General features: G+C 40.0%; 2 protein-coding genes across 5 annotated transcripts; both read left to right on the top strand.

Annotated features, from left to right (window-relative positions):
• The first annotated feature begins 780 nt into the window (after positions 1-780).
• Positions 781-162,335, top strand: LOC126259473 (pyruvate dehydrogenase phosphatase regulatory subunit, mitochondrial). Of its 4 annotated transcripts, none has more exons than XM_049956309.1 (16): positions 781-1,628; positions 9,747-9,959; positions 26,256-26,419; positions 26,596-26,832; positions 45,502-45,612; positions 48,430-48,599; positions 58,717-58,909; positions 63,965-64,129; positions 66,964-67,139; positions 78,454-78,602; positions 79,712-79,919; positions 81,279-81,368; positions 81,724-81,903; positions 82,140-82,340; positions 95,629-95,868; positions 162,183-162,335. In XM_049956309.1, exons 1-15 carry the CDS (start codon positions 1,390-1,392, stop codon positions 95,839-95,841), a joined length of 2,709 nt encoding a protein of 902 aa, XP_049812266.1. In that variant the 5' UTR covers positions 781-1,389; the 3' UTR covers positions 95,842-95,868; positions 162,183-162,335. The 4 variants fall into 4 exon arrangements, with proteins under 4 accessions (XP_049812266.1, XP_049812265.1, XP_049812263.1 ...); XM_049956308.1 differs by lacking the exon at positions 162,183-162,335 and adding an exon at positions 108,474-108,616; XM_049956306.1 differs by lacking the exon at positions 162,183-162,335 and having other exon boundaries at positions 95,629-95,969.
• Positions 162,336-214,368: 52,033 nt separating this feature from the next.
• On the top strand, positions 214,369-256,573 carry LOC126259917 (abl interactor 2). Its single transcript, XM_049957008.1, has 9 exons — positions 214,369-214,523; positions 214,632-214,756; positions 228,864-229,030; positions 235,887-236,054; positions 236,660-236,807; positions 246,477-246,727; positions 254,247-254,433; positions 255,280-255,465; positions 255,596-256,573. Exons 2-9 carry the CDS (start codon positions 214,735-214,737, stop codon positions 255,757-255,759), a joined length of 1,293 nt encoding a protein of 430 aa, XP_049812965.1. The 5' UTR covers positions 214,369-214,523; positions 214,632-214,734; the 3' UTR covers positions 255,760-256,573.
• The last annotated feature ends 31,785 nt before the right edge of the window (positions 256,574-288,358 follow it).

Below are 288,358 nucleotides of genomic sequence, written 5' to 3' on the forward strand. Positions count from 1 at the left end.
ATATATTGAGTTTCGAAGGTCTCCATTGTTGCCAACACTTTTAATACGCCTATTACATAAATTTGGCACACTCTCTGCGCCGGCGCGCCTGCTCGAGGGTTAAGTTTTGTGGAACAGTATATATAACGTCGATATTTTGAATTATTTATACGAACTACTCAATAATTTATTAGCAGGTATAACATTTTCAAGAACACGCATTGTAAATTTTGGTATGGCTGTAAACAAACTTTACGGTGTCATTTCTGCTTTCTTAATTGAGATACTGGTACTATATTTCGTTTTATTTTATCACAGATGACGTCTCATAACACCTCTTTTAAGGTTTAGTACTGGGCTACGAAAAGTGATGTTGTGGTGACTTTACTTGAACACACAACGATTTGCGGAGACGTCCAGTTAAATACAAACAAATGATTAAAAGGATTTGCTGTAGGCTATAATGAGATTCCCTACTTCACGAAGTATTTATTTACAACCTGCGGACAAAGCGGTATTTTGCCATGACGTTACTGTTCACGTACACAGATGACTTATGATCTACAGTGTCGAACGAAGGAAATTATAATGAGAGCAGTCCACTTAATGGCATTCGCTGAAGTATTTGGACGGCGATGGGAAGGTCCACGAGACAAGTGAAACTGCTTTTAGTTTCTCACTGTCATGCCAGCTAGCTTGACAGTAGCCTTGTCGCCTGTTTTCAAAGTTCGGTTTACTGGCTGGTGTGACGCATGTGCAAGTTTTCGTTGCGTGTGGGAACGCAGCTTGATTGGGAGTGTGCACTGTGCACTGTAGCCTGGACAACAAATGGGGCGGCTATTGGTAGCAGTGGTATGGGTAGTCTGCTAGATGTTATAATTGTATGTTCATGGAATAGCAAATGATGTTGCAAATTTTTTAAAAATGGGGTTGTCACATTCCCAAACAAAGCAAAATTTATATTTTCCGTGTACATTTTTATATTCCACTGTACGCCACAGTAAAGAATATGTCATAGGTCGAAAATAATCTCCTCTCTGCTTACCGCTGCGCCAAGTCTTTACTGCACTGCAAACACTTAAAATTCGATTTAGCGTAATACATCCGAAAGATTTGTTTGATATCCAGTGACCCATTCACAGATTTAGCGTCCCTTTTATTCACGTTAAGGTATTTTTAACCAACGCAAGTATTGAATAAGTTCTTTATTTTGATGAGTAGTTGTATGTTGAAAGAAGCCCTTCGCCTTTTCTTGTAGGTAGTATCTCCACAGTGTTTGTCTCCTTGATATACGACCTCTAGTCCACCTAGCTTCTTAATTGTTCTTCAGACGCTGTGTAATAAGTAGAGTGTTTAATTCTAATAAATACAGACCTAAGTTTGGCAGCTTAGCTGGCCAAAGTAAAAGAAATGGCATTGGTATCGTGTACTAAACACTGGAAGCTAGTGGAAGTAAACCTAGCAAAGTGTTTATCATATGCTCCTTACCAGTTTACAAACCATCTGAATAAACCTAATGAGTTCCTTGCTTCACCCCCCAAGAGGGCAAGAGTAGTAATTTGTGGAGGCGGTGTTATGGGAGCAGCAGTAGCATATCATTTAGCAGAAATGGGTTGGGGACAACACACAGTTTTGATAGAGCAAGGCAGGTGAGCAAGAATTACTTTCATTTTTTCAGTTTCTATTGCACCTTTTGAATTTGGAAACATACAGAATGAAAGAAGTGTCTTTTACTCAAGTCTTGACATATAATACTTCATTTAGGCAGAAGCAAACTATCATTGTTATTAGTGTTGGCCCAAGAAACTGATGATGCTAACCAGTATCAATTAACTAAAATTCCACAAGGAACAACAGTGCTGCAGTAAGGAGCAAGCATTAATGTTTATATATTAGATATGAACATCTAAAAGTTGGCTACTGCTTTGTGGAATAATCCTCTTACAAAGTAGGTGAAAATTTAAGTTTTCAGTTACACATCTGTGCTACAATTCAAATAGCTTGGGTTTTTTTAAAATTTAATGTCTAATATCTATTAATTGAAACCAGACATACATATTTATAATTTTTGTTGTGAGATGTGAAAGAATAATGATATGGTACCTATTAAAACTGTAATTCATCTGCAGGTTATTTACACACAGAGTATTTTGTCCATTGTAAGAGTAATAATCATCAATGTCTGAGGTAATATTTCAGATACCTTTTCCATAATAATAATGTTGGCTTAAAATTATGTGCTCTACACATATTGAGAACAAACTGCATCTAATGTGAGCAAAATGTAACTTTTTCAGACACTACAGCGTAATTAGCAGAGTTACAGATCACTGATCACTGTGTAACAGATCGTTTGTGTACATAGAGAACAAGAGTGCTGTCCTTATATTTCCCTGGGGTACTCCTGACTGTGCACTTGACTCTGACACTAACCATCCATGATAATATATTGAGCTCCATTATTTAAAAAGTTTTTGTGTCACTCATATAACTTAGAACCTATTCCGTATGCTTGGACCTTCGTTAACAGTCTGCAGTGGGGGAACTGTGCAGAATGCTCTGCGGAAATCTATTAAAATGAAATCTTCCTGTTGCAATTCATCCACAGTTTGTGGGATATCATACTAGAACAAGTCAAGCTAAGTATCGCAGAAGTGATGCTTTCTAAATCCAATTCAATTTGTGAACAAAAGCTTTTTGCTCTCAAGGAAGTTTATTGTATTCAAACTTAGAATATTCTCAAGAATTGTGCAGCAAACTGATATGAAGAGTATTTATCTGTCATTTTGTAGGTCCATTCTTTAATCTTTTTAATGTAGGAGTCACAAGCACTTGTTTCTGGTCTCTTGGTACCTTGTGATAGGTAAGAGATTTGCCAGAAAGGCAAGCTAAGAGGACAGTGCTAAAGAGTAATCTCTGCAAAACTGAATTTGGATTCCAGTCGGACCTGTTAACTTATTTATCTCCAATTCTTTAGTTGCTTTTCATTGCCAGGGTTGTCCATTTGTATGTCCATCATGCACAAGTTTGTGCAGCAGTCAAACGATTATATGTTAGTACGGTCCTCCTGCATGGAAGACTTCCTGAATACTAAATTTGAAACTTCAGCTTTCAGTTTGCTCTCTTCTGTTATTGCTCTAGACCTATTTTACGTAGGACCGAATTTTTTTAGGATTCTCATAAGATCTCTGTTCTAACGAACAGTACAGCACTAAAAGTTGTACGCATTGCATATCAATCTTTTTATACGCTCACAAATTTCTACTAGCCTTTGCCTGTTGACATTTCTTCCAATAACTGAATGATTAAAACACATCAGCTCATATGATGAGACATACTGGATTAAAGTGTGTAACCTCCACAACAGCCATTTAAAGACATATAGCAGGAAGATATTCTGTTAAACTAAACTGTAGATTTAGTTAATTAATTAATAAAATATTTATCTTTAAAGCAACAATTATTGAGAAGAAGCAGTGTTTTCTCTTAAAAATAATCTCCACGTGATTGTGAAAGAATGTTTACGCACCAAAGAACTTTGTTTTTCAACTTCAACGTAGTCCCCTTCTCAAATTTCCTTAAGTGAGGCAATAAATGGAAGTCAGAGGGTCAAACGTGTTGGCTGGGATGAGGTTCTAACAATTCATGTTTCAAATCTTTCAATTTTGTCATTGTTGTTCATAACTTTTTCTTCTTTCCCTTACCGTTATATTGTGTAGTCAATATTCAGCCATCACATTGTGTTTCCGTGTACATCTTGTGAAATGACCATGACAGGAAAATCAGAGGAGTTCAAGCTCATGCATAGGCCATATGTAAATCAAGTGAAAGTGCTTGTCCAATACATCGTTATCTTGCTGTGCGTAATGTGTAGTACCTAAAGTTAATGTTAGAAAAACAGAAAGAACATTGAAATTATCTTTTTGGGATATGCTGATGATAAGTAGCAGAGTAAGACTACATCTAAAGGAACTATCTTCACTGTGCTTGGGTGTCCTCTTCTATATTGCTGTGCAGCATGGAATCCATACCAGATAGAATTGACAGAGGGCATAGAAGAAGTTCAAAGAAGGGCAGCTTAATTTGTAAAGTCACAAAATGGGGAGATATTGTCATGGGTATGGTACGTGAGTTATGGTGGCAGTCAGTAAAACAAAAGCATTTTCGTTTGACTGAGAATCAGTTCACAAAATTTCAGATACCAACATTCTCCTCTGAATGTGAAAATATGTTATTGACGAACACCTACGTACAGATGAATGATCATTGCAATAAAGTGAGAGAAATCAGAGCTCACCCAGAAGGATTTTTGCTGTCTGCTGTTTGAGACTAAAATGTTAGATAAATAGTGTGAAAGTGTTTTGATGAGCCCTCTGTCAGGCACTTAAGTGTTAACTGCAGTGTGGTCATGTAGGAGTAGAAATACTATGTTGCAAGGTATGGTAGCAACTGATCTACAATGTCTGATACCCAAACAAAAGATTTACCTCAAACACACCAGAGGGTTTAAATGTGTCTGTGAGCTGCAACATTTTTTTAGTTGTCTACAGGGAATGGGTCTGGAGAGCTGGTGTTTACAGAAGTGAAAGTAGTGGACGTAATGTTGTGTGTGTACAGGTTGATGGAAAATCCAATCATTGAGAGTTTTTGTTAGTGTGCATAAAGAAAATCCACTCATTGTTGGGATCATACTAAATCTAAATCAGCTTTAGAAATATTTGTACTGGAATGACTGGAAGATCAACTAATATCAGTAACACAGAACAGAAACAACATTGCAAGATAGTTACATCTGTATCCATACCCTGTAAGGCACCCCATGGAGTGTGGCGATGGACACCTTGTGTAACACTGTCACTCCCCTCTCCTGCACCAATTGTGGATATTATATGGGAAGAATGAGTGTTGGTGACCGTTCATGTGAGCTCAAGTCCCTGTGTTTTACTTTTGTGGTATTTTCATGAGATATATGTAGGAGGGAAAAATTTATTGGTTGACACTTCTTGGAACAGTGCTGTTGGAATTTAGCAGCAAATCAAACTGTAATGCACTGGGTCTTATAGCGACTGGAACTGAAGTTGGATAAGTATCTCAGTGACACTTTGGTAGTTAATAAATGAACTAGTAATGAAATGTTCTGCTCTCCTCTTTTCTGTTTCCTCTATCATTCTAATCTGGTAAGAAACCCATATCACTTCTACAAGGATTTTTTAAGCCACATTCTTCATGGGTGAGGTACCATCCTGATGATTAATCCAGTGACATTTTGTCTTGAAATTGCTATTTCTATGATTAGTTTTATATGGCTGTTTTATCGCTATATAACAGCATCATTCACAATCAGCTTCAAGGGGCTTCCAGAGCTATCTGCTATGTCATTTATCTATATCGTCAACAGTAATGCTCATATCATGGGGAGCTGCATCAAACCAGTCTTTGGGCCAAAGACTTCAACAACAACAACAGCAACAATGGTCATAGATACTCCACTGGGGCATGCATGAAATCACTTTATACCTGAAGATTTTTCTGCACGGCTACTTGCCAGGAATTCTTCAGTCCAATACAAAGATGAATTGATATTCAGTATGCTCCTATTTTGTTCAGTATGCAGATGTGGTACCATATCTAGTGCATTCCAGCAGTCAAGGTGCATATGATGAGGATAAACTGACTGTGACTAAGCCTGTTCTGCATGATAGTGATCATACAATAAACAGTGTCACATAGGTTCTTCTCTTTGTGAAGAATTATTGTCCCCTTCCAAAGAACACTCAAACAGTAAGAACTAAAAGAAATGAAGAAGAGAAGAAAGAAAAATATGAGTTAGTGAATTTAGAAATTAATTTCATATTAATGTAAGTGTAATTACATGTATGACTATGATATCAGTTACTTATAGTGTAGTGTGAAGCTGATTTCTTTTTCTAGGCAAATCTTTCTGTGTTGTTTACAAGCTTGTACAATTCCTCATAATTTGAAGTGTCCCTTATACTAAACAAAATGATCCAAGGGCAAAGAATATAGTATTAATAATAGTAATAATAATAATGAACCATAATATAAATCTGTTGTGAGATCCAAATGGTGACAGTATTAACAGCAAATGAAAAATTGAGCAATGTACAACGTCAAGCTGTTAAGTCAATTTTGTACCTATTTCAGGATGGAAGGCACCTGTGGAGAACAGTTTAGAAAAGCATACTACAGTTACTTATCGCAGAATCTGGGCTGTAAATCGATAGAAGGAAGATTAGTGTTTAATGTTCTGTTAGTAGTGCCTGATAACAAGCTATAAAGCATACATGGGGCAAATGATAGTTACTCTGTCGATTTTCACCCAAATCTTTATCAACACTTAACTATTGCAAGTGAAGCACATGTGCCAGAAGCTTTTTTAAATTACAATCAGACAGAAATGCTGACCATTACTTATCTTAAGATAGTACATCTCCAAATACTACCAGTAGAATCCCTTGAATAGGAAATGGTACTCCTAGCATTTGGAAAAATGGGTGTCTTCTTCAGGAATAAAAAAGAAATTGGTTTAAGGTTTAAAGAGAATGGACAAGAGCTGAAGTAGGGGGGGGGGGGGTACAACAAGTCGCTGAGATCCTAGGTTAATAGGGGGCCACAAGTTATGAGGAAGAAATGAGGCAAAGATGAATGAAAATGTATCATGAAGTGTAGATGGTCCAAGATAATATGAGAATCGTGCAATACGGAAGTTTCCCTATTTTATTTCTCTGCAAAATATACTTCCCATGATGTAAGGGCTGGTGAGTTCAACTGGTAAGTGTTGACAACACTCACACCAGCTTACGAAGCATACCGCAGCATCTTGCCAGTACGTTGCCATCTTGCCAGTACATTGCCAGCTAAGATGGAGTTACCACTACAAAATGTGTCTGCTTGTGAATTGAACTCTGTCATTTGTTTTTTCACAGCTAAACAGCTATCCACTATCAACAGCCAGTGGAAGTTAACATCTGTTTATGCAAAAGCTGTATGAACATTCAGATGGTTGTTCTGCGGTGTGTGCAGTTTGTGGAAGGATGTGAAGATGTGCATGATGACAGCGCACAAGGAGATCCACTACAGTAACATGATGATTACAATTCGTAATATTGTGGAGGAAGATCATCCCATTACCATTCATAATCTCCTAATGCAGCTACCTCCTGAGCCAACTGGATGCATCCATCATGAAGATCCTGACAGACCATCTTCACTATCAACAAGTGTATGCAAGATGGTTGGTTGATGTCCACAGATGGAAATGGAAGGATCGGGGCAGAATGTTTCTGGGAATGCATCAGATAGAGGGAGATCTGCTCATCAGATGGCTTGTCATTGGGGATGAGACCTGGATTCGTGATTTGACTCCCGAGTCAAACCATCAGGACATGGTGTGGAAGAAATCTGATGAAAGTGCTCCAAGAAAGGCAATGGAAAAGTTATGGCAACCATCTTTTGGGACCATCAGGGGGTTTTACTCATTCAGTTCCTGCCTTGCAACACCACAATGAAAGCAGAAAGGTACTGTAATAACTTGAGGAATATGTGAGCTGCCATCAACAGAAAATGTCCTTGATTTTTGTCTCACAAAGTTCTCTTCCTTCAAGACAATGCTCGGCATCATAGAGCCTGAATGAGCCAGGCAGAGTACGAAAGATTCAACTGGGAAGTGTTTTCACAATCTCAATATTCACCAGATCTTGCCCCAAGTGACTTTCACATGTTCTCCTAACTCAAGGTCATTGTGGAGGTAAGCACTTCAACACTAATGATGAAGTTACATCAACAGTGAAGAGCTGGTTTCGAGCGGAGCACCTGACTTCGTACAACACTAGTTTGGAAAAACTTTTGTTACATTACCAAAAATTATTGGAAAAAATGTGGCAACTATGTAGAAAAGTAACAGAAGTATACTACAATGTCAATAAAATTGTTTCAGCATGACAAATTGTTTAAAAACTTACTTACTGGATGCCTCTCATACATTAGTATGCACTGAGCTAGCTTCAGTGTAATGATGCGAGGACCAGGGTGAGAAGTAAAGGTGGATCAGATGGTGGCGAGAAAAAGAAAGTTGGAAAGAATTATTGTCATTAAGAAATAGAAAGCAAAGGGAAAGAGACAGGAAAATGAAGAGAGGTAATGGAAAAAAAAGTAACTAATAAATTTCTAGTAACTCAACAGCAGAAGAGTAGTCGAGAGGCACCCACATAAATAATGAAAACTTTGTTTCTAGCTTTCAGATGAAGTTTTTTGATGAGCTGAAGTACAAAATACACACACACTCACTCACACACACACACACACACACACACACACACACACACACACACACACACACACTCCCCGCCCCCCCCCCCCCCCCCCCCCGCCCCCACTCAACCCCTCCCCTACCTGCCTGGGCACCTACAGTGTGCTGGCTGGACCCACTGCCAGGATTGTAGTTTGCCAGGTGACATTGCGTGGATATTGACTCGGATGGGGTGAGTAGAGGGAGAAAGAGGCGGGAGCAAGAGAGGGTTTGGGGATGGGTTGCTAGCGGCTTGGAGATAGACAGCAGTTCTGCCTGATGCCTCCCTGCCAGTCATTATCCATCCCCAACTCCTCTGCGCTCTCTCTCTCTCTCTCTCTCTCTCTCTCTCTCTCTCTCTCTCTCTCTCTCTCTTGTGTCTCTCTCTCCCTCCCTCTCTCTCTCCCCCCCTCCCTCCCTCCCTCCCTCCCTCCCCCCCCCTCCCTCCCTCCCTCTCTCTCTCTCTCTTTCTTTCTCCCTCTCTCTCCCTCCCTCTCCCTTTACCCCCTCACCCAAGTTCACATGCTGAACTGCAACCCAAGTATCCTGCCATCTTGCCCCTCCGAACCCCTGTCATCACAGCCCTCATCCCAAGTTCACCTGCTGAACCACAACCGCAACCACGGCACCTGTGTGTGTGTGTGTGTGTGTGTGTGTGTGTGTGTGTGTGTGTGTGTGTATGACAGAGAGAGAAAGACATATGTACTCTAGCTTGTCAGGCGATTTCTTTCAAAAGCTAGCAATGGAAGCTGAGCCAAGGAGAGTTGGAGGTTGAATGATATATTTGATAAGATGTACCCATCTCTGGAGTTAAGAGAAACTGATACTGCATAGAAGGACCCAAATCTGCTGTGTGGTACAGTAGGCACTCAGGTCTCATGAGTCAAGTTATATAGCATACTCAGCAACTTGGTTCTGGGTGACGAGATGAACAGTTCTTCAGTGACCATTCAGGCATTAGGCCAGTTTAGTGGTGGTTAGCCATATAGAAAAAGCAATGACGTGCACATATTTCAGTTGCTAAACATCGTGAGTAGTTTCCCATGTGGTACAGTAAATAATAGGTCAGTGCATGAGGCAGGTGTAGCTGTGGGAATGGCCGCAAGAGAAAATAATTTTTTGTACTGAGTTGGTAATTATCTCACTATATTTGAAAATAAAGTTACTCACTTTCTCCAACTAATCTTCCTTCTTAAATTTGGTTCTGTTCTGTAAAAGTGAGTTTCATTTTAATAAATGCCATTTACATTGTAGAGAGTAATTTTTTTTTTTTTATGGTGATACAGTGACTGATGGAGACTTTAGTGACATGCTAACTCTTAAGTGTTTTCACAACCTGAAGCAATAATTCATATATGACTAAACATAGGAGAATGAAATAAATTTCCTTATAACTGACATTGTTTAATGAAAAATTACTTTTATAGGAATTGAGATGTTGTTTGCATTTTCTATATAGGTGTGGAGGTGGAACAACATGGCATTTGTCAGGACTGGTTGGCGTTTTCAAACCATCATTGACCCAGGTTAAACTTACTCAGTCAAGTGTTCAACTCTATAAGCATTTGGAGGAAAGTGGACTTAAAACAGGTTGGAAAATGTGTGGCAGCTTGTGCCTTGCAAGAACACATGATAGAATGACAGTCTTCCGCAGGATGAAGGCACAATCAGTGTTAGTATCATACTTACTGGTGCAACATATAAAATTTAATAAAATTAGTCTCTCTCTCTCTCTCTCTCTCTCTCTCTCTCTCTCTCTCCCCCCCCCTCTCTCTCCCCCTCTCCCTCCCTCCCTCTCCCCCCACCCCTCCCTCCCTCTCTCTCCCTCCCTCCCTCCCTCCCTCCCTCCCTCCCTCCCTCCCTCCCTCCCTCTCTCTCTCTCTCTCTCTCTCTCTCTCTCTCTCTCTCTCTCTCTCTCTCTCTCTCTCCCTCCCTCCGCTGTGTGTGTGTGTGTGTGTGTGTGTGTGTGTGTGTGTGTGTGTGTGTGTGTGACTTAAAGTATAATACTTCTGCTCATAATTCTAACCATTGATAGCTTTGAATACAGAGAGATCATTATTTATGCACTAGTATGAAACAATACTAAAAGCCATATTAAATGAGAATATTAAGGAGATTATTGTTAGTTTCTATGATTCTTTTTATATGTTTATTTTAAATGGAGTGGTGATTGATTTGTCTTAATTTGTTATGGCATTTAATAGGGAGACGAACAACATTTTTGTATACAGTGCAATAAGGAACTGGCATTAAATGTAACTACACTTTTTATATCTAAATGAAGAAAGCACAAAATTATGGGTGTACTGCAGTATTAATTTATTTAGTTAACCAGTGCTGGGCTTAATACAAGTTCATCATCAGGCTATAACTGACTTGCCGTCAAAGGGGATACAATATTTATGAACAACACTGAAAAAGACATTACACATGGAGAGTGAAGTGTAAAAACAGAGTAAATGTCATATTTGACAGTGCAGTAGTAATACAGGGTGTTACAAAAAGGTAAGGCCAAACTTTCAGGAAACATTCCTCACAGACAACTAAAGAAAAGATGTTATGCGGACATGTGTCCGGAAACGCTTAATTTGCATGTTAGAGCTCATTTTAGTTTCGTCAGTATGTACTGTACTTCCTTGATTCACCGCCAGTTGGCCCAATTGAAGGAAGGTAATGTTGACTTTGGTGCTTGTGTTGACATGCGACTCATTGCTCTACAGTAAAATCAAGCACATCAGAACGTAACATCAACAGGTTAGTGTTCATGACGAACGTGGTTTTGCAGTCAGTGCAATGTTTACAAATGCGGAGTTGGCAGATGGCCATTTGATGTATGGATTAGCACGGGGCAATAGCCGTGGCGCGGTATGTTTGTATCGAGACAGATTTCCAGAATGAAGGTGTCCCGACAGGAAGACGTTCGAAGCAATTGATCGGCGTCTTAGGGAGCACGGAACATTCCAGCCTACGACTCGCGACTGGGGAAGACCTAGAACGACGAGGACACCTGCAATGGACAAGGCAATTCATCGTGCAGTTGACAATAACCCTAATGTCAGCGTCAGAGAAGTTGCTGCTGTACAAGATAACATTGGCCACGTCACTGTATGGAGAGTGCTACGGGAGAACCAGTTGTTTCCGTACCATGTACAGCGTGTGCAGGCACTATCAGCAGCTGATTGGCCTCCACGGGTACACTTCTGCGAATGGTTCATCCAACAATGTGTCAGTCCTCATTTGACTGCAAATGTTCTCTTTACGGATGAGGCTTCATTCCAACGTGATCAAATTGTAAATTTTCACAATCAACATGTGTGGGCTGACGAGAATCCGCACGAAATTGTGCAATCACTTCATCAACACAAATTTTCTGTGAACGTTTGGGAAGGCATTGTTGGTGATGTCTTGATTGGGCCCCATGTTCTTCCACCTACGCACAATGGAGCACATTATCATGATTTCATACGGGATACTCTACCTGTGCTGCTAGAACGTGTGCCTTTACAAGTATGACACAACATGTGGTTCATGCACGATGGAGCTCCTGCACATTTCAGTCGAAGTGTTCATACGCTTCTCAACAACAGATTCGGTGACCGATGGATTGGTAGAGGCGGACCAATTTCATGGCCTTCACGCTCTCCTGACCTCAACCCTCTTGATTTTCATTTATGGGGGCATTTGAAAGCTCTTGTCTTTGCAACCCCGGTACCAAATGTAGAGACTTTTCGTGCTCGTATTGTGGACGGCTGTGATACAATACGCCATTCTCCAGGGCTGCATCAGCGCATCAGGGATTCCTTGCAACAGAGGTTGGATGCGTGTATCCTCGCTAACGGAGGACATTTTGAACATTTCCTGTAACAAAGTGTTTGAAGTCACGCTGGTACGTTCTGTTGCTGTGTTTCCATTCCATGATTAATGTGATTTGAAGAGAAGTAATAAAATGAGCTCTAACATGGAAAGTAAGCGTTTCCGGATACATGTACACATAACATATTTTCTTTCTTTGTGTGTGAGGAATGTTTCCTGAAAGTTTGGCCGTTCCTTTTTGTAACACCCTGTATAACTGAAAATGTTAAATATTAAATAATTGTAGAAGGGATATGCAAAAAAATTTAACTCAGAAAAAATACATTGTGTTTATGGATGAGGCAAAGGAGGAGAATGTGCCAAAGAATATTAAAAGCCTCGAAAGATAAGGTGTACATGTGGGAAAACAACAGAATAACCTATATAGCAGTTTAAATTAAATTGATAATTCCAATTTTAAAAACACAACATAAGAATATCAGAGCATATCTTGAAAATGTATTACATAAAGAAGGTGATGCACTAACAGAATAAAAGATACTGACAGTTATGATGTAGTTGGAAATACATAAGCTAAACTGTATAAAAGTGAGTGTGAAGAAATGTAGGGAAGATGTATATATGATAAAGCAACAGAATATATAACAATTTGGGATATGTTAAGAGTCACAGTAAAATAAATGGAAAGTAAAGGAATAGTCTGGAACTGACTGTATGGAAAGAACTGGAGAAAGGAGGATGTAAGTGAAGTTTAGGAGAGGGGGAAGTATTACACTGAGCTGATCATTTGGCATTAGTTGAGGACTGTGTGCCAGAAGTTTATTGGTCTACAGGGCTTCCAAAAGATTCAGTTTTGGCCCTTTGTTTGCCAAGTGGAGCACTTGGAATTGTGACTGGTAAAATTGGGACCTTCACTTAATACATAATCAGCTACTGTAGAATCAGAATTCTGCAACCTCCAGCTATGTTCATGTTCAGCCCATCTGATTGCATGTCTTTGCCTTGTTGACCAACATAAAACTTATTACGATCTAGCCAATTAATTTTATATAGTCTGCTTCTGTCTTGTAATTGGGCCTTAGTTCCTCACAGAGTAGGAAATTTTATGGTTGCAGGATTTCAGTGCTGTAGGTACACTCCCTGATTTCAGTCATAAGAATGGGATTGTACATCACTTTCTGCAAACATTTGATTACCAGTAGAGGTAGAGCTAAGATATAAGTTTCAGCATTTGTGTCTTGAGGAAGAATTGAATCAAGAAATCATCTTTAGATTTTGGAACAGGTATGAGATGGTGCACCACTGAAAGGAAAACAGCATGTTCATGTGCTGGTGGTTGCCAGTGTGTGTGTGTGTGTGCATGTGTATGTATTGCCATGCAAAATATATTCTTGTGAGAGAACAGGGAATTAGATTAGAGAAGTAATGAGGTCCATGAAAATTTCTTCTAGATGTGGACTAAGAACCATTTAACTAGTTGTAACAAGTTCGTTGAACCCAGAAGTAGTTTTTTGCTAAGCATGTATAAATGGACAGTCTCAAGTTATCCACTTTCATAGGGTTGAAATTAGATCTGTACATGCAAAGTTTCCTTTTAATGTGCTGTAGTGATTATGTATGTCACAGTCTTTTTCACACTGCTTACATTGTTAATTACACTAAAAAAATTTACGTTAGTCTGTATCATTGCTGCTTCTACAAAGAACTGTGACATATTCCACATGTAATGTCAACATGTATTCAATCCCAAAAGGCAGATATTGTGAGAAGTTCACAATACAGACAATTTCAAAAATTGAATATTTCCTAAAAATGTTAATAAAGGTTTTGTTATTACTGTGATTAAATATTATAAGCAAAAATACAGCATTAATAAGGTACCCATTTGCATGACTAGCAACCTGCACAAGGAGGTGAATACTGTATCGCACTATGCAGGAGACCTGCAGAATTTCATTACAGATAATGCTGTAAAATGTTGAAGGCAGACTAAAACCATACATTACACTAACAAAACAGCGAGCTCAGAATCATAACTTCATGGTGTGGTATGCAAGGATTATTAACACAGAAACAAGATGATCAATGTGTTACATCTGTATGGTAAAAAAATCTCATTAATAGAAAAAAATATAGTCATACATTTATATGTTGCCCATCAAGTGTGATAAGTAGGGATCAAAATGAAATGTTATAATACCTTACCGTAATTCTTTTGCTCTATCAAAAAGTGTTTCACTGTGGAGGGCTGTGTGTCCATCAGTGCTGACTTCTACCCATACTACTACCTACCTCTAGAACATTACAAATTATTACACACAGTTGTAGTTTTATATTCTTGGTCCTTCATCAAAAGCTGCAACATTTCTTTCCAGTAGCACAATTAGCCCACCCAAGATACTTTAGCAGAGAAGGCAGCACTCCAGTAACTGTAAGAGATAACTTCCCAAGGTACTCGACATTTTGCTTGAAAAACGTGAGTAGTAAAGTCAGTGAAATATTGTTTTAAGATGAAATGGACACTTGGCTGATAACACGAGAGGTTTTATAAGTTATAGGGTGCAGAAATCAATCATCCTTTTTTTGTAAGTTTTATTACACAAATCCAGATTTTGGCTAGTGCCTAGCCATTATCAATGCAACATTTTATACTCTCGATGCATGTTAATTCCCTGTTGTTCAAGCGTGAGTCACAGTTCTTTGAATACTACACATTGAGTAGTATTCAAAGAACTGTGACTGACGCCCGAACAACAGGGAAGTAACACGCATTGAGATTATAAAATTTTGCATTGATAATGGCTGAGCACTATCCGAAATCTGGATTGCGTAGTAAAACGTACAAAGGAAGGACGACTGATTGCTGTGCTCTATAAGTTATAAATCACATAACAATTGCTGAATGCACCCACTTTCCTAATGGAAGGTAACCTGACTAGAGGTTTTGTTATTGGAATTTTTTGTTGCCAAAAGTTGTGGTATTAGTAATGGATTATTGCAGGTGTTTGCTTGAGTATACATGAAGAGATAGTGTTGTTGTTTTATGGACATGTAGACAGCAATTTAAATGGTATGACATCACCGAGAAGATGATAATACAATTTCTTGACCACAGTTGCCTCCATTATTAAGAAAAAGGACACACTGGTAGGCAAGTGTAAGTGGACATACTGGCTTACGGCGTGCATGAACATTTTCATAAAGTCTGCAGACATCAGTGCAAAGAACCATCACCATCAGCTGCAGTGTATGGGAAGATGTCGCCCTTGAGTGACTGTAGGAGGATATGGGATGAGTTAGACAAAATTTATAGTTGGTGTGATGAATTGTGGCTAGCTCTAAATGTAGAAAACTGTAAGTTAATGCAGATGAGCAGGCAAACAACCCAATAACATTCAAATACAATATTAGTAGTGTGCTGCTTGACACCGTCACATATGATTAAATAACTAAGCATAACATTGCAAAATGATATGAAATGGATCAAGCATGTAAGGTTTGTAATCAGAAACAAATGATTGACTTCAGTTTATTGAGAGAAGTTTAGGAAAGTGTGTATATTGGTAAAGGAGGCCATATATAGTACACTAGTGCAACACATTCTTGGCTACTGCCTGAGTGTATGGGATCCCCACCAGGTTGGATTAAAGGAGGACATCGAATCATTTCAGAAGCAGCCTGCTAGATCTATACTTGCATGTTAGATCAACATGCCAGTATTACAGCGATGCATCAGGAACTCGAACGAGAATCTTTGTAGGGAAGGTGACACTCTCTTCAAGGAACACTATTGAGAAAATGTAGAGCCAGCATTTGAAGCTGACTGCAGAACAATTCTACTGCTACCAACATACATTTCGAGCAAGGACCACCAAGATAAGATGAGATAAATTAGGGCTCGAGTGTAGGCAGTTGTTTTTCCCTCATTCTGTTTCCTCTTGGAACAGGAAAGAAAATGACTAGTAGTGGCGCAAGGTACCCTGTGCCACCCATGATATAGTGGCTTGTGGAGTATGTATGTACATGTAGATGTAAGGAAGATTCTTCAAAAACAGTTGCACTGGATCTTGTGTAAGCTGCTCCCTAATATTCGGTAAAGAGATATATGTCTTGTGAGTATTTTAGATTGCCACAAAGAGAACTATCACATGCCATATGTACCTGAACATGTTTGAACATAGTTTACATGATATCACAGGAAGGAGGAGAGGGTTCATTTTCTAACAAGACAGATCCCTATCACATTGCCACACAAATCTCTAGCAGTACATTAATTGAAAACTGCAAAGTTGCATCAACCACACACATCACTCACACAAGATGAACCCTCCTATTGGATCTCTCAAGTGTGACTTTTTTGGGGGGGTTTTTTAGAGAGCAAAGTTTACATCCCTACACTACCTCCACATTTTGAGAATTAGCAAAGCACATTTTCACAGTCACAAAGAACACAAAACATAACAGGATCCCTGCACGGTTGCTGTCATGTTACACATGGATTTGACATTCAGTGCATTTAAAGATAGTGTAAAACTGATCCCTCTAGGATAGTAATAAGATTCATATTTATGTTCAGTAATTATTAGAAGCAATCTGATACACCAGGATAGCCGTGCATGTTAAAGCACTCCATCTGGGAAAGGATGGTATGCCATCCCCAGATCAAATCCGCCCACTGGATTAATGACAAGGGTCAGTGTACTGGGCAGCCTGGGTTTGGTTTTTAGGTGGTTTCCCACATCCCACTAAATGAATACTGAGCTGGTACAGAACTCCCACCTCAGTTACTTCAGTTGCAAACATTTAGAATACTGCATTTAGAATAAGCAATCTGATACACCATGATAGCCGTGCATGTTAAAGTACTCCATCTGGGAAAGGATGGTATGCCACCCCCAGATCAAATCCGCCCACTGGATTAATGACAAGGGTCAGTGTACTGGGCAGCCTGGGTTTGGTTTTTAGGTGGTTTCCCACATCCCACTAAATGAATACTGAGCTGGTACAGAACTCCCACCTCAGTTACTTCAGTTGCAAACATTTAGAATACTTTCATCCACTTTCAGATGAACAACACTACATGTAAACAGTTGTGGTACACACATTGTGTCCTGGAGGATAATGGAGTGGCAACAGGAAGGGCTGTTCCACAAACTAACCATGCCAAATATGTGAATAATAATGCTGATCTTTCATGGACACAGAACAAGGGCACATGGAAAAGGAGAATTATTAAAAGTAATCTCAAAGTTATTGATACCTGGTGACAAGCAGAGATTTGTACCAAACCAGGATTCCAATGTTGATATCTGCTTATCGATAGATGTTGCCATAACCATCAGACTGTTTGAGCTTACCTCCTCATCATACTCACTTTCTGTGCAGCATAATTTTCAGTGGTTTGCACTGATAACTTTTCATGTCATTGCTCGCTACTGATTTCATCTACACCAATCTATTCATTTCATTTTATTGCATTTCATTCATATATCCCCCCCCCCCCCCCCTTTCCCTCTTGTGGCTGTGAAAGCTGTAGCACTGTTCCCTCAGTGCTGCAATTCCAACGTACCCTGTGGTAGCAGCATTCAGAAATCATAGGTGGAAAAATTAATGACTGTGACAGTTTGGGGCTTCCTCAGATAACATAATGATTATTGCAGCTGCTAGAAATGATCAGGAATTCCAGGTTTAGCTCCCATTCTTGTACAATTTTTCACTTTCCACTATAACTGCTAAATATGTTTGGGAATTGGATATACATCCTAAACTTCTTACCCCACATCCCCGTCCCATCTCTACAGGCATCTCCCCCCCCCCCCCTTCCCCCCACTATGTCCTTTTACCTCAATCTCTGTTTGTGAGTCTTGTTTATTGTTATCCCAAACAAACCATTCATTAGGAACTGAAGTCACTTAAAATGAATTCACTGAGATCATAGTTTACATGCCTTGCTACTATAATTGAAACTGATAGCAAGAAGAAAATGAAACCACACATTTCACAGCACAGCACATTTTCTTTCTCACAGTCACTTTACCAGAATACCTGTACATTGTCATTATAGAAAAAAATGTATAGCCTATGTCAGGAATGTTCCTTAGGATATCCTGTAAAAAATTGAATAAATTGGTCATGAGCTTTTCAAGATTTTTGGTAACAACATTGAACAATGACATGTCTTCATAACACGGTAGTATAGACTGCATTGGAGGTGCAGCATATCTGAACAGTGTGCATTGAAATCATGATTTCATGACACTGTTCTTCCTTTATTGAATTCCCATCAATCCATTCATGTCATTTTCATGTATTTTATTGATTTCATTAAAATAATTATGCTGTCTATTAATTACTGTATTTATCATAAGTGCAACAAGTGCTGCAAACTGCACCACAAAAATATATGTTTGAAATAGCTACAACCTTTCAGCTCATTTGAAGTTGCTATAGTTGATAGACTACATTTTCATCATTGCATTTCTCAGTTCTACATCACATTATGAGTAATGCATTAGATTAATGTAGCTCTATGCAGAATGCCCAATCTTAGCAGATGCTGAAAGAATGCATTATGTTGGGGTAATTTTAATCAGTTAATAGTGAACAGCTGCTGCCACTGGTGCTTCTACTTTTAAAAAATGTGTAAGTGTATCACAGAAACACTAACTTTTATAACTTCTTTCATTTCTCAAAATATAGCAAACATCTAGGAGGACAATTAATTATTAGTAGACAGACTAAGGATATGACTAGAGGAAATAGCACAAAGTGCCAACAATTATTGAGATTTGAAAACCTACACAGACATAGCAGGAGAAAGGCAGTTGGGATATCAACAAAGTAAGGAAAAGATAGATTGCTACTTACTATAAAGATGACACATTAAGTTGCAGACAGGCATAACTGAAAAACAGTTGCACATTAATTTTCGGCCACAGCCTTCTTCAGGAAAGGACACACACACACACACACACACACACACACACACACACACACACACACACACTCACTTTCATTCACACCCACATGACCGCCATCTCTGGCAGCTCGGACTGGAATGCAACAGTCACATAGAATGGAAGCAGCAATCTAGACGGGGTGGGGAAGGGATAGCAGTGTACAGATGGGGGAAGAGAAGAGTGCTGTCTAGTGGTCTAGTGGAGTGTGCAGGGCTAGAATGCCATCAGGAACATGGGGAAGCTTTGGGGCTGGGAGGTGGGGAGGGGGAAACAAGGAGTGAAAAGGAGAGGAGCAGGGAAAGATAGGCAGGTGCACTGGCAGAGGGTAGCACGCAAAGAGGGTGGGAGATGGGAATAAGGTAGAGGTGATACAACAGAAGGGGGGGAACCTGTTGGTTGGAGGACGTGGGGACAGTATGTTACCATAGGTTCAGGCCGGGCTAATTTCGGAAGTGGTTAATGTGCTGTAAGGATAATTCCTTCTGCGCAGTTCAGAAGATCTGATGGTGGAGGGGAGGCTCCAGATGACTGAGATAGTGAAGCAGTCATGGAAATCGAGCATGGTACGTTCAGCTGCATGTTGTACCAAGGTTGGCAGTGGCAGTTGATCATGGTGGACAAATGGTTGGAAATCATACCAATATAGATAGCTGTGAAAGATTGCAGCAGCGCTTGTATGGCTGCTTTCACAGATGGCCTGGCCTCTGGTGAGGTGGGATAAGCCTGTGACAGGACTGGAATAGGAAGTGCTGGGTGGGCGGATTGGGCAGATCTTGCACCTGGGTCTTCCACATGTATATCATCCTTGTGGCAAGGATGGGAGTGGAAGAGGGATGGACTAAGGTATTGTGGAGGTTGAGTGGGTGACAGAACACCACTTTAGCGGGGGTGGGAGGGGTATTGAGTAGGATGTCCCTCATTTCAGGGCATGATGATATCTGGGATGCTTCCTTTGAAAGGGCATGGTCGACTTCCTTCCCTATCCTTCTGTAATCCAATGGGACTGATGACCTCGCTGTTTGGTCCCCTCCCCCAGATCAACCAACTGACAACAAAGTAAGCATGGTGAGAGATAATAAAAGCCCTGTTGATCCAGTTGTTCCAGTCTGGGACGATATTGGATGATGAAAGGAGCACTCTTTTCTGGCTGGTCCTAGCAGGTGGTGAAGGTATTGGGACTGTGAGGGGAAATGGCAGAGTAGATCTGTTTGGGGATTAGGTCTTGGGGATAGTGCCTGTCAATGAAAGTATTGGTGACAAGTTGTCACTGCAGATAGCCCACCCACAGGTGGTTGGGCTATATAGGAGGGATTTCTTGATGTGTAAGGGATGACAGCTGTTGAAATGCCGGTACTGATGGCGATTGGAGGGTTTAATGTGGTTAGAGGTGTGGATCGAGCCATCAGAGATGTTGAAATGCAGGCACTGTTGGCGGTTTTAATGTGAACAGAGGTGTGTATGGAGCCACTGTCACTGTTGATGCCCCCTTCCAGTACACCAACATCCTTCATGCCCATAGTCTTATTGTTACTGAACACTACTTTTCCCAAAGTCCTTCAGATTCCATACTCACTACCTCACTCCTCATACTTCTTACTAACTTTATCCTAACTTTCAACTACTTCTGCTTTGAAGGGAAGGTACACAAACAAGTTGTGGTTCAGCCATGTGCAGCTGCATGGCACTCTTTTATGCCAACCTGTTTATGGTCCATCCACAGGAGACCTCCCTAGCCTGCTATGATGCCAAGTTGCTAGTCTCCTTCAGCTTTATTGGCCTAACTCAGGGCCACAACACCCTATCTTCATCCCTTCATTCGACAGCTATCATCCCAACAAAAAATCCCTGCCAGAGAACCTGGCCACCAGCGGGACAGCGTATTTGCAGTGACAAGAACTTCCATGCCCAGTATGCTGAGGGTCTGACCAAGGCCTTCACAGACAGGCACTAGTCCACAGACCTAGTCAACAAACAGATCTCCCATGCCATTTTCCTCACATGCCCAATCCTCCCATTAACCCCAAGAACCTGCCACAAAGGAGTACCCCTTCATCACCCAATGGCACCCAGACAGTAACAACCAAACTACATCCTTTGCCACAGTTTTTATTACCTATAATCGTGCCCTTGTATGAGGGACATCCTACCGAAGATCCTGCCCTCTTAATGTAGTATTCTGTCACCCAACCAATCTCCACAACATCCTAGTCCACCCATATACCAGTCCCAATCCCAATCACTTCCCACAAGGATTGTATCCCTGTTGAAAGCCCAGGTGCAAGGCTTGCCCAATCCAACCACCCAGCACTTTTTATACCAACCCTGTCACAGGCTTATCCTTCCCCATCAGAGGCTGGGCCGTCTGCAAAAGCAGCCATGTCGTATACAAACACTGCTGTATCTATGTGGCACAACATTCAGCTGAATAAACATTCTTGATTTCAATGGCTGCCTCACTACCTGAGTCATCTGGATGCTCCACTCCACAACCAGCTATTCTGAATTGTGCAGATGGAAGTAATCCTTACAACATATTCTCCTTTCCCAGAATTATCCCACTCACAACCTATGGTAACATACTGTCCCCACATCCACCTTCAAACTGTTTCCACGCCATTTGTCCTGTCACCTTCTTTGTGTGCCACCCTATGCCATGCACCAACCCAACTTTCCCTGCTCCTTTCCCTGTTCACTCTGTTCTCCCTCCCCACAGTGCTCTTCTCCCCCCCCCCCCATGTCATTAGCAGTGAACCTCTGTACAATCTACACAAATAATAAATCTGTAAAACCGGATTTTTAATGGGTTTTCATAGGCATCATGAACATAGTTAATGGCACCATATAAGCTTTAGTTAATAAAAACTGGATCATGGGAAACTGATATTCATAAATAGTAAAAAAAAATATGTGTATGTATATATGTTCCACACCTCCTCCGAAATCACAGGACTGATTTCCACAAAACTTTATAGAGATATTACATACTGTCTGGAAAGAATACTGTGGGGGCAAGAAGCACCTAGCTATCAAAGGGCTGGGGGTTAAGGGGGGCGTGAAAAAGAAGTTAGGCCACAACACATGAATACCCAGATTTTATTAATCCGCTATTTGGGAATGGGAGCACTTAATGGCTTGCAATAAACTTTACACATAATTTCAAACATTTACATCATTTTTTCTCACTGACACCCAACATGATGATGAAAGGAAAACAATTTTTCACATACTACATTTTTTGCTGTTTATTTTCGCATTCATATTATTGAAGAAAAAGACCTTGTTTCACAAAGCGCCTTGCATCCAGCGCACGTTGGTCTATCAATTACTCATATGATCTTCAACGCATCCCTGTTGGTTTTTGAACTTTTTTTGATCAAATTCTAAGTTGATTTCTGAATGAATCGTAAACTGATTTTTGAATGCGTGCATAGTGTACATGATGTCTCTGCCAGGGGAATCCCCATCGCATCTAGAAAAATACTGCAGACAAAAGGGGACGGGTCTATACGAGCTGAGTGAATAAAGCTGAAAGGGTGATTGATAATCGCTGTTTTATGTGGTTGACTGGGTTTGCAAATCATCAGCGTTGTTATAATTACTAGCGAATTCCACAGATTCAGGCTACCAGAGTGGAAATAAACGACTAACAGGAATAACAGGCAACTAAGATTACGTGTATCCAAGAAAATGAAATTTTGACAGAAAATTTTTGGCCAGACCGGTACACTACAGTCCCCGGCTAGCAGCCGCTGAAGTTCTATTCTGGGAGTAGCGTGGAAAACGCGTTGTACAAGCACTTAATATCTCCTAACCGGAGAACAAATGCGGGATAACTAAATCGGTGATTGTGGCAGGGTTAGTGAAGTAAACCAGAGAATAAATTTTGACACTGGCAGGAATAGTTATAGAATTAGTGATGACAAGATTGTTTGTTAGAACGAGGAAGGAGAAGAAACGGAGACTGTCACAAATTACGGAAGTATATGACGATTCCAAATTTATATAAAAATTACATACTACTACTTTTCAATCTCATGCATCAGAAGCTGGAGAGTATGAATGAAGGGGACTGATGACCTCAGAAGTTTAAGTCCCATAGTGCTCAGAGCCAAGTATGAATGAAATGTGAAATTATTTCCTTACATAAAACGCTTGCTTGTAGTAGGCCTAATGGGCTTTTGGTATTGGTACTTCCTGAATTATATTCTGTCATGTTATAAAAATGACCATTTGTGCCAAAACAGTCTTGTTTATTTGGTGTGTGCAACAACTGCTGCAGTATTAAGCAGGCCTATTTCGTTTTATCTAGCAGACAGTGACAAAATACACACAATCAGATCGAGAAACCACACCAGTCTTGGGTACTCTTTGTATTAACAGCTTTTCTGGTATTAGACAACGACATTTCGTTTTTTTCATGTAGCAAAACGTTGACGAACTTTGATGGCGTAACAGATTCTTTCCCAGAAAGGGAAGTACGCCATATAAAGCTGTGGCAAGATTAGAGAGAAAAAAAAAACTTTACTCGTTTTATGTATCCTATATTTAATTTTATGTCACACAGAACAGCAAGTTATTAGCTAATAGGCAGTAAAGACTGCAAATTTTCTGGAGAGTTCTTGTTCTCCCGGTTACAAATAATCCCATCCACTATTAATTGCGAGATTCTTTTTAAGCGGGGCAGGATGACAAACCGGCTGACTGCAGGAGAGGCACCACAGGACAATTTCCACTGTCCTGAATACAGTTTGATGGCACCCATTACAAAATATTACACGTTTGAATTGGAATCGTCATATACTTCCGTAATTTGTGACAGTCTCCGTTTCTTCTCCTTCCTCGTTCTAACAAATAACATGTATTATGTTGCCTCGATCATATATGTTTTATGTATCAGACACTTCAGAAAGACGTGCACTACAATATGTAGATATTTTTGAGAAGTCGATTTTTTTAAGTTTTGGCGTCGTACCTCAAACGCTCGAAGGATGGGGAGTGCCACTATCTAATATTGGCCTGGTTTGGAAAGTAGATCCGGACCTGGTGCACAGAGCAGTCTAAGTTGTAGTGGGGAGGTGGTAGCCTCCACGTGACCCGTGTTTACATTAAGTAATTTTGCTGTTTCCTCTTCGTTTATTGCTCTCACGTCAAATGAAAACAAAACGGATTTCTGTGGTCGGGAGCTATCAAGTGAATTAAAATACGTGCTCATAATTATGGAAGGCTAAAATAAGTTATTAGTTTCAGATTTTATTTTGTTCTACCTTTCTGACAGTCAAGTGTTAATCGCCTTGCAGCACAATGAAGTTATCTTTGTCGGTTTGTTAAAGAAATTTGACTTTTATTAATCTTTTCTGCTGAGGCAGTCAATTTATTTGAAACAAAGTGTTTAATTCCACACTGTTGCCTAGTTTCAACTGCTCGCTACATTTCAAGTGCATGTTTTCATCGTCTAGCACGTATGGCATTATGCCATAATAAAGAACCAAACATGAGATAATGCGGTACTGGTACATCTGAATCTGGACATACGAATGTGCACTTTAAGCCAAATTATGCATTTTAGTAAGGTTCACAAAATTCCCATGCTCTTGGAGTATCCTCTAATGTCTTGTTTCTTTTATGACATAATGTAAGATCTTTTAATGTTTTACACGTACGAACGCACGGGCTTCCTGCGTCATCGTAGCTGCGCAAGCGTGGCGACGCCTGTCATCTGGCACAACTACTGAAACGAATCTAACAGGTCATGGCAAAATATTCCGAATGGTTGTTTGAAAAGTGTTACTTTTAAGTAAAGCAAATTTCCTTTTACACAAGATGAAATCTGTGCGCGAATGACCGATGAATTTCTTAAATCACAGAGCCTTTGACTCTCATTCAAAATTCAAATCTTTGAGAACGACCATTTAGAATATTTTCGAGCCCAGAAGATCAGACATTTATACCATTGTTAAAAAATTTGCTGGCACATTTCTGTGATGTATCTTGAAGTGTAACATGTGCAAAAAGAACAACATTACGTGTGAAAGCCTAGCTTCTCTTGCAGCTTATTAATCTTAGAGGCCAATATTATAGGGTACGTGGAAGCTTTTCTTTTCTTGTAGCAACACTATGTATATTAATTTAAACCCTTAACTTTTCCTGCTTGTGTGTTCACACTACTTAACAGTGATGTTGCTATTGGCTGACTACATCGCATGTCCTGTGGTCTGAATATCTGCTGTCATCAGCTGGCGAGATCGTTTGACATGAGCTACAATCGGCTTACAAAAGCGCATCGCAATCTCAATCGCAATCCTTCAGAAAGTAACATGTTTGGTGGAATTCCAATGTATACTTTCGTAATATGAAAATACGCAGCGTACATGTTGCTGCACATCAGACATCTTTCCAAAACGTGTTTTTTCCCCCTGAGTTCAGTTTTCAAAAGTGTTGCGAAATTCTACGACGGTGTATAAAACCACAACCATTGAAAGGATTGATAAGTATTACAGTTCCGAGGAAAATTATACTGTTACTTAACATGGAAAAAGTGTATTTTCATCCGGGAGAAAGTGTATTTTTAACTGGGAAATCCGGAAAAAATCCGGGAATTTTTTTTCCTCGTCCACATATACACCCTGTTGGCTGAGATGTCCTATCTGATATGATTCAAAATTAATGAATACAATGCTTATACAATCTTCAGTGTGTTTATTCCATACTTCCACATTATCTGTTGCATAACGTATGTGCCGCATAATGTATAGCTACTATGTGCGCTATCCAGTATTTGAGCCTGACAGAACGTAGTGACCTGCAGCAAACTTTACACATAATTTCAAACCTTTATGAAACTTTTTCCTGCTGGCAAGCCCTGCAAAATGGTGAAAGGGAAGTCATTTATCACTTAACACATTTTTGCAGTTCGTGCATTAAAACTGTCACATCAGGCATGATGTCATGACATTTACATCTATTGCTTCTACAAGAAGCACATATTAATGAAATTACTGTGGTCGTAATGGCAGTACACCTACTTTACCATTTTATTAACATTTTTGAGAAATAATTCAATGTAAGTTATTTATTTATTCCTCCATAGACAATATGAATTGTATGGATGCTGTGAGTTACTCATTAGTACATAACAAAATTGACATATGGGAGAATAGATCTATTTCTTTCTTTACAAAATTAATCTTCTGTTTCAGGCCCTGGGGGATAGAATGTGAGCTTGTATCTCCAGCAGAAGCAAGAGAATTGTGTCCATTTATAGCCATACATGATATTCTTGGAGGGCTGTGGATACCTGGTGATGGAGTTGCGGATTCGTATCAGACTTGTCTGTCACTGATAGAAGCTGCCAAAAAAGGCGGTGTGTTTTTGTACATAAGCAAATTTTTTTAGCAAATGAATAAAATAACATATCCACTTCAAGCTCCCAACCCCCTTTGTTAAACTTTACTACTGTCCTATCAAGACACAGTTTTGTGTGAAAATATCTACAATGTGCATGAGACGCTCCAAAAATATTTGTAATTTGTGTTTCAGGAGTCCAAGTATTTGAAGGCTGTTCTGTGAAGAGTGTTCTTAACCAGGATGGAAAGGTTGTTGCTGTTGAAACAAACAGAGGAATGATAGACTGTGATTTCTTTGTGAATGCTGGAGGTTTCTGGGCACGACACATAGGCAAGAAAAGTGAACCATATGTCAAAGTGCCACTTCATGCTTGTGAACATTATTACCTCCATACAAAACCCATCCCCGGCTTAGATCCAATGTTGCCTGGTGAGTAAATCAATGTATTCTGCCTTGTAAAAGTTTTACAATTTTTTATATGAATTATGACTTAAAATTCAGCAGAACAAGTAAAACAAAAATTTTTTAGTATTCAGTCAGATATTTTTTTCCTGCATAGATTTTTATTCTGCATGTAGTAAGGTTAGTCAAAGAAACTGTGTACTTTTTGTGTAGTTTTTATTTTGTTAAAAAAATACTGAAATTTAGTCTCTCTAAATAGTATATAAAAGTCTTTCATGTTCTCTCTCAGTTCAATGAATTCAAGAGGGAAATTCTCGTCTTAATGATTTATAGCTGTAGTTAGTTGTGCCAATTACCTTGTACATCAGTTGCATTTTATACTGGTTCCCATTTATCATTCTGTAATGCCTTCTTAAGTTTATCATAATTAAATTATGTTTTATGTATAAATCTATCACTTTTTGTTATATCTACAATCCCTTTATCAGTTTCCGTGGTAAGGCATCTGTAGTCAGATATGTAGTTTTCTGTGATAGTTATGTTTATTTTCTTCTTTGTTGTTTGCGAGAATGTAATCAATGCATGTGTCTGTAATTTAAGTAGGCTGCGGGTGCCACATGCGAATAATAATAGTAATCTTCAAGGGTGTAAAAATAATACTGGTTAGTAAATTTTCAATGTAAACTGGCAGCTTCAGCATTGAAAGACTTAAAATAACACTGGACAATACAGTTGCTATCTGTTTCATTCAACAGTAAATTCTTCCCATATAGTGCTTTCCTGTGGATATCAGTGTGGTATTTCTCTTTGGTTCTCATTGTATGATGGTATAGATTAGAGTTTATGGTTAGTGGCAAAGCTCTGACTGAGTATACCACTCTTTTTATATGTGAGATCAGTACCCTATTAAATTACACAGACATGCATTGATCACAAACATGAAGAAGGACAAAGTAAACATAACCAACTTAAGAAAACTACATATCTGATTACAGAGCCCTTATCATGGAATTGATGTAAGAAATGTGGGCTCAACAAAAAGTGATATATTTATACATAAAAGACAATTTAATTATGATAAATTTAAGACATGGGGAAATGAAAAGTAGTAACCAGTATACAAAACAACAGAAGTAACTGATAATTTGCAGACTACATCTAGAACTTTACGATGCAAACCACTGTGAACAGCAAGGCAAACAGTATGCCCCATTGTACCAGTTATTAAGGTTTCTTGCCATTCCATTCATGTATGGAGCACAGGAAGAATTACTGTTCAAATGCCTCTGTGCATGCTGTAATTAATCTAATCTTGTCCTCACGATGCCTATGGGAGTAATACATAGGGAGTTGTAGTATATTCCTGAGTCATTTAAAGCTGGCTCTTGAAAATTTGTAAATAGGTTTCCTCAGGATAATTTATGTCTATCTTGAAGAATCTGCCAGTTCAGTTTCTTCAGTGTCTCTGTGACACTCTCCCATGGGTCAAACGAACCTGTGACCATTCGTGCAGCCTGTCTCTGTATACATTCAGTATTGCCTGTTAGTCCTATTTGGCACAGGTACCACACAGTTGAGCAGTATTGTACGAGGTGCATTCAAGTTCTAAGGCCTCCGATTTTTTTTCTAATTAACTACTCACCCGAAATCGATGAAACTGGCGTTACTTCTCGACTTAATCACCCTGCAGACGTACACATTTTTCACAACGCTGATGCCATGATTCCGTGGCAGCGGCGAAGGCTTCTTTAGGAGTCCGTTTTGACCACGTGAAAATCTCTGAGGCAATAGCAGCACGGCTGGTGAATGTGTGGCCACGGAGTGTGTCTTTCATTGTTGGAAAAAGCCAAAAGTCACTAGGAGCCAGGTCAGGTGAGTAGGGAGCATGAGGAATCACTTCAAAGTTGTTATCACGAAGAAATTGTTGCGTAACGTTAGCTCGATGTGCGGGTGCGTTGTCTTGGTGAAACAGCACACGCGCAGCCCTTCCCGGACGTTTTTGTTGCAGTGCAGGAAGGAATTTGTTCTTCAAAACATTTTCGTAGGATGCACCTGTTACCGTAGTGCCCTTTGGAATGCAATGGGTAAGGATTACGCCCTCGCTGTCCCAGAATATGGACACCATCATTTTTTCAGCACTGGCGGTTACCCGAAATTTTTTTGGTGGCGGTGAATCTGTGTGCTTCCATTGAGCTGACTGGCGCTTTGTTTCTGGATTGAAAAATGGCATCCACGTCTCATCCATTGTCACAACCGATGAAAAGAAAGCCCCATTCATGCTGTCGTTGCGCATCAACATTGCTTGGCAACATGCCACACGGGCAGCCATGTGGTCGTCCGTCAGCATTCATGGCACCCACCTGGATGACACTTTTCGCATTTTCAGGTCGTCATGCAGGATTGTGTGCACAGAACCCACAGAAATGCCAACTCTGGAGGCGATCCGTTCAACAGTCATTCGGCGATCCCCCAAAACAATTCTCTCCACTTTCTCGATCATGTCGTCAGACCGGCTTGTGCGAGCCCGAGGTTTTTTCGGTTTGTTGTCACACGATGTTCTGCCTTCATTAAACTGTCGCACGCACGAACGCACTTTCGACACATCTATAACTCCATCACCACATGTCTCCTTCAACTGTCGATGAATTTCAATTGGTTTCACACCACGCAAATTCAAAAAACTAATGATTGCACGCTGTTCAAGTAAGGAAAACGTCACCATTTTAAGTATTTAAAACAGTTCTCATTCTCGCCACTGGTGGTAAAATTCCATCTGCTGTACGGTGCTGCCATCTCTGGGACGTATTGACAATGAATGCGGCCTCATTTTAAAACAATGCGCATGTTTCTATCTCTTTCCAGTCCAGAGAAAAAAAATCGAAGGCCTTAGAACTTGAATGCACCTCGTAGAATGTGGTACACAAGAGATTTGTAAGCAATCTCCTTTGGAAACTGATTGCATTTTCCCAGTAGTCTATCAATAAACCAAAATCTACCACCTGCTTTACCCACAACAGAGCCTATGTGATCATTCCATTTCACATCCCTACAAAGTGTTACACTCAGGTATTTGTATGAGTTTACAGATTCCAGTTGTCATTTACTATTATTGCAGTCATAGAACGACACATTTTTTTCATTTTGTGTAATACCCAGTTTTACGTTTCTGACCATTTAAAACAAGTTGGCAATCTTTGCACCTCTTTGAAATCTTATCAATAACTGACTGAATATTTACGCAGGTTCTTTCAAATAGTACTTCATTATAGATAAGTGCATCATCTGCAAAAAGTCTGAGGTTGCTATTAATATTGTCTGCATGGTCATTAATATACTGGGTGATCAAAAAGTCAGTATAAATTTGAAAACTGAATAAATCATGGAATAATGTAAATAGAGAGGTACAAATTGACACACATGCTTGGAATGACATGGGGTTTTGTTAGAACCAAAAAAATACAAACATTCAAAAAATGTCTGACAGATGGTGCTTCATCTGATCAGAATAGCAATAATTAGCATAACAAAGTAAGACAAAGCAAAGATGATGTTCTTTACAGGAAATGCTCAATATGTCCGCTATCATTCCTCAACAATAGCTGTAGTCGAGGAATAACGTTGTGAACAGCACTGTAAAACATGTCCGGAGTTATGGTGAGGCATTGGCGTCGGATATTGTCCTTTAGCATCCCTAGAGATCACTTGCAACTTCAGGTAACCCCAAAGCCAACAATCGCATGGACCGAGGTCTGGGGACCTGGGAGGCCAAGCATGACAAAAGTGGTGGCTGAGCACACAATCATCACGAAACGACGCGCATCTGTCGGACATTTTGTGAACTTTGTTTTTTTTTTGTTCTAATGAAACCCCATGTCATTCCAAGCATATGTGTCAATTTTTACCTCTCTGTCTACATTATTCCGTGGTTTATTAAGTTTTCAAATTTATACTGACTTTTCGATCACCTGGTACATCATGAACAGCAAAGCTCCCAACACACTTCACTGTGGCACACCTGAAGTTACTTGTACATTTGACGACAACTCTCAATCCAATATAATATTCTGTATCCTTCCTACCAAAAACTCATCAATCCAGTCACAAATTTTGCTCAATATCTCATATGATCATACTTTTGATAATAAGGGTGGATGTGTTACTGAGTTGAATGCTTTTCAGAAATCAAGAAATACTACATCTCCCTTAGAGTCCTGATCCAAAGCTTTTGGTATGTGAAGTGAAAAGAGTGTCAGCTGGGCTCTGCATGATCGATGTTTTTGGAATTGATGCTGGATGCTGGTTGGGCATGGAGGAGGTCATTTTGTATGAGATATCTCATTATGTTTGAGCTCAGGACATGTTCTAAGATTCTACAAAAATTCGATGTCAAGAACATTAGACAATTATTTTTAATGAAATACAAACTGCAGTACTCAAAAAATACACAGAGCCATAGAGAATTCCCTGACCTCTTGAAAATCACTGTCTTTCTACCAGTGTACAAGAAGGAAATAAAAACTGACACAAAAAACTACAGCCAGTATCATTAACATCAAAACTTGGTCAATTGCTAGAGAAGTAATATTAAAACAAGTTGAGGCATATTTCATCAGATATAAGTTATTCAACAATGTACAGCATGGTCTGAGAAGAGGAATATCTGCTGTAACAGCAGTACCAACTTTTAAACGTGAAGTGCTAAACAAGCTGGATAAAGGAAACAAGGTACAGTTCGCTGAACCCATTTGTACTGCCATGTGGAGCATATCCAGGTGGGCAGTGCATGATCACTTTTGGGAGATTTACTTCCACATAACAAGAATTCATTCATCATTGCTCTCTAACCAGCTGTGATGCCACAGGCATACCAGAATTTTTGACAACAGTACTATTCACCTCAATCTACTACCCAAACTGTCATCCTTGAGCAACTGGCTACATGGTTTGCTACTGCCAAGTGGATTCTCTTCAGCCATGGCATTTGTGATGAACAGCAAATGTGCCAAGTTATTTACGATCAATGATTAGGCAAATAACAATCAATGATTAGGCACCAAGACACTGTCTCAAATTTGGAGACACCTTCAGATATTATCGGTGCCACACTTACGTTGAACCACACCCTATGGACACTGTGGATTGTAAAGTTATCTCTTCAGTTACAACTAGCAATGATATTGTATGAGAGCGAATCATTAGAAAAGAAACTAATTTTGGCAGATAAAGCTTCTCACCTTGTTACAACATCAAAAATGTATTACTTCATCAGACAACAATTACCAGCTCTGCCTCATTGCATGAACTCAAGTTCGCAACTCTTCTTTTTTACCAACACACACATACAGAATCAACAAATACTTTGATGCTGTCTGACAACAGTGTTGAAACTGGAGTAACTCACTCAGTGCTACCTGTAACTCACTCAGTGCTACCTCGACCTGAAACAAAAAACATTTTGCGTACACAAAGATAACCACTTGATATGAGGTAAAATTTGCCCATATGCAGACAAGCACATGGCTTCACATGCATACCTGGAGCGGCTCACAAGAGAACAACCTCATCATTCTGACATTACCATAAAAAATGAATCAGCGAACATGGGGCAGCCATCAACAGTCAGAAACACCATCAGAACAACCTGCACTATCTACACCAGTGCTGACACAGGTCAGTCCAGTGCATCATGATTCTGCACTCTTCCGCAGCCCTGATAGATTCGTGTGTGCGGTTCAGACAAAGTGCTATTGCAATGTATTCTTCATAAAATCAACACAACACCGTGCCCTCCTGTCCACATAAGGTGTGTACATTAGCTCCAGAAAAAAATTCACACGTCCAGGTTGGTTATAGAGGAGTTATTCCAAGCTGGTATTGTTAGACAGGTCAATAGTCCTTGAGCCTCACCCGTCCGTCTTGTACCTAAGAAGGATGGCACATATAGACTGTGCAGTAACTGTCGGTCTCTCAATGATGTCCACACCATTCTTCACAGTTATCCAATTTCGAATATTGAGAACTTTACTCACAATTTAGCAGCCACCTCTATGTTCAGTGTGTTGGACTGAAAAAAGTCTTTTTTGCAGATCCCATGATCTGACAGCTGATCTCCATGATAGATAGCTATTATCACCCCTTTTGGACTTCACATGGATTCCTTTACATCATATGGCCTCAAAAAAGCAGCACAGGCTTGGAAAAGGTTTGTAGTCAATTTTATTTTCAGGTTTTCCATTTGCTACACCTACTTAGATGATGTTTTAGTCTTCTCTACTCCTCAACATGAACACAACGAGCATCTCAAACTAGCTTTTGATGCCTTACGTAAACTTGATGTCATAGCCAGTGACAATAATCTCAGCTGTGACAGTCAGTAGTTACTTTCCTTGGTCATTTACTTAGTAGTAAAGGCATATGGCCTACAATACAATGGACTGAGATCATTAGACAACTGCCACAGCCAAAGAGCTTTCAAGAACAATGTCAATTGATTGGTATGGTAAATTTTTATCACAAACACCTTTGTGATCCAGTAACCATCCAGCCATTACTTATGAGTGAATTAGCAGGGAAACACATAATAGGCGAAAGATATATTCAGTGGACTTAGCTGATGCAACATAAGAGTAAATTAAAGACTGACTTCCTCATTCTGAGACATTGGTGCATGCACTAGCCATTACAAACCTGTCCATCACCTCATATGCAATCACTTCTGTGACTGGAATGGCAGGGATACAGCAACCAGTACACTTCTTTTGCAAAAAGTTGACTAGCTCACAGCGTACAACAGGGAATTGTTGGTGGTGTACAAAGCAGTACAGCACTATAAAGACAATGTGGAGGGCAGGGCTTTGACCATCTATACGGATCATTGGCCTTCGGCAGATTCCATTCGCAATCCTGCACAGTATTGCTGCACATGGTGTTTTTGCCATTTAGTTTACATTGCACAATTCATAACAGACATTTGACATTTTCACAGTGCAGACAATGTCATGGCAGATTATCTTTCCAGATCAACAAATTCTCGGTAGATACTGACCATAACAAACTAGCAGAAGCACGACTACAGGACATGCAATTAAGCGAATTCTTACACGATACCACACGTGGATTGCGCATAGCAGGTCCCATGTTCCTGGCTCCTCAAAACAAGTACTTTGTGATGTTTCAAAGTGACTCAGCAATGTTACATCAGCTGACACAGGAAAAACACTCTAGTCAACAGTGCTGCAAGACAATCTTTGGAGTCTGTTCTTTCTGAGTGCTCTGTAGCACATGTATGCATTTTGTGTATTGTTGCCAAGCAATAAATTGTACTTTTGCGTACCTGTGGTCTCATTCATTTTACCTGGAGCATCCTCATTGTGGTCCTCCCTACTAGCTTATAAAGAAGGCCATCGATGTAGCAGCAAAAGAAGCTCTTGGAAAATATGAAAAACAGAAGAAACCAGTTTGGTGGGATGTAGAACTAACAGAAATGACTGAAAGGAAAACAAAAGCTTACTTGATGTTCCTGAATATGAATGACAAAGCAGAGATAGGTATTGTATCTAAAATAGAGAAGTAAAGAGAGAAGTGTTAATAAAAGGAAAAATAAGGCTTGGGAAGAAAAGTGTGGATATCAGAAGAGGATGATTGATGGGGTTCAGTGTGTCAACTAGTGCCAAGTGACATGATAGTAACATTAGTCACAATCAATGGACAAAGTATTTTGAGCATTTATTCCTTGAAAATCAGCCTGTGAGGTAAGGAAGCAATACGAGAAGTTGTGGTCTTCAGATATAAAAGTTCAAGAGTCTGTGGGCAGCTGTAAGATGAAGAAAACAGCAAGGTATAGATCAATGTATCCAGAGCTGGTGAAGTGTTTGCCACTGAAATTGTTATATAACACCGGTGTGTAAGAAAGGGACATATAATGACCCAAATAATTGTAAGGGTCTTGCAGTGAGCCCTTTCATTGGAAGACTGTACTTGAAGGAATTGGAGATCTGATGGAGAAAGACCCAACTTACAAGCAGCAAGAAGAGCAAGCAGGATTCCGAGCAGGAACACCAATAATGAATACTGTCTCATGAAAAATGCATGAAGATTGGACTGGAGACACATATTGCAGTGATTGTCCTAGAATAAAGGTACCCACCAACAAACTGGGGGGGAAAGTTGAAAGACGCAGAGCTGGTTCAAAGATTCCTGAGTGCTTACAAAATTATATGAAAATAATATAGTAAGCACTGTTTTTTTGCCTTGTTTCACAAATTTTATCATTGTTACAGCACAACCTAGGTTTCAGGTTATGAGCTTGTTTTCAAGTACATTACTGATTTCCAAAGGGCAAAAAACAGCGTTTGTTTAGTTAATATACAATGTTTCACCAGTAACCCACAGCTGATTCAATTAAAATAAAACAGCAAACTTAAGGGTTGAGAATAGCTGGACAGAAGAATTCAAGATGACTAAGGCTCTGTGGCAGAGATATGGGTTGAAACCGATCCTGTTTAAGCTGTATCTAGAAGCAAGCCTGCAGAAATGGCATAGAAAATGCCACGTTATGAGAGTAACAGTAGAGAGGACAGCAAGATATTTAGCTTGTATTTTGCGGATGACCAGATTGCTGTAGCAGAAGATGAAGATTATCTGAGCTATATGCTAAGAAAGCTTCAAGAGGAATACAATAAGTCTGGCATTACCAAACAGGATACTTCAGTGGATACCATCGTAGCAGAAGAAAAGCAGTGACCCACAGCACAACTAGCAAGATGATGAGGAGGAGGCAATGGAAGCAAGGATTACACTGTCCAATCACATTAATGTGTCAAAAGCCTAAATAACCACCTTTTGCAGTGCGGACCACTGTAAGATGTGCAGGAGTCACTGAGGTTCTGGAAGGTACCAACAGGGATGTGGAGCCATACCAACTCCACTGCCATTGTGAGCTATGCTAGGTTTCTCGGTTGAAGATCCTTGGCATGAAGAACCCAGTCAAAGTGATCCACAGATTCTCAATTGGGTTTAAATTCAGAGAGTTTGGTGGCCAGGGGAGTATGGTAAACACGTTCTGGTGCTCTTCGAACCATGCACTTACACTGCAAGGTGTGTGACACATTGCATTGTCCAGCTGCCACAAAAATATTCCCCAGACCATAACATTTCCCCCTCCAGCATGGAGACTTCCGAAGACTGTTGCACAGTGTTTGTTTTCAGACATTTCACATCATATATGCCAACACCCATCTGTCCCATTTACCATTAATCTTGATTCATTGGAAAAGGCCACCTGTCCAGTTGTGATATTGGCATGTAAATTCCAGCTTTTGTCGCCAATGAACAGCAGACAGCATAGGTGCATGAACTAGGAACCTGCTGTGGAGGTCCATAAGCAGCAACATTGACTTAATGATCATTGAGGAGATGCTGTTGGCAGTCCTTCGGTTCATCTGGGCAGTCAGTTGCTTAAACAGTTGCATGTCTGTTCACCCATACACATCTTCACAGCAGTTGTTCACCCCCGTTAACTGTGGCCCGTGGTGCACCATACTTGCTGGTTTAGACAGCACCGTTTGGCCCTGCCCAGTATACTTTAATCACAGCGGCATCAGTTTACAAATTTAGCTGTTTCAGAACTGTTTCCATCTTTGGCCCACAAGCCAATGGTCAAGCCCCTTTGGAAATCATAAATTGCTCAGTTTCCACATTATGACGATGAGACACTTCATATACCTCCGCTGCTAGTGCTGCCACATACCATCTATGCATAGTCACTGCAGATTGATATTGAACATAGACGATAGTCACATTAATTTGAACAGACCGTGTATGAACACTGAGAAAAGTTGAGACTGAATAAGAAGGCAAACTGGGGGATGAGCAGCAGCACCAACCATAAATAATCTGCAAGAAGGAGAAGAAGAAGAAGAAGACGATATAATAAACTGACAACAATGTAGGAAAATTGTTGAATGTGAGGTCCGCCAGTTATGCAAAACACCGTTTTTCTCAGTACCCAAACATGTTTCGGCACCACTGTGCCATCATCAGTGGGTTTTCGTTTTTATTTATTCTTTACATTTGGTGTGCATCACTGTGTTCTAGTGAAGTGAAAAGTGTTTTACTACATTATTTGTGAAAAATACTTGTTACAGTTACGTGTGCATCACAACACTTCAGCATTATGCGGATAATGGAAGTACTTGCCACATGAAAACATGACAAGCTACTTGTAGTAATTAACACACAAGTGATCCAGAAAATTCATGCACACCAAATGTAAAGAATAAATAAAAATGAAAACCCACTGATGATGGCACAGTGGTGCCGAAACATGTTTGGGTACTGAGAAAAACAGTGGTTTACATAACTGGCGGACCTCACATCCAACAATTTTAACTGCAAACATGGCCAATACAAGGAGCTGCAAATAAAAATGATGGATAAATGTAGGAAACATGTCTTCTTTGTGGTATGTAGCAAGCTCTCTTTTCCTACATTGGTGATATTCCTAGGTGGGGTTTCCATTGTTTTAAATAGTAAACTGTAGCAGTTGTTAATAGAGAAATTCTGTTGTTCCACAGAAGATTTAAAATTGTAATGTCTCCTTCAAAGACAATGGAAAATCCAGGCTGGAGTAATGACAATATTATGAAAAGGATAGACTGCTACTCACCATATAGAGGAGATGTTGAGTTGAGACGGTCACAACAAAAAGACTGCTAATATGTGAGCTCTCAGCTAAAAGGGCTTCTTCTAAAGTAGCACTTTGTTTGAACTGCACACATGAATTCTATCAGGGCTGAGGGAGAGGGCGGAGGGGGACACAGTAGGTGTGTGGTCACTTGAAGCAGGATACACTGGCATAAGAGCAAATTAAAGATTGACTTTCTCATGGCGTGACATTGGCGCATTTACTACCCACTACAGACCTGTCCATCACCTCATAAGCAATCTGTTCTGTGACAGAAGTGGTTTTCCTTGTTCTAAAGTAGAAAACACACACATTTGCACAAGCATAGCTCACATACACATGACAACTGTCTCTGACCATTGAGGCCAGTATGTGGTGTGTATAGCTATAAGTTTATTTTTGTAACAAAAACCGATAATTTCTGATCTTCACTTTTTACATCAATGTATATGTTTATCTTTCATTGGTAAGATAATTACAATTAGTACAACCTTGTATCCCAATGTATATATGAACTGTATCTATGGCAATGTCTGAAAAGTGATTATTATATGGACAGTAAATAAATAAAAATTAGATTGTTGCTCCACACATTTCTACTACACAGCTAATTTTTGAAGAAGGTACTGAATTATATGCCGTATTTAGTGTAAAAGTTGTGGCGGTTTTTGTGTATCATCAACATCGACAAGTGCAATGAATATGGATGATATGATACTCTATGGTATTCTGCGGTTTGAATTCACTCTGTTTTTTTTTTTTTTAGCAGTTTTTGCATTGATTTGATTTTGTAAATGACACTGACAATATTATACACATGTATAATGCATTATTCATACTACAACTTCTCCTGGATAATTATTTTGTTCAAATTGCACAAGAATCCCACCTGACGTAGTGTAATAATGTTGACTGTAAGCTGTGTTCATATCACTAAAATTACAGATCGTACCTCAGAGCTTTTATAATTTTTTTGTCTTCGATGGATTTAATTATTCTTAGCAAATTGATCATGAAAAGGAACCACAGAATACCACCCGCACACAACACTGATGTATGCTACCAGAAATATTTTTCTCCGTGATTCGTGCGTGGTTTAATTTTGGCCACATACATCAGCAATGAAATCTTGTTCAACAATAAATACCATCAGCACTGTTCTTAGAAAATGCAGTCTTATTCGATTAATTTTTTCTTTTATAAATAGAGTTCAGTACCATTGGTGCACATTTATTTCTTACACATCGGAATATTGAAAGTTTGCAGTTTCAAGTAATTTAAGTAATAGAAGTTAAGATGGCGGCCAACAAAAGATAGAGAATTTCCTTTTTAATTAAGATTTTCCTTTTCCCAATAAACCATTTAAATCATTTAAATTGATGCCACCAATAAAAAAATTATTACATTTTTTTTTGCAAATTAGTTTAACACAAACCCATGCTATTTTCAACTAGAAGTACAGACGAAGTTGCTATATAATCGCAACTAACAATGGCTGTGCTTCTTGCAGCTATGATAAAACAATTAATACAAAATTATAATTAAAAGAGGAAGTGAATTTTCAATAATTGATCATAAATAGTTTTAATGCATTTGGCTCTATTTGTTTTACCAGCAAATGAACATAAAAGTACAATAATTTTACATTAAATGTTTTTCATTTAACAAACCTCAAATCGATTTGCATCTTGCATCGGCGATGTACATCAGAGGAAGACGACAAAAGGGTACAAAACAAAAGAAAAGAATGACATAGATTAACAAAGAATGTGAGACAAATATTGTCTCTGTTTTACATAATTATCATATTTTTAAGAAATAATTATATAATTGAATTGAATGAATATTATCCACACGTTCATATTCCACTCGTAGTGGAAAAAAAAAATTATATATATATAAAAACAAAGATGATGTGACTTACCAAACGAAAGCGCTGGCACGTCGATAGACACACAAACAAACACAAACATACACACAAAATTCAAGCTTTCGCAACAAACTGTTGCCTCATCAGGAAAGAGGGAAGGAGAGGGAAAGACGAAAGGATGTGGGTTTTAAGGGAGGAGGGTAAGGAGTCATTCCAATCCCGGGAGTGGAAAGACTTACCTTAGGGGGAAAAAAGGACGGGTATACACTCGCGCACACACACACACACACACACATATCCATCCACACATATACAGACACAAGCAGACATATTTAAAGACAAAGAGTTTGTGCAGAGATGTCAGTCGAGGCAGAAGTGCAGAGGCAAAGATGTAGTTGAATGACAGGTGAGGTATGAGTGGCGGCAACTTGAAATTAGTGGAGATTGAGGCCTGGTGGATAACGGGAAGAGAGGATATATTGAAGAGCAAGTTCCCATCTCCGGAGTTCGGATAGGTTGGTGTTAGTGGGAAGTATCCAGATAACCCGGACGGTGTAACACTGCGCCAAGATGTGCTGGCCGTGCACCAAGGCATGTTTAGCCACAGGGTGATCCTCATTACCAACAAACACTGTCTGCATGTGTCCATTCATGCGAATGGACAGTTTGTTGCTGGTCATTCCCACATAGAATGCATCACAGTGCAGGCAGGTCAGTTGGTAGATCACGTGGGTGCTTTCACACGTGGCTCTGCCTTTGATCGTGTACACCTTCCGGGTTACAGGACTGGAGTAGGTGGTGGTGGGAGGGTGCATGGGACAGGTTTTACACCGGGGGCGGTTACAAGGGTAGGAGCCAGAGGGTAGGGAAGGTGGTTTGGGGATTTCATAGGGATGAACTAAGAGGTTACGAAGGTTAGGTGGACGGCAGAAAGACACTCTTGGTGGAGTGGGGAGGATTTCATGAAGGATGGATCTCATGTCAGGGCAGGATTTGAGGAAGTCGTATCCCTGCTGGAGAGCCACATTCAGAATCTGATCCAGTCCCGGAAAGTATCCTGTCACAAGTGGGGCACTTTTGTGGTTCTTCTGTGGGAGGTTCTGGGTTTGAGAGGATGAGGAAGTGGCTCTGGTTATTTGCTTCTGTACCAGGTCGGGAGGGTAGTTGCGGGATGCGAAAGCTGTTGTCAGGTTGTTGGTGTAATGCTTCAGGGATTCCGGACTGGAGCAGATTCGTTTGCCACGAAGACCTAGGCTGTAGGGAAGGGACCGTTTGATGTGGAATGGATGGCAGCTGTCGTAATGGAGGTACTGTTGCTTGTTGGTGGGTTTGATGTGGACGGACGTGTGAAGCTGGCCATTGGACAGGTGGAGGTCAACATCAAGGAAAGTGGCATGGGATTTGGAGTAGGACCAGGTGAATCTGATGGAACCAAAGGAGTTGAGGTTGGAGAGGAAATTCTGGAGTTCTTCTTCACTGTGAGTCCAGATCATGAAGATGTCATCAATAAATCTGTACCAAACTTTGGGTTGGCAGGCTTGGGTAACCAAGAAGGCTTCCTCTAAGCGACCCATGAACAGGTTGGCGTATGAGGGGGCCATCCTGGTACCCATGGCTGTTCCCTTTAATTGTTGGTATGTCTGGCCTTCAAAAGTGAAGAAGTTGTGGGTCAGGATGAAGCTGGCTAAGGTAATGAGGAAAGAGGTTTTAGGTAGGGTGGCAGGTGATCGGCGTGAAAGGAAGTGCTCCATCGCAGCGAGGCCCTGGACGTGCGGGATATTTGTGTATAAGGAAGTGGCATCAATGGTAACAAGGATGGTTTCCGGGGGTAACGGATTGGGTAAGGATTCCAGGCGTTCGAGGAAGTGGTTGGTGTCTTTGATGAAGGATGGGAGACTGCATGTAATGGGTTGAAGGTGTTGATCTACGTAGGCGGAGATACGTTCGGTGGGGGCTTGGTAACCAGCTACAATGGGGCGGCCGGGATGATTGGGTTTGTGAATTTTAGGAAGAAGGTAGAAAGTAGGGGTGTGGGGTGTCGTTGGGGTCAGGAGGTTGATGGAGTCAGGTGAAAGGTTTTGTAGGGGGCCTAAGGTTCTGAGGATTCCTTGAAGCTCTGCCTGGACATCAGGAATGGGATTACCTTGGCTAACTTTGTATGTGGTGGTGTCTGAAAGCTGACGCAGTCCCTCAGCCACATACTCCCGACGATCAAGTACCACGGTCGTGGAACCCTTGTCCGCCGGAAGGATGACAATGGACCGGTCAGCCTTCAGATCACGGATAGCCTGGGCTTCAGCAGTGGTGATGTTGGGAGTAGGATTAAGGTTTTTTAAGAAGGATTGAGAGGCAAGGGTGGAAGTCAGAAATTCCTGGAAGGTTTGGAGAGGGTGATTTTGAGGAAGAGGAGGTGAGTCCCGCTGTGACGGAGGACGGAACTGTTCCAGGCAGGGTTCAATTTGGATAGTGTCTTGGGGAGTTGGATCATTAGGAGTAGGATTAGGATCATTTTTCTTCGTGGCAAAGTGATACTTCCAGCAGAGAGTACGAGTGTAGGACAGTAAATCTTTGACGAGGGCTGTTTGGTTGAATCTGGGAGTGGGGCTGAAGGTGAGGCCTTTGGATAGGACAGAGGTTTCGGATTGGGAGAGAGGTTTGGAGGAAAGGTTAACTACTGAATTAGGGTGTTGTGGTTCCAGATTGTGTTGATTGGAATTTTGAGGTTTTGGAGGGAGTGGAGCTGGAAGTGGGAGGTTGAGTAGATGGGAGAGACTGGGTTTGTGTGCAATGAGAGGAGGTTGAGGTTTGCTGGAAAGGTTGTGAAGGGTGAGTGAGTTGCCTTTCCAGAGGTGGGAAACCAGGAGATTGGATAGTTTTTTGAGGTGAAGGGTGGCATGTTGTTCTAATTTGCGGTTGGCCTGTAGGAGGATGCTCTGAACAGCCGGTGTGGAAGTGGGAGAGGAAAGATTGAGGACTTTTATTAAGGATAGGAGTTGACAGGTGTGTTCATTGGCTGAGTTGATGTGTAGGTGAAGGATTAGGTGGGTGAGGGCAATGGATTGTTCAGTTTGGAACTGGTATAGGGACTGATGGAAAGAAGGGTTGCAGCCAGAGATGGGAACTTTAAGTGTGAGGCCTTTGGGGGTAATGCCAAATGTCAGACAAGCCTGAGAAAATAAAATATGCGAGCGTAATCTGGCTAGGGAGAAGGCATGTTTGCGGAGGGAATGTAAATAAAACTTAATGGGGTCGTTGTGGGGGTGTTGTGAGGGTGCCATGGTATTAGAAGGTGGAAAGTGTAACATGAGGTTGAGATGAAAATGAAAATAACTGGAGAAAGTAACTGGAGATCTGTTGTGAAAAAAGGCGAAAAAGTGTTGGTTAAAGTTGGGCTATGTTGATCCTGTGGTGAACTTGGGTTGGTAGAGAACGATGTGCACATAGGTTAGGTGGTTGTGTTGCCGCCAAAACACGTTAAAGGATGGAGAGATTCGGGAAAATTTCGAAAAAACGGCGTGTAAATGTGTTAAAAAGAGTGGTTTTGTGGTGGCAGATTATGAAAATTAGGCTAACAATAGTCTGGCGAAGAAATAATGACATTTAAACCTGTGGGAAGCGGCTAAAAATTATCAGTGATGTGGGAAGAACGGAAATGGAAATAAAGCGAAAGTTATCAGAACTAGACGAAAAGGTTGTTTAATAGCTGAAATGAACTGTTTGTGGACTAGAAACGGTGGATTTCATAGCAGCGGTAGTGTTGAAAGCGGAAAAAAATTTTGGTTATGGTTTGGAAGTGGGTGACGTATTATTGAGTCTATATAGGCGGGATAAAATTGTATAGTAGATTACGGTAAAAAGGAGAAGGTGAATACAAAGTGAAACTACTGGCACAAACAAAAAGAGAAAATAAGATGACAGAAAAGATTTCGAAATACAACAGTGACAATAACAAACGTAATTGTTGGGTTCAAATTAATGATATAAATTAATAGAGGGAAACATATATATATATATATATATATATATATATATATATATATATATATATATATATATATAATTTTGGATGTTATAAAGTGTCCCTAAAGTACTTGGTTAACTTACTAAATTCATACTAAATTATAGTACCAATTTAACATATTAACTACTCTCTCTCTCTCTCTCTCTCTCTCTCTCTCTCTCTCTCTCTCTCTCTCTCTCTCTCTCTCTCTCCAACAAACATGCTGTAACTTACCAAACGAGAAAGCACTGGTAGATAGACACAATAAAAAACACACAAACACACACACAAACTTCAAGCTTTCGCAACCCTAGGTTGCTTCATCAGGAAAGACGTAAGGAGAGGGAAAGACGAAAGGGTGTGGGTTTTAAGGGAGAGGGTAAGGAGTCATTCCAATCCTGGGAGCAGAAAGACTTACTTTAGGGGGAAAAAAGGACAGGTATACACTCGCCACACACACACATATCCATCCACACATATGTGCATGTAATAGATAGTTTTTTCTTCTTCTTTTTTTCTTCTTTTTTTTTTCCACTGAAATTCCACAATGCCCCGAAGAAGCATATGTACATTCTGTTTGTCTCTGTCAATAATGAACCAATGGCTAACAGTATGGAAACCAAATTCTTATGTCTATGGCTGCAAAGCAATTTATAAGGGTTGATCAAAACATTTCCATCGCAGGCTTTACAGTCCAAAATCGTTACGATTGTGAGCAGTGAGGCAATGATCTCACTGATGCACTAGGATGAAGATAACTGTTTAGTAAAACACCGTGTCCTGCTGCATGAAGAAGTCTGTAACTGTTTGCTGCACAGCTTTGTCCCATAGTAATCGTCAATCCGTCAAAGTCTTTTTTAAAGGACAGAAGGTGTGAAATTTTATGGGGAGATATCAGGACTATAGTGCAGCTACTCAAGTGTCTAACACTTGAGTTTATTTGTAGTAGATAAGACTGGCCTCCCAGATCAGCTGATGTCTTGTGTCGAATTGCACCCAGCATGGAACTTGGTGCACCATTCCACAATGATGGTTTTCAACAGACATGCTTTCTTCATTGTCGGATGGATGTCTACCACTGTTTGTCATTTGGCAGCCAAGAAAAGAATAACAGCATGTTGGTCCTGTTTTGAACGCATTTGGTAATAACGTCGCCATAGTTCACATTTCTGCATTTACCGCAAACACATTGGATGGACACAAATTCCATGCTAATACCTTGCCTATGTGTTGGTGCTTATATACCCACATCAGAGTCATGTTACATTGCATATAGGCTGCAGCAATGATCTTAAACAGAAACTGCTTGATTGCCACATTATAAAATGGAATAAACACACTATACCTTAACAGAAAACTGAGCAAAACATGCTACCTTCTTTGCTCACTAAAAGCCTGCTGTAGTGAGAAAACAATAACAAACAGATGTAATGCCTACTTTCATTCTTGTCTTAAATATGGGGTTACTTTATGGGGAGACTCTAAAGCAGCTATCAGCACTTTCAAACTTTCTCCTTTACCATGTATCTACATCATGAAAACTCTTACATTCTTTACAATAAATGTAATAGGTAAGGAATGCAGATTATGTTGCTTTGGAGAGATGCTGCAAACATGTTAAAGGCGCAGATAAACTGCATTGCTGTAGAACTATTTTCCATCTTGTTAATAAGATGAATGTGAACACTCTTCAAAGTAATATAATGCTATGCGTGTTCCACCTTGCTTGAAAAAATATAGTTGGGGACTGTGGGAATCTGTAATACATTATTAACCACAATTGTAATAGTTAATGTGATACTTTCAAACTAAATAGGAAAGAACTGGCAGTTTTATCTGGTTACGTTTCTGTGTATGTTGCTTGTATATTATACAAAATGGCCTATATGGTAAAATTTTCAGTGAGCAATCTGAAAATCTCATAAATTGTAAAGGAATGTTGAGTTTGTATCTTTTCCATATGTTACCTATAAAGGGACAAACCTGTAATGATATCTGTCTAAACCTCCCTGTCTAGTAACAAACTCCTTCTCAGCAGAATTTCAAGATTTGAATAAAATGATTATTGTGTGTCATAGATGTCTTAGAGTTGCTTACACAAGTTAGTGTAACTGGACTTTGTTAACTTAATTACCTTTTCAGTGGTCCGAGACTTAGATGGCCACATTTATCTCAGAGAAAATGATGGAAGGCTGCTTGCAGGTGGTTTTGAGCCAGTAGCCAAACCAGCATTTGAAGATGGAATTATTCCTGGTAAATATTATTCACAATAATTCAATTTCATTTTTTTAAATGCCAATGATAAAGCGTTATGTTCTTACATACAGTGTGTACAAAAAGTCAACAAAATAAAACTGTAGCCGGCCGAAGTGGCCGTGCGGTTAAAGGCGCTGCAGTCTGGAACCGCAAGACCGCTACGGTCGCAGGTTCGAATCCTGCCTAGGGCATGGATGTTTGTGATGTCCTTAGGTTAGTTAGGTTTAACTAGTTGTAAGTTCTAGGGGACTAATGACCTCAGCAGTTGAGTCCCATAGTGCTCAGAGCCATTTGAACCAAAATAAAACTGTGCCACACTGGATATTGAAGCTGTCTTCTCTTCCTTTTTTTATAGGCAGTAATTCTATCAACTTATTCCAGCTCATTTTATGATCTGATAAGTGAATGAAAATGTTTGTTTGTCAGTACCTCTCTCCCATCTTCCAAAATCTACAGAATACCTTATGCATAGCTTACTGGACTAGCAATGCTAAGGCTTATTAACATCATACAAAACATAACCATCAGTAATTTGAAACCTCAGTTAAAGATAATAATTTCAAAGTATAATTTGTTAATGACAGCCATACTGCTTCTCTCCTACATTGAGCAGCTGTGAATTGTAACAGTAGCAAATTAAATTTTTGCTGGCCTCAGATGTTTAAATATACCTTAGCTTTAGGCTATGTTTTTAAGCACAAAGACTTAACCAAAGAAAATAGACAAATAGCACCTTGTTGAATGGCAACATATACAAAACTTCTTTATGTAGCTAGCTACTGGAAATTTTATTAATTTATATAACCAAAAAATAGCTGTTGGAACAACTACATTAATATAACTAAGGAGCAGCACCTCCTTTCAAAGCAGCAGCTGTCTTAACCCGTTATTGCCCATTGTCCTTGATTGAGGACAGTCCATTTTCCCATCATTATTGCAATGTATGCTACTCCAAACCAACAATGGGTTTTTGTTGTAAAGTAAGTTTTCCATCAACAATGGATACCATTGTTATCTGTCTAGTACAATTATTCAGTTGAAAACAGTTAACAGAAGTGGAGTGTTTTTGCAGAGCCTGCTGGTTATTTCTATTTTTATTTTGTGGCTGCATCTAAGGTAAGGATCAATGTCATTTTCTGGCTGCTGCATAATTGAGTACTGTGATATTGTTTGGTACTTATGAAAGCGAAAATAGTTTATTACATTTTGAGTCCCAGTGCATGAAAACTTGCTGTTCTTATTTAAGGGTACGGGATGTTTCCATAATAAATGTTATGTTTTTCAGTCTTTTCAGATTTATTTGCCATGATTTTAAAAGTGTTGAAGAGGCAGTAAAATACTTATTTCCTGAAGGAATAGAAGCAGACTTAGTAGCTCTACCTCCAGATGTAAATGACCAGACTGGCAAGGAAAATATTAAAGATGACTTGTTAGGAAATATGTATCCAAGTGCTATTGAAGGTACTGCTGAAACTTACAGGAGAAAGACAGTGAAGACATTCCTCATGTCTCTTCTAAAGGAGCCCATAAAGAGGAAGTTTAATGGTGTTATCAGGTTCTGAAATATTCATGTCCTGACATAGGGAAGAAAGCTTGTCTGTTGGATGAACTGAAAGAAAGGTTGTAGTGTCTCACTCCCGTCAAGGTTTCTGAAGAACTCTTTTCAGACCAAAGTTGCAAGCATTATTGTAGAGGAAACTGAAAAACACACTAGGAAGTGTAAAAATAAAATAAATTTTTCAGTTTTACCTGATGAAATTTGTTTATTTGTTAGGTTCTTGAACTTTACTGGCTGTCATAAATTGTCCAGTGAAAGAGTTTATTGGTCTGAGAGTGATGATCTCAGTGTTAAAATAGTGAACGATGCGATGAGTCGTAACAGGTCTTGAACTGAAATCTGTAATACATTTCAATGATACCGTAGTAAAAGGCCAATGAAAGCAAGATTGACAAATCTCTCAAAATAAAACCATTATCAGAGGCTATGGTTAAAAAAAATTATCAAAAATGAGTAGTATTTGAGGAAAATACTGTGATTCCACTGACAAAGTCCAATGTTGGAATTCATTCGAAAAAGAAATGTCAGTGTTCCCTTGTCATTTTTCCTAGTAAGCAGTTTAATGAAAAAACAATTGCCAAGCACCCAGCATCCTCAAATGAGAACAGCCAATAATTTTCACATTTACACAACAAGAGAACAAAATTTCATCATATTTCCTTAAACCGGATTGGCAGGACACAGTTTTCCAAAAATACAGTATGTATGTTAACTAAAAATAAATTGGGAACTAATGCTTTTATAATTTAATTGAATAAGTTTAGCTGACAGGATGCTGAATAGCATCAAGCAGTTAGTGACACTATATTGTTAGCATAGTATAATTCCTAAATTTTTAAATTTTGCTTTCCTTTCTCAATGTACATGTTGGTTTGTCCCAAATCAGTGGAAGTTCTTCTTGATGGAGCTATAGAGTACAATGAATGAATGAACATACAACCAAGTAATTGCTCCATAACAATTTCTTTAGCTTTAGCTTTGGAACCAGCATGTGTAGTAACCAAGTAATACATAAAATCGATCCAAGAAACTCAAATATGGCTTTATTCATAGACCTCTGAACAATAATGGAAATAAACCTCTTGTGAATCCACATATAACAAGACAAAAGAATCATACAGAAGGTGCAACATAAGGGATACACAGAACAACAATTGATGCCCACTACACTTGGTGAACTCACACTCACATGCACTAGTATCAGTGTATGGCAACATGTTTCTACTCACACTAAAACTTTCTTTACTGTGTGACAGATTCCCCTTCAGAACGCTTGCTGCCAGAAGACTGGGATCACTTTCATGTCTTGCTGGAACAACTACTTCTCAGAGTGCCGTCGCTGGGAGATGCCGTCCTTGAGAGGCTGTGTAATGGTCCGGAGGCATTCTCACCAGACTGCAAATGGATTGTTGGAGAAGCACCAGAGGTTAGATGTCATATCTTTAGTAGTAGTGATTGCGTCTGCTTCACAGTAACAACTGTACAATTTAACCATGAAATTTATGTTTTACAATACAAATAAAAAATGTTTATAGAAAACTCACAGGTGCTACAATGGATGCAACTGAACTTGATTCAATAAAATGTTTAATATCCATTTGAAGCTCAATATTTTACCACATGAAAGTATTATTTAAGGATAGCACTTCGATGGAAAGTGCCGTAATATACACTGAAGAACCGAAGAAACTGATACACCTGCCTAATATTGTGTAGGGCCCCCAAGAGCACGCTGAAGTGCTGCAACATGACATGGCATGGACTCGACTAATGTCTGAAGTAGTGCTGGAGGGAAGTGTCACCTTGAATCGCGCAGGGCTGTTCATAAATCCATGAGTATGAGGGGTTGGAGATCTCTTCTGGACAACATGTTGCAAGGCATCCCAGATACGCTCAGTAATGTATCTATCTGGGGAGTTGGCCAGCAGAAGTGTTTAAGCTCAGAAGAGTGTTCCTGGAGCCACTCTCTAGCAATTCTGGATGTTTGGGGTGTCGAATTGTCCTGCTGTAGATGATTAGATGCAGGTGATCAGACAGAATGCATACATAAGTGTCACCTGTCAAGAGCCATATCTAGATGTATCGGGGTTCCATATCACTTCAACTGCACATGCCCCTCATAATTACAGAGCCTCCACCAGCTTGAACAGTCCCCTGTTGACATACAGAGTTCAGGGATACATGACGTTGTCTCCATACCCATATATGTCTATCTGCTCGATACAATTTGAAACACGACTCGTCGTACCGGGCAACATGTTTCCAGTGGACAACAGTCCAATGTCAGTGTTGATGGGCCCAGGTGAGGTGTAAAGCTTTGTGTCGTGCAGTCCAGGAACTGGCCCTTGGCTTTGAAATCCCATATCGATCATGGTTCACTGAATGGTTCGCACGATGACACTTGTTGATGGCCCATCATTGAAATCTGCAGCAATTTGCGGAATGGGCAGACTTCTGTCACGTTAAACGATTCTCTTTAGCCATCATTGGTCCTGTTCTTGCAGGATCTTTTTCCGGCTGCAGCAATGTCAGAGGTTTGATGTTTTGCCGGATTCCTGATATTCATGGTGCACTTGGGAAATTGTTGTATGGGAAAATCGCCACTTCATTGCTACCTTGCAGATGCTGTGTCCCATTGCTCATGCACAGATTATAACACCACATTCAAACTCACTTAAATCTAGATAACCTGCCATTGTAGCAACAGTAACTGATCTAACAACTGTGCTAGACACTTGTCTTATATAGGCATTCTGACTACAGTGCCATATTCTGCCTGTTTACATATCTCTGTATTTGAGTTTCTTTGGCGCTTCAGTGTATAAGATATGTGCCTGATGGATGAGTTGTTCGTATAGTATAGTGGAAAATAATTTCAGAGCTGTAGTTCTTTACTAATTGTCAACAAAATTTTATTTAATATAAATACAGAAAACTGCAACCACTCACTTTTTTAATGCAATTAAGCAGTTTTTGAGCCTTTTCAGGCTCATCTTCAGATGGTGCATGGGAGCTTACATGACAATTTCAAAGTGTAATGCTGGGTGCTGGCTTGTGACAATACCCAATATTACACTTTTAAATAGATATGTAACATCCGGTGCATCATCTGAATGTGAGCCTGAAAAGGCTCAAAAACCAACTTATGGAATAAGTAACTATTTCAAACAAGTGACTTGTTGGCAGTTTTCTGTATTTACTTTGAATGAACAGTTTTGGGTTCTAAAACATCCATAATGGATAAGCTTAACATTTTATTTACAAGTGGACATCAGTGCTTGGTAAACACAAAAAAGCAGTATTTTACTATGTGCTCAGGAGGGATTTAATATTGGTAACTGGAGACAAATAAATAAATATGTGAAAAAAAGCAGTATTTTACTATGTGCTCAGGAGGGATTTAATATGGTAACTGGAGACAAATATATAAATATGTGAATAATATAAATAGTAAGATTGCTGGATATGACAGGTGTCTTGGTTGCTTTATGGAAGAACATCTTCATTAATGAAAAGAGAACAAACAATATCAGCATTCAGAAAAACTACCAGTCACATATCTCGTTGGTTAATTTAATTTCAGATTATTGTCGCCCAGTGCAAGCTTGGATAGTTAAAAAAAAAAGGCGTTTGGTTTATTTTTGTGACCTCTTTATTATAAATTTTGTGTGTGTGTGTAAGTGTACGTACACATGCATGTGTGTTCCCTACATTTTCCTGCCCATGATTTCGTATATTGCTTTCTGACATTAACACCGATTCATAACACCTGTGTTAAAGTAACTTGTGCTACAGAGAGAAAGCTCTACCTAATTCAGAGGACAAACTGTAGTCAAGAGTTTAAACTCCATTACTGCCATTAGCAAAATTATCAGTGTGTTATTAAAAATATGAAACTGCAGCACTAAGCTCATAAAATAAAACACTTCAAGAATAAGATGAAAACAATGTGGAACTTTATTGAACAAAAAATTGACAAGGTGAGAGCAGGACTCTTACATTGAGGGCTCCGTACAAACTTAATTATATGTGTAGACAGTTAATTCATTCTGGGGGAATTGAGAATCTTGACCATTTCTGACTTTTATCAAAAATTGATACTGGCAAGATATCAGTCTCAGCGATTTGAAGGTTTTCGAGAATGTCTTAATTTCAATAATATAAATGTGACCTAAAGTCATGCAGGAGGCAGGTCACCACTATTATAATAATCAGAAGTTCACCTTTCAGACTGACTGGATCAAAATGGGAAAAGTCAAACATCAGGCAGGGAATGACTTTATTGCTCATATGACGCATTTCAAAATTTATCCATCATCAGATAGCCAGGAGCAATTACTGCATGTCGATATGGGTATTTGGGGTTGTATGTGAAACAAACATTCAAAGACTAATTTGTGTCATGTACAACTTGAAACACTGTATCTACATGCAGTAATCATTCCTGGATATCTGATAATGGATACATTCTGAAACGTGTCAAATGAGCAATAAAGCCATTTCTTGGCGATGTTTGACTTTTACCCTTGTGACCCAGTCAGCCTAAATGAAAAACTTTGTTTTAATTTCAGTAACTTTTTAATGGCTAGTGATACATTGATCAGAAATACAGATATTCTAACAGAAAATTCAAAATTTGTATCAAGGTGCAAGCGCAAGGAATTAGAAGCTGGCACAAACGTGGAAACTGTGGATGCAGAAACATTTGCTGCACATATAATTTTTATTGAAGAGGGAAGCTCCCACAGAAGTGGCACAGTTCACTGGAATATTTGAATATTAGTTACAGAAAAGTCTTCACATGTAGTTGGACAAAAGCGTGACTTTCCCAAAGTTAATGTGTTCTGTGCAGTGTTGGCACAAAAATTGTATGGTTCATTTATCTTCATTGAGTTTAACATTTCAGTAAACTTTTACCTATATATGTTTGACCTATGGTTGATGCTACAAGATTGATGCAGATTCCACGGATCACATATTTCAACAAGATGGAACACACCTACATTGGGAAATGGAGGTTCACACATTTTCTGCTCTTGATCACCTAGATTTCTGGACCTCAAATCCAAGGATTCCTTTTATGTGGTTACATGGAAGACTTCGCATATGTGCCTCTTTTGCTGAATACAGTTCGAAAACTCAGAATGCACATTTATACTGCACTAATACTGGTGGCTCCATGTAGGCTTCAGAAAGTATGATTTGAATGTGTTATTGCTTAGATGATGTGACCAAGGTGATTCATATACTACGACCATAAAGTATATAAAAAAATCTGTCCTTTTTCCTACATTCTCTGTGATTCTAATCATTGTATTGCTGTACTTTAAATAGCTATAGCTGTTTGTAACTGCTGTATTCATTTTACATTCTCCTGTACTGCAGTCATTTACAGTAGTATGACCAGTATGGCACTGTGCTGGTAGCAAGTCTGAGACAAATGTGAAGAAGTTATGTATAATATCAGACTCCATTCACATAACTATGTATACATATAATTACTTGAAGAAATAAAAAGCAGTTGCGTACAATATAAGTACAGAAGAAATTACAAAATGATAATGTTTGCAAATTCATAAAGCTTGGGATTCGATCTTTGGCTGCTTTTAGAATAAAATCACATTTGGCAGCTCTCTCTCTCTCTCTCTCTCTCTCTCTCTCTCTCTCTCTCTCTCTCTCTCTCTCTCCCCCCCCCCCCCCCCCCTGTCTGTCTGTGTGTGTTGTGGGGGGCCTGCCTGCCTGCCTGCCCTTTGTAAAAGGTACGCTTTATCCAGTTCATCATTTAGTCATTTTCTGTTATAATTTTAGCTTAGTTTTCTTTTGCAAGCTGAAGCAGAATCACAATGTCTGGTGTAATCTGTGCCCTGTTGGGCTTGCAGAAATAAAGATAATACCACAATGTGAAAACTGACTACAGAAATAAAGATAATACCACAATCTGAAAACTGACTACAATGCCTATCACACATAAAATCTGTTAAATAACTTCAGAATTTTCATGGAGCATATGCAGTACTCACATTGCCTTTACCAAATACTTTCTAATTTCTTTTTAACTACACCACCTGATCAGAAATATTTAAATGCGCTTTAGTGTACATTAATATGAGGTTTGTCAATCCTTCACCTTTATGATGCGTCCTTTGCTGGGGATGCATTCAGTGAGGCGTCTGAATCTCGATGGAGGAATTGCAGCCCATTCTTTTTCAAGAGACAAAACCAGAGGTGGATGCTGTGGTCAGTCACTCCATTTCAGGAATGTTGTCTACAAACCTTTCCCTCACAGATGCTGCTTTATGAAAGGATGCATCGTCACACTGATACAAACAGTCATCATCTCCAATTGTTCCTCTATTCTATGTAGTACACAACACTGCAATATGTGTTCCTATATTCTGCATTTAGTCTTTTCTTAAGCAAAGTAAGGGGACCTCAACTTAACAATGAGAAACATGACCACACTGTGTTACCACTTCCTCCATACTTCACTGCTGTACTACACATGTTGACAGATAATGTTCTATAGGCATTTAAATGAAAAAGACTAAACTCTGTCTGGAGAGGTCTTGGAAGACCAAACGGGACTGAGTGACCACCACGTTATCCTAAGCCTATAGGCGTTACTGGATGTGGGTATGGAAGGACATGAGGTCAGCACACTGCTCTCCCAGCCATTGTCAATTTTCATGACCGGAGCCACTACTTCTCAGTCAAGTAGCTCCACAATGTGCCTCACAAGGGCTGAGTGCACCCCACTTGCTGACAGCACTCGGCAGACTGAATGGTCACCCATCCAAGTGCTAGCCAAGCCGAACAGCACTTAACTTCAGTGATCTGATGGGAACTGGTGCTACCACTGTGGCAACACCATTGGCTCTCCAGGCATTTGCCAAACCAAAACCCTTCCTTTGGACTACTACAAGATATAGTGTGAGTCATCACTTCAAACCTCTTGTTTCCAGTCATCCACTGGCCAGTAGATTTGCTCTTTACACCACCTCAACATGTCACTTAGCACTGACTACAGAAATATTTGGCCTAGGAGGAGCTTTCGGCCATTGCATCCCTTTCTTTTTAACTCCCTAGGTGCAATCATTGTGCTAGCTGGAATGCTGGTAGCACTTTGGAACTAACAACTGATTCCTTCCACTGATTTCACGAGAATTACAACCACCCTCAGTGCCTGATGGTCTCTGTATGTTAGTACATGAGTTCTACCTGGTCTTGGTTTAGCTGTAGTTATTCCTCCTCATTTCCACTTCACAACTGTGTCACCAACAGCTGACAGCTTCAGAAGGGTTGAAATCTCTTTTAATGGATTTGTTACGCGAGTGACATTGAATAACTAGTCTATGTTCAAATATACAGTTACATCTAGGTCATTAGAAATGGAGCACAAGTTCAGAATGTTTCAAGGGTGGGGAAATAAGTTGGCCATGCCCTTTTGAAGGGACCATCCTACCATTTGCTTAGAACCATTTACAAAAATCACAGAAAGCTGTAATCTGAATGGCCAGTCATGGATTTGAACATGAGTTTGAATGTGAGTTCAGTGTGCTAAGCACTGTGCCACCTGGCACGGTTCCATGTTTTAAGTCATTGAGCTCTCCTGACCAACCCATTCTGCTGTTACTGCTTCCCTACTGACAACACAATACTCCCTGCCTCCATTATACTGGTGGGTCCACCTCTCATGAAATCTAGTGGTCAGTCTGCATTGCATAGAATTGTCGGAATGCTTTTGATCAGATAGTACAAGGGGCATTCAGTAAGTAATGTAACACCTCTTTTTCTGAAAACAGGTTGGTTTTAATCAGGATTCCAATACACCATATTACTCTCCACTCTCTTGGCTACAAAATCTTATTTTTCAACATAATTTCCATTCTCTGCAAGAGCCTTATGCCACCTTATGGGGAGGACCTGTACGCCTGCATGGTATCACTCTACTGGTCAGTGTTGGAGCCAACATCTTGCTGTGCATCAATAACTTCCTCATCATCCACATACTGCATTGCTTGGAGTGCATTCTTCATTGGGCCAAAAAGGTGGAAGTTGGAAGGTATGAAGTCTGTAGGATGGGTGGGGAAGAACAGTCCAATGAAGTTTTGTGAGCTCTTCTCGTATTGCACAGACTTGTGTGAGGCCTTGTGTTGTAATGCAGAAGGGTAGTTGTTTCTTCAATTTCCAGAGGGTAGTACAAAACACTTCAGAGATGATTGCTGCACCATGGAGGACATCAAATAGAATAACCCCTTCAGAGTCCCAGAAGACTGTCGGCATGACTTCACCGGCTGAGGGTGTGGCTTTGAACTTGTTCTTTGGAGGAGAGGTGGTGTGGGGTCACTCCACAGATTGCCATTTTGTTTCCAGTTCTTTGCCTGTGATGATGATCAACAAAAAATGGTAATGATCAGCCTCGTAATGTGCAAGCAATTCCTCACAGATGGTCCTTCATTGTTATTTGTGGTCTTCCCTTAGGCAGTGAGCAGTCTAGTGAGCGCACACTTTTGAGTACCCCAATTGGTATATGAGTGTATCAGCACTACCACACTGTCAACAAAGACGTCCAGTTGTGTGTGCAGTGAGGTGCTTGATTGTCATCCATCGATCACCTCAAATGAATGTGTCCTCACGTTTCAACATTGCAGGAGTCACAGCTATGTGTGACTGGCCAGTGTGCAGGGGACAGGACAGGTTTGTGTGATCTTGTTGCGGTGATGACAGACGCCTCATCCAGTGACTCACAATTCTTAGCTCAATGCCCCTCTGTAGACATTCTGCAAGCACCTATGAATATCTGTGATGCTCTGGTTTTACTCCAAATGAAACTCAATGACAGCTCTCTGCTTGGAAAGCATCACCAGTACAGACACCATTTTGAAGGCTACGTATAGTGCCAGTACCTGTTGGAACTTCATGTAACTATAGGGGCTGAAGCGGGAATATTCCATGATGTCCCACAGCAAATTCTAAATTTCTTCAATCACAAGAAGCCAAGAAAAACATATATGTTGCATTACTTTATCCTTCAAATTCAACTGTCAGCTTGAAACAAAGCAAAGTGGATCATCACCACTTGCTGAGGGTAAATAAATGTTCCGTTTTCTTTTTCTTGTTTTTGTTTTCTTTTTGCACATCATTTTGCACAACAATTAACTATTAAATATCAAAAGTATTTCACAAGCTGTAAGGTCCAACTTCTTATTATTCAGACAATAATTTGTTTTACTGTATCAATTACTTAATTTTGCTGGGGATTTTTTAATGCACAGAATAATCTGAAATTTTGTGGTACTGTGTGTTCTAAAAATTCTACTGTATTAGTAGATTTTTGCTATAAAAATGACCTATACTGATTTAGAGGCATCTTATAAGCTTCCTAAGTATAGAAATGTGTTTGATCTTACTTGATATGCAGCCACCTGGAAGTTATTTTGATGTAAACATTTTATTGCCCATATAAAACTTAAATTTTGCTCCACAATAGATAGATCTGACAAATCAGTGTTTAAAAAGCATATGAGATATTTACAGGTATAAGGAAATTCATATTTTTTGAATGATGTTATTAACTATAATTATATTACCCTAAACTGTATAAGATAAGGCTATTTAAATAATATTTGTATAAATATTGGTATAAATATGCTCCAATTTAGATTATGTAGTATGAAACGAGGCAGAGTAGGAATTGTTATAGAGTATTTTTAGTAGTAGCAAGTAATACCCTGTATGTAACTGTTGCAAAATGTTTTTGAATAGAAATACCTCATGCCATCCAGTGAATTATAATTTATTAAAGGCTTAGTAAAAGCCGTTGTTGTGTCTACAACCAGAACTCTGCATAAAAACAACACAAGAAGTAGATTTGTATGAAAAACAATTGTTTAAGTGTGTTAGGCTTTCGACACTCATTCACTGACTTGCACTTTGTTGAATAAATGACAAGTCAAAGCTTATTGAATGTCAGATTTATCATTAACTGTAAAATTTATCGGAGAATTGAAATTTCAGTAGTAATTGGACTGTCAACTTTAGAACATTAATGGGAGAGAACATTACAAGATGATAGCCTGATGTTTGGATTTATATAGAAATTGTACTATGAAACAGTTCATCTCATTCTAAATTAACTCGTGAAAGATGAATTTAATTTTGCCGTGTTCATCTCATTAACTGTGATACTTATATTGGCCCCAATAATCTTGTGTTTTACACACAAAAGATATAAAATGTGTCATGTACATAGAAATATAAAAATGTGGCCAATGAATATGATAATGTACAAGAATAAGCTATAATACTAAAAGTATATAGTACAGCATGCAACAGATATTATGTAACTTATCTGTCACACTTATACAGTGCAATATAACAACACTGTGCCATTCAAAGTAATAATTATATTACAAACAATAAGTGTAATGAAGGTTAAAGTAGAGACAATACAAGTAATTGGCCTTTATATATTCATCAATTAAGAGGAGTGTTTGAGTAAAATGTTCTTAATTCCTGAATGTGTTGTTATTTTCATGAACTGAAAGGTATAATTTGTTGTAGAGCTCAGTGCCCTTATTTCTTACCCCAACTAGATTCCTGTACAGCTTTTGGCTTGTTCGATGATTGTTTACCTGGTACATGTATTGTGAACAGACTTATTAGTCTCACACAAATGTGGATTCCTGTTAACATAGGCCACAGTTCATGGAATAGCCAATGCTTTTAAGTCCCTCAATATTGGCCAAGGAGATTTGTTGAGGAGACACCATTTCATTCTTGTTATGAGCCCCTTTTGCGTTGGTAAGTTTTCTTATCTATTGACCCCAGAATGGAATGCCACAAGAGATAACTGAATGTATTAATGCAAAATAAAGTGTCTTCAGTATTGTGATATCGCAGGACAGACTAAGAATTCAAAAAGCATTACACCGATCACTCACTCCTTTAGCTGATTTCCTCTGTGAATATTTTATTGTATGTTATTGTTGGTCAGCACCCCAAGAAATTTTATTTCCTTGGCTTGATCTATTGCTTCATTAATGATTAGTGAGAGTTCCATAGAGGTAGGGTCATTTTTGGAGGCACTGTATAGCATATGTGCAGTTTTGTTTTTATTTAGTAGTAGTCTATTACTGTACAAATGTGAAATCAGTTTGTTTATTACATCAGTTACTTCATCCCTCATTATTTGAATTGATGGTTTTTGGAAAAGGAAATCTGCATCATCTGCAAACAAGACAAGTAATGCTTTAGACAGATCACTGATAAATAAACAGAGAAGGAGGGGTTCCAGAAATGAGTCTTGAGGCACACCTTACCCAATCACAGTTTGACTGAACAGAACCTTATGAGCAACTTTACTAGAAATTTGAATCAGCTGCCTCCTATTTTTGAGGTAAGACTGAAACCACCGATTGTAACTGCCTCTGACACCATATGACTTCAGTTTTTGTAGCACCATATGACTTCAGTTTTTGTAGCAGTAATGAATTATTAAGTCAGTATATTCAAAATTATGCAGTAGCTGTTACTGGTTTCAGATTCAGAACTACTACGTTGCAGCAGGAATGAAAACTGTTGGAATCTCAGCAGCTGGTGGAGTAGGCCGTGCAACAGCTGAAATGATAGTACATGGCTCAACGCAGTATGACATGTATGAAATAGATATAAGCCGCTTTCTTGGCCTTCACAACAATCGTAAATTCCTTAGAGACCGTGTAAGGGAAGTCCCAGGTAAACTGTCTTTTTCTTTAATTACCTTTTTTTGTTAATAGTTTTTGTGTACTGATTAGTTTTTGAAAAATTGTTTTACATAATTTACAAAATCAACATGCTGCAGTGATAGAGATTATTGTATTTTATGTCCATGTAGAAAAAGCAACACAAATAGCATTTGAAGAAAGAACCAATAAAATAGCCAATGAAAGTGATGAGCCAATGCAGTGGAATAATATCAAGATGAGTATCATTGGAGCAACAAATGAGCCTTTAGGAAAAAGGATAGTAGAACCCAGACAACGTTGGATAGCAAAAGAAATACTAAACCAAATTCAGGAAAATTAGTAAGCTCAGGAAGGAAAACAATGTAGTTGACAACAGAAAAATTAAAAATCACATCACAACCACATTCAGAGAAGAGAAAGGGAAACAGGCCAAAACCATTGCTGAAGAGACAGAAGAAGGCCCGAAAAAAGGAAAACAGGACCAAGTTTATAAGAAAGTCAGTGCTCTCCAGTAAAAACCTAGAACAAAATCTGTAGTAGTTAAAAATAAAATGGGTATACCACTGATAGACAGTTACAAGATATGTGCTCATTGGCTAGAACACAAGGAAGAGCTGTATGATAGGGATTTCAAGAATGAAAGTAATCTAATTGGAGACGTCATTGAGTGTGAAAGAGAAATGTAATGTCTGTCAATAATGAGACATGAATTTTAACATGTCCTTCAGAGTATCAAAGAAACAAAAGTGACCAGTACTGATGACATTCCTGCAGAATTGCTGAAAACTTTAAATAACAACTTGAAAGACCAATTATTTGGAATAATAAATGACTGCAACAAAAGAGGTGTCATTCCAGAAGACTTCACACAATGCATAACCATTATCATACATAAAATAGGAAAGGCAGTTGACTGCACCAATTATACAATATCAATGTTATCAAGTCTCCAAAATACTTTATTAATATAGTTAACATGAGGATAAAAGGAAAAGTAGATAAGTGTACTGGAGAAGACCTATTTGGATTTGGAGAAGGCAGAAGAACAAGGGAAGTAAGGCCTTGTGGATGCTGTTAGAGAGAAGTCAAATAATGAATCGTCCAGGATGGAATAATGTCATTATTATGAAAAGGATATAGTGCTACTCACCATATAGTGGAGATGTTGAGTTGCAGACAGGCACAACAGAAAGACTGCTAAACTAGTAAGCTTTTGACCAAAAGGCCTCCTTCTGAATTTGATGACATACATACGCACACAAACAGTGAGATATGTTTGTGTGCATGTTGTCTAATTTGGAAGCAGCCTTCTTGGCCGAAAGCTAACTTGTTTATCAGTCTTTTTGTTGTGCCTGTCTGTGACTCAACATCGTAATATTGCACCAAGCGACTTCCACCTGTTTCCTAAGATGAAGAACTGGCTTGCATTGCAGCATTTTGATGACGACGCGGAACTCCAGGCGGGCGTGACTCACTGGCTGAATTCTCAGGCAGCAGAATTTTACGACGAAGGTCTTTCAAAGCTTGTCCACCACTATGATAAGTGCTCCCATATGTTTGGTGATTATGTGGAAAAGTAGAATGTCAGTTGCTCTTTCAGATGTATATAGTAAAATGTATTTATTGTATTTAGTGTTCTTGTTAATGCCAAAATGTTCCCTACTTTCTGAATAGCCCTTGTAATTACAGATATCCCTAAATGAAATTAATGGAATGCTGCAAGTCCTATCACACATTCTTAAACTACGGAAATTAAAAGTGAACAAGCAGAAAGCAAAGGTAATGACAGATCAGAAAAATATGGGAATAATTAAAACCAATATAAAAATTGATGACATTTGAACTGATCAGGTGAAACAGTTTTGGTAGTGTAATCACAGAGGACAATAGATGCTTAATGAACGTGAAGAGAAGAACTGCACTGGCAAAAGAGCCATTTGAGACTAAGAAAAATTATATCAGAGAATCCTGTGCTGAATCATTTGTATTGAGTACACTGCTCTATGGAAGAGAAAGTTGGAAGCTGAGTAAACTGGAATGGAATCTACTTGAAACTACTGAAATGTGGATTTAGTAGAAAAAGACATGATTGAGCTAGACAAAAGGAAAAACTAACCCGTAAGTCTAAATGGGAGTAAACAAAGAGAGAAGATTAGTAAAGGAAATGAAAAGAGAACAATAAAATTTTCTGTCTGTGTCATCATTAATACTGTTGAAGGGAAAGTGCTGCCAATGAAAAGAAGAGGATGGCCTGGGATGAAATATTTGAGACACATCGTGAAGATGATAGGATCTGACAATTACATGGGAACAGCTAATGACAGAGGAGAATGGTTGCTTGACAGGGCATTAGCATTTAGTGTCTGTGCCAATTCTGCAATACTGTTCCTGTGTTTGGAATCCTTATAAAGTAGGCAAAAGTGCCATTACACTTTACAATCATCAGGCAGCAAATAGAATGATTATTTACTCCCAGCGGCAGCAAACAATGCTCATAATGATAAACACTGAAAGACAGAACTATTAGATTTATTTTGGCAAACACTGCCTGCACCACCAACAGATACCAATTTTTAAAAAAAAATCAGCCCTTAAGAAGATTACAAAAATCATCAGACCACCAAAAACTGGCAATTCTTCTAGTTAAGGGTGTTTTTAGGTGTAAAATCATTGTAGTCAGTCAGTTGTTGAAGCATATTTGTAGAGAAGCTTAAATTTGGTGTAGTACCATCGATATATAAAAATCATTCTAAGCAATCAACTACTTGTTACCGACCCATTTCACAGCCTCCAGGCTTTTCAGAGACTTTTGAGAGCTTGGCCTATGATAGAATATGACTCATTTTTCTGATCAAAACTTTTTAATTGTTTTCCAGTTTGGCTTTTGTCAAGGAACTTATGTCTAAGACCTTACAAACAAAATCCTGTTGGAGCAACCAAAACTAAGTATGCTTTGTGTACACTCTGTATGCTTTATGTAGTATCTGCATCCTTTTGTGTACTCTGTGACCTTATCAAGGCCTTAATGTGCAAAACTTACATGTGTACTTGGTAAGCAGAACTTTGTATGCCATTAATGGAACCCCTTTTCATCGATGAAGACTTACTTTCATAACAGAAGGAAGAAGGTTACATTGAAACATATAAATAAAACTAAAATCAGAATGGGGCAACATAAAATACACAGACCAACAGCGTTCAAAACTGCTTCCACCCCTTTTCTTAACATTCATAAATGGCCTTCCAATCACAGGTCTGTTAACAAGGTATAAGGTTTGCTGCTAATCCAAGCAAACTGGTAAAAGGCCCAAACTCTAACCACATCAGACACAGGACATGTAGGCGAATAAGCCTACAACTGGCTCTCAGCTGTTAAAAGCCAACACAGGTGAAGGGTGGTCATGAAATTATAATTATCACCTTAAAAAGAGAGAGAAGCTGTCATGAAACTCTGTGATTGGGAGAATCATCCTGTACATACACACCCTTCAACTTGATACATTTTTTTCCAATCATGGATAACTTGGTGGTAATCTTAGTGGTACAAATCTGCATTTTTACTATTTAGAAACTGTTTCACCTCAAAAAACCACTCATTGCTGTTCTGAAAATGACTGCCAGACAGCCGTTTCTTTACCCACAGGAGGAGACAATAAATGATAGCTCAAAGAAGCAGAATGGGTGTGTGTGTCCTCAGCGGAATTACGTGGGGTGTCGTTAAGCAAAGAAACCCTGTTGGACAATTTGCCATGATGCTTTATCTTGCCAGCCTCACACACCCTAAACAGAAGTTTTGCAGACCAAGGCAGGTTCAAAAAACCACTCAGTACCCCTTGCCCAATAATGATTTGGACTTCACATTTTTCAGCAATGGTGAATACCCTAACTGCAAGAATGTAAGTAGATTGTCACAAACGTTTATTTTGACAAAATACTACTCCACTTTTCATCATTACCAATGAAAATAAAACAATGATGTAACCATTAACAGTAAGACAATCATGTAACTGTTAACAGTAAAAAGGTACTCGGGATTGTTACTGAGGTTTTAATTGTGATTGCTAAAGGGACAAACAAAACTGCCAGGGCTCTGATGGGAGTGCTGTAGTGCAAGTCATTTACCAGACAATGGTTTGGCTGCTGATGGCATGGCTGAATTCTTGCTGGAGTCAGCTGGCAGCATCAGCTTGAAGCAGCATGAATGTGGTGAGAGGTGTATGTCTTTCAGCAGTGGTCAGATTAGAATGTTTGGCTTTAGTGGCAGTGACACTCACAAGTGAAGTCTCACCCAGGTCCCCATTCAAGTGATCACTCTGGAGTCTCAAAGGTGGAATTCCTTATCTCAAGGCTTGCCGAGAAGTGTCTCTTGTTTAGTCTCAAAGTAAAGTCACCCATGTGAGTTATCTCTCTCCTAACATTCTGCAGAGATGTGACCATGCATGTGATTGGCCAACTGATATTCTTTTTCAGGCCAATGAAACTATTTTGCACCAACTTCCTTAACTGCAGAATAATGCCCACAATTCCCATAGTAGGAGGACCACACTCAGCTGCCAAGAAAGTTATTCTTAATTCCCTTACTTGACAAGTTGTGTCTTATTTGTAAAGTTTTAATGTTCTGTGTCCTGTGGACATGTCCTTTTGTCATTCCTGCCTTTGAAAAGTACCTTTACATCTGCAAATGTCTGCTCTCACTCCAGCGTGACAATATGGACCCACGTCCAGTCAGTGCCCACTCAAACATACAATGGAGGCTGGGGAGGAGAAGGTGGTGAACCCTATGGCATCCTTCACCCCATGGCTTCAAGCTCCACAGATGCCAACAAGTGGTTATTGTGCCTCGATTGCAGGCTGAGTGTCTCATCTGGCTGATATCTTACAAGTCTTCAGTGGAGTCCTACCTTCATCTTAAGTTTTAATCCTGTTTATGTGTTTTGATTATCTACTTTATACAGCAACTTAACCATTTATTTATTGCAACATAATACTTTGTCCTTCCTTGAAAACTGTTGAAAGAACTGTTATTTTTAATAGCACTGCGAGAGCCCCCTTTTCTGTTCTTCAGGAATGCATTATGGTATTAACTACCCTTTCCATGAGTTTAAAACTGGCCGCAAACTGCGAATGTCACCAATCTATCCAAAGCTGAAAGATGCTGGAGCAGTCTTTGGACAGGTCATGGGATATGAGAGACCTTCTTACTTTGATCCAGAGAATACTGTTCAGAGTGGTAAGTTACATGACAAATTTCTTATATAAGAGTAAATATATTTTGTGTCTTGATATCAGATATTCTTTTATTTTATGCATTGTAACTGTTTTGATCTCATATACACTGTTTTCAAAGTAACTTTTGTCATATCCATGACTTTGAATAAATTTTGTGGGATTGTTTGTTACACCTCAAAGCAATATCATATGTGGCCATAACTTGGTATTAGTTATCTGCCAAATTCTGTAGTGCTTTGAAAAAAGAACAGATGAGTGTGTTAATTCATATGCCTTGTGACCAGACGTTCATTATTGTGTTAAACTGTACTTTCAGTAGACAGATGCTATAAAATTCATAAAAAACAACAAAATGTAAGCCTGTGAAGCAAATGTGTGAAATCATAAAGTAGACAGATGAAACTTTTGTAATCTGAAACCACACAATATATCACCTTCTGAGTTATTTTACTCAATGATGCTACTGAGAAAATATTTATTACCAATATTGGCTTCATTTCTCGCAAAATACTGTGTAATGTATATTAACACAATTACTTATGTTATCATCTTGAGTTTTCCCTGTTTAGACTTACTTCACCTAATCCCTGTTTGCATTGCATCTTTTCTGCTAATTTTGGAAACCTTTTCTTCACAGTTCATCCCTTATATTCTGTTCTGTTATTGCTGGCATTTCCATTAAGCTCACTGTCAACAGGACGTTAAACCCTGGTCTTCTCTCCTTTTGTGATTTTCCTGTTCTGCTTGATTCCAAATGTTAAATTCCATGTTCTTGTATTTGTTGTTCTGCAGTTTAGTATAGCTGTTGGCTGTTGTGCCATGAATACAAATTTCCACCATAACTGAGTTGAGACAGCATTCTTGTCCTGGCACCAGAAGTGCTAATTTAGTAAGTTCATGCTCAGGCAATCTTGACATTCAGTAAAGTATTGACTGTGAGAATCTCTAGCCAGTATTGTAGCTCTTCTTGCTGCGGCCACTGCACAAGTATACTGAACTCTTATAAATTAGAACTGAGAGAAAATATTAAATGTGCAATCAACTCTAAAGAGAATAAGTCAACTTCTCATCACATTCTCAGGGATAGCATACAGTTTTTTCTCCTGGTTTGTTCTGACAAGGAAAATGAGAAAATTAAAAAAGTTACCATAATAGAAAAGTCAAAAGATGAAAGAATCAAACAAAAAATGAGGAAAAGCAGACACTCACTCACAGCTGACTGTCATATGGTGCACAGACACATTTAACACCTCAGAAAATTGTGATAGCTGTTGAACGATCACTTTTTTTCTAGTTAATGTACTCAGGGTACCTGCTCACCCCTTCCACTAACACACAGATTAGTATAAATGACCAGACCCATTAGTATCTCCCTTCCAGTTTCACAGCCTTTGTTCATATCCCCTATGGTAGTTCTGCATTCAAACCAAAGCTTACCTCTTCTGCTTTAATATTCTCGATGGTTTTGTCCTGCACACCTACCATTATTTTGATGTCTTCTGTGTTAGCACTTCATCTCACATGGCAATTTGTGTTTGATCCTGGAATTTTCACTCTCTCTTTAAAATTTGCAGATTATTCCACCATTTTTCTCATAGAGTTCATAGTTCAACTGTAAGCTCCTGCCTAAGGCCTTTCAGTGATCTTATGAATTACTTCAGATATTCCTTTAATTATTCTAATATTATTTCCTGTTAACTGTTTCCTGTGATTCATTTGATGTTTCTGTTTGCCCTTGCTTTATGAATTCCGTAAGATATTCAAATTAATTATACCATGTTCTGCATTTTTGCATTTCTAAAGTGGAACTGGTTATATCATTAAGTATCTTCAACAAATACTAAATTTGAGAGTAGTTCTGAAATGTTTTCAGCACCATTGGATATTCCTTGTTTGTTTATATTTTTTCTCCTGTTTCTCATTAACCAGTGAATTATATTTTTTCTCCTGTTCCTCATTAATCATTGAGAGTGTCTTCTACTCCCTGTCCACAGACCTGAAAAGGTCTCAGATTTGGTGTAGTCACTGTACACAATCAATTTACAAATTGCACAGTGTATTCAGAGAATGTAATAACTTTTGATGTGATTTACCACAACACTTTGGTGCACACACAATAGTTTTCGATTTGCAGGTACTGGTCGCATTTGAACATCTCATCATATAGTTGCTTCTTGTTCTGTCAATAGCGGCTCATTGCTTATATCATTTTTCAGCTGGTGGTATTTGGAATTTGAAATTTCTATAAGTAATGAGGCTGACTACATGTGGGAGAACGTGTGACTTGTTGCTATTCAGTCTGCCTTCAACAGTCTGAAATAGATACCTGAATGAATTCATTCTTCTCCTGTGGAAAAGTGGGTGGAATGATTTCCGTAATCCTAATTGGACAGCAGAATGAAAGCTGTGATAGAGTGAGATTCTTACTTGGATGGAAATACTATGGAACAGAAGAATCGTTGCCCTCCTTGTTTAATTTTTTTCTGTGACTGTGTTGGCTGTTCCACATCATGAAAGATCAAAAAAGCTGAGTGTTTATATCGGCATCTAATGAATCAATGTACACTCAGTGTTCAATTGGATTTCTTCTACTGTACACTTTAGAATGTATTTCTATCAATTACAGTTTGTTTCCAAATTTGTCACAAACACTCTACAGAAGTTTTTCAGTCATTCTTCTGCAGCAGTTATTATGCCGCAAATATGACTCAGTATAGCTATGAAGTCAAATTATAGTAAAGTAAGAGAATATTGATATTTAATACATTTTGTAATGATGTATTTTTTGCAGTGGATATTTTGTTGGAAATAATATAATGCTTACACCTTTTACAGACACTTGTGGACCTGTTCATGGGTACCAAAAAAGTAAAACAATCCCATTTCGGATAGCACGTACAGGAACATTTGTGAAGCCCCCTTGGTTTGATGTTGTTAGTGAAGAATATGCAGCTTGTCGGGAGGCTGTTGGTCTCAGTGATTATTCCTCTTTCACAAAAATTGATTTGTGGGTATGTAAATACTATTTAGACATTGAAAATAAAATTTTGAAATCAGTAAATAACTTAATTTCAAATTTCCAAGAGACTGAGAGGCTTTCAATAAGCAAAGAAATTTCTTATTTAATGTGCTGATTATTTAAATCTCATCATGAAAAACCTCAACAAAAATAACCAATTTTTGAAAAGTAATGTAATTGGATGGATAAAAAAAAATCTCCACATGAATCGACAGTAGGAGGGAGTGTTCTCCTGCCACCACCATGTGATGAAAACTGATTTTGAAAGCTTTCTTGGGATGATAGCTAACAGACACTCCTCAAATAAAACTTTACGCAATATTTCAGCAGCTTGATAAATACAACTAGTGAAAATGTGAAAACAATTTTTAAAAAATTGGCTAGATGTGGGTAGGACTCGCATTCTGTGGGTTCTGTACAAAGTTAATTTTGTATATAGATTGGTTATCCATCCCAAGAATCGAGAATCTTGATGATTTTTGCCTGTTATCAACACTGATACTGGCATAATATTGGTCTCATGATTTCCAAGACTTGTGAGAATGTTTTAATTTTACAGTTGAAGTCAGGTAACAAATGACAAAAGATTTTTTTTTTTCTGTAGCATAATTACAAATTAATAATTTTCAGATTTTTCCTTTACTTGTAATGTTAAACATTGCTTCCTGCCAAATTCCATGATTCTAGTCAACAAGAAGTACCTGGTATTGATGAGTGTATTTACGAGTATCAGAATATGTGACGTAGACAGACTTATCTTTTGATTGCATTAAGTTAGAGGATTACATTTTTTAGACTGCCGAGGGACACTTGACCTTAGTATTTGAAATAAATTTCAACATGATACCTTTACCCGACCACAAGAAAAAGGGTCCCTAACAGATGGACGGACAAACAGACAGGCAGTTGGAAAAGAAATGCAAAAATTTTTTCATGTGATATAATTACAGATTAACAGTTTTCAGACTTTTTTCTTTAGTTGTACTTTGAAGCCTTGCTTCTTCCAAAATCTCATGATTCCAGTTGTACAGGAAATACCCTATAGGTTTGATGAGTAGTTTTTTGAGTATGAAAATATGTGACATAAATGGCCACATTTTTTGTCTGCACTGGCTTGGAAACTTCAGTTTTGTATACCGCCAAGGAAACAGACCTTAGCATGTGCCATGAATTTCAAATGATATTTCTGCCCATTCCTGAGAAAAAGGGCTTTTAAAAGGCAGAGATACAGAAGGACTGCAAAGGGTTCCATTTTTGTCGATTGACGTGCAGAACCCTAAAAATGGATCCTTTAATGTAACTGACTGCCCAAAAAAGTGTCTATTAAAAAGATGAATGTTTAAATTATAGTCATAAATAAGACGGTTATGCTGCCAAAAGTTTGTATATGTTTTCACAATGAAACTGGTGGAAGTAAAAATGATGAAAAGAAGGAAAATTCCTGCAGATATATAGGGCTATTATAATTAAAGTATCTGTTTCCAAATGCTGTAAATAAAAGAACCACTGCTCATAATGGCAGCAAATTTGAATGGAATATTATCAAAGGAGGGGGAAATGTTATGGAAACAAAAATTCACAAAAATTTTAACACAAGATGGTGCTGAAAGTAGCAGAATATGCAAAGTAAAAGATGCGGGGTATATGGCTGTTCCACAGTTTGCACCAGAGATACTCTGCATGACTGTCTCACTGCAGAATCACACACTGCTGGGAAACCTTTACAAGAATGGTGACTTGCACCAGTAGCACTGCAGAACTTCTGGACACTGGAGGGCACAAAAAAATATTGGCCCAGTGTCTGCCAAGTGTCTGGAGAAAATGATTACAAAATTTGAAAAGACAGGTTCTTTTTAATTACTGTGTGGCAGAGGGAGGTAAACATTTGATCCCATGCCAGTAGAAGATGTAGCCACAGCTTTGCAGGAAGGGTTCAGCAGTGATGAGCAAACATGCAGGGAATTGCTTGAACTTTGCACATGCCTGTGAACATGGCACATAAAATTCTTTGAAACATCCTGCATTTCAGTCCATACAAAATTACCCATTTTCAGAAGCTACTTTATGCTGACCTGTTAGTAAAACAAATGTTTGCTCTAGAATTTCTTGCTTGCATGGAAGTGGGCAATGAATGACCATGGAACATGCTGTGGACAGATGAAGCCCATTTCCATTTCTAAAGAAAAGTCAATACACAGAATTTCAGAGTATGTGCAACAGAAAATCCACTCACACATCGACTGGTACCACTTCATTCTGCAAAGATAACTGTGTAGTGCAGGATGAAGGCATTGCTTATCATAGATCCACATTTTTTTAAGGGGATGTGTCTGCTGGTCCTGTTACCTGTATTGCCACGGGTAAGTGCTATGAGAGCCATTTGCACACCAATGTAATTCCAACCCTTCAACAGCATTGATTTGTGGATAGGATCATTTTTTTGCAAGACAGAGATCCTCCACACATTGCACAGCCATTGTAGCAGTCGCTGCAGACGCAGTTTGGAAATGCTAGAATTATCAGCCATCATTTCCTACATCTTGGCCATCCAGATCACGTGATCTTAATCCTTGTGACTTTTGGCTCTGGGACTATCTGGAAAATATGCTTGTGTTCAGTGCTCTGATTAGAAATGTAGCTGAACTGAAGGGCACATACTGCTACACATTCTGAACATGACCCCTGAGACACTCTGATCTGTTGTGGAACATGATATTTCTAGATTTCAACTTGTGGCAGAAAATGGTGGACAGCACACTGAATATGTCTTGTGCCCCTCTCACATCAATGAAAAACCCATGTCATTGTTGCTTTTAATGCAATTTTTGGCCTCAGGGCAATTAAAAATCAGTTTTTCCCATACAGTGTTATATGACATTATCATGGTGGATAGGCTTGCCTAATGAACAGTGTCACACCTGTTGAATGCAAAACTTGTGCAGTCATGCCCATTACAAAGTATGGTTGGTTTAATGTGCAACTCACACCATAGCTGCCATATTGCATTTCATCTGTCATTTCTGCCAAGTCCATTGACATTATGATGCTAATAGTACTATCTACTGGTAAAAGTTTTATCATATATTATTTGTTTTCTTAACATTTCCCACTTTTTTGATAATATTCCATTCAAATTTGACATCATTCTGAACAGTGGTTCTTTTTTTTACATTGTTTTGGAACTGGAACTTTATTTACAGTCACCCTGTAAATCAGATTCCTGTACGGATGCATGCAAATGAAACAAGTTAGCTACAAAAAGTCAGAGATTAATGTGGTCAACTGGCTTGCACAACAGCTATTCTTATTTTGATATAATGTTTTAATTGGTAATTATGTTACACTTCTCTCGTGTTGCTTTTAGTATTTTAAAAATTAGCTCCAGTTTCTTACTGGTAATCATCATGGCATATCTTTACACATTATAACAAGAATGGGTAGCTTTGAGGGATGAAGTAGTGAAGGCAGCAGAGGATCAAGTAGGTAAAAAGACGAGGTCTGGTAGAAATCCTTGAGTAACAGAAGATATATTGAATTTAATTGATGAAAGGAGAAAATATATTAAAATGCAGTAAATGAAGCAGGCAAAAGGAATACAAACGTCTCAAAAATGAGATCGACAGGAAGTGCAAAATGGCTAAGCAGGGATGGCTAGAGGACAAATGTAAGGATGTAGAGGCTTATCTCACTAGGGGTAAGATAGATACAGCCCACAGGAAAATTAAAGAGACCTTCAGAGAAAAGAGAACCACTTCTATGAATATCAAAAGTTCAGATGGAAACCCAGTTCCAAGCAAAGAAGGGAAAGCAGAAAGGTGGAAGGAGTATATAGAGGGTCTATACAAGGGCGATGTACTTGAGGACAATATTATGGAAATGGAAGAGGATGTAGATGAAGATGAAATGGGAGATATGATACTGCGTGAAGAGTTTGACAGAGCACTGAAAGACCTGAGCCAAAACAAGGCCCTGGGAGTAGACAACATTCCATTAGAACTACTGACAGCCTTGGGAGAGCCAGTCCTGACAAAACTCTACCATCTGGTGAGCAAGATGTATGAAACAGACGAAATACCCTCAGACTTCAAGAAGAATATAATAATTCCAATCCCAAAGAAAGCAGGTGTTGACAAATGTGAAAATTACCGAACTATCAGTTTAATAAGTCATGGCTGCAAAATACTAACGTGAATTCTTTACAGACGAATGGAAAACTAGTAGAAGCCGACATCGGGGAAGATCAGTTTGGATTCCGTAGAAATGTTGGAACACGTGAGGCAATACTGACCCTACGACTTATCTTAGAAGCCAGATTAAGGAAAGGCAAAACCTACGTTTCTAGCATTTGTAGACTTAGAGAAAGCTTTTGACAATGTTGACTGGAATACGCTCTTTCAAATTCTGAAGGTGGCAGTGGTAAATTACAGGGAGCGAAAGGCTATTTACAATTTGTACAGAAACCAGATGGCAGTTATAAGAGTCGAGGGGCATCAAAGGGAAGCAGCGGTTGGGAAGGGAGTGAGACAGGGTTGTAACCTGTCCCTGATGTTATTCAATCTGTATATTGAGCAAGCAGTGAAGGAAACAAAAGAAAAATTTGGAATAGGTATTAAAATCCATGAAGAAGAAATAAAAACTTTGAGGTTCGCCGATGACATTGTAATTCTGTGAGAGACAGCAAAGGACTTGGAAGAGCAGTTGAATGGAATGGATAGCATCTTGAAAGGAGGGTATAAGATGAACATCAACAAAAGCAAAACGAGGATAATGGAATGTAGTCGAATTACGTCGGGTGATGCTGAGGGAATTAGATTAGGAAATGAGACACTTAAAGTAGTAAAGGAGTTTTGCTATTTGGGAAGCAAAATAACTGATGATGGTCGAAGTAGAGAGGATATAAAATGTAGACTGGCAATGGCAGGGAAAGCATTTCTGAAGAAGAGAAATTTGTTAACATCGAGTATAGATTTAAGTGTCAGGAAGTCATTTCTGAAAGTATTTGTATGGAGTGTAGCCATGTATGGAAGTGAAACATGGACGATAAATAGTTTGGACAAGAAGAGAATAGAAGCTTTCGAAATGTGGTGCTACAGAAGAATGCTGAAGATTAGATGGGTAGATCACATAACTAATGAGGAAGTATTGAATAGGATTGGGGAGAAGAGTAGTTTGTGGCACAACTTGACCAGAAGAAGGGATCGGTTGGTAGGACATGTTCTGAGGCATCAAGGGATCACCAATTTAGTACTGGAGGGCAGCGTGGAGGGTAAAAATCGTAGAGGGAGACGAAGAGATGAATACACTAAGCAGCTTCAGAATGATGGAGGATGCAGTAGGTACTGGGAGATGAAAAAGCTTGCACAGGATAGGGTAACATGGAGAGCTGCATCAAACCAGTCTCTGGACTGAAGACCACAACAACAACAACAACAATATAACATAACTCATGACATGTTCTGCATCTGAATGCTTCTGGTAATAGGCTACTTGCACACCTAATTGGCTAAGAGCATCCATTCTCACCAGAGCAGTAATCATCTTACCCCAATTATTTCTAATTTTTACATTTGCTGCCTTTTATTTTACATTATTCTGAAAGAAAGAGCTCAATAGCAAATACGGTTACTGCTGAAAGGGGTAGTAGCAAAGTGAAACACTTCACTTTGGAGTGAGCCATGCCTCTGAAACAGCACTCTTTTAGCATCTTCTGTGTGTGAAATGGCAAGCTGCACTGCGCAGTTGAGGCCCCCTTTAATTGGCTGTGTAAGTGTTTCTGCAAAGGTCAAAGGCAGGCCAAGGTCAAAGGTAGGGCCAAGCTGAGGGAAGCATTGTGATGTTCAAGTCAATCGTCAGATTGATGGCTGATTTACCTTTTTCATCAAAACATAACAGCCTCATAAAATACCATTTATTTCTCTTATCACTGTAAGTGACTCAATTGGCAAATGATATGTTTTCTTTAGCAGGAAACTGGTGAAATCACTATAACTTTTTGAACACTGTGCCACAGCACTGGATCTAGAAATATACATGCTAGTGGCACTGACAGTATACATGCTGGTAGCAGAAAATATCTGGAGTTTCATCAAGCAGTTAGAGTTTTAATAAGATTATGTAGGCTTAACCAGAGACTTGATGTTTTTGTCTGTTAGTACTGAGAACAGTTTGTTACTGGTGTCCAAATTTGAGAATTTTTCGTACACTTTAGATCCCAGTGACTACTGAAAGTAATAGTGAACAGGTATTGACTTCTTATTTCTGAACTGAACTAGCTTCAGTGAATTACATGTAAAAGTGATGATAAACTATTTGTCTAATTAAGATGGTAAAATGAGCCTTAGAGAAGAGTCCTAGTGGCACTAGTGTTACTGTTTGCTTATTAATGACATGGTAGATAATAACTGCAGTAGCTTCAGATCATTTTCAAAGTCTGCAGTTATTTAAAGTAAAGTATTTTCTGATGCTGTTTCAATATATAGTGCAAAGCTCGGCATCACACCAGTAATGTAAGGCAGAATGTAGTTTCTAGTCAACCATTGATGTAGAGGAATGTACAGTTGTGCGTATCACTAAAAATATAGTGCCAATTAATTGAAATATCAGTGAGTCAAAATTCTGACATGTGACACAAATTAATATCTGGAATAAGAATGTGTGAGGTTACTTTAAGCAAATGGATTATCTTTAAATATTGTTCAGTTGTATTCATAGAACTCCAGAAGCTATGACCACAGTCTGTTCAAATAATGAAATACAAAGAGTGGATAATACTCAGTTTTCCAGATTGCTGTCAGTAACAACCTGAGTTGGGAATACAGTACCCTAGAAGTAATGAAGCACTGTAGCTCAACTGAAGGTGTCCACAATTAAAGCTCCAGTTTCAAAATGCTGTAGAAAGAGAACCACTACTCAGAAATATGTCAAATTTGAACAGCATATTAATGATGCATTGGGAAATGTCATGGAACAAAAAAATAATTATAAGAATATGCACACCATCAGATGCACTGCACATGGCTGTTTCTCAGATTGCTTCTGAGATGCCCAACATGACTGTCTCCTAGACAGATCGTGCACCATTCGTAAGAACTCCCGGACACTCGAGGGCATGAAAAAAGGCATTGATGCAATACCTGCTAAGGGTCTGGAGAAACTGATTACAAAATTTGATAAGACAGGTTCTTTTGAAATGCAGTGTGACAGAGGGAGGAAAGTAGTTGATCCGACATCTGTCGAAGGTGTGGCCACACCATTGCAGAGGAGTTGAGTGGTGGTGTGTATACGTGCAGTGCATGAGCAATTGGCTGAATGTTGGTCAGGGCTGCAAATGTTGGACATGGCTCCTGTGAAACTTCCTGCATTGCTATCCATACAAAATCATCCATTTTCAGTAATTTCTTTCTGCTGACCTGCCAGTAAGGCAAACATTTGCTCTAAAATTTCTTGCTCACATGGAAGTGGACAATGAATGGCCATGGAACATTCTGCAGACAGATAAAGCTCATTTCTGTCTCCAGGAACATGTCAATACAAACACACTTCAACTGATACCACTTCATTCTATAAAGATGATCATGTGGTGCAGGTTAATGGCATCTTTCATTGTAGGGCCTCATTTTTTTCGAGGAGATGAGTCCTGCACGTCCTGTTATCTGTACCATCAGTGGTAAATGCGATGATGGTACTCCTTTGCACATTGCACAACCAGTAAAGTGCTGCTGCAGAGGCATTTCATAAATGCTAGATTATCAGCCATCATTTTCCTACAGTCTGGCAATCCAAATCACTTGATCTTAATCTGTGTGGCTTCTGGCTGTGGGGTTATCTAAAAGACGTTATGTTCAGTGCACCAGTTTTGAACACAGCTGAATTGAAGGCACACATTGTGTTGTTGTTGTTGTTGTTGTTGTTGTTGTTGTTGTTGTTGTGGTCTTCAGTCCTGAGACTGGTTTGATGCAGCTCTCCATGCTAATCTATCCTGTGCAAGCTTCATCATCTCCCAATACGTACTGCATTGTGTAATAAACTCCAAATGTGACACCCTCCAGTACACTCCAGCGTGTTGTGGAACATGCTATTTCTCGATTTCAACTTGTGGAAGAAAACGGTGGCCATTGTATTGAACATGTCTTTCGTCATTCTTGCAAAAATTAGAAACCAATGTCATTTTGCTTTTTATGAAGTTTTTTCCCAGAAAAATTAAAAACTGACACCATTTCACTTTTTATGCGGTTTCTGGCCACAAAACAATTCGAAACCAATTTCTCCCATCTAATATGGTGCGACCTTGCAGTGATAGATGAGCTTGCCTAACTATTATGGACACCCTGTACATTTACAATATGCATGATTATAATTTTAGCAAATTTAAAACTGAAGAAGTCAGTTTATTCTACATATTTCCATTAACTAATGAATAATATAATTTTTTGGTTGGGGGAGAGGGGGGAGGGAGGAAAATAACTTACAGGGATTAAGTTCTATAAAAACTTACTACTCCCAGAACGTTTGTTACCACCTGTGGGGGACGTCATCAGTGATTAAACAGTGGCAGTAGAAAGCTACAGAGGCCTTGAATTTATAGGAATGAAATGTTACTGAATTATATTCTGCATTGACATGATCCCTCAGTCCATAAATTTTAGCAGAAGTAAATACCAGCTGTGAAACCTTCATTGTATTATTACATGGCTAAAAGTTTCAGACTGAAAAAGCGTCTTGAGAGATTTTTATGTGGTATTAGTTCTAATACATGCAACAGAGACCTCTTCTGAAATTTGTGTTATGACAACTATTTCACAATACATACATTAATTTTAGTGTTTTATCTATCCTAAGAATCCATAATCATATATAATGAAATAATAAGCAACCAGTTGCAGAAAAGAAATTTAATTTCTTTTCCAGTTTTGAGCATTTAATACCCTTCTTCAGGTAAAGAACTTAAATTTCTTTTATGCAACTGGTTGCTTAACATACGGTTATATACATTAATGTCCTTTTTTGTTACCAATACTTCTCTTTCCTCAAAAAGTAGTACAAAGTGTGATTATAATAATACTAGGAACAAAAAAAATATCTGAAAAGACTACATGAATTAAACATTAGTGTAATTAAACATTAGTATAGAAAGGAGTAAAACATGGGTAAACATGTATTCAGCTACCTGCCAGAGCATATTAGATATCATGTGGGAGTTCAAAAATTAATTAAAGAATATTCTACAGGCCAGCTCCTACTCCACTGAAAATTATCTTTACAGGATCACCTAGAATTAATGCATTAGATTATGCATGGTGCTCTAAAATACTCTTTACAAAGTTCTAGAACTTGTAGAGCAGACTGAGAAGACAATCTTTGAACTGGAACTTACATCTGGAAATCCACCATTTCCATCCTACAGCCATCTGACAACATGTTTGCTAGTTAGGTATGCAATGGGGTAGCCATTGTGGGATCGGTGGGTGATAACATCAGATCAGCTAATGTCATCTGATGTCTGTCTTACCTCTCTGACCTAGTTCAAGCCTCATTCATTTGTTTGTGAGTGTTAGAGCAATGTGACAGCTTCCGCTCACTTTTCACATCATGTTCAGGAACATCTGGACCATCAATTTGGACACAGATTGGTAGGACAAGGTGATCCAGTCTCATGGCCTCCATGGCCACAGGGTATGACTCCATTGGAATTTTTCCTCTGGGGTCAAATGAACATTTTGGTTTATAAGACTCCTGTAGAGACAAAAGAAGATCAGGTGGCATGAGTTGTGGTCAATGTGAGACAGTTGGAGATTCATCGGGTATGGTACTGTGTCTGTACCCCATCATTCATAGGTACAATGTGTGCACTGACCTTGGTGGTTGCCAGCTTACTTGTAGTGGATCAGAATAACAGTGTTTATGAAAACTGATGCAGTTTCCTATTTGTTTCTTTGGTAATCAGTGAGTGGAATTGTAAAACAAATAAAGTACTGGTCCATATCTAATAAATTACTTGTGAAAGTGGTCACATTACCAACACATTTTCAAATGGTTGTACCACAGAAATGGTTCATTTCCAGACCAGGGCTCCAATTCAAAATATCATCTACTCAGACCCCTCTACAAACCCTGGAAGTTTGTAAGGGGAATTTTAGAGCACCCTGTGTGTAAGTATATTAACAATTATGCAAAGGATAGTTTGCTACTTACAGCACATATGACATATTTCATTGTTTTTGTCTGCAACTCAACACGTCATCTTTATGGTGAGTAGTCATTTTTGTGGTGAGCAGCAATATATTTTTTCACAACTGTTCATATTCCAACCTGAACTTTTCATTGTACCATTAATATTAGCCCTGTAATACCATAAAGTTAAGCTATTTCATTGTATTACGCAATAAAATGTACACCATTGACTTGTTTCTACAACACAGCTCACTCCAATCCTCCATGAAATATGATTTACATAATACATAATTTAGTGTTCACACTTGTGGATAATGAAAGGAGAGAGTTCCCGTGTATAAGAAGGATCTAACAGATTGCTTTATCAGAGGGATTACTTACAAAACACACACATACACACACACTTTAATTAGATACTGCTTCCATTTATGATATACATATGAGCTTGACCTGACAAAGAGTTGCCAGTCATTGAAAAATATCGGAATAAATAATAACTTTATAGAAAAGTTGAAAAACCTGACTTGGCAGACATATGAACAAAGATGCCAAGTATCACTCAACAGTCTGCTTACAAAATATCAATACCATGTTCTCAGTGAGAAAGTCAGCAAAATCATTCAGCTTTCTACACATTTTTTGTACCAGCTGTTAAGATTAGAATACTTAAAATGGGCTTATCAACTTACAAACAATTGTTCTCTCTACAGTCTGCACGTAAGTGAAAAGAAGAACCATTAATCAGTATATGGTAAGATCTAAAGTATTCACTGCCATAAACTTGGTGACTGTTTTCCAAGTATACAGGTAAACGATAGACAAATAACTGTGTTATGATTGTTAATGTCTAATTCACTTTCATGTGAAATTTGAAAACTAAGCAAAACAGCTGCTGATTTCAAAATTACCTGTCCTTAATTCGTAATTTTATCTGTAAAATAAAGTCAGTCTCCCATGTTAGGTAGGACCGTTGGGATCTTCTGGTATCACTTATTTTAAAAGAGGCACAATAATTATGTTGTTGAATTATTACACTCCTGTATAAAATACGTACTTATGTTTTTAAAAGGTTCGTATGTTTAATTCAGATTCACATTTTTCACAGTGTGTCTTACAAGATTCCTTTTGTATTGCAGTCCAAAGGAACAGAGGTGGTGGATGCTTTACAGTATTTGTGTTCAAATGATGTGGACATTTCTATTGGTGGCATTATTCACACTGGGATGCAGAATCAACGTGGAGGCTATGAAAATGATTGCAGCTTAGCAAGACTGGCTGAGAATCAGTAAGTGGACCACAAAATCCCACACCAAAGAAAAACTGTGCCCCAGGCTTTTAAACAATTAGCTAGGTTGAAATAAATTCACTGAATGTGAATAACTTTGTGTCAGCTGTTTTATGTACGGATGGTCTACCTGTTGCTGACATTTGAAAATTTGTGCCGGGCTAGGACTTGGACCAGGATTTCCCATTTATCACAAGCCTTGCCATTAGGCTATCAGTGCATGCCTCCTGGACTGATCCAGACTTCTGTATGTCACATTGTCTGCATCTTTGTACCGTAGTCTCTTAGTTGTTACTCACATTCAGTGAATTTATTTCAGTCTAATTTCAGATGGCTGTCAGTCATCATCAGTGTTAAAAAAAAGCATTTTTTGTAACAAATGTATTTACTAGGATATATAGGGTCATGTACAGGTATTGTGTAGACAATAAAATTTTTTTTGATTAAAACAGGGATGATAATCTGCTCAGACTTCCATTCATTCTCAGTGGCAGAAAAGATCTTTGTGATATTTCTCTTTGAGTAACAAACAGCTACAGAATTATTTCCACAGAGATTTTCAGGAAATAAATTCAATAAGGCTTCATGGGGGAAAACTGCTTTTAAAAAAACGGAAAAGAAAGTATTAGGGAAGAACTGCTTTTGCTGTTTAATTTTGTGTTTTGGTAGTTGTTTAAGCAGTCATTTTAATGAAATAGAATGTTTGTCATTGACTGTAATGCTCTTCTTTTCATGTCCTATAACCCTTCCCCTTCTCCCATTTCTCCTGAAATTTGTCTATGTCCTTATGCGACACAGACATGTGAATTATGTATTCACATCTTACTAAGAAAGTGTTAATGGTGAAAGCTGCTGCAACTGCTACAAATTAAATTTACAATCTTGACCACATGTGAAAAAATTGAAACAAAGTTGTCTTTCATCTGTGCAGTGGGATATTAAGACAGTGGTTATATTAAACAAAACTTGTTAATTAACATAATGAATGTAAGTTTAAAGACGCAATGCTTATAAAAAAAGAATTGTTTTGCCATGTAAGTATGCATTTTATTTTCATTCGGTTCCAGTCACAAGAATTTAAAAATATGTATATACTTTTAAATTTGTAGTTACATGATGATTGCTCCGACAATCCAACAAACTAGATGCAAGTCTTGGATAAAACGACACCTGCCCTCTGACGGTTCTGTTATGATGTCTGATGTTACATCAATGTACACTGCAATCTGTATAATGGGACCTTTCACCAAACAACTGCTTTCTCTACTAACAGATTCTGATCTAAACCCTAAGTCATTCCCCTTCTTCACATTCAAGGTAAGTGCACATTACAATGTAGTTATGCTGTACAGATCTTAGTTTTAAAGGAAGTTTATTTGGCATTTCATAAGTTGCATTCCATTTCCATTAGCCACATGTGTGGTGCCTAAAGGAGGACTGATCACCGTATTCTTCCTAAAAATGAGAATACAGATTGAAACACAGTTAATTGAAATTATGCATTTACTCCTAGGAAAAGAATAAGAAGTAATATTTTGAAGAATGTTGGCAAAACTTGATTATGTTACATTCATTGCTATATCTAAATTTTCTGGTCAGGTCTCATATCATTAGATGGTTAAACTAAAGCAAAAAATTTAACTTTACATTTAGTGATATTCTCGTAGAGAATGTTGAATGTCGTCTGGTGTTTTACAGTCTTTATTTGGAAATAGAAGTTAGTGATATTTTTTATGTTTTCAAATCTGGAAATAAAAAAACAACCAGTAACTCAAACTTTTCTGCATAAATGCTAACAAATAACTAAAAGTTATGCATATGCTGTGTGCTATCAGAACACTGATTTATTAAAGCTGACTTGTAAATCAGGTACTGAGACAGAAATTTTTTTGTGTATGTTAGGAAAATACAGCTAACTCAAATGAATTTTTACTTTTTGGTAGATTGTAAGCTACAATGACCATTTGTATTGAGTTGAAAGTATAAGTTGCATGGGTTCGAACCCAGATCCTTGTTATTTGTGCACAGTGCGCCACCAACTGTGCTGTTCAAGCATGCTTCACACATAAAATCAAAGCTTCCAGTTCCACTGCCTCACACATAAAATCAAAGCTTGAAGTTGCCACTATTTTCTGAACTTGGTGACTTATTTGTTTAAGACTCTTTTCAGTTGCTTCTGTGTGCAAGGGATGCCTATTTTTATGTCCTCCATGCGGGAGGCAGTACAACAGTCAAATGATGGTGTTCGTATGATCCTCCTGTGCGAATGATTTCTTAAATGTGACACTTAAAACTTCTATTTTGTTCTTGCTTTCTTCTATTGCCATCTCAGACTAGTCGATGAGTGACTGGACAGAAGCCTTTGACCAAAGGGACCATGGCATCAATATTGGTCTAATTACTGGGCATAAAGAGGCATTTAAGCAGTTATTCTTCTGTGCTCCATATGTGTCACCTAATATGTGTTTTGTGTTACAGTGCTAAGCATCCCTGTGATGCATTCCACAGTAGTTTGCAGTGCGTGTTTGTAGATGTAGATGAGCTATCGTTATCTCCTAATAATGCAACATTGGTGGAAATGAAAAACTTTACTGAATTGTTTTTATTGATAGTGGCTGTTTCAATTTCAAAGAATATGCTTGTTCATTGTTCATTAATTAGCATCTTTCCCCACAGGAACTTGATGTTGGGCTGGCAAATGGTATTCGAGCAATGAACTTGACACATACTGGAGAACTTGGTTATGTGCTTTACATACCAAATGAGGTAATGTATATTAGTTATTCATGACTCATAGAGAAGGTTGTCTTAAGTGGTCTAAAGTGGTCTGGATAAATATGATATAACTCATTCCGCACCATGTGTTGATTAGTAGGAAAACATATTAAACAAATAAATTCTCTTTGGGAGGACTATTACAATTGTTCATGCTATTCTTCTTTTAGCTTTTAACATTTACTAAATTCTGCCTTCAATAACACCAAGACTCTTGAGTATCTCAAGCAAATGATATTAAACCGGTAAATATGTAAACAGTTGTGACCACTGTCTAATTTTTGTTTTTATTTTAAGTTTCTTTTCTTTTTATTAACACTGTACTGTTTGTATTATTTTTCAACAGTATGCTCTGCATGTTTATACAAGACTGATGGAAGTTGGTAAAGAATTTGGAATAAAACATGCTGGATATTATGCAATGAGAGCTATCCGAGTAGAAAGATTTTATGCATTTTGGGGGCAAGATCTGGACACAACTACAACTCCACTAGAATGTGGTCGCTCTTGGCGTGTTAAGTTTAATGTGAGTTTTTTATTTTGTTTATCTTCTGAATCTGTATTTCTTTTTCGTATCCAGTTGCATATATGCAAAAAGCACACTCAAATCTACTTCAAAAATTAAGCTACACCGTGAAAAGTATCAAGTCTTGAGTATGATACTGACACCAATTTTGTTTTGATTCAAGTCAGAAATGTTAGTCAGGTGATTGTAATGGAGTTATAATTTAAAGCTTATAATCAATTTTTTCTAATTAACAGAAAGACCTGGATTTCATAGGCCGAGATGCTCTTTTAAAACAAAGAGAAGAAGGAGTAAAGCGAATGTATGTGCAGTTGCTCTTGCAAGACCATGACCATGAAGTTGATTACTGGCCTTGGGGAGGGGAGCCAATTCTTAGAAATGGTCGCTATGTCGGTGCAACTACAACTACAGGTTATGGCTTTACCTTCAAGAAACAGGTCAGTATGATACACAGCGATTGTCCAGGAACTGATTTCTGAATGCACCTGTATTCTGTGCAAGAGAGCAGAGTAAAATGCATCAGAACATCACATGTGATGTGAAATTAAAATTAATTATGCCCTATTGACAACATTTTTCTTTCTTAAGGCCAATTATTACTTATTTTTGGGTATTGCTCACATTAAACACAATTAAATGCAAACTCAATTTGATGGCTATTCATTTACATCAGAAAATGCTTATTTATTGTTTAAATCAGTTGGCTTATTTGCATGTTCACTGTATCTCACTATACCAGTGAATGTATTTCTTTATTTACAAAATCAAAGTAATTTTCTCAGTTCATATATTGTTTTATACTGAAGTTTACATGACCAGCTTGTACTGATGTTTTGTACCTTGCACATAAATATAAAACTTTTGCACAGTCAAACACCAGGAGGATAAGTCATGTGAAAGAGAGAAGATATTGAAGTCCACTTTTGTAGTGCTAGTGGCTAACAGAGGATCAATGCTTCCAAAAATGATCTCCAGTGCTTAAAGAAAAATGTCCAGAGCATTTTACAATATTCAGATGACCCTGAGACTTACAAGATGCTCATTATTTGGGTCAACCATACTCATCAGGCACTTTTAAGAGATTGTTGATGAAATACAGGAACTAACAGAGTATAATTTGTCATGTATTTATCCATTAACCACTTAACTTAATAGAGTAGAATATTTAAATACGTATTTCGATAGTTACAGATAAACAACAAGATATCCTGCAATATAGTACTAAATGCTTTATCTGAAAACTACTTAGAACAGGTAGTTCAGAAGTGCACCAATGATGGAAATATAATATTAGATCTAATGACAAGAAATACACCTGACCCCTTACCAAACTTTAGAGGGTAACTAAAATGAACAAAGGTGTGCATGGTCTGTAAAGTAGACAGAGACAGGAATGTGAATAATTTAGCTTTGGGCAGGACCATGTAGATAAACTTCACCTCAAGTTTAAAAGACTAGTTAATCAAGCCTCTGACAACTTCTGTAGCAGAGTATAGCTGAAAAGACTTCTACAAAATGTGAAAAAATTCTTGCCATGTGGTAAGACTGACAGTGGAACCAAAGTTAATGTCCAGACATTCATGGATACACAGGAACCAAAATTCAGAGTAGGAAATGTGTTGTTATGCCTCTCTTGCCCTGTAGTTGTCTTTCTGTTGTTTTAAAGTATCGTGCCTCCTATTAAGCAGAAAGTCACACATTTGCAAACCATCTCTCACACTGTTTGCTTTGTGTACTTGTGTGTGCAAATTTCTGAGTAATGACAGAGACACAGTACTCTACAACCACAACAAAACTATAGGGCAATAGAAACTTACCAACACAAACACAGTCATCACATGCAGTAGTAATGTAAACACCCAAAGCTCTTAAAAATGGGAATAGACTCCTGAAACGCATCATACTAAGTGTGAAAAAACATAAGTGATGCAGTATGTTGTCATTTAAATAATTAAATGCAAATATTGAACTTTTCAAACATTCTTTTAAAAAGAAAGATCCAGCAGTATCAACTCAGTTTAATTCTTGCACCACTGCAAATCTGAGTAATACAGATATTAGGAAGTGAGCCACAAAACTACCACTCAGTATCGTTGACATCCCTCTGTTGTAGAATCTTAGAAAATAATCTTGAGTTCAAACGTAATGAGGTGTCTCGGAGAAACTGACCTCCTCTCTGCCAACCAGCATGGAGTCTGTAAACATCATCTTGCAAAACCCAAATTGCACTTTTTTTATATCCATGAATCAAGCAGATACACACAGGGCTTCTTCACTTCTAAAAAATTTGACTTTGTACCACACCAACACTTATTAATGAAAGTGCCATCATAGGGAGTATCAAGCAAAATTTGTGACTGTATTGAGGATTTCTTGATAGGGAGGATGCAGCATGTTAACTTGGATGGATAGCCATTGACAGATGTAGGAACTTCAGGAATGCTCCTGGGAACTGTGTTTGGGTGCTCCTCTAATGTTCTATATGAAATTAATAGCAACTTAATACTTTTTGCAGATGATACAGTTAGCTTTAGTTAAGTATTAACCAAAAAATATAGAGAAATGTATAACTATGCACTTCACAAAATGCAAAACCATAGTTTCCTATAAATACAATATCAGTATGTTGCAGCTGGAATTGGTCAGTTCATTCAAATACATACAGAGGTGGGCCAAAATAGGGGAACATGTGAGAAACACATGCTTGAACATAAATGCAGATGCTAGCCAAGTCTGCAGGCTGCATTTGACCATGAACGGCACTTGTGTAGTGTTCTCAACATGTTGCATGTGTCAATCATGGTCAGAAAAGAGTTCTGTGTAGCTGTGTGTGCTCTATGTCAGAGCTAAGTGAATTTGAGCATGGGCAAATTGTTTGTGTTCGTATGGTGGGTGGTTTCATAACTGAAGAAGCTGAAGTGTTTCATGTTTCAACAGGTACCATTTCAAGGAAAGGGGGGAACATAATCCCTAAGTCATAACATGGACGAATGTGGGTGTGTGTGTTTCGGGGTCATTACAGACAATCATTGAAAAAGATTGTGAAGAAACAGAAGAGGGCAAAGGCTGCAAAAGTCATTATAGAACTGAATGTTGCACTCGTGAATTGTGTCAGCATCAAAACAACATGAAACAAGCTCCATAAGGTGGGAATCGCAGGGCAAGTTAGAATTCCAAAACCACACGTTGGTAATGCAAATTACTGTGTCAGGAAAACATGGTGTCGAAGCCTAAAAGCTTGACTATGGAGCAATGGAAGAAAGTCTTTCATTCGAACGAGTCTTGTTTCAGACTTTTTCCAACTTCTGGAGCTGGCGGCCGAGGAGTGAAATATAGTGGGTGTTTAGTGATGATTTGGGCAGCTATACTGTAGTATTTGTGGTGTGCAGTTAGGACTGCAGTATTTTACAAATCATGGGCAAGACTACAACAAAACCAATTACTTATTATTAGTGTAACATGAGGTTTCATTTGATCACTGCCTCTCCTGGCTAAAGATAGTTATCCTGTTAAAGAAATCTCCACATAGGAACGTGTACCAATGTTGTCTGTCATGCAGTGTATATGGCACTAAATTTTTTCACAAGAGTGATCTCACACAATTTAGCAAACTATTACACAAGATGGAAACACTTTTCCTTAAACAAAATGAACCATTTTTACACACAATACCACACATGCACAACGCTAATGTATTCCTTCCTGTCAAAAAATATTTCCTAAAAGTTCTTACACAATAATAAGGGTTTATACATTAGCAGAGAACAATTTAGTCACGTAAGATGCTGTTTGGACCATATTTAAAGGTTGCTGTTTGGACCATATTTAAAGGTTATTCATAATCTAAGTCGAATTTATGATTTCTGAGAGGGTTCTGGGCCACCAATACACAATTATTATTGCGAAAATTGGCCATCAAGATTCATGTGTCCTTAGTAGTTTGATTTAAAACTGCTGCTGCAATATTTCACTAAGACGGTGGCTAACATAAGACAATCATTTATCGAATCTGGTTCAGGCATTGTTTGACTCTCAGCAAATAATATATATTAAATCTTTTCTATACTGTAACTATATGCATTAACATTTAAAATTATTTCTCCATGTTAATCACTCATTATTCAGCATTTTACCAACAATCCGCGCTGTAGATAAATAGCGCTAGAGTGGGCGTCATGTAACTTGGCGGGTGAGGACTGGATGCGCAGTAGCAAGGAAGTCACGTGACCTGCCGACCAATAGGAGTCAGTCAGCCGTAGTGAGCGTCTGACTTAATGTCGTTCTGTGCGGAGCAAGTTTACAGCTGGTTTTAGCATTGTGTGTGGTGCTTTTTCAGAAGTTACTGCAAGGCATTGTGGTAATGAGTGGCAACAGCAAATATCACCCAGTATTACACAGGCAGGCTAGAGAAATAATATTTTGCGTGTATCAGTTCTATAGATGGGAGCTGGAAGCGGCAGCCACAGCTGACAGAAAAGCGTCGCCCAGTGTTGCCAAGTGCCAAGAACGAACAGCTGAGGTGTGTTGTATTGGCTTGAGAACTGTAGAATGGATCGCCAGTGAAGCCAAAACATCTACTGAAGAGAACGAATCACCTATTTTTAAATCACCTGGTAAGTTGCTGAAATCGAAAGAAATTCGTAAGTGAGCTCGACGATTTCAGCAAGAACGTGTTACGGCACGCAAAATATTCGACATGTATAGCCAAGGTGAATATCCTACGGCAGGTACATTATGTTCCTACATGAAACAAGCCGAACGTTTCAAAGGCAGTAATACTATCATGCCCAGAATATTAAGGGAGATGGGCTTTAAATACAGAAAGAGCAATGACGGAAGAAAACTGCTCTTAGAGAGAAGTGATACTGTAGTAGCAAGAACTGTGTTCTTGAGAGAAATGCACGAGATAAAACAAGCTGGAAAATCACGTATTTATTATCTCGATGAAGCATATGTTCACCAGAACCATTCAAGACCAATGTGCTGGAAAACAAGTGACGATGTTGGTGGCCTGCAGGTTCCTGTGAGAAAAGGGAGACACCTTATTGTGCTTCACACTGGTTCTGCAGAGACAGAGAGTAAATTAATATTTAAAGCATGGAAGATGAAGAAATCAGGTGACTATGACTCTGAAATGACCTATGCTGTCTTCAAGTGGTGGTTTGTGCAACAGCTACTTCCATACATGGCAGAGAATTCTGGTATTGTCATGGACAAGGCAAGTGTGCACTCTGTACAGGTGAATAAGGCTTCTACTTCAAATACCAGGAAGGATGAAATAATTTCATGGTTGGTGTATAATGGAATTCCTCACACAGTGTCACAGACCAGGGCAGAGTTACTCATGCTTATAAATGCATACAAGACTAAATACTGCACTTACGAGATAGATGAACTGGCAAGACAGCATGATCACCAAGTAATCAGGTTACCACCATATCACTGTCACTACAATCCTATTGAGCTGGTATGGACGCAAGTTAAAGCCCACATCTCAGAAAGAAATAGCAACTTCTGAACTGCTGATGTGGAAAGACTCATACATGAAGCAGTGAACAACGTAAACATATCTGCATGGGCAAACTGCGTCAGACATTCGGAAACACTCCAGGAAGAAGATTTTAAAAAGGAAATCGACAGACTCGGTGATGAAGCCTTTCATAATTAATCTTCACGATTCAGATTCGTCTTTATCATATAGCAAGGATGAAGACAGATTTTTTGGGATACCTGTGACAGTATTGCAATGCTGTGGTAAGCATTTAAACATATATCATAAGCCCACATTATGTAACTTGAGTCTAGGTTTGCCTGGCCGATAAAGTAATTATAAAAAGATTTTAGTTTCTTATGTCGGGTGATGCTGAGGGTATTAGATTAGGAAATGAGACACTTAAAGTAGTAAAATAGTTTTGCTATTTGGGGAGCAAAATAACTGATGATGGTTGAAGTAGAGAGGATATAAAATGTAGACTGGCAATGGGAAGGAAAGCGTTTCTGAAGAAGAGAAATTTGTTAACATCGAGTATAGATTTAAGTGTCAGGAAGTCGTTTCTGAAAGTATTTGTATGGAGTGTAGCCATGTATGGAAGTGAAACATGGACGATAAATAGTTTAGACAAGAAGAGAATAGAAGCTTTCGAAATGTGGTGCTACAGAATAATGCTGAAGATTAGATGGGTAGATCACATAACTAATGAGAAGGTGTTGAATAGGATTGGGGACAAGAGAAGTTTGTGGCACAACTTGACTAGAAGAAGGGATCGGTTGGTAGGGCATGTTCTGAGGCATCAAGGGATCACCCATTTGGTACTGGAGGGAAGCGTGGCGGGTAAAAATTGTAGAGGGAGACCAAGAGATGAATACACCAAGCAGATTCAGAAGGATGTAGGTTGCAGTAGGTACTGGGAGATGAAGAAGCTTGCACAGGATAGAGTAGTATGGAGAGCTTGCATCAAACCAGTCTCAGGACTGAAGGCCACAACAACAACAACAACAATGCAGTTTAGATGTGGACTTTGTTTAAGGCTTGTCTTCAGTAATTAAACTTGTTGATTTTCTTATTGAATTATCTGTCAAAATTTGTAAAATTTTGTTTGTATTTATGCTAGTCGAACTGCTGTCTTCATTTTTGAAAAAGTAATTGTTCTTGCTTTCCCGAAAATTAGTCCCAACAAACAGCATGTGGAAACTTGTTTTATATTATGTATGACAATAACTATTACAATAGACACAATATCAACAACTATAAATTATTTGTTGTAAGTGAGGTGTCTAGAAACAGGAAGTGCCTTTGATTCTTTTAATAATGATTTTTAATGTATGACAGACTCTTTTTATATTTTTTGAAATATGATTCTTTCAGCTATGTACCGAAAAGATGCTCAGACGTTTGCTTAGGTCACTTAAAAAAAACTGGCATGTAAAAATTTCAAATGTTTGAATATTTCCCCTGCAATCCAAATAAATAATTTTGACTACAGATGCCAAGCCATCACAGGGTGAACGTATTCTCTGGGTTCGAAAGGGAGACAGAAATACTCCTTTATGTGGCGCGATTTTTCCCAGTACTCACACGTATTGCAAAACATTTTATGTGTATTATAAAAATCGTTTGAGTATCAGTAGGTATACATTTTTTCACAAGGTTTCTTCTACTTTTCAAATTTTATTTTTCAAGCAGCACAAGAAGATTGTATTTTATGAGTTAGAATAGGAAAGATAAATAAATGCACAGCAGTCTTCCCAATTACTCAACACAGTGTTCTTGTGTTGATCGACAGACACAATAAACAGTGAAAGTATGTCTATTATTGTTACCAATGTTCATAGCTTTTTTATTTTTACACATTTTATACAACTCCATATTTTAAAGGCAGACGATTCGATGACAATGCCTTTTTCACAAAGATGTATAGATATTATTGCGTTTGTCACCTTTCCTGAATGCCGCATACTTTGATGTGTGGTGGCCAGTAGCTGACAGTCGAATGAAGCGGTAACGTATAGTGTGGCTACACTGCCGCAGCTGGCAGCTGGCTCCCCCCACTCAACTGCACAGAAGTCCCCCACCACCCACAAAGATACGTGATGCCTGCTCTAATGGATGTGCTCCATTGTAGCTGAACAGAAAACTTAACATTTATATAGGATGACTATCGTATTAAAATAAAAATTCAAACACACGTATTGATCTCAGTGACACAGAAACTGTACTTTTCAAACATTACTTAACAACATAGTACAGTCTTTTACTGATCTCAGTGCTACAAGGCCTCAATCACATCTGATCATTACAACAGTTCAAACAAGAAGAAGAATTATTCTAGAAGAATCATAGGTAACAAAAGATGAAGATTTCCATTATCTTATGAGTATTGTCTTGAGATATAAGTTTCACAGAAAATTAAATATGTCACTGACAATAATTATTTAATATTATTTTAGTATCGATGAAGTCTTTTTTATTAAGATCATGAGAATGTTTGCTCAAATTCCACGTACAATGCTGTCATACTGTTCTGAATAAAATATAGTCGTGGATATTACATATTCCATGGGCCCTATGGTTACTTTCAAGGGCACTTTGTTACAAAGGATAATGTAACCATTTTGGCTGATCAGCTACATCCCATGATACAATGTTTGTTCTCCAATGGTGATGTGGTGTTCCAAGATGACAAGGCCCTTATTCACATACCTTGCATCAACCAGGACTGGTTTTGTGAGCATGAGGATTGATTATTGTATCTCCCCTGAGCACCAGAGTCACCAGATCTTAATGTTATTGAGCATCTGTGGTCTATTTTGGAGGGAATAATTTGTGACTGCTATCGATCTCCATTATTTTTACCTGAACTTGCCACTGTTTTGGAGGGAGAATGGTATAAGATTTCCTTGAAAACCATACAGGACCTAATTTATCCATACTGAGATCATTGGAAGCTGTTTTGAATGCCCATGGTTTTCCTGCACCGTATGAGGTGCGTTTTTAGTGTTTCCTTGGTTTTTGTCCACCCCTGTAGGTGTGATAGTTTGTATGGGTAAGAACTGGAATTATCACATAGGTCCCATCAAAGATAAAGCAGATAGCAAAATTAATTTCCTTGATAGGATACTGAAAAAATGCAGTTTGTTTACAAAGTAGACTGCTTACAAAATACGCATGTGACCCATCGTAGAACTCATGAATGTGGAACCCAACCTGACTAACAGGGGATATTGATTGTTTACAAAGAAGGGCAGTACAAATGGTCACAGGTTTGTTTGACTCATGGAAGAACATCACAGAAATGCAGAAAATCTGAACCGGCTGATGCATGAAAATGGAAGTCCATCATCCCACTATGGCCCAAAGTCCCAAGTGACTGGAAAAAGCCTAGGTGACTCTATTATTTAAGAAGGGTAAAAGAACAGATCCACATAATTACAGACCAGTATCTTTAACATCGGTTTGCTGCAGAATTCTTGAACACATTCTGAGTCTGAGTGAAATAAATTTCCTTGACATGAGTCCCTAGTCATTAATGGTAGTAAAATCGAGAAAGTAACCAAATTTAAGTATCTAGAAACTATCTTGAAACTTGATTGTGATAAGGAAATTAAGATTCACTGTGAGATTGCCAAAGAAATGTTCCGAAAGCTATGAAATGTGCTGAAATGCACAGACATGGTGCTCCATCTGAGAATATGGGTGGTACAATGTTATATTATCCTTGTCCTACTCTATGGAGTTGAAACTGGGTCAATTACAGCAGCTTCTGTAAAGAGATTAGAAGCAACAGAAATGTGGTTCTTGCGCCGATTACTAAAAATACCATGACTTGAGAAAGTGAGCAATGCTGAAGCACTGCGTAGAGCCGGAGTGGATAGAGAACTAGTGGGGACAATTAAAAGAAGAAAGACAACTTACCTGGGACACATTATGAGAGGAAAGAAATATGAACTTCTGCAATTAATTCTAGAAGGCAGAATAGAAAGAAAACACCCACCACATAGAAGGAAGCAGTCACAGTCACAGAATATCAAGACATGGACTGGCATCAACAACTTTGAAGAGCTGCTTCAAGAAGCAAAGAAACGCCGCCTGTGAGCAGCTGATGCACTACAAGTGTATGGCACCAAGAAGAAGAAGAGACAGAAAAGCCTCCACCTACAAATCAGCAGGGATTTAAGAGTGTGTTGCTCGTGCAAAACTCAGCTTGCCCTTTTCTCACTGATATCCTGTGAACCATGGATGAAGGGCGAGAGGCAGATTCCATATTTCTAGATTTCCAGAAAGCATTTGACACAATGTCCTACTGTAGACTGTTGATGATGGTATGACTGAACCATGGATTAGTTTCTGAGATATATGAGTGTCTGAAGACTTCTTATGTAAAAGAACCCAGTACATTGTCCTTAATGACGAGTGTTCGACAGAGACAAGGATATTGTGGGGAGTGCCACAGGCAAGATTGAAAGGATTGTTTTTATTTTCTATATGCATAAATGACGCGTATGGGAAGGTGTCGTCGTTGAGTGACTGTAAGAGGATAAAAGGTGAGTTAGTCAAAATTTCTGGATGGTGTGATGATGTAAGTTAATGCATATGAGTAAGAACGACAATGCTGAATTCAGCATTAGCAATGTGCTGCTGGGCACTGTCATGCCGATAGGAGTAATTATGCATAACAATGTGAAATAGCATGGTCAACTTTGGTTTATTGTGAGAATTCTGGGAAGGTGGTGTTTATCTGTAAGATAGACCATGTGTAGAATGCTGGTTCAACCCACTCTTGAGTACTGCTTGGGTGTTTGGGATCCCCACCAGGTCGTATTAAAGGAAGGCGCTGAAGCAGTAGAGAGGTAGGCTGCTACATATGTTACCGGTTGGTTCAGTCAAGATGTGAATATTATGGAGATGCTTTGTGAACTCAAATTGGAATTCCTGGAAGAAAGGTGATGTTCTTTTCATGAAACATTATTGAGAAAATTTAGAGAACCAGCACTATGGACGATTAGGCTGATATCAGCATACATTTAATGTAAGGACCATGAAATTAGATAAGGCCTTTCATGGAGTCATTTTTCCTCTCACTCTATTTGTGAGTGGAACAGGAAAAGATATGACTAGTGGTGGTACTTAGTGCCCTCCGCTATGCACCATACACTGGCTTGTGATGTATGTATGTATGTAGATGTAGATGTCCTTAAATATGTCTGCACCAACAGTTTTGTTAATTTACAACACAGCATTAGAATGAGGAAGCCTTGCACTTTGTCAGCACCTCACCTTCGTAACTAACGTCACTAATGCACACTAGCACATGGATCCCAGCACAGAAGTACAGGCTGAAACACTTATATGCCAGTGTCTTGGATTCATCACCATACTTACTCATTTTCTCCCTTGGAGAGCATGACAGTGACACTGGCTATGGCAAATGGCTAGTTGAATGAAGTCATTAAGATCTGTGACTGTTCTGGTGTAATACAAAAGAAACAAGTGGCTGGACCTGGATTCACCCACTACCTTTTTTTACTGCACACTCATCAGTAACTTTACAAACATGATGCTTCACTCAACATGTGATTATTACCCTCATCCTAGTGAACAATGTGCACTGACACTCACACATACTTTGTGTTAAAAATTTATTAACTCTTTATCAGTAATAATTCAGGCTATTTTTTGGTTTACACAAAGGTGATTTTTTTTGTTCCATTATTGTTGATGAATCTTAAATATGAGGACATAATCGTTGCCACAACACACTAAGATAAATACTATTTCCTAGATGTTCCACTGGTCCATAAACACATGTATTTTGTTGTGTGGCTCATCGGTCCTTAATACATTTTACCCCTGTTTCACACACAAATGACAGTTTTGGAGAAATTGTAATCTTATTGCATCTTGGGAGAGGATAGCTGTTGAGCTCTTTACTTGAACTTGCATGTTCCTGACGTTTTGTAACAAGTTTTGATGGGAGAAGTTGTTAGCCCAGTGCGCAACACCCATGCATTTTCAATAAATGACAAAGATGTCTGATGGCAAGTTTTTACAGTTCACTACTAGGTTTTGTTCTTTATTACTTTTTCTAGTTCAAAACAAATCATTAACAGTAGACCTGGACACGTCACACCAGTGAAATCACTGACAGAATGTCTGAAATTGTGCACTGCTACAGTAATATTATCCAGTGTTTGAATTTAGTGATTTCCCTTCGGTGACTAGCTGTGACTGTAACCATATATGCAATAGTGACACATTATTCTTGCATACATTTACCTCCAAATGTGTAGCCTGACATCACACAGAGCACAGTTACCAAGATATCTGTAGAATTTTATCCATGTATTGTATAAAAGCAGCAGCCACATTTGCTGTAATTTATTCATATTTATTTCATGAGTAATCTCATTTAAGATTATCTGATGTTATCATTAATCTACATCAAGGTCATACCATATTCCCTATAAGATACTATAGACTATATGTTCACCTTAATTTTTAAGCAATTTTTAAATAAAATAATATTTTTAACATTTTTATCATTAGTTTGCAAAGCCAGACTACAAAAAATTCTTAGTTTATGAAACCTAACTGACCTTTAAAATCCCTGAAAATCATAATCTGAACTTTCTTCTTCTTCTTCTTCTTAATCATCGTTGTCCTCTTGATATGTAAGATTGTCTTCACTGCCATTGAGAGCATTAATTTCTTGAAAGATTTAACAATAATATCTTTTTCTCACTCTACACCATGACTGTTTTATCCACTGATACACATGTTTGATTGTAGGTAGTTTTAAAGCTCCCTTCACATTGAATTCATATTGGGTTTCACCCACCATCCATTTCTTCCATTCCTCTCTCATATACACTTTAAATGATTTATTTATCGAGACATCAAGAGGTTGCAGTTGTGAAGTAAGTCCTCCCAGAGTAACAGCAAGCTCTGTATTTCCCTGTCTCAATTTCGTTTCACAGAATATTTCAAATGACGTCTAAACTGATCTAGCAAAAGAAGAGAACTCATTTTCAGTAAAGCACCTTTCCTTCTCTCCTATACTCAGTTACTCCATAACTTCATACCTGCCTTGTCCATCCAACCCTTATCATGTATATGAACAACAGCATCTGCTGGTATTTCAGGTTTTTGCACTGTTTTGCACTTGGAAATGATCACTGGAGGTTAAGTACTGTCAGCACAACATGAAACACCAACAGTGTAGTGCATTTTTTCATGTCCACTTGCAGTTTTAGCACTTTCTTGATGGCAGTTCTTTTACTTGGCACATCAAATGTCAGAGAGAAGTTTTATCCATATTTGCTATTGGGCTTAGTTCCAAACTGCTTTTCTTTCAATGTTGAATAATAAAGTGATGGAATGGTAATATTTTCTCTTCATACTCTTGTGGTATTTTCTGAGATATTTTGGTTTTGATGTATGCTAAGTCCATGACACTTCATAAATCTACAACCAACTCCGCCCTTAAAGTTTGTTAAGCTGCACTGTAATGCTAACTTACAAGCGTATATTTGAATCATTTTGTATTAATTCCATTGTCATTTTGTCAGTGTCCTTGAATCCATTTCTTCTAGTTTTGTCCATTTTGCATTCAGTCCTCTATTTGAACTTTTTTTTCATAATTTTTTTCAGTCCTTTTTTACTAGCCTGCCAATTGCAAATGGTTTTTTCTGTTGGCAGAGTGCCAAAAAGCCACTAAGCTGCTCTGTTTCCTTGTTCTTCTGTGTAGGCTATTACTTTCAATTTATAACATGCATTGTATGAATACCTTTTATTTGTACTGTTACGAAAGTAGCTATAACAAAAATATTGTACTATTACTGACAACACAAACCACAGACTGCAATAACACACATCATAAGCTAGATGTTCTCGGATTGTGATGGTGGGACAGGAGGGAGACAAGTGTTAGCAAGCTTGTAAATCCCCACAACACATGTCCATCGCGTTGGTTAACATGTGCTGCCCGTTGAATCCAATATTGCCAGATAGAGATATGTTTCCTGTGGCATTGAATATATGGCCATTTTTAGGTTTGGCAGAAATTTTAAATCAAACACTGGACATTTTTATATTAATTTCAAGTATAAGACAAACCTGAATTTTGGAGGCCATTTTCCTAAACAAAAGTACATCTTATAGTCTGTAAAATATGTTAATAAGATGAATGCGTAGTACAAAATATGATACAGGTAATGCACTTTTTGCAGGTATGCTTGGGCTTTGTACAGAATTTTGATGATGATGGCCAAGCACAACCTGTTACGCCGGATTATGTTATGTCGGGCCAATATGAAGTAGATATTGCTGGTATCCGCTACTCCGCAAAAGTGAATCTACATTCACCTAATCTGCCGACACAGTATCCAGACAAGGAGAGGAGTGCCTACAGAGCAACACGTGACATTGCTGTAACTGGGTAGATCCTCATTTGCTGGCACTGGTAAAATGTGTGTATAAATGTACCTGAGATGTTATATTTATTATTGTTATGATAGAACATTTTCAGTTCATTGTCTGTGGTACTGGATAAATCAGAATATTTTCTTTAGTGATCATTGTTTGGTAAATGCCTGTACATATTCATTGTCACCTTAAATTAAGCACACCAGAAAAAAAAGTTAGTCACCCGCAGAAGACCTCACATTTACCATGTAACGCCAATGTCTGGCATTGTTAATGGCCTCAGTTTAGCAAGGAAGGAAGCCCACAAGTTCATTTATGTGCCATGTCCAGCCTGCAGAGCTACCAAATTGTGGGGATGATTGCTGCATGCCACCCACTGTTCCAAATAATCCCAAACATTTTGTATGGGCTTATTATTATGTGATTTAGCTGGCCAGTCAAGGTGCCGTACAGTGCTTGAATGTTCGTCAAATTAGGAACACATGCATGCAGCCCTGTCAATGTGGCTGTTGTCATGTTGGAAGATAGAAATGTTTTAACTCATCATCAAAACTGCGCTCTTAAAAAAAACAATAAAACATAGTATTGTATGACTATAATATCAACGAGTCACTGTTGAAATTGGCCAACTCATACAAACACCTGGGTGTAACACTTTGCAAGGATATGAAATGGAATGATCACATAGGCTCTGTTGTGGGTAAAGTAGGTGGAAGACTTCAGTTTATTGGTAGAATACTGAGGAAGTGCAATCAGTTTACAAAGGTAATTGGTTATAAATAACTCATGTGACCTTTTCTAGAATATTGCTCAAGTGTGTGGGACCCATACCAAATAGGAATAATGGTGGATATTGAACATATACAGAGTAGGTCAGTATGAATGGTCACAGGTTTGTTTGATCCATGGGAGTGTCTCACAAAGATACTGAAGGAACTGAACTGGCAGACTCTTGAATATAAACAGAAACTATCCCAAGGAAGTCTATTAATAAAGTGGGTCCTGGTGACGGTAAGAATATACAGCAACCCCCTACATAACTAACACATATGGATGCACCCAAGAACGTTGATGTAAACATCCTGTTTCATGTCCAAGGCAACTTGGGGGAGTGGGTCCAAGTCATGGTACCAAAAGGACCCCCAAAACACCAGAGAGTCACCTTCAGCCTGAACTACATCCCCCACACAGTGAGAGTTAAACACCTTATTGGACCATGGGTGTACTCAGTGCCTTGCGTAACTTGAAAAAGGAGCAAAATCATGACTTCTCAGACCACATTATATGCCTGCAGTTAACTACTGTCCAGTTTCTGTATTGTCTGGCCCACTGCAGATTTGTGTACCATTGCAAGCAATGACCTTTTGCAAGGTACTCAACTCCAAATTCATGCAGTTTTCTTCACAGTGTTCACACACAAACAAGTTGATATGGACCTCAATTCACTGGAACTAGCAATTCCCGTTGGTTTGAATCCAACTGTCATTGACAGGGGTTAACACCTGTCTTTGGTCCCTGTTGATCAGGTTCTTTTATGACCATTGTTGTTACGCGCGTTACAGGGTGCTAAGTTGTATACCATTCATTTTGGACATATTAAACCACCCGATCAGTGCCCCCCCCCCCCCCCCCCCCCGACATGATAACTTCTTTCTGTCATTCTGCTCAACTCCACGTCGACTCACCTTGCTGTGCTGATTTCTTACAACCAACTGGCATTTACATCCTACTTCACTTCCGTGAATGACATCATTGATGGAGGGTTCTACACCTTCTGAAGTGCTTGAAATTGTCCATTGTGCTCTTTTAAGGGGGTGACCAATATTTTAACCGGTGAGCTTATCTCCTTACTGGAATCACAATTTTGCGAAGTGAAATGGAGCCATAAGATCGGTGACTCTGCCTATGAAAATGGAGCAATTGTTCTTGCTATTGTGGTTCATGGTTTCCAGAGGTCAAGTTTTTGCACCATTTCAGTTGGAGTGTCATACTTGCTCCAATGAGATGCAGGTATTAAGTTCATTTTTTAAATGGAACTTATGACATTTTTTTGGTTTCAGAATAGTAATTATAATTGATTTCTACTGCTCTTTGTGAAGTTTCCGTAAATTAGTTACAGATACAAGACATGTTGTACTAAAACAGGAAAATTAAATATTGTGACTGAGGATGGCATATTAATAACAAAAACATTGCCAACCTACAAGTTACAGTCATAGACTGCCCAAGACAATATGTCTAAATATATAACAACCAAGTCTTTCCTTGACTCTATTAAGTGTGCCACTGTATGGGATAAATGCAGTAGGTACAACTTTCCCCACCTCTCCTATTAGTGTAGGGCATAGTGTCTGCCAAATCTATTGCTTTGTGGTGTTTTTATTATGTGAAACAACCTTTAGGTGTTTGAGGTCTTTGGTGAGATTCTCCATCTCAGAGTGGATGCGAGTCCTATAAACAAGTGGTTTGAGCATTACTTTCCTGTGTGGAAAGCGGTGGTAATTTAGCGTCAATGTACAACTACAAGTTATTTTGTGGCTTCTTGTGATTCATGCTGTACCTTACTGTGCAGTCTGTTCTCCTTTTTACTAGAACATCCGGACAGAGAAACACCTCATTCTCTTAAACTTTTATGGTAAAGTCGATCTCCAAACGTACGAAGTTGAGATATCTGAGGAATTCATCCAGCTTGTCTCTTCCACGTGCCATATAATGAAAGCATCACGAATGTGACCGAAGAAACACATCAGTTTCCACCAAGCTGTTTCCAGGATCATCTTCTCAAAGTGCTCCATGTATGTATTGCTGACAACTGGTGAAACTCGAGGGCCCACAACTGCTCCTTCTGTTTGTGCATGGTAATTATTATCAAGAAATACATGAAGTTGCAAGTGGTCTCCAAAGTCAAGCTTCTGGCCAGAAAGTTTTAGCGATCCATGTACTGGAACTATGGTAAAAATAGTCATCATATCAAAGATAACAAGAATGTTGGCAATTGTTACTCTAAAGTTTCTGAGACATTACATAAAACCTAAGGTTTAGTGAAAATTATGTGGACCTAGGGGTGTGTAAGCCTGATACCCATCAACTCTCCTGCCAGTTTAGCGTGATACGTACGGAGCAGACTGTATATATAATAGAAAATTGCTACAACAGACAATAGCAGCTTCAACATCTACTGCCGTCAAAAAAGTCTGCAGTCAAAAAGCACTGTCTACCAGAAATACAAGAAATGGTACTGGCACAGATTTCTTAACTATTTGGGCAGTCTCATTAACATGGTGACTGTCATGTAGCTACCAGCAACCACAGCAGATCCACATGCCTGATGCTGTGTGGTCAAGGTCTGCCACAGCAGAGCCTCATACCTAACACCATGTGCCTGGCATGGTCATGAAACATCCGTCAATGAACCAACAACTGTCAACATGTCAAAGAATCTGTTGAGATACAATAAAACAACCAGCTGGTCAGCTGCAACTGCAATATAAGTGAGACAATTGGAGTCAGACAACTCATACCCGTGTGTAACTATTTGCAGGAATGTGAAACAGAGTGATCACATAAGCTGAAGATTAAATAAAGCAGGTGGCAGACTTCAGTTCATTGGTAGAATACTGAGAAAATGTTGTCTATTTGTGAAGGAGACTACTTACAAAGCCGGCTGGAGTGGCCGAGCGGTTCTAGGCGCTACAGTCTGGAACCGTGCGACCACTACGGTCACAGGTTCGAATCCTGCCTCGGGCATGGATGTTTGTGATGTCCTTAGGTTAGTTAGGTTTAAGTAGTTCTAAGTTCTAGGGGACTGATGACCTCAGAAGTTAAGTCCCATAGTGCTCAGAGCCATTTGAACCATTTTTGAACTACTTACAAAACTCAAGTACATACTGTCTTACAATATTGTTCAGGAGTGTGAGCTCTATACTAAAAGTACTAACAGTGGGTATTGAATATATACAGAGAATAGCAGCATAAATGGTCAGATGTTTATTTGATTCATGTGTATCACTGAAATGGTGAAAACCTAAACTGGCAGAAGCTTGTTGGTAGATACCAAGTATCCCATGACAACCAGTTTACTAAGTTTGAACTCTATAGGTAACACACAGACAAAATTTGACTAATCAAAGTGTGGACTTAGGCATGTAAGTAGTTATTCTATCTGTGTCCCATACAAAATGGAACATGGAAATCCTATAACATATTTTACAAATGAAAACATTTAGAGGCTGTGGACCCACAAGGAAACAAAATGCTGTAAAACATGATACAGTTGAAAGTACCCTCTGCCACGTGCTTTATAGTGGTTCAAGAGTAGATTTACATGTAGATGCAAACAGTATCTACAATCTTATTAAGGACTGGGAACCTACATAGAGTTTAATTAAAAAATGGAAGAGAGACCATGCAACAACAGTAAACTGGCATTCGAGACAGACAGTGTACCTGCAGACACATCTCCAGAACACATCGCCACATAAAAACCTCAGAGTGGCAATGACAAGCAAAGGAGTGGGTGGTTGGTGGTGGTGGGGGTGGGGGGTGGGGGGTGGAGGGAGTGGTTGCAGTTGATCAGCAAACCTGAGGATAGGAATATGGTTAGCTGCCAAATGTTGTACCCATTGGACATCAAGTTCTGGCCCCACACTAGCAAATTATTGTATCAACAATTATGCAGAGAGAAACTGGAGAGACACTTGACTTTCTTACATTCACAAAATATTTTATATGTAATGAGCCCTTTTTGTGGTTCATGGTGTGGGTTCCTGTAGTCATGTCCTAGTTCATGAACCACGGGCAACATACGAGTGGCCGAGTAAGTGGTCCAGTTACTTTGGAATAAGGCTGGGCATCTCGGACATATTCTGAGTCGTGGTCACCTTTGTGCTCATACGGCAAAGACTACCAAATCCACCGGTTAGTCCCTCAACCATTAGGCGTAAAACTCAACGGGACTCGGGACAAGTAAGGCTAGCAACCTGCTTCCCTGGTACTTTAAATATGATGCTGGCAACAATCAGAGCAAAATGCCTCAGACCTTTGGAGGTGGCGGAGTCCCACCTCTAACTGACAAACCAGGGACTCCTAAGATACGACTTGGCAAACAAATTGTAATGAAATGGGGAGCTATTAATATCAATGGGGGCTACTCTGTGAAGAAGGTAGAGCTGGCAGAGGCTGCAAGTAAGATGGGGCTGGACGTTTTAGCTGTTAGTGACATTCGGGTAAGGGGTGAGAAAGAAGAGGAAGTGGGAGAATACAAGGTCTACCTGTCAGGAGTCAAAGCAGGAATAGCACAATGGGGTGTAGGGCTTTACATCAGGAAAGAAATGGAACTCAGCGTAGTTGCAGTAAGGTATGTAAATGAACGACTGATGTGGATAGATTTGACAGTGTCTAGAAAGAAAATTAGGATTGTGTCAGTATATTCGCATTGTGAAGGGACAGATCAAGATAAGATGGATAGTTTTTATGAGGCACTCAGTGATGTAGTTGTTAGAGTAAAGGACAAGGACAGTGTTCTGCTCATGGGTGATTTTAATGCCAGGATTGGAAATCAAGCAGAAGGGTATGAAAAGGTTATGGGTAAATTTGGAGAGGATATAGAGGCCAACAGGAATGGGAAACAACTCTTGGATTTCTGTGCCAGTATGGGCTTAGTAATCACAAACTCCTTTTTTAAACATAAGAACATTCACCGGTATACTTGGGAAGGCAGGGGAACCAGATCTGTCATTGACTATATAATAACAGATCAGGAATTCAGGAAGGCTGTGAGGGACACACGTGTATTCAGGGGATTCTTTGATGACACTGATCATTATTTAATCTGCAGTGAAATTGGGATTGTGAGGCCGAAAGTGCAGGTGGTCAGGTCCATATGTAGGAGGATAAGAGTGGAGAAACTTCAGGATAAGGAAATCAGGCACAAGTACATAACATCGATCTTAGAAAGGTACCAGTTAGTTGAATGTAGTCAATTACAGTCATTGGAAAAGGAATGGACAAGGTACAGGGACACATTACTAGAAGTGGCTAAAGAATGTCTTGGAACAGTAGTGTGTAAAAGTAGGATGAAGCAAACAGCTTGGTGGAATGACACAGTCAAGGCAACCTGTAAAAGGGAAAAGAAGGCGTATCAAAAATGGCTACATACTAGAACTCAGGTAGACAGAGAAAGTTATGTTGAAGAAAGAAACAAAGCCAAACAGATAATTGCAGCATCCAAGAAGAAATATTGGGAAGACTTTGGAAACAGGTTGGAGACTATGGGTCAAGCTGCTGGAAAACCATTCTGGAGTGTAATTAGAAGTCTTCGAAAGGGAGGTAAGAAGGAAATGACAAGTATTTTAGACAGGTCAGGAAAACTGCTGGTGAATCCTGTGAATGCCTTGGACAGATGGAGGGAATATTTTGAAGAGTTGCTCAATGTAGGTGAAAATACGATCAGCAATGTTTCAGATTTCGAGGTAGAATGGGATAGGAATGATGATGGAAATAGGATCACATTTGAGGAAGTGGAGAAAATGGTCAATAGATTGCAGTGCAATAAAGCAGCTGGGGTGGATGAAAGTAAGTCGGAACTCATCAAATACAGTGGAATGTCAGGTCTTAAATGGCTACACAGGATAATTGAAATGGCCTGGGAGTCGGGACAGGTTCCATCAGACTGGAAAAAAGCAGTAATCACACCAATCTTTAAACTTGGAAACAGAAAAGATTGTAACAACTACAAAGGTATCTCTTTAATCAGCATTGTGGGTAAAATCTTCTCAGGTATTGTTGAAAGGAAAGTGCGAGTATTAGTTGAGGACCAATTGGATGAAAATCAGTGTGGGTTTAGGCCTCTTAGAGGTAGTCAGGACCAGATATTTAGCTTACGGCAAATAATGGAGAAGTGTTATGAGTGGAACAGGGAATTGTATATATGCTTTATAGATCTAGAAAAGGCATATGACCGGGTTCCTAGGAGGAAGTTATTGTCTGTGCTACGAGACTATGGAATTGGAGGCAAACTTTTGCAAGCAATTAAAGGTCTAAAACATGGATAGTCAGGCAGCAGTTAGAGTTGACGGTAAATTGAGTTCATGGTTCAGAGTAGTTTCAGGGGTAAGACAAGACTGCAACCTGTCTCCACTGTTGTTCATATTATTTATGGATCATATGTTGAAAACAATAGACTGGCTGGGTGAGATCAAGATATGTGAACACAAAATAAGCAGTCTTGCATATGCGGATGACTTAGTTGTGATGGCAGATTCGACTGAAAGTTTGCAAAGTAATATTTCAGAGCTAGACCAGTAATGTAAGGACTATGGTATGAAGATTAGTATCTCCAAAACGAAAGTAATGTCAGTAGGAAAGAAATATAAACGGATTGAGTGCCAAATAGGAGGAACAAAGTTAGAACAGGTGGACGGTTTCAAGTACTTAGGATGCATATTCTCACAGGATGGCAACATAGTGAAAGAACTGGAAGCGAGGTGTAGCAAAGCTAATGCAGTGAGCGCTCAGCTATGATCTACTCTCTTCTGCAAGAAGGAAGTCAGTACCAAGACTAAGTTATCTGTGCACCGTTCAATCTTTCGACCAACTTTGTTGTATGGGAGCGAAAGATGGGTGGATTCAGGTTACCTTATCAACAAGGTTGAGGTTACGGATATGAAAGTAGCTAGGATGATTGCAGGTACTAATAGATGGGAACAATGGCGGGAGGGTGTCCACAATGAGGAAATCAAAGAAAAACTGGGAATGAACTCTATAGATGTAGCAGTCAGGGCGAACAGGCTTAGATGGTGGGGTCATGTTACACGCGTGGGAGAAGCAAGGTTACCCAAGAGACTCATGGGTTCAGCAGTAGAGGGTAGGAGGAGTCGGGGCAGACCAAGGAGAAGGTACCTGGATTCAGTTAAGAATGATTTTGAAGCAATAGGTTTAACATCAGAAGAGGCACCAATGTTAGCACTGAATAGGGGATCATGGAGGAATTTTATAAGGGGGCTATGCTCCAGACTGAATGCTGAAAGGCATAATCAGTCTTAAATGATGATGATGATCCCCTTAAAATGTATTTGTAAACATGATGACATTACAGGTTTGTAACTGATTGTGTTTACGTTCAATAATTCATCTGTGGTACAGATGAAGTTTTCACCAAGAAACAACTGTAATTTATATTAGTCAGTAGTTCTGCTGTCTGTCAAATGTCTTATATTTTGTGAAAGTGGTTAATGAATGGAGAAGAGTTTATTTTATACATATGGAAAATCTACTCTCAGACTGCCAGAAGACGGAACACAGAGATAGATGTAAAAAAAATATAGCTTTTGGAGCTAGAGACTCTTTTTGGTGGAAGAGAGGAAAGGTATGGTGGAAAAGATATTGTTAAGGCTGAAGGATACAAGCACTGTCACAAGGAAAGTTGATCAGGACGCCAGATCAGGTGAAAATACCATAGAGAACAATTGTGAAAGTGAGTTGTTGGTAATGGACAACATTTGAAAATCTTAAAACTTTGAAGTGAAAGAGAAGGTGGCAAGCAGATCAAAAATGCCATAAATGAGTAAAAAATAGGGGAAAATAAGTCCAGAAAAATAAAAAAAGGGAGAAAAATTTAATAGAAAAGACTCTTTAACAGCCAAGAACAACAAAATTAGAGATATTACTATAAACTGGGATCAAGTTGTGTCGTGTAGCACATAGTATAGAAAAAGTTCCTCTCTAAAATACTCACCAAGTACCAGTGCTGTTCTGACTGTTGTCTTGAGGCAGCACAACATGCCTTCCTAGTGTTGACTTCCTGTTAATGTGTCACCACTGTCAGTGATCATCTTTTGTACATCAATGCCAGTCATTCCAGAGGAGAGGCGAAATGCCATCATTGTGCATTAATGAAGGGAACTACAGTAACCAAATAAATATTAATCTACCTTATTTACTCGAATCTAAGCCGCACTCGAATCTAAGCCGCACCTGAAAAATGAGACTCGAAATCAAGGAAAAAAAATTTTCCCGAATCTAAGCCGCACGTGAAATTTGAGACTCGAAATTCAAGGGGAGAGAAAAGTTTTAGGTCCCACCTCCAAATCGAAACAAAGTTCTTCTAATTTTAATATGAGACACAATTTAGGTCGAATGAATGACGATACAGCTGCAGTAGTTTGGTTCGAGTCGTAAGCTTAGCAGTTAAGGTTTACCAGGTAGCCATTGCTATGCGTCAGACGCTCCGTCCGTATTTATACGGGTACCCTTCCTTTTCACGTGCTTCGTCTGGTTTGAATTGATTGCTTATTTTTCTTTGATCTGATAAGCGCCGTTTTCTTTGTTATAGGTGTTTACGTCACTCTAAGCTGAAAATGCATTACTGTACTGTGTCATGCATTGTTTGTCGCATTCTGATTGTGCGTGTTTAAGGCCTGTTGCCGCTCGCGGGATGGCCTGCTTTTGTGCGCGCTACCGCCGCTTACAAATAAAAAATAGAGAGGAATCGTCTCATTAGCGAAACATTTGTTGTTACTTACACTATTGCTGTCTTTGATAATGATCAACAAGAACCAAATAATAGACTGCGTATGATAGATGATGTTCTGAACGAAATTTTAACGAAAATTTTTCTCCGTTTGAAAATCTTTGCAGGCGGCTTTTTAGTTCATTACATTCTGCACAGAAATTAGAGTCATCTTAGATTTAAAAATCTAGTCAATTGCCGTGCTTCATTTCTGACTATCACTATTAGGCATAAGAATAATACGAATATAAACATTACATGATATGTATATTCTTCCGCGTTTGCTGTTGTCCAACTCTAGTTTCGTAGTTTATTAGGCAGACAGGATTTAAATGAGATAGTAGCAAACACGAAACAATACATGGCAACATGTTTATATTCGTATTATTCTTATGGTGAAGAGAATACTGCATGTGATTCACAATTCATAAAAGTTCCTATTAGCAACCATCTCTTCTCACAGGTAGGAAAAAATTCAGAACGCAGAGTAGGCCATATTGACAAACATCCCAAACAGTCTTGCCAGTCGCATTTTTGTAGTACATTGAAATGCAGCTACATTCGAAGATGAACAATACGGAATTTGTATTTACTTCGTTGGATAATGTACCAAAATGCAGTGGTCGAAACTCGGGGCGGAGGAAAAAGGCTCGTCTTCAACCTTTTTTTTTTTAATTTCTTTACTGACGCAGAGGTTTTGGTGCCAATATTTATCTTTGTGCCTACAAATCATGCCTTTGTAGCGCTACATATATTCGACGGCAGAAGTTAGTTGTGGCGGCACCCACCAACATTTTTCAGAACTCCCGCTTGCTTTGCACTCGATTCGGGTCAACAGAAAGGTCCGATCTTACTCGTCGGCTTTGACCCGTGACGTAAGCGTGTTGTGGTGTGTGACGTCATTACGGCGCGGAAAACCTAATACATGGTTTGATGTACTCTTGTTTAAAGAACATGTATACGTAATATGAAGCAATTTGATGAACATATTGATCTGTAGCGTAGCCCACTTGAGGTTAGGTTGGGAGTTTTTTTTTTGGAATGCGGCCGCGGCAGCGGCCGCCTATGATTCGAAAATATTGATTTGACACTAATGGGCGGGCACTGCAGACTCCCCCCACCGCATAACGACATATTTAGTTTCTCCCCACCCAAAAAACCCCAATTTCCCACGCTTGTCCCGTTACAGTCATTAGGCTTTTTGTGAAACTTGTGTATTTCAGTGTTTACAATACGTATTCAATGTTTTTATATCCGCCATATTGGAATTGTTGTTTATGGTCGTTTCCGCGGTATTTGTGACGTCATGGGTCAAAGCCGACGGGTAAGATCGGACGCTTCTGTATTTCCCTCGATTCTAAGCCGCAGGCGGTATTTTGGATTACAAAAACCGGAAAAAAAGTGCGGGTTAGATTCGAGTAAATACGGACAATATTTAGCTTGCAAGTTTGTTCTGTCAGAGTAAGCTGAACCTAAGGGAAAGAATTCAAACCTTTCTATGGTCTTGGCAAGCAAAAATCTCTATATGGTAAACTGTTCTGAGAGACTCAATGCACACAGGATAAAAAAATAATATTTGTGGAACCCAAACTGACATTCGGTGCGTTGGCTGATGGGTGGGAGCAACTGTAAAGTTGTTTCCCTTTTACTGTCACTTTTTCTTGTAATGTGGATATAGTCTCACACAATCGTTTATCATATAGAGATTTTGCTTGTCTAGACCAACATTATTTGTACCTACTGGCTGACATACTGATCTCAGAAGATGCAGCTGCACTGGCCCATGTCACTAATCACAGCAACAAGAAGTATTTATTATCACCTAACTCTGTATCATGTTGTTTCACATAAAACTGATGTGAACAACATTATAAACTATTCTTTAGTGATGTTAAATACTACTATGTGGGAAAAATACTTTTTATGCCCCAAAAACTAACATTTTGTTTTAAGTACAATGATTACAATTACCAGCTGCCATCCAAATTTATAAAGAAGAGGATGTCAAGGGGCTGTGGAATCCTTCAGTTGTATAGAGTAGACGCTGGATGACCTGGCATAAAGGTGTAAGCGCAAACTGGATAAATTAAAAACTCGCATGAGCTGTAGTTTTGTAATTGGCTACTTCCTGCCCAGCCTCTGTGGTTAAAAACACACATCAGGATTTTGCAGCCATATTTGCAGATTTTTCCACATGTTCATTTCTTTGAAGCAGGTTATCATCATCAGTTTCCTGATGATTTGCTGATATTCACAGTCAGGATTGTCAAAGATATGAAGGGAAACATTACTGAAAATGTCTGCACTAGATAAAAAGAAAATATTCTGCATATATGACTGCATCGCTTTACTAAAATAAATAAAAACTAAAGTTTATACACATAAAAAGGCATACATTTTAACAACACACTTCAAAACATACTTGTAATGGCACTGCATCATTGTTTTCCCAATACCTGATTATAATTCAAAATGTTGAGAAATTAATAGAATGATTTCTAACACATGAACACTAATGTAGACATCAAAAATCTATAGAATGGGTAACTACTGTATCAGGAATTGCCGCTACTAATTTTGTACTTAACAGAAGTCTAATATCTTTCAAGAGCTTTGAATTAGTTAATAGCTGATTGTAGGAGCCCTTGCAGATAAGGTCTTGATAATGAGTGTTAACCATTACAATTGCTTCAATATTTTCAGCAGTAAAATGGTTTTTCTCATCAATCCAAAGGGAATTCACAATTGAAAATACTCTTTCCATAACAGCATTTGTGCCTGATACAGCAAGAGCAAAACTTACATATGTCTCTCTATTTTTACATGAAGTACCTGTACTTTTAAGTCTGTGGAATACATTACCACATCCGTTATCTGTTTCCAAAACAGCTTTTTCCCATTCCTCAAGTTTCTTGGATGCAATTATGTTCACGCATCCTATCTCATCAAACAATATGTGAAACGTGTTTTATTCATCTCATAATTTCAGAACATATGTCTGATGTACAGGAGACATGTCGAGGTTACAATTTGCTTATTTAAATTTTTTTCACACTTACAGTAATACTTTGTGGAAAATTTACTTACTTAAAATTTGTCATATTTACAGTATAACTATCATAAATTTTTATTCCATTTTAGGGATCCAGCTCAGAGTATCACTTCATCCTTCATGAAATCTCTCACAGAATAGTAGCATCGTTTAATTACAAAATCATGTAACTTGCTTTTTAAAATATTTACCGTCATATTGTGTTGTGAATTTTCATGGCTATATACTGAGGAGTCTGAGCACACAGATTTAAATGATGAATGGTGAGCATAAAGTTTCCTTTATATCTTGTGTCGTATGAGTGTTCAAACTGATTTTTTTAAATAGATCAGCTTTACTGTGTAGGAAAAGAACCACCTCAAATATGTATAAAAAGGAGACAGTTAATATTTTAGGTCCTTAAATAATGGTCGACTTGATGCCCTCGGCTGTGCAGAACACATGTGAATGGTCCTTTTTTGCAACTTTAAAATTCATGTAATGTTTCCTGAGTTTCCCCAAAAAATCCTGCCATATCGAATGACTGATTCAAAGTAGCTAATAATTTACTATTTTCCTGGTGACCAAATCACTGGCACAGGCTAAAATTTCCATTGCAAATGCAAGGCTCTTCAATTTATTTGCTAGATATTCTACATGAGAATTTCAACTCAAAGTTGTGTCTAAGTTTATTCCCAGGATCCTGACTGAGTCAAGTTCTTCCATTTTTTGATTTTTGTGAGTGATACAGATTTCTTCGGTTTATGACTGTTTTGTTTTAAAACTCATCATGGCCTTAAGCCATTTAGACTGAACTATGTTTATCAAAACTAGACATAATCGTCTCAATGGGAATTCCGCGATCGTTCATTAATAAAATATGGCGTTTCAGTCTTCGATCGCTATACTTTATTTTCAATTACCGGTTTCGGGCTAGCTGCCCATCTTCAGATCATATATTGCAGTTACAGAGTAACTTGTCTGTACAGAACACTCGGTTCGCTAGTCAGCTGTGCTATCAAACATGATACCAAAACATTTAAATGATTAAAAAAAAATTGTTGACAGGCTTAGATATTACGAGGTTTGCTCAAACATTTATAAATTCATTCTGTACTTTTAGTGAAAATATGATACTTTTTGAGATTTACCATGTTCCAAATTCAAGACATGTTCTTTCAACACTACATCATACTTTGACAGTAGTTTCACTAATTCTAAGAAATTGCTTTCATGTGTAGAGCCTTGTAATTCATCAGGTCCACAAAAGGATAGGTTTTGTTTAGCTAGAAACAAAGTCATATCCAGTAATCTTGATAAAAGATGCTTCCACTTCAGTTTTTCAGCATCCATTAATTGCAAGACTGTGTCATCTATTGCTTTATTCAGTTTTACAATGGAAACTCCAGGTAGGAATATCAACAATGTAGAAACAATAGATTGCTACTTACTGTAAAGAAGACACGTCAAGTTGCAGACAGGCACTATTAAAAGACACTCACTTATAGCTTTGCCACAGCCTTCATCAGTAAACACACACACACACACACACACACACACAATGTTTACAACCATGACTGCCAACTCCAGCATCTCCGGCCAGAATGCAACATCACGTGGAATGTAAGCAGCAATCTGGAGGGAGTGGGGAAGGGGAAAGGGAAAGCGAAGGGGAAGGGATGCCCACTGTCTGGTGGAGTGTGTAGGGACTAGAGTGCCAACAGACACAGCATCAGGAGGTTGTGAGGCAGAGAGGTAGGGAAAAAGGAACAAAAAACAAGAGGAGCAGGGAAAGACAGATGGATGCATTGGCAGAGGGCTGCAAATAAACAGGGTGGGAGACAGGACTGGGGAGGAGATGGTAGGACAGAGGGGGTGGAAACTGTTGGGTGGAGGCTGTGGGGACAGTATGTTACTATAGATTGACACCGGGATAATTACTCCCATCTGTGCAGCTCAGAAAGCTGCTGGTGGAGGGTAGTGAAGCAATCATTGGAATCAAGTGTGTTGTGTTTATCTGCATGTTGTGCCACAGGGTGGTCTACTTTGATCTAGCTACAGCTTGGCGGTGGCCATTCATGCTGGTGCACAGCTGGTTGGTAGTCATCATACCAACACAAAAAGCTGTGCAATGATTGCAGCAGAGCTGGTAAATAACATGGCTGTTTTCACAGCTGGCCCGGTCCCTGATGGGGTAGGATAAACCTGTGACATGACTGGAATAGGTAGTGTTGGGTGGGTGATTTGGGCAGGTTTCACACCTGGGTCTTCCACAGGGATATGATCATTGTAGCAAGGGGTTGGGATTGAGATTGGCATAGGGATGGACTAGGATGTTGTGGAAGTTGGGTGAGCAACTGAACACCACTTAAATAGGGGTGGGAAGTATCTCGGGTAGGATATCCCTCATTTCAGGGCAGGAGGTAATCAAACAAAGCCCTGGCGAAGGATGTGGTTCAGTTGTTCCAGTCCAAGGTTGTACTGGGTGAAAAGGGGACACTCCTTTGTGTCTGGTTTTTTGGGGATTGTGGAGGGATTATGGCTGTGAGAGGAAATGGCATGGGAGATCTGTTTGTGTACTAGGTCTGGGGGATAGTGTCTGTCTGTGAAGGCCATCATGAGACCCTCCGCATACTGAGCAAGGGAGTTCTTGCCACTGCAGGCACACTGTATATGGGTACCCAGGCCATATGGGAGGGATTTTTTGGTATGAAAAGTCTTACCGGTATTGAACAGACCCCAAACCCATTACCTCATTCCTCATACATCTTAATAACGTTATCTGAACCCAGAACTACTTCTCATTTGAAGGGAAGGTATATAAACAAATCCACAGCACAGCCATGGGCACCAGCATGGCAGCCTCCTATGGAAACCTTTTTATGGGCCATTTAGAGGAGACCTACGTAGCCTCCAAAAACACCAAACCCCTAGTCTGGTTCAAGTTCATTGATGGTATCTTCAAGATTTGGACTCAGGGCCAAAGCATCCTATCTTCATTCCTTCAAAACATTAACACCTTCTCTCTCATCCACTTCATGTGGTCCTCCTCAACCCAGTGTGCCACCTTCCTAGACGTTGACCTTCTCCTCTCAGATGACTCCACCCACACCTCTGTCCACATTAATCCTACCAACAACCAACAGTACCAGTATTTTGACAGCTGCCATACCTTTCACCCCCACCCCTACCCCCACCCAGCTACCCAGGGACGGCATATGTGCAGTGACAGAAACCCCCTTGCTCAGTAAGCTGAGGGTCTCACAATTGCCTTCACAGACAGACCTAGTCCGCAAACAGGATCTCCCATGCCATTTGCCCCTCACAACCCCAATCCTCCCACCATCCTCAAAAACCGGCCACAAAGGAGTGTCCCCTTTGTCATCCAGTACCACCCTGGACTGGAACAACTGAACCATGTCCATTGCCAGGGGTTTGATTACCTGTCACCATGCCCTGAAATGAGGGACATACTACCCGAGATACTTCCCACCCCTCCTAAAGTGGTGTTCAGTCGCCCACCCAACCTTCACAACATCCTAGTTCATCCCTATGCCACTCCCAGTCCCAACCCCTTGCTACAAGGATCATATCCCTGTTGAAGGCCCAGGTGCAAAACCTGCCCAATCCACCCACCCAGCACTTCCTATTCCACTTCTGTCACAGGTTTATCCTACCCCATCAGGGACGGGCCACCTGTGAAAGCAGCCATGTCATTTACCAGCTCTGCTGCAATCATTGTACACCTTGTTGTATTGGTATGACTACCAACCAGCTGTCCACCAGGATAAATGTCCACCACCAAACTGGCCAAGAGCAGAGTAAGACACCCTGTGGCACAAAATGCGTCTGAACATAACATGTTTAATTTAAATGGCTGCTCACTACCTGAGCCTTCTGGATCCTACCCTCCACCACCAACTTTTCTTATCTGTGCAGGTGGGAGTTATCCTTACAACACATTCTCCGGTCCCGTACTTATCCCGGCCACAACCTACGGTAACATACTGTCCCCATAGCTTCCAATCAACAGTTTACACCCCCTCTGTCCTGTCATATTTGCAGCCCTCTGCCAACGCATACAGCCGTCTTGGCCCACTCCTCTAATTTTTTCCATTTTCCCCACTTCCCTGCCACACAACTCCTGACACTGCACCTCACACTCCACCAGACAGTGTTTGTCTCTCTCCCCACCCGTACACTACTATCGCTTTCCGCTTCCCCATCCCTCCATACACACACCCATGCCCGAGGGAGGACTCGAACCTCCAACGGAGGCAGCCGCACGGACTGTGACAAGGCACCTCAGGCCACGAGTTACCCTGCTTGGTGCATTATTATTATTATTATTATTATTATTATTATTCTATTGATAGGATTGGGGAAACATCACATCTATTACTGTTAGGGAAACACTGTGATTCAAAACCGAACATTTCACAATTAGCAGTGTCGGGGTGAATCATGCAGAACAATATCTGTCAGAAGGGTAATGTGCATTAGGTGGAACAGTGCACAGGACTGACGGCGTGTTTATATGTATGTGCTGTCCACCAGACGGACTTGGTGCGAGAGGAGTAACGCGCCCGTGGCAGACTCCAATGTACATGCATACACGTATCGAATTTTCTCATTGTAAATCACTAAATCAATGTGGCATACATATGGCATAGAAAAACAATGTATATGATGCATCTGATAACCGGCCTGGTGTTGCCGCTCATGAATAAGCTGCTAGATATCCTCGTCGACGCCATCCAGAAAAAAATGTGTTTTGTCATCTGGAGCTGCGCCTTCGGGAATCAGGTTGTGTCCTTCAACCATCGCGTGACAGAGGTCATACACAGACTCGCTGTATCCCATCTACTGAGGAAGCTATTCTGGAGGTTATACACCAAGAACCTCAGCGACGTACACATAGCGTAGCAAGGCAGCTGCGTGTCTTGCGAAGCACGGTTCCAAAAATAACAGGAAGCCAACAATGACTTTGTGAACATCGTAATTTGGTCAGATGAACCAGCATTCACTCGTAAGGGTGGCTTCAATATGCACAATGCCCACCATTGTCACCATCACCCACAGTAACTTTCATTGAGCTTTGCACAGTGTCCAGTTTCATAAACAGTTTTCTCTTATTGCACATATGCTCTCTAGCACTTGTATCCATGATTCAGTAATCCTGTAGGTCAACTCCATGATTCATACACATAAAGGCATTTACATCCTGAGCCTTTTCGCCTTCCATCAATTTCAACAGCCTGCAATCTTTCAGATGACCTCTTTTCTTACTATAATTGCGGCATTGTGTTTCTCTCTTCACTTTACTTTTAGTCCTTTGCATAATGGCCCTCCTTACCACAAGTAGAACACGTAATTTTTAGCTGCCTGCTTTAACTGGCCAAAGCTACCTCCGGCTGATCGGACTGGTTGTTTCTTTCTTCCTCAATGAGCTATCTTGAAGTTAACTCATTAAGCGTTTGCTTCTCAAAGGGAACAGACTCCCATGCTGAATGGAAATGTTTATATTGCTATGGCAAAGACATTAACACTTTAGTTATTATCCTTTTACCTGAATGTGGTTCACCTGCTTGCTTCAATTTGGTGTTGATTTCTTCTATTTTCAACGTAACTGTAACCACCAAGTCATCAACAAACTGGGGCAAGAAAACGTTCTGCTGAAGTAGGTGAATACTCACTGTGGACTCTTTAATATGCAGTCTTCCACATCCCGGCTGACACTGACAAGTTCCTGTGCTTTTGTGTCCTTTTCCAGGCATGTTTTTACTTCAGTTTCTTTCTCCTGTGGTGGTGTAATAACAATGAGTTGACAATATCTAAAAGACCTTTTTCTCTGAATATCACTTCCATTTGAAATTTCCACACTGCCCAGTTGTCCCCTCCAGACAACTTTAAACACTGAAACTGATGCATAGTTGCTCTATTGCGCCACACCAACACTACGCTAATAACATCAAATTTTGCTGTTGTGCATGACACCCCAAACAAATCTCTGCCACTACACTGAAAAACAGACTTATGCACCTGGCCCAATAACCTGTGATCAGGTGCAGTAACTGAAGCATGAAAATAAGCCTGTTTGTGCAGAGTTTATGGCAATGTGTAACAGCTTACAAGTAATGACAGACAACAATACACACACACACAGACACACACACACACACACACACACACACACACACACACACACACACACACACACACAGACAGACATAAAAGAAAAGCCAAAGCATCTAAAGACAGAAGATAACCCAAATCAAAGAAAAACATTGTTTTGCTTCTGTAAGAAAACATTAACATTGTACCATTAACACAAACTTAAGGGACTTGCCACCCTACGGCATCTCTCTGGCAGGCAGCGCAGCCCATTTAAATTGGGACAGGGTCGAGTACTGGCCTGTCTGTAGCACATGGTAGATATGCATTGACTTCACAGAGTGCTGTAGCCGACTAGAAACAGTTCCAAACATTCCACGAGTTGGCACCACTCTATGGAGAACACTTCTCCCTGCATTCACTTCTCCCACAACATTAATTTTGTATCCTAGCCTCTAGGATACGCCCCTCAGAATGTGACCAATATTGATATCCTAGCAGCAAATACAGCATCCAGTTGAGTTTGAAAAGAATTATTATTGTCATTGCTGGTTTCAGTTTGCATCCAGCTATCTGTTTTCAAAAGCTGCATCAGAAATATTTCTGACATGTCTGTGTGAGGGCAGCATGTCACATACCTAAGTCATAACAGAAGTGATAATAATCACTTGTCAATTAACTGTAGTTTGGTCAGCTTGCCCGTGCTGACAATACCACTTCTGTTAAGGTTTATGTATGCGATTTATGCTACCCAAACACAAATAAATCATCTCATGTAACTTTACAAAATGGACGGCTTATGCTAACTCAAAGTGGCTGTCATGTTATCGTATTATTTTTAGTATTTAACGTTGCGCTTTGCAGACACAGGTAGCAAGCAATATTTCATTTCATTCTGTGAAAATAAGCTGTTAGAGTAGCCAACTTTCTGCTGGCTAAGTATGGCAGAGTGTCGATTATCTGAACTAATCAGGGGAAATGGGTGTTTCGAAAACTAGTTTATGTGGACAGTCAAACTGTATACGGCAGAACCTCGTTTACATAGGTTAGAAGGGAGATGATAAAATAAATGTACAAGTGAGGTTAGTAATGTTAAAATGAAACTTCTTAATATACCTATTTGTATTAACTTTAAATCCATGCAAACGGAAGATACATATATTGTACAGTAGTAGACAAGCAGTTCTCAGGAGAGGCCAGAGTCTAGCAGTTAGGAAGATTTAATGATGCAGCATGCTAATACTTCTCTTGAAACTAAACTATATTAAATAGAATCTGTTTGTCACTCCTCTTCAGCATGTTTTATTCACAAACCGACATATACAGAGTGAAATGAAATTCGCGCACTTGGGCTTCGCAGCGCAGCTCCTCACATGCCAATGATAAAAAAAGTCTCTTCCAAAATTTCGTCTGGTGAGTACATCCGCCAGAAAAAGGACGTTAAAGAGTTACTATCTAGCAACACTGTAACCACATGTATGGTGACTTCTATTTACCAAAGTGCCTAACTTGAAAAAGTGTTGTAAGTTATTGATATGCTTGAATGTAATTCTGTTTCAACCCATGGAGTAAAATTTTGGTCACAGTATGTTAAAAGAAAGAAAAACCTGAAATTGAAGACATTGAGGAAAGGTGTAGAAAATTAATAGGTTCATTGATGTACACTGTTAGGTTCCACATCAGATATTTTCATAGCTAGTATTGTAAGCAAATACCAATCACATGCAAGCCTGGATTCATGGAATGCTTTAAAACATGTCTTGCACTACATTAAGGTAACCCTAAAACTGAGTCTGTTAAACACTAGGTATGAAAAGTTATGTGGACCCTGATTGGGCTGGTGACAGAGTAGACAGAAAGTCCACAAAGTTTTGGGTTGCAGTGTTTCAGAGGCATCTTAAGAAGCAACCCACCGTGTGTCTTATCAACAGAATCTATATTACCTGAGCCTTTTGGCTCAGTAATTTGTATCATTGTCTTTGTGGCAGTCCAAGAGCTGTTGTACTTTATGCAGACAATATGCCAGTAATAAGCCTTTACAAGAACCCACAGTTCCATGACAATATGCCAGTAATAATAAGCCTTTACAAGAACCACAGTTCCATCATAGGCTGAAGCATATAGATGTGAAAATTTTATTTGTGAGAAAGTTTTTACTAAGAAAGTTGTGTTAAGTGCATTAGCACAAATAGCCAAGAAGCTGATGTTCTAACAAAGCCACTAGGTAAAACAAAATTTGAAAAATGTGGAGCCTCATCAGGGCTTATTTAGAGCTTGTAATTTGTTTTTGTAATGCTAATAATTAACATTGAGGGAGGATGTTAATGGTACAGTGTTGATTTTATCTTAAAGAATCAACAGTTTTTTCTTCGATTTGTGTTATCTTCCGTCTTTAGCTGCTTTGGCGTTTGCTGTTTATTCTGTGTGTATATCGTTGTCTGCCATTAGTTGTAAGCTGTTACCCAGTACAATACTCTGCACAAACAGGCTCGTTTTCGTGCTTCATTTACTGCGCTTAATCAGTTTGCTTCGAGCCCAGTTGCGTTTTTGAGTTCTTTATGAGCCAACAGAGCGTTGCACGACCAAAGGTAATATATTTCGTGGAGCGTATTTGGCTTACTGAACCAAAAAATATTCAAGACAAGGGAAAACATGAAGCGTAAAATTACTGAGAATAGCGCAACACTGCAACACCAAGCACTGCCACTGCTTTCCAGTAACTTTGTTCGATGTATTACACATGAACTTTGTGTCCTGTTGCTCCCATATTATTTCACATTTAAATGTGGGAGACCTTAAATTCCGCCTACACAATTTTTATAGTTCTATGAGATATTTCTACCATAGCAAATAATCAGCACGAAAATTGATTTGTCAGTACTGTACGAGACACTGTCCCTCGCACCGCCAATCCTCGCCCGGGAGTAGTATTTCCGCAAACTTGAATGGGGGTGAGCTCATTATAGACATACAGACAATATATACTTGTGTCGGTATTCTACCTAATCTCGAGATCACGAACAGAATTTTAACGAAAATAAACGAACAACTACATTTAATAATAAAAGTGTTACTTCCATAAGGGTGGCACTCGGGGCGCATCCGGCCCTCCCCTAGCTACGCCGCTGCATCACACATACATACTTCGCATCGCTTGAGTTCTCACAGAACTTCATGCGTTGCGTACAGCCATAAAACATTCACTAAAATCGACTCGCATTTTGTCTAGGAACACGTGAATTTCTAATCATATAGGTATCTGATGAGAAGAGCCGAGCAGTCCGTTGAACGGAAAGGATGAATGTGTTTTGCGGTATGTAACGCAAACAGCCCTTTTCCGCAGCGATACGTTTATCTTCCTGTGTTTGTACTTTATTCGTACTCACAAAGGAAATTATGCTGCCAGATGTTATCGCAGAAACTGGCAAAAGGAGCTGCTTCTTTCGGTATGTGCTGCGTTATGTCGGCACGCCCTCCATGTTATTGGAAAAAACGACACAACGTATTACATGTTCTGCCTTCGTACTCTTGATTTCTGTCAAGAAAGGGGACTACTCTTTTGTAGTTTTCAAGAAAGAACACTTTATTTTCCCCATATTAATGGGCAAGAGTTAGTTTCTCACATAGAAAACAACAAACAATGGAGCCCACTGAAGCAAGATTGCCGAATCCAGAATTGAAACTGCCGCATACTTGCCATTGTTCTCTGTAACAGTCCAAAGACATCATGTCGGTTGCATCTACTGCAAATTTACGTCATCTAACAGTGAAAAATAACTAATTCGTAACAGCAAATACAGTTGAACAATGACAGTCCTATAATGTTCTTTAACGAGAATTTGTTACATTTGTCTGTAATTTCTTCAGTAGCAAATAATCGATACGAATCTCGTAGCTCACGCGTAAGTCACGCACTGAGCACAATGACGGAAAATCTTCTGTTTATACCTCTTCTCATCCCGTGACCAATACTAAGCAAGACTCAAGAAAATGTTAAAAACTATGTCTATGGCACTAAATTGACGTAAAAATATATAAAAACACAAAATGAAACTAAAAAAGGTTAGATTCTTATGATTACGAAAAACGGGACATTTGACATCCTGTTGAATATTTTGCACGATAAAGGGATCAGAACGAAAAAAGAGTCGTTTGGTCACCCTATACTCTGGCTATAAAACTTCATTGTCTATTTAGTGCAGTAATGACAAGAGTGAAGCTGTATACTGCGGCTCTGGTTGACATATTGGGGAAAGGAGGGTAAATTGGCCAGGTTGGGGAAAGTGGCCACTGCGTATTTGATGTCGTCAACAATGCTTCCTACTACGGAGAAGTGGCCAGACTACGGGACCAACGAGGGATAAGGGACCTGCAACCGTACCTGTGACGCCTCGCTAGTAGGCGTGTCATGCACACTTCAGGATCGTTCGCCTCCGTGCAGGATCCAGCGGAAATCAATATTTATTTGAAAAGGTACCCACTAAAGGTCTTGATTTTGTCGTTTTTTATCGAGAACTTGGGCGCATTTAAAAACACAGTTAAGAATTTCAATTCCTCTGAAACGGTTACTCGCTGCCCGCCTGTGACGGGTGCTGGCACTCATAACATCTACAGTGTCACGTGCTGTGACGTATGTGGCGTGCATGGCCTGTCTTACTCGTGGGCTTCGTAAAGTAGATGTAATCGACACCATTAGTGTTGTCAGTGACGTTGACAAAGCAAGCTTGCTCCACTATCTTTCAGCGAAAACGTTTAGGTTTTTCGATCGTTCGAGTCGCTCATATTACTTTAGATGCTTCACTTTTATGTGGACTAATAGGTTTTTGCGATATCACAGTCCACACAATGCCTTTTAGCTTATAAATATATGTCACTGTCGTTTCCTTCGGTTGTATTGTTACATGTGAGAACCACTGATACAGACAAGGCGTCCGATGGGGAAAATTGATCACGCTACACGCTGGAAAAAATGGCCACTTTTCCCAAATGATGCCCACTATTCCCGGCAGTTCATTTTCAATCTGTTTATCCCAAAGAGATTTAACTAATTCCAAATTTATGCATAGTATAACAATTGAAATTAAAACGTTACAAATCGTTTGATACACGAAACTAATATCCATTATGCTGCTATTCTGCAAGGGTTTGCAAGAGTTTCCAGAGGCCAAGAAAATACATCCGGAAAACAAAGGAACAAACATGTGACCCTGTTGCGATGCAAAAGGCTATTGAAGCAGCCCTTTTCAGCAGCACTAAAACAATTCATATTCCACGTAATACGCTAAAACAAAGAGTACTAGGGAAAAACAGAGGTGAAGTTGACAGTAAAAGGATTATGGGCAGCATAAGGGTAGTGTTGAGTGAAGAACATCCTAATTTTAATCTTTGGACAAGTTCTTTGATACCATTAAAACACTGCAAGATAAACGATTTCATCTTGCTCGTCGCATTTATAACGTAGATGAAACCGGTCTTGTGGCAGTTTAGTCCAAGAACAGCAAAGTGTTTGAACTCAAAGGGAGACAACAAGTTGGAGCCGCTAATTCAGGTTTGTGTCGACTTTTTTAGTGTGCATATCTTCAGGGGGAAATTTCATTCCACTTCTCTGATCTTCCCTGCGCGAAGAATGAAGATTAATCGTAAAAAGGGGTCTGTCGGGAGCTGAATTTGCATACCACCTTAGTGGGTGGTACCAGAGTGAAAGTTTTTTGGATTGGTTTGAATATTTTTATAAATATGCAAAATCAGCTGCTCAGGATCCAGATCTACTAATCTTAAATGTTTTCTACCCATACTAAGAACATATCTTTAATTGATAAAGAGGGAAAAATTATACAGCTGTTGTGTGCTTGCCCCCACACTGTAGCCACAAGCTCCAATCCCTGCACGTGGCATTTATGTCTGTTTTTGAAACCTTCTACACACAAGCTTGCGAAAAATTTCTTCGCAATAGTCCAGGAAAAACTATTACACAGCTTCAAATAAATGCAGTCTTGGGTGAAGAATTTCTTCATGCAGACGTTCCATTGATAGTAATCAATCGCTTTAGAAAGTTTGGAATTTTTCCTGTAGACCCTAATGCGTTTACCAATGAAGACTATACTGCAGCTGAAGTTACTGATATCCCTTTGGATAGGGATTCTAATATTGTGCCATGTTCAAATATTGGTTCTTCTCATTGCAAAACTACTAAGTCTTCTGTGAGTGCTAGTCCCTCTGAACGCCAAACTGCTGTGGCTTCTTCAACAAGGCCTACTGGTTCATTTCTGGAATCAACTTATGAGCTGTCTTCAAGTGCAAGCTGCCTTCGGATTATAGGTGACAAGCCTTCTCCAACGTAAGGTTCCCCTCAGCATTCGACCACTAAATACCGTCCTCCTGATTATCTAACAGGTGGGTTCTATGTAAGCCCAAATGATGTAGAACCTTTGCCTCAGAAACAAAGAGTGAATGAAAGACTGCCATAATCACTTCAAGCCATTAAACAAATGTGTTGGCTAAAGCTAAAGGAAAGGAAGAAAGATAAAGAGCTTTTGATGAAAAAAGTAAATTCGAAGAAAATCAAAGAGATAAGGCTAATATTCTACTGTGTAAGGCAACATAAAACAGAGGTAAGAAGCTAAAAGTGGAAACAAATGTTAAAAGAGTTTCTCCTGAAAAGAAACTTTTTCAAGACGAACTGGAGGGAGTAAGTCCTACTGATGAGGACAATGGCACAGATTGCTTTTACTGAAAGGAAGCGTTTTCTAGATCTAAAGAAAATGAAGGATGGATAAAATGTCAGAGCTGTGAAATGTTCGGCTCATGAACTGTGTGCTGGATGTGATGAAGATGATGACAACTTCACGTGCAAATTTTGTACATTACTTAATATTGCTTCTACATGGATAAATTGTGAATGAATTAGACCAAAATAGTAACCCATAGTTAGTCGTTGATTTCTCTATTTACACCATTAAGAATAATTAATATTTCTCATTTGTTGACATTTTCGTACAAACAATGTATTACAACACGTTTCTTTCTCTTCTGCATTATTGTTCTCCTAATAATAATCAATCGTGAAATAAAAACTATAAGCCTGCCCATTTTTTTAAAACTAATTAGTGGGAATGGTGGCCAAGGACTGGGCACTTTACCCCATTGGATAGGGAAAAGTGGCCACAATGTAATCATTCGGAAAAACTTTTGTATATGTAATAAAATATACTTTTACCTTAGCTCTAAATATTTGATGTGATACCTTACAGTATGTAGATTCGAGATATATCTGCAGATGCTCCTGTTAGCTGTGGTTTTATGAACATTCAATTTCAATTAGAGTGGCCACTTTACCCCACCTTCTCCTACAGCTACTCAATATTTTCTGTAATATAACTCATGACCTGATGTTCTTCAGTCAGTTGTTAAGTATAATACAATTTTCTATAGTCCTAAAGACATCACAATTACAGGAACTTTCAGTTTCATAAAAACATTTTGTGCCCTCACAATCGGCAATAGTGAGTAATATCTATTCGTGTAGTTATTAAGTAATAAGAAAACGCTATAATTCCAGTTACTTGACACATTACTATGCTTGAATATACAGAAGGTTGAGGATTGATTGCCTTATTTCCAGCATTTTTCAAGAAGAAATAAAATACTTTAATTTGATATGGTGTGGTTGTAGGAGCTCTCCATCTGCTGATTTTTTTCTGCTGTTGTTTAATCCTCTGCATTTTGCATTCAGGTGCCTTATCCTGATGGTTTTGGTCTTGGCGTGCCTTATAATGACCTCTTGAGAAATACTTGGGCACTTCCCGTTTAAAATTCTCGTCCAGCTTTAAATCACGTTAGCAACTTCACACAAATCACTGAAAGGAAAATTTAAAAATAACACCTGCAACTGTTTAACAACTTCAAAGCGACTAATGCGAATTAATGATTAACTCTTTCAGATACAGGGATATGAAACGAATTTCGATACTTGTTGCACAAGGGTTTTATTTGTAGAACAATTTTATAAGAAACTGATGAAACATTACACAATTACATTAGAATAAGAACATTTAACAGACATTGTGATGTTTTTCGAAACAGCTTTTCGAAAACAGTGGTCATATATTACTTGCACAACCACTCAGCAAGTTACATAGCAGTACTGGATGAAAAATATATTTTTGCAGAAATAGAGGGATCTGCCATGAGCAGCACTTCAAGCAGCGTATTCAGTGTTGCAAATCAGCTTTTTTAGAGCTAACTCTGGCTCCTCTTTAATACCTTTTCGGTGGCAAAAGAGTGATTTAGATGGGGACATGGCTTTTTTCACAATTATTTGGTTTCTTTTCTACCTTTTTTCCGTGCCAGTAGGAAATCATTACAATCAACGCTGATTTCCTAAGTATTTACGCTGAACTTAGATTTCATAACTATCTTCAATACTCTGCGAAAATGTACTATAGACTGAATTAAAAAGTACAGCAAAAGTAACGAAAGCTTTGTTGGTCTGTTCTGGGCTCATCAGCATGTACTTACACAAGACCAAAAACGTAATTACGAAACAAGCTGAGAGATTTACTGGAAACGCTGGTGGAGCATAGCTGAAATCAATAAAGTATCGCAACTTCACAATAACGAAGGAAACTGTTTCAGGCAAAGAAAACTTTGATTTATGCAGGATGAATCAGAAGTCATAGCGGTGCGCTTCATAGTTGTATTAAAAAATGTGCCGGCGACTGAACTGAGGCGAGGGACAGCACACTCTTGTTCAATACAGTAGTTTGCTGTGTGTACGAAATAATGTAATATTAAAGTGCAGATATCCTGGAGTTTGTCCTGTCAGTACGTAGCAGAAACATTATTTATATCTTTAATGAGAGTAGAAAGTTATGCGAAAGAAACTGACACCAAGATGTTTATTTAAATTCATTTTTCGTCAAAATATCGACATTTTAGAAATGGGCTGATATTATCACAGAAATAAAATGTCAAATTGTTATAGACATATCTGCATTCGAAGTACTAGTGCATCTACAAATCATTTCTCTCATGAGATGCAAGAGAGACACCTCTAAACTTTAATTCTTTTGCACTTTTCTCTGCAGCTATTAAAGCCATTAAAATTAAACGTTGTATACGCACTTAAGGTATGATCCAAAGTCCTGTGGAATAGTTATTCCCTGAATTTGTTTTAAACTGAATTTCACACCTGATATGAGTAAGTTATATTTCAAGTAAAAAATAAAATAGTATGAGAATTGATTAGCAGTAAAATTTGATCTAATTGTTCTTCATAGAGTTGGAACTATCTGGAAATATCTAGCTCACTAGATATTTTTATATACATCCCCCCTCTCCACTTAAATACCGCACACTGTATAAGTGTTGCAAAAATAAAACTGCTCAATAATACACCTTGTTTTTCAGCCTTTTTGGCATTTCTTAGCTTATTTTGTTTTGGAGAGTTGGCAACACATGAGCATCGGATCCTTAGAAGGAAGATTCGTTTTTTCTAAACAAAGAAGTACCTCTTCAATGTCAGTACCGCCATTAGACTGTTGTTTATTTACAGTGTTACATTTACACTTATACAATCATGATTTCGGCTTCAAAGTGCCATTATCAGCTGTTTTATGTGTTATAAATTGCCTAAGATGGCATAATGTCGTATTAAAATACTCTATTAGACATATTGTCTAAAATGGTGTACTCATTACTCTTAAGGCAATATGTCTAATAGTGTATTTTAATACGACAGTATGCCATCTTAGGCAATTTATAACACATAAAACACTTGAGAATGGCACTTTGAAGCTGAAATCCTGATTGTGTAGGTGTAAATGTAACACTATAAATAAACAAGTCTAATGGTTCAAATATGGGACTTAACTCCCGTAGAACTAAGAACTACTTAAACCTAACTAACCTAAGAACATCACACACATCCATGCCCTAGGCAGGATTCGAACCTGCGACTGTAGCGGTCGTGCGGTTCCAGACTGTAGCGCCTAGAACCGCTCGGCCACCCAGGCCGGCAGTCTAATGGTGGTACTGACTTTAAAGAAATATGTTACCGTATGACTGTGGCCCCGTAATATGAAAAAATTATTAAAGAAGTACCTGGTACGTAAAACATCCACTTGTATGATAGCGAATTCTGAAATTGTCACCCACCATAGACAAAAATCGTTGTAACTTGTACAGCTTATCATAACTCTTCCCACCCTGATTTGGTATGCAGCTGGCACGTGGGTTGTCATCACTACAATCTGCATCTTCGTCTGATGAACAGTGAGCTGGAGTATTGCCATTGTCTCGTCTTTCAGTACTTCCCTACAGCGATTCACTACAAACTCAAATTGAAAGTAATGTCTCGAATTACTTATATGAAGTTCATTTATGCTCTCATGCAGTATTACAATACAAACAATGCACCAAATACTTAATAATCTTCCATAGTCCTCGCCATATCTAACATAGTGGAGGAACATTGATGCATGCTGGTATATATTTCGAACTCAAAGTTATTCGTGAAATAATCGTTTTCTGCAGAATATATCTAAGAACCATGGATTCTACAGTGATTCTGAATGTATATAAGTCATTATCTTACCTGTAGTAAAAAGCAGAATCAAGAATATATCACATAAAGACGGAAATAATTACAAATTCGTTCGCAGTAGCCGAAAATGAGCAACACTGTGCGCACCGAGACAAATAACAATCGCCACAGACTTCTGACCTCTCGAGGTTGTAGTCTGAAGTACGTCATTGCATTCAACAGATAGTTCGACAAACATTCCGTCATGCTGGACGAGTCAGCACCTCTACCACCTACCGGTACTCTAAAAGAGCCAAGTCACCAAAAGATAGTTTCTCAATGCATCTAGAACTTGTAGCGTTTTTTGACCGTCTGTTGTCTTGCCACTAGGATGTCTAAGTGATTTGTCTGTGGATCCAGCGATGTAGTGGAGACCTTCTAGAGAACACTTTGAAGCCTCTGTCAAAGGTAAAACGATTAAATCATGTAATGTGATCCCTTTCATTTGTTGTTCGCCTTATACCATTGACAATGCTTTCTCAGTGCCATTTCCATATCTTGTAAGCAACTTGGAAGTCAGGTAATTTGCATCACTTTTTGCTATGACTGGTGAAAAATGGTGTAACTGAATGTCACAATAATTTTATTCATAATGAAAGTACCATACACAAATGGCTTTTGAATTCCGCCTGTCAGGGATTGTCATAAACTCTGCTATCTGGGAAAGTAAGTTTTCAATGTAGTCCTGGTTGAACACTGAGATTAATACATATTTCTAATTGTAGCCAGGTTTTAAATCAGAAAAATGACTTAGCAATGACTGTATTGAGGTAAGTATATCATATTGGAAAGTGAGGTATTCCGGTGGTCATGCCCACTTGGAAATTCAACTGCACTGCAACAGATTCAGCCCACTGGTGTCTGTTTCGCTGCTAACAAAATTGCTATAATAAACACAAGACACTCAACATACACTAATTATAAACATCAGCGGTCTAGGGCGCTGCAGTCATGGACCGTGCGGCTGGTCCCGGCGGAGGTTCGAGTCCTCCCTCTGGCATGGGTGTGTGTGTTTGTCCTTAGGATAATTTTGGGTTAAGTAGTGTGTAAGCTTAGGGACTGATGACCTCAGCAGTTAAGTCCCATAAGATTTCACACACATTTGAACATTTTATAAACATCAGCATATTTATGGCAGACTTACGGAAAACTCAGCACAATACAGCTTCCCAGCATCACTCTGTGCGGTGCCAAAATCACAGAATTAATTTCCTACACTGGTAATGTGTTGCCTGTAAACTGATCTACTCTTCCGCCTGGTATGCATATAACCATCTGCTCATCGCATAGCCATCGGCGTTCCATCGAGTTCCTGTGTGTGTGTTCACATGGAGATACAGCCCTGGACACCAGCCTTCTTCGTGTGCAACCAAGCAGTTAGCACTGCCGACCACAGCCTCACTGTCATGCTTAGTGGTCACTGTCTGTCACTGACCTCACCCTCATAGGTTCAGGTCCGCATGCTCCACAAACTGTTGTGCTGTCAGTATACGGCTGCTGCTCGCTTCCCAACCATGGCTTCATTGGACACCGCCTGCACTACATTCTTCATCCAAGTCAGCCATCACCAGATGCAGCCATTGCTTACCACAGACCAATGCCTCATGGAATTCAGCATAATAATAAAGCATTGTTCATCACTACCAGTGACATATAAATAAATGTGCTTTTACCCTTGCGATCATGAACAAGAAAGTGGCTACAAGGGACAGTCTAATGTGTGTAATATTTTCTTTATTCTCGCCCTCCTTATCCCCTTGATCACCATGGCCTCAGCTTTCCTGCAATGCTGGGAACAACAGTGAATCTCACAACAGGAGCTTGTCAGGAACCTGTGGAGATGCATCTTCCTTCGCTGCCTCCATTGCTAAGCCTTGCACCATGTTCTCACTGTGTCCAGCGCCACCTGCTCCAGTGTCATCTACTCTGGCACCACCCATTCCGGCACCACCCACTCTGGTGTTGCCCACTCTGACGCCATCCACACCAGTGCCACCTGCTCCAGCACTGCCTACTCCAGTGTGGCCTGCTCCATCAGCTAACTGCAGTGCCACTGGCATACCAACCATCACGACCCCAACCCTCACAACACAGGCCCTCACAGTGCCAGCTTCGTAGATGCCAACCTTCCACTACCCATTGACATCATCATACCATTGACCTTTCTTGCTGTCTCTCTCATTTCGTTGCTGTCTCCCATCTTCTGTTGCTCTCTTTACTCTTTACTCACTCCAGGCCGTGGCTTTCTCTCTATCACTGCAAGTCATCTTCTTTCTTTGTTTCCCTCACCGCCTTCCAATGCACATCAACACTCTCCTATGTTCTCCAATGAATTCCACTGCTTTCCTGTAAACACTGCCACACTCTGATGTGTTCCAACATACACCACCATGCTCCAACGCTCACCTCCATACTCTGAAGCATAATACCACGCTCAGGTACGTTTAAACGTGTACTGACACACTCAAAGGCTCGCTACCTTACTCTGCCTTTCTCCATTGTGCGCCACCACGCTCTGACACACTTCAACATACACCTCCACACTCCAACATGCCCCAACACACAACAGTACCCATGCCCAAGGAAGCCCTCAAGCATGAGCACACTCATCTTCCATGGTGCTTCTGTGCCCAATCAATTACTGGTCCACCTTTATGCCTCCTGTGTTTCCTTACATTTCTCGATGTTTCTCCACCTTGTTTTCGATCACTGCCACCATTCTCAAACTTTCTCATAGTTCTTCAGCACCCACTCATAGTACATTCCTCAGTCGGTTCTGTTCCAGGCAAGCACCAGCCACTCCTGTGGCTCACCTCTCAGAACTCTCACTGGTGGCTTGCTTCCAGCTGCCTACCTTGCTGGACTGTCTTGTATTGCGCCCCCACCCCCAAGCATCCACCATAGGTCAGGCAAAGTTCCCATTGGCTGCAAACGCCGTATGTATTGGAGGCTCCATTGTCCTTGAGGTCCCACTCCCAGCAGCATCTCATCCCGCCTATGGTCAATTGGCCACCCTCCTCCCCACACTCATGCTGTCCTCCATATGTTGCAGCTATGACTGGCTGCCTCGCGAGGGTGGCATTGCTATGGGCTTCCATTGGACATGGGGTTCTAGTCCTGTTTTTGCTGCACAAGTTCTCTTCTACCACCTAGCCTCTACCCCCCACCAGCCCCATCTGCCACTACTGGGCAGCCTGTGGCGGGCTTCCCTTGTTAGGGCATCACAATCCACTCAGTCATGCACCAAGGGCAGACACCACATGGCATTCCAGTGCAGTGCATCGTATACCTGTACTGTATTCAGGGAGAGGGTTCTGCACAGCATTGACCCTGCCTTGCACTGGTCTCCTCCTTAAATGTGCTCCTCCATGGTTACCTTCTCCCTTGCTAACAGCGTGTCGTCCTCTGATTGTGATCAATGCTTTACTTTCCACTCCAGATGGCAACTATAGCTGTCCTCCCTTGAGAGAGTGTTGCTTCATACCCTCACCATGACACCACACTCGGTGCTTGACACATCTTCAACGCAGCCTCCCACTGGGTGACTACCACCAGCCCCCCCCCCCCCCCACCTCTGCCACTGTCTATATTGCCTTGTCCCACAGACACACTAGCTTCTCTGCTGAAGTACCACAGGGTATATTTATCGTTATGATGCATCCTCACCCCCTTGCCTCACCTCCTCGAGATGATTCCTTTAATGGAGAATGATGTGTTACTTTTGTGTGGTACTCTTCGAAATTTAGATGTACCACAACACATTCACCCATTAGCAACAATCTCGCCACAAGTTACTGCCAGTAACAAACACTAAAGATTCTCACTGTTGATAAACATAAGCATATTTACTGGCGGACTTATGGAAAGCTCCACACAATACAGCAGTATCACCACCACTCCAGGCAGCATCACAATCACTGAATTATTTTCTTACACAGGTCACATGCCAACTAGAAACTGATTGTGTACCCTCCTGCTGGGTGTGTTTATAAACAGCTGCCTAATGAACAGTCAGCAGAGTATTAGCCCTGGCCACCAACTGTCTCCATGAGCAGCTATTCAGACAACACCGCCAACTGTAGCTGAAGGGCTCTATCTGCAATATGCTCCCAAATCGCTTTGCTATCACCCCAAGAAGTTACTGCTGCCACCAACCTCAGCCTTGTGGGTCCAGCTCCATATGCTACGCAAGCTGCCACAAGTTCACTGAACACTGGCTTCCCTACGTTCTTCAACTTGCTCAGCAATCATCAGGTGCAGCCATTCTCACAATGAACCACTTCCTCGTTCGACTTGACATTTATGTTGCGAGACATTCCTATTTCAGCGATCAAACAAAGACTCTGTGTGAACTTCCTAGTGGTGGATTCTGTGTCAACTTTATTTCTCACTGTCAAGCAGTGACTCTTATTTTCTTATCGCCAAGCAGTGACTCTTTATTTTTCAATTATTCAAGTTCTATATTCAGTGATGTAATAAATTATTGCCATCATTACTGGTGGTATACCAATAAGTGTGCTATTTCCCTTGCGGTCACAAGCATAAAAGAAAGGAAGCTCTTTTTTACCCTAATTTTCTAACAGATGGAGTAGAATGTACAAAGAACTTCCTCTTGTGTCTCCAGACGCTTTCTTAAACCATTTAACCTAGCTCGTTTGCCAAGAAGTAGGCTCACATTGCCGCGCGGGGTTAGCCGAGCGGTCTGGGCGCTGCAGTCATGGACTGTGCGGCTGGTCCTGACGGGGGTTCGAGTCCTCCCTTGGGCATGGGTGTGTGTGTTTGTCCTTAGGATGATTTAGGTTAAGTAGTGTGTAAGCTTAGGGACTGATGACCTTAGCAGTTAAGTCCCATAAGATTTCACACACATTTGAACATTTTTTTTAGGCTCACATTCATACATCCAAAGTAGTGTTTGCCAACTTTAAAAATTCTACAATGTCTTTTTCTTCAGGCATTACAAAAGAAATTAGTCCCAATACAATGTTGGAAGAGAGCTAGCAGACAGCATGAAAACAATGTCTACCGTCCGGTGTGGCCGAGTGGTTCTAGGCACTCCAGTCTGGAACTGCGAGACCGCTACGGTCACAAGTTCGAATCCTGCCTCGGGCATGGATGTATGTGATGCCCTTAGGTTAGTTAGGTTTAAGTAGTTCTAAGTTCTAGGGGACTGATGACCTCCGATGTTAAGTCTCATAGTGCTCAGAGCCATTTGAACCAAAACAATGTCTATCTCTTCCTGGAACTACCGGAGGGTGAGAAGCAAATTTAGGGCACAGTTTGAGCTCACTGCTAACTTGCAGCAATTTCTTACCGATTGCACATTTTATTATTACTTTTTCATGCTTAATGAAAAACCATCATCCAAAAAGTAATGTGATCTCTCAGGTTTTCTTAATTACCAAAGTGTTTCCAGATGTTCTGCAGAGTTGCTTTTTAAAGTGTATCCACATTTCGACAACTGACCCAACTATTTTCTTCAATTGCTGTGAGTTTTGCTGTTATCATAACAGTGTCATGTGTATTCACTGCCTGGACTCCAACCAGAATGTGAAGTTCACAGTGTGAACTATTGTTGGCCTCACGCTGCTATTTGTAGCCGCGTTCGAGCCCCGACACCCACTACACCATTTGATGCTCTTTTGTTTTTCAGAGCGTGCCCTGATATTCCATGAAACGCAAATTCTCTTTGCTTTTTCAACTATAGTGTATGTGAAGAGTGACGAGATTTTAATAAATTGTGTACTGGACCCCGAACATTATTTAAATTGAACCTACTGTCCCTGTTTATTAGCTTTTCTGACATCTTTGTTTCGATAGACACCTTAATTATGCTGTCCTAGAAACTTGGCGTTTGCGCCACCATATTTGTCTCATCATATTTCATTTCATGATTACATTCGAGACAGTTGCTAGTTGATAGCTGATTTGCTCGGTTTCTTTAGTTGGGTATGTCGCCCATGGTCGTTGGATCTCTCCTTGACAGTTCTTATAGTCTGGCCCACATAAGACATGCCACACATGCATGGAATGTGATACACATGCGGCTTTCGGAGACCTAACGTTACAAAGAACACTTTTTGTCTTATTTGAAGCAGCGAAATACACTTGATGCCATGCTTCCATAGGAGACTACTGATCTTTCCTCACACTGGGCCGTCATAAGATAGATAAGAGATATTTTGTTCTCTTTCTCGGTCTCAATTTCAACCTCTTTCTCAGGCGATTTTCATTTTGACTGAATGGACCGTTTAGTTTTCTGATCAGAATACCCATTCCTTCGGAACACCATTAGTAAATGTTGTAATCCTTTGGCGAGATGTTCGAGCTCTATGGACCAGAGGCTTTAGCACCGAATTTCTTTGTGACGCATGGTGATGACTCATGGTGTGGAGATAGAGATCACGTTTTTTGTGTAAACGTGACTTAGAGATCCGTCTGTTCTCCTCTTAACTAACATATCGAGGAAAGGTAGTTGCTTGTCTTTTTCAGGTTTCATCGTAAATTTTGTATTACAATGGGTGGGGTTTAAATGTTCGAGAAACTTTTGATACTTTTATACTCCATGTGGCCACACTACAAATATGTTTTTCATGTACTGACTGTAACATGTTGGTTTCAGCTTGGCGTATTCCAGTGCCTTGGCTTCAAAGAGTTACATATAAAGATTCATCAGGTCTGGTGATAACGAACTACCCTTCGCCACGGGATGCATTTGTTCATAATATTTTTCGTCAAATAAGAAATAAATAGATGTCAGAACGTGACTAAACTGTTCTAGAAACAGTCATCGAATGTTACTGCAGTTAGTTCCAAGGAATCAGAAAGAGGAACTCTTGTAAAGAGGGACACTCTGTATCCTGGAACTGCAGTCGACTGAGGCGGAGTACAACGTCAGCTGAGTTGCTGATGTGATACACGCACTTTCCCACATATTCACTGAGAATGCATTTCAGGTGTATTATCAGCTGGTATGTAGGTGTGCCAATATTACTAACTATGGAGACTAGAAGAACCCTTTCCTTATGTAGCTTGGGAAGGCAATATAGCGGTGATGGCACTGCTGCTCGTAATTATAAGAACGTTATTGATGATACATGGCAAGCCTGACTCATTGAGAAGAGTCGTCATCTTCCTCTCGATTTTGTACGTAGGACTAACATCTATTTGTCTGTAAGCAACGTCATTCCAAAGATCGAAAATCACATGACGTCATTGCCCTCGTCGGCTAGCAGAACTACAGTTTCCTTGTGCTCACCAGATTTCTCAGTGCTACTCTTTCTCGCTTGCAGAGGTTTGATCTTAGCATTGACACCTTGTTAAGTGCTCTACAAGTTTCGCTGCAAGCTTCTTCTGCTGCTTCCACTGGGAGAGAAGCTACAACACGATCCGGAGAGCTAATGTAATCTACTATTGTTAGTATTTTTGGAGTGGGCTCGAAATTTATTCCTTTAGCAAGGACCTCCAATGTCTCTTCGTCCAAATATCCATCTGTATTCTGCAAACCATCTTGAAGTGCATGGCAGAGGGTACATCCAACTGTATCAGTTATTAGAATTTCTTCCTGTTCTCTTCACGTGTGGAGAATGGGAAGAATGATTGTTTGTATGTCTCTGCGCATGCTGCAATCATTTTAATCTTGTCATCATGATCCCTATGTGAACGATACATAGGGGATTGTAGTACAGGGTGATTCAAAAAGAATACCACAACTTTAAAAATGTGTATTTAATGAAAGAAACATAATATAACCTTCTGTTATACATCATTACAAAGAGTATTTAAAAAGGTTTTTTTCACTCAAAAACAAGTTCAGAGATGTTCAATATGGCCCCCTCCAGACACTCGAGCAATATCAACCCGATACTCCAACTCGTTCCACACTCTCTGTAGCATATCAGGCGTAACAGTTTGGATAGCTGCTGTTATTTCTCGTTTCAAATCATCAATGGTGGCTGGGAGAGGTGGCCGAAACACCATATCCTTAACATACCCCCATAAGAAAAACCCGCAGGGGGTAAGATCAGGGCTTCTTGGAGGCCAGTGATGAAGTGCTCTGTCACGGGCTGCCTGGCGGCCGATCCATCGCCTCGGGTAGTTGACGTTCAGGTAGTTACGGACAGATAAGTGCCAATGTGGTGGCGCTCCATCCTGCTGAAATATGAATTGTTGTGCTTCTTGTTCGAGCTGAGGGAACAGCCAATTCTCTAACATCTCTAGATACTGTAGTCCAGTTACAGTAGCACCTTCGAAGAAAAAGGGACCAAAAACTTTATTGGCTGCAATGGCACAGAAAACGTTCACCTTAGGCGAGTCACGTTCATACTGAGTTGTTTACCGCGGATTCGCAGTGCCCCATATACAGACATTGTGACGGTTGACTTTCCCGTTAGTGTGGAAAGTTGCTTCATCACTAAACACAATCTTTGAAACGAAAGATTCATCTGTTTCCATTTGAGCAAGGATAAAATCACAGAAATCGATTCTTTTAATCTTATCAGCTGCAGACAGTGCTTGAACCAATTTCAGACGATAAGGTTTCATAACTAACCTTTTTCGTAGGACTCTCCATACAGTTGATTGTGGAATTTGCAGCTCTCTGCTAGCTCTGCGAGTCGATTTTCCTGGGCTGCGAACAAATGCTTGCTGGATGCGTGCTACATTTTCATCACTCGTTCTCGGCCGTCCAGAACTTTTCCCTTTGCACAAACACCCATTCTCTGTAAACTGTTTATACCAACGTTTAATACACCACCTATCAGGAGGTTTAACACCATACTTTGTTCGAAATGCACGCTGAACAACTGTCGTCGATTCACTTCTGCCGTACTCAATAACATAAAAAGCTTTCTGTTGAGCGGTCGCCATCTTAGCATCAACTGACGCTGACGCCTAGTCAACAGCGCCTCAAGCGAACAAATGTACAACTAAATGAAACTTTATAGCTCCCTTAATTCGCCGACAGATAGTGCTTAGCTCTGCCTTTTGTCGTTGCAGAGTTTTAAATTCCTAAAGTTGTGGTATTCTTTTTTAATCACCCTGTATATTTGTAGAGTCACCATTTAAAGCAGATTCTTGAAACTTTGTTAGTAGGCTTTCTTGGAATAGTTTACATCTATCTTTAAAGGTCTGTCAGTCCAGTTTCATCAGTATCTATGTAACACTCTCCCATAGGTCAGAGAAACCTGTGACCATCGTGCTGCCTTACTCTGTGTACGGTCAATATCCCGTGTTAGTCTTGTTTGGTACGGGTCCCACATGCATGATCAATAAGTGATTTGTAAGCAATCTCCTTTGTAGGCTAATTGCATTTCCCCTGTATTCTACCAGTAAACAGAAGTCTACCACTTGCTTTACCCACAACTAAGCCTATGGGATCATTCCATTTCTTACGTCTACAAAGTGTTACAGGCAGGTTGGTGGTCAGGTTGTCAGAGTTGGCGGATTTCAGCTGTGGCTCATTAATTGATAGTCACAGGATGCTACGTTTTTTTTGTTTTGTGAAGTGCACTATTTTACTTTCTGAACATTTAAAGCAAGTTGGCAGTCTTTGTAAAACTTTGAAATTTTATCAACATCTGACTGAAAATTTATGCAGCTTCTTTCAGACAGTACTTCATTATAGATACTTGAATCATCTGCAAGAAGTCAGAGGTTGCCATTAGTACAGTCTACAAGGTAATTAATATTTAACATGAACAGCAACAATCCCAGCACACTTGCCTGTGGTACACCCAAAGTTACTTCTACATCTGATGATGACCCATCATCCAAAATAAAATGCTGTGTCCTCCCTACCATAGAGTTCTCAATCCATCCACAAATTTCATTTGGTACCACATATGATCGAACTTTTCATAATAAGCGTAGTTGCATTACTGAGTTAAGTGCTTCACAGAAATCAAGAAATACTGCATGTACCTGACTGCCTTGATCCGAAGCTTTCAGTATGCCATGTGAGAAAAGTGCTAGTTGGGTTTCACATGATCAGTTTTTTTGGAATCCATGCTGACTGATATTGAGGACATCTTTTTGTTCAACATACCTCATTAATATGTTCTAAGATTCTGCAACAAGTCGATGTGAAGGATACTGGACGGTAGTTTTATGAATCACTTTCACCCTTCTTGTAGACGAATGTTACCTGTGCTTGCTTCCAACTACTGGGCAGAGTTTTTTGTTCAAGGTATCAGCGACCGATTATAGTTAGAAGATGGTTAACTCAGGTGCAAATTCAATGTGGAACCTGATAGGGATTCTACTGGGCTCTGGAGATTTGTTCAGTTTTAACTATTTCAGCTGTTTCTCAACACCACAGACGCTAATACTGATTTCAATCATCTTTTCAGTGGCACAAGGATTAAATTCGGGCAGTTCTCCTGCGTTTTCCTTTCTAAAGGAACATTTGGAATAGAGTTAAGCTTTTCTGCTTTTGCTTTGCTATAGTCTGCTTCAGTTCCTGTCTCAATTACTAGGGACTGGAAGCTAACTTTGGTGCCACTAATAGCCTTTGCATACAACCAGAATTTCTTTGGGCTTTCTGAATGATCATTTGACAGCATTCTTCCATTGTAGTCACTGAAGGCTTCACACTTTGCTCTCTCGACAGTCATTCAGCTTCTTTCAATCTATAATCCTTTGCTTTGTTTTACACCCGTTAAACAGTAACCTCTGTTTATTTAGAAGCTTCTTTACATTGACTGTATACTATTGGGGATCCCTCCCATTATGATACATATCTATCCAGTCCATGGTCAGCTTCTCTTTTAAATGTGAGCCACAGTTCCTCTAGATGATCCCGCACTGTGCTGAAAGATTCAAGTTCCTCACTGCGATATGTCACTTCTGCTTTTTATCTAGTTTACTGAACATATATATCTTTCTCCCTGTTTTAGTTGCCTTTGTACTTTGGTGATCATTGTTGCCACAACTCCATCATGATCACTAATACCAGTTTTGACGTGGACGTCCTCAAAGAGGTCAGGCCTATTTGGTGCTATTATATCCAGTACATTTCCATCATGTATGGGGTTCTGAAGTGTCTGTTCTAGGTCGTTTTCAGAGAAGACATTGATCGATATATACACTAAAGTTTCCCCAGTAGTCTCACTGCTATCGGTTTCAGGTTTAAACCAGATTTCTGTACTTAATATTATGTGAGTTTCGCAGTTTTTCATGAGCACTTTGAACTCTGGCACTTTGTAGCGAATTCTTCGGCAGTTAACCACTAGGTTTTCAATACTCTTACCTGTGGGACGCATTTCTTTCGATCTTACACTGATTCTACTGGATTTCCTACAGCTATCGTTATTTGGATTGGATGGAGAGTCGCCTAATTTAAAAAACCTTTGTGTGCACCACACACACACAGAGTCAGCTACCTAGGTAGCAGCCTTGGTTGTCTAGTGCACTAACCCATTTAGGAGAACCCTACGGTCCTCAACCTTATAGTGCAAGTCTAGAAAGTAGCAGCCTAACTTGTTACAGAACGTTCGAAGTTCCTGGTTCAGTCCATCCACTCGATTCAGAACCAAGGGATCACGATCAGTTCTGGGTACATTTCTGCAAATTGTAAGCTTCCTCGAAACTCCATGCTCAAGGCAGGTCTTCTCAACCTTCTCAGTCAGTCACTGGACTAATCCAAGTACAACCTCTGAGTGCAGCCGACAAATATCATTTGTTCCAATGTGTGCCACAATCTATAGTAGGTTGCACAGTGTTCCCTCAATGCCTCCCGAAATACCCTCTTCAACATTTTGAATGAGACCGCCAGACATGCACACTGAGTGCACCTGTTGTCCTTTCCTTTCCCTTGCCGTGGTTTCCTTAAGGGATTCCGTCATTCACTGTACATTTGAACTGCTGACAGTTAATAGATCCTAGCTTTTTGCGTTTGCTTCCTCTTCACCCCTAAAACAGGTGAAGTGAATGCTTTTGGCTCACTTTCAGTTACAGTGAAAGACAGTATCTTGAACTTGTTCGTTAGGGGGATTAGTATGACACCCTGAGTCCTCCCTGGTCTGTATGCAGCCTGTACAGGACATCTAGATATGCCATTGATACGCCACTTGCAGTCAAGTGGTTGAATAATGACTAATCCTACATTTTCTGCACAGGAGACAGGAACCACAGGAGAGGATGGTACTTGAGGTACAAAATATAAAAGAACATTCAGTCTTGGTTGCAACAATTGGATTTTTTTATTTCGTCTCCAATTATATGTTTTGTCTGATACGGGGCATCCTCAGATTGTCCTACAAGAAAAATGTACTACCTTTCATATAAATGATGTGACCCACTCTTAGCATAATTGGAGTAGCAATAAAAAATAAAGCAATATACTGGTAAAATATGATATTAAGCACATAGCATGCTACACACACAAATGTCCCAGGAGGAAACTGCTGTTGACAGAATTTGAAAAAATAAGCAATGTGCAGTGTTCTATAAGACAAGAATAAAATATACCAGAACATGGCCAATAAAATGTTCAGGGATAATGCATCAAAAGAAAGCCCAAAACACAGTAAAAAAATTAAAAAAGTATTAACAAATCAAGTTTTGCGACTAAGACTGTTCAGTCATACTGTTACCACTGGTTGCTGTATCACACCGCCATCGATTGGAAAAAGTTTTACCTGAGGTACCTTTGGTACTGACACCACATGAACATGACTCTCGGGAGCTCTTCCAACACACCAATTTGCAGCAGCTGCCAATCCTTTGCCAGTAAGTCAGGGCTATTGCCAGCCGCTTATGAACTTCAGCTTCACAGCATTCACAGTGGGGCTGCATTTTGGCTGGTGCAGTGTGTATAAATAACTTTAAACTAAGCCCGCCGATCACCTTTTAATCTGTTGAGCTATAAAATTACTAATTCGCTCTAGGAATTTAAGCAAGTACATAAGACGAGATTTCTATAAAGGTAACAGAAAAATCAGTGATAAAAATCACTAGTTTCCTAAAATTTTTTGAGGTTGACTATGATTGTTAGAAAACTTGAAATAGAGTTAATTTACTATAAATGTAGATGATATATACTCTTCTTTAAGGGAAAACTAGGTGTAATACAATATGTTAATTAGAATATCTGCTACAGATTAAATCACAAATGTCGATTCACTGCAAATTAGATTATGCACAGAGCAATGGTAACTTCCGAAAATTCTTAAAAATGTACGTTTACATGCATTGATATAGAGTTTGGCAGTAACTGTGGACAACAAACGCTGATTTGCCACGAAATAAGTTAATCCAAGACACTTGTACCGGATAGCTTACGAGAACATGTTTTCTAAGCGTTTGGCACAAGCCTCTCCGTGCGCGAGGCCTGCAGCGTAATTTCATGTTCATATTGTGGCGGAATTGGGTTCAGACTGCTCGTGCATTCAGTGCCCTTCCGAATTAAAGGAATCGGAAGAAACATAAGAAACACGAAAACACAATTAACATAACTACAGGAAACAATTGGTTGAATGACGCTAAGAGCAAGCATCTAAGAAAGTAGGCTGGCCGCCGTGGCCTGCTACAGTCGCAGGTTCGAATCCTGCCTCGGGCATGGATGCGTGTGATGTCCTTAGGTTAGTTAGGTTCAAGTAGTTCTAAGTCCAGGGGACTGATGACCACAAATGTTAAGTCCCATAGTGCTTAGGGCCATTTGAATCATTTTTAAGAGAGTAGTCAACAACGGAGTAATCTAAAATATAACACTCGAAAACCACGTAACATCTGCACATCATGCCAGGAATAACCACATGTCAGCGCTCCTAGAAGACAGTGCACGAACTCTGTCGACACGTAGTAAGCAATCAGTTGATCGTGTGATGACAGCTGCGCAACCTTCCCAGCGACCGGGATTTGTGCGTATGCTTTGGCACATTCTAAGACGCACAAGGCATGGTTATAGCCTAGTAGCAGAGGCAGCAGATAACGGTCTGGGATCGTTCTCGCGTTTAAAGCATCGTAGCCACTGCATGGTCGCCACGCCCCATTCATTTTTGTGACCCAATTCAAAGGTGTCGATCAGAGCTCTTTAGACGGGCAGATGATGCCCTCAGTTAGCATAGCATACCGCAGTGGGGCTAATCTTCTGGGCATGCATGATATCTGAGGACTTGCCATTATATTAATATAGTGCACAATATCATGATGTATTGAGACCATGGAGCCCTCGTGAAAGCAAGGAGTGGTTCAGCAGCTTATCATACTCATTTTCTGTAGCCTGTGTCACTTTGGCGTCGAATGTGACAGAGTGATGCTGGAACCCAGTGGCAGAAAGCCCAGTGACGGTGTCCAGTAGCGAAGCTTTGGCGATGTCAGCAATCAGGCAGTAATGCGACAAAAGGTCTGCGCCGACCATAGGCTCTGTTGCATCCACAGTTACGAAATTCCATACCAAGGCACACCTCAGCCCCAGGTCCATTTCCGAGTGCTGCATGCCATACATTGATACATTGCAGTGGCAGAGTTGCTTGCGGCCAACAGTTGCACCGTGGTGGGACGGTATTGTGCAGCTCGTCCCATGGCATAATGCTGAGGCCAGATCCTGTATCTGTCAAAACCTTCCGCCCCAACTTGTGATCCGTTATGATTAGGCTTACATAAGAACGACCGGGTGGGTCTACCTCTGGCTGACGTTTGTGGCTGACATACATGCACAGCGGATTGCATTTGAGTACCTGGTCCCCACATCGCTGGTGATACCAACATATGCTCAGTGACTGCGATTAGCTGGAGGAGGGTACGTTTGATAATGAGCCACAATGCGATCTCCATCACGGCTGTCCTCTAACGTTCCAGCTGGCGAGCAATTCACTCGTCTGTTTACTGAAGGTGTCGACCTTGCCGAAGAGAATGTCATTCAACAGTTTGTTCGGTGTTTTTTTTTTTTTTTTTTTTTTTTTTTTGAGTCTTGAGTCTTCTGACTGATGTGAAGTGACCCACCACGGATTCCTCTACAACACCAATCTCTTCTTCTCAGAGTAGCACTTGCAACCGATGTCCTCAATTATTTACTATATGTACTCCAATCTCTGTCTTCCTCTACACTTTTTACCCTCTACAGCTCCCTTTAGTACCATGGAAGTTATTCTCTGATGCCTTAACAAATGTCCTACCATCCTTGCTTTCCGTATATTCATTTCCTCGCCGATTCTCCAGAGAACTTCTTCATTACTTACCTTATCAGTCAAACTAATTTTGAAAGTTCTTTTGTAGTACCACATCCCATATGATTTGAGTCTCTTCTTTTCCAGTTTGCCATAGTCCATGTTTCACCATGCTGTCTATGCTCCAAATGTAAATTACCAGATATTTCTTTCAAATTATGGCCTACCTTTGATACCAGTAGACTTTTCTTGGTCAGGAACGCCCTTTTTGCCAGAACTAGTCTACTTTTTATGTCCTCCTTTGCTCAGTCCATCATGGGTTATTTTGCTACCTAGGTAACAGAATTCCTTACCTTCATGTACTTCATGATCATTAACCCTGGCGTTAAGTTTCTCGATGTTCTCAGTTCTGCTACTTCTCATTACTTTCATCTTTCTTCAATTTGCTCTCAGTCCATATTCTGTACTTAGTGGACTGTTCATTCCATTCAACACATCTTATAATCCTTTCACTGAGGACAGCAATGTCATTGGCAAATCTTATAATTGATAACCTTTCACCTTGAATTTTAATTCCACTCCTAAACTTTTATTTCCAGCATTGCTTCTTTGATGTATACATTGAACAGTAGGAGTGAAAGGACACATTTTTGTCTTATAGACTTTTTAATCCGAGCACTTCGTTCTTGGTCTCCCATTCTTATTGTATATTGTATATTATTCATCCTTCCCTATAGCTTACCCATATTTTTCTCAGAATTTCGAACATCTTGCACCACTTTACATTGTTGAATGCTTTATCTGGGTCGAAAAAATCCTAGCAACTTGTCTTGGTTTTTGTTTAGTATTGCTTCCATTATCAACCGCAACGTCAGAACTGCCTCTCTGGTACCTTTACCTTTCCTAAAACAAAACTGATCGTCATCTAATAGACCCTCAATTTTCTTTCCCATTCTTCTGTACATCCTTCTTGCCAGCAACTTGTTACATCACGTGTTAAAGCTGATTGTGCGATAATTCTCGCACTTGTTGGCTCTGACCTATGGCAGTGCCAGCTAGCGGGCCAACCATAGCGCCATCTGGTTTCCCCCTTCAAGCTAGACAAGTTTCGTTCTTTGCAGTTTTTTCGTTTGACGCTTATTTCGTGAGATATTTGGCCCGGTCACGATCAATGGACCACCCTGTATATAGCCTCAGAGAAGTTCAAGCGCAGCTCTCTATATCTGAGTAGTCTGGAATCCCACGTCTTTACGCATTGATTCTTCCTGAGTAGTCTCTTAAACTTCAGGCTAATCTTCATCACTATCAAATTGTGATCTGAGTCTATATCTGCTCTTGGGTATGACTTACAATCCAGTATCTGATTTTGAAATCTCTACTTTATTTTGATGTAATTTAATCGAAATCTTCCCAGATCTCCCGGCATGTAACCGTGCATGAATCTACTTTGTTCCTTGAATGACAGAGGAACTGTGATGGTTTCTTGTCCCCAATATCATCTTGTGTTAGTACTTGTCATACTCTATTCTTGTGACGCCATTACTCGCTGTATTAATTCCGTCTTGAATGTCAGGTGCGCTTCTGTGTCGTGTGGTGAAGTCTTGCAATTCGGCAGCATATTGATGATCCAATTGACTAAGTACTAAAGCAGACTTGGGAAAATCAGACGTAACACCGGCACAAAGGTAACTTGATTCAATCTGCGCGAACCATAACGCGAGGTTTTAGGGGCAGAACGGAGGTAGCTGTGCCGCCAGCCTTGAGATTCCGGGTCAATCTGCCTCTCACATGTTTCTCTTACTTAATACGATGTTCTTGAGCCTTGTAAATCGTATTCTTGACCACAAATCACGTCAGGGTCACCACTGTCACTAGTCTTGCTGTTTGCGAAGCTTACGGCTTAATTTACTGTTCTTATTGTGGAAGAATTGCGTTCAGGCGGCTCCAGCATGCAGTGCACTTTATTTTAGTAATTAGAGTGCTTCCAGACAACAGGAATTACAAGAAACATGACAACAGATTTAATATAACTGGAGGAATCAATTTGTTGACGAACGCTAACAGCAAGAGTCTCAGAAAGCAATGAACAACGGAATAATGTAAAATATAGCACTCGAAAACCACGGAATATTTGCTGCGGCGCTACGTGGGAATGTGGGTTGGCTGAGAGCCGAGCGAAGACAGTTCACGCAGTTGCAATAAAACACTGTGGCGCAGTGATCAACGCAACTGCCCAGTAAGCAGGAGATCTTGGGCTCGAATCGTGGTATGGCACACATTTTCACTTGTCGCTGCTGAAGCCACACGAAGTGCAGATGCAGCTGATATCAATAATCTCTTCCCTTTCCTTTCCTTTCGCGACCCTCCTCCTTTATTTTCATAATATTTTTTATGGATATTATTGTTAGAAATTAACTTTTTTGAAGGCTTTTATTGTTTTAATTAAATTTTGAAATCAGTGTTATACAGCATATTAACGCATTGTTGCATTAAAATTCAGTTTCACTCAGTGTATTGCGAAAATGGGGTAATTTCTGATTTTCTGATTCAAATTAAATATGCATAGGATATAAACTGTGGAAAATTAGTAGTAAGGTCATATGGGACCAGACTGCTGAGGTCATCGGTTCCTAAGCTTACACACTACTTAATCTAACTGACGCTAAGGACGACACACACTCCCATGCCCGAGGGAGGACTCGAACCTCTGACGGGGGGAGCTGCATGGACCATGACAAGGCGCCTTAGACCGTGCGGCTACCCCACGTGGCTATAAACTGTGGGTCCTGACGCTTATAGGGTGCCTAAAGGTGCAGCCTTCTCAGATATCTATGCAACAATTCAAGCCTGCTGGAATGGCCGAGGGGTTCTAGGTGCTTCAGTCTGGAACCGCGCGACCGCTATGGTAGATTAGATCAGCTTAGATTAGTTTTCGTTCCATAGATCCGTGCTGAGGAGATCCTCGTGGATGTGGAACATGTCAATTTATTTTTAAGCTGAAATAACAATAGTAATAGTATGAATATATACAATACATCATTTGTTTCTATTAAAAAATTCGTCAATGGAGTAGAAGGAGTTGGCCACTAGTAAGTCTTTCAAGCTACTTTTAAACTGATCTTTATTTGTAACTAAATTTTTTATGTTTACTGGCAAATTATTGAAGATGAGTGTTCCTGAGTAGTGGACCCCTTTTTGAACTAAAGTAAGTGCTTTTAAGTCCTTGTGCAGATCATTTTTGTTCCTAGTATTGTATGTATGAACTGAGCTGTTTGTTGGAAAAAGAGATATATTATTTAGAACAAATTTCATTAATGAGTAAATATACTGAGAGGCAGTAGTTAGTATACCCAGTTCTTTGAAGAGGTTTCTACAGGACGTGCGTGAATTTACTCCACAAATAATATGTATTACACGCTTTTGGACTCTGAAAACTTTTGTTTGACTTGAAGAGTTACCCCAAAATATTATACCATATGACATTATGGAATGAAAGTAGGCAAAGTATGCAAGCTTTTTCATTTTTATGTCGCCTATGTCTGCTAACACTCGAATTGCAAATACAAATTTGTTAAGGCGTTTCTGCAGTTCTGTGGTGTGCTCTTCCAAACTGAATTTATTATCAAGTTGTAATCCCAGGAATTTAAGACTGTCAACCTCTTCTATCTGCTCTTCTTTGTATTTTATGCATATGCTGGGTGGAAACCTCTTACAGGTTCTGAATTGCATATAGTGAGTCTTTTCGAAGTTTAATGTCAGTGAGTTGGCTTTAAAACATTTATTAATATCCATGAAAATATCATTAGCAGATCTTTCTAGAACTACACTTGACATACTATTTATTGCAATACTTGTGTCACCTGCAAACAAAACGAACTCTGCTTCTGGCAGTGTAACTGATGAGAGATCATTAATGTACACAAGAAAAAGCAATGGCCCTAAGATGGATCCTTGTGGGACAACACATGTAATTTCTTCCCATTCTGATGATGACTGATGACTTAATTCACTAGTCCCTTGCACTGACACCCTTTGTTTCCTGTTAGTGAGGTATGACTTGAACCATTTTGCAGCACTGCCCGTGACACCATAGAATTCTAATTTACTTAAAAGGATGTTGTGGTTCACACAATCAAATGCCTTTGACAAATCACAGAAAATACCTGCTGCTTGTAATTTGTTATTTAATGAATTAAGTACATTTTCACTGTAGGTGTAAATAGTCTTCTCGATATCAGAACCCTTCAGAAATCCAAACTGTGTTCTTGATAATATGTTATTTGTGGTCAGACTGTTGAGCAGCTGCCTGTACATTACTTTTTCTAAAATTTTTGAGAATGCTGGCAAAAGTGAAATCGGTCTGTAGTTTGATGGTATCTCTTTATCCCCTTTCTTGAATAGATGTTTAACATCTGCATATTTTAAACCAGTCAGGAAATGTCCCAGTTATAATTGACTGGTTACACAAGTAACTTAGAATTGTGCTAAACTCACAAGAACATGCCTTAATTAGCTTTGTTGATATTTCATCATACCCACTAGAATGCTTTGTTTTTAAAGATTTTATTATGGACGTTATTTCTTTTGGTGAAGTGAGTGATATATTCATGTACTTGAAGCTATTTGTGAAGGCTAGTTTCAGATAATCAAGGGCATTATTTACTGATCCTGAAAGTCCCATTCTATCAGTAACGGATGTAAAGTACTTGTTAAATAGATTTGCCACACTATGCCCATCAGTTACTAATGTGTCGTCTACCCTTAGTGCTATTTGCTCCTGTTCCTTTCTGGTTCTACCAGTCTGCTCTTTCACTATATCCCATATTGTTTTTATTTTGTTCCCTGACATTGCTATCTTCTTCTAGTAGTGCATTTGTTTAGATGTCTGAATTACTTTTTTTAATGTTTTACAGTATTCCTTGTATTTAGCTAAATCATCAATATTGGAGCTATTCTTGGTCGACAGATACATTTTCCTTTTTGTCGTACAGGAAATCTTTATTCCTTGTGTAATCCATGGTTTTATTATAGACTTCTGTTTAATTTGAGTCACTTTTAGAGGAAAACAGTTTTCAAACATGGTACTGACATTGTTCATGAATGTATTATGTTTTTCATTCATGTCATGGGCACTATAAACATCTTTCCAGTTCATATCTTTGAGCAGTTTTCTAAAACACTCAATTTTTGGTTGATTGACTACTCTCCTGTACTCAGATTTAGCAGTCTTGATAGTCTGCTTAGAATTTACATCTAAAACAAGGAGCTGCACGTCATGATCTGATAGTCCATTTATAACAGGTTTTATGATATGATTTTGCTCCTTTGATTTGTCTATAAAAATGTTATCAATGGCTGTCCTTGAGGATTTAGTGATCCTAGTTGGAAAGTTTACAGTGTGAGTTAGATTGAAAGACAACATTACTAACTGCAGTGAATGTTTACTGGAAGATTGCATTAGAAAATCTGTATTAAAGTCACCAGCAATCAAAATTTCTTTGTTTCTTCCTTTTAAATAACCAAAAAGAGCTTCTAGATGATCTAAGAATAGATTATAATTTCCTGCAGGTGCTCGGTAAATAGTTATTATTATATAGGATTTGTTATGGAACTCTACTTCTGTTGCACATGCTTCTAGATGCTGCTATAAACAGAATTTATTAATGTCAATGTTCTTGAATTTATGGCAGTTTTTGATAAATGTGGCAACTCCTACTCCATCCATATCTACTCTGCAGAAGTAGGAAGCTAGCTTAAATCCTGAAATGTCTAACATATCTATATCAGTGGTCACTTGATGTTCAGAGAGGCAGATTATGTCAATTTGGTTAGATGAATTCATTTCATCGATACAAATGAGTAGTTCATCAACTTTATTTCTAAGTCCCGGAATGTTCTGGTGTAATAAAGATAACTGATACTGCATACTAACGGGATTGTAACTGCTCTGGCGAAGATGAACTGGCAGTTTCTGATTACTTTCTGTTAAACACTGTTTAAATGGAGGCTGTATGATAAAATCTGACTCCTGTTCATCTGTTTTCTCAAACTGAGTGTGTCTGCCAATCTCTCTTAAAAATCGTTTTCTTTCCCCCTTACCTATCCTAAAAAAGGCATCCCTCTGACACCTGTGACCACTGGTATTTTACCACTTGTGCCAGTGTCCCCCCTTAAGTTTTCTGCAATCAACCCAGACAGTTTTCCCTTCCCTTTCCTATTGAGGTGAAGGCCATGCCTAGTGTAGTCCCACCTATCGATAGCATCCACAGGAATCAAACCAATATGGGACCCTATATCCGTCCTAAGCAGCCACTCCAACTCCAAGTTCAAATGAGGCCGATCATGGCGTCTCAACACAGACACAAATCCCACACTCGTATGCTTTGTTGCTGATGCTATCTTCACCAGGTCACTCTCTATGGAATATTCAGAGTCTCTGCCAATGCTATTTCCCGGACCACCCACTATAACCACGGCATCCTCCTTTGTGAAATCCTTGCATAAAACACCTACATCCTCTGTTACCTGACCCAGATCTGCACTAGGCTTGAAAAAGTTTGTGACCTGGTACTCTGGACCTGGATTTTCCTGCAGTAGTTGGCCAACACCTCTACCATGGTAACTACCTAACAACAGAACTTTCTTTCTCTTTACAAATTTCCCTACCTTTTTCAAGTCCTTGAAAGCTTGTTGTGCCCTTTCTACAGCTTCAGCTACATGAGGCTCATCCGATTCTGACTGAAGCAACAGGTCAAATCTATTTTCAAGATTTATGACAAAGCTGTCTGATGCTCTCCTTTGCCTGTTCCCCCTATTACCTGTTGCCACTTCCCACCTCTGTTCACCCTTCTCCCTCTTTAACCTGTCCAGATCCTCCCTTGCCTTGTCTAGGTCAGCTTGAAGAGCTGCAATTTTCCCTTCCTGTTCCAGTATTTTCCTATCTCGACTACAGATCCTACAAACCACTGGTGAGCCTCATTTATGTCCCCATTTCCCACGCCACTACATTCGCCCCAATGAAAGAAACTACAGCACCCATCACACCATACCCCGGAACTAACGATCCTACGGCATGTCACACACTTCTCACTCATGGTAAAAACAGAAATCGTATAAGCTGATTTAAGTAGTGACTAAAACTTAACAAAGGACCCTAGAAACTATTCAGGCAGATATAAATAAATTGAAAGAGTACTGAATAAAAAAACTGGTGATTACATATAACTCACTGTTTACTTATGATACGCGCGCGTGAAATTAAGCCTAAAATCCGTGCTATAGGCGCGAGAAGGAAAATAAACTTCTTACCCCGTTTAATCTTCTTTAACACTTCACTAACACTTCAACTAATGTAATAACACTTATATTTATACCAACTGGAAACGTTTATCTATAAGTTTAATTCGCTGCTTACTTACGATTCGCGCGCGTGAAATTAGGCCTAGGATTCGTGCTACAGGCGCGAGAAGAAAAATACGCTTCTTACCCCGTTTAATCTTATTTTATACTTCACTAACACTTCCACTAATTCAACAACACTTATATTACATTTATAACACCTGTACACGTTTAAAAATAGCTTAATAACAACGCTTTTTATAATTATTTAGTGCAGCAAATACTCGAAGAGTCCGCGTCGGCGCAGTGTTGCCAACCAGGTTCGAATCCTGCCTCGGGCATGGATGTATGTTTAGGTTAGTTAGGTTTAAGTAGTTCTAAGTTCTAGGGGACTGATGACCTGAGAAGTTAAGTCCCATAGTGCTCAGAGCCAACAATTCAAGCAAATCACATATTAGTTTTTTATGACACTAAAGAAACTTGACAGTACTTAACTTTGAATTTACAACAGCGTCGCAAGCGATGGGTGACAGACAGACATTCAATGTCTTTCACTATAGACAATGTCCGTGCAAACAATGGATATGGATCACTAACTACTGCTATCATAGCGCTCTCTGCTAGGCCGGGTCTTAAGTCCATGTCACGTTGGAAGGTGGCCCAGTTTTCAGCCGTTGTGCGCATCCCCCTCTACTAGCCACTGGCAGCCAATAATATTCGATCTCTTTCCCAGCGGCTAGCACCGACTTACAAACAGATAGCGAGAATCTCGCTCCTATATGCTGCACTGTTGCCTTAGTTCGCGGCAACCGAATTATTCATTCAAATGGCTTTTTATATTTTTTGTCTTGTAGCAGTATAGGTGTGAAAGTGTATCTGTAGATGTTTAAGTGCGATTAAAAAAAAGCCAGCTGACGGCAAAAAGTGCTTCACAAGCAGATGACGGGGGCTATTTATCGTATTTGTACCTTTTTCAAGCGCGAAACTGAAAGCAGGTCTCCTACTGTTGACATTTGAAGACACAAGAACGGACTCCAGAACCATGTGGTGTCGTCAAGATAACTGTAAAGAGAATTGCAAATGAAAGTGTCAGAGCTGTAGGAACCGTATAAAAACTTAGTTTCATGACGCCTGGAAATCATCGAAATCGCAACGAATCTGTAACATAAATGGATAGTTTAACAACGCTGTTTTAAAGTGCTCCGTGTGAATGATGAATGCCTGACATCACAAAAACGTATTAATGTTATGCAGGAGAAAATTGACTTCAATGGTAAGCGCTTGTCAATGTAAAGAATTTTAAAAGACGTTGGTTCCTGATATGTTAAGATGGGAATTTTTAGTTCAGAGAAGTGGCATAGGCGCATCACGAACTACATCCCATATAAAGATTCACGATACAAGGGAAGTGATGATATTGCTGTGTAGGCTTTGGAACAAAGTAATAATATTTCTTAGTTTTGAAGACTCGTGGTTTAAAAAAATGTGTTTGTCAACATATCAGTTGCGTATATTATAATGAAAACTTCCTAGCATTTTTGATTAGGACTTTGTATCCTTTGAATTATGCAGACTATAATGTTCAACATATTGTCCAAGGAGACGTTAAGCTCATATATATGAATATTTAAAGAAGACTGACATTGTCACGTACACCTTGTAAATAGTTGTTAACGCTTATTGCATGAAAGGTGACGGAGTGTCTTTATTATCAAAACGGCATAATGAATGATTGCCTATACTAGTAGAGTTTGGAATGCCAGTGGAAATGAAACAGCAGGCATAACTCAAGCCCCAGGTGGAAAAGCTCACACAGGTGTGTTGGTTCTGCTTCACACAACAAGTACCAACACGGACGGTCTTGGCACCTGAGCGCAGAAGCACAATACAGCGGCGGCCGGCCGATATTGTGGTGGGACCGGAAGGATAACAGGATGATGCTTCGGAAACTCTGAAAATCTTGGACGCAGTAGAGAGGAATGAGGAAGCGTTACCTCGGAAATCGCAGGCTGGGTTATTTTCGAGGATTTTTACTCTGAGAAGCATACCATTGTATGAGTATAGGTATTTCCTAGCAAACGTCCCGCGCAGGACGACAAAAGACTAAAATATGGGTTGGTCGGCGGTCGGAAGAATCTGCAGAGAAGGAGAATATTCCGTGGTTTCGAAAATAGGACTGGTCTTAAGCAGTTACAAGGGAGGGAAGCCGAGTTTTGCTGGGGAGCCAGCGGTGGAGAGAAGAGGTCTTCCGTTTTGAGCGCCCAGGTGTGACGGTCGCTCAGTATCAGCTTTTGTTGGTGCAGACGAACTTGCGATCTTTGCTCTCAAGAGATTTTATACTTAGAACGGTTAGGCCCTGCACTGTTGCGAACTTATACGATTCTGGACTTCGCCTCCGGGTAGGGAGTCGTCGTTGAGTATGCAGTTTTCAGTGATTGAGACTACTTGTTCTGTCTATACTCACATAGAGACTTTATCTGAATTCCGTCCTTGTAGCTGGGAGTTCGCGTTTCTTGTCTGTAGAACACATAGGGGAGAAGACAGTTTTAGATTATAATAATCAGAGGGCCGCCTTCTGCCGTCCTAGTGTTTGAAAGTGTTTTATTCTGTGGTTGGAGTCCTTCCATCATAGCAGACGTGTATGAGAACCATCATTCCAATGCGATGGATGCAGTACATATGATTACATTGCTAATTGCTTCAGCTTATTAGGGCTAAACAGCTGTGATCACGTAAATTTTATTTCCACTGAGGTTGCACACCACTGTAGATGATCTTTGAAAGTAGTGTCTTCTAGTGTTTGGTATGTAGATGATATCAGTCGTCTCGCGTTATTTATATTAGATCGCGTAGCCATAAAACATTGCAGATTTGGGCAATTGATCAATCATATTAGTTAGGAAATTCATTTGTATCTCTTTATGTCCATTGGACATTGATATATAAACGTTTGTAATATAAAGGAGTTTGAATCTAGAATAAATGTGTAAGCGAAAGCAGCATTTATCATTTGGTAGTTACTAGTTCCCTTAATCATTCATTTATGTTTATGTTGTAATTTGTATCTTAAAGAGCAAGAAGGAGATAATCATCATTAACAGATCCTAAGATCTCCTTCAAGGGGTAATCAAACAGGGCCAAATCTGCATTTTCTCGTTCAGTATTTCCGTTGCACACATTCATTTCACACCCGCCTGGAGTAGCATCTTGGAATGTTAATTTTGTAGTGTATTAAATTTTTACTTATAATGCAGTTCAAATACCCCCTCCCGCTATGAACCATGGACCTTGCCGTTGGTGGGGAGGCTTGCATGCCTCAGCGATACAGATGGTCATACCATAGGTTCAACCACAATGGAGGGGTATGTGTTTAGAGGCCAGACAAACGTGTGGTTCCTGAAGAGGGGCAGCAGCCTTTTCAGTAGTTGCAGGGGTAACAGTCTGGATGATTGACTGATCTGGCCTTGTAACACTAACCAAAATGGCCTTGCTGTGCTCCTACTGTGAACGGCTGAAAGCAAGTGGAAACTACAGCCATAATTTTTCCCGAGGGCATGCAGCTTTACTGTGTGGTTAAATGATGATGGCTTCCTCTTGGGTAAAATATTCCGGAGGTGAAATAGTCCCCCATTCGGATCTCCGGGTGGGGACTACTCAAGAGGACGCCGTTATCAGGAGAAAGAAAACTGGCGTTTTACGGATCGGAGTGTGGAATGTCAGATCCCTTAATCGGGCAGATAGGTTGGAAAATTAAAAAAGGGAAGTGGATAGGTTAAAGTTAGATATAGTGAAGTTCGGTGGCAGGCGGAACAAGACTTATGGTCAGGTCAATACAGGGTTATAAATACAAAATCAGATAGGGGTAATGCAGGAGTGGGTTTAATAATGAATAAAAAAATAGGAGTGGGGGTAAGCTACTACAAACAGCATAGTGAACGCATTATTGTGGCCAAGATAGACACAAAGCCCACACCTACTACAGTAGTACAAGTCTATATGCCAACTAGCTCTGCAGATGACGAAGAAATTTATGAAAAGTATGATGAAATAAAAGAAATTATTCAGGTAGTGAAGGGAGACGAAAATTTAATAGTCATGGGTGACTGGAATTCGAGAGTAGGAAAAGGGAGAGAAGGAAACATAGTAGGTGAATATGGATTGGGGCGGGGGGCGGGGGGGGGGGTAAGAAATGAAAGAGGAAGCCATCTGGTAGAATTTTGCACAGAGCATAACTTAATCATAGCTAACACTTGGTTCAAGAATTATGAAAGAAGGTTGTATACATGAAGAACCCTGGAGATATTAGAAGGTTTCAGATAGATTATATAATGGTAAGACAGGTATTTAGGAACCAGGTTTTAAATTGTAAGACATTTCCAGGGCCAGATGTGGACTCTGACTACAATCTATTGGTTATGAACTGTAGGTTAAAACTGAAGAAACTGCAAAAAGGTGGGAATTTAAGGAGTTGGGACCTGGATAAACTGACTAAACCAGAGGTTGTACAGAGTTTCAGGGAGAGCATAAGGGAACAATTGACGGGAATGGGGGAAAGAAATACAGTAGAAGAAGAATGGGTAGCTCTGAGCGATCAAATAGTGAAAGCAGCAGAGGATCAAGTAGGTAAAAAGACGAGGGCTAGTAGAAATCCTTGGGTAACAGAAGAAATATTGAATTTAATTGATGAAAGGAGAAAATATAAAAATGCAGTAAATGAAGCAGGCAAAAAGGAATACAAATGTCTCAAAAATGAGATCGACAGGAAGAGCAAAATGACTAAGCAGGGATGGCTAGAGGACAAATGTAAGGATGTAGAGGCTTATCTCACTAGGGGTAAGATAGATACTGCCTACAGGAAAATTAAAGAGACGTTTGGAGAAAAGAGAACCACTTGAATGAATATCAAGAGCTCAGATGGAAACCCAGTTCTAAGCAAAGAAGGGAAAGCAAAAGGTGGAAGGAGTATATAGAGGGACTATACAAGGGCGATGTACTTGAGGACAATATTATGGAAATGGAAGAGGATGTAGATGAAGATTAAATGGGAGATACGATACTTTGACAGAGCACTGAAACATCTAAGTCGAAACAAGGCCCCATGAGTAGACAACATTCCATTAGAACTACTGACGGCCTTGGGAGAGCCTGTCCTGACAAAATTCTACCATCTGGTGAGCAAGATGTATGAAACAGGCGAAATACCCTCAGACTTCAAGAAGAATATAGTAATTCCAATCCCAAAGAAAGCAGGTGTTTACAGATGTGAAAATTACCGAATTATCAGTTTAATAAATCACAGCTGCAAAATACTAACACGAATTCTTTACAGACGAATGGAAAAACTGGTAGAAGCCGACCTCGGGGAAGATCAGTTCGGATTCCGTATTGGAACACGTGAGTCAATACTAAACTTACGACTTATCTTAGAAGAAAGATTAAGGAAAGGCAAACCTACATTTCTAGCATTTGTAGACTTAGAGAAAGCTTTTCACAATGTTGATTGGAATACTCTCTTTCAAATTCTAAAGGTGGCAGGGGTAAAATACAGGGAGCGAAAGGCTATTTACAATTTGTTCAGAAACCAGATGGCAGTTATAAAAGTCAAGGGGCATGAAAGGGAAGCAGTGGTTGGGAAGGGAGTGAGACAGAGTTGTAGCCTCTCTCCAGTGTTATTCAATCTCTATATTGAGCAAGCAGTAAAGTACACAAAAGAAAAAATTGGAGTACACATTAAAATCCATCGAGAATTAAGGTTCGCCGATGACATTGTAATTCTGTCAGAGGCAGCAAAGGACTTGGAAGAGCAGTTGAACAGAAAGGATTGTATCTTGAAAAGGGGGGGGGGGGTATAAGGTGAACATCAACAAAAGCAAACCGAGGATAATGGAATGTAGTCGAATTAAATCGGGTGATGCTGAGGGAATTAGATTAGGAAATGAGACACTTAAAGTAGTAAAGGAGTTTTGCTATTTGGTTAGCAAAATAACTGATGATGGTCGAAGTAGAGTGGATATAAAATGTAGACTGGCAATGGCAAGGAAAGCGTTTCTGAAGAAGAGAAATTTGTTAACATCGAGTATAGATTTAAGTGTCAGGAAGTCGTTCCTGAAAGTATTTGTATGGAGTATAGCCATGTATGGATGTGAAACATGGACGATAAATAGTTTGGACAAGAAGAGAATAGAAGCTTTCGAAGTGTGGTGCTACAGAAGAATGCTGAAGATTGGATGGGTAGATCACATAACTAATGAGGAGGTATTGAATAGATTTGAGGAGAAGAGGAGTTTGTGGCACATGACCAGAAGAATGGACCGGTTGGGACATGTTCTGAGGCATCACGGGATCACAAATTTAGCGTTGGAGGGCAGCGTGGAGGGTAAAAATCGTAGAGGGAGACCAAGAGATGAATACACTAAGCAGCTTCAGAATGATGGAGGATGCAGTAGGTACTGGGAGATGAAAAAGCTTGCACAGGATAGAGTAGCATGGAGAGCTGCATCAAACCAGTCTCAGAAGTGAAGACCACAACAACAACAAAAACAACAGTTCAAATCGCAGTAAATGATAATTATGGCAAGCAGTTTCAATGATTTTATCGTTAGAGATATATTGTGCTTCGTGTTTTCACAAAGCCGTGTCAGCTGTTCTCGCCTCCAGACTTCACACTGAGTAAATCTGTGGAGCAGTGGACGCAGCATAGTCAAGACGTGAGTTAATATTCGTCTCACGACGACTGATCGAAATTGGTTTCATATTTGCTATTCCCCTCATATATTTGAATGTGTAATACGATGTGCTGCATGCAAATGAGCCTGACTGTTGTCCGCAGCAATGCAGTTTGGCAATGTGGACTTGCTCGCTCTCTGCTGCCGCACACTCACAGTTCTCATCCCTTCACTGCTCCAACTCTATGCGCGGAAGCTTCATCTTACATGACATGAGCTGTAGTTCTGTGATAATGCTGTGCGCCCATGACTGGCAGGAGCGGCGCTTATATTCTCTTCTTGTAAAGGCCGCTCCTGTCGTGGTGACATCCTGGTCAGTTCGCTATTGCCTGACGCTGGTCTCACAGCCTTCTCTGCGGTTGCGTTCTTCATCTTTGTGCTGGCACTTTTGGTTACTCTGGAACATAAACGGAAACTGGACTAAAAGTAACGGCTTTGGTTTCCTTTCTGTTGAGCAATGTGTGCGGCTATCTTTTAAATAGAGCTAACAGTAAAAAAAATCTCGGATTACTATCAAATACAGCAAATCAAACAATGCAGTGACGTATGGCTCTAATTTCTCTTGTATGCAAAGATATGATACATGCTTCTAGCACCAGCAGCAGCACATTAACAAAAATATTCTTTGTTTTTTGAGTTAGTTTTTGGAATTCTGAATGGTGAGTGCAGTACATTAGTACAGTGTTCCAATACTGAAGTGTGTTATTGCATGTTTGTTAACAACTACTGGGTACTGTCTAGTTTTTTTTAAACGACTGATTGAACATGTCAGAAAAGAATGTCAAGTAGTATATACAACATTTAAGAAGAGAATTGTTAAATGATGAACAGTGAACGTATTGGTTGTTAGAGATACACAGGGAACCTAGTAGTGCATGATGCAAACATTGCCAAAGCAACCTGAATTTGCACATGTCAGATTTATTTCTTCATGAAAAAAGTAAGAAACATTTAATAATAATGGAACCCATTTCATCTTCCCCACAGTCAAAATTGTCTTTTTATTCTATCAAATATATGTATAAATGGACAGCTTCTGAAGCTGCTCTGACGTTGTTTGTAATTAGTCACTGTGCAATTAGATCCATTGACCACTTTTCAGATCTAACTAAGAAATTTTTCCAAAGCACTTGCTATGTGTCTCTTTTACAGCTACGCCATACAAAGTGCAGTGCTTTGATTAGTAATACTCTCTACCAGCCTTTTAAACCAGAACTAAAAGACGATATTGGTAAAGGACGATTTAATCTTCTTATACATGAATCCACAGACATTTCTGTAACCAAATTTCTGGCTGTGAGCATTGTATAAGAAGAGGTATTGTCACCTTGTTAGAAATTGTTGAATACAGGAATGTTGATTGTTTTGTTACTGAAGTAAAGTCAGTACTTTCAGACTATGGTTTAGACATTAAGCAAATGGGAGGAATTGGTACCGAAAATGCTTTAGTAATGTTGAACATTACCAATGGGTTTTACCAGAAACTAAAATATGAGGTTGCTAATCTTGTGTTGATCCCCTGTGTTTGCCATTCAGCTCAGTTAAGTCTGTTCTCTGCTGCCAAAATGCTGCCAAGGGATCTTGTGTTTTTAATTCGTGGAACTTATTCTTGATTTTCTAAATTTTCTTCTTGACTGGTCACATATAGGGATTTGTTTAAAAGCAATAAATGATGGAGCTGAGCACCTTAAAATTGTACACTAATCAGACAGAAAATGACTGGAGATCGGTGCTTTTAATCGCATTTTGAATCAGTACTTTGAACTTAAGACACATTTTGAAATATCCAGATCAGAGTAAGTGCTATACAGCTGAACTATTACAAAGCTTGTACTCTGATGTCATCAATGACCTTTATCTTATGTTTATTAGACCACCTCTAGAACAATGTCAAATCGTCAATAAATCATACCATTCAAGTGCTGCACACCATTCAAAGCTAGTTAGTTTTTCTTATTGTTGGTCTTACGAGACAGAAAGTTGTCCCTGGTCATAGGGAGGATTTTCTAGTGGTACTTGTTAGAAAATACAAGACTCATAATATTTATCTTGGCCATGAAGCCTACACTGGTAGATATGATGAAAGAACATAAAATTAACGCAGAAACCGAAAAACTTTGCTTAGCAGAGTAGCTCCTACTGCGACTGCCAAGTAATGTCAAAATTTTGCAAAAAGTGTCTCTGATAGCACCAGAACAGTATTTGAGGGTGTTTAAAGAAAGTATAATCCCGCTAACTCAGGAATTTCAGTTACCTGAAACAGAAATAAGGAAAATATATTTTCATTGGTCAAAATTAACTACTGTATAATGCAAAAATGTCGCTAATATAATACAACTTTGTTGATAGGTCGCTTCATATAAATACGTCCGTTCCTGAAACACATTTCAGGAGCTCTCAGATTTTGCTATGATGCTTGTGATCTAACCTTTATCAAATGCTGAAATCGAAAGAGTATTTAGTATGCCAAACAATGTGGAAACCTCCCTCATAAATAAGCTTAAAACCAATGTGGTAAATGTAGTTCTCATTGTATGGGCCAGTCTTACATGTGGGAACAAATTCTGTCATAATTACATCCCACCAGAGCATGTTTTGAAGCAAACTGACATGATGATTGCAAACCAAGGAGTGAAACAACCCTGCCCCTCAACTGAAGAAAAGGCAGGGGACAATGTATATGAATTTTATTATTTTAATCAATATATGTGAGTAAATATGTTTACCTTTCATTGTTAGTGTTGTGTTAAAATATGGTCTAGTGATGTAATAACATATTTTTTTATTTTAGCCAAGTTTGGTAGATTTTAACTGTTTATCTGACTTGTAAACAAAGTAATGAGTGAAATGTTTAAAAGAAATTTTAATTTTATCTTTTATTTTTACAAGAAAATATGGAGATATCTAATTTTGATAGGTTTTGGGTGTTGATCTCAGGTAAAAAATAATCATGTGCTGGCAATACTGCTGCCAGCTATGCAATTCAGATAGGGTAGAGGGAGACGTGACATCTGGCTTGATTGACATATGTGAATATGGTTATGAGCCACAGCTTACTTCAGTATGCAATATTGTTCTTGTTAATACAAATGTATTTTAAATGTAAACTTTGCCCTTAAGTTCTCATTTAATCAACTCAGTCACCTATGGCATATCTTAATGTGTATAACATTGGGGAATGTACTAGGTGCACACATAATGGAGTACATGTACATTCTGTATCTCATTCAAGACGACATCTAACTCGCCAAATGGCTCAAGATGAACATGTCATGCACAGACTGCAACTTGACCTCCAAGATAAAATGCTCTTAGTCGTCTTCAATTTTTTTTCTGGATTCATAAAAAAAGTGATGCGTACAGCACTTCAAATGATAAAGCTGAAAATCTGGAACAGATCATAAGGTGTTTCAAAGAAATCTGAATTCACTACAGAGATGAGTGCAGTATTACCTGCAAATGTAAGAAAGATATTTGGAGCAGCAGATTGAATAAGCACGAGTGTACAGTAGACTGTATATCTTTTTTAAGAATTATTCACAGTAGATGTCAGTTGAACAGAATTGAAAGGCATGGCAGGTGACATCGCCATCAAATGATGGTGTGTTCACACTAAATGAATCAACAACCCGTTGTCACTTACTCCATACAGAACTGTGAAAGTTTGCTTAACAGGTATCATATGTGTTGCAAAAAGTCAGAATAATAACAAAATTATGGAACGAGCAAATGTAAGATTATTAATGTTCAAAACAAACTTCGTAGAGGTTGTACTTGATAAAATCTGTCTGATAAACTGCAACAACAGAAAAAGTATCGTCCAAACATTTCAAAACATTGATGTTTATTTGTCAGCGAAACCATATAAATACAGAACACCAGAGCCTGTTTGTTTTAATCTTCAAATTTTTTTTTGTGTGTCATATAATGTAAAAAAACAACGATTTTCTCCCTCGGTAAAGCTGACTTTGTCACTTTTAAAATGTTGTTTGGTTAAAATAGCTTCATCGATTTATGTTCTCAATTATTCACAGTGTAGGTCTTATCTCCAACCAGGTATTGCCTGCCATGTTGACTGCCATGAGGCCACTTGCAGACACAACAGAGATTCATGTCTGATACCTTGCACCTGCTGGAGGCCATATGCTCCACTGTGTTTAGTATAGCACGTTACATATTGCAGTACTGTGCATTCATTTGTATTTCTTGATTGAGTTGATGCCGGAGTACAGAAAACCAGATACAATATCTTGATCAATAGTCTGAACTTTGTTTTTTGCTACTTTACAATGTAGCCCAGATCCAAAACGAGATCTAGTAATATCTCCATAATCCCATCTGAACTCTAATCAAGTGATCAACAGAAAGCAGAATTGGAAGGCTAGTCGAGAAGCACTAAGTTTCACTCATGTGCAACTTTATTTTATAAAGTTAGTTACATGTGCTTTGTATTCTCAATATGTTTTTGCCTGTTTGAAGCACACAGCGAATTCTGCATGGTTACATTTAGTGAGAACATTGTGGATGAACAACAGAATGAAGTAGCTATGAAAATATAAAACTATTTGTGCTATTGTTTTCTTTCTAACGTTACTTTTGTCATTTTATTAATACACAATGTTATTTTTTCTCAACAGGAATTTTTCCCAAAATGTAAAACGTATGTGCTGGATCTTCAGAAAAGTGCTAGTGATGTGCCACAACTAAGAAGCTTAAATTTTGTAATGGATAAAAATAGAGAGGTGAATTTAGGCAGTGGCTGGAACAATTTGAGGAAGAAAAAGAGATTAGTGTTTAATGTTTTGTCGACAATGAGTTCATTAGAGACAGGATCGGAAAGGAAATCGGCTGTACCCTTTCAAGGGAACGATCCCAGCATTTGTCTTAAGGAATTTAGGAAAATGAAGAAAAACCTAAATCTGTATTACCAGACGTAGATTTGAATCATCATCCTCCTGAATGCAAGTCCACTGCATTACCTCACTTGGTACCACAATTTAAAGATAAAACTAAAACAACACAGGACTTTCTCAGTAAGGTACACTGAACTAGCATCAATAAATTACAGTTTTTTTAATCAAAGATTGGTCTGTCAGCATAGCGCATGTACTGAAACAATTCATGATCTGGGAGGTGACAAAAAACACCAATTTTACAACAAAAAATTACAATCACAATCCATACTCTACATGATAAGTGTCAAGCAAAGTTTATAAAAAACCACAGTTCTATAATCAAATGCCATGTGAAGTAAACTTGATGCTGAATCATCAGCACAGCATTGGAAGTGATGTTGCATTAAGATTTAGAGAATCAGCAAGTGAAGTTAAAGAGAATCTAATTTCTCTATTTCAAAAGAGTGATTCATTTGCAATTGCACGTGAATGTATTAGGACTGACAGCCAATTTAATTTTCTTGAGTACCCATTAGTGCTTGCTGACAGAAGTAAGAGCCCGGATTATGATTTCTGCTGTCAGTTTATAAACAAAACTATTCAAGGAGCAGTATAGATCAATAGATCTCAAGAAGAAAATGAACTCCTACAACAGAGATTGGAGACATACCAGGTGACACCTATGGATATGCATCGTTCTGCTGTGCAGAATGTAATCCTGCACTTTCAGACTCTTCTGGACTCTAATGGGCGCCACATTGAGCCTCCTTTGTACCTGTAATGGTACCGGTATGTAATGGTATGATATATCATAGCAACAAATTAAAAGTGTTTCAATTGAATTGATTATTCATTATATCTCTTCCCCATGTCCTTGACATTAACAAAACCAACTTTGGTCTTCATACAGTACTTAGTTTCCGTCTTATAACGTGTTAAATAGGGAGATTGTAATTATAACCACCCAGTGTAATATTGAAGTTGGAACTGTGTGTTCTAAGATGGTTGTGAAAGATGACAATTGTGCGATACGGTAAGATACCATTTTCAGATGTTTGGAATCTATCATTGTTATAGCAATGTACTTTTTTAGCATTTGCTCACCATTGATGCGAAAATACACCTACAAAATAAAAGCTGCATCCACAATGATTGTTAGGGATTATGAAGGCCCTCTGAACCATTATGATAGTAGAGTTTTTCTGTTAGTCATACGCAATGAGTGTGGAGGCTTACCACTGAGAATTGTAGTAACTCCATCAGAAACATGTGAAGCATTGGAAATAGGCTTCAAAATTTTACTGTGGTTGCTAGTATTTGCTTTCAGGGCAACATGGGACAGATCTGCAAACAGATAGACTGGGCTAATACTCGACGCTCATTGGAGAACTACACTGAATTATCAAAGAAACTGGTATAGTCATGTGTATTCAAATACAGAGGTATGTAAACAGCGAGAATACGGTGCTGCAGTCGACAATACCTGTATAAGACAACAAGCGTCTGGCGCAGTTGTTAGATCAGTTACTGCTGCTACAATGGCAGGTTATCAAGGTTTAAGTGAGTTTGAATATGGTGTTACAGTCGGCCCATGAGCGATCGGACACATTTCCAAGGTAGCGATGAAGTGGGGATTTTCCCATATGATCATTTCACGAGTGTACCACGAATATCAGGATCCGGTAAAACATCAAATCTCCGACACTGCTGCAGCCAGAAAAAGATCCTGCAAGAAAGGGACCAATGACGACTGAAGAGAATCATTCTGCATTGATAAAGCGCAACCTTTCCGCACATTACTGCAGATTTCAATGCTGGGCCATCAACAAGTGTTAGAGCTCTAACCATTCAACTAAACATAATTGATATGGGTTTTTGGAGCCAAAGGCCACTCGTGTAACCTTGATGACTGCACAACACAAAGCTTTATGGCTCGCCTGGGCCCATCAACCCCGACACTGGACTATTGACAACTGGAAACATGTTGCCTGGTCAGACGAGTCTCATCTCAAATTGTATCAAGTGGATGGATGTGTATGGGTATAGAGTCAACCTCATGAATCCATGGACCTGCATGTCAGCAGGGGACTGGCCAAGCTGGTGGAGGTTCTGTAATGGTATGCAGCTTGTGCAGTTGGAGCGATATGGGACCCCTGATACGTCTAGATATGACTTTGACAGGTGGAACGTATGTAAGCATCCCATCTGATTGTCTGCATCCATTTATGTTCATTGTGCACTCTGACTGACTTCGGCAATTCCAGCAGGAGTACACAAAGTCCCACTTGTCCAGAATTGCTACAGAGTGCCTTTAGGAACACTCTTCTGATTTTAAACACTTCTGCTGGCTGCCAAACTCCCCAGACATGAACATTATTGAGCATATCAGGGATGTTTTGCAACGTGCTGTTCAGAAGAGATCCACAACCCCCCGTACTCTTATAGATTTGTGGACAGCCCTGCAGGATTCACTGTGTCAGTTCCCTCCATCACTACGTCAGACATTAGTGAAGTCCGTGCCATGTCGTGTTGCGGCATTTCTGCGTGCTTGCAGGGCCCTGCATGGTATTAGGCAGGTGTACCAGTTTCTTTGGCTCTTCATTGCATATGGAGGTAATCGATACTGATAGTATATAGAACATTATTTTCAGCAACAGGCGATGAGCCTCCTGAAAACTGGATAGGGCCTATGCCTGGGTCCAAACTGGCATAGTGTTAAATGCTGCTCTTTTTTTTAACCAGTGGACACAAGTGAGATAAAGCATGAAACTGAGGTAGAAACAGTAGAGACATTGTATGCTGGAAAAATTCCACACAAAACAAATAATGATCTGATATATGAACTTCACACTCTTCTCACATGTTTTTCAAATAGGTCACTAGATGAAATGAGAGAGTCTTCATGTAACATGCGAAAAAATGACGAAAGGTTAAAATGTCAAATGCATTTGAATCTATTTTGTTGCATTTTGTTGGAGGTTAGAAAGGCACACATGTAAATAAAATTTATGGAGAGAAGATAATTGGATATTTCTTTCAATTATTATTTTATTTGTTACAGGTCAATAAATAAAAATGCATGGCAGTTTCATTCATATTCATCCCTCTACAGTTGTCGGAAGGAAAAAGGGCTTGGCAGATTACAGGAGTAATCATGGAGGAAGACCAAGAACATGAAGTATTCCTGGAGGAAGACCTAGAACATCAACCTATAACAATGAAGAAGTTGCAATAACATGTCAAATATAGTTAATTAAGTATGTAAGCATTATGTAATATTGAAATTACAACAGTATAACCTTTGATAACATCAATTATATGTAAAAATGTTTGATACAATGAAAGTGTTAAAATATATTTGCTGTGCTAAATATCATATCAAACAATACTACTAAAATACCGATTTCCTGTGTAGTTCTGTATGTTTTTCCTCTGTTTAAATAGCTGCACTTTTCATAATTTTATTTGATTTACATAGCACCCATTTTGTTGCATTCGTAATATAGAGCTTGTCCAAATGAAATGTGTTTGTGATTTTTTGTGTTTACACAACTTAAGATATTAATTACTCAATGACAAAAGTATTTATTATTTATCACTGCACTAACAACATTAAACTGTAAAGTACACCTGAGCTTTCCTGGTAGAAGCTATTCCAGGCACTTCAAATTTCACTTCATATGTAAATAGTTTGTCTGATTTTACTGTATAAAACAGTACTACTAAAAATGGAATACATAGTTATAATAAAAGTTAAAAAACATAATTTTCCCAAACAAGTGCAATTATCGCAAATAAATATAATTTTCACAGCAAACATATTTTTCGCAAATAAATAGGCAAATTTTCTAATAAGCGGTAGCACCTAAGGGGGGAAGAGGAATAATTCGATCTTGAAGTTGGCATTTACACAGAACTTGTTGATTGGCATTTCAGTTACGAACTTCCACTGATCGTTTGGCTAGAGCACAGAGAGCATGGTGGGGATATTGCCACACCCTGTGTTATTTCAGTTCTTGCACTTTGCAATCCATAAAAACTGTACTGTACTAAACAGAGTGGAGCTTGTAGCCATTAGTGGGCACTTGGCATCAGGTGTCAACCACTGCTTTTTGTTGTTCTCAAATTGTAGTACCAATGAATAAAACTACTAATACTACTTCTGTGCTACTACTACTAATTAATTTTTGTTCTTCAGATATCTGGCCTATCTTGTGGCAGACCGCTCATTGTATAAGGAATATCGATGTCTGAATGGAATATTTGCATTACATCACGAAAACGAAGAAAAATAACAAAATAAAGGCTAAAATATCGTAAAAGGCGAAATCGACTACTGTAAACATGAAAGAATATTATGAAAGAGTTTAGCTTTTAATTTTGGCAGGCAATGAAACCATGACAACACAGTTTCCCCAGCCCAGACACCTTAAAACTCCCTTTCCAAGAAACATCAGCTTAGAAATCCAATACCCTCCTGAACCCTACTGCCCCCATTGATGGGGCTATGTGAATGCCGCCATTTGAAATGCATTGTGGAATATTTTGACATTTAGTTCAATTCCTTCATGCCTGAATCGACCTTAAAGTAAGCCTTGGGTAAAATTTGAGTACAATTATATTGCGACTTGAGGCCAATACACACCAGACATCAACGGAATGGAACAGAATCTCAGGCGACAACATCAAATGGTGGTGTGTTCACACTAACAGAGCGTCAACACAACGTCAGTTTATTTAGATCAGTACCAAACAGTGAAAGTAAGGTTATGGGATACCATCTGTGACACAAAAAGTCGAATATAGTGTCTGAATTAGAAATCAAGTAATAACAGAATTTATTAGTGTCAAAACCAATCTTCAGTATGGATGTTCTTGATAATGTTTATGATATAAAATTCTGACAAGTGAAACACAAGGAAAGTGTCATAAAAACGTAGATATTCATTTACAGCAAAAAATATACATGTAAACACATCAAAAATATATGAAGATGGTATCTGTACTTTGAGACATGTCCGAAAGAACAGATACTACCGGTGACAATGCAACTCGTTAGAATGAAACTACAATGAAAGGAATATCCCTAGCTGCATACCGGCGTTGATATAAGTCAACGGGGACAGTTGGAAATGTGTGGTCTGGCCAGGACTCGAACCTGGGACACGTCCGATATATATATATATATATATATATATATATATATATATATATATATATATATATACAGGGTTATTACAAATGATTGAAGCGATTTCACATCTCTACAATAACTTTATTATTTGAAATATTTTCACAATGCTTTGCACACACATACAAAAACTCAAAAAGTTTTTTTAGGCATTCACAAAAGTTCGATATGTGCCCCTTTAGTAATTCGGCAGACATCAAGCCGATAATCAAGTTCCTCCCACACTCGGCGCAGCATGTCCCCATCAATGAGTTCGAAAGCATCGTTGATGCGAGCTCGCAGTTCTGGCACGTTTCTTGGTAGAGGAGGTTTAAACACTGAAACTTTCACATAACCCCACAGAAAGAAATCGCATGGGGTTAAGTCGGGAGAGCGTGGAGGCCATGACATGAATTGCTGATCATGATCTCCACCACGACCGATCCATCGGTTTTCCAATCTCCTGTTTAAGAAATGCCGAACATCATGATGGAAGTGCGGTGGAGCACCATCCTATTGAAAGATGAAGTCGGCGCTGTCGGTCTCCAGTTGTGGCATGAGCCAATTTTCCAGCATGTCCAGATGCACGTGTCCTGTAACGTTTTTTTCGCAGAAGAAAAAGGGGCCGTAAACTTTAAACTGTGAGATTGCACAAAACACGTTAACTTTTGGTGAATTGCGAATTTGCTGCACGAATGCGTGAGGATTCTCTACCGCCCAGATTCGCACATTGTGTCTGTTCACTTCCCAATTAAGAAAAAATGTTGCTTCATCACTGAAAACAAGTTTCGCACTAAACGCATCCTCTTCCGTGAGCTGTTGCAACCGCGCCGAAAATTCAAAGCGTTTGACTTTGTCATCGGGTGTCAGGGCTTGTAGCAATTGTAAACGGTAAGGCTTCTGCTTTAGCCTTTTCCGTAAGATTTTCCAAACCGTCGGCTGTTGTACGTTTAGCTCCCTGCTTGCTTTATTCGTCGACTTCCGCGGGCTACGCGTGAAACTTGCCCGCACGCGTTCAACCGTTTCTTCGCTCACTGCAGGCCGACCCGTTGATTTCCCCTTACAGAGGCATCCAGAAGCTTTAAACTGCGCATACCATCGCCGAATGGAGTTAGCAGTTGGTGGATCTTTGTTGAACTTCGTCCTGAAGTGTCGTTGCACTGTGATGACTGACTGATGTGAGTGCATTTCAAGCACGACATACGCTTTCTCGGCTCCTGTCGCCATTTTGTCTCACTGCGCTCTCGAGCGCTCTGGGGGCAGAACCCTGAAGTGCGGCTTTAGCCGAAAAAAACTTTATGAGTTTTTCTACGTATCTGTAGTGTGTCGTGACCATATGTCAATGAATGGAGCTACAGTGAATCTATGAAATCGCTTCAATCATTTGTAATAGCCCTATATATATATATATATATATATATATATATATATATATATATATATATATAAGGCGCACCAGCCATTTGACCATCTTCTACTGTGTGGATGCACAAACAGAACTTTTACGGGAATCGGCAGTAAAGCCGCGAGTAATTAGTATAATGGTCACAGGAACTAGGAATATAGTGCGGGACAATAAGTTGCGAATGTGGGTCTCACGGAGGTGTGCCAGAGATAAGTCCCTGCAGTCGCACAGTCCTCTGTGTCCTTGGTGGCTTACATGGATAGAGCATCTGCCATGTAAGCAGGAGATCCCAGGTTCGAGTCCTGGTCGGGGCACATATTTTCAACTGGATAGAGCATCTGCCATGTAAGCAGGAGATCCCAGGTTCGAGTCCTGGTCGGGGCACATATTTTCAACTGTCCCTGTTGACTTATATCAACGCCTCTGTGCAGCTAGGGTTATTCATTTCATTGCAATTACATGAAAAAATGTTTGTAAAGTAATACACAAAGTTTGTTTACTTTACCAATGGTGTTTTCTTTCTGCTTCTACCAAATAGCGTTAGTAACAACTACAGTGTATTTTCCTCATTCAATAAACGTGACTTCTGCACTATTAAAAATTTAATTCTGATTGCTTCATCAATTGAATCGGTAATCTGAAAAAGAAAAGAAGTGCCAAAAATTGACTTTAGTTTTTTCATCACATGTCTGTCAGCATATAAAGCCACACTGTGCACTATAAAAAGGGAACAAAAACCTCACATGTGCAGGCTTAGTTGCACTCGGAAATAGTCGTTAGTAGGAAGAAGGGAACATGTCCAGTTTTGAATCGGTATAAGTTCAGTGCTGTGGTCACACTAACAGCTGGCGTTTGTATCTGCTGTTCAGTTGCTTTGTGTTTAATGTCTGGCATCTGTATTTAGAAATTCTTCATTAAAGGTAAATGAACTTAAGTAATTGATATAGTAACTATTCCAGACATTTTAAAAGTGCATTAGTTTGGAATTTCTAATGTGATGTCATGTATTTTTGTTGTAGCCCTATGATACAATTGTCTGGTGCTGAGGTTATTGCTACAATGTCCTCATCTATGTAAGAAAGTGATAATACGTCTGCTACACTAAAAGAAAAGGAAGATATTCACCGTCCAGAAACATATACTTATGAAGAGTAAAAAAACAACTGACTTTGTAATGACAGGTATACGAGTATTAGAGCACTTGTAACAGTACCATCTAAGACAAGTACTAGTGGTGTTTGTTCATCTAAACATGTATGTACTGAAAATTTTAGTTATAAACATTATCTATCCGACATATGGAAAAACAGCGAAATAAAACAAAATGATGATAAATATGAATTATTTATATAATATTTATGATATAATTGGACATATCGATATGTATCATACAAAGACAATGATACTTGTTATTTCCTGTTAAAAGGAAATTTGCTGTAACAATAGAAAATCTCTGTCAATTGTCTGCCGCCATCTTAACAACTCTCTCAGCAGAAAATTCAAATTACGCAACTCTGCAGACATAAATGCCGAAGTTAAAAAAAATGTGTAAAAATAAGTGTGCACTGGTGGTCCTGAACTCATTTGAATGAAAGTAGTTCGAGTGAGATTGGTTCTTTGAAAAACAGTGCTCATAGCACAATCCATATAACAAACTTTTCTTGCTGATGTATGGAGCTGAAATTAATTATGTACGAGTTACGAAGAACATTATTTCAGGTAACATACATCAGTGTTGTGAGCGGCTGATATTCGGTGGTTTTAATGATCATTTTGCTGAAGATAGCTGTTTCCATCATAATCAATAGTTGTATAGAATCTGTTGTATGAACTGTGCTTTAGTGACACTTACACAACTTACAGACAACATTTTAACACAACAATAACTTGGATTTCTTTAGCAACTTGACCAAATCTTTAGCCGGGAGAAAAAATTATTTTGTAATTACTCACTGTAATGAAATAACATTTTCATTTTCATTTACAAATTAGTTAAATACCAAACCACTGAATAACACAGTGAACGCCACACTGGCGCCCAACGTGGGGCCACCAATGCACATTTATTCATTGTAATAATTGAAATTGTGATCTATTACAGGTACGGGGTACCAAAACAAACCATTAATCATTGTATATTTACTTGCTTCATGAGTATTGCCATCTTCCTACCAAACTGCTGTACGAATCTGTATCTGCGCTGGTGCGAGAGACAGGACTAAACTTCATATAAGCAGTGCAGTCCACCACTCACAATCATCAAAGGTAGGAACAGACGTTCATGTGCAGTAATTACACAGCAGCACACGATCAACAACCGTTGGATGCGAAATTTAAAACTGAAACCAGTACCTGCAGCCGTAAGTAGTAATAATTGAATATTCTGGCTGTGAGAATAATACACTCCTGGAAATGGAAAAAAGAACACATTGACACCGGTGTGTCAGACCCACCATACTTGCTCCGGACACTGCGAGAGGGCTGTACAAGCAATGATCACACGCACGGCACAGCGGACACACCAGGAACCGCGGTGTTGGCCGTCGAATGGCGCTAGCTGCGCAGCATTTGTGCACCGCCGCCGTCAGTGTCAGCCAGTTTGCCGTGGCATACGGAGCTCCATCGCAGTCTTTAACACTGGTAGCATGCCACGACAGCGTGGACGTGAACCGTATGTGCAGTTGACGGACTTTGAGCGAGGGCGTATAGTGGGCATGCGGGAGGCCGGGTGGACGTACCGCCGAATTGCTCAACACATGGGGCGTGAGGTCTCCACAGTACATCGATGTTGTCGCCAGTGGTCGGCGGAAGGTGCACGTGCCCGTCGACCTGGGACCGGACCGCAGCGACGCACGGATGCACGCCAAGACCGTAGGATCCTACGCAGTGCCGTAGGGGACTGCACCGCCACTTCCCAGCAAATTAGGGACACTGTTGCTCCTGGGGTATCGGCGAGGACCATTCGCAACCGTCTCCATGAAGCTGGGCTACGGTTCCGCACACCGTTAGGCCGTCTTCCGCTCACGCCACAACATCGTGCAGCCCGCCTCCAGTGGTGTCGCGACAGGCGTGAATGGAGGGACGAATGGAGACGTGTCGTCTTCAGCGATGAGAGTCGCTTCTGCCTTGGTGCCAATGATGGTCGTATGCGTGTTTGGCGCCATGCAGGTGAGCGCCACAATCAGGACTGCATACGACCGAGGCACACAGGGCCAACACCCGGCATCATGGTGTGGGGAGCGATCTCCTACACTGGCCGTACACCACTGGTGATCGTCGAGGGGACACTGAATAGTGCACGGTACATCCAAACCGTCATCGAACCCATCGTTCTACCATTCCTAGACCGGCAAGGGAACTTGCTGTTCCAACAGGACAATGCATGTCCGCATGTATCCCGTGCCACCCAACGTGCTCTAGAAGGTGTAAGTCAACTACCCTGGCCAGCAAGATCTCCGGATCTGTCCCCCATTGAGCATGTTTGGGACTGGATGAAGCGTCGTCTCATGCGGTCTGCACGTCCAGCACGAACGCTGGTCCAACTGAGGCGCCAGGTGGAAATGGCATGGCAAGCCGTTCCACAGGACTACATCCAGCATCTCTACGATCGTCTCCATGGGAGAATAGCAGCCTGCATTGCTGCGAAAGGTGGATATACACTGTACTAGTGCCGACATTGTGCATGCTCTGTTGCCTGTGTCTATGTGCCTGTGGTTCTGTCAGTGTGATCATGTGATGTATCTGACCCCAGGAATGTGTCAATAAAGTTTCCCCTTCCTGGGACAATGAATTCACGGTGTTCTTATTTCAATTTCCAGGAGTGTATTTTCAAGTGTAGCATTTCTACAAAAGATTTTATGCACAGAGTGAATTATTTAGGTAGTGTTATTTGCGTATATGTGTTAGTTACAAGATTATTTTGTGTCAATTGGTGCTTGTCAGGGATTTATATATTTGTTGTGCTATATTGATGATACAATGGTTAAGCAAAAGAAATAGATTGAACCGAATGAGCATACTGATACAGAAATGACATCAGAGTCTCAGGTAGAACAATCTACCCATACTTATGTTGAATTATTAGAAAATGTAATTATGAATGATAATTTAGTAACTGGTATTCTGAGTGATAGTAAAACTGAGGAGTTGCCAAAACAAACTGGCACTCCTGCATTCAACCAGTTAGGAATTAATGAAAATATTTCTTCTGGTAAAGGGGCAGAAGTTAGCAATGCTCAAGCTGTGCTGCTACAGGATGTACTAACAGCATTATTTGAAAAGTTTACTATTAAAGAGCAGGAGTGTGAAAGAAGTTAGCAGGAAAAGGAAAAACGCAGACAGCAAAAGCTTATAGATAAACAGCAAAGCGAGCTCAGGGACCAAGAAAAGGAAAAGATATTTATGGAAAACATAAACAATATTTGTCTGGAAAGAGATAAAAAAATTGTCTGTAGGATAAATCAAGAGTTGGTCGATCGTGATAATGGTATTACTACCCATTTTAAGCAGGAGATCGATGTAGTAAAAACCACTATTGAACCGTTGACAAACATTCCAGTTCAGGTCAATAGCCTTCAAACTGAAGTAGATAGACTAGAGAACCAATTCAAAGCTTCGGCTACCGTTGTGGAAACAATGCAGGAGGACATTCCCTCGGAAATCCGAAAGCAAGTCCGAACAGAAGTAGCCAGGGTGCTGCACTCTGAAAATCAAAAGTTTGAAAATGTGACAGTATGCAGTAATGACAACACTGGTACTGACAGGCAAAAGATCTTAGATAATCTAATGGCGAATTTTAATGCACCACAAGGAAGACCAAATTTTGATAATCAACCGATATTACCAGAGCAATATGTGACACCAAGGAACAATAATAGTGAAATAGAATGTACTTGTAATAAAGCAACGACACCACCTGCGAATGATAGCAATTCCATGCACTTAACTACTTTCATGAATGAGGAAAGCCTGATTAAGCATAGACAGTTTCAAATATTTAACGAAGAAAGCAAGAAAAACATACATCCAGTAGTTTTCATTCGAAACTCCAAAAGTGTTCTTCCAAAACCGTGGTCAAAAGAACAGAAAATACAGTTTGTGGTTTCTCATATTTCTGGTGATGCATCGCTCTGGGCATTAAACGCAGCAGAAACTTGCAAGACTCTCCACGACTTTGGAAAGGCGTTTCTTGATCAATTCTGGTCAGCGTCTACTCAAGAGTGACTCCGTAAAGTTGCTTACAATGCAGAAATGTATAATCTGAAGTCAGGTTCCTTAAGGAAGTACTTTGAAAAATATATTAACATGACCCAGTACTGGGATGAGCCAGTAACCACTAGAGACTTATTGCGAGTGTTAAAAGCTAGATTACCCATACATATTAGAGAAAAATTATTTAATGTTACAGACACCGATCTGAAAGAATTTCTGTCTGTAATTAATTCTCTGGATCTAGTGTAAGAAGACGCCAGAAAAAATTCTGACGTAATCAGCAATACCAATAGTCCTAATAGAAAAAATTCATGGAATGGAAATAATGGAAATAGAGGAGAAGGTAGTCCAAAGAAAAATAAAAGTAAAGCATATAGTAACGGAAAATACAATAATAATAGTAGGAATCCATACAACCAAAATTTTGGTTATCCTAATAATAATAACAGTAATTGCCAAAAGGCCGAAGAACACCAGCAACTGAATGGTAATCAGAGACAGTATCACAATGAAAATCCAAACAATAACAATAGCAACCGAAAGAGACGAAATGACAACAGGTCAGACAGTCCATATAAAGATAAGCCTAAAAATATGTGGGGTGATAGTGAATATTGGCGACAGCCAGGGGTAAGTCATTGGCAGCCACGGCAAAATTCTATCAATTCAGGTCAGCCAATACATTATGTACAGGCTATACCTATACCAAGCAATCAATATCCACCGTGGTGGGATCAAAGCAGGTCACCTCTGACAGAAAACTCACAAAATGTTAGAATAGTGGATGTACCTTCAGAAGCAAAACAAAACACTCAGAAGCCAACAAACTAATTTCGGTCCCTGTAGGCCTTCGCCAGGTGACAGAGGCCAACAATGAAGGCAACAGGTCGACGAAACAAAAAATAAACACGATACGGTATCAGGATGGCAACAGGATCGAAGATGAGCTATATCAGGAACCTGCTGTCTCTGATAAGCCACAAAGGGAAAATATCCAAGCAAGTGTCACCGGAGCTGTAAATGGTGTAACAACTACTATTCTGTTTGACACAGGTGCGAATTTATCAGTTATGAATAGGCAGTTTTTCCAAAAGGTATTGGAGATAAGAAGATTGCCGATTTTGCCTGTTGCAAATTGTAAGGTTATAGGGGCATTGGGAAAAAAGGCACCAAGTGGAAGTTTCCTGCGGAAATGATCGCTTATTATGTGCGTTCCTACTAATGGATAACTTCTCAGTAACGGTGCTTCTGGATCTTGAATTCCTTCGGGAAAGGGAAGCTGTAAATGATCTCGCCCGAGGGAAATGTGCACTTAAGTACCACCAGCTGAATTGGGAGTTCGGTGCGAACCTTCTGCTGATGAGAAAATGAATCTTTCTGTCAGCAAATAGAAGTTGTTAGTGTTGGAACATAAGCACCCACAGATGTGTCACAAAAATCGAAATAAGGGTGCACCCAGTAGCGTGGGAGACTTTGTCACAACAATAGAAGAGAAAGTACAGGAGGCAACTTGCATTAATGCTTCAGAGGCTAGACAGTTAACAGAATTATTATCCAGATACCTCGAAGTTTTCATTGAACGGGTTGGAATCATAAAAGATTACCAGTATAATATGAAAGTATATCCGCACAAGACCTATTGCAGAGCATCTTACTTGGTCTCCTGGACTAAGAAATCCGAAGTGATGAAAGAAATCCGAAAAATGGTGAATTGGGGCTTTATTGAAACATTTAATTCGCCTATTAGCAATAACCAAAGCAGATAAAAGTACACGCTTAGTTCTTGACGCACAAGATATCAATAAGATTATAGTGCCAGTGCGAACGAGACCTGAAAATTTAGATGAACTAATCCAAAAGTTTTTTGGCAACAAATATCTAACCTCACTGGATTTGTGTTCTTCATTGTGGCAAATCCTCTTATCAGAAGAATCTAGGCAATATACCGCCTTTGTGTTTGGAGGCCGAAGCTATCAATTTCATGTTCTTCCCTTCGGATTAAATATTAGTGCCAGTGTGCTCATAGTAGCGTTGGATCACGTACTAGTACCCCAGTTATTAGATAGAGTCACAGCATTTGTGGATGACCTATTGCAATAGATACCTGGGGAGAACACCTTGATTTAATACAAAATGTGCTAGACAGGTTTCTAGCAAGAGGAGTGACAGGAAATTTGAAAAAAATCCAAGTTTGCTAGGGAGGAAATAAAATTCCTTGGTCATGTAATATCGCCACAAGATATAAAACCAGATCCTGGCAAAATGAAGGCAATTGCAAATTTTCCTTACCCACACACGAAGAAACAACTTCAAAGTTTCATTGACTTAGCATCGTTCTTCAGAAGATTTTTAACAACTCAACAGCTTAACAGTGAAGCGTTATTAAGTTTGCTAAAGAAAAATGCACAATGGTACTGGACATCGAAATGCAAAGAAGACTTTGACAGTATCAAAGAGGCACTTATCAATGCAGCAATTTTACATCAGCCAGATATGTCAATGGATTTCTTTATTGCAACATATGCATCAAATTATGGGATCGGAGCATGCCTGTTTCAAACAGAAAACATCAACAACAAGCTAGAAGTCAAGACGATTGGATTTGCAAGCAGGACCCTAAGCAAATGTGAACAATCCTACACCATGACTGAACTTGAGGCACTTGCCGTAGTATTTGCCTTTAAAAAATTTAGATACTATGTTTACGGGAAACATGTCAATGTTTTATGTGGCCACCAAGCTCTGAGTTTCGTGTTAACATGCAAATTACTGCACAGGCGCTTAGCTCGATGGACTCTTGCCTTGCAACAGTATGACTTTGAAATTAGACATGTCCATGGACCAGGTAATGTAACTGCTGACGCATTATCTAGGCTACCACGAGGATTACCAGCGTTTGCAGCTCTAATAGAAAGCTCTACAGAATATAAAATTCTATTTATAAAGGACAAAGCTAATAGACAAAAATATTTAGCGTTGTGGAAAAGGCTGAAACAATCTCAAGAAACGGATCCAATATGGAAGAACATCAGGGACACATTGTGTCAGCAATATGATAGTGCTTTCTACCAATATTACCAGCTGAACAATGACATTTTATTTTACAAATCTGACAATCCTAATAGTAGATGGCAAGTGTGCATTCCATCAGACCTGCTTGATGATTTAATTTGGTTAATGCGTTTGGCATGGGGGCACTTTGGCATTATTAAGTGTACTATGAAGATAAGTCAGAATTGTTATTACCCAAATTTAAAAAGAAGCTTTCAAGAACTTATCAGAACCTGTAAAATATGCCAAAAGGTCAAACCGAGCACTATCTGCAGAGATATTGAACTGCACGCTATTATTGCAAAATGTCCACGGTAGATTGCAGCCATCGACATTGCAGGACCCCTACCAACTGCCAGAGGTGGAGTGAAATACATGCTTGCAGTGTATGATTTATTTTCAAAATATGTGAAAATGTACCCACTTAGGACATCGAGTGCCAGTAGTATTGTAAAAAGATTGACAAACAATTACCTCAAATCTGTTGGGTGCCTATCGATTGTCATAACAGATAATGCCACGTATTTTACTGGAGAGAGGTGGGAGAACCTTATGGATGAATATAACATCAAACATGTTCTAATTTCAAGGTTTTCACTGAGAGTAACCCGGTTGAAAGAACTTTCAGGGAACTCAACCAGTTCATCTGCATGTACGCCCACAATAGGCACACTAAGTGGGTAGAATACCTAAATAGTTTCATGGAAACGTATAATAATGCACCACATATGACAACTGGTTTCACGCCCAGTGAAATAATGAATGAACAGAAGAATGAAATAAACAAATGGGTTAATCCAACACTGAAGATCGAAGAGGAACAATTAACTTATCAGAAGAAACTAGATACAGCTCTACAGAATATAAAACGCCAAACAGAGCTACACAAGGTGAAGTTTGACAAAAAAACTTACTAAAACACAACAATATTGTATCGATGAGTTGATACTGTTGAGGACGCATCCCAAGGCATCGATAATCAAGAGAAAAAATAAAAAAATGGCAATTACTGTATGAAGGACCATATTAAATAGCTAATATCCCACATGAGGGGTGCTATATACTAGAGGATGTCAATGCAGAAAAGAGGAAAGGACTGTATTGTCATAAAGATATAAAAAAATATTTGCAATAGGAAAACCAATTTAAATGTTGAATATACAAAGTACTAATCAGAAGTGCAAGTGCACTATCATATAACTGTAAATATAATGTTTATGGTATAATAATTAGCAGTAATAATGTGATAATATTATGTATGTATTAGTTTATAAGCTTTTACGTCAAGTATTACACTGTTATATTCTTGAATTATTTGAACAAGGAGTAGAGAATCTTCATAATAAATGTATTTTACTCTAAAAGGGATCAATAACTTGATAAAACTTCACATGAGTGTTATTGCATTGAATGTGAGGAATTTTACCTTTCTATAAATAGGATAGAAATGATTAAAATGCTTAAATAATATATTTGTTCATGTGTAAGAATGAATATAACAAAAATATTTTCATAAGATTGAGTCATGTAGTCCCACACACGTAGCGAGTGTTGCTGGTGTGTGAGCTGTGTGACTGAAAAAAAAACTGCTTTCACTAGTGAAGGGAAATCTGAATGTGTACTGATTTACGTACTCGGTTTCATTATGAAGTCATATAAAATGCTCTTATGACCAACATTCCGGCTAGATAAACCGAACACGGACATCTGTTCAAAAAACATGATAAATAACAATCCCAATAAAAAATAGAAATATATAAATATATGTATCTGTAATAAAAATGGAAATGTATTGTAAAATTTTAAATTTTGATGTTCAATCATGGTAATATGAACTTATGTGCAAGTGTACCAGACCTCATTACTTGAAAAGTTTCATTTCCATATAGATTGTCTGTTAACTACTGTGGAAAACTACTGACAGCAATCAGAACAATGAAACGTGTTTCGCAGGAACTAGTGGATGTGTGAAGAACAGTGTGATCACGTAACCTTATGAACGCTCTTGGAGTGTCAAAGTTAGCAGCAACGCTATGAACGTTGAGTACTGTTGACTGTATTAATAATTAACTTGAATAGATAACCTTTAGTAGTTTGATACAAAGCGTCTTCGCATGCCAAATTTAATGTGACAGACTGTACAGACACATGCGCGGCAAAACAATAATGCAACGTTGGCTATGCAGCGCATCGCGAAAATATTAACATTCTGCTTAAGTAAACGAAGTACACTACGGACACTTCTGTGATTAACGGTGCAGTGTTCAAAATGTGCATATTGTGATATTATTTGTGTATCACTACATTGTGTTGAACACTGTCAAAATACAGAACATACTCCGAAAACAGTCTAATTCCATCCATGTGAATGCTAGTGAAATGGACACTAATAAACTTTTCCTCAGGATGAAAATAGTAATTATCTTGTCACTGATGCTTATATTTTGACATTTCAAGTACCTGTCTTAAACTGAGGGACGTGTGAAAGGAGAATTAAGAACTGCTGCAGCGCCACTTCTGGCCAGCAGCAAATCCAAACCACGATGCAGCCAATGGCAGCCGACGCGACACCGACTCGGCCGGGTGCAGTCCAGCAGCAGCCACTACCTGTCTGCGTTCCAACGGCTCGACAGGGGGGCGGTCTTACGACGTCAGCGGCAAATTGTTATGACATTCGATAAATGAGTGACTTTAACTTTGGAAATTTTATGATATACCACCATGAAAAAACATTCATTATCTCAGATGCTTACAACAGAGTCACAAATTTGCATTTTCCAGCATATTTTATTACATTCATGTCAAGCCTGACTGTTAAAAGTAGGTGGCTGTATTTTCTTGAATCCCCTTGGACGGTTTTATTCCCGGTTTTCCGAGTCTAGTGAACCCAAATGGGAAGGGGGGGGGGATAAATTAATCCAGGAAGTATCCGCAGCAACTTCCGAGATAATACAGTCAATGAAGTCATTTAAAGCACTCAATTCAACTATAATTCTATCATGTGCAAAACAACATTGAAACTAAACATTTGCATCTTGAGAGTAGCAAATATACATGGATTATGTGGACTGAAAAAAATACAGTAGATAAACTAATTTTTTTCTTAGCGCAAGGGGCAATGTAACATCCACGAAATAAGTTTTAGCTACAGTGCGACGAGAGGTAAGTATGCCTCAAACAGTTATAAACGTTATGTATCTGACATATGGAAAAACAGTGAAATAAAACAAAATGATGCTAAAAATTAATTATTTATATAAAATTTTATGATGTAATTGGACATATCGATGTGTATCACACAAAGCCAACAGTGAAATAAAACAAAACGATGATAAATATTAATTATTTGTATAATATTTTATGATGTAATTGCACATATCGATGTGTATCATACAAAGACAATGATAATTGTAAATTCCTTTTATGATCTGCATTTGTCTTCCTTTGTTTTTTACCTTTTTTTGGTTGGCTTTTGTAGGTTGCGGATGCAAGACACATATCAAACTGAGGTCTGTTAAGAAATTGTAATTATTTGTTAATTATTACTTGAGAGTAGTGTTCATTATTATTATAAATATGAGTGAATAATTATTTGTAACTTTAATTCCTCTCTCAATAAACATTATCTGTGTTAATTATTTCTTTCCGCTGCAAGGAGCGCAGCCATTGATGATGGCGATTTGTATCGCATTTTTATCTGTGTTTCTTAAGAAAGTATCAAAGGTTTGCTTGATGAAAATTAGTCTAAATAGTGCACAATATAAAAGTAAAGTTTAATAAGCACTAATTCAAATACTTATCCTGTTAAAAGGAAATTTGCTCTAACAATAGAAAATCTCTGTCAATTGTCTGCCGCCATCTTAACAATTATCTCAGCAGCAAATTCAAATTACGCAACTCTGCAGACATAAATGCCGAAGGTAAAAAAATGTGTAAAAATAAGTGTGCACTGGTGGTCCTGAACTCATTTGAATGAAAGTAGTTCGAATCAGATTGGTTCTGTAAAGGACAGGACAGTGCTCCTAGCACGATCCATATAACAAACTTTCCTTGCTGATGTATGGAGCTGAAGTTAATTACGTACGAGTTGCAAAGAACATTATTTCAGGTAACATACGTCAGTGTTGTGAGCGGCTGATATTCGGTGGTTTTAATGATCATTTTGCTGAAGATAGCTGTTTCCATCATAATCAATAGTTGTATAGAATCTGTTGTATGAACTGTGATTTAGTGACACTTACACAACTTACAGACAACATTTTAACACAATGCTAACTTGGATTTCTTTAGCAGCTTGACCAATTCTTTAGCTGGGAGAAAAAATTATTTTGTGATTACTCACTGTAATGAAATAACATTATCATTTTCGTTTACAAATTAGATAAATACCAAACCACTGAATAACACAGTGAACACCACAATGAACATACTAAAAATGGGCAGGATTCATTCTTAATGGATCTGATTGATGGAAAATCATTACTATGAAGGCTGTCTCAAAGAAAAGCACCACCCTAACGATGTTTGTTTATCATGTAATGATTGTGTGTAAAAATTCTTTTAGTATTGTGTAAGGCAAAAAGTATAAAGCAATCTTTCGATTAACTTCATTAATACCCACATCAAAAAACGTTTTGCATCTCCCCAGTTCTCAGAACTCCTGAAGACAGGCGTTGACTATGGATACTGTATCAGAGATACAGTCCCTTTGACTATTCAGAGACGTCACGAAACCCGCCCAAAGATGTAAACAACCATTCATGAGCAGCGCCTGTTAGATTGAGGGGTCTGAGAGCAGATCAGTTCCAGTCATTCCACCAGGAAGCAGGTACACGAATCGTGTTGTCTGTAGTTCAACCACACCTAGACGGTCAATATCGCGGTTCGATCGCGTCCGCATTATTACTTTGTGCCAGGAAGGGCTCTCAAGAAGGGAAGTGTCCAGGCGTCTGGGAGTGAACCAAAGGGATGTTGTTCGGACATGGAGCAGATACAGAAAGATGGGAACTGTCGATGACATGCCTCGCTCAGGCCGCCCAAGGGCTACTACTGTAGTGGATGACCAATACCTACGGATTATGGCTCGGAGGAACGCTGACAGCAACGTCACCATGTTGAATAATGCTTTTCGTGCAGCCACAGGACGTCGTGTTACGACTCAAACTGTGCGCAGTAGGCTGCATGATGCGCAACTTCATTCCCAACGTCCATGGCGAGGTCCAACTTTGCAACCACGACACCATGCAGCGTGGTACCGATGGGCCAAACAACGTGCCAAATGGACAGCTCAGGATTGCCATCACGCACTCTTCACCAATGAGTATCGCACAGTCGTCGGAGACGTGTTTGGAGGCAACCGGGTCAGGCTGAACGCCTTAGACACACTGTCCAGCGAATGTAGCAAGGTGGAGGTTCCCTGCTGTTTTGGGTGGCATTATGTGGGGCCGACGTACGCAGCTGGTGGTCATGGATGGCGCCATAACGGATGTACCACATGTGAGTGCCATAACCCGACCGATAGTGCAACCGTATCGGCACCGTATTGGCGAGGCATTCTTCTTCATGGACGACAATTCGCGCCCCCATCGTGCAAATCTTGTGAATGACTTCCTTCAGGATAACGACATTGCTCGACTAGAGGAGTCAGCATGTTCTCCGGACATGAATCCTATCGAAGATGCCAGTGATAGACTGAAAAGGGCTGTTTATGGACGACGTGTCCCACCAACCACTCTGAGGGATCTACGCCGGATCACCGTTGAGGAGTGGGGTAATCTGGACCAACAGTGCCTTGATGAACTTGTGGATAGTATGCCACGGCGCCTACAGGAATGCATAAATGCAAGAGAACGTGCTACTGGGTATTAGAGGTACCAGTGTGTACAGCAATCTGGACCACCACCTCTGAAGGTCTCACTGTATGGTGGTGCAACGTGCAATGTGTGGTTTTCATGAGCAATAAAAAGGGTGGAAATGATATTTATGTTGATCTCTATTCCAATTTTCTGTACAGGTTCCGGAACTCTCGGAACCGATGTGTAGCAAAACTTTAATTGATGTGCGTATGTAATGACAAAATTGCTCATTGCTGTCAGATGACGTACATACGCCAAATGCCAAAGATTTCACCTGCTATCCGCAAGAGGCGCTGCGTTTTCGTAGGTTTAGCTCTCCTCGATTAACATGATTCTACGTCCAGAATGAGATTTTCACTCTGCAGCGGAGTGTGCGCTGATATGAAACTTCCTGACAGGTTAAAACTGTGTGCTGGACCGAGACTCGAAATCGGGACCTTTGCCTTTCATGGGCAAGTGCTCTACCACCTAAGCTACCCACGCCCCGTCCTCACAGCTTTACTTCTGCCAATACCTCATCTCCTACCTTCCAAAGTGAAGGTGTGAGAACGGCGCGTCAGTCGTGTTTGGGTAGCTCAGATGGTATTGCACTTGCCCGCGAAAGGCAAAGGCCCCGAGTTCGAGACTCAGTCCGGCACACATTTTTAATCTGCCAGGAAGTTTCATGATTCTACTTGATCGTTGTTCTTAGAGGCTGATTCTTTTTAGCTGTTTGTGTCTGTTCATGTACTGCTAAATTCTCAGTTGCTAAAAACTACTAATTTTCATACGATATTGTGTTCTTCCTTGTGCATTAAATAAGGTTCTTTCCTACCTGTGACGGTAGAATTTATGTTTTGTATTGCGGCTAAATTTCAAGAACATGCACAAGTATTTGTCAGATGACTTGTTTTTTATAAGTTCTGAAACTGGTGCATCGTTAAGCTGCATAATACATTCGAAGAAAAAATTTAATATTGTGGAATCACCGATGGAAACTGTACCTTGTTTCTCTTGGCTCGCTGTGCTTTTACCGTCCTTCTCTCCACACAATCTAGGGGTGGCGTTTGCGCAAATTGAGGCCGCCTTCTCTACGCAGGAATTATGGAGGACTCCAATAAATTCGCTATCTTGGTAAGCCAGGCAGGCCACAAATTTGCCAAAGAAAATGTAGATTGTTGTATACATAGTTCCGCATAGTCAGCGCGTACACAACTTTCCCACTAGAGCGCGCCCCGCTAAGCACAACAGCGGAGGCGCAGTGCTCGCCCGTCTCCACACTACGAGATGGCGCCACCTGAGAGACGGAGCAAATTCTACTTCCGCCGATCCGTGTATTAATATGTAATGCAGCCAGTGAGATTGCTGCTAACGTAGAACTTTTTCTCCTCGTGGATCACACTTACGCAGTGATACCTGAATGCGCGAGGTATTATAACGAGTGTAAAGACCTCCGATTAGTCACTCTGCATCAGTCTGCATTAGCCTGTACCAGTCTATAGTCAAGTTTCAGTCTGCACCTAATAAGATTATCATATTCCTGCCATGACGAGAAATGTATAGACACTTTGTCAAGTATCAGAGATATGTGAGAATAGGATTAACGTACCAAGACCAAAGGAACTTCAGATTGTCAATTGTAAACAGCATCCAGAATCAAGTTACGTAATACCTATGATTTTTATTATTTTAATAAATGTGTGTGAAAATTAATCAAGTTTTGTTTAAAGTTGTAAGCGTTCAAGTGGCATTTCTATCGTCTGACCTAACGGTAGAAGATAAACACGCCATGATAAGACCACGAGACATATTGCTGACACACACCTACTTCGTTAGAGTGAGAAGTCAAATAATCTGATGGTGTGTGTACCGAAGGTCTTACAGTATGCTCACCACATAGATATAATCACAGCCCCACTTATGTTAGACGCTTATGAAAACTGAAGGCAGAACACCACATAGAGGAGCTGTATTCAGCACATTTTAATGCAAGAGGCCATCGGCGACAGGGGACCATCACTTTGCCACTTGAAGGATTTATGAAGTAAAGATGATACTGGTACAGTACCTGATAGCCTACTACATATCTTGTGGGACAGCTGTCTACCACCTCAAGTGAAAGCCATTACTGCATCACAACCATCATGCCCTTGGATGCAAACTGAATTAGCAGACAAGATATTCGACGAGATAACGCCTACACTGCTGAGCGCAGTGTTGTCATGGTGTAACAGCTGGTTTTGCGAGCTGGTTATGGTGTTCTGGCTGGTAAGGTAGATTTGAGGACGAAGCAGATTGGCGAATTGTTGACTTGCCAGGACCACAACAAGGACAGAAAGCACTACGGGAGGTGCTTGAGAAGTCACTCTTCTGCTACTTCCTCAACCTCTGCGACTAACCAACGTACCTTGTACTGGTATCGCAGAAGATTTGGCGACGAGGCTTGTGCTGACCCAAATGCCAGCAGCTGTTGGATGCAGGTGCGTCAAGCGATTGCCGGACCACGTCACAGTGCTATTTATCAGTGACCAAAAGTCAGGAGAAAAATACCTAGTGTATACTGGGTCGGACTTACGTGCATTTCTGCACATGCGTCTACACAGCAAGTGACCACTAACCAATTTATTCCTAACTGCGGCTAATAATTCAACAATAATGACGTATTGCGCACTGCATATCAAGCTTGACCTCTGACTGAACATGAGCTAACATGAGATTTAACGATCGCCGACCAGTAACAAGAGCAGATTTCCTGACATATTACCGGCTTTTGCCAGACGTGGTGACCGCATGACCTGTGGACTGTATCACTGGCTTGTCACTATCAAGTTTTCGAAGGAATGCAGCCACACACAAGCCACAAGTGGTGTGTAAGTGGAATTATTGCAGAAGTTCCCAACCTTGATGCAACCACTTGGAATGCTGAAAGAGGTGTCATGACACAGTGCACCACATTAAAACTACTGATGGTCCATCCATATCCTGCCGACCTAGTTGTTTGGCCCCAGACTACCTGGCAATACCAAGAGCAGAATTCGATAGTATGCTACATGAAGATGTTACGGGACTGTTAAATAGTCCTTGGCCATCCCCACTTCATTTGGTACCTAAAATGTGCTGTGCATCGAGGCTATGGAGATTATTGAGCTCTCAGCGTCATAACCATGCCAGATCGTTACTCCATGCCGTTGCTCGAGCTTACAGCTAGCTACCTGTCGAATAGTGCGACCTTGTTCAGCGTCCTAGACCGTGCCAAGGCGTACACTCAGATTCTTGTAGACGAGGAAGACACTCCGAAGATGGCCATAATCACTCCATTTGGCCTGTTTGAGAGTTGTTTCCTGACGTTCGTAATGCGACACAAACATGGCAAAGGTTTATAGACTCCTTGTTACAAGGACTCCCATGTTGTTTTGCATACATGGACGACATTCTGATTTTCTCAGCCACGCCAGAACATCAGCAGCATCTAAGTGAGGTGTTTTAACGTTTACAACAGGAAAGCATAATCTTAACCATCGCTAAGTGCATTTTTGTTAAGACAGAGGTCGACTTTTTGGGCTGTAAAAACTAGTCGTTAGGTCCACTACCTGTGAAAGTTTAGGCTGTCTTACAACTCAAACGACAAAGCACTATTAATTTCTCCTGGTGACATCTGCCACAAGCAACCGAGCTGCAGGAACCACTGACTGCATTCAGTTGCCCAAAGGCAAAGGCATCTCGACCATTCCATGGTTGGATAGCATGTTCTCTACTTTCGAGGTGGCCAAACAAAGCTTATCAAATGTTGCATTACTCATACATCCTGACCCAAATACTCTGTTGGCACTAGTGGTTGTCGTGAGCAGACAGTTAGTGGCCTGATGTTACAACAATGATGTGATGACACATGGCAGCTGCTGGCTTTCTTCTCACATAAACGTTCGTTGTCACAACGAAAATGGAACGACTACAAAAGAGAACAACTGGCAGTCTATGAGGCCATTAAATACTTCAGACCTCAACTTGAAGCCAGAGAATTCACTATTTGTACTGACCATAAGCGACTGACATATGCCTTTCCCCAAAACATCAATTGTTCACATTGGCAGCATAATCAACTGGACTACATAGCCTAGTTTAAAAAGGTTAGAAAGCATATTTCTGGGGTCAAAAACGTAGTAGCTGACTACCCTTACTGCATTAACGGTGTCTCACAGTCACAGTTGATTGACCTCACTCAACTTGCAGAATCACAGAGGACTAACCAAGAACTACTCAATCTACTCAAGGATTCATTTTCAGCATTAGATGTCTATTTAGTCGATGTTGCTAGAGATTGAGTCAAGCTGTATAGTGATATGTCCAATGATAAACCCTATTTTTTCTGTCTTACGCAATTTGAAGACATGTGTTTGACAGCTTACACAATCGTTGCTTGACGAACAACTCGCCCAGTCTCCGATCATTATGTTTGACTTGGCATCCATAAAGACTGCTTGGAAAGGACACAAACGTATATCGAACCTCAACGCAGTAGGATTCGTTGCCATGTGCATGCACCAATACGTGACATTCTGAACACGACTGCTCACTTTACACATGTCCATATTAATGTGGAAGGCCTTTGCCTCGATCCAACGGCCAACGCTACACGTTGACGACTGGAAGTAGCGCTGATGGATAGCATTTCAGCAGAGACTTAAGCTTCCATCTTTGTATCCATGTGGATAGTGCGTTTCATCTCCCCTCTGCATGTCATGACGGACCACTGATGTCAGTTTGAGTTCGACCTGTTTGCACAGTTTAACAAATTCTGTGATACTATTCACCATAAAACCACATGCTATCACCCAGCCAGGAACAGGATGATAGAACGCTGCACCATTGTCTGAAAGCCCCGCTCGTGTGTCACAATTCAAACTGGACAATAGAGTTATCACTGGTCCTGCTCAGTCTGCGAAGCACATTCTATTTGGACTCTTCACCAGCCAACCTGGTTTATGGAGAAGCAATGCAACTACTAGGAGAATATATCGATCTGCAGGCAATCCACATAAATGACATCAACAACGCAGACTTCGTTTCTTGTCACAGTGGACGAATCATTCAAATCCAACCTCATCAAGCATAGAGGCAAGGCTCTTGTGTTTTCGTTGGCTTAGCGTTCCTTGGATTATATGAATTTCCGTGATTGTTGTTCTTAGATAAGTTTCTTTTTAGCTTTTTGAGACAGTTCGGACACTGCTTTTAACTTGTCAGTTGCTAAAAATTACTAATTTCCTTCGGGATTAATTATGTTGTTCCTTGTGCGTTAAATAAAGTTCTTTCCTTCCTGTGACTTTGGAATTCAGTACACCTTTTTTATTATTGATATATTTCAAGAACACACATGTGTACATTTCTGACACTTAATCATGTAGAAGTTGCGAAAAATAACTTCAAACTAGGTTGTTGCGGATAATATGGACAATCATGAACATCGTGGTAATGCAGTACCAAACAACATTAGTGAAACTTTCCCTGAACGACAGTGGAAAGCGAGCTGCTGTCCCTGGATAGGTCACTCTTGTTCGTCAGGCTCAGATGTTTTACAACAGGTCCCAAGTTCGAGTGTCGGTCGGGCACACAGTTTTAATCTGCCAGGAAGTTTCATATCAGCGCACACTCCGCTGCAGAGTGAAAATCTCATTCTGAGAAGAGAAAGTATTTGAATGATGAACATAACATCAACACATGTATGACCTCTTTTTTTAAGAAAACATCCAATTGCTTCGAAGGAAGTGAGATGTGATTTTTGTAGAAAGTACTTAGACAAAAATTTTGATTATAGATTTGGACTTCCTCAAACTGATGTCTGCAGAACTTGTAAATTACTATCTACAAAGATAAAAAGTCCAGAGCTGAACGACAGTGGAAAGCGAGCTGCTGTCACTGGATAGGTCACTCTTGTTTGTCAGGCTCAGATGTTTTACAACAGTCAGAAAAATGGAAAGGACATGTTCTAAAGACCCATAAGTTGGATCACTTCGGTTGGGTAAAGCTCGTTTCACAACACTTCCCGCAAACTTGACGTCATTTTGACGTCACTTGCAATATCGACGACCGCATGACCAGCTATTGACCCTGTGGCAAGAAATAATATGAATGTTATCGCTCTTCGATTCTCTCATAGCAATTTAAGCTGATCTCTCATGTTCCCGCCCAACAACTCACTTGGAAGTTGTCACATATTCGGAAATAAAAAGCGAAATATTTGTGACAAGGAAGAATTTCAATGTTACCGCTGCCCGTTCACTCTTACATTCCAGCCTAACCTCACACTGGGGCATCGCTAAATATTTATTCCATGCTTCGTTCTTAAACCAGACAAAATGTAAGTAACATCGAATATTGCACAAGATAGTTGTATTACATTCATAAGCAAGTCTCAGAACGTGTTAGCAACCCTAACATGAAAAAAACATATGTTTGCATGTCAGACCCACAACTTTCGTCTCTACAACCAAAGCAGCTATACATTAGGCTAGCACTTTTTATTAATCATGTGATGTTAGTCTCGTGTCTTGGTTATCATACACTGAAAGACCTGAGTCGAAACAAGGCCCTTGGAGAGCCATTCCTGACAAAAATCTAACATCTGGTGAGCAAGATATATGAGACAGGCGAATTTCCCTCAGACTTCAAGAAGAATATAATAATTCCAATCCTAAAGAAAGCAGGTGTTGACAGATGTGAAAATTACCGAACTATCAGTTTAATAAGTCACAGCTGCAAAACACCAAAGCGAATTCTTTACAGACGAATGGAAAAACTGGTAGAAGCCAACCTCGGGGAAGATCAGTTTGGATTTCGTAGAAATGTTGCAACACGTGAGGCAATACTGACCTTACGACTTATCTTAGAAGAAAGATTAAGGAAAGGCAAACCTACGTTTCTAGCATTTGTAGACTTAGAGAAAGCTTTTGACAATGTTGACTGGAATACTCTCTTGCAAATTCTAAAGGTGGCAGGGGTAACATACAGGGAGCGAAAGGCTAATTACAATTTGTACAGAAACCAGATGGCAGTTATAAGAGTCGGGGGACATGAAAGGGAAGCAGTGGTTGGGAAGGGAGTGAGACATGGTTGTAGCCTATCACCGATGTTATTCAATCTGTATATTGAGCAAGCAGTAAAGGAAACAAAAGAAAAATTTGGAGTAGGTATTAAAATTCATGGAGAAGAAGTTAAAACTTTGAGGTTCGCCGATGACATTGTAATTCTGTCAGAGACAGCAAAGGCCTTGGAAGAACAGTTGAACGGAATGGACAGTGACTTGAAAGGAGGGTATAAGATGAACATCAACAAAAGCAAAACGAGGATAATGGAATGTAGTCGAATTAAGTCGGGTGATGTTGAGGGAATTAGATTAGGAAATGAGACACTTAAAGTAGTGAAGGAGTTTTCATATTTGGGGTGCAAAATAACTGATGATGGTCAAAATAGAGAGGATATAAAATGTAGACTGGCAATGGCAAGAAAAACGTTTATGAAGAAGAGAAATTTGTTAACATCGAGTATAGATTTAAGTGTCAGGAAGTCGTTTCTGAAAGTATTTGTATAGAGTGTAGCCATGTATGGAAGTGAAACATGGACGATAAATAGTTTGGACAAGAGGAGAATAGAAGCTTTCAAAATGTGGTGTTACAGAAGAATGCTGTAGATTAGATGGGTAGATCACATAACTAATGAGGAGGTATTGAATAGAATTGAGGAACAGTGAAGTTTGTGGCACAATTGACTACAAGAAGGGATCGGTTGGTAGTATATGTAATGAGGCATCAAGGAATCACTAATTTAGTACTGGAGGGCAGCTTGGAGGGTAAAAATCGTAGAGGGAGACCAAGAGATGAATACACTAAGCAGATTCAAAAGGATGTAGGCTGCAGTAGGTACTGGGAGATGAAGAAGCTTGCACAGAATAGAGTAGCATGGAGAGCTGCATCAAACCAGTCTCCGGACTGAAGACCACAACAACAACAACATCAACAACATTCCTTCTTCAAGATTTATATCGTTGGTGGGTTATTAAGTGACATTTAATGATAATGGTGGAGTGTTTGTCATAAATTTTCAGTGCTTCGTTACCTTCAAACGGCATACCGCAAATTGTAAATCAAGCGTGTTTCATTCTTAATTTGTAAACTATTGATCGTAATAACTCAGTCCAGCGAGAACCCTGTTATGTGATGCATTAACCGTCGATAAATCATTATGTTACGTTTTATTACAGCAATAATTATAATAAATCGTTGCAACAACTACATGTTTTTGTAAATCTCCGTCCTCGCGCATCAAGTCTAGTGAAAGGCCCATATCGAGCGCTAACGAAAGTCGATAGCTGCTCATGCTGTCGTTGATATAGCATATGATGTCAAAATGACGTCACGTATGCGAGAAATGTTCTGAAACGAACGTTATCCACTTCTGTTCGACTACATGCAAAACCTTCTACTATCAGAACTGCCCATTCAGAAAATATTGTGTCTGAAGAAACTATGCTTATATGTAATCTGCATATACGAAATTTTTTCCCATGACATAAGTTGTTGTCGTTGTTGTGGTCTTCAGTCCTGAGACTGGTTTGATGCAGCTCTCCATGCTACTCTATCCTGTGCAAGCTTCTTCATCTCCCAGTACCTACTGCAACCTACATCCTTCTGAATCTGCGTAGTGTATTCATCTCTTGGTCTCCCCCTACGATTTTTACCCTCCACGATGCCCTCCAATACTAAATTGGTGATCCCTTGATGCCTCAGAACATGTCCTACCAAACGATCCCTTCTTCTGGTCAAGTTGTGCCACAAACTCCTCTTCTCCCCAATCCTATTCAATACCTCCTCATTAGTTACGTGATCTACCCACCTTATCTTCAGCATTCTTCTGTAGCACCACATTTCGAAAGCTTCTATTCTCCTCTTGTCCAAACTAGTTATCGTCCATGTTTCACTTCCATACATGGCTACACTCCATACAAATACTTTCAGAAACAGCTTCCTGACACTTAAATCTATACTCGATGTTAACAAATTTCTCTTCTTCAGAAACGATTTCCTTGCCATTGCCCGTCTACATTTTATATCCTCTCTACTTCGACCATCATCAGTTATTTTACTCCCTAAATAGCAAAACTCCTTTACTACTTTAAGTGTCTCATTTCCTAATTTAATTCCTTCAGCATCACCCGATTTAATTTGACTACATTCCATTATTCTCGTTTTGTTTTTGTTGATGTTCATCTTATATCCTCCTTTCAAGACACTGTCCATTCCGTTCAACTGCTCTTCTAAGTCCTTTGCTGTCTCTGACAGAATTACAATGTCATCGGCGAACCTCAAAGTTTTAACTTCTTCTCCATGAATTTTAATACCTACTCCAAATTTTTCTTTTGTTTCCTTTACTGCTTGCTCAATATACAGATTGAATAACATCGGTGATAGGCTACAACCATGTCTCACTCCCTTCCCAACCACTGCTTCCCTTTCATGTCCCCCGACTCTTATAACTGCCATCTGGTTTCTGTACAAATTGTAATTAGCCTTTCGCTCCCTGTATGTTACCCCTGCCACCTTTAGAATTTGCAAGAGAGTATTCCAGTCAACATTGTCAAAAGCTTTCTCTAAGTCTACAAATGCTAGAAACGTAGGTTTGCCTTTCCTTAATCTTTCTTTTAAGATACGTCGTAAGGTCAGTATTGCCTCATGTGTTCCAACATTTGTACAGAATCCAAACTTGTGTTTATAAAAGTGAGATTTTTCTAAGGCAGATATGTACTATGAGTGTAATTTATTGGTTATGAACTGAAGATAAAAACTGCAGAAATTACAAGTGGTAGGATAAACTTAAGTTACCACAGTTTCCTGATAGTTGCAGAGACATTATTAAGCTGCACTGGATTGAAACAGGGGAAAAGAACAAAAAAAAGACAAATGAGTGGAGAGATGATACAGAAAAGGTAGCAGAGGCTCACGTTGGTAAAAAGACAAGACCTAACAGAAATTCCCGGATAACAGAGGAGATTTTGAATGTACTTTATAAAATGAGAGAATGTATAAATACAACAAATGAAACAGGTGGAAGGGAATACAAATGTTTAAAAAATCAGATTGTCAGATAGTTCAAAACTTCAAATTGAGAATGGCTATAAGACAAATACAAGGCAGCCAAAGTAGGTATAAGAATGGAAAAATAAATTATACCAATAGGAAAATTAAAGAGACGTTTGTATAGAAGACCAGTAGTGGTATGAATGTGAAGACTTCATGTGGAAAGCCAGTAAGGAAGGATCAATGGTGGAAGGAATCTACAGAGGGTCTATACAGAATGTCTCTCCTAAGATGTCCGAAGGTAGGTGTAATCCCGAAACACGTAACATGTTCTAATGAAAGAGTCAGTTGAACAACTCATGACTTTATTCCGATTGTACAGCATTGTTTGCCAATTATTAACATAAAAATGATCACAGGCCTCAGATGGGATTTTATGTGTTGTATCTCTTCTAAGAGTTGTCAGGCTCATTTTCTCTGGTATTTTGACAGATATTTGCAATTCAGTTTCTACATTGTATAGATGGAGTCGGCCCTATCAAATACTGCTCATCACATGTTTCATATGATGACCAGTTTAACAGAGAACAGTGGTTAGTTTCCTGCTACAAACAAAATTATTTGTAAAGCGTTGTTTTACATTCCCATCCAACAGAGCAAACCAAAATTAATCTAGTGCGATATTCCTTTTTGTGGATGTCTGTTGACAGCGACTGTAAAGCTGAAAAAATAATCAGTACTCTATGAGTACTTAGTAGCGCTGCTGTATGACTAGCAGTCAGTGTGGGTCAGGGTGGCACATGATGAATCTCTATTGGAGTACTGGTCATTCTGTCCATGTTTATACCTACCACTAAAATGAATATCACACTGGAATAATTTGGGGCTGCTCCATCGAATGGGCGTGTAAAGTTTCTCCTCAAAAATAATTTTGTTTGGAATGGGAAACAAATAGACGCTGTATGTCGAAACTGGGGATTCCATGAAAGACGTTATGAGCAGTATTTGTTGGAGCTGATTCCACCTGCACATCGTAAAAACAAAGTTGCAAATGTCTGCCAAAACACCAGAGAAAACGCGTCTGACGACTCCTTGGAGAGACATCTGTTATAAAGGAAACAAACCGCAGAACAGTGTTATAGAAAGAGAAGAAGAAGTAGATGAAAATGAGAGGGAAGATGTGTTATTGTGAGAAGAATTTGACGGACCACTGAAAGACCTAACTGGAAACAAGGCGTCTGTAACAGATGACTTTCCCGCAGAATTATGGAGATCCTCGGGAGAGCCATGACCTTGCCACAATGGTAACACGAGTTCCCTTTAGATCACTGAAGTTAAGTGCTGTCGAGCTTGGTTGCGTGCACCCCGCTTGCCAACAGCACTCGGCAGAGCCAGATGGCCACCGTTCATGAGCTAGCTGAGCTTGACAGCACTTAACTTCAGTTGTGCCACTTTTGACTCTGCTCAGATGTAGCTATGCTCGTTTTTCATCATACAGCATACCTTGTTCGTCTCCAGTACCAACTATTAGTTTAGCTATGCTCGTTTTTCATCATACAGCATACCTTGTTCGTCTCCAGTACCAACTATTAGTTCATACTGCTTTTAGATTTTTCATTCCCAGATTCAAAATGGTTCAAATGACTCTGAGCACTATGGGACTTAACATCTGAGGTCATCAGTCCCTTAGACTTAGAACTACTTAAACCTAACAAACCTATGGACATCACACACATCCATGCTCGAGGCAGGATTCGAACCTGCGACCGTAGCAGCAGCGCCGTTCTAGACTTCCAGATGCAACAGAATTCTTGAGTAGTGAGCCTATATTCTGTTTGATACTTAGTATTACATTTTTGTACAAATGCTTGTGTTCTACAGCCATATCTCAACAGATTTTTTACTTCAGTACTCACGAAAATTTTGCTCCATTGCCAAAATGTACACTTCTTCTCTTTTCCTTGAAAATGTTATTAGTTTTCTGCAAAAGACTTTTCCTAACCGGAACGACTTTACAGCTAAAAAAACACTGTGATAAAACTTTTTTATTCCAGAGAAAGGCCAATCTTCTCCTTCATTCATTGGCTCTACTTCCTGGGATGGTACTTGGCCTCTTCAATAATTTTCTGCCATTCCTCTCTGGACTTCGCCATGGACCTCCAGCTACAGCAACCGACTCTGGCAGCGTCCTCTCCAGCCTCGTCGCTCCATATCACCTAGGACGTCCTCTTGCTCTGCTTCCGCCAGGTTCACTGCAGCAGGCTTTCCTTGTGGGATCTGTCTCATTGAGTCAAATTACATGTCCAGCCCATCTCAGTCTATACAGCTTTATGAACTTTACCACATCGTCCTCTTTATAGCAGTCATAAAGTTCGTCATTTGTTCGCCTTCTCCAGGTCCCATTTTCATATACAGGTCCAAAAATCCTCCTCAATATACTTCTTTCATGTGATCTCAGTTTGTTTTCACCCTGCATCGTTATTGTCTATGTTTCTAAGCCATAAGTAAGTAGTGGGCGTATCAGCGTTTTGTGAAGTCGGCACTTAGTCCCTCGTGATAGAAGCTTGGATTTAAAATGTCGCTACATTCCAAAGTAGCATCGGTTAGAAACACTTATGAGAGCCATAATTTCAGTAAAGGTGGTGCCATTTGCTTCTGTCTTTGATAGGTGAAACATTCCACTCGCTCAAATGTCGTTCCATCAAGGGTTATTGTCCGCTGTAAGAGTTCGTTACTGCCATTATACATATACTTCGCCTTTCCTTCGTTAATTCTCAGGCCCATCTTCTCTGCACTGAGTTTTAGAGCTGAAAATGCACTGCTCATTAAATCCAAGTCATCTGCATATCCCAGCAATTGTACAGACTTATTGTACGAGTAGATAGAACCTCTTGTCTGAATACCCGATTCGTGTACCACTTTTTCATGTGCCAGGTTGAAAAGCAGGCAGGAAAGCCCATCTCCTTGCCTTAGCCCAGTTCTAGTGGGAAACTGAGGTGATAGCCTTAGCCTTCACTGTACTCGCATGATACGCTGGGGATTAGGATGGCCTCTATTAAACGCACCAATTTTCCAGGCACTCGAAATTCCTGCATTGCTTCATAAAGTTTTGCCCGATTTATTGTGTCATATGCAGACTTAAAGTCAATGAAAAGATGGTGCACGCCAACATTGAATTCACTGGTCTTTTCTACTATTTGTCGGAGAGTAAATACCTGGTTTAAGTTGACTTTCCTGGTCTGTACCTGCAGTGATAGCATCCAATAATATCTTCTGCTATAAGTGAAAGTCTACTAAAAATGATATTTGATAGTACTTCACTTATAATATTTAAAAGCGTTATGCCTCTGTAGTTGCTGCATTCAAATAGATCTCCTTTGTTATGCACCAGACACGCTATCTCTACGTTCCATTCTTCTGGCTACTCTTCCTTTTCCCAGATGAGGCACACAATCTTGTAGATCCTACGATTTAGCTCAACTCCTCTAGCTTTTAATAGTTCAGATGTTACATTGTCAGTCTCTGGTGCTTTGTTGTTCTTTGGTTGGGCAATTGCTTTATTCACTTCTCCTTGGGAAGGGGGAGGTACTATGGCATCATCTTTTGGAGCGACTGGGATATCTTCAATAGGGGACTCAAGCATCCAACAGTTCACTGAAACACTCTGCCCAGCTCTCCAATACCTCTTGATCATCGGCTAGTAGTGCCCCATTTTTACTTTTAGACAGGTTGATGCGTGGCTTAAATGGTCTTCCTTCACTATTAATTTTCTGATAAAATTTTCTAACATTATTTGTTTTTCCTGTTGTATACAGTCCTTCAATCTGATTTCTTTCACATTCCCTTTTCTTTCTCCGATGCAATTTCTTCTCTTCTTTCCTTTTATCTTTATAATTTCTTAAGCATTTTCCTGTGCGCCAGATTTTTTCCTGACTTATTCTTTTACAATCTTCATCAAACCAGGAAGTCCTTGGTTGTTTTCCTTCTTTCCCTAGAACTTCTTCTGCTGCCTTAATAACTGCATCCCTGCAAGCATTCCATTCCTGATCCAGTTTATCACTTACACTAGGGGTGTATAATGCAAGATTCTTAGCAACCTGCTCAGAGTAGGTTTTATAGATGTCTTCATTTTTTAACTTCGATACCATATACTTACTTTGAGGTGTTTCCTTGACTTTTCTTGCATTGGATATTCGAGCTCCTAGTTCCGCAGTTACAAGGAGAAAGGCCAATATTCCTGCGAAATAAGCTCTTCTGTGACGCAGACACCAGGAGCAACTAAGTGGAAAGGGATCACACATTGCTCAAAATGCCTCTCCCACAGTTATACACAAGTCTTAGAACTAAATTTGAGGTGTTATCATTCTTTACAGAAGAAGTCAAGCAAGATGTACTGTATCTGTGTGGACACTGGTTATCAGCACAAGAAGCTGAGTGCTACTATGGTATTGAATATCTAAATTTTGTCAGGATGTGATACCATGAACCATGGACTTTGGCGTTGGTGGGGAGGCATGCATGCCTCAGCGATACAGATGGCCGTACCGCAGGTGCAACCACAATGGAGGGGTATCTGTAGAGAGGCCAGACAAATGTGTGGTTCCTGAAGAGGGGCAGCACCCTTTTCAGTAGTTGCAGGGGCAACAGTCTGGATGATTGACTGATCTGGCCTTGTAACAATAACCAAAATGGCGTTGCTGTTCTGGTACTGCGAATGGGTGAAAGCAAGGGGAAACTACAACCATAATTTTTCCCGAGAGCATGCAGCTTTACTGTATGGTTAAATGATGATGGCGTCCTCTTGGGTAAAATATTTCGGAGCTAAAATAGTCCCCCATTCGGATCTCTGGGTGGGGACTACTCAAGAGGACGTCGTTATCAGGAGAAAGAAAACTGGCGTTCTACGGAACAGAGTGTGGAATGTCAGATCCCTTAATCGGGCAGGTAGGTTAGAAAATTTAAAAAGGGAAATGGATAGGTTAAAGTTAGATATAGTGAAGTTCGGTGGCAGGAGGAACAAGACTTCTGGTCAGGTGAATACAGGGTTATAAATACGAAATCAGATAGGGGTAATGCAGGAGTAGGTTTAATAATGAATAAAAAAATAGGAGTGGGGGTAAGCTACTACAAACAGCATAGTGAACGCAGTATTGTGGCCAAGATAGAAAATGGTTTAAATGGCTCTGAGCACTATGGGACTTAACATCTGTGGTCATCAGTCCCCTAGAACTTAGAACTACGTGAACCTAACTAACCTAAGGACATCACACACATCCATGCCCGAGGCAGGATTCGAACCTGCGACCATAGCAGTCGCGCGGTTCCGGACTGAGCGCCTAGAACCGCTAGACCATCGCGGCCGGCGCCAAGATAGACACAAAGCCCACACCTACTACAGTAGTACAAGTCTATATGCCAACTAGCTCTGCAGATGATGAAGAAATTTATGAAAAGTATGATGACATAAAAGAAATTATTCAGGTAGTGAAGGGAGACGAAAACTTAATAGTCATGGGTGACTGGAATTCGAGAGTAGGAAAAGGGAGAGAAGGAAACATAGTAGGTGAATATGGATTGGGGCGGGGGGGGGGGGGGGGGGAGGGGTAAGAAATGATAGAGGAAGCCATCTGGTAGAATTTTGCACAGAGCATAACTTAATCATAGCTAACACTTGGTTCAAGAATTATGAAAGAAGGTTGTATACATGAAGAACCCTGGAGATATTAGAAGGTTACAGATAGATTATATAATGGTAAGACAGGTATTTAGGAACCAGGTTTTAAATTGTAAGACATTTCCAGGAGCAGATGTGGACTCTGACTACAATCTATTGGTTATGAACTGTAGCTTAAAACTGAAGAAACTGCAAAAAGGTGGGAATTTAAGGAGATGGGACCTGGATAAACTGAAAGAACTACTGACGGCCTTGGGAGAGCCAGGCCTGACAAAACTCTACCATCTGGTGAGCAAGATGTATGAGACAGGCGAAATACCCTCAGACTTCAAGAAGAATATAATAATTCCAATCCCACAGAAAGCAGGTGTTGACAGATGTGAAAATTACCGAACTATCAAATTAATAAGTCACACCTGCAAAATACTAACACGAATTCTTTACAGACGAATTTAAAAAATTGGCAGAAGCTGACTTCGGGGAAGATCAGTTTGGATTCCATAGAAATATTGGAACATGTGAGGCAATACTGACCTTGCTACTTTTCTTAGAAGAAAGATTAAGGAAAGGCAAACCTACGTTTCTAGCCTTTGTAGACTTAGAGAAAGCTTTTGACGATGTTGACCGGAATACTCTCTTTCAAATTCTAAAGGTGGCAGGGGTAACATACAGGGAGCGAAAGGCTAATTACAATTTGTACAGAAACCAGATGGCAGTTATAAGAGGTGAGGGGCATGAAAGGGAAGCAGTGGTTGGGAAGGGAGTGAGACAGGGTTGTAGCCTCTCCCCAATGTTATTCAATCTGTATATTGAGCAAGCAGTAAAGGAAACAAAAGAAAAATTCGGAGTAGGAATTAAAGTGCATGGAGAAGAAATAAAAACTTTGGGGTTCGCCGATGACATTGTAATTCTGTCAGAGACAGCAAAGGTCTTGGAAGAACAGTTGAACGGAATGGACAGTGTCTTGAAAGGAGGATATAAGATGAACATCAACGAAAGCAAAACTAGGATAATGGAATGTAATCTAATTAACTCGGGTGATGCTGAGGGAATTAGATTAGGAAATGAGACACTTAAAGTAGTAAAGGAGTTTTCCTATTTGGGGAGCAAAATAACTGATGATGGTCGAAGTAGAGAAGATATAAAATGTAGAATGGCAATGGCAAGGAAAGCGTTTCTGAAGAAGAGAAATTTGTTAACATCGAGTATAGATTTAAGTGTCAGGAAGTCGTTTCTGAAAGTATTTGTCTGGAGTGTAGCCATGTATGGAAGTGGAATATGGACGATAAATAGTTTGGACAAGAAGAGAATAGAAGCTTTCGAAATGTGGTGCTACAGAAGAATGCTGTAGATTAGATGGGTAGATCACATAACTAGTGAGGAGGTACTGAATAGAATTGGGGAGAAGAGGAGTTTGTGGCACAACTTGACAAGAAGAAGGGACTAGTTGGTAGGACATGTTCTGAGGCATCAAGGGATCACAAATATAGCATTGGAGGGTAAAAATCGTAGAGGGAGACCAAGAGATGAATACACTAAACAGATTCAGAAGGATGTAGGTTGCAGTAAGTACTGGGAGATGAAGAAACTTGCACAGGATAGGGTAGCTTGCAGAGCTGCATCAAACCAGTCTCGGGACTGAAGACCATAACAATAACAACAGCAACAACATGTGATACAGGACAACTGCTTCTTTTGGCGCTTTATCTACATATAGGAAATTTATTATTAAAGAAATTGACTTAAAAAGCTTCTGTGTGGACCCAGATTTAGAGTTGGAGGGCTTGAAGTTATTGGATTTCGATATAACTACTGTCCCAATATACCATTCTGTAACTGGCAGTTTTGAAAATTTTCTCATCGAAATGGAATCTTAACTGTGTTACTTAACGGACTTGAAATCAAAAATTGCATTGTATGGTGATTTCAATGTACTCCTCAGTAAAGCGAGCACTGTGGAGGGCAAATTTATGGACCTGGTAGCCAGTTATGGACTGTTGGTAGCAAACCATTTGCCAACCAGAGGTGGTGCCTGCCTTGACATTGTGATCACAAGTCTAAATGCCCAGGAATACGCGATTACTGTAGTTGACTCAATGTTCTCTGACCACAGAGCATTAGTCATTTAACTTTATACAAAAAGAGCTAATAATCAACCAACTATTTGTGATCTTAGTAAGCCATTTGTCTGCATTCCTCATGTTGTAAAATACAACTTAGAAACACATCGTCACTTCTAGAATAAGTATATTTTCTGGTAGGAAGTACCAGGATTAACAACAAGTACATCGTTCAGGATTCCAGGGGATAAGACAGTTACAAACAGCTAAATAATGAAGTGAATTGTTTACGGAGCCAGAACAGAATGAAAATGAGCACCAGGTAGCAATTGCCTACATAGACATGTGTGGCAGCTGGCATGGAATGCATTTATGCAATAATCCAATGTCACTCAGCTGCCGTATCTCTGAACCAGGCCGCATTATTGGGGTGCTGGGCATCCTCTCCAGTTTCACTTGCTCCCAGTCAGTGTGGACAGGACCGTATGGGCAGAAAGTCCTCTCCCAGTAGCATCGTTAGTGTTGCTGTGTCTTCACCACAGGAAGCAGAGGCTATGCCATGGCCACATCTGATTCTGGCATGGAAGGGAAAAGCAATCGTGGGGGCAGTGCCGGTTAGATGAAGATGAGAGGGGGCCCCTGGGTGTCACACAGCAGCCTGGGGGGGCAGGAGACAGACAGGGATCAGATGCTGTGACAAGTGAGAAACTTGAGTCTGTGATGACATCGCAGCAGGCCCACCGAGGGGGTGACCAGGCCCCATGCTGAAAGTGATTTTTATGGCGCATCACTGTCCAGTCCTGTGTGTCCAGAGTGGACATATGGGGGCAGCTACTACTGGATGACTGCCGGAATTCACCTATCCTGGCAGCTGAACTCCCAACGGAATTGTGGTTCATTGCCCAATACCAGCATTAGTGGGAGGTCTTCAGTAGCAAAGACTCTACTGAGCACAGCGACTGTATCTTCTGCTCTCATGCACCAACAGTTTACCACATAAGGAAAGTCTGAGTGTGCTTCAGTGATTATCAGCAAGGCAGTGTCCAGTAAAGGTCTCACAAAATCGACATGAACCCGCTCCCACAGGTAGGAGGGTATCGGCGAGGAAGGAAAGTGCATTTCGTAATGGTACCTGCTGAGAAAATATTCCCAACCTGTTGGAGTGGGCATTTCTCTCATGTAGCTTCACTGTCGTACTGAAGAGGGAGAATAACAGCTTATGATCCATAGTGAGGTGATAATTCCTTCCCTATAGGAAAATATGAAATTTCTCCAGCAGAAAAATAATTGCAAGCAGCAGTGAGTGTTTTTGAAGCAAAAGCGATCAGTTGTTCTGAGCCGTCTCTATCTCTATGAGCCAGGAAGGTCTCAGGTCCTGCTCAGAGACGTCAGTCGCTACCACCATCTGTTTACCCAGTTGAAACGAGGACCTGCTTCAAAGTCTTGAAAACCTGCTCACATTAGACAAAAGGAATGCCCTTCTTCCACAGATTGTTTAGCAGGTGCACAATCGATGCCACACCTAGGATGAATCTGCTGTAAATGGGTTCTTCCCCAAAAAAGTCTGGAGTTCCTTGATATCCCCAGGGCTAGGAAGAGCTGTGGTTGTTTCAACAAGTATCTGTGTGCGTTGAATACTGTTGTGGGAGATAATCTGCCCTAAATATTTCACTAAGGGGTGGAAAAAAACTGTTTCTCAAGGTCGCATGTGAGGCCTGCAGACTGGAGGGTGTGAAACAGCTGCCACAAGTTTGCTAAGTGTGCATCCCAGGAAATCTTACAGCAGCTGTGCAAGGAATCTCTGAAAAACGGCAAGGAGACTGACCACACTGAAAACTAAGTGTTAGAAGCCATACAACCCATGTGGCACGTTTACTTCAAGAACTTTTTGTAATTATTCGTCCATAGGTAGTTGTAAGTTTCAGAGAGATCAATTTTTGAAAAATATTGTCTTCTCAGGTGTGCAGAGAAAAGTTTATCAGGTTTCGCAATGGAATACGTGTCGACCCTTGACTGGGATAGCCTTAAAATCTCCACACAGATGCAGTTTTCCTCATGGCTTTTTTACATTACCTAACGGGGTCGCCCCCCCCCCCACCCCCACTTGCAGACATGGGTTCAATGGCGTCCTAGGCCTTCAACGCGTCTAGTTCATTTTTTATGGCATCCTGCAATGCGAGGGGTACAAGTCCCACATGGCAGGAGCAGGGACATGCTGAGTTCTTTAAGGTGACGTGCACCACAAAGTTCCTGCAGAGTCCTTGATAACAAACCCAAAGCAGAAGACATGTTGAGACCAAAAAGATTCTCTGTATCCATGCTTTGAACCACAAGGAAAGTGAAGTGGCGTACGATACGACCTGTTTGTATGACGCCGCAATCGTGATTTGTCCTTTAAGTGGAACGTTTTACTTGTCATATGTCACTAAGTGACGAACAGTGGATTTTAGTGGAGGTATGCTCGCAGGAGGATGTATGTTTGATAGTTTAACAGGGATGTAGAGGTGCCTGTGTGAATCTGTGACCGAATATGTTCATCATACAAAGTGAATGTGATGAACAGTTTCTGAGGCGACACTCCATGGTTTAAAGATTCTGATGAAATCACACGAATGTCCAGTCAGTCATGACATAGCATGTGTTGTTTATCTTGAGCATGACAGACTGACATGAAATTTTCTTCCTTCTGGCATGCCCTGCACCATGCCCACCCATCGGGACAGTTGTCTTTGACATGTTGTCGAAAACACTCCGGGCAAAACTGGAACAAGCGCCTTTAAGGGAGTCAAGACTGCTTTCGTTGTTGACGAGACTGATCCATAGGACAATGGTATTTGCTCTCTGTGGTTGCCACATTTGCTTCTGCAGCTAAGTTGAGTTACTCTTCCATTTCTCAAAGCTACTGCTACCACTTCGCCACCAAAATCTAACCAGCGGCCTGTGGCCCTTATCTGAAACCCCCCCCCCCCCGAATAATAGCTCACCAATTCATCATTTTGAGATACGATTCCTTATATACAGGAATCACAAAACGGCATTTCCTACTGCATCCCTGAGTTCAGCCACACATTGTCAGCAGCTCATGGTCTTATTGTTTACATTGATGCCTCTCGATCTTGGGGCCTTGGGTTTAAGTCCCTGCTGGATTGGGGAGTTTCTCCACTTGGGACTGGCTATGTGTGTTGTCCTCATCAGCATTTTAACATCACTGATGCGCAAGTCGGCGAAGTGGCATCAACTACAAATTCTTGTACCAGGCGGCCAAATTACCCAGCATGGGATTCCTGGTCACAAATGCCATACGTTCATTTCAGTCACGTCTGCACAGTATGACTGGTTTGGTTGTCTATAACACTGAAAAACTCCACTTAAGAGGCAATGACGTGGAACTGGCGGTAAAAGTAGGAGGGAACAAGGCGCATATTTCATCAGAGATCAGGTGCCTGATTCCATGAAAGGAGTCAGTCTGCACAAAAGCTGGTATGTACTAGGCGAGATTCAAAAAGGAAAGCGGATTTGAGCACACCTAGAAACGTATCCTAGAAGGCAGGTAAATGCTGTTGGAGGCATTTCTTGTATGCCTCTCACTCCTCCACCAACTCGTTGTATGGTGCGAATCGCAGTGAATTCACAACTGACTTCCAGGAGAGCAATGCCTCCTGATGTTTCTGTTCCTCTAACTGCTTTTGCAGAAAGTGTTGGAGCACAACCTCCACTGACATACCTGATGAGGTAGACTGGGGCGCAGGGCCCATGGTTGCAAAACGAACACGAAATATACTATCCTCAACACAAATTATGTTGCAGTACACGACATAAAACCGTACTGTCACTTGTGGAACAAATAAATTTTCTGATCACAAGTACCAGATTTAACAACAGTTTCAATGTTCAGGGTGCTATTTGGCAAGACAGTTATAAACAATTCAATAAAGAAGTGAACAACACGTGGAGCCAGAGCAGAATGAAATTTAGTGCTGGGTGGCGATCACCTACATAAATGCATGTGGCAGGTAGTGCTGAATTCTCCTACCCAGTAGTCATGTGTTGTTGCTGGCCTGCTATGTGTCCGCCTAGGTGCTGCTATCAGAGACATCGGCCTTGCCCAGTGGCAAGGTCAAAGTCCTGTGGGTTAGCACACCTCATAATGTCCTAAATAAGCTCTGTCAGCATGTAGTTGGAGGCACTATTATGGAAACCCTCAAATCTAGTCTGGAAAACAGAAGGCATATCACATCAGTCCAAGGAGCACTATACTGTAAACAGAAGTTGGAATATGGCCCATGTTACAGGATCGGTAATGCCCCCCCCCCCCAATTCCTAAGTTTTGTAAATAATTTAAGCTCTCAGGGGCCATTCTTGTAATTTACAGATGACACAACTTTGTTCTAAAAAGGCATCAGTGCTAGTAAAGCCCAAGAAGAAGCAGACAATTTGATGTAACATAAGAATGGTTTGTTATAAGCAAAATGAAAATCGGTGAAGGAAAAGCGCAAAAATTGGTGTGTAGCCTCAAAGACAAAGGATATCTAAACCGTGTAGGGACTGTGGAATGTATCTTTGTACTCCCTTCATATTAAGAAAAATCTAGATTCCTTCAGCAAGAGCGTGAGATACATGACAACAACACCTGCAACAAAGAGACTAAAAGTATCAACCTGTCAACTGCTTTCTGACAACTGCTCCAAGGATGTTCAGATCACTCCTCATGGAAGTGCAGGCCCTGCCAATGAAGATATCCAATAACAAGATTTCAAGTGACTTAAAACTGTGTCTGCTTTACTCCATCCAGGAATTTTTTAACTGAGAAGAAAGTGAATGGATTTACTGAACTTTCTTCAAAACCACTAAATCTGGCAAAGAGCTAAAATGTCAACAGTGTATTAAATGCATCTATAGTAAAATTTTTAACCTGTTCTAAATGTTGTAATGTTACATACTATTTGTCCTGTAATATATCAGTCTCAACCAACTATTATACTTACCAGCAACTGCTTCACCTTTGAGGAGCAGACATACAAACAGATCAGGTATATGGCGTGGGAACCAGGATGGCTCCTTCCTATGCCATCCTTTTCATAGTCGTTTGGAGGGGGGCTTTCCTGGGATCTAGAAGCTTTCAACCCCTGGTTTGGTTTAAATACAAGGTGTGATTGGAAAGTTTTAAGAATGGGCTTGTAATTGTACAATGGTGGTGCTTTCATGTTACTTTGATCCATCTCCTTCAAAATAGCCTCCTTCTGGCTGAACACACAGACTCCAACGGTGTTTCCAAAAAAAATGGTTCAAATGGCTCTGAGCACTATGGGACTTAACATCTGTTGTCATCAGCCCCTAGAACCTAGAACTACTTAAACCTAACTAACCTAATGACATCACACACACACCCATGCCCGAGGCAGGGTTCGAACCCGCGACCATAGCGGTCACGCGTTGCAGACTGAAGCGCCTAGAACCACATGGCCACACCAGCCGGCGGTGTTTCCAATTTTGGAAACATTCCTTGAAATTTTTTTCCTGAAGTGTGTTAAGGACGCTCTCTGTATTTGCCTGAATGTCTTCAATCGAGTCAAATCGCTTCTCTTTCAGTGAAAATTTCAGTTTAGGAAACAGATAGACTTACGCAGGAGCCATATCAGGGGAATATGGCGATTGTGGAAGCACAAAAATTTTGAATTTGGTAAAAAATTCAACTGTGGAGAAGGCACGATGAGCCAGAGCATTGTCATGGTGTAGCACCCAACTCCTCTCTTTCCACAATGCAGGCATTTTCTTCCGCACCTTCCCCCCAAAACCTCAAGGACACATTTGTAGTATTCTGGGTTAATTGTCTGTCCTCCAGGGGTAAATCCATGATGCACAATACCGGTAGAATCGAAAAAAATCACAAACATTGTCTTCACCTTCAACCGGGCTTTTTTCGGTCGTAGTGAACCACTGCGAAGACTGCACTTTGGTTTCAGGATCATAAACATATACCCACGATTCGTCACCTGTAATTACCCTATTTAACGAATCTGGATCATTTTTAGTCCGATTAATCAGTTCTTGGCACACTTTAAGTCGGTATTGTCTCTGGTCACTTGACAACACTTTTGGAATGAATTTTGCGGGCACTTGACGTAAGTTCAGATCTTCAATTAAAGTTGACTGAACTGCATAGAAAGTGAAATTAAGTTCATCAGCCATCTCCCTAATTGTAAGTCTACGATCAGAGCGCACTAAGTCGCGAACTTTCACAACATCTTCATTCGTTTTTGAGGTGGAAGTATGGCCGGACCGTGGTTCATATTCAAATGATTCGAAGCGAGTTTTAAATCTGTTGAACCAGACAAAAACATTTGACTGGCTCATACTATTATCTGCAAAAGCTTTTATTAATAGTTCGTAAGTCTCAGAAGCTGATTTCCTGGTTTTAAAACAAAATTTCACACAAACTCGTTGCTCCGTTTTTACGTCCATTTCCACGCAGACAGAATCCGGCAACAAGCCCTAACAGACCCACACTCAACTAGCTGCCACAACGAACTGAATGAAGGAAACACAGGTCCCCATCAGAAGGCGTTCAAGGACAAGGCAATGACTCACTCCCCAACCTTCATGTACCCGCCCGCCGAACCAGTAAGCAGTTGCGGATCCATTCTTAAAGTTTTCCAATCACACCTCGTACATTGGTGACATCTTTGCCATATGGACTCATGGTGAGGCTGAGCTGTTAAAATTCTCGGAAACTCTAAACTCGTATATTCTCCAAATTAAATTTCATATGGTCCTCTTCTGAATCCCATACCACTTCCCTTGATGTTGATCTGACCTTCATTGAAGACCAGCTACACACTTCTGTCACTAACAAACTACAATACTTACATTTTCACAGCTGCCATCCTTTCCATGTCAAACGTTCCCTCTGATACAACCTTGACATTCGAGGCCAACGTATTTGTTTCGATGCAACTCTTTACAGCAGTACAGCAACATCCTCACCTGGGCCCTCACTGGACGTAATTACTCCAGTAGTCCAGTCCAAAAGCAGATTTCCTGGGCCATCATATCCAATGGTGGTACTACTGATCCCTCCAAGAAACAACTTCAGAGCACACCACTTGTCACTCAGTATTATCCTGGTGTTGAATGCATTAATCAGCTACTTCGACAAGACCATGACTTTCTAAAATCACGCCCTGAAATGAGATCCATTCTGTTTGGGATGTTGTCAACCACACCTAGAACAGCTTTTCGTCACCCTCCCAATCTCTCAAATAACTTCATCAGACCCTATGCTCGTTCTGCACCCATTTCCCTACCCTACTGCTCCTACCCCTGTGATCATCCACTCTGCAAGACTTGCCCTATGCACCCTCTTACCACCACCTATACCAGCCCTGTAAGTGGCAAAATATGCACTATCAAAGGGAGAGCTACCTATGAAATGACATATGTCATATACCAGCTCTTATGTAAACACTGTTTGGCCATTTACATCAGTATGACTACCACCAAGTTATCAGTTAGGATGAATAGGCATAGGCATAGGGTGTATACTGGTAACATACAATATCCTGTGGCAGAGCATGCTCTGCAACATGCCAGTTGTGACCTTGGTACCTGTTTCACCACAGGCACCATCTGGCTTCTTCCCCCAGAGACCAGTTTCTCATAACTCTGCAGGTGAGAACTAGCACTATGACATGTACTTGGTTCTCACCACCTACCTAGTCTTAACTTAGGTGTAGTTCTCCTGTTTCAGCATTTCTTCTTATTAACTACTCCTTTCTTCACTGTTTTAGTTTTCTACATCTTTCATTTTCTGAACTATCTATTATTTGCCATCCCCCTCCCACCTCTGTTACGTACAATACACTTAGTTTCCATTCGTTTTAACTTGTGCACGATATTTTAGCAGTTCAAATGGCTCTGAGCACTATGGGACTTAACTTCTGAGGTCATCAGTCCCCTAGAACTTAGAACTACTTAAACGTAACTAACCTAAGGACATCACACACATCCCTGCCCGAGGCAGGATTCGAACCTGCGACAGTAGCGGTCGGGCGGTTCCAGACTGTAGCGCCTAGGACCGCTTGGCCACACCGGCCGGCTATTGTAGCAGTAATCTCTGTCTTGCATATTACCCTGGTATGTCCTCAATAATCAGTCTTTCCTTCTCATCCTTTCTGGTAAGTCTCCCCTGACCTAGGGTTCTGGGTGACTTTTCTGAACTCTGCCCGTCTCCAGTACCTTTCCCTTTCCTCCTCTTCCTTCACCTTCAAGCCTCCTGCCAGAAGAAGGAGCCTCTGGCTCTGAAAACGTGCATAAGTAAAACCTTTTTTTTATATGTGTGTTCTCCTGCTGCTGCTTGGTGGGTAGATTTTTTATCTCTCCAGTTACAATGTATTGTCAAAAATTGATTATTTTCGTTAAATATATCAATTTTGTAATTTTTGATGCAGTCCATCCAACCATGGCTGGTGAATGAACAGACTTGATAATAAATGGTATTAATAGTGAAAAGGTTAGTATGCTCAACCTTCACTGCCAGTTGCTGGAATGATACAAGTAAGACCTTGGAGCCCAGACAACAGGCATTATTTGACCCAAATTGCACCAAAACCTGCTGTTGATGACACACTGGTGTCTCAGTGGCTGCCAGAATAACCTCTTCAGCATGTTGATTGAAGCACTCAAGCATACACATTAAGTACACGTGGCGTTCCTCCCCCCCCCCCCCCCCCCACTTCCTGCCATTTTCCTATGGGGGTACCATTATTTGCTGTATATTTGAACTGCTGTTGCTTAATAAGCCTGTTTGTGTTTGCATCCATTTGAGATAGGACTCATCATCTTTCCTAACAGGTGTAGTTACTCTCACTGGGTCAGTATTGGTTCCAGTGAAAGACAGCAGCCAGAACTCCTTAGTTAGGGGGACGTGAGTATCACCCTGAGTTCTCCCTCGTCCTGGTCTCATTTGTACAGAACGCCTACATTTACCACTGACAGCCCAATAAGATTCAATGGACGGGGAGAGAGAGATCCTATATTTCCTGCAGAAGAGACGATATCCATAGGAGAGGGTAGTACTTTAGTTACCTCTTGTATCTCTGGAACATGGTTCTCAGTAGGCCTTTGAACAATCTGGGTTGTTCTCATTAATGGGTATTGAGAGACAATGTTTGGTTATGATATTGTAATAAATATCTTCAGATAGTCTTTTCAGTGAATGCTGATCTTTTCTTTAATACCATTCCTACTGATAATCACCTGTAACAAGCCTTAAACGAGAATAAAATCCTTTGGGACTCAAGGAAGGGATGGATATAGAAACATTCGTTAATGATGATGAATTTGGCTCATTGTAGATTTTTATGGTTCTTCCAGTCATTAGCAGAACTTTCTGTGCTTTTGTTGAAACATAAGACGAAGTAAGGAAACTCGCTAAAAGCTTAACATCCCATTGGAACCAGTAGAAGCAGAATACACTTTCAAATATGTGCTGTGAAGATGGTTCCTAATTACTCGTCGTTTTCATGGGGCTCCCAGAATCAGATTTCTTATACCGATTTCCCAATACCGCTTCTAGGTAGTCACATAAAGACTTCAGAATTTATTCTGAAAATCCTCTTCTAGTCGGCGGTTTTCCAATTCCGCTCCCACGTAAACGTAACAGATTTTGAAAAGCATTTGGGCTTTCAAGTTACGTCTTGTTCTTAAAAAATTTCTGCTAATATGGATGGAGTGGCTTTTGTACAGTGAAGGATAAGTTGAAATATTAAACTGAAACTGTTTACATCTTGTCTAATTGAAAAGAAATAGCTGTTGCGCTGACCAAATCATTAACTGTAACAGCTGTTTTCAGGCGCCATTTGTAACCAGGCCAGCAAATCCACTTCAGATCTTAAAGCTAGGTTCACACACGCACCTAATATGGCACCACAGCTTGTGGCTTGCTAGAGTAGATTAGATTAGATTAGTACTTGTTCCATAGATCATGAATACGACACTTCGTAATGATGTGGAATGTGTCAGGTTAATACAAGGTGTCTATACAAGATATTACATTAGACAAAATATTACATGACACTCAATAATTTTTTTGTGGAGGTTGGAAAATTACCCACTTACTATATCCAAAAATTCATCTAATGATTAGGAGTTGACATTAAGAAATTCTTTTAATTTCCTTTTAAATGCTATATGGCTATCTGTAAGACTTTTGATGCTGTTAGGTAAGTGACCAAAGACTTTTGTGGCAGCATATTTTACCCCCTTCTGAGTCAAATTTAGATTTAACATTGAGTAGTGAAGATCATTCTTTGTCCTAGTGTTGTAGCCATGTACACTGCTATTACTTTTGAATTCGTTCGGATTGTTCATAACAAATTTCATAAGTGAATATATATATTGTGAGGCTACAGTGAAGATTTCTAGGTCTTTAAATAAGTGCCTGCAGGATGATCTTGGATGTGCTCCAGCAATTATTCTGAATACACGCTTTTGTGCAATGAACACTCTTTTACTCAATGATGAGTTACCTCAGAATACAATGCCATACGAAAGCAGAGAATGAAAATAGGCATGGTAAGCTAATTTACTCAGATGTATATCGCGAAAATTTGCAATGACCCTAATAGCATAAGTAGCTGAACTCAAACGTTTCAGCAGATCTTCAGTGTGTTTTTTCCAGTTCAACCCCTCATCAATGCATACACATAGAAATTTTGAATATTCTACCTTAGCTACCGATTTCTGATCGAATCTATATTTATTAATGGTGTCATTCCATTTACTGTGTAGAACTGTATATACTGTGTTTTGTCAAAGTTTAATGAGAGCCCATTTGCAGAAAACCACTTAATGATTTTCTGAAAAACATCGTTTACAATTTCACCAGTTAATTCTTGTCTGTCCGCTGTGATAGCTATACTTGTATCATCAGCAAAAAGTACCAGCTTTGCATCTTCGTGAATATAGAATGGCAAGTCACTAATATACGTATATTAGGAACAGCAGAGGACCCAAGACCGAACCTTGTGGCACCCCATTCTTGATTGTTCCCCAGTTTGAGAAATCACCAGTTTTTTGCATATTATGTGAACTGTTTATTTCAACTTTCTGCACTCTTCCAGTTAGGTATGATTTAAACCATTTGAGCACTGTCCCATTCATACCACAGTACTGTAGTGGCATCGTGAACTACCTTTCACACAGAACGCCATAAATTGTACATAGTTGCACAGCTTTCAATATGGCGTCAATAGAAATCATGCGGGCAGGTGTGAATGTTATAGAGCAGGTTACAGATTGGAGCTGTGGCAAAGGAGACGAAACCCAAATGTTGGATCCGAAAATACATTGCGCACAGGGATAAATGAGGGGAGCCAAACACATTCATAAAAGAAATAACACTCAGAGGTGAAAATGCTGTCTGCTATGGCATGTGAATTTCATTGGCAGACACGCTATTCTTCCAAGATTTTAGAATCTTATTATATTCTTTGATGTAGGTGTTTCGATTACTAATTTTTTCGTTGAACACCTGCCACAGCACACTCTAGAACTATTTCCCGCGTTTTATCCGCAATTTATACAATGCTTGGTCTCACAAATTATGAAGTTTATATGACTCGCCTTTTTGATTAAACACACACACACACACACTCACACACGCACACACACACACACACACACACACACACACACACACACACACACACACACACACACACGCACACTGCTGCAGAAAATCAAACATTGGTAGCTGTTCTTGTAGTTCTAGAAATTACGAAAGTGCACATGCCAACCATTGTTTTCATTTTTTTCGGAAGTAAAATAAAAAAACACTGAAATCGAATGGGTACAGCAACAAACACACCACGATAACTGCGACAGAACGATCGTGTTTCGAAATATTGCCACCAGGGAGCAGTGGTGCTAGGAAAGTGGTGCAACAAATTACAACCAAGCTGTAGGCCTACTTTTTTTGGTGTGACAAAAGTTGCGTCTCTTAAACCTCCAGTTAACACATGTAACTGCAGTATGCCGCTAGCTGTGGCGTGTGTCAACCAGTGTTAACATGTAAACACGACGCGAACAGGTTTCCGAAAATCGGTTTTCGTCTTTCGGAAGATGTGTCGCATGCGAACGTAATGAATATGTTAGTGGAAAAGTTCCAAAAACTCCGTTGTTGCGTCTGCTGTAAGTTGTTTGATCAATTTTGTATTTTGTAATGCACAGTGCAGGGCTTTTTTGCACAGATATTAGAAAGCCTAAATCTTTTTTCGATCCAGAATTCTAGTTCCTGTTGTGAAAGATCACCAAGGAATATTTCAAAGTATAACGATTAGAAAGCAGCCAATAAAAGAATAATAGACAAAAGCATGAAAATGGCTGCTATAAAATGAGTGAGTACGTTGATAACATGTTAATTTTCGATCCTAGCAGACAACACGATTCTTCCTCAGCCGTCCCCCTTCTTGCTAACATCAAAGCATTTTTCCCGAGAGACCTTGTCGTAGGCTTCACATTATGTCCTGTCTCATTCCGTTTCTTTGACCGCTTGTGTATATGCCGCCATGTTAAGTACCCTGCAGAAGGTTTTCATGTTTTGGTGGTCCTTTCCCGTACCCTGGAACGTGAATCGATTTCCAGAAAAAAAAAGAAGGACCAGGGAAAAGCCAATCAGCCAAATCGAATTTCTGTGGCTGACCAACCTAAAAAAACTCATATTTCTACATTTTAGCCTGAAAAATGCCACTCTGGTAATCTTGTACGCCTAGGCTTTCTTTGCCTTGGTTAGTGGTCACTACAGAGACTGCTGGCCTAATCTGCGCCACCATGCATGGACAGTGAGCTCAACACCTTTGATCTCATGGTGCATGGGATCAATGTGTTTAGTAATCTCCAAGGTGATTAGTAGGGGTGGCAAAAAATAACGTAACTGATAGAAATAACCGGTTACTGAGAAGTAACGGTTATGTGATAACCGCTCATCTGATACTGGCAGTTATTTCAATAACTGCCAAGAGTGCCTCCCACCATCTGTTGACCGAGAATCGTACTACGCATTCGCGTCAACTTGTCGGAGATCTGGCTATGAAGGAGATGGAGAGACCATTTGGAAGGCACTCAATATGTCATGAGAATAACTGTGAAACACCATCTGTTGATAAGAACTGTGTACTATCTTGTGCACCTTCGTTACTTTTAGCACAAACAATTAAATAAAGTTAATATCAGAGTGGTGGCTGATAGGAACTGCAGTACAGGCATTAACAAGTACGGTTGTTTCCTTCAGCCACCGCCTTGTATGTCCATTTAGCTTGGATGGGTAGTACAAAGAGAGTTACCATAAGGAATTCGAGCGACTATGGAAATAACTGTCAGAGATCGGCATTTTCCTCTGGCAGTTATCGTTACTGGGTTACAGTTCTCGTTCTCTGGCAGTTATCAGGCTACCACTACAGGTAACCTGGAAGTTGGTAATGGAATAACTGTGTGTCTGTGTTCCTCACTCGCTGATGTTTCCAGAGAGGATAGTTACTGGAGCGAACAAATGTCACTTATGGTTGACCTATATAGTTCAAGGGATGTGTCTGAGCCCCTATAATTTTGTTGGAGTATTTTTTTTTCTTTTTGTTCGTCATTTTGTGTATTGGGGTTGTGGTGTGTCTTTTTTTACTATTATATTTAACTTGTCCTCAGCCTAAAACCTTCAACTTCCTGCAGTTGACCTGCTAGTTTGATTGTATTTTTGGAGGGAGATGTTATTGTCTTATTTATATGTATCTTCGTGTTTGTTACTGTGTATGTAGTGACGTCATAGACACACTTAAAATAGCCATTTCCGCCACATTGAGGACGTCATGGGTCAAAGCAGATGGGTGGAATCGGACACTTCTGTATCAAAAAGTTTTTCAAACACTGTAAACCGTGCTTTATCTGAAATCAAGTTTTTAATGGTTGCTGACTTGCTGGCAGTTTATTCAGTATTTAGTTTCCTGAATATTGGACCCCTTTTTGGACCAAGGTAAGTGATTTTACATCTTTATGTAGATTACTGTTCCTATTTCTAGTGTTGGTATTATGTATTGAGCTTTGGTTGGAAATACTTGCAACAAATTTCAGTAAGGAATAGATATACTAGGAAGCAGTGGTTAGAATACAAAGTTCCTCATACAGGTTCCTACATGATGTTCTTGAATTTATACCACAAACGATTTTTATTACTCTCTTTTACATGCTACAAACTTTTGGTCCATTTGATGAATTACTCAAGAATATGATCCCTTATGAATTAAAGAATGAAAGTATGTAAGCTTTTTTTATATTTATGTCTCCTACATCTTACATCATTCTCAATGCAAATACAGACTTGTTTAGGCGCTTCATCAGTTCTGTGGTATGCCCTTCCCAACTGAATTTAGTATCGAGTTGTAGTGCCAGGAATGTAACACTGTCAAACTTTTCGATCTGCATGTCTTCATATTTCATTTCATTTCATTTTCTTCCTGTATATCATTTACATGATGTAGGAATTGTCACAACAAAGTTATCATACTAGTACAAGTACTACCGACATAATAATGGAATACCGCTTTCAAAGCATTTTTTAAAAGTACAAATTTAGACATATAAATTAAAATTTTTGGCCATAAATTTACACACAATCAAAGTACTCATCTACGTCATAGAAAGTTTTGCTTAAAAGGTAATTTTTAAGCTCAGTCTTAAATTTTACTTCATCTATTATTGCCTTCATGTACACAGCCAGAGCATTGTAGAGTTTTATTCCAAAATACTTACATGCTTTTGGGTTTGTGTTGTTCTTACCCTTTCTACATACAAATTCTTACGAGTTCTAGTATTATAATTATGGCACTCCTCATTTGTAAGTAGATTTTTCATATGTGCTCTTGTACACAGAATGCTTTTAAAAATATACAGTGATGGTATTGTGAGTATTTGCAGTTCTTTGAAAAGGGGTGTTATACACATGCTGTAGCTAGAGAAATCGAGCAGTTTTCCAAAGCTCACATAAAACTTGTATTAGCATACTCACACTTTCCCCAATAGGCCTATCTTGACCGAGCGGGGTGGCGCAGTGGTTAGACACTGGACTCGCATTCGGGAGGACGACGGTTCAATCCCGCGTCCGGCCATCCTGATTTAGGTTTTCCGTGATTTCCCTAAATCACTCCAGGCAAATGCCGGGATGGTTCCTCTGAAAGGGCACGGCCGACTTCCTTCCCAATCCTTCCCTAATTCGATGAGACCGATGACCACGCTGTCTGGTCTCCTTCCCCAAACCAACCAACCAACCAACCAACCAACCTATCTTGTACAGGACAGGAGTAAACGAATCTGTCACATTACGTATATTTTTGTGTTATATTACAAGGCTGTACACTGTTAGTAGCACAAGCAATTAAGCTTCGTATTTAACCTACAGTATTCAGTTTACATATTACTTCGTACTTAAAAACGCAAGTTATTAACATTTTACTTAAACAGTGCTGTGGCGAAGTTCTGCATACTTTCTGTTGTAGCTGCGAAGATAATTTATAATAGCGACCGATAACCTACACACATATAATATGAAACACTAATAATCGTTCTAACATCAACTGAAACTGAAATGTACCCGGAGTTAATTTGCTAAGGTTATGACACGATTCATACGAGATTCCTACCATTTCGCACTACTCGCAGTTATACAGGGTGATTCAAAAAGAATACCACAACTTTAGGAATTTAAAACTCTGCAACGACAAAAGGCAGAGCTAAGCACTATCTGTCGGCGAATTAAGGGAGCTATAAAGTTTCATTTAGTTGTACATTTGTTCGCTTGAGGCGCTGTTGACTAGGCGTCAGCGTCAGTTGATGCTAAGATGGCGACCGCTCAACAGAAAGCCACTGTAACTGGACTACAGTATCTGGAGATGTTAGAGAATTGGCTGTTCCCTCAGCTCGAACAAGAAGCACAACAATTCATATTTCAGCAGGATGGACCGCCACGACATTGGCACTTATCTGTCCGTAACTACCTGAACGTCAACTACCCGAGGCGATGGATCGGCCGCAAGGCAGCCCGTGACAGAGCACTTCATCACTGGCCTCCAAGAAGCCCTGATCTTACCCCCTGCGATTTTTTCTTATGGGGGTATGTTAAGGATATGGTGTTTCGGCCACCTCTCCCAGCCACCATTGATGATTTGAAACGAGAAATAACAGCAGCTATCCAAACTGTTACGCCTGATATGCTACAGAGAGTGTGGAACGAGTTGGAGTATCGGGTTGATATTGCTCGTGTGTCTGGAGGGGGCCATATTGAACATCTCTGAACTTGTTTTTGAGTGAAAAAAACCTTTTTAAATACTCTTTGTAATGATGTATAACAGAAGGTTATATTATGTTTCTTTAATTAAATACACATTTTTAAAGTTGTGGTATTCTTTTTGAATCACCCTGTACTATAACTAAACTGATGGATTCCAACTATGTCGTTATTTAACTGTAACCCCGTCGGAGTATTCGGCAGTGAAAAATAACACTTATTGATAACAGTTAAAAATAACGGTTATCAAAGAATAAGTGGAACCGCGATAACGGTTACTCCAGAATAACCGTTTGGCCCACTACTAGTGGTTAGCTATCCCCAGTGATCTCAATACTACAGATCACTGGCTATCCCCATAGAGTAAATTTACTCTATGGCTATCCCCAATGATATCTAGCTAATCCAGTGATCTCTATACTACTAGTATTGAGATCATTGAGCTAACCCCCTTGATATCATCCTTGCCTAGGCTCAACATTGCCGAAGACCTTTGCTTTTGTTTCCCTTGACAGCAGGAGTATCGCTGAAATGGATGTTGTTGATGGCTGTCAGGTGGTTGCGATGTATAGAAAAATGTTAACATTGTGATTACAGTGAGAAGTACGTTGAGTTATGAAAGTGATGGCTAATAGTGTGCTATTAGGAATAATGTTATTGTGAAAGTGAATGTTTTTCACGTGTGATAATTGTATTATGTGTATGTGACAGGGAAGGGCGGGGTTTCAATTGGTCATACTTCCGCTGTTGGCTTTATCTATCCATTATTAGTGTCCATTGGATGTAGTAACCAGTCAACAAAGCAATCCACAAGATGTGTTCTGTAATACATCCTGGTAAGTGTCCAAAGTTTTTCTGTCGCTTTTATGTTTGTATTATAGGCTAAGTAGCGTTCGGATGGAGGCACTGCTTGTTTATGAGATTGAAATGAATACCGTCAGACAGTATTTTTAGTGAATGCTGACTTTTTATTTAATATCGTATCTACTACTGCTCACCTATAATGAGCTTTGAGGGAGAATAAAAGCCTTGTGCGTCCAGAAAGGGACGGATATTGAAAGATTCGTTAACGAAGGAGAGTTTGGTTCCTTGTATTTTTAAGATTCTTTCAGGCATTTGCAGAAGTGCCTATACTTTTGTTGTAACCAAAGATGATCTAAGGAAAGTTGTTTAAAGTTTAACATCCCGCCGAGGGTGACGTCTCACCGAGGGTGATACCAGTAGAGACGGAATCCATGTTCAAATATAGTCTGGAAAGTATGTTTCCATAATCAGTATGTTATTAGCAAAGCGTCCAAAAAATCGGTTGTTGTATTGTTGCAAGTTTAACGCATCGACTCAATTTCTATCAGTAGGCTCTGATAATTTACAGTCCTTCTGAAGTTCTCTCTTGATGTCTCATATAGCCTATATTATAAACTTATGTTTTTAATCAGTCTCAACCAGAACTTGGTATGCCCCTATTATTTTAATGATTTTTACATTGATTTATGTGGTACCGTCAAATCAAAAATGTCCATATTCTTGCTGAAATACCCACCAGATTTTCTTGAAAGATTCACCATCATGTGTTTCATCTTTGCTCATATGGCTGTAGATAAGGTGGGTGTAGATGATAGTCAAGGAACTTCTGCTCACTTGTGGTACCGTACAGAGTAACATCAGTAATCCAGATTTTGAACCTTTTACATGTCTCCATAGTGTTTCCAACAAGCCCTTATCAACTGAAAGTATTACAGATATAAAAGAAAAAGGTGGCAGTGTGTCATACCTATCTCTGGTTATGACATTCATGATGGTATCAGAACTAAGAGTTATTTTTCACTTCCTGTGCTGTATATTCCAAGACTCTGTATGCAGTAGAACATTAATCAACCAGTTATACCTGCCAGACATATTTTGTGCAAATAGGGCCTATATAATTCTCATCTGCTGCATGATCAGTAACTGAAAGTAATAATTCTTACTTGCACATTTGTAGCTTGTGGAGTTCCTCTGGTTGTCTTTTAAGAATTACTTCTACCTCATTTTTATTCCATGAAATGTGTTTACAGTTAACTAATTTTGCGTCACTTTCCATACTTCACTTATTAAATTATTACATTTCAACACTCTTTTTCTTGTAAAAGAAGGTAGTGCCACTTTATATAATATTTGTTTTATATTCCCTGACTGTTCAAATCTGCTACAACTAATTTTTGTATTGATCAGTGTGCAGTGTTGTTTAATCTTTCTAATTTATCTCAAAGGTTTTCATTTTTAATTTGTTTCTTGAATAGAGCACATTTCCTGTCAAGTTTTTGCAATAACACAGAATTTGGCATGGACATAATTAAAACAAAGGTGTTTCTTGTTGTGGTGGGATCTTCTCATGAAATTTCAATCACCAACTTTCTCCTCCAAATATGAAAATATTTTGTTGATTCTGAACTACGTAGGGAGAAACGATCAGAACTTGCATGCAAAGATACATGTGCTCTTTTTTTTCACGTGCTGTTCTAGAGTGGACTAATAGAGGTGGTTCAGTAAATACTCTGCCAGGCACTGCCAGTGTGATTTGCAGAGTATTCATGTGGATGTAGATATTTCACTTGTTTTCCAGGGATTTCTACTAGGCCTCTCTCTCTCTCTCTCTCTCTCTCTCTCTCTCTCTCTCTCTCTCTCTCTCTCTCCAAATCCCAGAAATACCCCTATCAGGGATCGAACATGAGCTCAACAACAGCTCCCGATCCCATAAATTGGGATCGAACACTCCCCTTGACCTATACAGCTGAACAGCAGCTCACGATCGCATAAATTAAGATCAAACACTTCCCGTGACCTATATAGCTCAAAAACATCTCCTGATACCAATACCAACACTCACAGCCACACATTTTAATAAAACACTTCCCTCGACCCCAACACCAACACACAACACGTACAAAAAAAAAAAAAAAAAAAAAAAAAAAAAAAAAAAAAAAAAAAAAAAAAAAAATTGAAACTTACCACAAAAAAAAGTTCTGGCGCCACAAACTAGGTTGGCCACCACAATCACACACACACACACACAAACACAAACGAAAAAATACTCAACCAAAAGAAAGACCCGACCCACCCACACCTCACCCCCCCCCCCAACCAACCCAACCTCCCACCTCACCCCAAAATAAAAAACCCACAAACAAAAACCAAATGCAACATAAAAAAAATCTCAATCACACACTACAATTCAACAAAAACTTTAACAAAATGGATCCTCCACAACTAAAACACAAACCAACACCCTCTCTCCCCCCCCCCCCTCCCACAAACACTCTAACACGAAATAAACCACCCACCCTAACCTGAGCCACAGCCACCCACCCACCTACCCTAATTAACCACTTTCGGCCTATACATTTTACTAACAGCCCTTAAAAAAACCAAAAAACACAATAGCCCTCAGGGACACTCTTCCGCCAACAGTACTCATCTAAATGAGACTGAAGGTTGGAAGAGCGCCTCTTCCCCCTCTCAACCCCCTATATGAAGAAAATGCATCTGAAACTACCGTGGTCACCGGTTCTATGTACTCCTCAATTAAGCCCACTAATTCCGCCTTAGACCTTCCTTCCACAACCCTAAAAACACATTCAGAACACCCACCCCCCGGAACAACAGCCCCCCCCACACCCAGCCACCAACCACAGACTTACCCCTCCCATATTTCCTTTTCCCAAACTGCAACTCGTCCACCTCCACAACAACCCTATAACAAAAATAATAAGTCAACAATACAATCTCGCGCATGCCCAACCTAGACTTCTAGCACCAGGAACCACGCCGTATGGAACGCCAGATGTAATCCTTTCGACAGCACCACATATAACCGTCCCTGGTCCGAAACGCTGGAACTTTAGCCAACTTCATTTCTTTGCCACAAATAGAGCACTTCACGATCTCGGCAATTAAACCAAACAGCTGCAAAAACTTTATCAGTTCCAAAGCGGTGTTTCCCATAATTTCCCTCAGACGCGTGCTATTAATTTTATCCGTCATATCCATTCCTGAACGAAAATAACAACCGATTAATTTACTAAAATTACCACATGACCTACAGCGAACAACACTAAATTAACCTTCACACAAAACCACTAAATCATTAACTCACTGAAACGAATTCCACTACAAACACAGCCAACACTCGAACAATTCTGCATAATGAGCAAGACCAAACTGAGCCCATTACACCACACAAACGAAATCCCTGAACATACCACCAGAGGGCATAACACACCACAACATGATGACATCTACAAACACGCCACACTCACTAACCAAACTCTCTGCCGTAATGACGTCACACACCACAACACCCTTACGTCATAGGTCAAAGCCGACGCATGGGATCGGACGCTTCTGTTGACCCAGTTTACTTTCACCATTCACTTTTCCATTTCCTTCACAAAAAATTGCGTGGGCTTCTTTCAAAGAAAACATCAAGTGTTGTACTTGCAATTTCTCATCTTTTACAGTCACAACATCTTTGTGTCCAGGGGCCTGTCTGCTAATGTCATCCCTTTCATAGAATTTGCTCACTGCACTTATTATTTCATCACATATTTTTTGTTCAGAGATTCTTTCTACTTCTAAAGGTTCAACAAATTTATGATACAACCTTCTAATAACACATTTTTGTTTTCTGGCTAGCTGGAAGTACACGTTTCACTTTTGATATGGCTTTTCTCAATGAAGACCTATTTTTATATGGTGGAGAGGCAGAACTACTTGGTGTAGCTGAAGATGTTTCCTTTAGCCACTTCCTGTACTTGGCAACTCTACTCTAACATTTCATTTCCTGTCTGCAGCAATCCTTTCTTGTTCTCTGTTACTAAAACATTTTTCCTGTTCCTGCTTCTTTTCCTGAATTTTTTCATAGTTTCCTTGTGTTTGATTTTACGCTCTTCATATCTGCCTTCTTCATCTCAACTTTTCAGCTGCACTTTAGGGGAACCGGAACGATGAAAGCGACTAAATTAACGTTTTTTTTTATTATAAAATTATTTGGAGTTTTCTGAAGAAAAAAAATCAAGTTTAGCCCTTCTAAGTGAATTCTAAGGGTGTTTTTTATCACTGCAAAGTTGAAGTGTCGCATTAACGGTTGTAGCAACATGGTGTGTCACCACTGATGGTGCTGCTCGCTGGCTGCAAGCAGGGTATCTTTGCAGAATTAGACAGTGTTTTGTTTTCCAATGTTGTGTGGCTTTATCTCTGTGACAAATGACTGTTCATATCGATAAACATAAGTGCTATACCGTGTGTGTTGACTTGTGGAGTTTGCTTTGTGTTGTTTAGCTGTTCTATTTTGCGTATTTGACGAATTTTGTTCGTACCTGTTTTACGTATTTGGTTTGTGGATATCAATATGCCCCCTTTCAGCATTCGAGTGTTTGAGAAAAGGCACAATGAGTGGAAGAAGAAATCTTTTGTTGTTTCGAAAGGAGATGCTGCTCAGACTGCTTCACCGACTACTCCAAATGAATGTGATAGAACCTCTTCGAGCAAGAAACTTTGTGACAGCAAAGAAAAATTTGAAAACTATGAAAGTAATAGTAAAGATGTGAATGAAATAATTAACATTTCCTTGCTCTCTAATATTTTGAAACATAACGTATTATGCCAAGTTTGCAAAGAAAGAGGACTGGAATTGAAAGTAACTTCACACATTGGTTTGGCATGTAAAATGTTGCTGAAGTGTGACAAATGTGCTGCAGTAGTTTTGTTTTCTAATTCTAACAGTATTCCTCATTGTGGTAATAGTGGAAAGAAGGTGTATGATATAAATGTTAGGCTAGTGTATGGCTTGTGTTGCATTGGCAAGGGCAGTGCTGCAGGGACAATGTTATGAGGAATTATTAACTTGCCAAAACCACCAACCAAGTTTGGATTTTATAATGAATTGGTGGGATCTTCTGCTGAAGATATTGCTCAAGCAACAACGAAGAAAGCAGCTGAAGAAGCTGTGACAGATAATGGGAATTGTAGAGATTTAACTGTTGCTTTAGGTGGATCATGGCAATGTAGAGGTCATAAATCTCTAAATGGAGCTGTGACAGCTATCAGTGGAGACAGTTGCAAAGTAATTGTTGTTGGTATTCTCTCAAAACATTGTAGATGTAAGGGCAATACCAAGGACCAACATAGTGAAAGTTGTGAAGCAATTTTTTCCAGATCACAGGAGTAGTATAATGTACAATACACTAACTATCTAGGAGATGGTGATTCTAAGGGATATAAAGCTGTAGAGGACTCAAACCTTATGGCAATGAAATTCACATTAAAAAACTGGAGTGCATTGGACATGTGCAGAAGCTCATGGGGGCTCGCTGTTGCGCAAACTAAAGCAGACATTAGGATCTCAGAAGCTTAGCGGTGGTAAGACCCTTGGAGGAACAGGAAGATTGGCAGATGAAGTAATTTATAGGCTGCAGAGGTATTATGGGTGTGCAATTAGGCAAAATACAAGATGCATTGAGCATATGAGGAGAGCAGTATGGGCATTATTTTTTCATACTGCATCAACAAATGAGCACCCGCAACATGCACTGTGCCCCACAGATGATGACTCATGGTGTAAGTACCAATCAGGAAAGGAATATGCCCATAAAAACAGTTTGCCAAATGCTGTAATTGATGTAATTAAACCCATATTCAGAGATTTATGACAGCCAAGTTTATTGGTAAAGTATTTACATGGGAAAACACAAAATCCAAAGGAAAATGTAAATAATTTAATTTGGATTAGGATTTCCAAAAGTGTGTTTGTACAGATAAAAACATTGCATTTTAGAGTGTATGATGCAATGGCAACATACAATGAAGGAAACATTATCAAATGTGATGTGCTGAAACGTTTAGGTTTCCAACCAGGGCACAACACCATTTCCACAATGCGCCTAATTGATGAAGAAAGACCAAGAGGTGCAGGAAGAATAGACAAAAGCCTACAACATGCAGCAAAAGGGAAGAAAAAGACCAGTGAAAAGGAAACTAACACTGGAAAAAAAGAGGATGCTGATAATCCATCATATGGGGCAGGAATGTATTAAAAAACTTTGGAAGCCATTTCCCATAACTTTAAAATTTTCATCTTTGAGGAACATTTTCTCAAAAACTGCTAACGGTATATCAATGAAATTTATACACAATATTGTGTACTTCTTTTCCTTCATTTTTATAACAGATTGTTAAAAAAAATAAAAAAAAAATAATAAAAAAAAGTATAATTCAAGAGTTATAGAAGAAAAAGTGCAAAATTTTAGAGAAAAAAAATAAGCATCTGTTGCAAAAAATTGTAAAACAAAAACCAATAAATATTTATTAACATGGCATTATAACTTCGTAGAGAAATATTCACTGAACATGCAGTCCAAATTTCAGAGCAATATGTTTAATGGTTTTAGAAAAAAATGTTCCTTCTATTTGCTAAAATTAACATGGAGGAGATGGATCGTTCTGGCTCCCCTTAAAGGCATTCTGAAAAAATTGCAAATTGTTGTAAAATAGAAATAGCTATTCCCTATGGGATTTTATGTGGCATATGGAGATAAATATACATTAAATATGTTGAAATATATTGTTAGTTGTGTTGTATTTAATTCAGAACCAATCTGACTGCTCAGAATTATAACTAATCCTACAAAAATTATGGTAACTCACATTACATAAATAAAGATAACTCACTTTACGTGAATTAAATATCCTATATCAGGAGAAGGCTTCCAGGAAGTAATTTATTTGAGACACCAAATTATCAGGTACACTTCTGTAAGTACAGAATGGCATAGAAGTTTCTATACTTCAATGTATTTTGTGAAACTCTTAAAAAAATTGGCATTTGGTAACTCAAGTTACACATTTTGGGTTAGGTTGTAGCAATGTTTTTGTATTTATCATGCTTAAATTGTTTGCTTCTTAAAATATACCAAAAAGAAGAAGAAGAAGAAGTTGTGCACTTTAAAGTGATGTATAAACCATAAAGAATTATTATAAATTTCATGATTTTTTTCCTTACTTTGAAATTGATCAAATCTTCTGCATGAACAAACTCAACAGGTTCAACGGAGGTGTCTGATCCCACCCGTTGGCTTTGATCCATAAGGGTCATAAGGGTATTGTTGTGTGGGGATAACGGAAGTGTCCGATTCCACCCGTTTGTTTGACCCATGTCACCAATATGATGGAAACGACCATTTACAACTCCCATACCGCGCCTATGACGTCATTACATAACTATGACGAACACGAAAATAGATTGAAAAACCTTTGTCAGCAGGTAGTATTATAAGGTCAGGACCAGTTTTTAAGTGGTGGATTATTGTTCTTTATGCGGGTGTAAGGTTAACTTGCATGTTGTGGTATTTGGAGAATGATGGTGATGCAAGATTCAAGGTTAAGAAATTCCGGAAAGTTAACATGGGATGATTTGCGGGCAGTGGGATGGATCATGTTTGGATGGGAGATTGAATTGAGTCAGGGAGGGTTCAACATTGGCCTCGGTTGAGACTAATTGGTAGGGTTGGTTGCGAAAAAGTGTTTCCACTCCTGGGACTGCGAGAAGGTCTTTAACAAGTCCTGTGTGATTGAATTTGAAAGTGGGGCAAAAGGTGAGGCCTTTGGATAGGACTGATACTTCTGTGGGGCTAAGACTTTTGGAGGAAAAGTTCATGATGGTGTTTCGAGTCTGTTTAGGTTCTGGATTCTATATGGCGGTGCGAGGGAGTTCTTGAGGGTGGGATAAATTTAGTAGATCTGCAAGGCAGAATTCGTCAGCTATGGTGGATGTGGGAGAAGTGTGGAGGTTGTTATGGAGGGGGTGGATAGTGGTAGTCGAATGTAGGAGTAGGAAGTGAACAGGGTGGAGAGCATTTTTGAGGTGGTGGTGGTGGTGGTGGTGGTGGTGGTGGTGGTGGTGGTGGTGTGCGCATGCTGCTCTAGTTCCTGGAGAGCAAGAGTTTGAATGTGTTATATGGGATCTGGGCATTTGGGATTGTATAGCAGGAGAATTTTACAGATGGAGATGAGGTATTGCAAGGATGTTTGTGCCTGATTGAGGTGGTTCTGCAGGACTGTGTTATTGAAGGTTAAGGATGGGGGGAGCTGAACAGATGGAGATCATGGAGAAAGGTGGCAGCTGGAGATGGGTACTTTTATTGTAAGGCCATTTCGGGGGATTTGATGAGCCAAGCAATAATGCAAGAACAGTATGTAAGAATGGGTTCCAGCTAGGGATAAGGAAACTTTTCTATTGACACAGATGGAAGGAGCAAGGATTCGTGGTGGGGGATAAAAATACATAAATAACATAAATACATCCAAAAAATTCCCAAAAATAGACCAAAATCACAAAAAGGATGAAGTGGATAAAGTATGGAGCAGCAAGGTGAAATCTGAGATAGTGGGCCGATAGTGAAAGGCAAAAACCAACTGCAGTTGACGTGAAAGCACTATGTGATCAAAGAAAAAAAAATAAATAAAAAGATAGTAAAGTGGGTTGCAGGTCTATGGGTGGGTAAGTGTGACGAAGGGGGACGACAGATGGGATTGGCCTGTGTGAAGTTAGTATGTAAGAACTGGAATTGAGAGGTAGAAGGAGTAGGGGAGGGGAGGGGGAAGGGTTTGGTAGGGTGAGATACAAGTTCATGTGGCCTAGGAAGATACAGAAAATAACATGTGAAAATAAGTGAGAGTGCCACAGGAAGAGTGATTTGAAGGTCTAGGATTAATGATATCGGTGAGAGTAATATGGGGCATGAGATGCTACAACAAAATTCAGCACGGTCCAGTAGCCATCTGGTGCATGCTCATGCGACAGGTGATACAGTGTGGCTCGTAAGTAGTGGTGTGCAGTGCAGTTTGGAAGGTGACAAATGACACATGGGAAAGGAGAAAAAGGAGGACAGACACCGTGTATAGTAAAGCATTAGAAAATAGTAATAAGGAAAAACAGCACTGGGTTACAAGATGGAAGGAAAGCTGTCAGGCAAAATCAAACAATGGAGAATCCAGGCTGGAATAATGACAATGTTCTGAAAAGGATAGTTATTGGCCCAGCTAATATTTCCTGTTGAGACGTTGGGTTTGGTGTCTCGTCAAAAGTTAACACAGTCTTGTAAACAGGCATTCTGCTCCTCCTAGAGTATCTCCTACGGCGGTACGGCATGGCTGTGTGCTGCGTGCTGCTGCCTGCAGTCGACTGACACAGAAACAGGAAGCGCGCCCAGTCCCCAGCGCTGCTTATCACCGGCCGGATGTTGCGCAACCCATTCACACAAGTTTGATTTTATCCCGCCGCGGGCCTAGTAATACTAGGGCCCGCGGCTCCCAGCAGCCTCGCTCAGCGGCTAAGTCCCCTTCAAGGTCACCCGCCTATAAGGCGGCGCACACAGCCATAGAAAAGAGATGCAGAGTCGCAGATAGACCCAACAAAATGCATGTCAAACAACGCAATCGCCCAAACAGGCCTTCATCAGAATTAGACAATATTCACACACACACACACACACACACACACACACACACACACACACAAATGCAATTCATACACACATGACCACTCAAATGCAATTCATACACACATGACCACAGTCTCTGACAGCCGAGGCCAGATCGCAAGCAGCAGTGCATGATGGGAGAGGCAAAGTGAGTGGTGGGGCTAAGGAGGAGGCTGGGGCAGAGAATGGGGGGCATAGCAAGATAGTAGTGGCAGATCGTAAATTGCTGCTTGTGAGAGCATGCAGTATGAGGAGGGGAGAGGGTAGGGCAGGTAGGTAGTTGGGAGGCTAGATGGTGGGCAGGAAGGGGGGGGCAGTGGGAAAGGAAAGAAATAGAAAGGCTGTGAGTACGTTGATGGAGTAGAGGGCTGTGCAGTGCTGGGATGGGGACAGGGAAGGACATAGGTGGATAAATGACAATGACTGACGAGGATTTAGGCCAGGATGGTTACAGGTAGACAGAATATATTGTAGGGAGAGTTCCTACCTGTGCAGTTCAGAAAAGCTTGTGTCGGTGGGAAGCATACACATGGCGCAGGTTGTGCAATCCCAGATTCCTGGATCCCATATCGCACATTGTAACTCCTGCCCTCCAGGAACTAGAGCAGCAATCAGAACGCCACCTCAAAAAACTCTCCACCCTGTTCTCTTCCTACTCCCGCATTGGACCACCACTATCCACCACCTCTATCACAACCTCCAAACCTCCCACACATCCCGTCATAGCTGACAAACTCTGCCTTGCAGATCCACTACATTTACCCCACCCTCAAAAACTCCCTTCCATTGCCATACAGAATCCAAAACCTTAACAGACCCGAAAACAGTGATGAACCTTTCCTCCAAAAGCCTCATAGACCAATACCTTCAGCTTGTTAACTGCAACCTAGCCACCTATATAAAAGATGCCAACCATTTGCTCCACCGACTCTCCACAGTTCCTGTTCCTTAACTACATGGTGCCCTACTTGTCACTATTGATGCCCTTCCTTTACACCAACATCCCTAATGCCCATAGACTTGCTACTGTTGAACACTATCTTACCCAGTGCACCCTAGTCTCCATGACCAACTACATCCTCAACCACAATTACTCCTCACTTGAAGGCATCACCTACGAACAAATCTGGGGTACAGCATGGCACCATCATATGCCTACCTACTCATGAATCATCTAGAGGAATCTTTTCTAACCACCTAAACCTCTCACCTGGTTCAGATTCTCTGATGACATCTTTATGATCTGGTTAGAGTATGAGGACACCCTACTCACATTCCTCCAGAACCTCAACACCATGTCCCCCATTTGCTTCACTTGGTCCTCCTCAACCCAACAAGCCACCTTCCTCGATGTTGACCTCCACCTCAAAGATGGCTACATCAGTATCTCCATTCATATCAAACCTACCAACCACCAGCTGTACCTCCACTGTGACAGCTGCCACCCGATCCATACCAAGAAGTCCCTTTCATTCAGCCTAGCCACCTGTGGCCATTGCAACTGTAGTGATGAGCAGTCCCTCTCGAAATAAACCAAGGGTCTCACTGAGGCCTTCATAGACTGTATTTATCCTCCCAACCTTGTACAAAAACAGATCTCTCATGCCTTATCTTTCCAGTCGCCCACCACCTCCCAAAGTCCCACCTTCCAGCCACAGAAGAGTACTCCCCTTGTGACTCAGTACCACTAAGGACTGGAGCAACTGAATCACATTGTCCACCAGTGCTTTGGCTACCTGTCGTCAAATCCTGAAATGATGAATGTCCTAGCCACTACTCTGCCCACTCAACCCACAATGGTATTCCGCCGCACACCGAACCCGCACAATATCCTATCCCTACACAACCCTTGCTCCCAAATCCTTGCCTCATGGATGATGTCTCTTTAATAGACCTAGATGCTGTTCCATACATCCTCACCATTTTCTACTCCAATCCAGTCACAAGCATTACTGATCCCATGAAAGGCAGGGCTACTGATGATACCAGTCATGTGATCTACAAGTTAAGTTGCAGCCAGTGGTTGCTGTATTCTATGCGGATATGACAACCAACAAGCTGTCTGCCTGCATGAATGTTTACTGACAGACTGTTGCTAAGAAGCAGCTGGATCACTCAAGTACTGAGCACACTGAAGACGATGTTCTTGATTTCAGTGACTGCTTCAGAGTCTGTGCCACCTGGATCCTTCCCACCAACACCAGCTTTCCTGAGTTACTCAGGTGGGAACTCTCCCTACAATGTGTCCTATGTTCCTGTAACTTTCCTGGCCTCAATCTTCATTAGTTGTTCTCCTTTACCCACCTATCCCCTTCCCTCTTCCCATTCCATCTCTTACTCATTATATTCTGCCTCCTGTATTACTCCAAAATGAGTTTTTGTTGATAACACTTTACCGAGCTGATCACAAGTGCTGTCCATCCTGCCACTGCACTTCACTAATTCTCACTGTATCCAACTTCAGCTATCCATTTACCTTTTTAAACTGTTGAACCTGCCTATCTCATTAAGAGCTCAAGTATTCCACTCACTGAATCATAGAATGCTAGCTTTGTTTTTCTGATGACGACATCCTCCTGACCAGTCACCACCCAGAGACTGGAATTGGGGACTATTTTACTTGCAGAATGTTATACCATAGCAGATTCCATCATCATTAAGCCATATATTAGAGTTGCATGCCTTCAGGGGGAAAGAAGCTATAATTTCCTCTTGCTTTCAACCATTTGCAGTACCAGCAGAATGAGCCAGATCAGTAAGTCATCCATACTGTTGTCTCTGCAGCTACTGAAAGGCTGCTGCACCTCTTCAGGAACTGTGGGTTAGTCTGGCCTCTCCATAGATACACCTCCACTGTGCCTACAGTACAGTTGTATGTATTGTTGAGTAAGCAAGCCACCCACCCCAGCAAGGGCGGTGGTGCACAGGAAGGAAGAAGTAATTTAGAGAAACTACAGAATTCTAAGATGCTTGGGTTGATATTAAATGTGACCCTTTTTTATCTGTGTGTAATATTAACTAACATTGCCTCAGAAATTTGAAGTGTGTATTTTTTTTGTATTATAGAATCATTCTTATATTGTCTTCATAATGGAAGGTTAAATAAGAAAATTATTATTATTATTTTGTAATAAAACATTTTTGATTAGGGTTCAACTTAGCCCAAATAGAAGGATTGTTTTTGTTCAATGGATGAAATATTATATTTAGCACTTTCTCTTCTTTCACAACAAAAAACGGAAGAAAACAGACATATTAGATTCTTTTACAATTTTTACTGGGTTAGTATATATACAGGGTGGAACATTTTAATCCATAATGGGGAATAACTTGGGACATAAATGAGATACAGCAAAATGTATCAGGTAAAAGTTGTAGGTGGCAAAGAGGGTCATACATTGCTACTAATGACCATGACCTTGAACGTGATTTCCGAGGGGATTTGAAGGTTGAAGCTATTTTTTTAAGTCAGAGCCCTAGTATTTTATTTAAAATTTGAAAAGAACGGCAAATTTTACATATAAAATAATGCTTTAGTCAAGGTCAAGGCAAGTTTCTGTGAATGAGAAATAAGCAAAGAATGTTTTTAGTTAACTCAAGAATAGAGAAGAGATGCAGCAAAATACAATATTACATACAAATTGGAGGGGGCAGAAGGAGTCACATACCATTACTAGTAACCATGATCGTAAGAAACCTCTATTTGTGAAGTTGAAGTTGGATTTGGAAAGAGCAAAGAGAAATTCAAAGTTTTAGTTGTAATTAACATGTTTATTGGCAAAAATAAATTCATGACAACATGTAAATGTTGTTTTGACATTTTCAAGACAGAACATACAAAAATAAAACATAGATCACTGATTTATAAGTCCTTGAGTGAGTCCCCTCACTTCTCATTCCTTGGGATGCCCCTTCCAATTTGAGTCTAACATTGTATTGTGCTGTATCCCTGCTTTATTCTGAGTTAGTCCCTACTAGAAGTAAAAACACATTTCCTTATTTGACCTTCATGAAACCTTGCCATGACCTTGAATAATACATTATTTGATACGTAAAATTTGGCACTCTTCAAGTCTTAAATCAAATATTAGGGTTCCTATCTTTAAAAAACTTTAACCTCCAAATCACCTTGAAAATCACATTGAAGGTCAGAGCCATTCGTAGCAATGTGTGAGCCTCTTTGCTGCCTACATCTTTTATCTACAATAATTTGTGGCATCTCTTTTCTACCCTGAGTTATTTCCCATTATGGATTACAATTGGTCCATCCTGTATATTTTTACATTGTACCGTGATAATGTGTATCGTATGTATTTATTGTGGTATTAAGAACAGATTCATCAATTTCAGACTTTAATTTTACAAGTGTTTTGTTCCATTTTATCATTATTGTTTTGTTTTATCACATGTTTTCATGTTTCCTGCCCAGTAAATATGGATGCCAACCGAGAATCTGGATTAGGTAGTGACTCCGACAACATGGCTGATCTTGCAGCTTTACTGCAAACGGAAATTCCAGAGGGCCGCAGTAGCCTTGCTGATAGCCACACAAATTTGGAGAGAGTTGCTGAATACTGTGAGGCTAACTACTTTCAGGTACTTGTAATTGTTCTCTAAGATCAGAAAATATTTTTTGACACTACATGTAAATACTTGGTCATCAAATATTCCCAATTTTAATTTATTGTTTACATTAAATATTCATTATTTAGGAAGTAAGTCATTCATTAGGTTTTTCGAAAGCATGATACACTTACAGTTTTATCAACTGCTGTTTCCATTGTGGACAAAGCTGTTGGTATCCACTTGATTTACAAAGTAGAAGCATGATATGAATGTGATTAATTGCTAGATATTCTCTTGCTAATGAGAAAGTGGTTGAATTACCGATCTTGAACCACTGGAGTTCTTCCACAATTATTGATCCACGTTTTTTGGATTAAAATGCTCTGGTCACTAGTTAAGTAGTAATTTCACTGACACATTTCTCAGTATTAATTATCTGTGGGAAAATTTGCTGAGTTATATTCAGTAACAGAGTAAGAAAAATATTAGCATATTGTTACATAACAAATGAAAAACATACAGATATGGTTTATGCATATACATCATGTGGTTCAACAGGTGGTGACATTTGGCCAAGATAAAGATTAGAAATAATGAAAAGTACATGTATGAGTTATTGCAATGTAGCACAGTAAGGTATTAAAAACAGAATAAAGGAAAATGGCTATTCGTAGTGTAAAGCTCTGTAAAATATACACAGATATGAATATAATACTGTGTGTGGATTGCAATATAAAATAGGAAGTTGGACAAAAGCTAATGTTCAGTGGCTATGCTGAAAGATAGCAAACTCACATAATAAAATGTATAAAATTGAACATCATTCATCTTTTATCAGCTGGATCAGTGGTGCTCTAAGAAATTTGAAGAAGAGAAAAAGTCATGTGAACACTGAACCAAAGACTGAGCAGAGACGGGGGATATGCCATTACCAATTTATGAATATAATTTAATGATCTAACAACGAAAACAACCAATTTTTGGTAATACAAGTTAATTGGATAGATAAAAAATCTACTCGTTAAGCAGAGGCAGAAAACGCACATAAAAGGAGGGTATAATTATGTTAGCTTTTGGAGCTAGTGGCTCATTCTTCCACCAGAAGGGGAAGGGGAAGGAATAGGGGGCGAAGGAAAAGGACTGGAGAGGTCTAGGATAAGGGGTAGATTTTGGAAAAGTTGCCCAGAACTGCGGGTCAGGGGAGACTTACCGGACAGGGTGAGAAGGTTGCATAATTATAATCTCTTGTTATTTGCATGTTCTGCTGCTGCTGGGTGAGTAATTTAATGACTTGTAATGTTGTCAATTGGTCTTGTAAACTGACATATGGCTGGGAGAGTGATGTGCTGACCACAGGCCCCTTCATATCCATATCCACGTCAACTGATGCCTGTGGACTGAGGATGACATGGCGGCCGGTTGGTACTGTTGGGCCATCATGGCCTGTTCGGTCAGAGTTTAGTTTTTAATGTTGTTAATACAAATAAACTGCATATTTTTAACATGAATCCTTAGTTTACTGAAGCTCTATTAATCATCACTCTCAGAAGATTCTTGGCGTGGTGGTTTTTGGGAGTAGCTGTTGTGGTAGAAGCTGGAAGATGGTGTAAGACGTTGGACAGATATTCACTTCTTTATCTCTGCCAGCCTTAGCTGTGTACTGTGCAAAAAGTATTTTCATTGAACATATTAATAAATCATCTATGGAAGCACTATTCCCTGTGTGTTCGTGTACTGTCTTAATTATCAAACTATATGGTAAATTTCTTGTTAACCTGTTACTGATTGCAACATTTACTTCTATTCCCACTAACATTTTCAGAAAGAGTCATTAGTAATTTGAAGCAGAGAGTGCGAAGAATTCTTTTTTCCTTACCCACCTAAAGCTAGGCATTTTATAGTCCTGTGTGGTTTGGGAAAACTTTATTTTTGAAATGGAGTCTAAATGTTGGTTAACTGCAAATTTCATTAGAGCATTAAAAGTGTAAATGATTGTTGTATCATTTTAATGTAACATAATATTTTTAATAGTGGTCGACTACAAATGACGTACAACAATGCCTAAGGTGTACGTTTGACGTTAAACAAACTGTACTACTCAGTGTGCATGGGTGTAAAAGTGTGATACTGTTAGTTACATAAGCCCATCCGCCATGGCAGGGTCATATCATATCGGATGGGGAAAATCAGTTTTCAATTGTCCTGAGGGCATAAACTGCATAAAAAGCATCAATCAAAATCAAATCAGATTATTAATTTCCATGTGACTGGTGCAGAACATGTTCAATATTCTGTCCACCATTTTCTTCAACAAACTGAAATCAAGAAACAGCATGTGCCACAACTGATCGAAGTGTTTCCAGGGTCATGTTCAGAATGTGTTGTGCAATGTGTGCCATCACTGCAGCTAAGTTTGCAATCAGAACACTGAATACAACATCTTTCGGATAGCCCCACAGCCAGAAGTCACATAAATTAAGATCAGGTGATCAGGATGGCCAGGCTGTAGGAAAATGGCAGCTGATAATTCTAGCATTTCCAAAATGACTCTTCAGCAGCTGCTTACCTGGATTTGCAATGTGCGGAGGTGCGCTATCTTGCATAAAAATGATCCCATCCACACATCCACGTTGTTAGAGAGCTGGAATGATGTGGTTGCGCAAAAGACACTCATAGCGCTTACCAGTGACAATTCAGGTAACAGGGCCGGAAGCCCCTCTCTCTTCGAAAAAATATGATCCTGTGATACATGATGCCATAAACCTGCACGACACAGTGACCTTTTCAGGATGAAGTGGTACTGGTTGATTTGCGTGTGGATTTTCTGTTGCCCGTATTCAACAGTTCTGTGTATTGACGTATCCTGTCAGATGGAAGTGGGCTTCGTCTGTTCACAAAATATTTCACGGCCAATCAGTGTCCTTTTCCATGCGAGCAAGGAATTCTAAAGCAAAGGTCTCCCTTGCTGGCAGGTGAACAGGAAGGAACTCGTGCACATTAGTAATTTTGAATGGATAGCAAAGGATGATGTTTCGTAGGATTTTACGCACCGTGCTCACAGGTATGTCCAATGTTTGGGCAATTCTCTTTGCACTACACGTCTGCACACCACCACTCGTCTCCTCCTGCATTGCTGTGGCCACTGATTCCACTGACGACGAATCAATTCGTTTCCTCCCTCTACCAGGTTGCACAGCAAAAGAACCCTTCTTTTCAAATTTCTGAATCATTTCTCCAGACCCATGGCAGTCATCGGGCTAATGCCTTTATTTATTTATTTTTTTTCAAACCCTTCAGTGTCCTGAAAATCAGATATCTTTATGTTACATCCACATATCAACTTGTATTAACTGTACACGCCCCTGTTAAATGTTTGCCCTGCAGTCATGTTGATTTCATCATTCTCTCAATCAAAATATCTGTTTTCTGAAGCTCTAGTTCCTTTGCGGCTAACTTTTCCTGGTAATTTACATGTCTGTTCCCAGAGTGAGATTTTCATTCTGTAGTGGAGTGTGAGCTGATATGAAACTTCCTTAAAGCTGCGTGCCGGACTGAGACTTGAACTTGGGACCTTCGCCTTTTGTGGGAAGTGCTCTGCCAGCTGATGACTCACAATCCATCCAGACATCTTTACTTTTCTGTGAGCATTTAAAATAGGTTCAACATAGTTCATGTTTACACTGCACACAAAAGCCGATTCCTGCACAGTAAACAACCAACTCCAGACATTAAGTGCCATTTGTGGAAATGATTAATCTCGAGTAGTAATGTCTACCAACATGGTCATTTGACTGGACTATAAATGAGGTGCTAAGATCTGAAAGGCATACATCACACCGCCGTCTATCCCACACTTAAGTGAACATCAGAGAAACTAGTGATAAAGCTTTTTTGTGAATTATCATGTTTACAATGTTGGGACTACAGCACAGATGAACCTGACTCACCATAAGATCACTAGTTTTCAGAAGCATGAATAAATGCTGCAGTCTCACAATTGATGGTGATGTGTGCCGGCTGGAGTGGCCGAGCAGTTCTAGGCGCTTCAGTTCGGAACCGTGCTGCTGCTACGGTTGCAGGTTCGAATCCTGCCTTGGGCATGGATGTGTGTGGTGTCCTTAGGTTAGTTAGGTTTAATTAGTTCTAGGGGACTGATGACCTCAGATGTTAAGTCCCATAGTGCTCAGAGCCATTTGATGGTGGTGTGCTTTAGGCCATTATGATTCTCACAAGGGAAACTCCCCCCCCCCCCCCTCCATATTTAGTAGTAAGAGGGAACAGTGGACAGCCTGTCAAAAACTGAACACAGATAAAGTATGAAAACAGAAAGAAGCTGTATGGAACCATGAAAGCAAAATGGAAACATTAAATGGTTCAAGCTTAAGAACAACATCGAGCACAGACGAACACGCATGACGTTGTGGTTACGTGGTGTCGGAGTTCGACTACAAACTGGACGAGCCCGTGTTCAAAGCTCCATCAAGTCCTTCCCCCCCCCCCCCCCCCCCCCTCACAAAATTATGAACTGTCTGTCCAGTCATTGATGTGTCTGTTTGTTGTACTCAAATTTACGTCTGTGTCGTATTTAATGTTCATTTGCAACAGCAAGGTGTAATGTCCATTTGCAAAAGCAAGGTGTAAGGAAGAGATCTATAATGAAAGTTCATTCTGCACAACTACTCTATTAGCAGCCAAAAGAATGACTTTTGAATGGGAACAACAGACATTTGATGACAAGGTGACAAGTCAACCAAATCATCACTGGAAAACACATCTGGTGTGTAATACACGCCATTAGTGACAGTACGTGTGTCATATGATAGGAGTCTCTTATCGATGCACCTACCTTGTACATCTGATGAGTTAGTGAAATTTGCCTCCTTGTCCGATTTGGGTGCTTGTATGAATGTGAATGTGATACTCTCAAAGAAATGATGAAAATATAATGGTTTGTCACATAAGCTGCAACAAATGTACACAACAGTTTCACAATCACAGAGTTTTCTCTGTGATATATCAAACCATATGTTTTTAACATTTTTGAAATTGCGTTCCATTTTGAAAGTTTTGATTCTTGAATTCCTTTGTCGTAACATTTTTCACGTTCATTTATTTGTTGTTTTCATTTAAGTGAGATGTCTATGTGGTATCTCGCCTGCTCTCACTATTCATCACATTTACTTGTGAAGTAATGTATTCTTACCACATGACAATGTATACTATGACAATTGCCAAGACTACAGTAAGAGAACCAGTGTATACAAAGACAACTGCCAAGACTACAGAAAGTGAATAAACATTTCAGTCGCCGGATGGACAGTGGGTAATTATGTGAAAAAAGTAAATAAAAAAATTTGGCCCAGGGGAGTTTTGAACACTGCTCATCCACTTAGTCCAAAACTGTGACCACTTAACCACGACGCCATAGCTATTTAAGGACACTTGAAGTTGTACTTGTTAAGCTTGGACCATTCGTTATTTCTATTTTACTTTGCTTTTTCACAGTTCTGTACACCTTCTTCCTGTTGCCATGTTTGATCTGTGCTCAGTTTGCTGTATGATAAACTTCAAAACTTAATATACTATAACTCATTCAGATCCCCACAAAATAGGTTTACTGTCAGTACAACATTAACATACTCTGATGTCTGATCCAATTTTACTACAGTACACAGTGAGTGAACTAGCATATGTGAAAAGTGGCCTATGACCTAGCAGGATTTATGCTGAATGAAAGGGGTAGAGTTGTGCTTGCGACCCTGATGTGAGTTTCATGGAGTTCAATAGTGTGGCAGATTTAAGTGCCGTATCTTTCAGATTGCAGCATCTATTTTACACCTAACAGCCTTCAAAGAAAAATAACCAGTTAATCCACAAGGTGTCAAAAGTTAAGGTGTTCATGTGCTCTTGTGCTCCTTTAAAGTAGCTGACACTGGTACCGATATTGTAGCATAATGTGAAAGGAGAAGTAAAACTGATTGCAGAATAATACTGTGTTTGAGTCCTTAGTTTACAGAAGATACTATGTTGTCACTCGTCATTGTGGTTTATAGGAGTAGGTGTTTTGATAGATGTCAGAAGGTGGTATGTTACTGTGGACAGATATTCACTTGTTTTCGGTTTGATTGTAAGGAACTGGTGTGTTCCAGCTTTCTACAAGATATGTGAAAAAATTGAGTTGTGTCTCATTCCCAAATCTGAAACTGACGCTCATATTGAGATGCAGTTATTATGAGAGTAATTTAGGTTGCTTTCTGCAGAGATCATGCTGCATGTGTAATATTTCTCATTTCTCATTTGTAGCTGTAGATTTTAACACATTTCTCTCTCACTAGTGTTGTGCAAAATGTAATCGTGAGGTTACGTACAATTTTTATAGGAAACAGTAAGGTAACATCAGCTGCTGTCTTTTACCATTCTGAAGACATCACACTTTATTTTTGTCTAGAAATGACTTTAAATTCTGAATATGCCCTTGTGTTTTATAAATGGAAGTTGTCCCCAACTTGAAGTTTGGTTTGGACACCAAAGTGCTTTACTAGACACAGTGGAGACATGGTAAATATGCCTTTGCGTTCCTCCAACCTGTGAACTGACTCACCACCCAGCAACAAGGGGACCTACAGTTCAATATGGACTCCAAACCACTGTGGCAGTAAATAGGGTTGTATATGTAAATCATTGGCAGAGCTGAAATAAATGATAACTGCCAGAAACATTTCAATGACCAACTGAGGATTTAGCCTAAACCTTCAGCTTTAGGTTTCCCAGCAATCCACATTATGCTTGTTCTTTAATATCTTTATTTTTTATTATAAACATTCATATTTGTAAATGTTTTCTGTTTGCCATGCTTCAGTGTTTGTAAAGGTATTACTATTTTCAGTCTGATAACAAGCGTGCTGCTTTGGAGGAGACAAAGAACTACACCACCCAAAGCCTGGCAAGTGTGGCGTATCAGATCAACACATTAGCGTACAATTTTCTGCATCTTCTTGATTTGCAGACTGCACAGCTGGCAGAAATGGAAAGTCAGATGAATCACATTGCTCAGGTAAAGCGCTAATTCCTCTGAATAATTAGTTATCTGAGAATATTTGAAATTTTGGCAAATAGATAACAAGTCCTGATAATTACGGAAAGTATTTCAAAAGTTCGAACAGTAAAGGCAATTTTATGATCATTTGTAAATGAGATTAATTGTATGAAAAGCTTCCTGAGAACTGAATTTCTTACTGTATTTAAATGTCAGATTAATGTAAATAATTTTTAACAAAATCTTATATATATCTCTGCTTCTCTAATCTTGTTACTCTTGTGAAATAACCTCCCATAGAACAGTGTGACACGCTATTATTGTATAGAAATCCAGCAAAATATTTGAACTAATAATCAAGCAGAAGTATTTTCTCATATTCTGACATGTTTTTTCTCCTTTTACCTGGTTCCTTATTGACATTCTACCTTAAGTCCTGAATAGTTTCATTTTTTAAAATATTCTTCTTCTAGTTTGTTGCATGCTTTTTGTTTTTATGCGCATCTATTGCTGCTTGATAATTTTTCTCTGTGTGTATTTGATTGCAGTTCTATTTTGCAGATTTTCTTTGTAGATGGAGAAGCTTTGTTTATTACATAATAGAGTATATATTTTTATTTCAGACTGTAATGATTCACAAAGAGAAAGTAGCTCGCCGTGAGATTGGTGTTTTGACAGCCAATAAAACATCAGCGCGACAGTACAAAATCATTGCTCCTGCCAATCCAGAAAAGCCTATAAAATATGTTCGCAAACCTATTGATTACACAGGTAAGATATACTGTAGTGCGTACAGCAATTTCACAGTAATGTTGCACTTTATCTTGTACATTAGAGACCTAGGACATGCAGGGGACCTGGGAGTCAGTGACTTTCAAACTTAATACCTTCTTTTATTGAAATAATGTGCCTTTTGTTGACATCAGATTGTTTCTTAATTTTAACTGTTAACTGCATATTTTTATAGAGCTTTTACAGAAACTAATACCTCTCCTTGTATTCTATCTTCTAGTTTTCTGTGTAGTAACTTCCTTACGAAAATAGTAATGTAAACTGCAAGAATTAGTTTATCTTTCATGTGTCTGTTTTTTATCTGTGTCGTGTGAAACATTAAAACAGCTCATTAATTATGTTTGTCTATTGTCTCTGTCAATTGTAATCTACAATAGCAGCTTCATTAAACTTCTGGTGGACACGCCTCCTGATTTTTATGTGAGTGGGTGTGCCACAACATTTACACTACGATTTTGTCTTTACACAATTATTGTTGTTAGACAAACCAGATTGTTAAACATGAAAGAAAACAGCTTGTCATTGCATTATTTATTTATTATTTATTTACATAAGGTATAAATAAGTAAAAAAAAGCAAGTCACATTGTTACAAGTAGTTTACATCAGTAGACATCTTCAACCAGAACAAATCCACAGCGTGAGAAACGAGTAACGTTCTGATAAGAGTGCTTGTTGCAGACATTCTTTCAACAATTATTGCACATTGGCTTCGTCCTGACATTTCTTTGTCATCCACGTAGGTGACATATTCCAGGTTCGGGTTTATCAAGAATTGGTTCTCTTTTTCTGATTCTTTATAGAAATTTTTGTATGGTAAGGTTTGTTAGTTTTGCTCTTATTTCTAGGTGAGCATTCGTAAAAATATACAATAGGTTTTTTTTTTTTTTTTTTAGAAAAAGCTGTCACCTATCTTCATTATCTGGATTGTTGCTTCTAAAGATGATGATCAGATTAAGTCCTGCAATATCAAGATGTCAGTAGAATAATGCATGTGGCCTTCATCTGGTTATTCTGGCTGTTGTATAGATGCACACATCTGACCCACAGTATTCACCACTCCATTGATTCTATTGTAGTCTAAATTTACTGCTGATTTTCCAGTATAGACATCATTTGCATTTGCATTGTGCATTGTAGAGAGGAGAATCATGGTTTTTTGTGTGACAATCAGAGGTGGGTAGAAATCATACCGAAAGCCATTGAGTGTAATTTTGATATCCTTAGTGTTACTAGCCTGAAATTTAGGGGTTTTCCTTCTTTTTCCAAAAGTGCTGATGGCAGATAACTTGTTATCCAGTGGATTCTGAGGTAGGCTATAGCTTATGTAATAAGTATCAGTCGTAACATTCCTATTCATGCTGTCCATGAGAATTATGTCTTATATAAGTCTGCAAGCTTTCACGGCTGTTGTCATTGAAGTTAAAATCTTTTGGGTTGTTAGGCTGCAGCATGTTTCTTGAAACAATAGACGTTTTGACACCTCTGCTGGGATCTTCTTCAGGATCGTGTGGTGTCCACTCTCTACAGTGGACATCACAAGATCGTGAGAAGATCCGAGCAGAGAGTTCAAAATGTCGATCATTTGAAGAAATATATGGCCTAACAACACATAAGATTTTAACTTCGATCTTCAGCTTTATTTGACTTTAGGTGTAGCCCAGCCAACTGCCATGTGCCCTTCGAAATTAGCGAGTAAAATGTCTTTGCATCACTAAGGACGTATATTTTGATACTGTACTTCAGCAACTTATGTGGAATGTAGTTTACAAACCCAGTGGCCTCTAAAAGTCTGCAGTATTTCATCAGTTGCAACAGATTTGCTGACAGTACAGTGGGCAATCCAGTTATTTATAAATTTTTGGTGAAACTCACAAAGAGATGCCAAATTATCTGTAGATTTTCATTCAATTGTTGCTTTTATATTGTCAAACCTAACTGTTTTAAGAAGAAAACTAAAATATTTGTAACTGAAAAGTGATTGTAAGATAGCCATACCAGTGCCCTTGGATGCCCACAGTTCCCTACAGTTCACAGGTTAAAAACAGTGCTCCAAAAGAAACATGATTTTCTTCTAATATAGTGTGTCTGCAGTCTCAGGCTCGAGAATAGTTCAAGTAAAATTCTGATAATATTTTAGCTCTTGTTTTTCCTGCAGTTAGGATCTGATTACTACGAATAGTTTTGCTGTCTTTCTTCCAGTATAAAATGTGTAGTTACGTGCTGTACGCATAACTTGCAGCATTCTTCTGTCTTGTCATCTCACACCTGCGACTGTTCAGATTCACTACTGTGGTAGGATTCAATAATTTCCTCTTCCATATCGAAATAACTACACACAACACACATTGTAACTCCTTCATCCATGCACCTTCATCCATGCACCTGCCATTCAAAAACAAGTAATGAACTGCCTGTAGCACTCTTTGAAATCCCACACCATTTGCCAGAGACTAGCTGGAGCCAGACTAGGGAATTAGTGCCCAACGTTTATGTCGCCATTAACAACACAGCACAAACAGCTGCATTTGCCAGTGATCTGGGGAGGGATCCCCTTTTTCCAATGTTTTGAATAGGCACAGTGTTATTATTTCTGGTGTCATTGTTTGGGGAGCCATTGGGTATAACTTCATGTCACAGCTGGTAGAGATTGAGGGAGCTCTGACAGCAAAGTGCTAGGTCATGGGCGTCTTCCATCCTGATGTGTTACCTCTCATGTGATAGTGTCGTGGTGCCATGTTTCAACTTGGACAGTGCTCATTCGCACATGGCATACGTCTTTATGAACTGTGTGCATGTTGAAGTACTCCCATGGCCAGCAGTAGTCCCATATCTGTCCCTGGCAGAATGTGTAGGACCAGCTCAGATGTCAGCTCTGTCTCAGTGCCAGTACCCAGGATATCAAGGATCAGTTATGACATTTGTGGGCCATCTTTCCTCAGGAGAGGATACAATGCCTTCATGCCACCTTTCCCATCTCAATCAGTGCCTGTGTGCAGGATAGAGCACATGCAACATCATACTGATATATGGAATCATACTGCCAGTTCTTTGTAAATTTCACTCAATTTTGTATTCAGTGAAATAACATTATAAACCCTTGTGGTAAGTTTCGTTTCATTTTCTCGCCCCCTTCTGGATGCTTCACTTTTTTTCTGAGGCAGTGTATTTCACTGGTGAAAAGTAAAGTCATATGACATTGTTGCCTGGGAATCACCAAAGGGCAAGCTCAACCACCTAACAGGAAAGGTTTTTCTTTACTTAAAGTACAATGGCACCTTTCCTTAATGAAGTGTAACAGTTTTGTGTTTTAAGTGTGTGTGATAAGTTTAGGTGACTGTATGTGGTGTGTATAGTGTAGTTTCATGACTGTGTTAGATGATGATGATGATGATGATGATGATGAGAGAAGGGAAACGATGAAACCTAGTGCCATCACACAGCCTACTTCTCTCAAATAGCACCAAGGGAGCCACCAGGCTTAACACCCGCATTTGGCGAATGGATCACCATAAGCTGTGTCACATTCTCTCGTTTCAAGGGACACTGCATAGAGGTTTGGAATTAATTCAGGAACTGTATGCCACCAGGAACTTTAGGCCACCGCCCCTTCTCCCCTTTTTGCTGGGAAGGCAGAGGGAAAGCAGTCAACAGTATGTGGTGAATGCAGGCAGTTATCCATCCAAGTACTGCCTACGTCGAACACTGCTTACCTTCAGTTATTGGATGAGGACCACTATATGCAATGAGGCAAGGCAGTTGGCTGTAGGAAGCTGTGACTCATCTAGAGTGCAACTTGTGGGCCAGCACTTTGGGTCTAGTCATGAAACTGATTAGCAAAATGTTTAGCTAGGCACCTGGCACTTTGTAGCCCTGCTCATATGTAGTCTTCTGCAACAGAGAAGTATGAATGTTTTATCTGCCAGTCAGAATTATTAACATTAATGATGCTGAACTCAACAATCTGAATTGGCTTCTGAGCTTTCCATGTCTCTGCTCTTCTATATTGCATTTGAAAGGCGAGCCTAGACACTTTTCAGTAAGTGGTACCCAAGACTAAAAATGCTTGTAATAAACATCACACTTGATTTTTGAGAAGTGTACGTATCCAAATAGTTCCATCACACCTTCCCTTGGCTAGGCTGCTCTTCAGTTTCTAGAAAGCTTTAAATCAAATTGAACTGAGATACAGTAAACTAAATGTTTTACAGATTTTGTTTTTCATAAAATTCCCTATTTGTTTGTGTATAACTACAAGTTGTACAAATATATTTCAAGGATGACGCAATACATGAAAGTCACAGATCAAGTTAACAAAGTAAGACGTGTGTACACTTTAACAGTCAAATCATAACTGAGTCTGAGTCTAGCGGCTGCTGGCTGGCTGGCCACTTAGGTGGCGCTGCTGCTGCATGGCTGGTAGACAGCGCCGCATGTAGAGGACAAGCGTAACTGCACGGCGTCACTTTGAAAGATCGATAAGTCACAACACTTTTCCCCCCTTTTGAAGTTTTTGCACAGGTCTTGATGGAGGCGGCCTATAGATTGGTAAAGTCCATAGGTGTTGTTTGACTGGCCGTAAAGTCTCGAGGAGGAGGCTTCCCGTACGGATGGAAGTGTCCCTGATGATAACAGGTCGAGATGACAGGAGACGTGGGGGTCGAATCTACTGGGGCCCCAGTCACCAATCTGCCCGTTGCGACAAGTCCGGTTGCTATAATAGGAGACATGGGCGATGTGTCCGCGTCTGTAGGAGAAGGAGGCGAGTAGAGTTGCTCCGACAGATGATGGTCATCTGGTTCCTGCATGGGCACGTCTCCTGGTGGCGTCATTTCTTGTGCTGGCACCGATATGATGGTGAGAGGACTGCATGGTGAGTAATGAGAGATTCCAGGATCCCGAGCGTCAGGTAGAGCCAAAGGTGGTGTAGCGGCATCCGGAACAGGCGTTGCCGGCACACGAGGCCGAAGCTGGTCCGAATAACGTACTGCATCACCCGTGTCTGTCTGGATTTCATACAGGCGTTGTCCACGGTGTCGTAAGATGCGGCCAGGACTCCATTTTGGCCGCGTGCCTTATCCCCGTACCCATACGAGGTCGCTGGCGGTGAACCAGCCAAGCGAAGGCACCCGCGGCCGTGAGTGGAAGGCCACAGAAGATGAAGTAGCGTGCGGGGCTGTTGGCCATGTAAGAGCTCAGCCGGGCTGCGGTCGCCCATGGGGGTGAAACGCTAAGAAGCCAGAAATTGGAGAAGCGCATCATCAGCAGCAGAAGAAGTCAGGAGTTTCCTCATCTGAGCCTTAAATGTGTGGACCAGTCGTTCAGCCTCACCGTTTGACTGTGGATGGAACAGAGGGGCCGTGACATACATGACGCCGTGACGGGCACAAAAATCTGCAAAATCGGAAGAGGCAAATTGCGGATCATTATCAGTAACAAGAATAAAGGGAAGGCCTTCCTAAGAGAAAATGCGAGCTAGAGCATTGGTGGTTGCCACGGTGGTAGGCGACGTGCAACGGACAATGAAAGGAAAGTTAGAGTAGGCGTCAATAACGAGAAGCCAATAAGTACCTAAAAAAGGTCCCGCGAAGTCAGCATGAATACGCTCCCAGGGCTTCTCAGGTGAAGGCCACGGTGACAAAGATGACTTCGGGGCAGTGGCCTGTGTCGCACAAGGGCCGCAGGCAGCGACCATGTATGCGATTTCAGAGTCGATGCCGGGCCAGTACACATGACACCGTGCTAGAGATTTTGTGCGAGAGACACACCAGTGCGCTTGGTGAAGGAGGCGCGAGACCGAAGCACGCAAAGACGCAGGTATCACAACACGCAGCGAAGCATTTTCGGTGGAAAGGAGGATAACACCATCCCTAGCCATGAGGCGGTAAAAAAGCATAGTAGTTCCGCAACAGATCAGAAGTCTTAGCGGACGGATGATCTTGCAACCATTCTGAATACAGTGTAAAAGGCAGGAGAGGGTAGGGTCAGAACCCGTAGCAGACCCGTAGCAGCCACCAGCTGGTCCTCGGTGATGGGGAACCCGTCCACAACACGCTGCTCGGCAACATCCAGGTGGAAACACAAAAGTTCGTCCCTATTGAATGCCAAATCAGGACCCATGGGAAGGCGAGACAGTGCATCAGCATTCGCATGTTGAGCCGTCGGCCGGAAATGAATCTCATAAGTGAAACAACACAACTAAAGAGCCCAACGCTGGAAGCGGTGTGCAGCCTTGTTGGGAAGTGACGTTGATGGATGAAACAAGGAAACAAGTGATTTGTGATCCGTAACAAGATGAAATTTGGATCCATAGAGAAAAACACCAAACTTGTGAAGAGCATAAATAATGGCCAAAGCTTCTTTTTCAATTTGAGAATACATTTGTTGGGCACCCGTGAGCGTTTTGGAGGCATAAGCAATGGGTTGTTCAGAACCGTCAGAAAAACGGTGTGCAAGGACTGCACGGACCCCTTATTGAGAGGCGTCCGTGCCAAGAACAAGATGTTGGCCAGGTTGATAAGTAGCCAGGCACGGGGCCTGTTTCAGCATAGTCTTCAATTTCTGGAAAGCCACATCGCATGACGCGGACCAGTGAAAAGGCATGTTTTTATGCAGGAGGCGATGCAATGGCTGAGCCACCGAAGTAGCAGACAGTAAAAACTTGTGATAGTATGCTATTTTCCCCAAGAAGGCCTGCAGTTCCTTAACAGATGTAGGGCAAGGAAGGGCATCGATTGCAGCGACAGTTTGCTGAAGTGGACGAATACCATCCAGAGAGAGTTGAAACCCCAAATACGTGATAGATGCCTGAAAAAAATTGTGATTTCTGAAGATTACACTTAAGACCGGCAGTCTGTAAGACATGAGAAAGGGTGCGGATATTTTGAAGATGTTCATCAGTGGTGGAGCGAGTGACAACAATGTCATCCATGTAATTTATACACCCAGGGACAGTGAGCAATAATTGTTCCAAGAATCGCTGAAAGAGAGCAGGGGCGCTGGCAACCCCGAATGGCAATCGTGTTGGTATTGATATAGGCCGAAAGGCGTGTTAAGGACCAGGAACTGCCAGGAAGCATCGCCGAGAGGAAGTTGATAATAAGCTTCTGACAGGTCAAGTTTAGAAAAATACTGGCCTCCAGCAAGTTTAGTGAACGATTCTTCAGGTCGAGGCATAGGGTAAGTGTTGATGAGGCATGGAGCATTTAGAGTGGCTTTGAAATCACCACAGAGATGAATATGACCATTTGGCTTAGCAACGACGACAGGAGGGGATCACTCACTGGAAGTGACAGGAAGCAAGACCCCTGAAGCAGTGAGACGATCCAGCTCCTGTTTGACCTGATCATGAAGGGCCACAGGAATGGGCCGAGCCCGAAAAAACTTAGGCCGAGCAGTGGGTTTGAGAGTGATATGAGCTTCAAAGTCATTTGCACAGCCTAACCCAGGAGAAAAAAGGGACAAAAATGTCATCGACAATGAATCCAGTTGAGCATAAGGAATAGCATCAGAGACGATATTGACAGAGTCATCTATGGAGAGCCCAAAAACGCGAAAGGCATCGAAACTGAAAAGATTCTCCGCGTTACTATGGTCAACCACAAATATGGGAACGGTGCGAACGACTGATTTGTAAGATACCTCAGCATCTAATTGTCCCAAGAGAGAAATCTTCTGTTTATTGTACGTCCGTAATTGCCTAGTGACAGGTGACAGGATTGGAGAACCCAACTGAATATACGTCTGAGAATTGAGGATAGTGGCAGCAGAACCAGTATCCACCTGCATGCAAACATTCCATCCTCATCACCAATTGTTATAACTTCAAGTTGAACAAATATATTTCAAGGATGACGCAATACATGAAAGCCACAGATCAAGTAAACAAAGTGAGACATGTGTACACTTTAACAGTCAAATCATAACTGAGTCCGAGTCTAGCGGCCGCTGGCTGGCTGGCCGGCCGCTTAGGTGGCGCTGCTGCTGCTGCATGGCTGGCAGACAGCGCTGCATGTAGAGGACGCGCATAACTGCGTGGCGGCACTTTGAAAGATCGGCGAGTCACAACAGTTTGCTTACAGATGTCCAACAAAATACAAGATAAGTGTTTAGTTTCCTATTTTGAGGCAACAAGACTGGCACATTGTATCCTACCTAGCTTGAGCCTACTGAAATCTTAATTATGTGGCAGATATAGCATGGTGTTAAACATCTCTCATTTGCGTAGCAATTCAAAGGAAGAATCATGGTACGGTCTTAGTTGATGAAACAATTTCAGAAGTTCAAATTAAATATTTTGCCTTCTGTGTTAGTTCTGTGTTTCAGCATAAGTATGATAACTGAGTTACTGACTTTTACATGTTTTAATGTTTGAAATTTTATGTTTTATATCACAAAGATATTTGCTTGCTACTGCCAGGTCAGGTAATATGCACTCGTTTCTTTACACACTTGATAAGCAGAAATAATTTCCTACTTGTGTTAACATATTTTTAAGCAGCTGCAGTAATTGCTGTTGCAATAGAATTGCGGGAACTTGTTTCCCACTATTTTTATCTGTTTCTTGTAGTCTATGTACTCTTATACACTTTTAGGCTTACAAACTTTTGTCAGTAAATTGTTTCTAGGCTGTATAAAACATGTATATGAGAGCATATGTTACTAAAATTGCTGATTCACTGCACCGAATTCTTGTTAATTTGTGCAAATTCTCAGCATCTAATAATTTTGCTGTTTGTGAGATACTGAACTATTCAATCTCAATACAATAACTTCTATCTTTCTACACATACTGGTCTGTGAGGAATAATTGTATTGCTATATGAGCGGGGTAAAATATTTTGAATGAAAAGTTACTTCTCAGCAGAATATTTCTTCTGCTTTCATTTGAGTTGATAGTTGTAATACTGCTTCACATTTGTAATACTGCCCCACAAGAAGCCTGGTTTCAGAAACTGGAAATTATACTCAACACTTTGTTTGGACATTTGAAGATGCCTGTGAATTACCAGGAAAAATTGGATGACACAAATTAATTATTAATATAAAAGATGCATCTTTTTTTTTTTGGGCTTTTATGCTGCTTGGTGCCTTGTATGTTTGTTATCAAGTGATGCACCGTTATATAGATAATTAAATTCGTAAGGTAACAGACCAAGATTTGTGCTGTATATGAAGGGGTTACATGAGAACAAGTGGATCCAGTTGTAACCATAGTTTTTTTTTTTTTTTTTTTTCCCTGCGCAGTCTTGTACGCGGTGAATTCTGTGTTGATAAGTCAGACTGAGTAACAGTGTTAAGATTTCTTTATTCATTGGTAGTGTTTCCTAATGCTTTCATGTTATATTTGATAGGACTAGATGAGTTACACTAAAAAAATTTAATATGTTGACTTTTGTTGAATATGTGGTCATTTCTTATGAACAACTATAAAGTTAAAAGCTGATCAGTTCAGCAAGGGTGCCAGTTAAAACCTCTTGCTGCTCAAAATTTTAAATACAAGGATATGGCAAACTTCTTTTTCCTTTCATTAAAATAATTAACCTTTTGTTCTATGTGAGATGGATGCAGAACTTACTTTGACAACTGGTTGTGTTATATTTCGTACCTTTTTTTGTTTCCACCTAAAATCTGACTTCTTGTCATATAGCACTAGACGACATAGGACATGGAGTACGCACAAGCATCACTCCCCGCTCAAAGCAGCGAGGCCCTACTGGCAGTGGGGGCAGTGCTTCGTCTCTTGGAGTATTAGTTGGGCCTGCTCCAACTACCAAGCCACCTACACCTCCACAAACATCACGACCTGGTGGTGGATCCACATTGGGACCTGGGGCTTGTGGCAGCCTTGGAAAGGGATCCCGGGAGTATCGTACCCCACCAGCTGTTGCACCACCTCAGGTAGATGATATTATAGGTTAAGACTTTGTGATAACATGTAATAGTGTTGGATTTGTTCTGCAACGAACATTATCAAAGAAAAAAACACCTACCAGTTTCTGAAGGTGGTGACATAGGACATTTAAAATATCACCTGTCATGTTGAAATTTATGTCAGTTCATTACCTGGTAAGAGAGACAACAGTCATCAGTCTGAAGTGGAAGGACTCATTTTTGTTATTTGTAAGAAGAAATTTGCCCCAGTGTTGGGGTTAACTGTTGACCAAAATTAAGAAAGCTCTCCAAACTTGCAACCAGATTAGCTTGGAGTTTGAGAAAATTTGTTTTAATCATATCACCGTGAGACTACGTATACACATAACCTTTGAACAGTCTCTCAAAGAACATGAAAAAAGTTTGTGTGTCACATATTTGCATACTTGTGTCAGCACTGCTTAAACATTTCAGTAATGTGGTAATACCAGTATGGAAACTGTCTCCACATGAATTACTGCTAGGTCTGTGTTTTCTTTCCCATACTCATGGTGGATTCTAATTCTCCTTGACAACTTACATGAAATGTTAATTCACATCCACTTTTACATTATTACAGTTATAAATTTCCTGCCATTTATGCTTAATGAAACTATGTTTGTAATGAAGTACTGCGTACAGGCATTAAGCAGTTAACTTTCTTGAGCCTTGGTCTCTCAGTTCCCAAATTCTGAATCGGCAGAGGTCTGAACAATTCAGACCACTATACTGTGTTCATTATAAGAATAAACATGATGTGTACATTACACCATATATTCTTCCACAATTGCTTGAATCACAGCTTCCAAGCTGTGTCCAGTACAGTCAAGTACAATCACAAGGATACATTTTATGCTGTGTTACATGCACATAAACTGAGCAATAATGTGCGACAACTGCTTTACCAGCACATTTAACATGGACAGCTCTGGCCAGCCAGCTGGTCCAACTGATCTGCAATGATATGAGCAGTTGCAATTCAGATGTAAACTGAGAGGAGCAGAGAAACAATATAGCTTTGAATGTCATTTAATTTTTAAAGAGAATGAAATAATATTCAGCAAAACTTCAGCACGACCACATGCTTCTTAGGTGACCAGACAGAAAGCATAAAATGCTCTCATTCTCACCTAACATAGTTTTCTAATTACAAGCAAGAGTGATGAAAATTCCTAAATTAAACACAGTGTAATTTTTCTAAGTGAGCAGTGTGTGATACTGCAGGGATTTCACCGGGAGTCAGCCATCTGGTAATCTCTTAGCTCCTCCTGTATCCAAACCCAAGAAATACGTTTCAGTTCTGGAACTGTCATGTGCTACGTTGATAATGAGTCGATCAGAAGCGGAATCCATGAAGCCACCCTGGTGCCGCTTTTCCTCCTCTTCTTTTATGACGTGCCGTTCTATATCCCACCAGCATTTACCAGTGACGTGTGAAAAAGCTGCATGTACTAGTTCCAGTACGTCTGGCAGCTTAACAGTCTTGTTATTTCTTGCGAGAAATCCCTTAACTTGTCTCCAAATCAATTCTGTTGGGTTCATATTGTAATGGTACAGAGGCAAATGTAAAAATGCAGCATTTAAATGGTGTACTTGAAGCTGTGAAAATGATTGTTTTTTTAACAACACTTATCACTCTGGTTCATGTGGGACTTCATTTGTTGTATAAAACATTAAAAAAATAAAATGTTGTGTTTCTATAATTTAAGCAAGCTTTATTAACAATTTTTCCATAAAAGATTGATGATTAAGAATTTATATTTGAAATGGAAATGAATTTTGCACGCATTAAGTAATTAGAACAGGAGGGTGTGCATTATTCATAATAAATGTTGATGAATTTTACAAGATGTAGATATTTCAAATTGAATGAAAAGAAAGGATGACCAACAGGAGACTAATCAGTAATCCATGAACTGCATCAACTTGTTGATCCACTATGCTACCAGTTCTGCGTTACAACCACTTTGTGTTAGTATCTCAACTGTTTTAAATATAGTCCCTCAGAAAACTTCAAAGCCGATTATTTTCTTGACATTTATAAAGAATGTTAAGAACAATCTATTTGTCAGCACTTTTTAAACATGTTCCACATGCATGTTTCACTACAGAGCAGGAAGTAGCCTCAGCCATTTTTGTACTGCTTATTAACAGTGCAACAATCAGAGCACAGCAGTAGAGAGACTGTGACTGTACATGATTTTTTAAGTAAAAATTACATAGCTGAAGTGTGATTAAGAAAAACATTGAGGGCTATTAATACATTGGAATATCTTAAAGTTTCATTTAACATAATGTAGTAATAACGTATCTAACACACAAGTATAGCCTATTTCAGGGAGTGTAACAACTCCAGTGTATGTGTGCTATGGCTTCTGACCAATCGTCAAGTTTGTGTTTGTTTACATTAGGTTTATTCTTATGATGAACACAGTACAATACCTTGCCTCCTAACAATAACTGTAATGTGTGTAGTGTTTTTCGTAGTTGGATTGTTGAGCAAAGTCCTGGGTTGAGTTAAAAAAGTCTGAATGGAAGGAAAGTTGGCAATGATAAACAAGTGCTAAGTTAGTGCCTTACAGATAATATATGAACTAGCTTCGAAATGTAGCAGGGGAAAAAAAAAGTCATGGGAATTGTTGGCTTATTATTTTGTAGAAAGAAATTGCATAAATTTTGATTTTCAGGGAGACATTATCAAGTTGTACATGGCTTACATTTTTTACCTGGAATGTGTAAAGATTTCTGAGGTGGTGGTTAGATTTTGACTTAATATCACAGCTTAAATAGCTGGAGTGGTATGAGCAGCAGTGGTAATTAAATGAAGTCATAATCGTCACACACTTCTTCGACTTCTTTTGAAATACATCCTGATTTCCTATGTGTTGGTTAGGTTAAGACATGACAGCACAAGTAAAATTCAACTGAACAGTCTAGTCTGTACCATGTCCAACAGCATTACACTTCATTATGCCATCATATATCTACATACAGTTAATGTAGTAATGATGACGTTACGGAAATGTGATTGTCTCATTGGGTCAGTCATTTTAAGTAATTAGTCATCACCCCTATCACCAGCTGATGTCCTGTATTTTGCATACTTTTCCTAAAATATCATTTTTAGCATATGGTGTAGCAAGTTTTATGATTTGAAGTTAGATTTACTTCTTGCCCTCAGTTTGATATCACAAATATGTCCAAGTCTTGTAATGCTTTTGGACTTTTACCAAAGTTCTGATGTAGACATTAGAACTTTAAAATGAAACTGAAACAAATTATTATTCTGGATTTTTTTTGTAAAAAAAGTATGAACTACCAATGCGTTCACAAAATATAGAAATGATGTAATACCAGGGTTCCAAATTAAAGACCTGTATAGTTCTTAAATTGCTTAAGCTACAGCCTTAAAAGTAAGTGCCCACTATTTACGTTTTCTTGTAATTCACGCCATTTTAACTCCCTTGAAAAGTCTGATAGAGGAGTTTCATTGCATTCATTTGTCTGTACTATTATGATTTTATTGATTTGTAATTTTTGGTTAAAGTATTCAAAGTGTATTACATATTGAAGAAAGTGTTGTTGATAGAAATTTTTACTGCAAGCCATTTGATCCTTTCTTATTGGTGCTTAAATTTTCTTGCCAAATGGTTGTGATAATAAAAATTCTATTGGTCACTGATGATCACGTAATGTAATAATTCTAATTGCACATTTGCACTTCATTTGAAAGTGTGTTGATCCATAATAAAATTATTCCAATTATTATATCATTCCCTGGTGTTACACATCTGTTTCTTCATTGGTCTTGCAGTCTGCATTTAAAAGTGTATGTTTGCAATAACATAAGTAACTTGTAGATCATTATCAACGATGGCACATAGTTAGTTGTTCCTCATTATTTTAGTGAAACACAGGACTGATACACCAGATAAGACGGACTCCAGTTACTGTTCTGCTATTCCCATTCAACAAGTTATCTTCCATTAGTAATGTGGGTGCACTCAACTGTGATATGACTTTCAAATGATAGAGCACAGCAGTCAGTCATCCTTTTCTTTCAGATTTTATTTGGCAAATCTAGATTTCGACTAGTGCCTAGCCATTATCAATGCATTATTTCACAGTATCAGTGCATGTCCTAGTACGTCAGTCCCCTGTTGTTTGGGCTTCTGTCACAGTTTGTTCAAGACTCACAGTCTTCAACGAACTGTGACAGAAGCCCCAACAACAGGGGCTGATGTACTAGGACATGCAATGATACTATGAAATAGTGCATTGATAGTGGCTAGGCACTAGCCAAAATCTTTATTTGCCAAATAAAACCCGAAAGAAAAGGACAACTGATTGCTGTGCTCTATCATTTGAAAGTGATATTCCCATTCAGGTTTTCCATAGATTCCCTCTGTAAAACTGATGGATGCTGGATAATTGTTGTAAAATGTATATTGCGTATTTCTTTCTTAATTTATGTAAGACTAAGCTTGATGTTCCAGATCCATAGGTGAGGAACTGCCAGACACCATCAGTCTTTGTAGTTCTTTATTATCATTAGGTGTTATGACAATCTGTGTCTCTCAGGGCTGAAGCAAAGCCATCCAGTTACATGTTATTAAAGTAAAGGATAGCATAAATGTTAATGCATAGTCTTCCTTTGACTTGTCATGTCAGTGAAAAGCTGAAGCTGATAAGTTGTGCCCCAATTTGAGGGACATTATCAAAAATTTATTTTGAGATATACACTCCTGGAAATGGAAAAAAGAACACATTGACACCGGTGTGTCAGACCCACCATACTTGCTCCGGACACTGCGAGAGGGCTGTACAAGCAATGATCACACGCACGGCACAGCGGACACACCAGGAACCACGGTGTTGGCCGTCGAATGGCGCTAGCTGCGCAGCATTTGTGCACCGCCGCCGTCAGTGTCAGCCACTTTGCCGTGGCATACGGAGCTCCATCGCAGTCTTTAACACTGGTAGCATGCCGCGACAGCGTGGACGTGAACCGTATGTGCAGTTGACGGACTTTGAGCGAGGGCGTATAGTGGGCATGCGGGAGGCCGGGTGGACGTACCGCCGAATTGCTCAACACGTGGGGCGTGAGGCCTCCACAGTACATCGATGTTGTCGCCAGTGGTCGGCGGAAGGTGCACGTGTCCGTCGACCTGGGACCGGACCGCAGCGACGCACGGATGCACGCCAAGACCGTAGGATCCTACGCAGTGCCGTAGGGGACCGCACTGCCACTTCCCAGCAAATTAGGGACACTGTTGCTCCTGGGGTATCGGCGAGGACCATTCGCAACCGTCTCCATGAAGCTGGGCTACGGTCCCGCACACCGTTAGGCCGTCTTCCGCTCACGCCCCAACATCGTGCAGCCCGCCTCCAGTGGTGTCGCGACAGGCGTGAATGGAGGGACGAATGGAGACGTGTCGTCTTCAGCGATGAGAGTCGCTTCTGCCTTGGTGCCAATGATGGTTGTATGCGTGTTTGGCACCGTGCAGGTGAGCGCCACAATCAGGACTGCATACGACCGAGGCACACAGGGCCAACACCCGGCATCATGGTGTGGGGAGCGATCTCCTACACTGGCCGTACACCACTGGTGATCGTCGAGGGGACACTGAATAGTGCACGGTACATCCAAACCGTCATCGAACCCATCGTTCTACCACTCCTAGACCGGCAAGGGAACTTGCTGTTCCAACAGGACAATGCACGTCCGCATGTATCCCGTGCCTTCCAACGTGCTCTAGAAGGTGTACGTCAACTACCCTGGCCAGCAAGATCTCCGGATCTGTCTCCCATTGAGCATGTTTGGGACTGGATGAAGCGTCGTCTCACGCGGTCTGCACGTCCAGCACGAACGCTGGTCCAACTGAGGCGCCAGGTGGAAATGGCATGGCAAGCCGTTCCACAGGACTACATCCAGCATCTCTACGATCGTCTCCATGGGAGAATAGCAGCCTGCATTGCTGCGAAAGGTGGATATACACTGTACTAGTGCCGACATTGTGCATGCTCTGTTGCCTGTGTCTATGTGCCTGTGGTTCTGTCAGTGTGATCATGTGATGTATCTGACCCCAGGAATGTGTCAATAAAGTTTCCCCTTCCTGGGATAATGAATTCACGGTATTCTTATTTCAATTTCCAGGAGTGTATGTAGTTTGCTTCTGGCTTGTGTGGTATATACATAGAACAGGGCCCATCTCTTTTAAGAGAGTGGATCAATGCCGTATGATGAACGTTGTGTCAAGTGACCAAATTTCTTAATTCATCTAGTACTTTTCATCATGTGTTTATCATTTACACCAAAGAAAGAAACTGAAGTTGCACATTCTTCTTCTGGTCCACTTAGTCCACTTTTCTTGTTGATTTTCTGTAATGTTGCAATTAAGCTGCATGAATTCTTCTCCTCGATTTGTATAATATTTTGTTTCTACTGTAACACTTTCAGCTTTAAGCAAATAAGGGGAATGTTCACTATTCTGTTCATTTCAGAGAATTGTAGTTCCTCCCAAGGAACTAGGAGATTGTTGGGAGAAAAGCTTGTGGCTTTCGGACACACACACACACACACACACACACACACACACACACACAGGGTGTTTATACTAGGAGGTTGTTGGGAGAAAAGCTTGTGGCTTTCGGACACACACACACACACACACACACACAGGGTGTTTATAAATGAATATCGGGGTTTTAACGCTTTATAATATTTATTATATTAAACTTACAGCTATAAATGATATGTGAAATGAAAGAGCAACTCAAACAGTTTTACCAAGAACCTTATAAATGTTCAATGTGAGCACCATTTGTCACACGGCACACATCAAGTCTATAGCTGAGTTCTTCCCAAAAGTTGATAAGTGTTCTTCAGTGATTGTAGCAATAGCTGCTTCAATCCGGTTTCTTAATTGAGGGAGGTCTGCTGGTAGCGGAGGCACGTACACACGATCCTTGATGAAGCCCCAAAGGAAAAAATCACATGGCGTTAGGTCGGGTGAACGTGGTGGCCATGCAAAGCAAGCCCTGTCATTGGGCCCCTTGCAACCTATCCAGTGCTCGGCTATAGACTTGATGTGTGCCATGTGACAAATGATGCTCACATTGAACATTTATAAGGTTCTTGGTAAAACTGTTTGAGTTGCTCTTTCATTTGACATATCATTTATAACTGTAAATTTAATGTAAGTGCATGTGTGTGGGTTTATATTAAGGACATGCTTGAAACAGAAAGCTAATACATCTGTCTTGTAGTCACTGAATTAATACTGCTGTTGATTTTAAACTAGTTCTGGTATCAGTGTAGGTGACTCCCTTATTTTTGGAGAATTTATTTCAAATGCCAGTGTTCTAACTAATTTAACTCAATTGCATTACGGTTGAGGTGTTTATGGTGTGAGTAGTCACTAAGTGAAATGAAGATTACTAGAGCATTTTCTTTATGGAGCTGACAGAAGAATTATGGAATAATTGCATAATTTCCTCTTCGCAGGTTCCTAGTCATTATGCACCAAATTACCCCCTAGGGCACCCACGAAGGGGTGAGAGAGGTGCTGGTTATAGTACATTACCAATGCCACCACCACAGGTCGGCACTGTGCACCCACAACCACATACAAACACACTGAGTGCTGCAACTGCTGGGGGCTATGGACAGCGATCCACTGATCATTTACCACGTAAGTAAACTATTTGTTGGTGCACTATATTTTTCCTGTCTTTTTTCCTAATTTAGTTTCATTGTTTATTGCACTCGTGTATGAAGTTTCAAAAATTAGTTCTAAATATATATCTTTACTTCGATTTTCTTTTCCTGTCCAATAAACTTCTAACAGCAGCTCAGTTTGGCTTCTGTAAAGGCTTATCTATTGAGAAAGTTATCTATGACCATAGAAACTCAATTCTGATAGAAATAAACAAAAAAAAAACCTTGTTAGCATTTTGTATGCTTCTACAAAGACTTCTGATTGTATAGATCTTAAAATTCTTCTAGGAAAACTTAAATGATATGATGTAGGAGTCATGCCTCACACATGAATCTTGTCATATCTTGACATCTGAGGAGGCCACATTAACAAGCGATATAACAGCAATATAGGAATATATTTGAAATGAGGAAACCTTAAATATGGTGTCCCAAAAAGTTTGGTGCTTAATGTTCCTCTGTTCTTTGCAAACATAAATAATTTACTTGGAACATTAGAGAACTCATCAAGAACTATGATGTTTGCTGATGCTACATGAATACTGCACTTGTCGATCTTATTCTCTCACTCCATGTTCACGATAGTGCTGTGATCTATGAATGAACTAATAAGCCTATTAAACAATGGAAATTCCATGTAGAAATATCAACAATGTAGGGAAAGATAGATTGTTACCATAAAGAAGACATTTAAGTTTCACTTAGGCACCTTTTTATAGTGCCTGTCTGCAACTTAACATGTCTTCTTTAGGGTAAGTAGCATTGCTAATATGCCTATTGTTATATGTGGAAATTATCTTGAGCTCATACACTTTTGCAGCTCATCACACACTTCCACATCCACATCAACACCACCCGCATCAGGTACAGGCAACTCGTCACTTACCAGGCAATGTGTCACCACCATTGCCACCACCACCTCCACCAGAGCAGGAAGCACGGCTCCGCATTGTACCTGATGAAGATGATTTGCCAGGATGGGTACCAAAGAATTATATTGAAAAAGGTAAGAACAGTAAAGTTAAAGGATTTATTGAAACAAAATGTTAAACATTATTGTTATATCTCAAGGATTAATCATTTTGTAACCTATGGATTTGAGTTTGCTCTTTTTTGATGAATTTATTCTGTTGCAGTGGTAGCCATTTATGATTACAATGCTGACAAAGAGGATGAACTGAGCTTCCAAGAGAGTTCGATCATATATGTGCTGAAGAAAAATGATGATGGTTGGTGGGAAGGGGTCATGGATGGTATCACAGGATTGTTTCCTGGAAATTATGTTGAGCCTTGTGTTTGAAAAGCTTTTTATGTCCTCATTGTTACATTAAGAATGGTGGATACATTATTATTATTATTATTATTATTATTATTATTACTACTACTACTACTACTACTACTTTCATTGCTATTATTTTTGCATCACAATATGACTTTGTCTTATTTATTGTGACAGTAATAAGTCCTTAAGTTTGAATTGCATGTGCAGTTTTGTTGGGTATAGCATTGGTAAACTGCTCTAATATGGCTACTCTGTTTATAACAAATTTTGTAAGACTGTAAGTCTTTTATTTGATAATGATGGCCAGTGTTATTTTAAAATGATGGCCAGTTGTTAATACAAAAGTTTGCATTGAATATAATAATAGGTAGGCACATTTGCACAGATAGTAGGGTGTAGTGAAGATCTGTGTGTTTGCAAAGATTGAAAAGCTTTAACATAAAATTGATCACTGGTGGTTGCACATAAATTTATTGCCTAATATTTTGCACTAGTAGCAGAGTCGTCTTTTGTGATCATGTAATTATCTACTAGTTGATGGATTTTGAGGACTGCTGTTGTTTTATTAGAATTAGAAGAGCTGACAAACGCCACCACTATTGCACATGTGCAGTGTGCAGTTACATAATTTAAACTATGTAGGATGAAAGTATTCATGAATATCTGTGCTCATTGTCATACGATAAGACTTCTCTATGATTCTTGTTGTTTGTTATTCCTTTAGTTGCAGCTAAACTCTGACAATATATTGTAACTGGAAGAAGTAATTTTGTGAAACTTGACATGCCAAATTTTGATAAGTTTTGCATTCTGAAATAAAGAAATGCTGTTAAGTAAATAATGTTATTACATTCCAGTTATGTAACTTGAGCTGTTTCCTAACTGGAATGTCAGCATTGCATTGTCATTTTGACAAAATGTGTCCTTAATGTGTTTGGTTGACTTGTTATTGTTGATGTACTTGAACCTCAGTTTTGTTTGTGTGTTTATAAAGGTATGCACAGTTCTTGGCATTGTGTCACTGTTGTACAGAAAAATGTAAAACTTATATTTAGGTGACTATGTATTGTGCTGCAGCAGTATCATTATTTCAGAACAAAATTTCTTGTATTCAGGACATTATATTTTAGATATGTTGCACAACCCTGTAAATTCCAGACAAGATTTTTTTCAAACAATGGAAAATCCAGGATGGAATGTAGCAATATTATGGAAAAAATGTTGCAACTCACCATATAGCAGAGATGCCGAGTCGCAGATACACACAACAAAAAGACTGTCACAAAAAGGCAAGCTTTTGGTCACACACACACACACATACACATACACACACGAACACACATGCCTGTCTAAACTACAGCAAATCAAGTAGTTCCATTCAGCTTGTTTCGAGCTTGGGAGCGTCTCCCATTGTATTGACCTAAAGATGAAAGTGATGACTTACTTAGCATATTTTCACTCCCTGTTGTCTTATGGAGCTGTGTTCTGGGGAAATGTCCTAATGTGGATAAAGTGTTTATTCAGCGGATGCAAGCAGTAAGAATATTGTGTAAAATAGTTAACTGTACATCTTGCAGAAGTTGTTTTAAGTATCATGAAATTCTTACACTTGCTTCCCGATATGTTACTCCTCGATGGTTTTTGATGCTGGGATGATAATAAGTTTCAACTAAACTGTGTTACACACAGTCAGAATACAAGACGAAAATAATTATTTTTGGACTTGGCCTCCTTCCCAAAAGAGAATTAAAAACATGCCTGAGGCACTCTTTCTACAAATTATCTGAATATCTGGAATCAAGAATTGAAAAATTCTATTAACAACGTAGAAAGTGGTAGTGTTTGTTGTAAAGGTCCATGATGAACACTAATTTACTGCAAACTGGAATCACTATTTGAAGGTGTCATTAGCTATTTTCTTCAAGAAATACCATTGTAATCTAGTAATTACTAAACCACCTGTAGGAAACAAACAATTGCTATACAGGGTGAGTCAAAAAGGACTTTACAACTTCGGAGTGATGTGGAATTTTATTGAGAATTTACAGAATCAGTAGATGTGTCATTTTGTGGCAAACAACCTGGAATTTCACTTAAAAGTGTCAAGTGTCATTTGGTTTAATGTGACTTGCTTTTGTGATGCAGAAAAAATCTAACCAGTAATCAATTTCTTCCATCACTTATCACTGCAAATCGGGTGTAATTTGTGCAATGGAAGTATAGATTCCATTTTTTGTGTTGGCTCAATTGTTTATTAGGGGAGGAACATACAAATGGTCTTTAACCCTAGGACTCACTCTGGGGTCATAGATGACCGCAATCATCTTTACTATGGATAAAATAATATTTCTATTTCTTGTAAAAATCCAGAATTTTATGACTTTTACCACACAGTATTGTAGTTCTCTCACAAAAAATTTTAGAGCGCTTGACGCAACATTTAAATCAATAATTAACAAAAACTACTGTTGGGGTCAATTATGACCCCAGATAGATTATATATAACATTCATAGAATGTGTAGATTATCAACTATCAATCTCTTTCTTAGGTATTTTGAGTTGGTAACACTGAATTCAGGTGTTACTCAGAACTAACCTCAAACTGGAAGTTTGTTTGTACGTTTGTTGTACGTTTGTTGTACGTTTGTTGTTGCAGTGTAATTTCAGCATGGATGGAATACATTTTGCTCCTGGCTATAGTGTAGAACAAGCTATGGAAGACTTATTTCGTAGCAGTAGTGATTCAGAAGGTAGTGACGCCGAAGATGATGGAACAGAGACACAGGTAGACCAAAGTGATGAAATTTGTTTACATGAATTAGAAGAAAATGATATTCTTGCTGAAAACGATGACAGTGGAGAAGATGAAAGTGCAGTACTGGTAAGCAGGGGTCGGGATATTGCATGGAGTACAAAAGAACCATCAATTCATAGATTTCCAATCCGCAACATACAACGATTTTCAGCAGGTATTCCTAGTACAGTTAGTGTTAGCTCAGCTGTTGACTTTTTCAGGCAGTTTATTACTAATGAATTGCTGGATATAATAGTTCAGTTCACAAATCGACAAGGAAATGAATTGAAAGTGTCTGGAAAATTCGTTGACTGGCGTGATACAGACAGATGCGAGCTTCATTCATTTTTAGGCTTGCTGATTCTGTATGGCGTACAGAAGAGCCGGGGGAAACCTATTGACGAATTTTGGGACTCTGAATATGGCACTCCTCTATTCCGTGCTACTATGTCGAGGAGGCGATATCAGGACATTCTGCGTTCACTTTGTTTTGACGACCGCATCACAAGACTTGAAAGGAAAGAGAGGACTGGAAATAAGGCTGAAGCTGTACAGGAAATATTTGATTTGTTTGCCGTGCAATGTCAAACATCATTTATACCTTCCAGCAACATTACTGTTGATGAACATCTTTGCGTATACAGAGGTCGGTGCAGTTTCAAGGTCTACATTCCTTCAAAGCCAGGAAAGTATGGCATCAAGATATGGTGCGCAGTAGACAGTGAACATGGTTATCTGACAAATCTTCAAATGTACACTGGAAGGAGTGGTGATGTGAGAGAAGTGAATCAAGGCGAGAGAGTGGTCTTAGATTTAGTGCGCCATCTGGCTGGCAGTGGTAGGAATATTACCACTGACAATTTTTTCACGAGCTATGACCTTGGCCAAGAATTGTTGAAAATGAAGTTGACACTTGTAGGTACTCTACGTTCTACAAGAAAAGAAGTCCCAAAAGAGTTTTTGCCTTCGAAAACTAGGAAAGAATGCACTACCAGATTTGCATACAGTGGTAAAACCCTATTAGTTTCGTATGTTCCAAAAAGAAATAAGGCTGTGCTACCCCTGTCAACACAACATCAACCATTTGAAGTGCCCAAAGAAAACAACTTGAAACGAAACCAGAAGTAGTGTTGTATTACAACTCAACAAAATCAGGTGTTGATACGCTAGATCAAATGAGCTCTTACTACTCTGTGAAAAAGGGTACAAAACGTTGGCCATTAGCAGTATTTTATGATCTTGTCGATCTAGCTGCACTCGATGCCTACAGACTCTTCTGTGTTGCTGTTGAAAAAACAGAGAGACGTCTTTTTCTAATGAAGTTGGCCAAAGAAATGGCAAAGCCCCAAGTCTAACGTCGTTTGAGTTTACCACAAGAAGGGAACAAGGATATTATTAGCAGTATCAAATGGTGTGGATTTGTTGATCTGTTAGACAGTGGACATCCAGACGTAATACCCGACAATCAGAAGAGAACGCGAGGCAGATGCTCCATTTGCCCCCGATCAAAGGACACAAAATACAGTTCAACATGCAAAAAGTGTAACAAATTTGTTTGCAAGGAACATTCTGAAATAGTTACTACTTGCAAAATATGTGCAGATGACTATGGTATGGATTCCGGTTAGAATTATGTTTCCTGTTGAGTTGTTCATCACATTTTCTGTAAATTTGAAGCCATTGTGAAACTTTTATGAGTGAAACAAATTATGACTTAGAGTAATATTGTAACTTCTGATGTGTAATTACTCTGCCATATGTAATTTAATTCTACTATGTACATTCCTGTTAAAAAAGCTGTGAAATGTGTCTAAATAATAAATAAAATGTAAACAAACAGTATTAAACGACAGTACGTTGTTCTCTGAATGATTAGTACACACAGTCAATTATATATTGATTGGGGTCATGTATGACCCCAGATGGAGTACTAGGGAAATGTTAAGAGTGAGTCCTAGGGTTAATGAAACCTCAGAAAAAGAAATCCAGTAGTGTCAAGTTTGGGAGCGAGGTTGCAAGGCGAATACCCATTCATGGTCAGTCCACCGACCTGGGAAGCAGTTATCAGGAAACCTTGAATGTCCATTAGAAAAGGAAGTAGTGCACCATCTTGCTGGTAGTAAGCCATCCTATCTTGCTTATATTTATTGATCTGTGGAATAAATAGTTTTCAAGCATATCCAGATACACAATACCAGTGACAGTTTGCCAAGGGCACTAAACACATTAACTTTGGGGCCATCATGAACCTGTTCAAAGGTTGCATGTGGATTTTCACTGCCCCATATTCTGCAGTAGTGGATGTTCACCATGCCATTGATATGAAATGTTGACTCTTTGCTGAAGATTATTATGTTCAGAAATGTCTCGTCATCCTATATCTGATCCAACACTTCCACATAGAATTCCCAATGAGCAGTCTTCACTGCATCACTAATGTGCTGTGACATTGTGAATATATATGGTTTTAAATGTACACATCTATGCAGTACTCGCCAAACAATCTTGTGTGGAATGCCAGTCTCACAAGATGCATGTCGTGTTGATTTTTGTGGAGTACGGGCAAAGCTCTGCCTAACATTACACACATCAAAAAAAGTTTTGCATCATCTACTAAAGATACATGTTGACTGTGGATGTTGTATCACAGACACAGTCCCTTTGACTGTTCAGAGATGTCATTAAATCTGCCGAAAGGTGTAAACAACCATGCATCAGCAGCGCCTATTTGACGGAGGGGGTCCGACAGCAAATCAGTTCCAGTCATTTCACCAGGAAGGAGGTACATGGCTCGTGTTGTGTGTAGTTCAACCGTGCCTAGACATTCAATATCGCAGTTTGATCACGACCGCATTGTTACTTTGTGCCAGGAAGGGCTCTCGACAAGGAAAGTGTCAAGGCGTCTTTCAGTGAACCAAAGCGATGTTGTTCGGACATGGAGGAGATACAGAGAGACAGGAACTGTCGATGACATGCCTCACTCAGGCCGTCTAAGGGCTACTACTGCAGTGGATGACCGCTACCTACGTATTATGGCTCGGAGGAACTCCGACAGCAACACCACCATGTTGAATAATGCTTTTTGTGCAGCCACAGGACATCGTGTTACGATTCAAACTGTGCATAATAGGCTGCTTGATGCGCAACTTGACTCCCAACGTCCATGGTGAGGCCCATCTTTGCAACTCCGACACCATGCAGCGTGGTACAGATGGGCCTAACAACATGCCGAATGGACTGCTCAGGATTGGCATCACGTTCTCTTCACCAGTGAATGTCGCATATGCCTTCAGCCAGACAATTGTTGGAAATATGTTTGGAGGCAACCCGGTCAGGCTGAACACATTAGACACACTGTCCAGCGAGTGCAGCAATGTGGAGGTTCCGTGCTGTTTTGGGGTGGCCTTATGTGGGGCTGACGTAAGCCGCAGGTGTTCATGGAAGGTGTCGTAACGGCAGTATGATACGTGAATGCTATCCTCCAACCGATAATGCAACCATATCGGCACCATATTGGTGAGTCATTCGTCTTCATGGACGACAATTTGCACCCCCATCGTGCACGTCTTGTAAATGACTTCCTTCAGGATAACGACATCACTCGACTAGAGTGGCCAGCATGTTCTTCAGACAGGAACCCTATGGAACTTGGGATAGATTGAAAAGGGCTATTTATGGACGATGTGACCCAGCGACCACTGTGAGGGATCTGTGCTGAATCGCCGTTGAGGAGTCGGACAATCTGGACTAACAGTGCCTTGATGAAGTTGTGTACAGTATGCCATGACAAATACAGGAATGCATCAATGCGAGAGGACGTGCTACTTGGTATTAGGAGTAGCGGTGTGTACAACAATCTGGACCACCACGTCTGAAGGTCTTGCTATATGGTGGTATGACTTGCAATGTGAGGTTGTCATGAGCAATAAAAATGGCGGAAATGATGTTTGTGTTAGTCTGTATTCCAATTTTCTGTACAGGTTCCGGAACTCTCAGAACCGAGGTGATGGAAAACTTATTTCGATGTGTGTATTCGACATAATCACAGGGTGACTTGATGATTCATCATGTTGCAATGAACAGCACGTCTCAACAAAGTTCTTGTGCCAAGAGTAAATTATAAGTCTGCTTGAAGGTCCTTCAGCGTATTTGGTGTGAAATTTATGCTGAGCAGTTGCAGAGTTTGGTTCATGAAACCAAAACACACAGCGAGTACGCTCTGCACCGATGAAAGTATCCTTTTAACTGCACTATGCTGCCACTCCTGGTGTCAGGATGGGGTATTAATGCACTATGTGAATCAAACTTGAGGTCCTTTGCTACAAAATGACAGCTACCCATACTGTAAATTACTTCAATAATTTTTTATATAATTCCAAAGTTGTAAATTCCTTTTTGACTTGTCATTTATATATAATTGAGGAGCCAGCAGCTTTTTTCAGAGTACCAGTTTTCCCTTTAATCTACTTGATTACATTTATTTAGCATTAACCCGAACAGCATTAAGTAATGTAATGATAGTTTTTTAATACAGTCTGTAGCTTTTAAGTTCATGTGATCTGCTTGTCTTTTGTTAATGTATACTTTGATTTGTCCCACATCCCTGAAGGTTCTCCGTTGTGTTGGGCTCTATGGAACATAATGAATGAATGACAGATTTCAGCAGTGAACTTGTGGCTGACTGCTCCTCCGTCATTTTTTTCCTGACTTCTTCAATATTGTCAAATCGGTGTCCTTTCATGCCCCTTTTCACGTGTGGAAATAAGAAAAAGTCACTTGGAGCCAGGTCAGGTGAGTAAGGTGCGTGGGGCAGTGTAACCTAGCCATTCTTAGCCAAACACTGTCTAACAGAGATGGCTGTGTGTGGTGTGGTGGAAGAACCAGTCTCCTGTCTGCCACAAATCTGGTCTTTTTTGACGAACACTGTTGCACAGTCTTCTCAAAACTTACAAATAAAAGGTTTGATTGACATTCTGACCTGGGGGAACAAACTCTGAACTACGCCCTTCGCATCAAAAAAGCAAATCAGTATTATTTTGATGTTTGATTTCACTTGACGACACTTTTTTTTTACGGGTGACGTTGACATCTTTCACTGACTTGACTGTTGCTTTGTTTCTGGGTCTTAACCATAGCACCATGACTCATCACAGTAATGATCTTTGACAGAAAATCTGGATCAGTTTCAAGCTGTTGTTTTAAAGCAAGACATGTTTCAACTCAGCATTCCGTTTGATTGTCTGTCAGAACCTGAGGAACAAACTCAGCAGCAATCCTTTTCATTCCCAAATCTTCCATTAAAATTTGTTGAACCAAGCTCCAAGATAACCCATTAATCTCAAACAGTTGATCAATTGTCTGTTGATAGTCTGTGAGCACAAGCTCTTGAATTTTTTCAATATTTTCACTGTTTCGAGCAATTGATGGACATCCAGAATGAGGTTTGTCATCATTTGACATGTCGCTATTTTTAAATTGGTCAGACCACTCGTCCATGTCAGTTTTTCTCATAGTATCATCTTGGTAAGGTGTTTTCAACGTTAAAATGGTTTCAGTGGCATTTTTACTGAGTAGAAAACAAAATTGCTCAGCTACACGTTGTTCACTTAACTTGCCATAATAAAAAACGAAATAAGAACAAAACAACACTAGCGAAAACAAGCACTGCAGGTCAACAGACAAAGTGAGATCGACAACACAGGCAGCACTGAACCGACAATTAGTTGCGCTACACACGCCAAGCGGGAGAAATGTGTATTATACAAGCTCCGCCCATAGCAATGTAATTTTGGTTTCTTTTTGGGTACCTCTTCGTACTGACCTCCACACCTTGGCAAAGTGGATCCCACCACACCTAACAGAATTTCACAGAGATATATTCCATGAATAAGAAGGCTGGGATCATCCTAAATGTGTATGATAGTCCTGTAGAGCCAAAACAGTGCAGGTAAATATGTTATTCTGTTTGAGAGAGCCAAGTTAATGAATGTTATATGGCTGTCATGTGGAATCTGTTTTGTATTGCTGGATAAAAGTTGTATAATCCCAGACAGCTTCCCCATATAGCCTCCTGGAAGAGAGCCATATTATGTAAATTGAAGGTGGAGGGAGAAGAAAGGACAGGAAAAGGAGTAAACTAATGACACCAGCTGCATCAGGACTTTGTGTGGAATCATCAATGATGATTGAAAATGAGTGCTGGACTGAGCCCGGACCCTGGGTCTCTTGCTTAGTAGGCAGTTGCGTTAACCAATGTGCCATCCAGACACCTTGTTTATTGCAAATGTAGGGACTATCTCGGCATGTTCCCCAGCCGACTTCACATTCGACCTAGCACTACCTGTCCATGCCCTTTATGCTCTAGTTTTAGGTTCTCACTGTAGGCCAGATGTAAAAATGTGCATCTGCACTGAAGGTTGTGGATTCATTGCTCATCAAGGCAAATAAATTGTGTGAATGTGGGGTACCTGTTCTTTCGGACATGTCCAAAAGAATAGACGCCACATGTTTATATAAGAAAGGAATATGTCATATTCCTGCAAAACTTTTAGGTTAATAAACGGTTCTCATTCCAATAGTTGAAAATCGTGTAATCCAAAAATTGCATCTTGAGCTGTGCAAAATAAAGCGACGGGGCAGATGAGTTTTTGCTGCTTGTTGAAAAACTGGGTAGAATGACTGGCACCTGTTTAACAAGTGCATCTTTATACAGTAAATGCAATGAAATCACCTTATATAATTGTTGATTACTACTACGACTGTTGTAAACATCATCATGTAAATCTAAATGCTTCGGATAAAAGACTACTTGAATGGCCTGGCTCCCAGTCTAACCAAAGCAGTATCCACACCATCTCGGTGATTTCCAATGTGTTCCTAAGGCCTTATTTTGGGGCAAATTCTTCCTTAAGACAGAGATGCAGAATAAATGTAGCAAAAATTGAAACGACTACTAATAAAACAGGATACTGTAGCTTGGACAAAGCTATGAATATTAAAGAAAACACATTTAGTGTCTTACATCAGAAGCATCATTAATAAAAAGTATGAACACCTCTTTCTTCCGTACAGGAAAATGAAAGGACAAGTGGAGCGTTTGCCATTATATTGTGCATATCAGAACATGGCGTGGAAGTAACTGAAATTTAACAGATATATCTTCATAGATACAAGCTATTATGTTGTTATAGAACCACCGAGGAGTGGTAGTGGCTACCTTTACAAGGTTATTGCTAAGTGCTTCCTGGGTTTCAGAAGACGACTGTGCAAGAACTAAAAGATACACAGAAAAATGACACATATCAGTGAATATAACGTCTCTCCAAGATCTGATTTGTAATACTACCATGCCAAAGTTGCAGAGCACTAGTGGAAGTGTAATGGAATGATACATGCACTTTGTCTCTCTGAATTTGCTAAATGTGAATCAGCTGTGACATTTCAGTGATTTTGTACCAAATATCACATAATTTCAAGTCAAGGTTAGAATATAAACAATTGTGGAGAAGCAGCAATCCAGAGTGGACTGTTGTGCCACAGGGTGGTTCACACTGCCCTTTTTTCACAGTTTGGCAGTGGCCATTTGTGCTGGTGGACAAGTGTGGCCATTCACACTGATGGACAGCTGGTTGGTAGTCATACCAATATAAAAATCTGTGTAATGATAGCAGTAGAGTTAGAATGTAACATGGTTACTTTAATAGGTGGCCCAGCCTCTGTTGGGGTAGGATAAGCCTGTGACAGGACTGGAATAGGAAGTGCTGGGAGGGTGAATTGAAGAAGTCCTGCACCTGGGTCTTCCTTGGGGATATGATCACTGTGGCAAGAGGTTGAGGCATGGACTAGGATGTCGTGGAGATTGGATGGATGACAGAACACCTGTTTAGGAGAGGTGGGGAGGATAGGGGGTAGGATATCCCTCATTTCAAGGCATGATGTTAGATAATCAAAGCCCAGACAAAGAATGTGATTCAGTCATTTCAGCCTGAGGTGGTATTGGGTGATGAAGGGGGCACTCCTTTGTAGCTGGTTCTTGGGGTAATATGAGGATTGGGGGAGGGGGGGGGGATATGACACTGGAAATCGGTTTGCAGACTAGATCTGGGGTTAGTTCCTGTCTGTGAAGGCCTTTGTGAGACCTTCAGCCTACTGGGCAACGAAATTCTCGTCAATGCAGCTGTGCTGTCTGTGGGTGGCCAGGCTGTATAGGAGGGATTTTTTGGTGTGAAAGAGATGGCAACTGTTGAAACACTGGTACTGTTGGTGATTGGTGGGTTCACTGTGACCAGAGGTGTGGATGGAGCCATCAGAGAGGAGGAGGTTAACATCGAAGAAAGTGTCGGGATAGGCTGAGGAGGCCCAGGTGAAGCAGATGGGACAGAAGGTGTTGATGTTGTGAAGGATGAGGATAAGGTGTCTTGGTCCTGAGTTCAGATCGTGAAGATATCATCAATGAACCCAAACCAGATCAGTTGTTTGGGGTTTTGGGAGGCTACGAAAGTATCCTCTAAATGGCCCATAAACAAGTTGGCACATGAGGGTGCAATGCAGGTGCCCATGGGTGCACCACAGATTTGTTTGTATGTCTTGTCTTCAAAGGAGAAGTGGTTGTGTATTAGGATAAAGATAGTAAGGTGTATGAAGAATAAGGTAGTGGATTGGAGTCTGAAGAACATTGGGAGAGGTAGTGTTCAATAGCAGCAAGACTATAGGTATGGGGGATGTTGGTAGGATGTTTACGTCAGGATCTGTTTTGAGACTGTAGGGCTGTCCTTTCTTCTATAGAAAGGTTGGTGTTCATAAGAAGGGAGTTCGGGAAGGACAGTGAGGCCAAGTTGGAGGTAAGGTATTCCTAGCAGGTGACAAGTGGGTGGTTAGGTGGAAGGGGTTGAGGATCATGTTTGGAAGGTTTATGAATTGGGAGAGACAAAGTTCAGTGTTGGGATTAGGTTGGCTTTGGTTTGGGGGATTGATGGTGAAGAAGTGTTTCCATTGCAGAGCTCACGAGGAGAGTATGTCTTTAACAAGTCCAACATGGTTAAATTTGGGTGCAAGACTGCAGTTGAGGCCTCTGATTAGAACTGAAACTTCTCTGGGGTTGATTTTGGTGGAAAGATTAACAAAAGTGTTCTGGAATTGTTTCGGCTTTGGCTCCAGAGAAAAGAATTTTTACAGTTAGGCCATTGGGATGTGGGTGGGGCGAACTCCAAACTCCAGACAGCATTTAAGGAACAGGATGTGGGACAGGGTTTCAGCCATGGAAAGGGCTACTTTTCTTAACTGGTGCAGAAATATGGGGACTCATGGATAACATATCTGGATTCCACCTCTCCTTTCACAGTGACCTTCACCTTTTCACATTCCACCAGTCACTGTCCTCACAACCTAGTACTGCAAAAAAATTTTCTGTGGTACAGCCATCCCAGAACCACCTCTGCTTCCTCCACAAGACTTCTACTGTGCAATCCCTGTTACATACATCACATTTCTGGAATTGAATCCCTTGCTCTCCAGCAGCTGGAAGAGCATTCCAGACACCAAACTGCTGATATCCTACTACCCTTGTCAACCCTTCACTGCATCCAGCCTAGCTGACTGTTCAGCATGTCACATTCCCCAAAACTCCCTACAAACAGTCCACTAAATCCAAAGCTGAAACAGTCCCAGAACACTGTTGTTAGCCTTTCCACCAAAATTCTCAGCCCTTGCAGAGGTATCAGTCCTATCTGTCAGCCCTACACCCAAATTTAACTATGTTGGACTTGTCGAAGGCATAGTCTCCTTCTCCTGATCCCTGCAATACAAACACCTCTTCGCCACCAATCTCTCCAACCAAGCCAACCTAATCCCAACACTGAACCTTGTCTCTCCCATTTCATACCACCATCCAAACATGATCCTCCTCCCCCCCTCCCCCCTCTCACCTAGACACCCCCTAGTCACCTTCTAGGAATTCCTTAGTTCCAACTTGGCATCACTGTCCTTCCTCAGAGCCCTTCCTAAGAACACCAACCTTTCAGTAGAAGAAATGACAACCATATACAGCCCAAAAACACATCCTACATTCAGACAAAGGTTCCACCACTGTCATTGTGAATCACAGTGACTACTTGCTGGAAAGCCTCTGCCAGTTATTTGACTACTCCACCCATAAACTCTGCCAGAGTGATCCCATTCCAGAAACCCAACATAACTTCCAATTCCTGCTTAAAGCCTTAGGCCCTTTCCAGAACATTTTCCTTGCATCAGTTTCACTCCTCATCCTTATGATGTCCCATAAACACACCTCCTACATGTTCCCAAAATCAACAAACCCAGCAATCCTGGACGTCTCTTTGGAAGTGGTTGGTGGGCTTCCACTGAAACAGTTTCATCCCTCATTGACCAACTTCTCCAACCAATTGCCTGAAATCTAGCCTCCAACATCAAGGATACCAACCACTTCTGTCACTGGTTCTCCACCACCCCTTTACCTCTTGGATCTCTACTTGTCATGACATTACTTCCCTATACACCAACATCCCTTGTGACCAAAGACTTTCTGCTATTGAACACAACCTCTCCCAATCTCCTTCAGATTCTGACCCACTACCTCATCTGCATACACACTACTACCTTTATCCTAACACACAGATACTTCTCCTTAAAGAAGGTATACAAACAAATCTGCAGCACAGCCACGGACACCCATATGCCCCGTTGTGTGCCAACTTGTTTATGGGCCATCCAGAGGAAACTTTCCTAGCCACCCCAAATTCCTGGTCTGGTTAAGGTACGTTGGTGATATCTTCATGATCTGGACTCAGAACCTCTTCACAACCTCAACACCTTATTTCCCATCTGCTTCACCTGGTCCTCCTCAACCCAGTGTGCTACCTTCCTGGACATGCTGCATCCAAAACACGGTATGGTCAACAGTTGCTTGCCGTATATCCAGTGTAATCAGAGCAATATGTCATTGTATACTGTCCTTCAGATCAGGAAGAGTCTGGATACATCCCTGATAGACACTGTCTTTCAGATGTCCCTAAAAGCAGAAGCCAAATGGGCTTATACTGGAGAACCTGGGAGTCCACACATCTTTAGAAATTGGCTAGAGATGATGTGGTCATTACCACACGTTTCTTGAAGTAAATCTTTCACCTGGGAAGCAACATGTGGTATTGCTCTACCTTACATGAAAATAGTGGTGTGGACACATATGGGTTCTTTCAAATCTGGCACTGCGTGTTGTACAAGAATGTCCTTACAATCTCCAGATGTCACTGCATACCTAAGAGGCCCATGAGGTGTCATCTCCTTGAAGAAAAACGAACCAAGAATGAAGTAACTTGTGAAAACACACCACACAGTCATAAGCTGAGTGCAGTGGATGTTCCTGCACAACATGTGGTGGAGTAGAACCTTATATGTGGCAGTTCTGTGTGTTCATGCTGCCATGCAGAGTAAAATGTGCCTCGCTCATCCAAAGAATATTCCCTGGCCACATTTCACCCATTTCCATGAGGACCAAAAAATGAAAGACTAATTCACAATGTTGTTACCTATCTTGGTGCAGTCTGAATCTTGTAGGGACACCAGTATAAAATGCACCACAGAATCTTTTGAACTGTTGACTAGAGGAGAGAGAATTCCCCTGATGCAGCTCGAACACTGACTGTGAAATTTGAGGCCTGTGCTGCATGATTGGCTATAGCTGCAGCAACTTCATCAACAACTGAAAGGGAACGGGCTGCCTCCCTTTTCCCGTTGCACCACCTAATTCATCTGTTTCTTCAAATTTCTTGATCATATTCTATAACCCATTTGTTTACCTGTGGCCTCTTTGCAGCTGTTTTTGTTGGCAATATTCCCACAATGCAGTGCTGCTATTGCTGCCATTTTGATGAAACAACTTTACCAGCAGTACACTGTCTTCCTTCTTAATAGCTATTGCATATTGCTCTGAAAACTTCAATCTTCTTAACCCTTGCAACAACAAGCACTTTACAAAATAACTCAATATGCATTGGCAAACAACAAACAACATACTGACATCAAAACAGGAAATATTTCATTTTCTGACTGCTTACAGCACCATATCTTCACAGAAAGTGGATCTATTATTTTTTCAGCATACTCCATGAGTGCACAAATTAATGAACTTATCTGTAATGTTTCAGCATCCTGCAATGTTACAGCCTGCACTGCATCATTTGGAACACTGTCAATTTAATTATAACCATCTGGTATCTTGTGCTAGAAAGTGAGAGCTCTTCCTGATTGAGGGCAAGCTGTAGTGCCCTCAGGCACACAGCATTTGTTTGCTGGATATGGGCTTGGCGAATCAAGGGTTCCTGTGCTGGGAGCTGATAAGTGCTATCAGTCCTCTGTGACTGTAAGCTTGGGAATTCTTCACCAACTGCAGTGGGGCACAGTGGCAGAACATTGTGTGCCAAAGGGAATGAGGATCTTGGCTTGACCACCTGGACAGTGAGGATGGTAAAAACATCTATAAAAAAAACCGTCAGTCTCAAGGTGTGCTGCATACTGATGAGATCCATGGCTGCTGAGGTGGAACTGTCATTAGTGGGCAACCTCTAGGGCAGGGCTTCACAACATACGTGCTCGCGGAGCAAGCTGTGAGCAGCAAGGCGCGAGCACGGAGCAGCGCGAGCATGCTACCCCCACTACCGGACCAGAGCGGAGAGTGGGGAGAGTCACGTGGGGCACACAACGGCTGCCGCCAGTCAATGTAAATCCGCGGCCTCCCGCAGGGATATCACTCACGAATTATTACTGCGACAAATGAAACAAATAAAGGAGAATGTACACGTGCCACATAATTTTACTTAGTGTATGCATCTACATTCGTATTAATTTGTGAACTGTTACACAATAAAAGGTGTCACTGAAGTGTGGGATTCTCGGTTATCTTGTACTTTTTGCCCTTTACAATTGCGTCTATGTTCGAAGTAATGTTCTTGCGCATTGTAGGCGCATCGAGCAGTTTAAATTTCGATCAGACAATGCGTTTCTCAGGCGCGTCTTGTTACATTTCATTGCAGAGAACAGTTGTTCACAAACATACGTGGAACCGAACATTGATATTATTGTAGACGCCAGTTTGTGCAAACGAGGAAATCTATCCTGAGGGAAGTGTCTGTAGAATTCCAAAATGTTTTTCTTGTTCTGAAATTTGTCTCTGTATTCTCTGTCACACTGCAGGTCAATAATTTCTAGTTGCAGCTCAGGACGAATCTCTTCAATATTCGCTGAATATGGAGAGGAGAACAGATCAAAATCACTGTCTAGTGCTGTCAGATCTTGAAAGCGTTGATCAAATTCTTCCTTATAGGCAACTAAACTATGTGAATAACGTTCACAGTCTTTGTGAACATCTTGCATGGATGATAATTTAGGAAAATGAGCTAGATTTCCTGTTTCCAGCTGACTCACCCAAAGTGTAAATTTCATTTTAAAAGCTCGTATTCGATCTATGAAATGAGTAATTAGCAGATCTTTACCTTGTAGTGAAATGTTCAAAGCATTCAGATGGCTAGTTAAATCTGCTAAGGAAGCGAGATCACAGTTCCATGAAGGCTCTTTCAATTCAGGAACACACATGTTATTTATTTCCATGAACATATTTATCTCATCTATTAGGGGAAAAAATCGATTTAATAATTCGCCACGACTAACTCAGCGGACCTCGCTGTAATAAGGCAGGCTACCATACTGGCTTTCTACATCCTCAAGAAAGCTTTTAAATTGCCTGTGTTGTAGCCCATGCTTCCTTATATAATTGGTTGTACGAACAACAACACTCATCACATTTTTTAGAGTGATACTCTTTGCACATAAGGTTTCCTGGTGGATCACACACTGAACGCCCCTTATTTTATTCGGCACGGTCAGTTTTTGCATTTTCTCCTTCAACAGCGCAACGAAACCTGATTTGTTCCCTGTCATCGCTGGTGCACCGTCTGTAGACACTGAAACTAAAGAATTCCACGACAATCCTATATTTTCAACACTTTCTTCAACACTACTTAAAATATCACCTCCAGTTGTAGTGTTCTTCATGGCTACTACATCAAGGAGCTCCTCCCTCACCTGAAGATCTCTATTAACACCTCTAATAAATATGGCAAGCGGCGCTGTTCCAGTGATATCAACACTTTCGTCCAGATCTAGAGAATACGCCATAAAATCTTTACAGATATTTGCAAGATGGCTATGGACGTCGTCTGCCATGTCCTGTATGCGACACATAATGGTCATGTTAGATAATGGGACAATCCGAAACTGTTCAACTTGAGATGGACACAAATGTTCCGCTGCAACTACCAAACATTATTTTATTAAATCGCCATCAGTGAAGGGGCGCAGGGATTTTGCTAAAAGCAAAGCAATTTTGTAGCTCACTCTGAGAGCTGCCTCAGTTGATTTTTCTTCGTCGTCCAGATCTTCTTCGGATAGCTTCCTTTTAAGTTTAATAACTTCCCGTGCACGATCTGGTCCATCACATTTTCCTCTTCCGTAGTCTTTCGCGTGGTACGACATATAATGTCGCTGCAAATTAAATATCCTAAAAGAATTCAGCATTTTGTGACATGCTAAACATTTTGCAACACCATCTTTTTCTGTAAACAGATACAATTCCTCCCAGTGGGGGTTCAACTGCGAAAGCATGGTTGGGGTTACACAACGGCGACTTGACATGATTCTTAACCAGCGAAGTGACTGTTAGAGCTGATCGTAGTACTTTAAACGTTACACAGTCGGCGCGAATTCAATAGGCACGCTGCGGCCCTATTCAAACGTGCGCGCGCATTTCCCCTCCCTCCCCTCCCACCCTACTCCGCGACCTTGCACCTGCTCGCGAGCACGGGCCTGAGCAGACGCGAGTACTCGCGCTCAAAACTGGCCAGTTGTTAAGCCCTGCTCTAGGGGAAACTGCTGCACCTGAGGTGTGTAAGGCTTACCTAGATACATGGAGCTCCATCTAGGAGGGCTTTTATTTCCCTATCTGCTCATGGGACAAGATGGAACCCTCAGAATTTTCTCCTCCTTGTCCCAGCAGAACATGTAAATCACTGGCAGGTACAAACAGCCATTATAACAAGAGGAATTAATTCAAAGACTGTTTTTGCTAGTGACAGCATGCATGTTGCTAGTCAAAATGTGTTTTTAATAGGAAAGAGGGCAACTTTGACAAAGTTTCAGCTTTCTGTATCCAAAAAGGGAATTGCTGTACCTTAAAATCTGTCAAGCAATTGCACAGTGGGACACTGTTGCATTACACCTGTAGTTTACAACAAGTGACAAGTCTGCAGAAGGTGAAAACACTTGGGGAATATGCCATTGAAACTGAGATACATACCACCTTGAACTACAGCAAAGGTGTTGTGACCTACAGGGATCTGGTGGACATCCCAAAAATGAGCTTAAGCTGAGAGGACCAAAAAAAAGTACTGTTAACGTGCAAAATATAATGAAACGAATGGAAACAATCTGGTCAAATCAGACTCATTTATACTTATTTCTTCAACAGTACAAAACTTCCACAGCACATCAAGGCAGATTTCCTTCACCTAAATGTGTGGCCTTATGTCCCCAACACAATGCATTGTTTTTAATGTAAGCACTTTGGGCATACTACTATTGGGTGTAAGGGAGAAGCTACTTGTGGCAAACACAGTAAGGCTGCCCATGAAGGAGTTGTTGTTCATTCCCTCTAAAGTGTGTTAATTGCTCTGTGGATCACCCTGTCTGGAACAGGGACTGCAGCATATATCTTGAAGAACAAAAGATGCAAGAACTAAAATCTAGGAAGTGCACCCATTTGGCGAGGCCAAAAATTTGTATAAAGCCATGCTGTTCTACAAAAATATGGGAAACCATCAGGAGGATTTGTGGTCAACACTGTTGTTTACTAATAGCAGTAGTGCTGAAACCAGAATGTCTCCAAACAGTCCTCAGAGACATCATCCAGATGATGACAGAGCATTTTGCAATGACTTCTGACAATGCTAGCCAGGATCCAGCATCCTGCCATTACTGCTTGCCCATAGAAAGGAGCCAGTTGGACTTCAGACTCAACAAGTCTGAGTCTTACAACTGCCCTTTCTCCATATGAGAGCTGGATTATGGACTATCTGAGATTCAAGATACTGCACCTGTTCACAACCAAATATGATACAGCATTCTTCAACATTTGCCAAAAGTGCCAAAGGAAATCCTTCTCAAATATTTTAATTTGATGTGTCAGACACATCACTTTCCCACCTTGTGGAGAGAAGCAATTTTGGTACCTCTCCTCAAACAAGCAAGCAGTGAATGTTTCCCAGTAGTTACCAGTGGGGCCATTTTAATGAGCTACGTAGGGAAGACCCTGGAACATATGGTTAATCGCCATCTAGTCTGAATGTTGGAGATCTGGCAACTCCTTAGCCGCTGTCAGTTTGGATACCTGGCTCTGCTAGAGGTGGATATCCAGCAGGCACTGGGTCAGTATATTCTTTGACATCAGTAAGGCATACAACACTACTTGGAGACACAACATTCTAGGGCAGCTCCACTAATGGGGCTTTCATGGCCACCTCACCATCTTCCTACAGTACTTCCTATCTAAGCATATTTTTAGGTTCCAAGTTAGTGACGTGCTGTCAGATCATTTTGAGCAGGAGAGTGGTGTTTCTCAGGACAGTGTTTTAAGTGTTACTCTCTTTGCCATAGTTATAAACAGTATCACATCAATGATAAGGAGTCCTGTACATCAATGGTAAGGGGTCCTGATGATTCTGCAGTTTTCTGTTCCTCCTCCAGCATAGCAACAGTGACTCACCACTTACAGCTTGCAGTGCAGAGGTTAGAGGAGTGGGCTGCAAGGACAGGTTTTCAGTTTTCTGCAAATAAGTGCTTGTGTGTTGAGTTTAGTTGTTCTCATAGTATTTTTAATTTACCCGACTTGCATGTAAAGGATACTATTCTCCCTTTTAAAGACTGTGTGGGGTTTCGGCCCTCAGTTTTGACTTCAAACTGTTGTTGTTACCATACCTAAAGAACCTCTAGGCAAGGGCCCAGAAAGCACTGAACATCTTGAAGTGTCTTATCCTCATGTCCTGGGGAGCAGACAGGTCACATTTGCTCCAGTTTTATAGGGCTTTTGTGTGAACCCAGCTAGACTATGGGTGTGCAGTGTATGGATCAGCAATGTCTTCTTATCTGAAAATTATTGATGCTATTCTCCCCGTGGGGATTAGGCTGGCCATGGGCACTTAGAGGGCCAATCCCATACCCAGTTTCTGTGCTCAGGCTGGGGAACTGCCACTTATCATTTGGGGCAGCTCCTCATGAAGCATCAGACATGTAAGCTCCTCACTACTCATAATTAATTAGAATACTGTGCTATTGCTTGTCTAACTATGGAATGCCATTTTACTAGTCATCCATGGGCAACAAGGCCATTATGGAACCGCATGAAGTGTGAACTTGTGTCACTTGATGTGGAGCAAATTCAACCCACAAATCCAAGGTTTTTACTGCCTGCCACACTAATTACTGCAGAAGCCCAGAGCAATTTTAGATTTAGTACAGTACAGGAGTGGTTGTACTCCTGCATATGTTTTTAATACATTGTTTTATGACATTTTAACTGAGTACCACAACTCTGTAGCTGTATTTATGGATGGGTCTAAACCAGGGGACTCTGTTGGCTGCTCTGTTGTTTTCCTTGATTGTGTCGCCAGGTTCTGATTGCCTCACAAGTTTACTGTATTCGACGTGGAATTATACATGTTCTTGTGGGCACTGGAGCAGATGAGACTTATTGAGGCTGCTAAATTCCTTGTCTCTTCTGATTCCCTGAGTGCTCTTCACTCTGTTCTACCAGCAGATAAAGTTGTCCAGAATAATGCCAACCTCTGATTACAGAAGTTGGGGAAGGAGGCATTTTTTTACTTAGTTCCAGGGCACATAAGTATTGTGGGGATGCGGGGAATGAAAGAGCAGATGTAACAGCCAACGTGGCATGTCAAGATCCTCAGTTAGTCCCCTGCATGCTATTGCCTTGCTGTTGAGGTACAGAGTCATGCATCAATGGGAGGGAGAGCAGATGGAAGTGACAGACAATAAGTTGTGTTTAGCAAAGTCGACAGCATGGCAGTGGCGTACTTACTTTCAGCCATGCAGGTAGGATGATGAGGCCATCCTTACCTGTTGTTGCATTGGCTACAGCCCCATGATGCATGTATGCTTGCCCTGGTGAGAGGACCTTTCCATGTGTGGTGCTTGTGGAATACAGATCACTGTGCACCACATTTTATTAGACTAAATTTTATTCTCAGAGAAGAGGGCAGGGGCAGATTTTCCAACAGGTCTGCCCTCTATTGTAAGTGATGTTCAAATGAATGTGGTGAGAATTTTAAGGTTTTGCGTTATGTCCAACTTGTTTCCTAAAATTTTAGGGTGATGTTCTTAATGTGTTAACAAAGTGAATGGCTCACCCAACTTTTTATAAGTACTCAGCCACTCACATTTCCATGTGCCGTTATTTTAGTGCCTCTTCTGTTTTACTTCCGTTTTAATCCCAGGTATACTGCCTTTCACCCTTTCTCCATTGTCTTAAGGCATGTGAAATGAGTTACTGTGTGTGTCATGTGTGTGTCAACATGAGTGAGTGAGCAAGTGAGTGCTATTTTATAGGTTCACTCCTGTGTGATAATATTTTTAGTCATTTTATGCACATTAATTTCTGTTAATATTTGTAAGGGCACTGATAACCTTGCTGTTGAGCACCTATAAACCTCAAAACCCATACACACACACACACACACACACACACACACACACACACACACACACATGTAAGCCTGAGTCAAAAGCTATCCCCTAACAATACTTTTAAGCAGTTGAAGGTTGCTGGGAAGTGCCCAGAAGAAGTCCTGTGTGACAGACAGCTGTGGACCATACTCCACCTACTTCAGATTCAACAACATGAGTGAAGACAATCAATGGATGATTACATTCATTTAGCACAGAAGGTGTACACTGACAACAATCTTTGGAAACACTGGGATGCTGCTTATATGATATAGATGACATTATTGCCTCCTGTAAGGTCTCCAGAAACTCTCATCTGATTCCAAGCAAAACTTTGATGGGTAACCTCTTCAGAAGGGCATCAAATGACATGAAATATAATGCTGGTTTCCACAGAGGAGCATGTGTTTGGTAGGATAATACTTTTACTCTCATCTGTATAGTGTTATAGAGCTGCTTTGGCCTGGAAGACAATCCAAAAAGTATTAATTTCATGATATTCATAATTTGATTAACAAATAACATTACAGGTTATTCAACATGATTCATCTTTATTCATAGGTACACATTTTCCATCAACAAATAATTATATGCACTCTTCAAAACAGAGGAGATATCACATGTTAGGTAAAGATAAACTGTTAGTTCACTCTGATGTCATAAGTAGGCACATAAATTCAGGCATACAAGAATATCCCGAGATGCTGCTGTTATTCTTCTCTATATGACACAGGATATGCAAAAACAGTTTTTATGCCATTGTAGACAATCAGGAATGAGAGAAACAGGTGTAATTACTGTCCTGGATTAGTTGCTACAAACATCCAGAATTACTCTACCTCTCCATGGAGCAGATTTAATGAAAAAGTGGATTTAGGCAGGCCCAGATCTAAAGGTAGAAAGACCAGGGTTTTTGCCCCATTTCAGAAAGATTATAGACCTGGGGCTGGATTTAAGGTTTAACATTCTGTTGTTAAAGATGGAGCACAAGCTACGGCTGGTCAGAAGTATCTGAACAGAGGGATTTAAACTGAAATGAGTCCATAAACCTAACTGTTGAGAAAGCCGTTGAGAAGGCAGAGTCAGGTTTATTGAAAGTGTAATTCAGGTACAAAAGAGGTCACTCACAGAACCATTATTTGACCAGTTCTTGATCACTGTTTGTTGCTATTACCAACAAGAATAGCTTCAAAGAATAGTGACTCATATCATTATATGTTTGTTTGATCAGTGTGAATGTGAAACAGAAAGAATAGTGTTGAGCACAATGAAAGGTCTTTCTCACAAAATTTCAAGAGTCCATGTTGAAAAACAAGTGGAGAAACAATTTACTTCCTCTAAAATATAATCACATAATGACCATGACAATAAAATTAGAGAAATTCAGGCTTATACTGTGTGGTACTGACAGTCTTTCTTCCTGTGCGCTGTAATGGCATAAGCCAAAGGCAAGGGAGCTCATTGCCATAAGAGAGCCATTTGCTGTAATACACAGATACTTTGGCATACATGACATTTGCACCCTCTTTGGTGCATACGAACAGTGGCCAATGGTGAGGCTAGTCACTAAATCAGTGAGTCATTGTGTTGATGTCCACTGTAGTGTGAGATTCTGCCATGAGGCCGCCACTGAACAACTATTATCTTGACAGGACCACCTTTCACAATTCTCCTGAGAGAAAATATAACCCACCTGAACACTTCTCTGGGCTCAATTCTTCTCACATCCTCAGATCAAATGCTAGCTGCCCAGCATGGTTAGATTTTGATGGAGCAATGCACATATAATGCAATACCATAGCGAACACAAGTGTAGGCTCATTAAGTGGGGAACCTCCATGTCAGTCACACTCTTAATGCTGTCGATAATAGGTACTATCTTCTGCATGCAGTCACACAGATCCTGTCCCTACCAACCTTCCACCTGCAGGCTTATACCAATTGTGTCAGTGCCCATGAGGAAAAAGCTTGGCCAATGAAGAATTGGAAAAGGACTCCTATAAATAATGCAAGACAAAGATAAACAAAATATGTCAGAAATGGTGAAAAGTTAATTACCACCCAGAGTACAGCAAATGTGTCTGTGAGTTACTAGTGTGGACTGTCAGAAAGTAAATAAGAGGCCTTTACCAATACTGAGCTGCTTACAGCTCACACTGCTCCACCAACCGTCACCAGAGAACAGAACACCCACACCGTCTACAAGTGGTGTCAGATGTACTGGTGGAGGCTACAGAGATAGTTCAGCACCCATAGCAACAAAGAGCAACAATGGCTGCAACACTTCAACAGTGGTGTTGTGCAGGAAGGTACAAGTAACTGCCAATTGTGAGGTTTTGTAAGGACCTGTGGGGTTACTTGTTCCTTTCCCTTCTCTATACTTGTCCTTTTTTTCTGCAATTGATAGTGATAGACAGTGGGCAACATGGCACTGTTGGGAGGCATTCCAACACTTTTTTGATCAAGTCATCCAAATGTGAACAGACAGTTTAAGTTACATTAAGAGCTAGAGAGGCAGACAAAGACAATTTAGAATTACATAGGGAACTAGAAAAGTTTTGGGAGGAGAGAAGAGTCTTATATTCTCCTAACTTGTCCATGCTTATACTAGATATTAGCACCACCTAATGAGTAACTCTGTTTTAGATAAATCAGTGGCAGACATTTCAGCTTGTATTGACAGTTTACTTACAGCTGCAAATTTAAGGAGAGAGGGAGATGGATAGATGAGTAATTATTAAGGGTTGCTTGGTTAAAGCTGATAGTGGATGCAAGAGAATATGTAATATACCATGAGAAGTTGTAAAATGCTCAATGGTTTTGGACCTTCAAGAGGGATTGTCAGAGCTGTACAGGAGAAAAAGTTGCTCCAGGTTTTGTCTTGAGCAGCTTAATAGCGTAGCACAAAGACAAGGAGAGTCTGCGGAAAGTTTTGCTGAATATTAATATGTATGAACTAATGGACGGCACCAAGGCCATTCTGTTGGAGACAGAGCAGGGGGCACTGGACATACTAACGCTGGATTTTCCAGCTGAAATTTCTTGGAAAGTATGGGTAGAATTTCCAAAATCCTTAAACAAAGCTATTGTGACTGTGATGGCCTTAGCAGAAATAGATGCAGTAACCAGGCTAAAGGAAAAGATGGTGGCTTTAAAGCAGAAATAGTGTACTATCAACATGGTCAGTCTGGTCACATTTGCTGGTCGGAGTGGCCGAGCGGTTAAAGGCGCTACAGTCTTGAACCGCACGACCGCTACGGTCGCAGGTTCGAATCCTGCCTCGGGCATGGATGTGTGTGATGTCCTTAGGTTAGTTAGGTTTAAGTAGTTCTAAGTTCTAGGGGACTTATGACCACAGCAGTTGAGTCCCATAGTGCTCAGAGCCATTTTCTGGTCACATTTGGCAAAGTTGTAAGAAACAGTGTGGGAGTTATAAGTGAATTACACACTCAGAATGGGAATGTCCACAGTGGTTTTGACAGGCACAAGGAAGGTGCTTGCATGTTAGAAACTGCACCCTTGTGTTAAACAGGAAACAGAACAATGCACCCATTGTGCAGCATACCCACTAAAAGAGAGTATAGGATATCCCATGTGCTGAACCAGTGGCAGACTGTTGTTTGACCAAATATGTGGGAGAAAGGGTGTATAGAATTTGATGGGATGTAGAGTTGCAGGCATCCATAGCAAGTGAGGGTACACTTAATGTAAAGAATTTTAATCCACTCATTGGAGACTAAATGGTGTAGGTGGGTGTAGTATTTGTGAGATCAGTACAGCATGGATGAACTTTCATGTGGGAGGGGAAGTTTTCTGGGCTTGTGTGGAAGTACTTCCTTGGGTTGACAAGTGCTATGATGTCATACTTGGACTAGATTTTCTGAGAAAACATCACCCCAAAGTCAATATAAATTGGTGCTTAGTAGAGTTGGATTGGGCATTGCTCTGTCTGCCTTTTACTGCTGGGAAAACCAGAATACTGCAAGGCATACCCCAGACACCAAAGAAGTCCTCAGAGCTGTGTAAACAGTCCATTAGACTTGACTCACAGTATAAAAGCCTGCAATGTACCAGAAAATTAGATGGAGTGGACATAGGACCAAATTTGTTAGTTAATACTTTGTCTATGTTGAATCCTTGGCAGAAAAGAAAAACTAGGCAAGTCACAGTGCAGTGTTTTGTTTACCATTGTTTATTGTATGTGAAACAAATTGACAGAAGTAGATGCCTTCAGTGTAGATAATTTTGGATGAATGAAATGGAGCTGTACAGGGTGCACTGGTAGCCAACATGGAAATGCTGGAGGAAGTAAAGCTACACTGGGAATTGAATATAAGATATCTTTAAGGCAGGACTGTCTGCTGATTTAGCCACACTGTGGGGAAAAGTATCTCATTTGCAAGGAAGTGATAGAGAGGTAGTGGAAAATTTGTTAAGTTGAAAACATAGAACTGTTCAGCTCTCCCAGAACATTGCCAGCTGCACTGATAACACAGCATAGGAATCCCACTGGAAATGAACTGCCTGTGTACAGGAAACCAAATTGCATTCCACATCCCCTTCAATGATGGAGGAATGTATAAACCAACTACTCCGTGACAGCAGAACAGAAGAGAGTACCAGACCTTGGGGGGAAGGATGTAGGAGGGGAGGTGGCATTGATGGTAATTGTACTGAAGCAGAACTCAGATGATAGCAGGGCCTATAGATTCTATTTAACTAGCAGTATTTAAATCAACATACAGTGACAGATGTGTAATCAATGCCAAACATAATTGAAACACTGGAAAACATAGGGAATGCCATTATTTTATGACTCTGGATTTGAGAAGTGGTTCTCATGACTTATCTGGTCCCTATTTTCAGCTACCCATCACCATTACTGGAACCACATCCTTAAATACCACCTATTCACCAATGTGCCTACCTTTCACAATTCTCCTGAGAGAAAATATAGCCCACCTAAACACAACTCTGGCCTCAATTCTTCTCACATCCTTGGATCAAATGCTAGCTGCCCACAATGGTCAGCATTTGATGGAGTAATGCACATATAATGCAATACAATAGCGAACATAAGCATAGGCTTATTAAGTGGGGAACCTCCATGTCAGTCACACTCTTAATGCTGTTGATAATAGGCACTGTTTTCTGCATGGAGTCACACAGATCCTGTCCCTAGCAACCTTCCACCTGCAGGCTTATACCACTAGTGTCAGCACCCACGAGCAAAAAGCTTGGCTGATGAAGAACTGGAAAAGGAACTCCTATAAATAATACAAGACAAAGACTAACAAAATATGTCTGAAATGAACTATGAAAAGTTAATTACTTCCAGATAGAAACACAGAGAGAATTTGGAGAGCTTAATTCTTATAATGGCACAAGCCAAAGGCAAATTTGATTGTTGAAATAAGAGAGCCACTTACCATAATACACTGGAGTAACATTACACCACAGCATCTGTGTAGGTGCTGCAGCCCACCTACCATTTGGTAACCAACAAGTTACTGTAACCAGGAATGCTTCAGCATGTGGCATAAATGACATTTTCAGAGACCAATCCACAAGAAACTTACTTTGCTGCATATAAATACTGGCTCTCTGGCAAGGCTGGGCATCAAACCAATGAGACTTCAAACTGACGAGTTGTGAAGTCAGAGTCTTCCGTAGTGTGGACTTCCAGTCTGAGGCTGTAGCCACTCAACTGTCATCCTGACAAACCTGCCTCCCTGGGGTTCCAGCTGCAGCACTGATGGGCTGAAAGTTGAACTGAGGACCTCCCAGTCACCAAGCCACTGGGTGCCTGCCAGAGCCAGATACCAACAGCCAGACACTGGACTTGAATTCACACCCCAGACACCCACACTCCCATAACTTGTCATGTTTGAAGGCAGGCTGCTAGCATGTCCTGAACTTGGCCTGGCCATAACAATTTGCTGCATCAGCTCCCGATGCAGCTTAGCCACTTGGCCAGCAATAAGTGTCAAGAGGCCAGTGCATCATTGGACTTAGCACCTGCTGGCATCTTCATGACACCCCTTCACTACCAAGGTCTGTGGGTTTCACATCCACCACACTGCATCCACCACATGTGGGCATTAGTTGCTAATATGAAATGTCGAAAAGTAAATAAATCTGCTTGTGTTTCACTCTGGTCCACCAACCTCCATTAGCAAACATCCACACTCTCTAAAGTATGATTCATGAATGGAATAGCAATATGGCAGTGTGATACTGCACTATGAGCCCTTCAACAAACACAATACAGTGGCTTACATACTATAGATGCAGACAGAGATGGAAGTCAGCTATGTCCTTTTCAAAGGAGCTATCTTGGAATGCAACTTAAATGAGTTAGGAATCTATGGCAAATCTAAACTTGGTTGTGGGAATGGGGATCTGAACCCAACTCCTACTGCAAGTGAGTCATGTAACTTAACCACTGTGCTAGTTGACATGGTTGGATTTAATGAGATTATTAGCAAATTACTGAGGAACATTTCACCACTGTCCCAGAAGAACAATTTCCACCTCTGGAACCATTGTAGACAAGATGGCTCAGAACTACATCTTGCAAGTGAGTGCCAGAGGCATCTGAACTGACTCAATTCTGAAAAGTAGGGGAAAATGAGGAAATTTGGTACACTAAGATAATTTTGTTATTAATCATAGATTTTGTTCTAAACTTTCATCATTGTGTCTATAACTCATTGTTAAGACAGTGTGACTCCTGAATGACTAGTTTTTATATGATACCATCTCTACTATACTGCACCATTTTACCCAAACAAAATGTGAAAAATGATGCGTGATGTGGGTTTAAATAAAGCATTGTAATATGTTTACTTTTATGTTGGTTCATTTAGAGTGCTAAATTATGTAACTTAGATGTAGTCTAAAAATAGAACCTATTAATATAAGCTGTAGAAATAAAGCATTAAGTCCAATGTTGGCCTTGCCAGCTATAGACTGGGAGACTCAGTGACAAAAACATGTCCCACTGATAGAGATTGATGTGATATTGCTCTAAATGTCTTTTCTGATAATTACTTTTAACAGTTAGAAAAAAGGCTAGTGAGGGAATCTACATCTGACTTACGTTCATTATCTCCAAACAACAGTGAAATAAAGAGCAGAGTGTACTCCTATTGTACCCTGTATTAAGATTTCCTCACAATCCAATTACATATGGACTGAGGGTAGAATGGCCACTTGAATTCCTCTGTCAGCTCAAAGTAATCCTATAGGAAATGAGTGTAGAGGACTGGATAGTGGGACCCTACACTGCAGTTATATGCAATGTCCTAGTGGAAATGGTTTTATGTTGGCTTCCTCTGGCCTGTTACAAAGCATCAGTTGTTTACCTGTGTTGTGAGGATGCCTGTGTTGAGTGCTTGTACAGTGCGGTGTTGAGTTTGTGTTGTTATAAATAAAGGGAAGGGAGAGGGTGGACCCTGGTGCCAGCACGTAGCCTTCTCCTCTTGAACAGCAGCAAGGGAGCCTATTAAATTTAACATTCCAATCCGACATATGATCACCATCAATGGTGTCAGATGCCCTCACTTCATGAGACATTGTGGTATGCATTGGAATTTAATCCAGGACATTGGCCCAAAGATTACTGATCAAGTACTTTTTGCCCCCTCCTCTCCTCCCCTATCCAGCCAAATACTGGATGTTCCATGGTGTACCTCTGAGTCAAGTGCGCCACACAAACATGGCATAATTAGTCTAACCTTATCTCTACAGGCCTTACTGGAGGGGTACAAATGGGACTGCAAGACATTACTAGATTCTTCCCTTAATTCTGGTTCTTTAAACTTTGTATGTAGACTGTCATGATATACTTGATATTTATCTTCAGGTGTCTGCCAGTTCAGATTTTCCAGCATATCTACCATGAGTCAAACAAAATGTGTGCTGCCCTTGCTTTTAGTTCAGTTTAACCCTTAATCGTATTTAGCATGGGCTCCATACACTTGAGAAATATTCTAAGGTGGGTCACATGAAAGAGTTGTAAATGATCAACTTTGTATACCGGTAACATTTTCCAACTATACTACCAATGAACTGAAGTGTGGCAACAGATATACTAAAGAGATTGCCTACACTATGCCTGTTAATTCTCTTTTGGAGTACTGGTCTGCGGTGTTCAAAGAAGAACAGCACATTTTGTGTTATCGAGAAATAGGGGAGAGAGTGTCATTGACATGCTACAGGATCTGGGATGGACATCATTGAAACAAAGGCATTTTTAATTGCAGTGGAATCTTCTCATGAAATTGCAATCACCAACTTTCTCCTCTGAAAATGAAAATATTTTGTTGATGCTTACCTACATCGGGAGAAATGATCATCATAATAAAATAAGGCAAATCAGATGTGCAGAAAGATATAGGTGTTCATTTTTTCTGTGCACTGTTCAAGATTGCAATAATAGAGAATTATCGTGAATGTGGTTTGATGAACTCTCTGCCAGGCACTTAAGTGTGATTTGAAGGGTATGCATGTAGATGTAGATCAATGATTGAGTCTATGTGATCTGTGATCATTCCACCTGACTGATTCCCGTTGTTACTTATTGATATTGTAGTCATATTATGAAATACACAATTTTAGATTTTTTAACATTTAAATCAAGCTATGAATCTTTATATCTTTGAAATCTTATCAAGTTTTGATTGAATATTTGTGTAGGTTCTTTTTCAGACAGTATTTCATTACAGATAACTTGCTATTAATATTGTTTGCATGATCATTAACATAGAACATGAAAAGCAAGGTTCTGTGGGGACATAGAACTACTGGCTCTACTCACCCCCCCCCCCCCCCCTCCCCGCTCCTGCAATAATATCGCACTCTGCTGCAACAAGAATAACAGTATATTTGCCAGATCAGCCTGTATGCTGTGAGAATAAAAGAATTCACAGGTAGTGATGGGAGTGCGAGTAATTATTTATTGTCATAATTACCAAACCCACTCCCCACTACCTACAAGTCCAAACACACTTCCTTGAGATACACCTAAAGCTACATGTGTAGATGAATCTCCATCCTAAATAACATTATGCATCCTCTCTACCAAAAAGTCCTCAATCCAGTCACAAAATACACTTGATATCCCCAAAGAACATACTTTTGGTAATAAGTGTAGATGTGCTGCAGTGCCAAATAGTGTTCAGAAATCAAGAAATGCTACATCTACCTGACTGTCTTGATCCCTGGCAGTCAGGTTATCATGTCAGGTAATTGAATGTTGGGTTGCACATGATCAATGTTTATGGTAATCCATGCTGGATGATATGGAGGAGGTCTTCTTCTCTGAGATACTTCATTATGAACTTGAAATATGCTCTAATACTTTATGAAGGATATTGGGTGTCAGTTTTGTGGATCACTTCTGTTACCTTTTTTTGCAGATGGGTGTGACCTGTGCTTTCTTCCTGCTACTGGACAGAGTTTACTGTTCAGTGGATTTACAGTAGGTTGTGGTTAAAAGAGGGGCTAACTCAGCTGATAACTTGATATAAAATCCGATAAGGATACCATCAAGCCCTGGAGCTCTGTTCAGTTTGAGTGACTGCAGGTATTTCATAACACCCTGATGTTAATATCTGTGTGGTGTAGAGCGCCATAATTATCGATATTTGTTCAGTGTATAAGTGTGCTATCTTTGAGGAGAGGGCTTTGGGGAGGATGTTGGCCGCTAATGGCAGTTAGCCTCTGGACTTGTATCTGTGTAGAATTGAAGTGCTAATAAATCTGTATCTGAGAGAATTCTAGTTGTTTACCTACAACTATATCCTATCCCCTCACTGGTGACCCAGTTTTTTGTGTAATACGCGTCCGAGTTACCGCCCGAAGGTTATTTACGCGCCTACCACATCGGGTTTCTTCGCGATCGCGAGGGCTGTTGTTCAGCTTCAGACAATGGCCTTTCAGCACTCACCACCACCCGGATTTCAGCAACATCTCTCCAGCACTCCTGCCATCGTAGTGGACATGCCACAAGACTCTTCAGAATCCTTCAGCCCGAACAAGCAGTGGAATTCATCGAGTGCTGCCAGTTTCTTCCAACCACCAATGGTCGTGGACTCTGGCTTTGTTAGCCTAGACCTTTCCACGTGTTCTCCATAGAGTGTTGTTTGGAACATTCCTACTCCTGAGTCGAATGCACAATTCAATACAGTTCGTGGTGTCAAGTGAAGTTTTGCTACTTTGGAAAATCCAGTAGTAAATTCAAACTTGAATCAGTTCCCACCATGTGTGTATCCTTCCGCGCCAGCTAGTCAACAGGTGCTCAATGCTCGCCAAACAGCAAATATCACACCGAGTGTGCATCCTAGTGGACATGTGTGGAATCCTTGTGTTGCTTCTAATCAAGTCAACAATTCTGTGCTTGACAGTAATTACCCGGACATCCACAACCAGCCCCACCATTCATGGTCGAGTGAATACAGTGTGCATAACGGACATTCACTGGCGTACTTAAGTACTTGTGGCTTCTCTCCGAGCTACCATGTCAGTGAGAGCGTCCATCGCTTCTCAGCCCCCCCCCCCCTCGCGCCCCCGGCGTCAAGTGAATTTCGCGATACCCGCAGTATGGGATGTGAATAATTCGGACTCGCTATCTTCTGCATGCTCTACTTCCGTCCGAGGAAACAGGCGCACCTCCGCAGTGACTGCAGTGCCGAATCTGCTGAAACTACTGGACTTCAACATACTCACCCGGAGTTCTGGTTTAACCTGGTTGAGCAAACATTCAGTGTCTGTGCTTTGGACGATGATACACGCTTCGCCTGCCTCATGAAACATCTTCACGACCGCATCAATTTAATTTATGATCTGGTCAAAGCAGGGAAGTATGCTGTGGGAAAGGAGACGATACTGGAGCGTGTTTTGAAAAACAGGAGAGAAAATGTGCGACAGCTCATCTACGAAGAGCGTCTCGGCAACAGGTCTCCGTCCCAGCTGTGGCGGTGTATCCGTCTTCTCGTCGATTAGCAAGTTATGCC

This window comes from Schistocerca nitens, chromosome 5 (genome assembly GCF_023898315.1).
Source record: "Schistocerca nitens isolate TAMUIC-IGC-003100 chromosome 5, iqSchNite1.1, whole genome shotgun sequence".
In the NCBI taxonomy this organism is placed as follows: Eukaryota; Metazoa; Arthropoda; class Insecta; order Orthoptera; family Acrididae; genus Schistocerca; species Schistocerca nitens.

What these genes read in the sequence shown, in the direction of transcription:
- LOC126259473 (XM_049956309.1), top strand. Translation starts at nt 1,390, where the DNA reads ATGGCATTGGTATCGTGTACTAAACACTGGAAGCTAGTGGAAGTAAAC. An exon ending in GTTTTGATAGAGCAAGGCAG is followed by an intron (nt 1,629 to 9,746) that starts GTGAGCAAGAAT and finishes TTTTCTATATAG; the next exon opens with GTGTGGAGGTGGAACAACAT. An exon ending in TCACAAAAATTGATTTGTGG is followed by an intron (nt 67,140 to 78,453) that starts GTATGTAAATAC and finishes TTTGTATTGCAG; the next exon opens with TCCAAAGGAACAGAGGTGGT.
- LOC126259917 (XM_049957008.1), top strand. Translation starts at nt 214,735, where the DNA reads ATGTGTTCTGTAATACATCCTG. An exon ending in GTGTTCTGTAATACATCCTG is followed by an intron (nt 214,757 to 228,863) that starts GTAAGTGTCCAA and finishes TTTCCTGCCCAG; the next exon opens with TAAATATGGATGCCAACCGA. An exon ending in CAGCTGTTGCACCACCTCAG is followed by an intron (nt 246,728 to 254,246) that starts GTAGATGATATT and finishes TCCTCTTCGCAG; the next exon opens with GTTCCTAGTCATTATGCACC.